General features: G+C 38.6%; 4 protein-coding genes and 1 long non-coding RNA gene across 16 annotated transcripts in view; 2 read left to right on the plus strand and 3 right to left on the minus strand.

Moving 5' to 3' along the window:
* Positions 1-12437: 12437 nt before the first annotated feature.
* On the plus strand, positions 12438-18613 carry LOC117435496 (uncharacterized). Its single transcript, XM_059017281.1, has 2 exons — positions 12438-14395; positions 16904-18613. Exons 1-2 carry the CDS (start codon positions 12854-12856, stop codon positions 17504-17506), a joined length of 2145 nt encoding a protein of 714 aa, XP_058873264.1. The 5' UTR covers positions 12438-12853; the 3' UTR covers positions 17507-18613.
* Positions 18614-59102: 40489 nt separating this feature from the next.
* LOC131732861 (uncharacterized) lies at positions 59103-61280 on the minus strand. Its single transcript, XR_009325867.1, has 3 exons — positions 60883-61280; positions 59840-59968; positions 59103-59603 (listed from the first exon to the last, which is right to left on the minus strand). It is a non-coding gene; the product is annotated as an uncharacterized LOC131732861 (long non-coding RNA).
* A 22333-nt stretch (positions 61281-83613) lies between these two features.
* LOC117435645 (solute carrier organic anion transporter family member 5A1-like) lies at positions 83614-133152 on the plus strand. Of its 2 annotated transcripts, none has more exons than XM_059017287.1 (10): positions 83614-83761; positions 84249-85791; positions 112377-112509; positions 113607-113788; positions 117922-118086; positions 124090-124288; positions 125317-125476; positions 129374-129615; positions 130618-130682; positions 131211-133152. In XM_059017287.1, the coding sequence occupies exons 2-10, from the start codon at positions 84852-84854 to the stop codon at positions 131654-131656; spliced, it is 2532 nt and encodes an 843-aa protein (XP_058873270.1). In that variant the 5' UTR covers positions 83614-83761; positions 84249-84851; the 3' UTR covers positions 131657-133152. The 2 variants fall into 2 exon arrangements, with proteins under 2 accessions (XP_058873270.1, XP_058873271.1); XM_059017288.1 differs by lacking the exon at positions 83614-83761 and adding an exon at positions 83796-83964.
* Positions 133153-133480: 328 nt separating this feature from the next.
* On the minus strand, positions 133481-213707 carry LOC117435361 (extracellular sulfatase Sulf-1-like). 6 transcript variants are annotated; one of them, XM_034058450.2, is made up of 21 exons: positions 194638-194954; positions 168506-168726; positions 165826-166065; positions 161081-161232; positions 157183-157352; positions 154166-154316; positions 153488-153663; positions 152870-152998; positions 152318-152374; positions 151249-151381; positions 148483-148693; positions 146796-147018; positions 146103-146199; positions 145921-146012; positions 145536-145607; positions 144992-145164; positions 144482-144624; positions 141029-141152; positions 139621-139654; positions 138412-138465; positions 136512-136695 (listed from the first exon to the last, which is right to left on the minus strand). In XM_034058450.2, the coding sequence occupies exons 2-21, from the start codon at positions 168675-168677 to the stop codon at positions 136662-136664; spliced, it is 2637 nt and encodes an 878-aa protein (XP_033914341.1). In that variant the 5' UTR covers positions 168678-168726; positions 194638-194954; the 3' UTR covers positions 136512-136661. The 6 variants fall into 6 exon arrangements, with proteins under 6 accessions (XP_058873266.1, XP_058873265.1, XP_058873267.1 ...); XM_059017286.1 differs by lacking the exon at positions 138412-138465 and having other exon boundaries at positions 194638-194953; XM_059017283.1 differs by lacking the exons at positions 138412-138465; positions 139621-139654; positions 194638-194954 and adding an exon at positions 213338-213707 and having other exon boundaries at positions 133481-136695.
* A 74479-nt stretch (positions 213708-288186) lies between these two features.
* The window catches only part of LOC117435599 (uncharacterized protein C8orf34 homolog), a 145026-nt gene continuing 144854 nt past the window's right edge, over positions 288187-288358 (minus strand). For 3 of the 6 annotated variants that reach the window (XM_059017290.1, XM_034058916.3, XM_059017291.1), the window contains exon 14: positions 288187-288358. This exon is cut by the window's right edge and continues 277 nt beyond it. The gene's annotated coding sequence lies outside the window, so the exon portion shown is untranslated. The other 3 variants (XM_059017289.1, XM_034058915.3, XM_034058917.2) reach the window with 2 other exon arrangements.

A 288358-nucleotide genomic window follows, 5' to 3' on the forward strand; every position in this document is an offset into this window, starting at 1 on the left:
ATCCTGCACTGTGCCGTATCTACCGGTAGGTTCCTCCACAGAGTGGACCCCAGCATCAGTGCTGAGTGCTGCTTCTGTGGGGAGGAGGAGACCGTGTTTCACACATTCACTGACTGTGTCAGGCTGGGGTCGCTCTTTCACCTCTTGCAGGGGCTCCTGCAGATCCTTGGGGTGTTTTTCAGCAAAGATACTTTTATTTTTGGGTTCCCGTATAGTTTTAAAAATAGGGATAGGTGTGTTTTAATTAATTTTATTTTAGGGCAGGCAAAATTGGCCATTTTAAAATCTAGGAAAAATAAGATTTTAGAGGCAGGGCTAGCAGATGCTGCCAGATTATTTCGTATTTTAGTTGTCAGCCGGGTAATGGTGGATTTTAACTATTTTAAAATGGTCAGTAACCTGGAGGGCTTTCAGGAGACGTGGTGTGTAGGAGACGCCTTGTGCTCATTGAGTGAGGAGGGAGAGCTGCTGTTTAATTTCTAGTTTGAATTTATTTTTGTTTTATTGTTTTTACAGTGTTTTTATCACTTTACTGTTTTTACAGGAAAACACTGTTTAGTTTTTTAATATTGGCTTTTTTGTGTTTTATTTATATTTTATGATCCTTTTATTTGGTTAAAATCTGGTTTTAAAGGAGAACATGATGTTGTTTTTTAGGATTTTATGCTGATGCTCTGGGGAGGTTTCGGCTGTTCCCAGGAGCCAGCAAGTATCTTAATCGTGTTTTACCTTATTATTGTTATTGAATGGATTTTAATTGGAATGGTTTAATAAAGGATCTTAAAAGTCTCTCTCTCTCTCTCTCTCTCTCTCTCTCTCTCTCTCTCTCTCTCTCTCTCTCTCTCTCTCTCTCTCTCTCTCTCTCTCTCTCTCTCTCTCTCTCTCTCTCTCTCTCTCACACACACATAATGATTTAGCTGTGAAACAAGCTAGCTAGCCACCAAGGACGTTGGGTTAGCAGCTAGCAATGGGTCGCTAACGTAATAGGTAGGTAGGTAGGTAGCTTTATTCTCTCAAACTATGTTGCTGACGAGCTGACAATACCTTCAGCCGCGGCACCTGGCTTTCATTCAGTCAGTGGCTCACACTCATATCAGCCTGACCGGCAAGCGGCAACTTCAGATGAGCGTCTTTCCAGAGTCCAGCCTAAACCAGCGGTTCTCAACCTTTTTTTTACTCACGCCACACTGAAATTTATTTGTATATCTGTCGTTGTCCCCCCCCCCCCCACCATTAATTTGATTTTTTATATATTTTTTATTACTGCCTATATAATATAGTGCATTTATTTAGCCGCCTGGATAGTCACACTGTCCATTCAATCAAATACATATGTTCGTGTTCGCTTTTTACACACACGATACAAAAATATCAAGCAAGGAGTAAGTTAGTTACAAAGGGAGGAAGGAGGATTGAAATAATATGACAACGCATTAACCAACAAACACAAACATCGAATTAAACTGATTATATTTATTCTTATTTTTTAAAATAAATGTGAAAATTGTGGCACAATGTACACCGTTTAAGAATGACTAGAATTTTTTTTTTTTATTTTAAACCCGGAGATTTACCTTTCACTCCCGAGTCCTTGTGCACTTTCGCACTTCAATGAAAACAACACACTCTGCTGGTCCCTGACGTCAGCCACGCACTGAGTCCGTGTTACAGTGATGCAGTATGGAAGGGCCAAAGCCAATCAAATTAGCGTTTTTTTTTGTTTTGTTTTTTTTGGAGGAGGGAGGACTAACGAGGGGGAGGGGCGGGGGGCTTGAGAGAGTTAACCCTTTGTGGAGCAGATAAAATGACTTGACAAAAGACGTTTAAGATTTATCAAAATTATTGGTAGGGACAATTCAACGGTCCCTTGACATTGGTAGGGACATGTCCCTACCGTCCCTAGCTAAATCTACGCCGGTGCGTGAAATAGTAGACTTTGTAATGTCTCCTGTTGTGAAAAAGTCGTCACTTTCACATTTGCAGATTTTAATTGGAGAATTTCTCAGCGAATTTTATAGACTGTATCCTGGTAATTTTATACCAAAATTGCATTACTTGGTACACTACCCCAGATTGCTAGCTGAATTTGGACCACTTTGATCACTTTGGTGCTTACGTTTTGAAGGAAAGCACCAGTACTTTAAGCGGCTTGCAAGAAATGTGTGGAACTTCCGGAACATCTGCTTTACTTTAGCAAAAAGACATCAACAAAGACAGTGTTGGGATTTTTGTTGTGCAGATGCTTTGCATCAGTCATATGAGCAAGAAGGGTCTTGTGTTGTTCAGCTATCATCTACATCTTTGAAAGACATTATTCTTGAAAAATGCAATATTCAAGCCAGTGAACTTGAAGCTGATGAAACCATACTGAAAGTAAAGAAACTAACTGTGGATCACGTGAAATACGAAGTCAAGGATTACTTCATTGTCGATGTAGTCCATGAGGATTTACCCATTTTTTTCAAAATCTTGCATATCATTCAGTTTAGGTGTACATGGATTTTGTGTGGGAAACTGTATTTTGCTCTGGAATTTAATTCTCACCTTCATGCCTTCAAAATAGAGGCTTTGCATGAGTGGTGTACATTAACACCTGGCAATGAAGTTGACTACCATGCACTAGATGCTTATGAAGACAGTGATGGATGTTTATATATTGCACCTCATCATACTGTGTATAAGGTACTGCTTGCATTTAAAACTGTGATATTAATTACAATGGCAGGTTAACATTGGTGCTTATTTTTCTGATTAATTTTATGTTTTTTTGTTCATTAGGTGAAGAAATAGATGGTGAGACTCTTTTAGGTCTGACAGAACATATGATTGGAAAGATCTTCCGAACTATGAAGGACCAAGTCAAATTTTTAAAGGCTCTCGAGAACCTTAAAAGGTATGTAATGACAAATATATTATACATTATGTTAGTCTATTGTTGTGTTTTAGTATTTACATTTAAATACCACATACTATACAGGAATCACTTTGAAAAGTATAAATTACTACTACCAGTACGCTTTTTGTATTGTAATGTTGTATTGTAAGAAAGATGTATATTATGGGAGTACATTTCTTTATGGAAACACACAGAGAGAGAGAGAGAGAGAGAGAGAGAGAGAGAGAGAGAGAGAGAGAGAGAGAGAGAGAGAGAGTATTTTCACTAGTTTAATTCCTGAAAATGAGGACTGGGAATGTATGGTTTTAAACTTCTGTGTAGAAAATTAAAATTATGAAATATTGTTTTTTTTGTTGTTTTTTGTATTTTCATAGAACAAAAGCAAATGAGCATATTGTTTCAGAGAAGGTGCTACCAGTAGAATGCAGAGAAGTGCCACAAACCTCAACAAGTGTTCATGTTTGGACCGCATGTTATACATTGCCTATATTTCCTCCAGTTGTACAGATGGCCCTTGATAGAAAGGACATTGGTTTCAAATCAAAAGACAAATCTGCCCTTCGTGCAGCTCTAATACAGACTCTGTTTGATGACCTCAGCAAATATACGCTGTAAGAACTGAGATTTCGGTGTTTGTTTTAGATACATAGGCAACCAATTTTAGAATAATTACATAACATAAAATAGCATATTCATTTTTAAAATGATTACTATTTTTTTTTTAAATCTATCATAACAGCAATATTTTATTCAAGAGAAAAAGTTTTATTAAATTCATTTTGATAATGCTTTTCAGCATGTTTTTTTTTGTAAATTAAAGCAATTGTAAAATGCAACTGTATTTCATGACATTATTTCTCAAATATATATTTTTCTTACAATTCACTTACAATTCATATGCCTATATTATTTTCTAATCTGTATATTTAGGTATCCAGACCACATAATGTACAGTACTGTGCTAAGTACTTTGTGCTGTAAGTACAGATTTCTAAGGGATGACAGCCAAACTGGATATGTGAGTATACATTTGGTAGTTATATTCATAAAAGAAATAGTCGAATAAACATTAATTTGTCAAAATTATGCAGCGTTAAATATATTTTTACTAGTTGATATGTATTTTTTATAGCCAGATAATGGACATAGGTTTAACTTTCTATCATTGTTTCAGGCTACTCTACTTGAAATACTGAGAAATAAATTCAAAAAAGAGAGAAAGACACTTATTTCAGTGGAGACTGTAGAAGACATGAAAAAAAAGTTTGGTGCTGTGGGTCGAGGAAGGAAGCGTGCACCAGAGCAACAGCAACCGCTCATGAAAAAGAGAAGAGAATCTGTAAGCCTAACTCTTGGATCTGCATTGACAGAAATAGATTGAAATAGAATTACATACTTTATATATGTACATACATGCGATTGTGTAGTTTATTAGCTAATTGGCTTTCATGGAGAGTACTTGATCTTTAGCATTTTTCCAGAGTAAAGAAAAGCACAGAGAATACATGCAGTAAATGCCTGATCATAAGTATTGAATTACTTAACGTTATGATACATATTGCAGATGCAAAGTGAGGAGTTCCCAGGAGAAGACGAGCATAGTATTGCCAAACACTTGGACTCCATAAGAAAAGAAATAACGAAATTGAGGCCGAACATTGAAGCCATATGTGACAGCATGAATAGAACTGTACACACTCGGGAAAGAATGATGGAGAAGAAGTCCACTGAAGAAGTCCTTGGTCTGTTTCCATTCCTAAAGCATCCTAAACTGGTAGGTACTAGTTTTTATTCTACTATGGTGATTGATCAGAAATTAATATTTTTAGTTATAAGCATGTATAATCACTTTAATTAGTCCTCCTAGGTGACCTTTCTGCATCAGCAATCCACCTGCTCCAGCTTTTACAAAACTCCACTGCTCCTGGTTTTTCCCATGCAACTTCTTTCTGCTCGCATTCAGTTTAGTTTGATTTTGTTTTATTTATTTATTTTTTTAACTACTACATTATTTGTAAGTATTCAACTCTTTTTTACAGCTGTGTATATCGCCTTGGATAAAGGCATATGATAAATAAATAAATATAATAATAACTTTAGCATCTGTATTTTAGCTGTTGCACGAAGTAGAACTACGTTTTGGAGTAAACTTGGAACGGAACCTAATGAGTGGCCTATCCAGAATGGTAGATGCTATTTTCAGACTTTCTAGTGGGCATCTTCTAACTACTGTGATGTCCTACATTGAAGATGCTTCAGATAAGACACAGGGAAATGGTAATGTATAAGAAATATTTATTGTACATCAAATTGTTTTGACCTATCTCAGAATAGGATCTATAAATAACTATTAAACAGAAAATGATGCAACTTCATTTCATACACTTGGAGCATAATATTTCATGGGGAAGATAGCTGGTATTTAACTCTCACAGGGGCATAAAAACCAATGCGAAAAACCTGCATGAACAGATTTTTAGAAACTTTGTTGATACTGTTCTTAACATTTTTTTGCTCCAATCCACAATAACGTTTGTATCAGTGGTGGTCAGTCCTGGTCCTGGAGAGCTACAGTCGTGTGTGTGTGTTTTTTTTAGGTACCTTTAAATCATTTAAACTATTCTTTATCTGTGCAGTTTAGCAAATAATGAATTCATGAATGTAACTGAGAGCACTGGTGGAATGCAAAGCCAAAGATCCTGTACCTCTCAGACCAGGGTTGCTCAACATTCTTCCGTTTGCTTTGTACTTTGTATATGATCTGATACCCTATTTGTAGGACTGAGAATGAATGCTGCATTGTTGCTGTTGCCAGCTTTGTTTCGAGAGAGGGAAAATCTGTTTGTTGTTGACCAAGTAAGTTAATTGAGCTCTACTTTTTAAATGTAGCTTAACTGAATTGATGTTTTCAATGTTAAATACAAAGTCAAATTATCATTTAGAGATATCTCAAAATGAGTTTGAGATATCTCCAAATTAATTCCTGATATCTGTAAACCATTTTGAGATATCTTAAAATATGTTAAGATATCTCTAATTATTTCAAAATATTTTAAGATATATTCAACTGATTTAAGGATATTTTGAAATATTTAAAGATATCTGTTAAATATTTAAAGGTATCTCTTAATTTGGCTTGCCATAAATGTGTACTTAATGAATTATGAGGGAGACTTGTAGGCAATTAACAGGAGTTTAAGACGTTCCTCGCTGTTTTAAGTGAGATCCGACAGTTAAAATGTTTTTAAAGGGAGGAATATTACGAAATCCCTTTAAAGTAGCCGCAGCCCCACCACACGAGCCGCCACTGCTTGTAGGTATGGTGAGATGCTGCTGAAGTACAATTTCACATAATTTATTGTTGAATAAAGTTATTAATTATTATTTTAAAATCTATACAGGTACCACCATCACCTACGCCAACTATCGTTTTCAAGGGAACAACAAGCCCATTGGCAGCAGATGACATCTCTGTTTGTGTTGATGGAATTGAGATACTCAGTGATTATCCAGGAATGGATATCACCCTTGCTGTTGAATGTATTTTTTCTCTTTATTTTTCCTTGGGCATTGAGTATCCTAAAGCTCTAAAAAATTGTCTGACTTTCATGGAAAGGTACTTCATGAAGCTGAGTATCTCTGACAAAGTACCTTTGCCAGTGTTAAAGATGTACAGTCAAATAACTGCACTTTTACTTGGGGAATAATTATATTGATCTGATGGAATGCCATTTTAACATTTAATCTGAAATTAAATGAATTTATTGTGTCAACTATTTAATTTGATTACAAAAACAGAATATTTGATATAAAAATGTAATTGTACATATAAAAAAAAGTATTTATTTTAAATGTAAATGGCTGATTAGAAAATTAATTGTTTATAACAAATGTAAATTGTTTTTAATAGAAGTTTTGATCTCAAAAAACTAATAAACATTCAGTCTTAATTTATAGATATCATAAACTCATAATAAGCTCTGATCTAAATACTGTACTGTAGCTCTTCTAATTTGTGCCACCAAAAAATGAATAAGAAAAAAGAAACCCACGTTCATCAGTTTCAATATACATTTTATCTCAGCTTTTTCAAGGTCTATTACATGTTCTTGAAAATGTATTTTGTGTAAGTTTCAGGAAAATCTGTGGGATGCATAGATTTATTTTCCAGTTTGCTGCGAGACCCTTTTTTTCACTGTGTAAATAATATGGTTTAATTATTAAAAACACACAGGTTGAATAAAACGGTGTAAAACTGTATATAACTAAACCTGAAACTACTCTAATGGTTTAACCTGTAAAAACAATAAATTGTTATATAAATGTTTAATAAATAAATTGTTGGCATCCTGAATTGAGTGATTTATCAAAGCACTTACACTTCTGAGGTTGGGGGATTCTAAAGGATGTGAAGAGCTCTTAACGGTATACATTTGTTTTTTCTCAGATGAACCAAACAACCCTCCATAGAATGTTAATTGTAAGGTTCAATAGTGTAACTCTTATGGTTCTATATTAAACCTCAATAGAAGGTTCTTCAGAGGAACCAATATGGTTCTGTATTATACCATTAATATAAGAACCATGGTGGTTCTTTATTAAACCTCTAATGCAGGGTTCTTCCAAAGAACCATTTTAAAAGGTTCCATATAGCACTTCAAAATGGTTCCAAATCTATACCAGTAGATAGAACATTTTAGGGTTCTATATTGTACCCTTTTTTCTAAGAGTGTACTGCATAAAAAAACGAGTGTGTTGTCGTGGCAGTTGGTGATCAAAGAAATAAAACAAAATAAAATCAATAAATAATAATGTCATAGACTTAAAGTCATACCTTTGAAGTCATAATGCATTGCAAGTGTTATTAGGGAATGTTGTGCTGTGTTTTCAAGCGCTTCAATGTGACAGCGGGTGCGTTCACGGAGATCAAGAGCAGCCGGAGATGAAGAGCAGCCGCCGCAGGGGAGGGATACAATGGTAAATAGGTTACCTATTTACCATGGTATCTCTCCCCTGGGTGCGTTGTGTTTAGGTGAGCAGGAAAGCAGCGGGCGGGATGGCGAGCTTGTCCTGCTGCTCCAACACAAGCTACCTTAAGAGCCGGTACGATGCGGTCAATGGGTGAAGTTCGTCAGGAGTACTGCATAAAAAAAAAAACGAGTGTGTTGTGGTGGCAGTTGGTGATCAAAGAAATAAAACAAAATAAAATCAATAAATAATAATGTCATAGACTTAAAGTCATACCTTTGAAGTCATAATGCATTGCAAGTGTTATTAGGGAATGTTGTGCTGGTTTTCAAGCGCTTCAATGTGACAGCGGGTGCGTTCACGGAGATCAAGAGCAGCCGCCGCAGGGGAGAGATACCATGGTAAATAGGTTACCTATTTACCATGGTATCTCTCCCCTGGGTGCGTTGTGTTTTGGTGAGCAGGAAAGCAGCGGGCGGGATGGCGAGCTTGTCCTGCTGCTCCAACACAAGCTACCTTAAGAGCCGGTACGATGCGGTCAATGGTTGAAGTTCGTCAGGAGTACTGCATAAAAAAAAAAAAACGAGTGTGTTGTCGTGGCAGTTGGTGATCAAAGAAATAAAACAAAATAAAATCAATAAATAATAATGTCATAGACTTAAAGTCATACCTTTGAAGTCATAATGCATTGCAAGTGTTATTAGGGAATGTTGTGCTGTGTTTTCAAGCGCTTCAATGTGACAGCGGGTGCGTTCACGGAGATCAAGAGCAGCCGGAGATGAAGAGCAGCCGCCGCAGGGGAGGGATACCATGGTAAATAGGTTACCTATTTACCATGGTATCTCTCCCCTGGGTGCGTTGTGTTTTGGTGAGCAGGAAAGCAGCGGGCGGGATGGCGAGCTTGTCCTGCTGCTCCAACACAAGCTACTTTAAGAGCCCGTACGATGCGGTCAATGGGTGAAGTTCGTCAGGAGTACTGCATAAAAAAAAAAAAACGAGTGTGTTGTCGTGGCAGTTGGTGAGCAAAGAAATAAAACAAAATAAAATCAATAAATAATAATGTCATAGACTTAAAGTCATACCTTTGAAGTCATAATGCATTGCAAGTGTTATTAGGGAATGTTGTGCTGTGTTTTCAAGCGCTTCAATGTGACAGCGGGTGCGTTCACAGAGATCAAGAGCAGCCGGAGATGAAGAGCAGCCGCCGCAGGGGAGGGATACCATGGTAAATAGGTTACCTATTTACCATGGTATCTCTCCCCTGGGTGCGTTGTGTTTTGGTGAGCAGGAAAGCAGCGGGCGGGATGGCGATCTTGTCCTGCTGCTCCAACACAAGCTACCTTAAGAGCCGGTACGATGCGGTCAATGGGTGAAGTTCGTCAGGAGTACTGCATAAAAAAAAAAAAAACGAGTGTGTTGTCGTGGCAGTTGGTGAGCAAAGAAATAAAACAAAATAAAATCAATAAATAATAATGTCATAGACTTAAAGTCATACCTTTGAAGTCATAATGCATTGCAAGTGTTATTAGGGAATGTTGTGCTGTGTTTTCAAGCGCTTCAATGTGACAGCGGGTTCGTTCACGGAGATCAAGAGCACCCGGAGATCAAGAGCAGCCGCCGCAGGGGAGGGATACCATGGTAAAGAGGTTACCTATTTACCATGGTATCTCTCCCCTGGGTGCGTTGTGTTTTGGTGAGCAGGAAAGCAGCGGGCGGGATGGCGAGCTTGTCCTGCTGCTCCAACACAAGCTACTTTAAGAGCCGGTACGATGCGGTCAATGGGTGAAGTTCGTCAGGAGTACTGCATAAAAAAAAAAAAAACGAGTGTGTTTGTAACCCCCTATAAAGTAATACATTATTTTATTATTATTTTATAGTGTATGTTACCAACAAAGAACTAGAGTTGTTTTATTACTGTTAAAAAGTTCATTAAATCAAAATAAGACTTTATTCATATTTAGTCGGCAGACTTATTTTAATTTGGCACCGTACCTTTAAGAGCCCTTAATACAATGTGCTCTCCAGTGAATATAGAAAACTAAGATGGACGCCGCCAGGCTGTGATGTGTCTGTGATATTAGGATCAAATCCTTAATAAAAGACCTGAAGTAGCAGAGAGGGCTAGGAATATTTTAGTTCTCAATATTTTATTTTAGGTAAGTGTTGCCAAATTAACTTTAGATGATGTTTCTGAAATTAGAGTAATATTCAAACTTTACTTGAAAGTTATGTTAAATCTTTAATCTGCGCAGTGTACATTGTACTGAATACATGTATATCTGTAGTAATTCATAATACTGTATTTTGCCAGCAAATATGTTTTATAAATTTAGTGTATCGAGAATGTTTATTTGAAATTCAGACTTATTTAAAGAAATTACAATTAGTAACCAATCCGATTTATTTGATTGTGGTTGTTTTGGTTAGTTTAGTAATACAACGTGCTCTCCAGTGAATATAGAAAACTAAGATGGACGCCGCCAGGCTGTGATGTGTCTGTGATATTAGGATCAAATCCTTAATAAAAGACCTGAAGTAGCAGAGAGGGCTAGGAATATTTTAGTTCTCAATATTTTATTTTAGGTTGAAGAACTACGTTGAACTGCGATCAAGACATCACACTGGACATCGCTTTAAAGATCAGATGAGTGCTAATTCAAGGACTTGTATTGTTTTAAGGCACACGTGTTGCTAAAGTGGTACCACTAAAAGAACTACATTTATTTTATAACTTTTAATGGCCATATGTTTATATATTGTTTTCTTTTGTATTCTTTTCATGTGTTGATGCCTATGTGATTGTGCATTAAAAATATGTACAGCTGCCGTTTCGTTATTTAAACTGCAGCAGTAAAGAAAAGAGAAATCCGAACTGATTTAATTGTGGGCTGACTCGTTATTTTAGTTATCTTTAAGAGAACGCCAGCACTATATATATATATGTACACACACATGTATAAACGAATCCCTATCCAGTAAAATTAACTGTGAGAGAGAAAACCCCCCCTTACATAACTGGCGCCCAACTCGGGGCTGGGTTCTCTGTAGAGTTAACATGATTAGTCCTGTCAGCAGCTAGGACTCAGCTCGGATTTCTGTGCAACTGTATATTTTAGCATATGCGTGTCAAAAAAAAAAAAAAAAAAAAAAAAAAAGTTAACAATTATACCAATAATTGAAATTGTTAAGTAAGTAATCAGCTTTAATTTTTTTGCAACATAGTCATTTTATATACAAAAACACTACAGAAATTGCATTACAGTTTTTTTTACATTTTACTAGTAGTTTGAAGACAAATATTATTTGTTGTTTTGTTGTTGTGACTATGGATCTTTGTCAGAAGTATAAGTTTAAACCTGAGTGCACAGTTGTTATTAGTGGAGTGGATCCCTGTGTGTCCTTTCAAGATGTTAAACACACATTCCATTTACTGGGAGAAGTTTCTCAGGTACAACAAGTCGGTGATGGTGATATGTTGTGTGAGTTTCAAGACTCTTTATCTGTTTTGTTGCTTGACGATCAGCACCCAGGAGTAAATGGAGAATGGAAAATTACTCCTGTTGCTGAAGAGTATCCAGAACCATGTACATGTTACAGTGAAATAGTAAATGATTGTAAGTCTGGAGAGCTCCTTGATCATATCATACGTGATCTGACCTCTAATTTTCAAGAACAAATAGACTGTCTTGCTGTTGCAAACAATGTAAATGTAGGTGAATTGCGTAACCGTGCCTTTGCTAAACTGGATATGTCTGTCGTTTCTGGAAGTAGCAGCCCTGTAGTAGAAACACCTGCAACCCTTTCACAGTCTTCCTCTCATTTCAAAACCAGCCCAACTGAATCACTGAGAAGACAGGTGAGATTCTCTGGGGAGCCGGTGCAACAGCCACAGTTTTCTACTCCTTGTGTTCAGAGTAGTTCATCAATCTCTATCCCCCCTGATGTTCACAAAGTAGTTGTGGAGCATGTAGTGAGAAATGTTGCATCTAACCATCATCGCCTTAGAGTGTTTTCTGGAAACATGCCGAAACCGTCCAATGAGGTCAATTATGAAGTATGGCGATTACAAGCCCAGCAATTGATTAAAGATCCTGATCTTTCAGACAATGAGAAGCGAAGAAAGCTGTTGGACAGTTTAATGCCTTCCGCCCTCAATACAGCTTTACATTTGGGTGATTCAGCTTCTGCTTCAGAGTACTTTGAGGAGCTGGAGAAAGCATTTGGTAATGTTGCAGATGGTGAAGAGTTATATACCCAGTGGTTGGAAACTCATCAAAACAAAGGGGAGAAATCGTCCGATTACTTAAAGCGCCTCAATGAGTTATTGCAAGCAGTGAAGGAGAGAGGGGGCATAGGTAGTAAAAGGTCTGAACATGTCCTGTTAAAACAGTTCATAAGAGGTTGTTGGGAGGAGAAGTTGATTTCTGACCTGCGTCTAAGTGAGTTATTGTCTGCCAAGGACAGTAGCATAACTTATGGTGGGTTGCTTTTCATGGTCCGGTCTGCAGAACGGGAGCGTGATTTTAAAGAGGATAGAAGGAAGCATTACTTGGGAGTTCAGCAGGTTAAAGTGTCTAGCAAATCTCACTGCACAGTGCCAGACTCCTCTAGTTCTGATGCTCAGGATAGCCCAGTGCAGCTTCAACAAAAGGTTGCTCAGCTGGAAAGAAAATTAGCAGACATGCATGCCAAAGCTCACCACTCAGTGCCCACTACCATGGCCATGACTACAGGAAAAGAAGAGATTAAATATTTGCCTACCTCAGTTGAACACCAGCATAGCACACCCTTAGCTGGAAAATCGTTCAGTTTCTGTTACAACTGTGGTGAAGATGGACATCACCTAGGTCAGTGTAACAATGAAACAAATGCCATTCTCGTGCAGCAGAAACTTTGCAAGCGGTCTAAACATAGAAACACAAAGTTTAACAGCTCTCAACCAGCCTCACCCATGTCTTTAAACATGTAAAAGCTCCTGTTGAGGGACAAATGGGAGCTTCAAGGAAAAAAAAGGGTCCCAAGGTGCACCCAAAAGAAACGTTAGCAACCCCTGAAGTTGTTGGCAGGCATAAGTCTGGTACCATACCTGATGGACTTATAGGAGAGGCTTGTGAAGTAACTGCTTTGGTTGATGGCAGGGAATGTGTTTGTCTTGTTGACAGTGGTTCACAGGTTACATGTGTTGCAGAGTCATTCTATAATACTTACCTTAGCCACCGTGAATTGAACTCCCTTTGTACTATAATTACCATAGAAGGTGCTGCAGGACAACGAGTGCCTTACTTAGGTTATATTGAGTTGGAAGTGCAGTTACCTAAAGAGATATGTGGAACAGATGACAAATTCTGTATTCTCGCTCTTGTTTGCCCTGATCAACAGTACACTCAACGTGTTCCTCTAATTGTGGGTACTAATCTACTAAGGCTTCTTGTTTTATCTTGCCAAGATGTTGCTGGTGATAATTTTCTTCATACACTAACCATTCGGAATGATTGGGCTAGGGTTTTGCAAACTATTGTTAGACAAGACTTTATCACTCCAATAGAAGACAAATTGGGACAGCTCACACTCAACAACAGCCAACCACTTACTCTGTCGAGTGGTGAAATGGTGGAGGTTCTTGGGGAATATCATGGGCAAGCGTCACATAGTAAATATGTAATTTTAGAAGCTCCAGATGATCCATGCTTACCAGGCGGTTTGCTTATGTTCAGCCAGATTGTTGATGTTCAGAATGGATTTACAATGTCCAGTGTTCTCATTAAGAATGAAACTGAACACGATATTGTGCTTACTCCCAAAAGAGTTATTGCTAATGTGTGTGCAGTAGAATGGGTGAAGAGTGTTTCTAGTAATGGGACCCCACCAGACTTTCCTGTTGGAAATACAGGGAAGGTTTTGTGCTCGCAACATGCAGTTATAGCACCCTTGTGTCTTCAGTTTAATTTTGAAGGCTCACCAATTCCATCTGAGGTTAAGAAACACATTGTTAAAAGAATGCGTGAAGAAGTACCGCATGTTTTCTCACAACATGATTTAGATATCGGACATGTATCAGGTGTCAAGCACAGGATTAAGCTGAGCGATGATACTCCTTTCAAGGAGCGCACTCGACGTGTGTCTCCCTCTGACTTTAATGATCTGAAGCAGCACCTGTATGAGCTGATTAATGCAGGGATCATTGAAGAATCTGCCAGCCCATATGCATCTCCGATAGTTCTTGTAAGAAAGAAGAGTGGTGCTTTGAGGATGGTGGTGGATTACAGGAAATTAAACCAGTTGACTGAAAAGGATGCCTATCCTCTTCCAAGGATTGAAGAAACTTTTAGCCTTCTTGCAGGTTCAAAGTGGTTTACTGTGCTGGATCTAAAGAGTGGCTATTATCAGATTGAAATGGAAGAAAATGATAAGCCTAAAACAGCATTCACAACACCGTTTGGGAATTGGCAATTTAAAATGATGCCACAGGGACTGACCAATGCTCCTGCCACATTTCAGAGAACCATGGAGAAGGTCATGGCTGGACTTAACCTGGAAGAAGTGATCGCCTTTTTAGATGATCTCATCATTTTCTCTGAAACATTGGAAGAACATGAAGTGAGACTGATGAAAGTTTTGAACCGTATAGCACAACATGGATTGAAATTATCCCTACCAAAATGCAGTTTTTTTCAGTCTTCTGTGAAGTATTTGGGGCACATCATTTCTGAAAAGGGGATAGAGCCAGATCACGATAAAGTGTCTGCATTGGAAACATGGCCGGTTCCGAAAAGCATCAAGGAGCTAAGAGCATTTCTCGGGTTCTCTGGATATTACAGGAGGTTTGTCCATGATTATGCAAGGATCGTTAGACCATTAAATGATCTTTTAGTGGGGCAGACCCTTAAAAGAGAGAAGGGTTACAGAAGTAATGACACTAAGAAATTGTCAAGCACCAAGTTCCTGGAAGCTAGATGGACTGTAGACTGTCAGAAGGCTTTCCAGACTGTTATAGCAAAATTAACTACTGCACCTGTTCTGGGTTTTGCTGACTGGAGGCTTCCCTATGTTCTCCATACTGACGCTAGCACTACAGGGCTTGGGGCAGCACTATATCAGGTACAAGAAGGGCAGATGCGTGTAATTGCATATGCCAGCAGAGGACTCAGCAAAAGTGAGAAGAATTACCCAGCCCACAAACTGGAATTTCTTGCTCTGAAGTGGGCAATCACAGACAAGTTTCATGATTATCTGTATGGCTGTGAATTCAGGGTTGTTACTGACAATAATCCTTTGACATATGTACTCACCACTGCTAAGTTAGATGCCGCAGGATATCGCTGGCTTGCAGCATTATCCTTGTACAATTTTGATATACAATACCGCTCTGGAAAACAAAATGCAGATGCAGACGGGCTATCGCGACGGCCACATGAGTCTTCTCTTGTTGATGATGATGATGATGAGTCCTCGGAGATGGAAAAGAGGATATTGAAGCTGAAGTCCAGAGTGACGGAATTGCCTGCAACGGACACCATGGTGGAGAAACATATTTTGGATACTATTTCTCAGAGACACAATGTGGAAGCAATCAATTACTTTTTAGCACCTATTGCATGTGCTCAGACTCAGGTCACTGGAGACGAATATGCAGAAGATGAAATCACCCTGGTGGAGAGTCTTGGGTGTAGAGATGATGTTATTCCATCAGATTTTGAAGATCCAGAGCCATGGCCTGGTCAGTCTCCTTTACCCGGGTTAACAGCTGAAGACTGGTTCAAATTTCAGCGGGAAGATCCACACATTGCTACAGTTATTTGCTACCTGGAAGCTGATAACAAACCTACTGAGAAGGAGCGGGGCAGGGAATCTGTTGAAGTGAGGATAATGTTAAGAGAGTGGGACAAACTTACCCTTCGGGAGGGAGTATTATATCGTAAAGTTCAAGATCACCATGGAGATGTATTCTTTCAGTTAGTAGTGCCTTTGAGTCACAGAGCACGTGCTCTTGAAGGAATCCATGATGAGACTGGACATTTCAGTACAGACAGAACCTTAGATCTCGCCAGAGCCAGGTTTTATTGGCCTCGTATGGCTTCTGAAGTGGAAAGGAAGTGTAAGACGTGTTCGAGATGTGTTAAAAGGAAGGCAAAACTGCAAAGAGCTGCAAAGTTAGTAAACATAAAAACGTCTGGACCACTTGAACTGGTCTGTATAGATTTTCTCTCTCTAGAGCCTGATAACAAAGATATCAGGAACATTCTAGTAATGACCGATCATTTTACCAAGTATGCGTTGGCAGTACCAACCAAGGATCAAACTGCGAAGACCGTGGCGAATGTGCTCTGGGAAAACTTAATTCTCCACTATGGGTTTCCTCAAAGAATTCACAGTGATCAAGGTGCCAATTTCGAATCTGAGCTGATAGCTGAACTGTGTGGAATTGCTGGGGTCAAGTCTCGTACCACACCTTACCACCCCAGAGGTAACCCCGTTGAACGATTTAATAGGACTCTATTAGATATGCTTGGCACCCTCAGTGACAAGAAGAAGGAGGAGTGGCGTCATTATGTGCGGCCTTTAGTGCACGCCTATAATTGCACTCGCAATGACACCACTGGGGAGTCCCCATTTTTTCTTATGTTTGGGCGGCAAGCTCGATTACCAATTGATCTTTGTTTTGGTTTAGGTCCTGCGGGGTATAATGGCAAAGTACATCAGCAGTACACTAAACAGCTCCGAAGACGGCTTAAGTATGCATATGAATTGGCCACTAGATCAGCTGAGAAAAGCCAGCAAGCCAATAAGCGCAGATGGGACTGCAAGGTTACGGCGTCTGTGATCATTGAAGGTGACAGGGTTCTAGTGAGGAATACAGGGATCCGAGGCAAGCATAAGATTTCTGATCGCTGGGATTCTACTGTCTATGTTGTTGTTAAACAAATTGCAGAAGATATTCCTGTCTTTGTAGTGAAACCAGAAAATGAAAGTGGTCCAGAGAGGACACTTCATCGTGATCTATTATTACCCTGTGGTTTTCTCACCCCATCTCGTGACCACCTGGAAGAAGAAAAACAGACCCCCATCCGACCACGACGACCAAGGACAAGGCAGCAACCTGTAGACAGTACAGAAGGGCTTACCAGGGAAGACACAGACCGTGATTTTCAAGTAGCAAGTCCACGTGCTGATAGGCGAGAAAGGGAAACCGAAACAGAGAAAGATGTAGTTTTGGATCTTGAAGAACTGGAAGATGAACACGATCAAGAAGAGAACCAGAATGCTAAGGTTGATGAACCAGAGTATGTGTTGAACCCAGAAGCAGAGGAGTTTCAATTCTTCGACCCTATTGATGAGACTGGAAGATGGGATAATGATCTAGCTGAGGAGGTGATCGCAAGTAACTGTGATTATGAGGATGAAGAGACAATTCCTGCACCAAGAAGATCAACTCGGAATCGAAGACCCCCAGATAGATGGGAATACCCTTTAGTTGGCAAGCAAGCACAAGCTCAAGTGCATGAGTTTAAATGTTGCCAAGAGAACAATACAAATGAAAAGTATCTGTTCAGTTTTATCACCAGGCAAAGTCAAATAATTCAGAATCAGAGTCAGATGCTAAATAAAGTACTGGAAGTACTGACTGCTAAATGCCTGTGTTAAGAAAAAGAAGAAAATATAGGTTTGAAAGCTTGTCGAGGACGACAACTATAAGGGAGGGAGAATGTAACCCCCTATAAAGTAATACATTATTTTATTATTATTTTATAGTGTATGTTACCAACAAAGAACTAGAGTTGTTTTATTACTGTTAAAAAGTTCATTAAATCAAAATAAGACTTTATTCATATTTAGTCGGCAGACTTATTTTAATTTGGCACCGTACCTTTAAGAGCCCTTAATACAATGTGCTCTCCAGTGAATATAGAAAACTAAGATGGACGCCGCCAGGCTGTGATGTGTCTGTGATATTAGGATCAAATCCTTAATAAAAGACCTGAAGTAGCAGAGAGGGCTAGGAATATTTTAGTTCTCAATATTTTATTTTAGGTAAGTGTTGCCAAATTAACTTTAGATGATGTTTCTGAAATTAGAGTAATATTCAAACTTTACTTGAAAGTTATGTTAAATCTTTAATCTGCGCAGTGTACATTGTACTGAATACATGTATATCTGTAGTAATTCATAATACTGTATTTTGCCAGCAAATATGTTTTATAAATTTAGTGTATCGAGAATGTTTATTTGAAATTCAGACTTATTTAAAGAAATTACAATTAGTAACCAATCCGATTTATTTGATTGTGGTTGTTTTGGTTAGTTTAGTAATACAACGTGCTCTCCAGTGAATATAGAAAACTAAGATGGACGCCGCCAGGCTGTGATGTGTCTGTGATATTAGGATCAAATCCTTAATAAAAGACCTGAAGTAGCAGAGAGGGCTAGGAATATTTTAGTTCTCAATATTTTATTTTAGGTTGAAGAACTACGTTGAACTGCGATCAAGACATCACACTGGACATCGCTTTAAAGATCAGATGAGTGCTAATTCAAGGACTTGTATTGTTTTAAGGCACACGTGTTGCTAAAGTGGTACCACTAAAAGAACTACATTTATTTTATAACTTTTAATGGCCATATGTTTATATATTGTTTTCTTTTGTATTCTTTTCATGTGTTGATGCCTATGTGATTGTGCATTAAAAATATGTACAGCTGCCGTTTCGTTATTTAAACTGCAGCAGTAAAGAAAAGAGAAATCCGAACTGATTTAATTGTGGGCTGACTCGTTATTTTAGTTATCTTTAAGAGAACGCCAGCACTATATATATATATGTACACACACATGTATAAACGAATCCCTATCCAGTAAAATTAACTGTGAGAGAGAAAACCCCCCCTTACATGTTGTCGTGGCAGTTGGTGAGCAAAGAAATAAAACAAAATAAAATCAATAAATAATAATGTCATAGACTTAAAGTCATACCTTTGAAGTCATAATGCATTGCAAGTGTTATTAGGGAATGTTGTGCTGTGTTTTCAAGCGCTTCAATGTGACAGCGGGTGCGTTCACAGAGATCAAGAGCAGCCGGAGATGAAGAGCAGCCGCCGCAGGGGAGGGATACCATGGTAAATAGGTTACCTATTTACCATGGTATCTCTCCCCTGGGTGCGTTGTGTTTTGGTGAGCAGGAAAGCAGCGGGCGGGATGGCGATCTTGTCCTGCTGCTCCAACACAAGCTACCTTAAGAGCCGGTACGATGCGGTCAATGGGTGAAGTTCGTCAGGAGTACTGCATAAAAAAAAAAAAACGAGTGTGTTGTCGTGGCAGTTGGTGAGCAAAGAAATAAAACAAAATAAAATCAATAAATAATAATGTCATAGACTTAAAGTCATACCTTTGAAGTCATAATGCATTGCAAGTGTTATTAGGGAATGTTGTGCTGTGTTTTCAAGCGCTTCAATGTGACAGCGGGTTCGTTCACGGAGATCAAGAGCACCCGGAGATCAAGAGCAGCCGCCGCAGGGGAGGGATACCATGGTAAATAGGTTACCTATTTACCATGGTATCTCTCCCCTGGGTGCGTTGTGTTTTGGTGAGCAGGAAAGCAGCGGGCGGGATGGCGAGCTTGTCCTGCTGCTCCAACACAAGCTACTTTAAGAGCCGGTACGATGCGGTCAATGGGTGAAGTTCGTCAGGAGTACTGCATAAAAAAAAAAAAAACGAGTGTGTTGTCGTGGCAGTTGGTGAGCAAAGAAATAAAACAAAATAAAATCAATAAATAATAATGTCATAGACTTAAAGTCATACCTTTGAAGTCATAATGCATTGCAAGTGTTATTAGGGAATGTTGTGCTGTGTTTTCAAGCGCTTCAATGTGACAGCGGGTGCGTTCACAGAGATCAAGAGCAGCCGGAGATGAAGAGCAGCCGCCGCAGGGGAGGGATACCATGGTAAATAGGTTACCTATTTACCATGGTATCTCTCCCCTGGGTGCGTTGTGTTTTGGTGAGCAGGAAAGCAGCGGGCGGGATGGCGATCTTGTCCTGCTGCTCCAACACAAGCTACCTTAAGAGCCGGTACGATGCGGTCAATGGGTGAAGTTCGTCAGGAGTACTGCATAAAAAAAAAAAAAACGAGTGTGTTGTCGTGGCAGTTGGTGAGCAAAGAAATAAAACAAAATAAAATCAATAAATAATAATGTCATAGACTTAAAGTCATACCTTTGAAGTCATAATGCATTGCAAGTGTTATTAGGGAATGTTGTGCTGTGTTTTCAAGCGCTTCAATGTGACAGCGGGTTCGTTCACGGAGATCAAGAGCACCCGGAGATCAAGAGCAGCCGCCGCAGGGGAGGGATACCATGGTAAATAGGTTACCTATTTACCATGGTATCTCTCCCCTGGGTGCGTTGTGTTTTGGTGAGCAGGAAAGCAGCGGGCGGGATGGCGAGCTTGTCCTGCTGCTCCAACACAAGCTACTTTAAGAGCCGGTACGATGCGGTCAATGGGTGAAGTTCGTCAGGAGTACTGCATAAAAAAAAAAAAAACGAGTGTGTTGTCGTGGCAGTTGGTGAGCAAAGAAATAAAACAAAATAAAATCAATAAATAATAATGTCATAGACTTAAAGTCATACCTTTGAAGTCATAATGCATTGCAAGTGTTATTAGGGAATGTTGTGCTGTGTTTTCAAGCGCTTCAATGTGACAGCGGGTGCGTTCACGGAGATCAAGAGCAGCCGGAGATGAAGAGCAGCCGCCGCAGGGGAGGGATACCATGGTAAATAGGTTACCTATTTACCATGGTATCTCTCCCCTGGGTGCGTTGTGTTTTGGTGAGCAGGAAAGCAGCGGGCGGGATGGCGAGCTTGTCCTGCTGCTCCAACACAAGCTACTTTAAGAGCCCGTACGATGCGGTCAATGGGTGAAGTTCGTCAGGAGCACTGCATAAAAAAAAAAAAAACGAGTGTGTTGTCGTGGCAGTTGGTGAGCAAAGAAATAAAACAAAATAAAATCAATAAATAATAATGTCATAGACTTAAAGTCATACCTTTGAAGTCATAATGCATTGCAAGTGTTATTAGGGAATGTTGTGCTGTGTTTTCAAGCGCTTCAATGTGACAGCGGGTGCGTTCACGGAGATCAAGAGCAGCCGGAGATGAAGAGCAGCCGCCGCAGGGGAGGGATACCATGGTAAATAGGTTACCTATTTACCATGGTATCTCTCCCCTGGGTGCGTTGTGTTTTGGTGAGCAGGAAAGCAGCGGGCGGGATGGCGAGCTTGTCCTGCTGCTCCAACACAAGCTACTTTAAGAGCCCGTACGATGCGGTCAATGGGTGAAGTTCGTCAGGAGTACTGCATAAAAAAAAAAACGAGTGTGTTGTCGTGGCAGTTGGTGATCAAAGAAATAAAACAAAATAAAATCAATAAATAATAATGTCATAGACTTAAAGTCATACCTTTGAAGTCATAATGCATTGCAAGTGTTATTAGGGAATGTTGTGCTGTGTTTTCAAGCGCTTCAATGTGACAGCGGGTTCGTTCACGGAGATCAAGAGCAGCCGCCGCAGGGGAGGGATACCATGGTAAATAGGTTACCTATTTACCATGGTATCTCTCCCCTGGGTGCGTTGTGTTTTGGTGAGCAGGAAAGCAGCGGGCGGGATGGCGAGCTTGTCCTGCTGCTCCAACACAACGCTAGCTACCATATACACCTAGATACGAATGCATAGTAGTATACTGGCCAAGGGCGTTGGTTTTGCCCAGAGCCGTAACTAAGCTTTTAGCTACCGGGGCATGCAAATATATATATATATATATATATATATATATATATATATATATATATATATATATATATATATATATATATATATATATATATATATATATATATAATATATATATTAATTATTGTTATTTTTTTTCTTTTTTCTTTTTTTTTTTGGATGTTAGGAGTTAGGATGGTATTTACTCGCGCATAGGTTTGAATGTTATTTCCGAATCTCTCCTTTAACATGTCTGAAGGGGACACTGTATTACTTAAAACGTGAATTAACGTCTTAAATCGTGTTAAAAGTGAGCAGTTACCTAGGATTACACACCAGGTTCAGACGCAATGATTGGACTTATGTATCCGCAGGCGACCTGAGACTCACCGTTTCAACGGTGTCAGGAGTGCTCAACAGAAAAGAATGCATAGAGAAAAATATTGTATTCTGGCCAAGGGCTTTGGTTTTGCCCAGAGCCGTAACTAAGCTTTTAGCTACCGGGGCATACAAATATATATATATATATATATATATATATATATATATATATATATATATATATATATATATACAAGGGCGTAGGTTTGGTTTGAACATTGGTGGGGTCACAATTTTGTAGGGGGGCGGAGTCACGGTCGCTAGTGGGGTTCGGGGGCATGCCCCCCCGGGAAGAAATTTTTTAGTAGACAGCTATTAATTGGTAACTTCTGGTGGCTTGAAATGAATGCTGGACATGAATCGAGGACAGTTTGATTGACATGAAGTTGGCTGGTATACACTTAAAACACTATGATAAAGTGTCCATCCTGGAAGCTGGTTTGACATCCCTGCTGTAGAATTACTAATAACCTGAATTATAACCTATCCCAGCCTTACTGTAAGCTACCAATACCCCTGGCGCTACAAGCATGAGCACATGCACGCTCACGTGCTCTGCCTGCCACTCCTGTGTCTGTGCTGCTGCTCGTACCTAGGTGCATTGCTTCATTCACCTGATAAAATAATAAATTGATGCATGCCATATAGAGAGAAAATATATGGCTATGCTAACTTTATTTGCTGAGTATTACTATACAGCATTAGCCTACTATTATATCACAATGTGCCTCAAACAATAATATATCTCAAAACTGAGTCTAACACTTTCACTGTTATAATCACTAAGCCATTACAGACCCCACCTGCGACCCTGTTGCTCCACCTGCCTCTGTACTGCTTTTACCAGGCTGCACTGCTTCACTCGCCTGATAAAATGATAAATTGATGCATGCTGTTTAGAGAGAAAGTATTAGTAAATTATTTTTTCATTTGCTATGAGAATCATTATCAATTGTGTTTATTACTTTAATAACATCTTCCTACTTACACTTTGACTTTTTGTAAAAAAAAACTTCCTTATGTCCATCTTTATTTTTTTGGTTGCTATTATGCTTTAGTCACCTAAAGCCAAATTGAAGTGATTAGCTAACGTTAGTTGAATGACGATATCAAAACATGCTCACGCTCTCTCTCTCTCTCTCTCTCTCTCTCTCTCTCTCTCTCTCTCTCTCTCTCTCTCTCTCTCTCTCTCTCTCTCTCTCTCTCTCTCTCTCTCTCTCTCTCTCTCTCTCTCTCTCTCTCTCTCTCTCTCTCTCTCTCTCTCGCGCGCTGAGGATTGTGGGATTGTGGGAAGAGCTTGCGGAGAGGCGGTAGCGTTTGAACGCTGGTGCGGTAGGAGAGTGTTTTCGCTACTATATTTTTTGCAAATTTATATATTTAATTGTTAATTGTTTAGTTCGTTTATATATCTTTGTTTCGTTGCTTTGTTTGTACTTTCCCGTGTATAGAGTAGTGTGTGTGTGTGTAGGTCCCGTTATGGGATCTCACTCTGGAGGGCTGGGGGCTCTCAGCCGCCGACACGGGGTCAGCTGCTTGCCCGATGCCGGCGTGTCGGTGGAGGAGTGCCTGCTGGCAGTGGGAGAGGTGGTCGGGTGTGACAATATAATATCGGCATCCCGGATGAATAAAAGGTTTGTCGTGTTTTTAAAAGAGGTATCGCTGGTCAATCAGCTAGTGGAGGAAGGTTTTTCAGTGAAAGGAGATTTTATTCAAGTATCCCCCTTAGTAACCCCTGTTACCAAGGTAATCATGTCTAATGTGCCGCCGTTTTTAAAAAACGAGACCTTGGCAAATGAACTTGCCCGATATGGCAAACTGGTGTCCCCAATTAAAAATATACCATTAGGGTGCAGAAATACAAGTGTTAAGCACGTCCTGTCTTTTCGGAGACAGGCGTTTTTGCTGCTGAATAACCCGGGGGATGTGATTGATGTTGCTTGGAGCTTCAGTGTGGAAGGGACGGGCTGCGTAGTGTTTGTCAGCTCGGATACAATGCGGTGTTTTAACTGTGGGGAACAGGGACACCAGAGGAGAGCCTGCCCGAGAAAAAACAAAAATGAGGAAAGGCAGGAGCAGGGTACTGATGGCAGGGAGGAGGCTGGGGATGTTGGGGGTGAGCGGGAGGATGAGGCTTCTCCCCCATCGCAGCGCCAGCCGGAGTCTGCAGAGACCAGAGAGCCGTCGATCGGGATGAAGCCGCCCACACCACAGCCGAGGCTGAAGAGACTCAGCCACGGTCCGGCACAAAATAAAACTACCGAAAATGATGAGGGTTTTGTGATGGTAGCTAAAAAAAGACTTAAAAAACAAAAAAACAAAGAAGTTGCAGATCTGCCTAACAGCGAGCGGGGGACGGAGCAGAGCCCCGAGCCTGTGCTGGAGGGGAGCCTGCATTCTCAGGCAGGGGGGTCTGTCCCTCCTGATATGGAGGGAGAGGGGAGCGGCACGGCGACGGGCTTACAACCCGGCGCGGTGCAGCGCTCTTCTCTCTCTGAACCCCAGCAAGCGGAGGCAGAGGCAGCGGTGACGGCTGTGGCTGTGCTGGGAGGAGGAGAGGAGAGCGGCGCGGGGGAGCTGGCAGCCGTGGACGGCGGAGCAGACAGCGAGGACGGAGCAGAGGAAATGGAGGGGGAGCTCTCTGACTCCTCGCTTATCTCTGACATCCCCGATAGCCAACCCGTTAACAGGGGGAAAAAAATCTATACCCTAGATGAATTTAAACAGTTTATGGAGAGTACAAAAGGGAAAAGGTGGGTTGAAATTGAAAACTTCTTCCCAGATCTGCGATTATTCCGCCACTCAGCACACATCGTCACACGAAAGGCAACATTAGAGGAGTTCGACCAGCAAAAAAGGTACCGTCTTAAAAAATATGTTCAAATAATTAAGAAAAAGAACGCTAATGTTGCCAAACAATAATTTTAAAAATGGATACTTCTTTTAAGAATTTTTTTATTGTTGCTTGTTTTACTCTGTCAGTTTTATTTTTTTTAGCCGCTATGGAAAAGTGCGTTTTTATTTCTTTTAACGTGAATGGCTGCAGACAGTCTTTTAAAAGAGCGCAGCTGTGTGAGTTTTTAGAGCAGAAGCGGGCGGGGGTCGCTCTGCTGCAGGAGACGCACTCAGACAGGGAGAATGAGGCGGCGTGGCTGGCAGAGTGGAGGGGGCAGTGTGTGCTGAGCCACGGCTCAAGCACCAGTGCAGGAGTGGCAATTTTATTTAAGCCCAGCCTAGGAGCAACAATTTTAGATATTGAAGAAATTGAAAAGGGGAGGTTATTAAAAGTGAGAGCAAGGTTGGGTGGTACTGTATTTGTTTTTATTAATATTTATGCACCAAATAAAGGAAGGGAACGCATTTTAATTTTTAATAAATTAAAGCAAGCTCTTTTAAATATTGATAATGATGATGTGGTGGTGGTGGGAGGAGATTTTAACTGCACTATTGATTTTACAATGGATAGAAATAATGAGGAACCCAATCCCCAATCCTCAAGTGAATTAGCTGCAGTTTTTCAGTTCAGTGGCCTGGTTGATGTCTGGAGGTGTCTGCACCCCAATGCAAGACAGTACACCTGGTCTCATTGTCGCGCACAACAAATATATAGAGCCAGGTTAGACCGCTTCTACACAACACACACTCATTTGAATAAATTCATTAAAGCCAATATCATCCCCAGTAGCCTCTCTGACCACCACTGCCTGTTAGTTACAGTAATACTCACCACTGACTCTCACAGCACCTCCTACTGGCATTTTAATTTAAAGCTATTACAGGACACACTTTTTGTAAAACAATTTAATGATTTTTGGAACATTTGGAAAAAAGAAAAAACAAATTATAAAAATATTAGGCAGTGGTGGGACATTGGCAAAACGCAGATTAAAATCTTTTGCCAGCAGTACACACTCAATTCAACCGGGTCACTGAACGCAGCAGTGAGAGAGCTGGAGTTGAAAATTCTCCAGTTAGAGAGCAGCCTGGACACAGATCACCAGGAGCAGACCCTGCAAACGCTGAGGGAGCAGAAACACATGCTGGGCAGCCTGCTGAAGGAAAGAGTGAAGGGGGCGCTGGTGCGCTCTCGCTTCATGGGGCTTAAAGACATGGACACCCCCTCCAGTTTCTTTTTTGGCTTGGAGAGGAGGAGAGCAGACAGCCGGAAGATGCACTGCGTCCGGACGCCTTGCGGCAGGGAGCTGTACAGCCGGGAGGAGATCAGCAGGGAGGCAGTAAAATTCTATTCTGAACTATACAGCAAAGAGCCTTGTGAGCAGAAGGATACAGACCTGCTGCTCCAGGATTTGCCCACCCTGAGCGAGGAAGAACAGAACCAATTAGACAAGCCACTAACATACCAGGAGCTGACCACTGCTGTTACACAGCTTTCAAATGGAAAAGCTCCTGGCATTGATGGACTACCCACTGAATTTTTTAAAAGTTTCTGGACTGTGATTGGTGAGGACTTTTTGCAGGTGCTGGGAGAGAGCCTCCGAGATAAAGAACTGCCCCTCAGCTGCAGGCGGGCAGTAATCACACTACTGCCCAAGAAAGGAGACCTGTGTTTACTCAAAAACTGGAGACCTGTTTCGCTTTTATGTTCTGATTTTAAAATTATTTCAAAATGTCTGGCCAATAGACTAAAAATGTGTATAGGAGCTGTAATACACACGGACCAAACTTACTGCATACCGGGACGTTCCATTTTTGATAATTTGTTTTTAATTCGAGACTTTTTATCAATGGCTAAGACATGTGATTTGAATGTTGGGCTGGTTTCTTTAGATCAGGAGAAAGCGTTTGACAGGGTCGACCACACATACCTTTTTAAAACCCTGGAAGCCTTCGGGTTTGGCCCTGTTTTTATTTCTTATATCCAGCTTTTATATTGGAATGTTTTTAGCATTTTAAAGATTAACAATGGGCTGAGTCAGCCCTTCCCAGTGTGCAGGGGTATTAGGCAGGGCTGCTCCCTGTCTGGAATGCTTTATTCACTGGCCATAGAGCCCCTGCTGCACCTGCTGAGGGGCCGGCTGGTTGGCTGGGCAGTGCCCTCCTCACCCTCCTCTGTCGCAGTGAAGGTGTCCGCTTATGCAGACGATGTGAACGTGTTTGTGTGCAGTGACGGAGACATCAAGGCACTACAGCAGAGCCTGCACACATTCCAAGGAGCCTCTACAGCAAGAGTTAACTGGGCAAAGTGTGACACCTTCCTGTCAGGCAGTTGGCATGATTGCACCCCCCCTGTCCTGCCTGAGGCGCTGAGATGGGACAGGACAGGTATAAAAGTGCTGGGGGTGTTTTTTGGAGTGGAGATATATATGCAGAAAAATTGGGAGGGCCTAGTGGACAGGGTGAGGGGGCGGCTGCAGAGATGGAGGGGACTGCTGGCCCAGCTGTCCTTTAGGGGAAGGGTCCTGGTGATTAATAATCTGGTGGCCTCCATGCTGTGGCACAGGCTGGTGTGTCTGGACCCTCCCCGGGGCATGGTGCAGGAGATCCAAAGAATACTGCTGGAGTTTTTCTGGAGCGGGAGACATTGGCTGAGGCCAGCGGTCCTGTATCTCCCCACTGATGAAGGGGGGCAGGGGTTGGTCTGCATTGCCAGCAGGGTGGCAGCCTTCAGACTGCAGGCGGTTCAGAGGCTCCTGTACGCTGGGGAGGAGGCTCATTGGAAGAGGCTAGCTTGTTTTTTTCCTCAGCAGAGTAGGGGGGCTGGGGATAGACAAACACCTGTTTTTAATTGAGAGTGCCAGACTAGCTAAAGTAGGTCTCTCTTCTTTTTACTTGAGTGCTTTAGATGCCTGGAGGGCAGTGAGGGTGGCGAGAGATGAGGGGTCCCTGACAGGCAGGGTCCTGTTGGAGGAGCCCCTATTTTTCAATCCGCTCTTCCCTGTACGTTTCTTTCAGTCAATGACGCTCTGTGCCAGCTTTGTGAGGGCAGGAGTGACCAGGCTGAGACATCTTATCAACTTTGAGCTCTCCTGCTGGCTGACTGCTACACAGCTGGCTGGGCGGCTGGGCTGGCACTCTGAGAGACTGGCAGAGAAAATGGTCAGTGAACTGAGAAGTTGTCTTTCCCCCAAGCTCAGGGAGGCTGTGAGAGAGGAGATGTCCAGCGGCACAGGGCAGAGACAAGACTTCATCTTTCCAGGGCTGCTAGTGTGTCCAGCAGTAGGTGAAGGAGAGGAGGGTGTAGGAAACGAGGGAATGTTATTAAACCTAGACACAGTTAAAGATCTAACTCTTCATACAGCAGAGAGTAAGAAGATCTACCAAATTTGTGTGAAGGCATCACATTCCCACCAGTTGAGGGGGTTGGTGGATTCAAGGTGGAGGGCATGTCTGGAGGTAAAGGAGGGGTGCAGGCCAGTATGGAGGGTTCTGTATAAACTGCCCCTCACCAAGAGAGCGGGGGACCTGCAGTGGAGGATCCTGCACTGTATTGTGTCCACCGGCAGGTTTCTCCATAGAGTTGATGCTAGCATTAGCTCAGAGTGCTGTTTCTGCTCTGCAGAGGAAACAGTGTTTCACATGTATAGTGAGTGTGTCAGGCTAGGACCACTCTTCCATCTCCTACAGGAGCTCCTGCAGGGCCTAGGCGAGGAGTTCACAAAAGAGATTTTTATCTTTGGGGTTCCCTACAGTTTTAAAAAGAGAAACAGGTGTGTTTTAATTAATTTTATAATGGGTCAGGCAAAATTGGCCATTTTAAAATCCAGAAAGAACAGTATCTCTGGCGCCGGGCTGACTGATGTTGTGTTGCAGTTCAGGGTTTTGGTGGTCAGCCGGATAAGAGTGGATTTTGAATTTTTTAAACTAAATAATAACCCGGAGGACTTCCAGGAGAGGTGGTGTGTGGGAGACGCCTTGTGTGCTGTGAGTGAGGAGGGGGAGCTCCAGTTTTTGTTCTAGTTTTAATTTTATTTTTAATTTTTTTACAGTGTTTTTATTAATTTTGGCTTTAATCTGTTTTTAACAGAAAGAAAACACTGTGGTTTTTTTAATTGATTTTTTATGATCCTTTTATTTTGATAAAATCTATTTTTAAGGAGAACATGATGTATTTTAGGATTTTTTAATATTGCTAATTCTTAATTTTGTTATGTTTTACCTTTATTGAGTTTTAATGGATTTTATTTGGAATGTTAAATAAAGGATCTTAAAAGTCAAAAGTCTCTCTCTCTCTCTCTCTCTCTCTCTCTCTCTCTCTCTCTCTCTCTCTCTCTCTCTCTCTCTCACACACACACACACACATAATGATTTAGCTGTGAAACAAGCTAGCTAGCCACCAAGGACGTTGGGTTAGCAGCTAGCAATGGGTCGCTAACGTAATAGGTAGGTAGGTAGGTAGCTTTATTCTCTCAAACTATGTTGCTGACGAGCTGACAATACCTTCAGCCGCGGCACCTGGCTTTCATTCAGTCAGTGGCTCACACTCATCAGCCTGACCGGCAAGCGGCAACTTCAGATGAGCGTCTTTCCAGAGTCCAGCCTAAACCAGCGGTTCTCAACCTTTTTTTACTCACGCCGCACTGACATTTATTTGTATATCTGTCGTCGTCGTCCCCCCCCCCCCCACCATTAATTTGACTTTTTATATATTTTTTATTACTGCCTATATAATATAGTGCATTTATTTAGCCGCCTGGATAGTCACACTGTCCATTCAATCAAATACATATGTTCGTGTTCGCTTTTTACACACACGATACAAAAATATCAAGCAAGGAGTAAGTTAGTTACAAAGGGAGGAAGGAGGATTGAAATAATATGACAACGCATTAACCAACAAACACAAACATCGAATTAAACTGATTATATTTATTCTTATTTTTTTAAATAAATGTGAAAATTGTGGCACAATGTACACCGTTTAAGAATGACTAGAATTTTTTTTTATTATTTTAAACCCGGAGATTTACCTTTCACTCCCGAGTCCTTGTGCACTTTCGCACTTCAATGAAAACAACACACTCTGCTGGTCCCTGACGTCAGCCACGCACTGAGTCCGTGTTACAGTGATGCAGTATGGAAGGGCCAAAGTCAATCAAATTAGCGTTTTTTTTTTTTGTTTTGTTTTTTTTGGAGGAGGGAGGACTAACGAGGGGGAGGGGCGGGGGGCTTGAGAGAGTTAACCCTTTGTGGAGCAGATAAAATGACTTGACAAAAGACGTTTAAGATTTATCAAAATTATTGGTAGGGACAATTCAACGGTCCCTTGACATTGGTAGGGACATGTCCCTACCATCCCTAGCTAAATCTACGCCGGTGCCGGAGGTCCATTATTATTATTATTATTTATTTCTTAGCAGACGCCCTTATCCAGGGCGACTTACAATCGTAAGCAAAAACATTTCAAGCGTTACAATACAAGTAATACAATAAGAGCAAGCAATACAATAACTTTTGTTCAAGTAAAGTACAAGTTTGACAAACCACAATTCAATAATACAGCAGGTAATAGTGATAGTTACATCAGGATATGATTAAATAGTGATAGTTACATCAGGATGTGAGTAAATACAAAGTACTACAGGTTAAAAACTTGGCAGATTACAGTATTCAGAAGTACAGGATTAAATGCAGTAAAATAGGGGCCGATAAGAGCAAAATAAAGCACATTTACATGAAGGGTGATAGTGTCCCAGGATACAAACAGAGGAGTTCTACAGGTGCTCTTTGAAGAGGTGAGTCTTAAGGAGGCACCGGAATGTGGTCAGGGACTGGGCAGTCCTGACATCTGTAGGAAGGTCATTCCACCACTGCGGAGCAAGGGTGGAGAAGGAGCGGGCTTTGGAGGCAGGGGAGCGTAGCGGTGGTAGAGCTAGTCTTCTAGTGCAGGCGGAGCGGAGAGGTCGAGTGGGGGTGTAGGGAGAGATGAGGGTCTGGAGGTAGCTGGGTGCAGACTGGTCAAGGCATCTGTCCATGCAATTTATATATAGGACAGTCTTAGGTCGCCTGCGGATACATTAGTCCAATCAATGCGTCTGAACCTGGTGTGTAATCCCAAGGTAACTGCTCACAGTTAACACGTTTTAATACGTTAATTCACGTTTAAGTAATACAGTGTCCCCTTCAGACATGTTAATGGAGAGATTCGGAAATAACATTCAAAACTACACTCTAAAAAGTAAGGGTTCTTTGAGGGTTCCTCAGGGAACCTTAGGGTTCTATTGCAAGTTTTTTTCACAGTAAGGGTTCGTTTGGGAACCTCTGGTTGCTGTGTCTAATATAATATTGCAAAGGGTTCATCTTAGAACTCTTTATATCAATACATTGTAAATTGTGCTCTACAATATTGATGTGCAAATCACAATTTTTAATACACAATACATGATGAGAGAAAAAGTCTGTCATAAAAAGGTAAACACCATAAATGGTTATAATTTTGTACATGGTATTGAGAGGAAATCAAAGGGCAGATAATATTTTGCCAAATATTTAACTAGAATTTATAATAGTATATGTATGTATAACATGTGTATTGTAGTTTAATGTTAGCCTTTAGGCGTAATTCGGGGGATGTCGTAGAGGGCGCTCTCCCGCTTTGCGCTCCTTTTTTCTTCTTATCCTATTTCCTTTTCTTTGGCCTATCTTACCTTCCCTCCCAGTTCAGCCTCATTTAGTATTTCCAGCCAATCGCACAATGCAGCGCTCGCTTCGTCAATTATTAGGGCATGGCCAGCACTGCTCCACGTATGTGTTATTGGCTGCCCCTCCTGTCTATCTCGCTCTCTTTTTCTACTTTAACCCAGCACTATTTCCGCTTCCTTGTCTGTGTTTGTTTTTTTGTGAGGTATGACACAGGCCCGGTTTTTGGGATGGAACCGCATAACAGTCTCGCGTTTTGATTGGTCCATGTCTGTCACATGAATATGTCGTCACACGAGTGGAAAAGCGTGCAGGCATTTTAACATTGTGATCAGATAGAGTGATCTGCTTTCCACAACCTTACCATTAAAATATAATGTGGTATTACACTGTACTGATATTACAAACTATGAGGAATTACTTTATATAAATTATCATGTTGTGCACGAATGTAGGAATTGGCTTTCTGTGGTGATGTACTTTTTTCTTTCAAGTAGCATATATCGATAATCGTTTTTGCGATATATTTTAATATAAAACATATACGCTATTGCAGTTTTGTTACAGGATACATTAGTTTATCTCTAATGTAATCACAGTTTTACATATAGACTGCCCCTGTTTTCATTTACGTCCCAAATTCTGGGCCGCTTTGCTTTTCAGATAATGTCCCAAATTCTGGGCCGCCTTGGTTTTTAGATAACGTCCCAAATTCTGGGCCGCCTTGGTTTTTAGATAACGTCCCAAATTCTGGGCCGCTTTGGTTTTTAGATAACGTCCCAAATTCTGGGCAGCCTTGGTTTTTAGATAACGTCCCAAATTCTGGGCCGCTTTGCATTTCCGAATTCAGCCCAGTTTTGGGGAATCAGCTGACAGCCGAGTTTCTAAGTCATGCATGCACAGTTTACCATAAACTGGATCGTGAATTTATTTGAGAGTAACCCTTAGTACATTAATCAAAGTTCATGTATTTTTTACTCTCCCCAGAAATCTTTTTTTTTTTTTTTTTTTTTTTTAATGAAAAAAACAAAAATGTAAATGTTAAACGTATTTCTTATTACATGAAGAAACTACATTGCACTGAAATAGATACATGACAATTAATTAAAGCAGCCGTTTTCCTTTATTAAAGGCTAATATTAAAACACATTTTTGCGAAGGAACATGGTATTCCGAAAAAAGGACATCTCATTTTCTTATGTAACGTCCATCAATATATTGTAGTGTTTCAGGTTCTTTTTGGACAGAAATGAGACTGCAACTGTGAGTAGATGAAGGCCGTTTATTTTGACAATAATTAAATAATCACAAAATAAAATCATAAAGTGATGGTAAGGAGACTGGGAGTCGAAAGTGAAAATAAATGCTTGTAGTAATTTTTCTTTTACCCTACCCTTCCCAGTCTTTTCCCTGCCCCTCTTGTGCGCAAAACCTGAACTCCAATTCCCCTCCACACACGTGTACCACCATGCAACCCCTGCATGCATACACCAACCATGCAACCCCTGCACGCATACACCCACCATGCAACCCCTGCACGCACACACCACCATGCAACCCCTGCACGCATACACCCACCATGCAACCCCTGCATGCATACACCCACCATGCAACCCCTGCACGCACACACCACCATGCAACCCCTGCACGCATACACCCACCATACAACCCCTGCACGCATACACCCACCATGCAACCCCTGCACGCACACACCACCATGCAACCCCTGCACGCATACACCCACCATGCAACCCCTGCATGCATACACCCACCATGCAACCCCTGCACGCACACACCACTATGCAACCCCTGCACGCATACACCCACCATACAACCCCTGCACGCATACACCCACCATGCAACCCCTGCACGCACACACCACCATGCAACCCCTGCACGCATACACCCACCATGCAACCCCTGCATGCATACACCCACCATGCAACCCCTGCACGCACACACCACTATGCAACCCCTGCACGCATACACCCACCATACAACCCCTGCACGCATACACCCACCTTAGCAATTCTTTGCAAAATATATTTTCGGGTATTCAGCCCCATTCATGTCTAGGGCAGTGTTATAAAACACATTTTCAGGCATATCTCTCGAACCCGAGCACGTAGAACCACCATTCAAATTGATATAGACTCAGGGGAGCACCCCAAACCACCCCCTAAAAAGGTGTGGTGGTTCACCCAAAAACTCATGTCATGACGAAAAAATTCACTTTGCCAAGCCGTCCTGGCATTTGAACCATAAAAATAGTGACTCCTTGTGCGGGGCCCCATGGGGCCCCAACGCAAAAAAAAAAATCAAGTTCCTAACCCCCACAGAACCCGAGATACGCCCTGTCAAAAATGTCCAAAAACTACCCTTTTCGGGGTCATATCTCCATGACCCCGGGGCCTAGAAACCGGGTTGAACTTCCTAGGGTCATGTCTGGGGGCCCTCTTTCACAGGGAGCCACCCGTTTTCAAATGCTACATTTTCAACAAATTTTCACATTTTCAGCATGATGGAATGTCAAGGTTGCATTTCCAATAGCTTTTGAGCTCCAGGTTGGCAAAAAAAGTCTAAACTGGTGTCCTTTCTAGCTGGGGACACGTTGCTTGGAGGGATCGACAGGGGCCCCGAGGTGGACCTCCATACCGATTTTCAAGTCTTGGGGACCCCCGGAACCCAAGATACAGCACCCTGAAAAATGTCTATGGGAAATCCCATTATAAAACCCCTTTGGGGCAACGGCCACCATCTGGCGGTGGGGTGGCGTTTGAACCCGTGGCTGATGTCTTTCTTTAGCTAAGACTCTTGTGTATGCAAAGAATGTCCTTCTGAGTTTGTTGGCCCAGGGGTCGTGGAGATACGGGTACGATAAGAGACCACCCCCTTCCCTATGGCAAATCCCATTATAAAAACACCATCGGGGTAAGGCTCAGCTAATGGCGGTCGTGGGTCTTACGAACTCGAAGGAACCCATTTTCTTTAGCTAAGATTGTTGTGCATCTAAAAAGAGTACAGAAGCACCAATTTAAGTCCATTCCAAGTGTTTTGTGATCACAGTATCAGCCTGAGTGTATCAGAGCACAGTTTTGCACCAAAAGCAAGGGGAGGCGAAAAAAAGCACTACATACCCTATTCTTTAAGATATCACTTTGCACTGCAAATTTGAGGAACGCAACCACTTAGCAACTTGCAAATTGGTACTGCAATTTAAAGGCCTGTAGTGCCTAACTGATTCAAGTGTTTTTGGAATGATTCTTGCAAAGACTGATTTATAAGAAAAAAGAGAGATTGACAAACAGCATTTTGCTTTATATGCAGAAACGGGCAACTACAAGAGGGTGTCAAACAAGCTGTGAATGTCCCAGGAGGCTACAGAGTACCTCTGAGTATGAATCCAGATGCTCGCAGTACCTGTTCTTAGATGTCCGAAACCACTGTATCGCTGTATAACTGTATACCCTATAAATATAACTTTTTATTGTGTATTTGAGGAACACAACCAATTACAAACTTCATTTGAATTGCTGTGCTATCAGAATATCAGTGTATAACTTTGCTGGGTATTGCAGTGTATGCTGGGTATCAAAAGGTCTTCAAACTTTTACAAAAGGCCGTCAAAGTTACAAAAAATAGGTGTGCTCCTAACCTAATACTTGTCTTTTTAATTCTGTGCATCCAAATACTTGTAGTTAAAAGTTTTAAGAATTAAGCTTACTGTTTGTTGTTCTGTCCTAAACCAGCAGTTTGTCACCCAGACTTATTAAATAAACAGGGGGGGGGGGGTCATCAGATTATTCTCCATTTTATTGTAACTGAGGTACCGTTCAGTTGAGCGAAAATTGTAAAGGGGTACTCGAGCTGAAACCTCCAGATAGAAGGGCTACAGTTTCAAAAAAAGGTTGAAAACCCCTGACCTACAGTATAAATGATCAGGAATAGATAAGGGAAATGCTGACTAATACAATACAATAGGATTTATTTGAAGTTGTTGAAGGTCACTGGTCTCTTAAACCCAGAAGTTCTGATAAACCCCTATGCCTCACTATATATTGATGGACATTACATAAGCAAATGAGATGACCTTTTTTTTTTTTTTTGGTATACCATGTTCCTAAATGTTTTCTGAGGAGAGTAAAAAATACATTAACTTTGATTCATGTACTCTTAAATGAGTTAACGGTCCAGTTTATGGTAAACTGTGCATGCATGACTTAGAAACTCGGCTGTCAGCTAAGCAGAATAGCTCAAAAACTGGCCTGAATTCGAAAATGCAGAATTCGGAACGTTATCTGAAAACCAGAGCAGCCCAGAAATTGGGATGTTATCAAAGCGGCCCAGAATTTGGGACGTTATCTAAAAACCAAAGCGGCCCAGAATTTGGGACGTTATCTAAAAACCAAAGCGGCCCAGAATTTGGGATGTTATCTGCAAACCAAATCGGCCCAGAATTTGGGACATTATCTGAAAAGCAAAGCAGCCCAGAATTTGCGACGTAAATGAAAACAGGGGCAGTCTATATGTAAAACTGTGATTACATTAGAGATAAACTAATGTATTCTGTAACAAAACTGCAATAGCGTATATGTTTTATATTAAAATATATCGCAAAAACGATTATCGATATATGCTACTTGAAAGAAAAAAGTACACCACCACAGAAAGCCAATTCTTACATTCGTGCATAACATGATAATTTATATAAAGTAATTCCTCATAGTTTGTAATATCAGTACAGTGTAATACCACATTATATTTTAATGGTAAGGTTGTGGAAAGCAGATCACTCTATCTGATCACAATGTTAAAAATGCCTGCACGCTTTTCCACTCGTGTGACGACATATTCATGTGACAGACATGGACCAATCAAAACGCGAGACTGTTATGCGGTTCCATCCCAAAAACCGGGCCTGTGTCATACCTCTTTTTTGTTCCTCCTCCTCCCCACCTCTGCTCCTTTCCATATCGCACTGTCCGCACAGGGCTCCCTCAGGGGGGGAAGTGAGTCTCACTCCCCCGGCTGTCCGGGTCGGCCTCTCGTCTCAACCACTGCCGCCCGGCTGTTCCTCGCCGGCCTGAGGGGACCCCCGGCCACATCCTATTCTTCTGCTGCTTATGCGCTAAGCCTTCCAGGCCTCAACCTTGCTGTCCCATCTCCTCTCTTCTATTTCAGGTCCAGGACCATTTCAGCCCCCTCATGCAGTAGGCCGTGCCTCCACCTGCCGAGCGGGCCCCGACCGAGGGGGGGGGGGGGGGGTTCTCTGTTTTCGTCTCTCCTAAACGGACACGAGACACTTTTTCCTAAGCTCTACACGCCGCTCAGCTGCCAGCTTAGCTGCCTGAGGATGCTGCACTGAGTTGCGAAGGATCTGTCCTTTTGTCCTGTTCGTCCCCTTCCTGTCTCTTGCTCCACTAAACGCCCAGCAGCCAGAGGATGCTGCCTGACCCGTCGGGAGCGAGAGTCAGTTTGTTGTATGTTATATGTCTAAACTTTGCTCTCTCTCTCACTTTTACGTCACCCAGCAGTCGGAGGATGCTGTCTGACCCGGCGGAAAGTGTTTATATCTAATCCTTTGCTCTTCTCATGTCTCCCTCTCTACGTCGCCCAGCAGCCAGAGGATGCTGCCTGACCCGACGAGAAGGGAAAACTCCCCTGCACAACACAATACAACATAAATAAATAAATAAATAAATACATTATGCTATCGCTGGCAAAAGGCTGTTTGAAATTTTTAACTACTAAAAGTAGAAAAAGCGCGGTCGACGAAGAAATGCCCCAGCAACAGCGGTTGCCCTCTCAACCAATCAGCTGCCATCGCAACCCACAGCGCGAGGCAGGTGTTCAACGTTTCTTCACAGACGGTAGAGCTTTCTTCACTGAGAGGTGAGTAAAACCTTTTAATAACGCTAATTATCTTTATTTGTGTGAATGAATGAAAAAAATATAAACTAAAGACGTACAGACAGCTGTACAACATCCACGATTAAAATAAAAAGGTTATTTTGCTTTTGTTAATGATGCGGGTCAATGATAGAATTTCTGAGGTAATTTTTTTTTTACTAAACCTGATGACGATAATCAATTGGCCTGAACTGAGAGAGGAAAAAGGTAATACTTATGATACTTCTGGGAACTTTCTGACGTAAAATGTTTCATTAAGTCTATTGTTTAATGACGATTTCTAGGATACATGAGTATTAAGTATGAGGTAAATATATGATTTGCTTCTCTGCTACGATTTCTCGGGCGGTTCTGGTACGAAAATAATAAAACACAAATTACTGTATCTTTTTCTCTTGACTAAATGAGACTTTTTTTAACGACGTTCTTTTAAAACCATGGTGTTTAATATAATTTGTCACTCATGCAAACTGAAAACAATTTTATTTTAGTACTACTGTAAATAAAAAAAAAAAACAACAACGTTAAAATACAGTACTGAATAATAATTCCTGGTAATTGTGTGACAAAGCATTAAGTATTGTAGTTTACGGTGTCAATATATGACAGCGTCTGAAATGGTGCGCATCACTTGAACAGTTGAGTAAGCGTTCCAGGCATGTAGACAAAGACATAAACACACAAACAGATTTAATAAGAAAAAGAGTCACTACATATTATTTCTAACAGGGGTTTTCAATTACATGATAGAAAAAATCAATGTAATTCTGCATATGAAGTTAATTTGATGCATTGGTATTGGGAGACACAAGTACTGTACCTCTAATCAATCTGATCACTTTAGAGGAGGGGCAGTTTCAGTTGCCAACAAACAGCATATATCTTAAAGTGCAAAGGAAAAAAGTGAGTGATCCACAAATGTTTTCGGGAGTACTGTAAGCTTCAGGAAAAACTAAACACAATTTCAAGCTGTCCTTTTAACTAACAGACAAATATTCTTTCATGAAAAAAAGGTTTTCTTTAAAAAACTATTTTACATAACTTTCTACTGTCAATTCAACTGCTGTAGAGAAACATATATATATATATATATATATATATATATATATATATATATATATATATATTAATTGGCTCACATAGCAGACTTTATTGACCATGTTGTTTGGTCAAGATGCATTATGCTGTATGATATTAAACAGCTGATCCTTTTGCTTGACTGGGCAAGGTGAGTATGGGCACATGTTCATACAATCCTTTGGCTCTAAGTCTGGGCAAGGTGGGGCTTGTTTTATCATGTCAAGCATGTGATCATTTTGCCTAGACATGGTCCATCTTACCAGTTTAATGTTACCTGGGGCTTAGCTAGGAATAGATTTTTACTGAGGCAAAAATCAAATTTTTGTCTAAAAAAAAAAACAAAACCCTGTGCATATCCTGTTCATGTTACGAAGGTGAAATTTATCATATTTTAAAGCCTGGAGACTATTATTGCAAACTGCAAAGCGATACAACAAATTCCTAAAATTACCCTATTCACACTGTTAGAAATATGTGATATTAAAAGGACAAGAAGAATAGAAGTTATAGATATGAACACGTAGATGGGTTTATACCTTCATTGAGAGACATGCGTTTGGTTCACTGCTATTGAAGTTAATGCTGACACTGATGACACTGATGCTACAACTGGAGCTGGTAAGACTGGTGCTGCTACTTCTGGAACTGATGCTGACACTGCTGGGACTGGCAGGACTGGTGCTGCTACTGCTGGAACTGGTAAGACTGGTGCTCCTACTGCTGGAACTGGTAAGACTGGTGCTGCTACTGCTGGAACTGGTAAGACTGGTGCTGCTACTGCTGGAACTGGTAAGACTGGTGCTGCTGGGACTGGTAAGTGGTTCTGCTACTGCTGGGACTGGTAAGACTGGTGCTGCTACTGCTGAAACTGGTAAGACTGGTGCTGCTGGGACTGGTAAGACTGGTGCTGCTACTGCTGGGACTGGTAAGAGTGGTGCTTCTACTGCTGGAACTGGTAAGACTGGTGCTGCCACTGCTGGCACTGGTAAGACTGGTGCTGAAACTGGTAAGACCGGTGCTGACACTGCTGGGACTGGTAAGATTGCTGATACTAATGCTAAGACTGATCGGACTGCTGAGACTGTATGATGCCACAATTAAAAACTGATTTAGAAGACTTTACTTTAAATCAGGGTTTGCTAATCCTCCTATGGCCTGATCTATCGAAACGCTGTAACACTTCCTCCTGGGACATGTCCGCACATATTAGCAGGGCAAGGCCATTCAGTCTATTTTTACCCATACTGCTGCGAGACCAATCAAACATATCGAAACAATGCACTCAGTTAAACTCTTTGTCATCATGAACAGAGACCGTAAGAATCTGTTTGCTGCGGAAAACACGTACTGTCTATATGCTGTCAGAGAATATTTGTTTTTACACTTGGGGCGGGGCAAAAAACATGGAAGGATTTTTTTGTTTGTTTGTTTGAGAACCAAACTAATACACTTATCATATATCATCATGAACAAAGACAATGTTGCTTTAAATGTACATAAATCTACTTTAAACTGCTTCTGGTGTACAGAGGTCAAGGTTGAACGTGGCGCACTGTCCGTGTCTCATTCATGCTGGAACGTAGCTGCAGTTTACTTCAGTATCCAGTGCGTGGTTACCACTGAACAAGCTGTTTAAAGATGCTGAAAATGATTAATAAATAAATAAATAAGTAAATAAATAAATCACCTGTATTAAAAACTTTGGATTTTTGTCTCTAACGAAAACATTCGGAATATATATATATATATATATTTTTTGAACTGCTGTTGCCAAACAGTGAATTTATAAATAGAATTACCTCCAATTCTTCTAGCCCATGGCATCAAATACAATACATGAAAAGTATTAAAAACTAACAGCTATAAATTATTACATCAGGGGAGAGGGATGGTGTTGAAATTGAAGAATTAAGGGAATGGGAATATGCAAATAAAGATGATCACAATATAACGTAAGATGCTGCGTCAGCATTTTATTTTTAAAATACAGTGTAAGTGATTTATTTTTCTGTTTTTTATTTTTTATTTTTTAAGGACCCTACAACTCCCACACCTGTCATTATCTGGGGAAACCCCTTCCATCTTGATACAAAAATTGGTCTGAGAATGAATGGACAACATTTACTTGCTGAGGAGGCTGTGTGGTCCAGTGGTTAAAGAAAAGGGTTCGTAACCAGGAAGTCCACGGTTCAAATCCCACCTCGGCAAACTGACTCATTGTGTGACCTTGAGCAAGCCACTTAACCTCCTTGTGCTCCGTCTTTCGGGTGAGACATAATTGTAAGTGACTCTGCAGCTGATGCATAGTTCACACTCCCTAGTCTCTGTAAGCCTTGGATAAAGGTGTCTGCTAAATAAATAATAACCTGAGGCCCTCACCCAGAGATTTGGGCTTCTTTTTTCCTTGTATTTTGTGTACAATATCAAATACCCACAGAGAAAAAACAGCCTAATATTATATTGAGAAATGTATTTTGGGTACTCCAAAAAGATCAGAAAACTCCACCTAGTATAGTGGGAATAGTAAACTTTCTTTTGTCAGGCGCCAGGTCGGGAAAGCAATAAGGGTGTTGGTTCTGCTATAATAACCACAGGCTCAGGGATTACTATTTTTTTTTCTTTTCTTTTGAGCAGACACCCTTACCCAGGGCAACTTACAGTTGTATACAGCTATGCTGATGATAACCACCTGTTATCTGTCCCTAAAGCAAGGACATTCTTCTGCCTGGGTGTTATTAGCTACTTGCCTTACAGACATCAAGCATTGGATGTCACAGAATCTCCTAATGTTGAATTGAGATAAAACAGAGGTTATGCTAGTGGGCTCACAGAACCAACTAAAAGGAAATGTAGGATTACATGAGCACGACCCTTGCAGTCTCTCATCAAAATTTAAAGTCGAAATTAAGAGTTTGAGGGTAATCTTTGAGTCTGATCTATCATTTTAGACTCATACTAGGGAAGTTACTAAAGTATATTTTTACCATTTGAGAAATATAGCCAAACTTAGACCAACTCCCCAATAATGTTGTTGAAGCTGACATCCTGGGATTCTTCAAGAAGCTGCTTGATGAGATTCTGGGATCAATAAGCTACTAACAACAAACAAAAATAAGAAATAAATAATAAAAGAAACAACCTTCTTATGTTCTAATTATTTCTGTATCTGATGCCGAGAGAATAATACATGTCTTTGTTTCATCTAGAATTGATTATTGTAATGTACTTTTTTAAATGGTGATTTTGCTGTTAACTTATAAGGCCCTGAATGGATTAGCGCCTCATTATTTACAGGAGTTACTGACACCGTATCTTCCAAACCACACTCTGAAATCACAGGATGTGGGGCTGCTGGTTATTCCTAGGGTCAACAAAACAACACGGGAGGCAGGGCTTTTTTCTGGAATGCTCAGCCTTCGTTTATCAGGAAATCTGGGTCCATTACAGTTTTCAAGTCAAGACTAAAAACACACTTTTATAAAATGGCTCGCTTATCTTAGTGGGTTTTAATGTAACTTTAAAATTGGTGCTTTTGTATTGTGTATACTGTTTAAATCTGTATTTAAATGGGCTGAGTGTAGCAGTTATATGTGTGACCTGCTATACAAACGGATTGTGATTTTTTTCCTGCTATGTACTATACAGTGCTTTGCGATACTTTTGTATAAAAAGCGCTATATAAATGCAATAAATAAATAAATAAAAATAAATAAATGTGTTAATATTTTTTATAATACTTGTTTTATAAAATACTTGTGACTAAAGTTAGGTTTTTGCTTGTTTTGTTTGTAATTAAATTAATTACATTATGGATAATATATTATGATTAGTTATAATTAATATATTTATATATCTACCTGTCAAGAAATGTTGTCAGCCTTTCACTTATTTGTGTATTTGTTATTCTAAGGGTAATGAAACATATACAGACTGTTTTATTTGTATGCATTTATGTGTTATAATTAAAAGTATAACTCCTATACTGTATTTATTTATTTTATTGCTCTACCCGTAATAAAGGGTTTCTATAAAAAGTATTTCTTTGTTTTTATTGATATTGCAAACCAGTAATTCCTAGCATGTTATTTAACCAGACAAATTATGCAGACACGCATATTATATATATATATATATATATATATATATATATATATATATATATATATATATATATATATATATATATATATATAATATTATGCATGTAAGTTTGTAAATAAACATAAAAGGTTCCAAGTAGAACCTTGAGGTTCTTAAAAGATCCTTATTTGTAAGGTTCCTCATGGAACCCTAGTAAAAAGGTTCTTCGAAGCACCCTAAAAGCTTCCTCCACAGTATCAACCCCAGATTTAGAGTGTATGCGCGAGTAAATACCATCCTAACTATTAAGGGAATGGGAATATGCCTCTCCATCATATATATAATATATATATATATATATATATATATATATATATATATATATATATATATATATATATATATATATATATATATATATATATAATTGCATGCCCCGGTATCTACGATATGGAGACTTGCATGCCCCGGTAGCTGCAATATTGAGTCTTTCCATCCACCTCCGGTTGCTTCATTCCGGAGGTCCATGCAATTTATATATATATATATATATATATATATATATATATATATATATATATATATATATATATATATGATTTCCATTACACAAGAGTAGATGTTAAAACTTCATGCTGATTTGAACTCGGCTCTCGCCAAGATAAGACCCAACTAAGACGTAGCTTTACAGTAAACTAATGTGATCCATATGTGTCTCCATCCATTTACGTTTCCTTCTGTCTGGTGTTAATGGCTGAAGTGTAATGCTGGCTCCAGGGATTATCTTATTTTGCCTCCCTGGCGCATCAGCACACACGACGGCTGCGATGCTGGCTCCGGGGATCAACCAAAGTGCGGCCTCCCCAGCGCATCAGCATGACAACCGTCTGGATTGAGCTAAGTAGGGTACATCTCTGGGGTTTTCAAGTGGGCACCTTCCATCCTCAGTGTTTCGCTGACTAGCCCACGACACTTCAAGAGGGCTCGACGGTGATTCTGGCGTCCCAGCATGACCCCCCTCCGTCCCCCACTCAACTCAGCCCAGCTTACTTACCTGTACATCAGCATTTCTTTCTTTCTATTGTGCTTGGGATCCCCAGCCAGAATCTTTCCGTCTCAACCACAGCCAGTTGCTGCTCCTCTCTGCTGCTTCAGATAAGTTCTTCACTATGCGACGCAACTCTTCGCCGCTGAATCCGACGTCTCTGAGAAACCGGGTTGTAGAGTGTGCCACAAATATATATATTTGCATGCCCCGGTAGCTAAATGCTTAGTTACGGCGGTGGGCAAAGCCAAAGCCCATGGCCAGTATACAATATTTTTCTGTATGCATTATTATCTGTTGAGCACTACTGACACCGTTGAAATGGTGAGTCTTAGGTCGCCTGCGGATATATTAGTCCAATCAATGCGTCTGAACCTGGTGTGTAATCCCAAGGTAACTGCTCACTGTTAACACGTTTTAATACGTTAATTCACGTTTTAAGTAATACAGTGTCCCCTTCAGACATGTTAAAGGAGAAATTCGGAAATAACATACAAAACTATGCGCGAGTAAATACCATCCTAACTCCTAACATCCAAAAAAAAAAAATAACAATTATATATATATAGCTACCTAGATTGTATTGAATTAACGAAACAAATAATAATAATTAACTGAGAGGTATTGGAGGAAAAAATACACCTATTTTGTTTATAGCTTTTAGAATGTTTGTATGCTGTAGCTGCAATATTGAGTCTTTCCATCCACCTCCGGTTGCTTCATTCCGGAGATCCATGCAATTTATATATATATATATATATATATATATATATATATATATATATATATATATATATATATATATATATATATTTGCATGCCCCGGTAGCTAAATGTTTCGTTACGGCGCTGGGCAAAACCAAAGCCCATGGCCAGTATACAATATTTTTCTGTATGCATTATTTTCTGTTGAGCACTACTGACACCGTTGAAACGGTGAGTCTTAGGTCGCCTGCAGATACATTAGTCCAATCAATGCGTCTGAACCTGGTGTGTAATCCCAAGGTAACTGCTCACAGTTAACACGTTTTAATACGTTAATTCACGTTTTAAGTAATACAGTGTCCCGTTCAGACATGTTAAAGGAGAAATTCGGAAATAACATACAAAACAATGCGCGAGTAAATACCATCCTAACTCCTAACTTCCAAAAAAAAAAAAAAGAAAAAAAAATAACAATAATATATATATATATATATATATATATATATATATATATATATATATATATATATATATATATATATATATAATTGCATGCCCGATATCTACGATATGGAGTCTTGCATGCCCCGGTAGCTGCAATATTGAGTCTTTCCATCCACCTCCGGTTGCTTCATTCCAGAGGTCCATTATTATTATTATTATTTATTTCTTAGCAGACGCCCTTATCCAGGGCGACTTACAATCGTAAGCAAAAACATTTCAAGCGTTACAATACAAGTAATACAATAAGAGCAAGCAATACAATAACTTTTGTTCAAGTAAAGTACAAGTTTGACAAACCACAATTCAATAATACAGCAGGTAATAGTGATAGTTACATCAGGATGTGAGTAAATAGTGATAGTTACATCAGGATGTGAGTAAATACAAAGTACTACAGGTTAAAAACTTGGCAGATTACAGTATTCTGAAGTACAGGATTAAATGCAGTAAAATAGGGGCTGATAAGAGCAAAATAAAGCACATTTACATGAAGGGTGATAGTGTCCCAGGATACAAACAGAGGAGTTCTACAGGTGCTCTTTGAAGAGGTGAGTCTTAAGGAGGCGCCAGAATGTGGTCAGGGACTGGGCAGTCCTGACATCTGTAGGAAGGTCATTCCACCACTGCGGAGCAAGGGTGGAGAAGGAGCGGGCTTTGGAGGCAGGGGAGCGTAGCGGTGGTAGAGCTAGTCTTCTAGTGCAGGCGGAGCGGAGAGGTCGAGTGGGGGTGTAGGGAGAGATGAGGGTCTGGAGGTAGCTGGGTGCAGACTGGTCAAGGCATCTGTCCATGCAATTTATATATAGGACAGTCTTAGGTCGCCTGCGGATACATTAGTCCAATCAATGCGTCTGAACCTGGTGTGTAATCCCAAGGTAACTGCTCACAGTTAACACGTTTTAATAGACAGATTTATATATATATATATATATATATATATATATATATATATATATATATATATATATATATATATATATATATATATGTATTTGCATGCCCCGGTAGCTAAATGCTTAGTTACGGCGCTGGGCAAAACCAAAGCCCATGGCCAGTATACAAAATTTTTCTGTATGCATTATTTTCTGTTGAGCACTACTGACACCTTTGAAACGGTGAATCTTAGGTCGCCTGCAGATACATTAGTCCAATCAATGCGTCTGAACCTGGTGTGTAATCCCAAGGTAACTGCTCACAGTTAACACGTTTTAATACGTTAATTCACGTTTTAAGTAATACAGTGTCCCCTTCAAACATGTTAAAGGAGAAATTCGGAAATAACATACAAAACTATGCGCGAGTAAATACCATCCTAACTCCTAACATCCAAAAAAAAAAAACGAAAAAAAAACAATAATTATATATATAGCTACATAGATTGTATTGAATTAACAAAACAAATAATAATAATTAACTGAGAGGTATTGGAAGAAAAAATACACCTATTTTGTTTATAACTTTTAGAATGTTTGTATGCTGTAGCTGCTATATTGAGTCTTTCCATCCACCTCCGGTTGCTTCATTCCGGATATCCATGCAATTTATATATATATATATATATATATATATATATATATATATATATATATATATATATATATTTGCATACCCCGGTAGCTAAATGCTTAGTTACGGCGCTGGGCAAAACCAAAGCCCATGGCCAGTATACAATATTTTTCTGTATGAATTATTTTCTGTTGAGCACTACTGACACCGTTGAAACGGTGAGTCTTAGGTCGCCTGCGGATACATTAGTCCAATCAATGCGTCTGAACCTGGTGTGTAATCCCAAGGTAACTGCTCACAGTTAACACGTTTTAATACGTTAATTCACGTTTTAAGTAATACAGTGTCCCCTTCAGACATGTTAAAGGAGAAATTCGGAAATAACATACAAAACTATGCGCGAGTAAATACCATCCTAACTCCTAACATCCAAAAAAAAAAAAAAAAACAATATATATATATATATATATATATATATATATATATATATATATATATATATGCATGGCCCTGTAGCTAAATGCTTAGTTACTGCGCTGGGCAAAACCAAAGCCCATGGCCAGTATACAATATTTTTCTGTATGCATTATTTTCTGTTGAGCACTACTGACTGTTGAGCACTGGAAGGGAAGGCGATGCAAGCATTGCTCGATTTAGACCCAGAGGAGCCGTGTGACTTCCATACCCTATCCACGGCTCTCCAGCGCCGCGTTGGCCAAGTGGAGTCAGCCGTCAGCCGGCGCTATCGCCTTGCCACGCGCAAGAGAGTCAGTGTCGAGAAACTCGGGATACTGGCCGCAGACACTAAATACTTGGCACGGAGGGGGTATCCTGGTTTACCTCCGGCTGTACAAGAAGACCTGGCGATGGAGGCGTTCATCCGTGGCTTGAAGCCCACCGCGCTCTGACAACAGGTTCAGCTCGTTGCCCCAACCTCCCTAGAGCAGGCTTTAACCCATGCCCTAAGGATTGAGGCCGTGCTCGAGGAGGGCGAGAGAGTCCGGATCCCCAAAGTCTGCGCGGTCAGAGGAAAGGAAGATAGCGATGGAGACGAGGATACCGCCGCTGTCAGGCAGACCACTCCTGTAAGGCGCTGCTGGAACTGCGGAAGCCCGGGTCACCTGCATGCACAATGCCGCCGCCGCCGTCACCCAGTACCATCTGAAGAAGAGACGTCATGGGCGGGAAACGAAAAAGGAGCGGCGTAAACGGGGGACCGCAGCTCCTTCACCTTCCTTCCCCCACCCATAGAGACAAAGAGAACGACGCGTGGCAATGGTGGGCCGTGTTGGCCGGGGCAACAGTCTGCATGCACCCTGCCTCTTAAATGGGGTGCAGTGCAAGGCCTTGGTCGACACAGGCTCCACCATCTCCATCCTGCAGCCCGGGGTCCTCCCCAGAGAAAGTGACGGATGGCTGGAAGGCTGGACGCCCACCACGGTTCGCCTCCGCACTGTCACCGGCCAGGTCGCGTCCATGCTGGGACGACGGCATCTGGAGATCCAGCTCGGAGACTGCACGATCCAACACGAATTCTGGCTGGCGGAGATACAGGATCGCTGCATTCTGGGCCTGGACTTCCTGAACAAAGTAGGAGCTACCATCGACTTGGCTGAGGGAACCTTGTGCCTTGGCCAGAGCCAACTGTGCCTGATTCCGGGTCGGGAGAAGGAAGGGGAGCAACGCCGCACCAGAACCACCGTGCGGCATAGCCAGATGAGGGAGGTTCGTCGGACGCAGGGGGGCAGGACCCGGCCTCTCCCAGAAGCAGAGGACAGGACATCGGCGACGGAGTTTGCAAGGGCTTCAACTGTCTCCGCCCCCTCTCCTGCAGAACTTTCACCGCCCCCTGCAACCACAACCGGTGGAACACAGGACTGCAGGATAACTGATGCGGTGAAAGCGCTGTGGCAGAGGAGTAAGGAGGGTCTATCTCAGGGCCAGCGGGACCAGTTATGGGAACTATTAAGGGGGTACTTGGACATTTTTGCTGCAAACATAGAGGACTGTGGGCGGACTGGATTAGTTCAGCACAGCATTAACACGGGAGACGCGGCTCCGATCCGGGAGCGGCCACGGCGGCTACCCTTGGCAAAGCGGGAAGCGGCCGAGGGCATGATTCTGGAAATGGCCACTGCCGGGGTAATTGAACAATCGGCTAGCCCCTGGGCCGCGCCAGCCCTGCTAGTAAAAAAAAGACGGGTCACTGCGGTTCTGTGTGGATTATCGCAAACTGAATGCAGTGACACACAAGGACTCGTACCCCCTCCCCAGAATCGATGAAGCTCTGGACTACATCACAGGCTCCCGCTGGTTCAGCTCCCTCGACCTGCGCAGCGGATACTGGCAGGTTGAGCTGGCCCCTGAGGCATGACAGAAAACTGCATTCTCCATTGGCCAGGGTCTGTGGCAGTTTTCAGTGATGCCCTTTGGACTGTGCAATGCCCCAGCAACGTTCGAGCGCCTGATGGAGCGGGTGCTCACCGGAGTTCCACGGACCCATTGTGTTGTATACCTGGATGACTTACTGGTGCACGCCACCACCTTTTCGGCGGCACTGCAGAACTTGCGGACTGTGTTCGAGCGCATCCGTGGAGCTGGCTTAAAACTCCACCCTGGGAAGTGCAACCTGCTGAGAAGAGAAACACACTTCCTCGGACATGTTGTCGGGACAGACGGCATTGCCACAGACCCTGCTAAAGTGACTGCTGTAAAGGACTGGCCGGTCCCCAGGACTGTGACAGAGGTGCGTAGCTTTCTGGGCCTGGTGTCTTATTACCACCGCTTTGTGAAGGACTTTGCTCAGATCGCCAGGCCCCTGCACCGCCTGACTGAGAAAGGGGGCTGGTTCAGCTGGGACACCGACTGCGCAGCTGCCTTTGGGGAATTGCGAGAGGCCCTTGTGAAGGCCCCAGTCTTGGCGTTCCCTGACCCCCAAAAACCGTTCATCCTGGACACGGACGCGAGCGATGTGGGGATCGGAGCAGTGCTAGCCCAGGAAGGCTCGGACGGAGAACAAGTGGTCGCTACTACAGCCAAGCTCTTAGTAAAACAGAGCGGAACTATTGTGTGACTCGCCGGGAACTGTTGGCTGTAGTACGGGCCGTGCACCACTTTCGTCCCTATCTCTACGGGTGAAGATTCAAGCTGCGCACGGATCACGCCTCCCTGCGGTGGCTGCTCAACTTCCGCGAGCCCGAAGGACAGGTGGCTCGCTGGATAGAGACACTGCAAGGGTATGCCTACACAATAATGCAGATGCCCTGTCCCGTCGCCCCTGCTTCTCTGAGGACTGTAAGCACTGCCATCGGATGGAGGAGCGAGAGGCACAGCGGTCCTTGGAGGAGCGAGTAAGTGCTGCCACTGTAGCTGTGGAGACCCCCCTTGAGTTGCCAGCGGGGGAGATCCAGCGTCAGCAGGGTCTGGACGCTGAGCTGGCACCGCTGATCCGCTGGTTATCGGCGGGTCAGCGCCCAGCCAGACGTGCGGTGTCAGCCCTCTCCCCGGAGGTAAAAGTGCTGTTGGCGCAATGGGAATGTTTGAGCCTCCGGGAAAGTGTGCTGTACCGTTTCTGGACAGACCCTGCGACAGGGCGCAAGCGGCTACAAGTGGTGGTTCCTCAAGCTCTCCGAGAGACCGTCCTGCGAGCCGTGCATGGCGGACCAGCCACTGGACACTTCGGCGTTGCCAAGACCCTGGGTCGGCTTCGGGAGCGGTTCTACTGGGGACGGTGCCGACGTGATGTGGAGACTTATGTGCGACGCTGTGACCAGTGCACCGCCCGGAAGGGCCCCTTGGACCGCTCTCATGCCCCGCTCCAGCAGTACCAGGTGGGGGCACCATTAGAGCGCGTCGGTGTGGACATCTTAGGGCCGTTTCCACGGACGGAGGGGGGCAACCGGTACGTCCTGGTGGCCATGGATTACTTTACTAAATGGCCTGAGGCGTACGCAGTCCCCGATCAGAGCGCGACTACCTGCGCGGAGGCACTGCTGGAAGGCATGTTCTGCCGGTTTGGGGTTCCCGAGGAGCTACATAGTGACCAGGGGCGTAACTTTGAAGCGCAGGTGTTTGGTGAGGTGTGCAGGCGGCTGGGTATTAAGAAAACCAGGACGACCCCACTACACCCACAGAGCGATGGATTGGTGGAGCGGTTTAACCGCACCCTTGCCACCCAGCTGACCATGTGGACCTCCCAGCACCAGCGTGACTGGGATCAATGCTTGCCCTTGGTCCTAATGGCCTACCGGACTGCAGTGCATGAATCTACAGGGTGCACGCCAGCGGCTCTTATGTTTGGGAGAGAGCTCCGCACCCCAGTGGACCTTGTGTTTGGCCGGCCACCTCAGCTCCACACTCCGGAACCTACCGGCCCGGAATACCTCCAGCAGCTACAGGACCGATTGGACACTGCCCATGCTTACGCTCGGAAGCACCTCACCTCAGCTGGCCAGCGTCAGAAACGGGCATACGATACTCACTGCAAGGGCCGGGGATTTCAAGCTGGGCAGCAGGTCTGGGTTCACTGCCCTCGGCGAAGAAAGGGACTCTGCCCCAAGCTGGCCAGTAACTGGGAGGGCCCCTGTGTTGTTCTGGAGAGGCTCTCCGAGGTGACTTATCGAGTGCGGCTGCGGACCCGTAGCCGGGCGGTTGTGCTCCACCAAGACCGCTTGGCCCCCTACCGCCCCGGAACAAACTCGGTTGTCCCTGCAGCCAGCCCGGAGGCCAGCTCCCAGGACAGGGAAAGCGCTTCCCCCTTGCAACCACCGAATAGTTCACCAGCTGGTGGCCCAGGTAGGAGCATTCCGGCTCCAGCTGACTCCCAGCCCGCTGCACCTGTGCTCCAGCGCGGCCAGCGTATCCGTCGACCACCCCCGGGACTCTCTGACTTTGTGAGACATTAAGTGTTGGGCCAGCGGGACGTTCGGCCCTAAGAAGGGGGCTGTGTAACGGGCACGGCTGGACTGACTCGCCGTTGCCACCTGTCGTCGAATAGGGCGCTGTGCCCGGAGCCAGTCCCCTACATTTGGTTAATGTGCAGCCGTGGATGCTGGGAGTACGAACTATGGTAGGGGAGAAACGGAATTATTGTTGTTGTGTTTATTTGTTGTTACTGTAAAAGTTTGCGTACTGTTCTATGCATTTCCCTGTAATTGTTATTACCCTTCCGGTGTTGTTTGATATATATGTGAATGTCACCCTGAGAGGCAGAGTAGTGCTCTGGTGTGGGGAAGGGCTGTGTGTGTGTGTTCATAGAGGGCGCTGACTTGCTGTTAGCTGCTTAATAAACTGCATTACCTAAAAGAGCTATTGTGTGCGTGTCTCCGTTAATCCCTGTGCTCGCTACAATATATATATATATATATATATATATATATATATATATATATATATATATATATATATATATATAATTGCGATATGGAGTCTTGCATGCCCCGGTAGCTACGAAATGGAGTCTTACCATCCACCTCAGGTTGCTTCAACCGGAGGTGCATGCAATGATATATATATGCATGCCCCGGCAGCTAAATGCTTAGTTACGGCGCTGGGCAAAACCAAAGCCCATGGCCAGTATACAATATTTTTCTGTATGCATTCTTTTCTGTTGAGCACTACTGACACCGTTGAAAGGGTGAGTCTTAGGTCGCCTGTGGATACATTAGTCCAATCAATGCGTCTGAACCTGCATGCGCGAGTAAATACCATCCTAACTCCTAACATCCAAAAAAAAAAAAAAAACAAGTAGTGGAGTAGTGGTTAGAGCTCTGGACTCTTGACCGGAGGGTCATGGGTTCAATCACCGGTGTAGGACACTGCTGCTGTACAATTGAGCAAGGTACATTACCTAGATTGCTCCAGTAAAAACCCAACTGTATAAATGGGTAATTGTAGTAAAAATACTGTGATATCTTGTAACAATTGTAACTCGCCCTGGATAAGGGCGTCTGCTAAGAAATAAATAATAATAATAGTAATAATATATATATATATATATATATATATATATATATATATATATATATAATTGCATGCCCCGGTAGCTACGATATGGAGTCTTGCATGCCCGGGATATATATATATATATATATATATATAATTGCATGCCCCGGTAGCTAAATGCTTAGTTACGGCGCTGGGCAAAACCAAAGCCTATGGCCAGTATACAATATTTTTCTGTATGCATTCTTTTCTGTTGAGCACTACTGCTATCAACCAATGAGAATACATAAGCAAGCTGTACTTGCTCAACCCCAAACACAGATGCATGAAACATATAGGCTATGATTACTGTATATGCTATGTAGCCTAGCTACTACACATATAGATGTGGTAGAGGACATCTACTATGTAATGAGTAGCCTATGTATTTACATAGAATGCACTCGCCTCATGACATATCTTATTGCCAGCTGACCTCTCCAGCAGCCAGCCTACTAATAAGATTATTATTTTTCACGGATTGTGCAGCCAGCTTCATCAAGGGACGGTAACCAAGTCCATCCAGGTCTTGGAGATGGAGTGGTGGTAAATGTACAACCTGTTATTAATTGAATAACTAAAGAAATAAATCAGAATGAAAACAGTTCTCGACGCTGCTGAGAGAAAACCGGCAAAACTGTTTCAATTCCTGAGTTCGGTTACCTACTTGTTTTCATTCTGATTATTTGTTTAGGCTACAGCGTGTCCGTCAGCTCAACTAGCGAATGTCAGTGCAGTGTGATACCAAAAAAAATGAGTGGTTGGATTTGCTGTCAATCAACCCAAGTTTTTTGTTTGATCAGCTGTTTGTATATGTTTTTGTGTTTAAAGGCGCTGTAGTTATACAATGTAGTTAATGCAACTGTGTACACAAGTCCCTCCTCCCCCGAACCTCCAGAAGATTAGGTACCATCGGCAGTCCTGCGTCAGTCAAAGAGTAATTACATTAGTCAGGATTTGTGAAATTAAATAAAATGGTTTGCTTTGCTTTGAACACCAAATGTGAAATGAACAACCATAAGTACGAATGAAATTATATATAGTTACTTATTATCATAATGTGAAATTGAAATCTGATGCGCATGTTAAAAGTTCAAGTCCTTTGCTTCGTATTTCCTTTTTAGTTTTTAAAAGGAAGTGTTCTGAACTGAATCTCTCTTTTTAACTATTTTGCACAACAGTGTATTTGGTTATTGGATCTTCTGTTAAAAAAAAAAAAAGTTATTTATTTTTCGAAAATAAAACGTCAATGCACTAATAAGAAATCAGGTTGCCAATTTCACCACTGTGACTATTCACCTTAAAAAAGTTACCATTGCCACCCTCTCCCGAAAAAAAATCCTGGCTACGCCACTGTTGCCAGGGTTTATTATTTAAAAATGCGCAGTTTATTTCAAACTTTCAAAACATAATAACATAACAAAGAGTGTCTAAGACCCTTCACCGTTATATTTGTTCTCGTGTGAGACTTTCACTTTTTCAGTCAGCGAAAATATGTGCTAAAACGGAGTGAATTTGAGCCCTGTTAAAATGGCAAAAATACAGCTACGTTTGGAGTTTTTCTACAACAAAAAAGCTAAACCTCCAACGCCAGAGACATCAACAGAAACCGAACCTGACTCTTCTGTAGTTCAGAATGTTACGAACAGCACAAGAGTGTGACGATCCTTCCATTTCAAACGCTCAGGTTAGTGCAGGTGTAGATGTCTGTCGATAAGAGACTCTTGCCTGTAAAGTGTTGTTTGCAGCTCTCTTGATTGTGACAATCTGGCGTAGAACTGTTTGTGATGAAATATCTGGTAATCTTAGAAAGCTAGCTTAATGTTTACATAAAAATGGTTAAATTCGGGCATCGGGTTTGAGCATTTTTTTTTTCGGGGGGGGGGGGGGGGGTGGTGGTGGTGATGGGGGTGCTGTGCCCCACCAGTTTTTCAAGCCATGAGTCGCCAATTTAAAGTGGGTGGGGCTAACCACATCATTTCATAAACCTTACCTGTTGTGCACTTCCATTTACTATATCGGTATCAGGGATATTATTTAAATAGTTCACACTTGGGTAAGAAAAGAATAGTATTATTATTTGTTTATTTTAGCAGACGCCTTTATCCAAGGCGATTTACAGAGACTAGGGTGTGTGAACTATGCATCAGCTGCAGAGTCACTTACAATTACGTCTCACCCAAAAGACAGAGCACAAGGAGGTTAAGTGACTTGCTCAGGATCACACAATGAGTCAGTGGCTGAGGTGGGATTTGAACCGGGAACCTGGTTACAAGCCCTGTTCTTTAACCACTGGACCACACAGCCTAATACAACATTTATATAAAATATATTAAAATATCATGATATAACAAGATTTGTTTAAATGATTATCCAGATACAGTATAATATACATAAGAAATTGAAATTGACTTTCAGCACACACACAAAAAAAGAAAGTAAAACATCTTTGGTGATCTGGGAGAGGAGAGTGCTGCAAGTTCCTTATTATTTCAGTGTTTCAGCCACACCTAATAAGATTGCATGAATGGCATTAACACATGTCCCTACACTGTCCCTATCCCTTTCTTCCTGTGAAATGAGAAAACGTTTTTCACAGTAATCATTACCCAACATCCTTTGAAGACCTGCAGCAACATATAGGCAAGGTTGATAAGGACTTCAGTTAAAATTCTGGTCTACCTGGATTAGTTTCTTGTGATTTTACCCTAGAAGATAAATATCTAGAATATGGGAATATTGCCTGCAAGTGAGTAAAATGTTTTTCTTTCTTACGTTAGAAGTTGTTTCACCTTGAATGGAACTACCATATATTTGCAGAAATTAACTTTCAATGGATACTATGTCTCAAGTTAGAAATACGAGTTTCATTAGAGTTAATTTTGTTCAGTTTAAATAATAAGTAATGCAAATAAATACATAGTTTTAAGAATACAATTTTATCTATTTCTACCAACCTTCATTGTTTTGTCTGTTTCAGACCCCTCTACATAGGGGCAGGAATAGCCACAGTCAGTGTGACCACAAGCAGGCAGACAAGCAGCAGTGACCTCATCTTCAGAGCTCAACACTGAACCACAAGCATGTTGCAGGATGTTATATAGCAGTTTAGCTTAGGGCTCCTCTCAATTTCAAAAACCTCACAAAACAGCAAGAGAATGATATAGCAGTTTGGTGTACTGTAAAGCCTATAAAGTGAGATTTGGAGTGAAGATCTTTTACGAATGTTGAAGTATTGATGGATTAAATAATACTTCATATTTATGTAACTTCTGGACTTACAGAGACTAGGGTGAGTGAACTATGCATCAGCTGCATAATGGATTTAATTATGAGTTTTTGCCACTGAACAACACAAAAAAGTCCATAATGTCAAAGTGAAAAATAAAATCTACAAATTGTTCTAAATTAATTACAAATACAAAACAGAAAATAATTGATTGCATAAGTATTCACCCCCTTGAGTCAATATTTGGTAGAGGCACCTTTGGCAGAAATTACAGCCACGAGTCTATTTGTATAAGTCTCTACCAGCTTTGCACATCTGGACACTGCAATTTTTGCATCTTCACGAGCTTTCCAGGCCCTGACGCAGAGAAGCATCCCCATAGCATGATGCTGCCACCACCATGCTTCACGGTAGGGATGGTGTTCTCAGGATGATGTGCGGTGTTAGGCTTGCGCCAAACATAGCGCTTAGCGTTGTGGCCAAAAAGCTCTATTTTGGTCTCATCACACCATAGAATCTTCTTCCACTTGGTCTCAGAGTCTCCCACATGCCTTCTGGCAAACTCTAGCCGAGATTTGATGCAAGTTTTTTTCAACAATGGCTTTCTTTTTGCCACTCTCCCATAAAGGCCAGTTTTGTAAAGCACCCGGGCTATTGTTGCCGTATGCACAGTGTCTCCCAGCTCAGCCGTGGAAGACTGTAACTCCTTTAGAGTTGCCATAGGCCTCTTGGTGGCCTCCCTGGCTAGTGCCCTTCTCGCCCGGATACTCAGTTTTTGAGGACAGCCTTTTCTAGACAGATTCACAGTTGTGCCATATTCTCTCCATTTCTTAATAATGGACTTTACTGTGCTCCGGGGGATATTCAATGCCTTGGAAATGTTCTTATATCCTACCCGATTGGTGCTTTTGAAGAACCTTATTCCGGATTTGCTTTGAATGTTCCTTCATCTTCATGATGTAGTTTTTGTTAGGAAATGTACTAACCAACTGTGGGACCTCCCAGAGACAGGTGTATTTAACCTGAAATCATGTGAAACACCTTAATTGCACACAGGTGGACACCATTCAACTAATTATGTGACTTCTAAAGACAATTGGTTGCACCAGAGCTTATTTAGGTGTGTCATAGCAAAGGGAGTGAATACTTATGCAATCAATTATTTTCAGTTTTATATTTGTAATTAATTTAGAACAATTTGTAGATTTTATTTTTCACTTTTCACTTTTTGTGTTGATCAGTAGCAAAAACTCCTAATTAAATCCATTTTGATTCCATTTGTAACACAATAAAATGTGGAAAAGTCCAAGGGGGGTGAATACTTTTGAGTGTCACTGTGTGTGTATATATATATATATATATATATATATATATATATATATATATATATATATATATATATATATATAATGATAAGTCAGTCCGTCCTATAACCTCCAGATGTCCACATGACCAAATACAAATTCCCCATAAACTGATCTAAAGAATAAATAAGTTATTAACACATTAACTATTGGCTAATGAGTAATTATAGCTATAGAAATTGAGGCAATCAAGGCTTTTGGTTTTAGAAAAAGAAAAAAAACATGACTGTGCCAGATTACAAAATGTACATCAGTACCCATTTGCAGTCATGCACTGTGACGACAATATATTTTTCATAATCTGCCATTTATCTTTAGAACATTATAGAAAGGCTTTAGTAGACAGACATTTGAAATTACTGAAAAAAGAGATCTTAAAGTTGCAACCCTTAGCATATAGATGAATCATTTCCCTGATGTTAAAAACCAAATTGCAACCAGAGATATATTTTTTTAAAATATTGCTCGAGCAGGAATATGTATTTTAAAGATCCTCAAGGAGGCTAGTAATCCAAGATTCAGGGCCACACTGTAAATGGCACTGCCTATATCTTGAAGAAATACTTAAATAAAAATATTATAATAGAAATCCCAAATCCAAGAAAGAAGATAACCACTCTAATTTTTTTAAGCCTTTAAGAAATTGGATTTAAAGCTTGATTAGTCATTAGCCTTTTCTGTGTGTTAATTCATCATGTCAAAATTGGTAATGTTTAATTATTGTTAATTACACATATTAGGTGTACTCCACTGACATTGTGTGGTTGTAGGACTAATTTACAGGTCAGAAAACCTTTAAAAGATTGCATGAAATTCTCAAGGACTTATTCAAGTGTTAAAGCTTTGTGAACACAACAAAACAGCTGTCAAAAGCATTCTGTCTTAAAAAGACATAAATCCATTAAAATGAACACCCTCCCACCAACCCACATCCTTCACACACATGCATATACACAAACACACACAAGAAGAATACCAATTTCAAAAGATACCAAAATAAACTCAAGAACAAAGTGATTTTTATTTTTGTTCTTTATTAAAATGTCTTCATCTAGACAATGTGGGGAAGCTATAAAAAAAGGCCAACAAGATGCTTGGATATATTGTGATAAGTGTTGAATTTAAATCAAGGGAAGTAATGTTAAAATGCATCAGTAAGACCTCATCTAGAATATTGTGTTCAGTTCTCGTCACCTCGTTACAAAAAGGATATTGCTGCTCAAGAAAGAGTGCAAAGAAGAGCGACCAGAATTATCCCGGGTTTAAAAGGCATGTCGTATGCAGACAGGCTAAAAGAATTGAATCTATTCAGTCTCGAACAATGAAGACTATGCGGTGATCTGATTCAAGCATTCAAAATGCTAAAAGGTATTGACAATGTCGACCCAGGGGACTTTTTCGACAAGGACCAGGAGTCACAAATGGAGATTAGATAAAGGGGCATTCAGAACAGAAAATAGGAGGCACTTTTCTACACAGAGAATTGTGAGGGTCTGGAACCCGCTCCCCAGTAATGTTGTTGAAGCCGACACCCTGGGATCCTTCAAGAAGCTGCTTGATGAGATTCTGGGATCAATAAGCTACTAACAACCAAAAGAGCAAGATGGGCCGAATGGCCTCCTCTCGTTTGTAAACTTTCTTATGTTCTTAAAATGTTTGTTTACTTAGGCATGAGCATGCTGTATATGCTATCCTGACACAGATACATGATTTACTAGCGCAGGATTAAAAAAAAAAAAAAAAAAAAAGAACAATATTTGGTTATCAGGCCAACATGCATTTGACTGTGATTTTTCTGCACTTCGACTGGCAGGATCACGACGTCACTTGTTGGATCCACCTTCACATTAGGACAGGATCAGCTGTATGCTGGGGAAAGGTGAGAATCCTTTTAATAAAACTTCCCATGTAGTTTGTTTAATGTTTGGTATCACTTATCCTCAAAATGGGCAAAATCTGCTACGATCACAAGATATATGGTGTCTGATTTAGTTGCTTGATAAGGAAGAAATCTAGATGGTGCTATTTTTTCATCAGCGTGTGTCAACATTCTATAGAACCATTGAATAGTAGACCCCTCTATCTGGTAAATAGGGGCATATTAATCAAGCTTGTAAAAACTGAAGCATTTCACTTTTTTTTTTTTTTTTATAAATTTAGTCGTTGCCAATTATTTTTTATTATTTTCTCCCCAATTTGGAATGGCCAATTATTTTATTATGCTCAGCTCACCGCTACCACCCCAGGGCTGACTCTGGAGGGCGAAGACAAACACACGCTGTCCTCCGAAGCGTGGGCCAATTGAGCGCCGCCCCCTGGGAGCTCCCATCCTCGGTCGGCAAAGGAATAGCCTGGACTCGAACTCGCGATGTCCAGACTATAGGGCACATCCTGCACTGCACGTGGAGTGCCTTTACTGGATGCGCCACTCGGGACCCCCGGCATTTCACTTATTGTTCATTACAATGGATTTTGTATCATCCCGCAACCACGCTGGGTTTCACTGAGGTCATTGTGATAGAGCTGATTGTTTTAATATTTTCAATATTGTTTTTCAAAGTGTGCTAAATCAGTTTTTCCTGTTGCTATGACCAACGGTTTCATCCTAGGAATCTGAAAAATAGTAATGGCATTTGCAAAGTTGTTTCTATTATCAATAATTGTATTAAGAGTTCCAAAATAATGCAATGTAAACAAAAACTGACAAGTTTAAATATCTTTTAATTGATTTTTAAAAAACAAATTAAAAAAATGGACTAACTGAAGGTGACATGTTTTCTGATTGATTTGGTAATGAAGTGCCACATAACACTGCAGTCTAGGGAATGGCTACAGGAAAGATAACTTACTGTTACAGGAGCCTCCTTTTTAGCTGATATTACAGATAGGCAGCCCAGACAAGGTCTTGGACGTCTCTTTGGGTTGGCTTCGAATTGTCTCTTTTCTCTGATCGGAATGTCTGGAGGGGAGGTGGCCTTCTGGTAAGATAGCAATAAGATTTAAAAAATGACATCTCTGTAAAAATTAAAAAAGGCAGTACCCCACCATCAAGTATAATTTTAAACTAAAATATTTTGTCTTATTAACTTTAATTAACACCAACGATATTCATCCACAAATTAGTTCATTGTGTAAACATATCCCAGGGTTTCTACTGCGCATCTCCTTCTACCTTCCTTAGCTCCACACATTCCCACAATCCCCTTCTGCTACTGCACACTCTGAAAAGAGATCCCACTGGATGAGATTGTTTATTACATCTTTAAAGGGAGCGTATAAAACCAATGAACTACTCCATTGCATGTTAAACTTATTTTCGATCAACCAATGAGTTAGAAATAAGTGTGCATGACATGGCCAGTGACTGTGACTTATTCGTGCTGCAAATGATTTGATGTTACACCACCACTCTCTTACTTCAGACAAACACCACAACCCCTAGTCCTTTACACATTTACACATTTTTTATAAACAAAACACAAAACATCCATATAAGATGGATATGTGTAAAAGATCTGAATCATTGATATGTCCAGAGGGTGAAACAATGTGGCAGGAAAATGGTTCATTTTTATGGGACAGCACTGGTAATGGAACCTAAGTTAAAAAAAATAAAAATAAAATCAGGAAGATAAGCTGTGTACCAAACATAGACAATAACTCAAAAGTGAATTAAGTTTCCGATTGTATACCTGGCTATACACAGTTACTACTGATATAAAGACATTTTGGCTCATCTAACCTAGGTCTATGGCATATCCTGAAAACAGATTATTACAAAAATATGATTTCAAACAGCATACAAATGTAAGGGGACAGAGAAAAATAATAATTTGAATCTATCTGTCTCTCTAATGCGGGTTCCTAAACATCACGTTGTAATTCTAATTACCTTTTCTTGTCCCTTGTCAAATCTACCCCATACTGTGCTGGCTTGGCCGCCTCCAGCATCTTCACCATCTCCGTCCAGCAAGGATACAACACCAGGAGAAGCAGGTCTTTTTTTACAAATCTGAAAAAATACATTTGTATTTTAGATGTAATTTCTTGTCACGGGACATTATGTAAATGCTATTATCCATGGTGCTTACGACAAACATTTACACTTGGGTCTCTTTGAGAAAGACATTACTAAATCTCAACAAAGAATTTGCCATGCTTACAATTTGCCTATGCTTATGTATACATATACATCTCCTGCCACGTAAACTCTAAACGATGAACATGACATATCAACAGTATGTACAGGATAGAATAAGAATTAGCAATGAAATGTTTAATCACAGTCTGATGAGGGATTATCCAGATGTATGTAAAACTGTGTGACATTCACAATCTTGTATATTATCATTAATGTATACTCTATAATGTTGATGCTAAGTTTCCTGTCAATTGGATAAACAGTTTGTAACAAATTGTGTGTGTGTGTGTACAGCCACCTCCACTTCATCCCCTTCGCAATGGATTTCATCCCCAGCTGGGGATAACAGAGCTGGTATAAAAATCCAACTGTAGTCTCCCTTGGAGCACCAGACAGTGGCATGAATAAAGAGATTAGAAATTGCCCGCTTAGAGGGTATAAACTATCTCTTTAAAGTTTAAAATTACCAGCTTTTAGTGGTTGGTGTCCAGTCGTCATTTTTTACAGTTTCTTCGTTTCACTTTTCCTTTTGTTCAGTCATCCTGGTGCAATATATATATATATATATATATATATATATATATATATATATATATATATATATATATATATAAAATAAAGAGCTAGTTATAACTTTTAAATGAATCTTAACCTCAAAAACACTATCAGGGGGTCCTCGAGTGGCTCACCTGGTAAAAGCGTGGTTGTGTGGTCATACAGCACAGGTTCGCGTCCTGGCTGTGCAAAGTTGTCGGTCTTCGCTGTGAATTCCAAAGGGAGCGTAACATTGGCTCTGGCACTCCCGTGGGTTAGGGAAGCAAAAACAAAAGGGACTGTTTCTCCTCATTGCGCTACAGTGAACCCTGCTGGCCAGGCGCCCTGTGAGCTCAAAAGCGGACACCTGCAGGGCTGGCCTTTGTCCTCCAGAGGTCAGTAGCTCGCTGACATCCGCTCTCGAGTTCCTGGGTGTAAAAGAGGATAATAGTTTGGTTGTGGGATCGGAGGACGCCCACTGAACCTTTGGATCTCCTGAGCTGTGTAAGGAATTGCTGCGATGAGGAGAAAAAATAATTGGACATTCCAAATTGGGGAGAAAATCGGGGGTAAAATAATTGGGCACACTAAATGTATATATACATAACTTCACGTCTGTCCCCAGGCAGGACGATTGAGATATTCGGTAAAGAAACAATGCTATAATTAATCCCTGTAATTACGCCAATTACAGATGTTTCTTTTGCTCCTAAATTATATTGGGATGGTCAGTAAATCATTTGCTGACAATTGCATCATTCACAGAAGGTGTGCGGCAGGTGTGGGATTAATTGGGCCTATTTATATCCCCATCGCTCACAACTTCTTAATTTCATTTTCAGAAATTGTAAAACAGTTTGTGTTAACTCTATAGACACCAGCCCCCTATATACCAACTAAAGTCCATTTATATTAAATATTTAAGTACGAGCATCCCAGGGAGAAAACTAGAATAGCAAATGAGCAAGTGTGCTCAGGTCAGCGCTTTGTGGTAACTGCAGGTATTTGCATCACACTGCTGAATGACCAATATCCACCCAGTACTGTACATTGCAAATGGGCTGTTTCATCTGAGCTCAACTGTGTTAACCCTGACCTAGTCGAGGTTGGTGAACCCTGTTGTTCTGATTATCAACATAATGTCAATAAATCTTACAACACTGCATCACACACTTAAAGCAGTTTTTGGCAAAAACACCCACCACCACTGTCAAGTGCATAGGAAAAACAACCATAGTTTAACTGCAGTGGAGAAGATTGGATTTAAATAATTGCAAAATACTGCATGTTTGTATATTGAAATAATGAACATGTTAATGATTATTAAAAATACCAATTGTAGTTGTTTTTTTCAGACAAACATAAAACTGTAGGCCACACTTTAGTTCGAGGGCCAATTTATAAAACATCTACAATTTAAAGGTTTTGACAATTCTTATCCAGGAATACGGTTTTTACGAAAAACAAAATGTTTACATTACTAGTATCAAGCCTCGTGTCATACTATTAAGTAATTAAAAGACATTATAAATCCCTTTGTAACACTGCATTGCTACAACCTGTTATTACTATTTATGCAATAATACATTTCGAGACGCTTTATGTAAAAACTGCAGGATCTATTCAGTTGTTCTAAACTGGGTTAAAGTAAGGAATAAGGAAGATGACCATATAGCACGTGTGCAGTATTTAGACAGATCTGCTACAGTCCTCATTAAATGCACCTGCAATCCGCTGCATTTTAAAACTGTTGTTAAAATGCATTTCCACTCCACGTACGACATGCTTCCGTTTTCCCGTGTGCTACTATGCTTTCAAATCTGAACACAAAAATATATACAAGTGCTTATCTGGTTCCTAGTAGCTGATTGATCTCAAAACCTGGTCAGGTCTGGTCTTAAAGGATCCCAGTGATTCAGCATCAACAACATGTCTCGGTAACCCATTCCATACCATCACCAACCTCTGTGTAGTATGTCTCCACCAATTGGTGTCCTCTGGTCTGGTGTTAGTGCTGTGCTTTAAGTAGTGACTACAGTTACATTATTCCTGTAACAGATCTTCATAAGACCCGTCTGATTAATCTCTTCAGGGACGCATTATCTTTTTTGTAGTGCAGGGACCAGAAGCAACATAGTATTCCAAGTATGGTCACTAAGTGCATTTTTAAACTTCTGTTTCACAAATTCAGAAATGGCAAATAAACCATAAAGCCTGTAAAAATGTGGATTTTCTTCTCTTGCCCAGCTTAATTCCAATAGAAATGTGTGAAATGTCCTTTCAAGAACAAGACTCTTCATTTACTTTTAAACAGCCAACCTTTAGTTAACATCCCCAGCAAAACCCTGTCAGCAAACATAATAATTTATTTAAAACAAAACAAAATAGACAAGAACAACATTGCAGGCCTTTTGTAAGCTGTGCTGTTTCTTTAATATACATTTTCTTTCTACCAACCTTTTTTCCTTTGCCAGTTTCAGACCCCTCTTGCTTGGGGGCAGCAATAGCCACAGTCAGTGTGACCACAATCAGGCAGACAAGCAGCAGTGACCTCATCTTCATAGCTCAACACTGAGCCACAAGCAGGGTGCAGGGGGGTTATATAACACCTTAGTTTAGGGCTCCTCTCAAAAGGTCAGAAACCTTACAAAACGTAGAGGTTATGGTACAATACTGGGTGGTAACATGTTTTTATTTTTTTATTTTAACAAAACTAGCAATTATACTAAAGAGAAAGTTCAGTACAAATTGCAGATATACAGCAGTTTACCTACTGCACAGAAACTACAACTAGGCTACAAGATGAGTTAACATACCTAGTTTTGGGGGATGAACAAATGTCTTTTCTGAACTGCAGTTGTATTTTCCTCTGAAACGGAAAACATTTTGGGGGTATGTCTGCACTTGTGAGATGTCTTGCTTAAGTGTCAAATGTCATATAATGTCCTTGGCAGAGGTCAAGGTAAAAAATGAGGATTACAATTTAGGAATATGCCTTTAATATACATGGTCATGTGCTTTCTTTTAGGAGTGAGACTTGACATGCCTGCCAATGAGACTGCTAAATTCTGATTTTGTTTTTGCTTTTCTTGACAGAGAGCCAAGACTTATATTTACTCTAGCTGTTTTACTAAAGCAACAGGTCCCATCACCTTGACTTGTGTTCGAGAGACGATCCCGGATAACACATCTGACCTAACTAAACAGCACATCATTAAAAATCAACTTTAAAAAGGGTAAAATCCTTTTTGTTTATATCTCACACATTTCTTGTAAGTCCTGTAATGTCCCTTATTTATGTAAGCAGCTTCAAGTGAAATTGTAATACCTTTTGAGATGTTTGTAATCATTCCGAGTGGCTCATGTTCCAATTACTCAATAACTATGTGCTAAGGTGCTTTGACCTGAGTTCAGAAGCTGCTCTTCTGTTCTATTTACCAGCTACAGTACAAGTGTGTTCAATTGTTAAAGTTCCTGATTGCACCACTAAATAAACCCGGTTTCAGTGGGTCTTAACACAGTGCTCAATTGTCTATTTGGGACCCCATTGCACTGTCATCAGAATCGCTTCAGTGAATATGTTAATGATGGGGCAGGCGCTCTATAAGAGGGCAAGACGAGGCAAGTCTTCAGAATACCATTTCATTGTAGTATTTTTTTACATTTTCCCTCCATTTATGCGCCACAGAATCTGGGGCAAACTCCTTTTGCGTTTGCACTTGCATTTGCACTGTGATCAGAATACAGCCCTAAGAGTTTTAGTTTATAGACAGTAACAGTTTAAGATGTTTCTGTTAATAAAAGGTTTTTAAAACATACTTTTCATGTATTTTCCTTGAGAAACTATATAAAATAGGTAGGAAATGAATGTTTTTTTTTTTTTAAATCAAGTGATTTAATTATTGATTTAAATCAGTGACTTCAATCGACTTGATTTAAATCAGCCAACCCTGCAGTCAACACTCACATATCCGACCCTATAAAAATTTGACTTCAGTGACAGTTAAACGAGTGTGACACATATCTGATTATTTTATTTTGGCCCGTTCCAACCCTTGTCAGTTTTTTCAGGGAACACAAAAAAGATACAATGTCAAAAATACATAGCTGAAAGGACTGTGTTTTAAAATACGTAGGCTTCCATTTAGATGTACTGTAGTTGGTTTTGTTGGAACAGTACTATATTTTCAATAGAAGTATTTTAATTCAGAATGATATGATTCTGAAAATATCACTTGCCAAAAGAGATGACTGTGGACACGTGAACTGTAATACAGTACATACTTTGAAATCTGGTATGTATTGTAGCAGTACGTAAATTTCCCCATTAACGGCCCAACAGCAAAATGATATCAAAATGTTACCCATCAGGGCCGTTTCTAGCCTTTTGGGGGCCCTAAGCAGGATTTGATTTGGGGGCCTCCCTTCACTGTAGCCCACTCCACTTGGCACGACATCAAACCAACATAAGCTTAAGCCTACTGTCTTGTAAATGTTTGTATGAGCACACATATGTACGAGCAAACATACAATGAACAAATAAAGACGTAAAGAATAAAGAGGGACCTGTTAGCAGCAACATCATCTTTTATTAACAAAAGGCAGTGAAAACAAAGTCTGGAATAGGGTTGCCACCTTTGAGATATGAAAATACTGGACGCCCCATCCCCTCCTATTGTCTTCTTCTTCATTTGTCTCTGCCATTGTGACTAACGTTACAGTATGCTACTTAATAGTTTTCATTCAAAAGGCTGATGAATGATGCATGATTCCATGATGGCCCTGGGCATGACTCACTCACTAACAAAATCTGTAAATTATTTGAAAACTGATCACTGTGATTATTTATGAAAATCAATTTAAAAGAAAATATATTTATTTATTTATTTATTGCTAGGGTGGCCCCTAGCGGCAGGGGGCCCTAAGCAGTCGCTTATGTCGCTTATACCTAGAAACGGCACTGTTACCCATGCACAGAACTGCGTAAAAGGCAAAAAGCAATGCAATTTAGCAAAAGATTTTAAAAAAAACACCAGTTTCCACAATTATAACAGTATCCAAAGCCAGTATTTAAAATTGCAGAACATAGTGCTCGATAAGGCCCTAATGTCACAGTTCACTTGCAAATGAAAATGCACAAAAGCAACTAAAGATCACAGATTTAAAAAGAAATATAAAAATGCATCACAGTATCTAAAACTGTTTAATGACTTTTACATTAGCGTAGCTTCTCGTTCACTTTGTTTTTGCTGCATTTTCGTCATGTGAAATTGGAGGAAGTGCTGTGTAACTGCACAATAAAGACAGACTGATTTGGCATGGGAGAAAAAAAAAAGTGGGTTGTGACAGATAACAAGTACATTGTAACACTGAATAGATGGGCTTTGTATCAGAAAACTGGAGACGGAGACGGAAATCATGTGTGACGGGTAAGTGCATTCATTTGTGACATTATTTACATACAGTATATATATAAAATGGGGATTGATTTTATTCTTAATGCAGGGCGGTAAAACGCGACTAACCTGTATCTGGGTAACGGATAACCGAATGCTGACTGTATGTAGTTGGTGCTTTGGTTGGCAACAATGCATGTCTATATTGTCCCAATGGAGGATGATTATAGAGCATAATTTCTCAACAGCTGGTTGTTTTTGCTAATAGCGAGTTATAAATAAAAAGTAACTTGGAGCAGTGCATAGTTACAAGTATGGGGGCATTACTTTATTAATGCACGGCCTATTTTAAAGTGGGTGGGGCTAACCAAATCATTAAAAGTGGGTGGAGTTAACAAAATAATTTAAAGAGGTGGGGCTAACCAAATCATTTAAATGGGGCGGGGTTAGTGTCGACGCATAGGGGGGCACGCCTGGTCACGTGCCCCCCCAGATTTCTGCCAGGCAGTGGCTTAAACAATGTGTTAGGATCGTTCACACTGAAACATGTGTATGAAATTGCAATATTGTTATATTTTTCGCTTCCCATTATAGCGGGGCGGACGTGGCATGGGCGGCGCTGATTTTTCTTTTCGCTCACGGAAAGAACTTTTTATTTACCGCGTTGCTATCAACCAATGAGAATACATAAGCAAGCTGTACTTGCTCAACCCCAAACACAGATGCATGAAACATATAGGCTATGATTACTGTATATGCTATGTAGCCTAGCTACTACACATATAGATGTGGTAGAGGACATCTACTATGTAATGAGTAGCCTATGTATTTACATAGAATGCACTCGCCTCATGACATATCTTATTGCCAGCTGACCTCTCCAGCAGCCAGCCTACTAATAAGATTATCATTTTTCACGGATTGTGCAGCCAGCTTCATCAAGGGACGGTAACCAAGTCCATCCAGGTCTTGGAGATGGAGTGGTGGTAAATGTACAACCTGTTATTAATTGAATAACTAAAGAAATAAATCAGAATGAAAGCAGTTCTGGACGCTGCTGAGAGAAAACCGGCAAAACTGTTTCAATTCCTGAGTTCGGTTACCTACTTGTTTTCATTCTGATTATTTGTTTAGGCTACAACGTGTCCGTCAGCGAATGTCAGTGCAGTGTGATACCAAAAAAAATGAGTGGTTGGATTTGCTGTCAATCAAACCAAGTTTTTTGTTGGATCAGCTGTTTGTACATTTTTTTGTGTGTTTAAAGGCGCTGTAGTTATACAATGTAGTTAATGCAACTGTGTGCACAAGTCCCTCCTCTCCCAAACCTCCAGAAGATTAGGTACCATCGGCAGTCCTGCGTCAGTCAAAGAGTAATTACATTAGTCAGGATTTGTGAAATTAAATAAAATGGGTTGCTTTGCTTTGAACACCAAATGTGAAATAAACAACCATAAGTACGAATGAAATTATATATAGTTATTTATTATCAAAATGTGAAATTTGATGCGCATGTTAAAAGTTCAAGTCCTTTGCTTCGTATTTCCTTTTTTGTTTTTAAACGGAAGTGTTCTGAACTGAATCTCTCTTTTTAACTATTTTGCACAACAGTGTATTTGGTTATTGGATCTTCTTTTTTTTTAAAAAAGTTATTTATTTTTCGACAATAAAACGTCAATGCACTAATAAGAAATCAGGTTGCCAATTTCACCACTGTGACTATTCACCTTAAAAAAGTTACCATTGCCACCCTCTCCCGAAAAAAAATCCTGGCTACGCCACTGTTGCCAGGGTTTATTATTTAAAAATGCGCAGTTTATTTCAAACTTTCAAAACATAATAACATAACAAAGAGTGTCTAAGACCCTTCACCGTTATATTTGTTCTCGTGTGTGACTTTCACTTTTTCAGTCAGCGAAAATATGTGCTAAACGGAGTGAATTTGAGCCCTGTTAAAATGGCAAAAATACAGCTACGTTTGGAGTTTTTCTACAACAAAAAAGCTAAACCTCCAACGCCAGAGACATCAACAGAAACCGAACCTGACTCTTCTGTAGTTCAGAATGTTACGAACAGCACAAGAGTGTGACGATCCTTCCATTTCAAACGCTCAGGTTAGTGCAGGTGTAGATGTCTGTCGATAAGAGACTCTTCTTGCCTGTAAAGTGTTGTTTGCAGCTCTCTTGATTGTGACAATCTGGCGTAGAACTGTTTGTGATGAAATATCTGGTAATGTTAGAAAGCTAGCTTAATGTTTACATAAAAATGGTTAAAATCGGGCATCGGGTTTGAGCATTTTTTTTTAAATTTTTTGCGGGGGGGGGGGAGGGGGGTGATTGGGGGTGCTGTGCCCCACCAGTTTTTCAAGCCATGAGTCGCCAATGAAATTAGCTATGCGTAAAGTACTCGTGCTGTTTTTGATAATTACAGTGCCTTGCATAAGTATTCACCCCCCTTGGACTTTTCCACATTTTGTAGTGTTACAACCTGGAATTAAAATGGATTTAATTAGGATTTTTTGTCACTGATCTACACAAAATAGTCCATAATGTTGAAGTGGGGAAAAAAATCTACATATTTTTCAAAATTATTTACAAATAAAAAACTGAAAAGTTTTGATTGCATAAGTATTCACCCCCTTTACTGTGACACCCATAAATAAGCTCTGGTGCAACCAATTGTGTCAGAATTATGTGTGTCAGAAGTCACATAATTAGTTGAATGGAGTCCATCTGTGTGCAATTAAAGTGTCACATGATCTCAGATTAAATACACCTGTTTCTGGAAGAGTTTGTTAGAGAGCATATCTAAACAAACAGCATCATGGAGACCAAGGAGCTTTCAAAACAAGTCCGGGATAAAGCTCTGGAGAAGCACCAATCAGGATTGGGTTATAAAAAAATATCCCAAACTCTGAACATCCCCCAGAGCACCTTTAAATCCATTATTAAAAAATGGAAAGAATATGGCACAACCGCCACTCTGCCTAGAGGCCGTCCACCAAAACTCAGTGACCAGGTAAGGAGGGCATTAGTCAGAGAAGCAACCAAGAGGCCAATGGTAACTCTGAAGGAGCTGGAGAGATCCACAGCTGAGATGGGAGAAACCGTCCATGGGACAACTATAACCCGGACGCTCCACAAAGCTGGGCTTTATGGAAGAGTGGCGAGAAGAAAGCCATTGCTGAAAAAACCCCATATCAAATCCTGTTTGGATTTTGCCAAAAGGCATGTGGGAGACACAGCAAACACGTGGAAAAAGGTTCTCGGTCTGATGAGACCAAAACTGAACTTTTTGACCTTAGAGCAAAACGCTATGTGTGGCACAAAGCCAACACTGCTCATCACCCTGAGAACACCAGGTTGTAACACTACAAAATGTGGAAAAGTCCAAGGGGGGTGAATACTTAGGCAAGGCACTGTACTAGTGAAATTTTGTGAAAATGTGGTTTCCATGCACAGTGAACTGGTACACGAGCAAATCTAAGCTGCTGTAATAAAGCAAAATACCCTGTGCCTGGTTGGTTGATAATATGTTTTACTGCTCTTGCCCAAATTGTTTTTTGAAATGTCTTTAGTGGGGTGTCATGTCGTTAGTAGTGAATACTGTTTCAACTAATTTATGTTATGACTCATTGTGACCGGGTCTTACGTCACTTGCGTGGATAGCCTCTGTTTACAAGACAGAAATGAAAGTAAAGGTGGTCATGCACAGAGGACACATACAGCAAGCTGTACAAAAGGCAAAATAAAACACAGTACAAAAACTACAAATAAAAGGTGCCCCAGAGGGCGAGCGCTAGCCTTAAAACGAGGCGTCCCGCTCCAGGAACCGGCTACACTACGTAACCCTCGCTATACATCACATGGGATCACAATCCCCTAACTAACCTACTGATGAGCCGGTATTCATACAACGACTCCTGCTGCTTCATATGGCCTTGGCTGGGCATTGCCTTCACAAGCACCGCTTGCAGTCTCAGGGTTGTGTAGCTGTCGTTCCAGCAGCGCGGACTCTCTCCTCCCGAGTATACGCCACTCCCCTCTGGCATGGCGTTACAGTCGCCTCAAACCATCTCCCGCGGATGCTTTTAAACTGACGGACACTCGATCAAGACCCGCCCACCTGCTGATTGAGGACCAGCACAGCCAATCACTTACTGCCCTTCCCCTCAACCTAGCCTAGCAGGCAGCAAGTCTCAATCGAGCGCCCGTCTGTAAAACAATAATTCAATTAAACAAATCAACTCCAAAACACACAATCAACCCATTTCCCCATACAAATTATAACAACACTAAATACACACGTGCAGGGCAATCGCCCTGCTACACTCATTAATTAAAAATGAACTCGGAGGTATAAAATGAAACTGAACAACAGGTATTGCAGATCACCATGGCTGAAAACAGTCAAGGACGTTATATATATTTCCCCTTCATTCAGGCAATACAGCATATAGGGGATCTGTTGCATTTCTACAGCGCCTATGTTCAAGACTTCCCTCTTGATGTCATATAGAAGAGACAAGAATATAAGAGAATATGTGGTACACAGTGCTATTCGTCCTTCTGGGGATTCTTTGAAGGGCACATCCATGTAATAGACCATGATGTAATACCTATAAATACATTCATTCTGAAACAGAAATTAGTGGCATTAAATCTTCATTCAACATTCATGAACATTTTACATGTACCTCTAAAGGAATAGTCTTCTGCATTATCTGCAAGAAATGTAACAAATTGTATATTGGGGAAACTAAAAGGCGTTTAGTAGACCGATTTGTAGAACACTTAAGAAACATTCGCATTAACACCACTGCATTTCCAGTAGCCCGACACTTCAACAGTGATGATCACACTGCTGAAGAAATCACAGTCTTTGTGATCAATCAGTGCTATGGAACAAATGTTGCTCGGAAACAAAAAGGAACAAGAGTTTATCTTCAAACTGGGAACTTTGGAACCTCTAGGAATGAACAGCCACAGAATTTATGTATAATTACAATTCTTGAATAACAATAAGTTTACTGCACTGTGTTTACTTTTCTTTTTAAACAGCTGAGGGACTTTTGCCAGAAACGTCTTGAAAATAAAATATTTTTAAATCGTTTGTGTACATTTTTTAAAAACTTTTCATATATATATATATATATATATATATATATATATATATATATATATATAATGTTAATTGGAATTAATAGATTTAAAGATAGAAATAAAAATGATGTCACTAATATATAGAACACCATTAAATCATGTAGAATAAATCATGGATTTGAATATAAACAACAAGAAGTAGTTGTCATGCCGTCAAAAACCTATAAATAACTCCAATGTTTTGATTCAAACACATGCTCCCTTGAGAAAGATATGTACAACATACCGAAACGCTGGGCAGCTGGCTCTCCGAGCTATTCAGGCAATACAGCCTATAGGGGATCAGGTGCTGCGTATACTACCCTGGCTTAGAATCCCTACCTGTCCGGACGGCTGACAGCTGCTGAGGAAGCATTCAACACCATGCTGGGCAAATACAGGTAGTGGGCACTTGAAAGGAAGGTGGCGGATACTGATGAAATTGACTTAAGTGCAACAAAATTGCCACTGCCTGCTGTATCCTGCACAAACTGTTGTCAACAACAAAATGAGGTGGAATCAGTTGCTGCCTGTGAGACAGATGGGGAAGGTTACCAGTGTTGCCAAGTCTCATGAGAAAAAAAAGCGGCACTGCCTTTCAAAACAAGCGAACCCATGTTAGAGTATGGGTGTTTATGGAAATTCCAATCCTGCTTATTATAAGAGGACTTAGCAATTGTGATTACCTCAGCCACCAGTTTCAATTGGACAGCAGCGATCTGAGGAGGCTTGTGCTGTCAAACAAATAAAACACAATCAATGTGTTCATTTGCAATTTTATTTGGTCAGTTCTGAGAGGGCATCAACAACTTGTTGGATGTTTGTTGTGCTGTTTTGGGCGATCGAGCTGGCTCATGACATCCAGTTCACCAGCCATATTTATTAACGTGGGGCGGACATGCATTGTCTTCGGACATAGCTGGGATCAAAAAAAGGATGGGAATTAATTCAGTTAGACATTTAAGCAGCTCACTGTTTAACTTTAGCCTAGTTTTTACAGCAAGGGTATTCTCAAACATCTGCTTTAGTATTATAACAAGGGCATAACGCAGTTCATGGTAAATGGTTTTATACAGAACTGTAAACCCACAAGAGATATACAACATGACAGACCCGAGGCTGTGTGGTCCAGTGGTTAAAGAAAAGGGCTTGTAACCAGGAGGTCCCCGGTTCAAATCCCACCTCAGCCACTGACTCATTGTGTGACCCTGAGCAAGACACTTAACCTCCTTGTGCTCCGTCTTTCAGTTGAGACGTAATTGTAAGTGACTCTGCAGCTGATGCATAGTTCACACACCCTAGTCTCTGTAAGTCACCTTGGATAAAGGCGTCTGCTAAATAAACAAATGATGATGAGAGGCAGAGTGTACCCCATCACAGCAAGTAATGCTGCCAGATAGATTTCAGACCAGAAAAATAGGTTGAAATAGTGAGCCTATCAGTGGTTAAAGCCTGGTTCCCAAGCTAACTAATTATCGCTCACTTTAAGGTGCACACTATGGTTATCACCCTTTAGTAAATACGGTGGGAATAAAGCTCATCTCATTATTCAGAGCGGGCAGCCTCATTTAAATACATTATCGTGCTTTACCATACAAATCACATATTCATTCTGATTACAATAGTGTGGCACAATAAAATTTGTGTGCACCATAATATGCCTACTATTTTGCGTGATAATGCAGTAGTAAATACAGAAATCATGAACATGCACACTAATTGCAATTATGGTGCATCATAATGTTTAGTGCCCTTTTCTTAAGACTGGTCGAACCTAAGACCTGCAAATTTTGCCTTGTGGAAGTCTTATCACAAAATTCCATGACAAACTGCCATTGTATTTAGTTGTCAGAACAGTGCCCCCAGAAATATTTAACATGGTACGCAAAACTGAACCACACCGACATCCCATCTCCTGCCGATAATGACTCTGCATGCTGCAGAGTGTTTCAGCCAAAGAGTGCTGCATTTTTGTTCTTCCTTTGAGTTTCACAGCACCTACACTGTCACATTAGAAAACTGCACTGGTATTTGATGAATGTTCATGCTTTCTCCATTTTCTTCCAATTATGCTTTTAAAAAATGTCACTCAACATCTTTTTTCTTGTGGCGGCATTTTCCTGATTTTCAACAAACACGTCTCTGTTTTCATCTGTAACATTTTGAAATCTGGTCGTCACTTTCATTAACTTACCAGTTTGTGTGCTATGGTGAAGTCCGTTAATATGCCCACGCGACCTGTACATAATAAACCTTATAATCTTACAGTTGTACATAATAAGACTGTAAACTGTGGGAGTAATAATAGAATCTATAGGCCTGTAAACAGCTACTACTGATAATAATAATAATAATAATAATAATAATAATAATAATAATAATAATAATAATAATAATAATAACACAACTTGGCAATTATGTGTTAATGATTAGGAAAATGTATTATTCATTTTAATATAAGACACTGATACAATTCAAATACAAATTAAACTTGTATAAATGTGCACTTACCGTGCTCAATCCTGGAAGAGGAGCAGAATTCTGATCATGCAGTACTCACATTCGATTCCGCCAAAGTATTTGCCAGAAACAGACTGTTTGGTGCTTTTACTGATTTTTACCCCTCTGATATTCTGGATCATCAGAAGAGAGATTTTTGCTCTTTTTGAAGCTTCAACCAAAACGGATTTACTTCCGTTTGCTCATTACGATCACTAAATAAACAGTACAATTCTATAAGCTTAAAATGTCGGTTTCGCTTCAAATGATTGCACAAAATCACATGCAAGTCCACACTTATGAAGACAAAATTTTGCAAACCAAAGGTGCGCACAGTGTGGAATGTTAGGTTACTTACCATAACCCTGGTTCCCTGAAAGAGAAGACGACCACTAACGAACATTATGTATGGGATATGCCTGCCCATTGGGTAGGTATCGCTGAGCTGCCGATAGGCCCCTTTCTGGGATGATGCACTCAGTCCCACCCACCGAGGGATTAAAACTCATCCTGAGGAAGCCATTTCTCTTTTTCCATCGAACCCGTAAGGACTACCAATGCAACCTCGCAGTTGGTGGTAGTCTTCTCTTTCAGGGAACCAGGGTTACGGTAAGTAACCTAACGTTCACTTTCAATTCGAAGACGACCACCAATGAACATTATGTATGGGATAATGTCTAGCAGAGCCGTCGAGAGGGAGAAGGAATGGCAGCATATGAGGGATGCATCAGAACCGCATAACCCCAGGATTAGCTGTGTGAGCTTACACCCTCAAGGACCCTTGTGCCTAATGAAGGCAGGGCAGCGTCTACCACAATCCAATGTGACAGACGCTGCTTTGAGAGGGGCTGTCCTAGGGTCCGTGTCCCGTGACAGACAAAGAGCTTGTGGAGTCTGCACTAGTGCTCTGCAACATACCCACAACCGCATCTGATAGCCCAAGGGCTAACCAGCGGTCCCTTTCAGGGGCCAGACCCACAGTCAAAACCTTCCTGGTTTCCGGGTGCCAAAGAGTACCTCTCATCTGACTGAGGAGATCCATGCGCAGTGGGATCTCCCAGGGCTGGCCGTGTAACAGATGGCACTGGGTCGAAAACCAGATTCTCCTGGGCCACATGGGGGCCACTAGGAGAACTTTCGGCTCCTCTAACCGGACCTTTTCGAGAAAGGCCGGGAGCAGCGCTATAGGTGGGAAAGCGTACAAAAACGCTTTGGGCCATTCGTGCGCTAGGGCGTCTACGCCGAGTGGATCGCCTAAGTGGTGGAGGGAGTACCACAGGGGGCAATGCGTTGTCTCTGCCGAGGTGAAGAGATCGACCTGCACCTTCCCGAACCGTTCCCAAATGTGCTCCACTATCTGAGGGTGGAGTCACCACTCTGACGGATGCGGACCCTTCCTGGAGAGGATAGTCCATTGCCCAGTTCACCACTCCGGGAATGTGCGTCGCCCACAGGGACAGCAAGTTCCTCTGAGCCCATGTTAATAGGCCATGCGATGCAACACCGGGGACCGTAGGCCACCCTGGTGGTGGACATACGCCACCACTGTCGTGTTGTCCGTCCGGATCACCCCTCAGCACCGGGAGGAAGTGGTGGAGAGCAAGGGAGACCGCTTGCAACTCCAGCATGTTTATGTGCAGGGATGTCCAGCAGTTCAGCCATGGATCCGCGTACTCCTCTGTCTTCCCAGACCGCCCCCCAACCCAAGTCTGTCGTCACCACATGGCGGTTTAACACTCCCATATATATATATATATATATATATATATATATATATATATATATATATATATATATATATATACATACATACATACATACATACATATATATATATTTCTTTCATTCTTATTTTTTCATGAATTTATGTTGGTTAGGGTGTGCCGTAGCTGTACATAATCATTTTATAAAATTTATTTTGCATATTTTCTAAACTGAGCATTGTTTTTGTAGCGTCCCATATATGGGACGCCAGGCACAGATGCATACAGGTTTTTTTTGTGGTAATATAACAGAGTGAAGATGTATGTAATATGTTGCAGTCTCACAATTGATGAAACGTGATAGATTCAAAGAGATCCTCTGATATTTGCACCTTGCTGATAACAGCAGACTACCTGTTGGAGACAAGCTTGGCAAGATAACGCCATTCTATGAAATGATGAGTGAGAGATTCCTCAAGGCCTTCCAGATTGAACAAAATCTGTGTATAGATGAAGCCATGATTCCCTATTATAGGAAGCACTCAGCTAAACAGTTCATGAAGAGCAAACCAATCAAGTTTGGTTATAAGCTGTGGTGTCTGAATACTCACCAATTCTACCAATGGAATGATAACAGCTTGGTCACAATGTCATCTAATTGTCAGCCAGTAATGCCTATTGGAAAGGCAAAGGGCTACTCTCAGGCTGAGAAGAAGGTGATTGAAGTTGATGAGCCACAGGTAATTTGATACTACAACAAGTATATTGGGTGGACCAAAACATTAGCTACTACAGAATTTCCATCCGCTCAAAGAAGTGGTGGGTGGCCTTCTTTATGTTCATGCCTGATGTGGCCATACAGAATGCATGGCTTCTGTATAGGAACTCTGCAGGGCACAAGAATAGATCCCTAGGCCTGCTGGCTTTTCAAAGAGAGGTGGTAAATGTGTACAGACTAACGTTTTCAGCTGAGGCGAGGAATGCTCCTGGCATTGGTCGGCCACTAACTGCAGGACGCCAAAGAAAGGAGAAAGTGCCCAAAGCTGTGCGACGGGATGAACAAGGTCACTACCCAAAAACAAATCAGACGCAGAGGAAGTGTGCTTATTGCAGCAAGAAGGCTAAAGTTGCATGTTGCAAATGTCATGTTGGACTGTACATTGACTGTTTCAAACCATTCCACCAACAGTAATTGGCAAAGTGGTGTCAGAGGTCCCCAGTTCGTTTTCAATATCTGTTGACAGAATATCAGGTTGAAGTAAAAATATCAAATGACTTATATTATAACATGCTGTAAAGTAGGTTTAGCTATGAGTTATGTTTTTTTTTTTTACCACATACTTGTTGATACAATTAAGTTGTTTACTTTGAGTTAATTGATTTACAATAAATGAGAGTTCTTGTTATACAAGTTATTGATATAAGTATAATAAATAAAAGTTATTGTTATATAAATAAAAGTTATTGTTATATAATATTGTGGTTTGTTACTTTATTTAGTATTCATGAATATTATTATTGGTAAGATATATAGCATATTAAAACATGTACCCACCTGTGCCTGGCGTCCCATATATAGGACGCGGAAAAAAATATGATTTCTTTGAAAATTGCAATGGCTAATTTAAAAAAAACACTAGAAATGTTCATAAGTCACATCTGCGCATAAGTATAGCAAAGGAAACTTAATTCAGAAAATTTAGGCAAGAATGGGTTAATTATTTTGATAAATAAATTGTTATACAATTTATCTGTTAAAAATGTAACTTATTTTATTATGTTATTAATGTTATTAGTTTTTACTTTTTCATACTTATTTATAGCAATTCAGTCTTTACTGCTTTCATATAATCAACTTTGTTCACTATAACCATGCCTGAACCTTTACATAATGTAGCACACTAAGTAAATGGTCCATTTACAAAAACAAAAAAAGCATTTGCCATTCAGTCATCAAAACAATAAGCAGAATCTGCGCATATTCATGGTTTATACCACTAGGTGGAGCTAAATACTGTTTTTAAAAAAAAAAAAATTGTCACCGATGCATCAATCCATTCCAGATTGTGAAGTAATGCAACAATTTCAAAAAGGGAACCTCTTTATAAGCAGCACACTTTTTTTTTTTTATCAGAATGTCTGTATATTGATAATGCATTTGAGAATCACTGGTTTTGAAAAGATGTTTAGGTAAATGTTTTGATAAATCCATCTGAAGTGTGACATTTACAGTATACAGCATATATTTAACCATCTCTTATAAAGGTTAATGGCAGTATACAGTAAAGTGTAGTAAAGAAAAGTGTGCGGTATGCGTATGCTATGCCATGCCATGCTCTCTTGACAGCACTAGCCTTCAAGTAAACAAGTACATCAGGAACTGGCTTCCCGTGCCAAGGCTGTACATTCAAAATTAGAGCCAAAATAATAAACACAATTGAAACGTTTCATCACAATTTCGAAAGCAATTATTCAGATATATGCAAAAAAGAAGGGCGGATGAACGGACAGATAGACATCTCCATATAACCCTAGAATCTGATACTGTCAATAACTTAATAAAACCAGGTTTTATGACAAATGGATAAGAGGTTAAGTGTGGAATACGTAGGTAATCAAGTTGAACAGACAAAACAGATTCCTAGAATTATTAGACCATAAAACAAACACCACAAAATGCAATTGACAGATATTATTGTATCGTTCTGAGTATCTTTGGGATATGACATACTGAACATTCCTACCAGGAATTGCAATTTGTAAGGCAGCCAGAGTAAACAGGACATTTTTCAAATACCATAGAATCGAGTCAAGTGCCAGAACATTGCCCAGTACAATTTCCTACACTGAGCAAACCTTGACACTTTCTGTAATATTTGCAATACAGAAACACAGTACTTCAACAATCCCTTAAAACATGCAATACCAAGCAATAAATAGTCTGCATCCAACATACCCCAATACATTTTTGTAGAACAAACCCAATGCCATGTATGTACGTACGACCGTCTCCACTATAACCCACGTGAGGGACAATTAACCTCAATGTGTGCAGATCTCTTCAGACAGGGTTTAGCACAAGAAAACAATTGGTTTTGCAAACAAATATGGTGGGGTGTATACAATTTGTATAAAATGTCTTCCCTGATATTTGATTTATATTTTCTTAAAGATCATTACACAGCTGAAGCTAAATGTTTGTTTTTCCTAACCTTGATACACAATTTGAATAATATAAAGAGTGCCAGTATTTAGACCCACCACTGTTTATATCAATTGAATAGACCCAGGTATATGCTTCCAGGCTATCCAGTGATTTAAATACACCATGTATTTATACCATGGGGAGCATTGCCAAATAACCCTGCTGCGTCTCAAAAGCTATTCAACCAGATCAAAGATGGAATGGAGAGTTTTGTGGAGGATTAAAGAAAGGATTAAAACAAGAGTTCACAAAGTGATGCTTTTTATGTGGCAAATGCCGATCCTACCTTAACTAACCAGCCTGCATGGTGCTAAACACATCAGCCCATGGGATAGTCACAGTGGACCCAGATTTCTGAGCTTGTGTATGCAAAGAAGGAACTGCTCTATCATTACTTCAGATGAGTTCAACTGCCCTGTACGACATGCCATTAAAATACAAAATAAATTCCAAAATGAAAAATGTTGGCAGTTACAAGCCGTTTTCTTTTTTTTTTATTATTATATTTACACATGTGGTTGTGTATTTCAGTTTTATCACGTACAATTGTCAATAACATTTTCAGTCATTTAGTGTTCAACTAATATACTACATAGATATTGATTTATCTATTTTTTTTGCAAAAATATATTCCCTGTTCATTATATATATACTGTATATATATATATATATATATATATATATATATATATATAGAGAGAGAGAGAGAGAGAGAGAGATAGATAGATAGAAAGATCTGTTTCAATGAACAGCATACAATAACCAACATCTCACAATTCCTGCCTGTTCATTTGAAATGTATTTGAAATGTTCATTTACAAATGTGTTATAGGCTGTTATTTTTGTATAGGTCAAACTGTTTACAGAGGTGGCTGTGCTATCTAACATTTTAGTAGTTTCACAATTTAGTAGCATCGCTCAATTTAAAACGTGACTCCTTCTGTTTATGACCTTTTATATGGGCTGAGACAAGGAGTGAGCATTTGTGACACATTTTGCCAGCTCTGAGTGTTCGGGACAATCAACAATATCAATCATAATCATAAATACTACCCACAGCTGTATTTTTTAAAACACATGTTAGAATGCTCTGGTTTATCCTGGTGGAGTAATTTCATACCCCTGTCAAAGCAGCATTAGTGCACCTATCTCAGTCTTCCTGATAGACTTAGTTATCCCAAGTTTCACTCAGTATGTGGCTGAGCCGGGAGAACCCAGATCAAGCAACTAGATGAGGCATTACTGATGTTAGAAATAAGTATCTTTTAAAACTAATCATGGCAAGCTATTCTTGCAAACATGGGCTCCAGACTGCCTGTCCCTAAAATGCATCTGTACCAGCTATAATTATAATGAGTACTGTGTGCCAAATATGGCTGTGAATTTAGCACTTTGTTTAAAGTTTAAAGCTGTGCCTGTCCTTCAGAAAGAGGTCGTTCCCTTGTGGAAATCTAACTTCCTCTGCATGCCCTGTTTGATGCTGGGATTGCAATGCAAACCATTGTAAACAAATAAGCTGACATTCTGAGGCAACATTTTAATCAAGGAAAGCTCATTATTTTAGTTATTTGATCTTTTTCACTATCTAAAACATTCAATAAGATATCCAGTATTCATTTTCCATAGTATTCCATCATTTATGATGTTACGTCTCATTTACCTGGTTATTATATCTTTCAATTCTGTAATTATTCTCTTAATTTTTTAACATTTTAGAAAATGTTTTCTTACTGTAATTACACAACCGGTGCAAAATGGAGATTATAGCCTATAAATTGGTTAATAAATAAATGTAAGCTATGTGACACAGTAATTTAATTCAATAGCCTTTCACACCTGGAGGCCTGGGTTCAGTTACAAATTTGGGGGTCATATCTTTGTCCTTAGTGGACATTACAAAACTGACCTGCTACCTCACTCATCCAAAGAAGGTAAGTAATACAAAATACAACTGAGTGTGCCATCTATGCTCTGTGGAGAATACTAGCACCTTTCATGAGAAGCAAATTCATCACATAAATGTGAACAATAATGTTCAGTATGTGTCATCCCTCAATACAAACTAACATAGAGTAATCTGGCTATAAAATAAATTTTATGTTCACAAGTCAAGGGTTAAGAAGCAAAATGATGATAACAGCTTGATCCACCACAGATTACACATTGATGACACAAGGTACTGTATAAAGGTAATAATATTTTTTTGTTACCCAAGTATGATTATGTGTATAGTTTATCTCATTCCTCTTGCTCTCACTTGAAGTCCCCCTACCAACACATTTATTTATTAGATCTCAGTCTCCTTAGACTCACTGTACGTGCTTCATAGGCATTTGGTTGCTGCCGGTACAATCAATGTTTACTCTGGAGCTTCCCTCAGGCGTCATTTTATTCACAATTTTATCAAATGTTCTTCAAATCCTTAAATGCAGATGGCTCATTGTGGTGATGTGGGGCACTGCGAGGTATGCATGTCACATTTTTATAATGTTTTATATCATGATGGGACTCTGGTGGAAACTTTTTAATGAGACTACACCTCATTCTTTATCCATGAAAATTGAGTGGAATAAAGGAGAGTACTGTAAACTCCTGGTACAGTAAATAGCAATAGCATTGTAAACTGTAGACACCTGTCATTTTTATTAAATATTATCAGTAATTGGTAGAAATTATTGAAAAGAGAAAGAAACTCTGTATGAAGTGGTGGCATCCTAATATATTTGAAATCCTGTGTACGTGGACAGAAGCCCACCAGGCTAACTGTTTAAAACAAATCATGATGCATCAGTTAAAAAACACAAATTGAAATATAAATCATTACATTCCAGCATTGTTGAAGCTGTCACAATAATGATGTGAAGATTTCTAAAAACATTTTGCAGCTTCAATCATAAGACTCATATACTGTATAAGTTCATATTGTATAGTACAGTGACCACTGCGTCAATGGAAATTCAGTAGTCCTTTAGTCATGTAGCAGAGGAAACTTTTAAGCTCTTCACATTTTTTAGTTTTCAGTGATTACAGTGCTATATAGTCAAACATTTTTCTGGTTACAGATGTAACAGATGCTAGTATATATATATATATATATATATATATATATATATATATATATATATATATATATATATATATATACTGTAATAATCAAATTGCTTTCAATATGCATATAAAAAAAACAACACTAAAAAAGTCGCTGGTGCGTGGTGAGCCGAGGACACCCCTCCCTCCCTCCACATAGGTGTGATGTAAGTAAAGCTTTCCTTTTGAAAAAATGCAGGAAATACCAGAATATGGATAGCCTCCTTTTGTATTTATTTTTTTCAGGGTACAGTCATTAAAACAAAAACAGAACAAAACAAACAAAAAAAACCCTTAGTATCACACTATCACCCTTTATAAGCCATTTAATAGCTAGCTAGATAGTTTGATATATATTACAAATAGTATTAGTATATATATTTTTTTCATATTTTACATTCTTCCCGTTTATTCCTTACAATCATTCTCCAGGAACAATTATTCATCAGGAAAATACAAAGACAGCTCTAAAAATGTATCATTCTAATGTCCTAAAAATACACCAAATATTTGATGTTGTTGAGGTTTAATCATCATTTTTCTAAAACATAAACATAAATACTACTATTTCAACCACGTTTAATTGTTTCCGAATTCCACATTTTACAGAACCTTCCATAGCAACAACTTTGTAAATGGCCAGTTCATACAGTCAATCACATCACGGGTCAGCGAGGGTCTCAGCTGTTTAACTACACGTGACGGGGAGAGGGGGTGCGTGGGGAGACATATACCACAGACAAAGCCTCTTGGAAGTTGTAGTCTAATTGGGACCAACATAGCTTCTTACCAAAGAAATCGAATAATGATGTATTGCATATATTGTCTATTTTATCAATATAAATATACATTGCTGAGACAGCATAATATTTAACATATATGTTGATCGATGATTTTTATTTTTTTAAATCTAATCTCAGAGAACACAGCGGAGATAGTGGCCAATTGAGGGCGCACTACAAACCCCATACTGCACCAGCATTTCTACCCACTCCATCATTTGCTATCCGCAATCTCATTCACTGAGTTGCCGGCTCGGGAATGACAGCAACCTGCATTGTGTGCTGTGTGAGTATTGGTGTTTGAAAGTAAATTAAGTTTGGCTTTTTATCCTTTTTTTTTTTTATTTATTTTTTATTTTCGTAATTGTGGAAAAACCTCGAACATTTATTTTTTGTATCGGCTGTCAAGATTAAAATGCTTCTAAGTTATTTTATGAGTGACTGGTCATCATATATACGACTACTGCCAGGTCGATTCCATTACTTTGTGTAAGTTTAATGTGTATTCATTTGACTGTAGTCGTGGTTGACTGCTGTTCAGTACTGGCTTTAATTGTATGTTTTGTGAAATCAGGTGTCCACACCTATAGCATGAGTGCAGCAGGATAATTTTAGCATACATTAGCTTTTTAATATTAAAACAGTAGACTGCCATGCGCTGCACTATTGTATTTTCGAACCGTACTATATATTGAAAAAAATAAGAGTCTGTCCGATTAAAAAATAAAAGTAATCTAAGTATGTATGTGTGTTGCTTTATGTTTTTCCTCTAGGGATCCGGCATCACTGACTGACTCAGCGTCAGGGACATAAGCAGAAGAGAAGTAATAATCATTCAAAGGACATGCGCTGGCAAGTAACAAAGAGCTGTCAATTGGCCCGATAAGCTAAAAAGAAATGACATGCTTATTAGTTTTTCCCACGGAGTTACCCAGTTTAACTACTGTGCTAGCGAACGTTTTATTTGGCAGCCAACTAATATCTTTTATTTTCTGGGGAACCAACTCAACGTTTGGAGGGACAACATGGAACGAATTGTTACATATTATCGACCCGTGAGAAGAAAGAGGACGTGATGAAATCCTTTTACTTGCCTGTAAGGGAGGCACTATTCTGTACAACTGCCAAATCCAATTAAAATAAGAACAGAAGCAGCTAATTGAAAACAATACATGTTTGAAAGATACACATGGGGTTTCTCCTGCAAACCGAAATGTAGCAAAAGCATGTCAATACTGAGTCTCACATTTTTGTGGGAGAATTGACGGGATGGAGTAATTAAGTCCTTTTAAACTATCCCTTAATTTGGTGATTTTTTTCCCCCCTCATTGATTTCATATTTATTTCTGTTATAAAATTTCTATGAATTCTTCGTAATGGCTTCAGTAGGAATCGAAGACACCAGCACTGACTTACCAAAAGATCCTCCAGAGTATAACTTGGAGGAACAGGATGTCAAAGAACCATGTAGTAACTTCAAGTCCAAAAGTTTACCTGTTCTAAATGGATGCTATAGGCAAGGCAGTGGGGAATCGATACCAAAATTAATAAACACTACAGAGTCATCCCTAAACCTAGACCAGAGCAGTTTGTTCAGTGTAATGCAAGGGAAAGCCGATTCTGTGGGAAATGGGTTCTCACCCTCCAAATTCAGTATTTCAGGGGTAAGCAATGCTGCAAGGACTGACTGTAACAATGTGAAAAGCAAAAGCACTGGGTTTTCACCTTTGCAGATGATCAGTTTTCCAGGTAAAAAGTATTTCAGTGTGATTCTTTCAGATTCCCGTTGTTTCTTGACTTGTATGTCCTTTTTGACCTTTATCCAGTCCCTGATGGTGTCTGGCTACCTAAGCAGTGTGATTACCACCATTGAGAAGCGGTACAGTTTAAGGAGCTCCGAATCAGGGCTGTTGGTAAGCTGCTTTGACATTGGCAGTCTGTTGGTGGTAGTCTTCATCAGTTATTTTGGAGGCCAAGGACGAAGGCCACGCTGGCTGGCTGTGGGGGGAGTGTTTATCTCCGTTGGAGCTGCCATGTTCTCCTTACCTCATTTCATCTCCCCACCCTATCAAATTCAGGAGATGAACTCCTCCACTAACAACGAGGGCTTGTGCCTGAACTTTAATGGGACTGGCAAGGACCCAATGGAGACGCCAGCCTGTCCTAGGGTGCAGGCTGGAAATGACCACTCTCTGTATGTGGCTCTCTTCATCTGTGCCCAGATCCTTATCGGAATGGGATCAACCCCCATCTACACCCTCGGCCCAACCTACCTTGATGACAACGTCAAGAAAGAAAATGCATCATTGTATTTAGGTAAGAGCGAGATTTATAGGCACACTGCTTTTTATTTATTTATTTTAATAAAGTGTATGATCCAGCTCCTTATAAAGTAGCCATTTAACTTACCCAGCATGGTAACAAAGGGCACTTCATGCCAGAGATGTGATGGAGTGCCTTACAAATGTGACACATGCATGTGCACAATCTGCTGTGACTTCAGACAGACAGACAGCTATGAAGGATTGTCCTCGGGAACTGTAAACACCTTAATGTGGTGGATATTTTCTCCAACAAAGTTTACAGAGATTGACCTTTGCTATGATTATATCTAATTATTTGAAAGTCAGTCTCAGAGGCTTATCATTCAGGGATTTTCAGGGACAAGTAATTGTTGGGGGAGGGGAGGGGAGGGGGCATTAATAAAGGAATATTGCATGGGCTTCACTGAATTTTTCTATAAAACTAAAGTTACATATTTCACAGTTTCTACCATGTTCGTTTTGAGACCATCTTTGCGTGAAATATGGAGTGCCTTTGTCTCTTAGTCATTCATAACATTACTTTTTCTGCTGTTGATGAAGGTTCCTGGCACAAGTAGCAGATATATACAGATTTATTTTTCTATTCCAGAGTAAATTCTCATGTTCCGCTATGGCCAGAAGTTTTGCATCACCCTGTAGAATTATAGAATTAACACATTTTTGCTTCATAAAGTCAAATGAAACCTGCTGAATAATGTTAAGTTAACATATTGAATTACATACCGCTTTGTAGTTTTTCGTATACTTAACGAAAAACAGACAAATTGAAAAATGTGACATTTTGAAATCTAACACCAAATACTGTACTACTATTATAGCTTCTGGTTGACTTTTTTTTTGCGATATCATTTTGTATTTTCTTTGATTACATCATGGTAAATAAGATCTAAATTATGTTCATCCAGTTTCTTTTTTAAAAATGGTCTCAATCCTAAAATTCTAGGTGATGCAAAACTGTCGTCCATACAGTAACTGTACACGCATTGCAGAGTGCAGTCCTTTTGTGGCAACAAAGTGTGCGTGCCAGACCCTGATGCTATTATTATTATTATTATTGATTTAAAACAGAGTGCAGTGATTCTGCTTTTGTAATCTTTTCTTGCAAGGCTTCCATTAAGCCTGGTGTCAAAAGGTCAGCATCTTCATAACCTGCTCCTGCTGTTAAACTGTTGAACAATAGATGTCCTAATAATATAACACCCAGCGTCAGAAGCATGCTATCCACTTTTAGCAGCACCTTATATGTTCATTTCCAAGCTGTGATCACAAAAAAAGGTCTAAATGCTCCAATGTGTTTTGGGGGGGGGGGGGGTTGCAAACAACTGTAGAAATAACAATATGTTTAAATTCATAGGCACTCCCATTTTCCCTTTTTTATTATTGTAAAACGCTGTACTGTGTGTGGATGCTGCTCATTTGCTGCACCTAGCAGATAGAATTTCTTCTTTGGCACTGCAAACCTTCCTTGCTTATGGGGGCGGAGAGACTGAGCATGGGGATCCAAATACTAGGGATATATGAAGAATATAACAGACATTGAGAAGAACAGCTCTGATCTCGCGCTGTACCTGCAGTGCTCCAAAAAATATTTTACAGGACCACAAAACGGAAGCACAAAAACCAAAATGTGTCCTGTTCATGCAGAACAGTACTGCTGCATCAACAATGAGCTTAATTCTCAAAGAGATGCATGTAGATGCAAATGGCCTCCTCTTGTTCGTAAATTTTCTTATGTTCTTATGTTCTCCATTGTGGTTGGTGACACACAAATCACATGTGATGGCAGATTCCAATGGGGTTTGTCATGTTTGTCATCTTTTTGAGTAAGGTGTAACTAGTGATGCAGTCAGTTCATCAGCCACTACCTGCCTCTTTCTGGGAGGCAGTGTGGCCCACAGTAGTGGATAAAACTGGCGACTGCACTGGGAGACAGGAGGTCCAGTGTTGTCTCTGAAATATCAAAATACAAACTGGAGAGTCATCTGAAAGAGAGGTGTTGGCTGGCAAGATAACTGGATGCTGTGGACATTGAATTGACTAATTCTTATTAAAGTGATTGTAGCTAACAAAATTATTCCATAAAACGGCCATTTTACACTCCCATTAGCAATATACATTTTTTTATGTGCAGATTTGAAATGTGTTCTAGCACACATGTATTCCCATTGTTAAAATTGATATCTGGTACTTCTTTAGGTTAAAGGAAACTCGATTTTATATGGCTTTTTCTTGGGTTATCTTCACTTGTACTCCCTGGACCATTTCACCTCAGCAGTGTCTTCTGGGTCAAAGCATGTTAGTGGCTCAGAAAGCAAGTCAGTCAATTGGGGAAGCAGCTAATTGGTTATTGACAAAGAAGCTAGTGAAAGGGTGGGGACAATGCCACCCTCCAGGTGAATGACCCAGCAAGTACAAGACAGTCAAAAAGCATGGCATTTTCATTATCCTAGTGTAGAACCAGATATGTTTTTAGATGAAAATACATATATGCTACATGTGTTCTTTCAAAACTGCCATTCTAAAATGAATAACTGTGCATGGTGGAGACATTTTATGGAGCTATTTTCTTAGCTACAATTAGCTACAATTACTTTTAACAACTTGCTTTCACTAATGTCTCAAAAGCATATTGAATGATAACGACTAAAATTTGGTATGTCTTTTTACAGCATGTTCTAGCATCTGTGCTAACTTCCAGTCCACCTTCAGTTTATCTGAAATGAAAAGCAGGCAATGAAATTCAGTGCTTTTACACTATCTACGTTCAAAGACATGCACTTACAAATTGCAAGACGTGGCCCATGCACAGTATACAATAACATGTAAACCAACCAAGCAATAAATCATTTAAATGCTGTAATTAAAGTAGTTATGTAGATAAGCCATATATTGCAGTGTGGTGTGGAGCAATCCTTGCAAACACAGCTGTGAGGGAAGTCATTTCAGTTTCCTGCTGGTAATTATAGTAAAGCAGCTGTTAGAAACCCATGTTCACCCTGCATGCGAGCGGTGGTTAACCCGGCCTTAACAGTAATCTGGGCCAAAATGTACTGATTTGTATTTGTAGGGGTTCATGTTAAAATATATCATATTATATATATGTGAAATTCCTCTGACTGCTTCTGTGACAGCAGTAGAACAAACTGACTGATCTACCCGATGCAGCTAACATCTGGCAGTTCGGTTTAGTGTTTCGTTAGCATGCTTCATCTGCCAGGCACTGGGTTGATCTGATTCATGGTTGTCTGCATGTTTTAAAATTTTTACTGAAGTTATCCTTAGAAAACTGCCTTTGTTTCTGACCCTCTGCCAGCTTAATTGCCAGTATGTAATTGTGACAGGAATGGCTGAGTGGTCTGACGTCACGGCAGAAGAAGGGACCACAAAAACAAAAAGGTATTGTGCAGTGGCGCGGGCGCCGTTTTATTTAAAGCAACCAAAAATAAATAAATAAAATATCCAAACAGAAAACACTCGCTCACAGAGCAAAATAAATAGTTAAACAAAACAAAATCACGAACACAAAAATAATAAACAAAACCCAGGTCAGGCTGAGCATTTGCCTTCACTGTTCCTGGAGTTTACTTTTAGTTTCGTTTTAATCCTCTCGCTCACTCTCCTTCCAACACCCACCCCGCGTTGGAGATCTGCAGGCTTTTTATAACAGGTGACCATCTCCCGATTAGCAACAAATTAAATCACCCAATTAATTCGGGAGATGGCCACCTTCTGCACGAGTTTTAATTATTACTCCTGGCAGAGGACGAGCACCGATCTCGCCTCTGCCAGGACACGTTTTAAAAATAAACAAAACAACACGGCGCTACGCTGTCATAAATACAATACAATAAATCATAATAAACAAAAACAGTGACATGTCGTCCTCCCACGGAGACGGAGGTGGCACCAGCAGGTATTCTCCCTCTGCTGGTGGTGGGAGCGACACGTCGTCCTCCCACGACGGTGGAGGTGGAACCAGCAGGAATGCTCCCTCTGCTGGCGGAGGTGGGAGCGACACGTCGTCCTCCCACGGCGGTGGAGACGCCACCAGCAGGTATTCTCCCTCTGCTGGTGGTGGGGGGAGCGACACCCAGTCCTCCCAGGGCGGTGGAGGCGGAACCAGCAGGTATGCTCCCTCTGCTGGCGGAGGTGGGAGCGACTCACAGTCCTCCCAGGGCGACGGAGGTGGCACCAGCAGGAATGCTCCCTCTGCTGGCGGAGGTGGGAGCAACTCACAGTCCTCCCATGGAGATGGAGGCGGCACCAGCAGGTATTCCCCCTCTGCTGGCAGGTACCTGGGCTGTGGACCTTCGGCCTTCCCCTTCTTGGGCCGTGGACGCACCGACTCCCCTCTCTTGGGCCGTGGACGCTCCGACTCCCCCCTCTTGGGCCGTGGACGCACCGACTCCCCCCTCTCGGGCCGTGGACGCACCGACTCCCCCCTCTCGGGCCGTGGACGCACCGACTCCCCCCTCTCGGGCCGTGGACGCACCGACTCCTCCCTTTTAGGCGCAGGACGTTCGGGCTCCTCCCTTTTAGGCGCAGGACGTTCGGGCTCCTCCCTTTTAGGCGCAGGATGCTCGGGCTCCTCCCTTTTAGGCGCAGGACGCTCGGGCTCCTCCCTTTTAGGCGCAGGACGCTCGGGCTCCTCCCACTCAGGCGCAGGACATTCAGTCTCCCTCTCCAGGTCTCCTCTCTCAAGTGGTGGTGGGACCAGCAGGCACTCTCCCTCTGCTGGTGGGAATGGGCATAGCAGGCACCCCTCTGACAGGAGAGGGCAGTTGAGTGGAGAATGTCCCCGCTCACCGCAGATGGGGCACCAGCAGTCATGCATGACCGCCCGGAGGATGGCATCCCAGCTGCTCTCCCGCTTGGTGGCCGCGGCTGGTAGCTCCCGCTTCTGGGGTCTCCCCCGGGGTATCTGGTCCTGGCTCGCTTGGGCAGCCCACTCCTCTCCCTGGTATTGGGTGGGGCAGATGGCCACGGTGTGCCCAAACTCCCCACAACCAGGGCACCACTCCTCCACCACAACAACCCCTGGTGGCCGCTGTTGCAGCTCCTTTTGCTGCCTTCTGCAGCTCTTCCTCCTCTCTCCTCTCATCTTTCTTCCTCCCATCCTCCTCTTCACTCTCCTTTTCTCCACACAATCAAAAAACGAAAAAAAAAATGAAAAAGATGCAGTACCCTCTTCTGCCTGCGTCCTGGAGGCGCTGCGATCCCACGCAGGACACCACGTGTGACAGGAATGGCTGAGTGGTCTGACGTCACGGCAGAAGAAGGGACCACAAAAACAAAAAGGTATTGTGCAGTGGCGCGGGCGCCGTTTTATTTAAAGCAACCAAAAATAAATAAATAAAATATCCAAACAGAAAACACTCGCTCACAGAGCAAAATAAATAGTTAAACAAAACAAAATCACGAACACAAAAATAATAAACAAAACCCAGGTCAGGCTGAGCATTTGCCTTCACTGTTCCTGGAGTTTACTTTTAGTTTCGTTTTAATCCTCTCGCTCACTCTCCTTCCAACACCCACCCCGCGTTGGAGATCTGCAGGCTTTTTATAACAGGTGACCATCTCCCGATTAGCAACAAATTAAATCACCTAATTAATTCGGGAGATGGCCACCTTCTGCACGAGTTTTAATTATTACTCCTGGCAGAGGACGAGCACCGATCTCGCCTCTGCCAGGACACGTTTTAAAAATAAACAAAACAACACGGCGCTACGCCGTCATAAATACAATACAATAAATCATAATAAACAAAAACAATACTCTGCACAGGGGCGGAGGGGGAGACCCCGATCTAAAAATAAATAAACAATGTACAGGGCTGCTCGCCCTGTTACAGTAATACACACCACAATTGAGGTTAATTGATGTACTGTACATAGGGTTGCCACCTTTTCCACAGACCAAACCCGGACATATTTCTGTCAGCTTAGCTCTATCAAAACTGCAGTATACTGTAATAGTTTAACACAATACCACCAGATCTCGGTACAAATCAATAATCATGCAGTAAACACAGCATTGTGCTCATGATATTTGTAGCAATCTAACTTGCAAGCCAGAAAAATAGTAGCTATATCTTGGTAGGGTAGAGGCTAATCTTACCTGAGACAATAGCTGTGGTGATGAGTAATGCCATGGCAAATCAATGCAATTTCTGAAGTGGCGATCCTGTCTCTACATGTTTTGTTTGTTTGTTTTTACAAAATGGCAGTTTTGTGATGTTCAGAATTAGTTTACAGCCATTGTGTCATGGCAAAGGTTATTAATGAACGTTAAAAACTACGGCACTATTGGTTGTGTGTTGGTAAAAAGAGACAAAATGAGTCAAAATGTGCTCAGATTTGGTTCGGGTTTTTCAATGTTACTAATGGCTACCGCTAAATATGCAATGTTTATACATACACATACATATATATGGTTTAATTACCATTATATATCGTAAGTAATCCATCTTTTACTGTAAAGGTTATGTATTTAATGTACAGATTACTGTAAACAGTACCTTTCTAATAAGATAATGGAAATCCTTTAAGCAACTAATGTACCTTATAACTGGAAATTTTGGCTGGTATTAAATTTAGAGATTTGCTACTTTGGTAGATTTTGACGTTTTTTTGAATTGGCATTTATCACTTAGCACGTTCACAAAGAACGGTCAGTTTTGTATTTCTACTTTTAATTTAAAAAACATTCAAATACATGTTTACTTAATGAAATGTGTCTGCTAAAACAGTATCTCATTTACAGTAACTAGTTATAGCATCTACAATGTCACTGCAGCCATTTGGAGAACAACAAAGAAGGCCTTCTAAAAATGAGTTACAATATTTATTGTTCTTATATGGCCCTTCAATTTTAAGATATCAGTAATTGGAAAGGATTACTAACTGCAGTACAATTTAACGATAGGCATTTGATAACTCTCAGTTTTAAAACGTAGCTCTGGTTCATTAACATAACACAGTGGAATGATCACAGTATCATGCAGTAATTGTAGGACAGTATTGCATGTGTGAAAACTAACAGTAAAGCCGAAACTAAAACACCTTCAATTTAAAACTGGTTAATAGACTAGCAAGCACTGGCAAAATCAGCTTTTTTTTATACGGTGCAGTACTAATTTATTTAGGGACTTTGCGATACCTGCACAGTGGATAGTAGTATCTACAATAACAATCCAAAGCAAATTTGCACCATTGTTACAGATTTTCTAACAATTCTGGCATAAACAATTTTGGCTGCTACTTAACCCCTTGTAAATAAATAAATAAATAAATAAATAAATAAATAACACAAAACTGCTTAACCTAAAAAAGAATAGTCCTACAGGTACCACAGTAGCAGGCACAGTTTACACAGCCTCAGAGTTGCTGATTGCATCATAAATTCCAGATTTCCTAAATCCATTGTTGGAAATGTCCAGTCTGCTTTTAATTTTCTAAGCAAATTGGCTTCATCACTCACTGCCGCTCTCATATTCACTTTGACAGCCGACACATTCTTTCCCTTGTCCAGTGTGCGCTTTTTTTAACCCATGCTGCATACCAGTCTGTCAGAGGGTGGGATCACACACTGTATGCCACTCTCTGATTGGTGGAAGTATTATTGGTTTGCTCCAGTCCAAACCGCCAATAAAGCCAAAATAAATTCCACTCCAAAATGTCCCGTTATAAATATTAAAGGAAGTTGGTGTTTCTTATGCGTTTCACTTAAAACCAAGTTTGTTAATATCTGCCACCCAGACACAGATGCCAATTCCCGGACTGTCTGGCTCAAACCTGGACAGGTGCCAACCCTAACTGTACAGTAGATTGTCAGAAGTGTGCATCAGGTGTCAGTTTTGGCTGTGTGTGTGTGTTGGGGAAGTGTGTTTTTCATTTTGTTATAATGGTGTACTGTACAGTTCTCTGTTTTCATTCCTCACCTGATCACTGTGCAGTTCAAGCTTTTATGTCTCTGTAGCTTAACCTTCCTTTTACTTTGTGCTGATGAAGCAGGGGAGGGCCTCATTATGCTCACTTAGCTGCTCTCTTTCACTTATATAACATGAGCAAGATGAGAACCAGTGACCTAAATCAGTCTCTTACAATTGGTATAAAAATAAAACTTAAAGTCCAGTGATCACAAAGGGTTTAAAAAGGGAACTAAAGCAAGTCATAAAACTGCAGTACAGTACAGTTAAAAGATCTCCAGCTCCTAAACTTGCTCAGGACCCATTTCACACACCCTTATTTAGTTCAGCCTTTTATTTGGTAACATTTTTGGTAGGTTAAAGCTTTCCGATAAAGTATGATAAAATACGTTGTAGAGTTCACACATTACAAACCGGGCTGAAAAAGACGTGATTTAAAATTAATAAGTTCAACTGAAAAAACATTGAAGCAGTGAAAGTAGTAACACACTCGAGAACAAATCATTTGCACCTTTATTACTTGCAAAGAAGTTCAGTAGTGTTGTCGGTAAAATCTTACTCCCTACATTATCTCATTGGTTTTAAGTATTATCTGTTAATGTCGAGTGCTGTAATCTGCAGAAATATGAGCTGTACACAGTGTACTAGTACTGTACGTAGGAGTGTCTCCATACCACACAGCTTGTACAGCACAGCCAGTATCATGGGTCAGGGTTTTATAAGATACAGCTCTCAGTGGCATAGTAATACATTGCTGTACAGTATTAATTGGATCATTCTAGTGTACTGCAATGTTAAAGCTAATATATTGTCATTTTTAACTTGTTCACTTGATACCAAAGAACATTCATTTTCACTACTGTACAGTAGATGCTAGGATAACTCAATTTTACTAATTCATCAGTGCCAGGGTTTAGAATTGTGTAATGATTTTCACTTTGTGATAGCAGTTTGTTTTGCTGTAAATACATTTAAATGAATAATTCCAATATTAGATAGGATTTGTATAAATGCTGTAAAGTTTAACACTATTTGTTGTTTGTGTGGTACAATCAGGTGTTGCTCTTTCACTGAATATGGTGTTCAGTTTAAAGCTGATTACAATGCCTACACTATTTCTTTTCATCAAACCCTTATGGTTTCTTTTTTTAACTCGCATCTAAGGGTCACATTTAATAATACATAAATTATTAATACAGACAAGTTGTTATCAACTGTACAAACGGTGACATCAATTGCAGGAGCAATCGGGTACTGTACTTGGTGTTCTGTTTCGTAATTTAATCCAAAAAAAAAAAAAAGTTGTTGTCATTAAAATATTCAGACAGAACACGGGGGTCTTTATAGTTCAGATCTGAGAAAAAACAAGATAGTAACCAACACCTGTTCTTCAGATCCAGCTCAGCCACTGAATCGTGTTTTGGTTTAGTTTTTAATTCTTACTGCACATAATGCTGGGCGTCAGCCTCTACAGTCAGACCCTACAGTGTAGAGGCTGCAGGGTTGTACATCGGCCCCACACAGTGTTCTACTACTAGGGTACAAAATGGAACCTCGTGAGATATCCTGAGAAAATAACTTGTATAAATGTAGGTTTTACCGTACACTCCCCTTAGCAATTTCTCTACTGCGATATCCCTTTCTGTGAATGGTAAAGTACAGTGGATAGTGGAGCCTCAGTACTGTACAGTAGAAATCTCAAATAGCTTGCATCTGAACCACAAATCAAAGATCTGCATGCTCAGGAAATAACTTTCACACCAGTTTGAGGTGGTGTCCATAAAAATAAAAATAAATCAAAGCCCCACCATAATTACATGGCAATTCTTACCATATAAGCAGGAATATTAATTGTGGTTCCACCCCTTAAAAAAGCATATCCCCCCCCCCAAGGGACAGTATCCCTTTACTGTATGCCCAATAGGATATGTGTAACAACCCTGAACTACTGTAACAATGTGGTACCAAGTAAAATCCTAGATGAATGTCATTTAAGGTTTTTGAAATGCCAGTGCTTCTTGGCAAACACCTTCTTGCTCTCCTTTCTGGCTGTTCTCCAGGACTTGCATTTGGAGCTTCCTGTATTGTTTTTCCTGGTCTAGAATTGTCATGATAATCAGCAGCTTTATGAATTAATGGGTGGATTTCTAAGTAGCCTGGTTCTGTGTCTAGGGGTTAAAGAGCCCTGCATTATAATCATATACAGTGTCCATGCAGTTTAGGAAAAGCCTGTCTGGTTGTAGCCAGTCCATAAGCAACCCTACAGTATCACACACCACACTGCAAGTCATTCCTGATTTACAGTAATTAAGTATTGCAGTATTCTGGAATTATTTGTATTTATTTTATTTAAGAAAGAAACTGTATTACATACATACTACTGTAGGCCTAACTGCTCATCACACAAATAAAAATCAGCTTTACAGATTTAATTGAAACAACTGCTATTGCAAACCAGCAAAGTAAGTTTTATCCATGCACTAGATAAAGGGGATGTACTCTGTACTGTCAATCGATCAATCAAGCTTTATTTTATATAAAAAAAAAGCAGTGTGGAGCAGTGGTTAGGGCTCTGGACTCCAGACCAGAGGGTCATGGGTTCAATCCCCAGTGGGGGACACTGCTGTTGTACCCTTGAGCAAGGTACTTTACCTAAAATTGCTCCAGTAAAAACCCAACTGTATAAATGGGTAATTGTATGTAAAAAATAATGTGATATCTTGTAACAATTGTAAGTCGCCCTGGATAAGAGCGTCTGCTAAGAAATAAATAATAATAATAATATAGCGCCTTTCATAGTGGACCACCATCACAAAGCGCTTTACAAGATGCAGTAACGACAAGAAAATCCAAAATACTTTAAATACAGATAAATGCTTAATACATGATATACAGTACAAAAAAAGCATAATACATTGTTTTACTGCCTATGGTTACCATAGGGGAATATGTATTTATTAATTATGCCAAGATGATCAATAATTTCAAAGGAAAATTGTCATAATCCATGCATTAAATCTTGTATTGTTAATCTGTTGCAGTATTTTTGCTGTAATAAGGCCATAAGGGAATATACAGACTACATCTGTTGTATTTGAATTTAATCTGCAATTCAGGCAGGGTTTTTTTTTTTTTTTTTTTTTTTTTTTTTTTTTAAGGTAAATACAGTATAAACCTCATATTCAATACTGATTTTTGTAGTAAGTTGTTGGCTTTCATAGCAAGGCAGGCCATATTGCTGATTGTGTTCTTTACTGTAGCTGTGCCAGGCTGACTGTTTCATTGTGAGAAATGGAAAAACTACAGATGTGATTCTCCAGGATTAAAAACGGCACAGGCACGTGCACCTGACTGTCCCCTTAGCTACAGTGCTTGATGTGTATTTTGGTGCTTCGTGTGTATTTTGTGTAGATTAGTACAGGAGACACGGCTGAGGGTTCCCTTCTGATTCAGGCATGCCCATGCTGCTAAAGCTTGCTACTTTGCTAGAAGTGCGATCATCTGTCACTCACACAGAATTACCATTTGTATCGTAAATCGTACTGAAAATGTCATCAGGCCTGCTAGAATTTAGGCAGTGTAATGCTGTTTATGGTTTTAAGTGAAGTTCCCGTTCCTTTAGGCGGAGCATTTACAATGGGAAAATTCTGTTTCACCACAAGGGTGTTCCCTAAACCAAAGTGTTCTCTTAAGAGGTGATTCTATAAGCTGAGACAACTGTATTACATGAACATGACTTAGCAATGAATACCATAAGTTTCCCCAAGGACAAAGTAAATTGTACTATAATCAAATTAAAGAAGTACCTTAATTATCTCCGCTTTTTCAATTCATACAGTAAGACTCTTGTTATCACATACAAGCATGGATTTCCACAATATCATGGCTTACCTCTCCTTATAGCCTTAAATTAGCATTATCCTTATGTAATATTTGCGTGAAGACTCTGGTGTAGTTAATATGCTCTTAGGTAAAAGCAGTAAGGACTTCTTAAGCCAACAAGACTGGGTTCCTCCTGGTACTTTTTTTTTTGTCTGGAGTACAGAATTTAATTCTGTGCACTCTTTATGACATGCAAATGTATTCTAGAATCAAATGCTGAAATGTGCAAATGCATAACATTTCAAAGCCACCCAATCTTCTGAAAGGATCCTGCTGAACTATGTTTAAAAACACTATAGAATAGTAAATGGCAGAAATAGCAGTTATGGCATTACAATGTAGAACTTAAGGCTGGCAGGAAAGTGCTGTATGTACTGTAGTCCCTACAGAGTTGTAGTTGCTATTTACTGGGATGCAATTAAAATGAGATTACCCTAAGAATTTAAGGAATTGTGCACTCACAGTAAGCCGAGACCATGATGAAGGGCTTAGCTCTTGCACTACTTCCCTCTACACTCCAAATTCGAGTCCCTAACTGTCTTTGAAGACAGTGTTGTACACCCGTGTCATGTAGCGCATGTATTAACTCCACTTTAACAGGATAAACCATTAAACTGGTCTCCGATAGTAGAGTATAAAAAGTATACTGCATCTATATACAGTAGTTACCGTAATACCATGTTTTTTGTGTTGTTTTTTTCATCTACATGACAGCTTGCTTAAATTAGCAAGTGATATGTCTAATACAGTTCCTACAGCTGGCATACTGTGAAGTCATTTGGCTTGGGGTATAGGCTTATCTAGCACACATGATGCTGAATGGTACTGGCACGGAGCACGCCATCTGCAATACAATGATATCATTAAAATATGATCATAGGGGGCGCTGTAGTAGCATTTCACATGGTTAATTAACTGACACACAAATGTAAACTATAGCTCTATAAACCACAACCACCCGTTGCTTTTCATTAGCACATGCCTGCAGGGGTCTTGAAAGCTTGTCTTTGTATGTAACTGTTTATATAATAACGTGTAATTAATTTAACCAAGTGATTGAAAATGTGTCATTTTGTGTGTGTGTGTGTGTGTTCCCCATAACTTGTTCTGTGCCTGTGCTAAAATTCAGCACTCTGTCGGCAAGCCACAGCATGTGCGGATTTACCCCAAGCAGATTTATACCAATACCCAAGACAATGACTCAAGGCATCTTTTGTAAGTGTACCCATGCTTGCATTTTGTACAGTATGCTTCATTATGATATCATAGATTCTCTTATGTCAAACTTTTACAGTACATGACTATTGGTTGTGCTGTAGGTTATGGTTATGCACTTTTTCTTTTATACTTTTTCGCCTATTTTTATGTCCATGGCTGTAATGGTTGAGTGCTCAAAAGATGTGTGTTTCTGTTTTGAATATCAGACGTTTTCAAAGCTAGTTACATGCACTAAGGTTCAAGAGAGAACAGGGATGTGCCATGTGTTGCCCAGTGTAGTATTAAGAAAGAGATTGCCACAGGGCCCTGCATTGTTGGCAACTATCTGCCATCTGTGCCTTGTGAGGAAGAAAGATTTGCTTTATAAGAACCTTCACTGGAATGCACATGAGTGGGAGAAAGATAACACTTACCACGACCAAAAAAGAATAATACCCTCATGCATTTCTAGCTTGTCAAATTGCAGGTGGGGTGGTGGGAGGGGTGCTTAATGTAACTCCTGCACACTTCTCATGTTGAAAAGGACCTGTGACTATAACCTAAACATTAAAATATGTACATTACTGTCACGTTGTTTTATCTACTTATAAATTATTTCCTGTGGTACCATTTTAGTTGTTAGAATAGAAATTCACTATAGCGAATTAATGAGACTGTTCCACGGGCAAGCATTCTGGCTGTCAAAAGCTCTGTGAAGCCTAGTATGTTAGACCCTGTCGCAACTGAATGTAAAACTTGAATCGCGCCCGCAGAGCAGAGCTGATACAACAATGTAGATTCCTTATGACAGTTGACAGCTGTGGGAGTCTAATGAAAAGCATCTTGGGGCCTCCTGTGCTGGAGACTGCTTTGAAATGCCACAAATCACGCCGTCAATGGAGATAAAAAGGAGAGCAAAACAGGCCAACCTGGAGGAAAATGTCCTCAGACGCCCCTGTGTACCTGAAAAGAAAAAAAAAGAGACTAGGATAGTTTTTTTTTTATTTTAGCTGCAATAATTATTTCCCTTGTTGGTGACTTCTAAAGCTGCTGATACTATAGGGGCAACCTACGAGAACTACTATTACCATAAATTGTTCTGTTGCAGCATGGGGCACCTACTGTATGCAAAGTTCATTCTGGTCAGCTAGCTCCTGGTGGATGGATATCCCAGGAAAAAAAAAAAAAATCAGTAATTTAGAGCTGTTGTCATGTTGCTGCTTTGTTCTATTCTTGATGTGGGTTGCTTGGTAATTGTTGCTAGTACCATTCCACCCATTGAGTGCCTTATAACTTTACAGTAGGTTTTCCACCTGGGCTATTTGCAGCCCTGCTTCAGTCCAAACCAGCTCCAAACAACACAACGATCCCTTGTGAGCAAATGGGTAGTGGAAGTAAGCTAAATCAGCCAGTGCTTCTATTTGAATTAAAACAAGAGAAAGTGCATAGCTGCTTTTAGTCATCGACAGGGCAGCGGAAGAAGAGTGGGCAATGAGAGGAATGAAAAAAAAATCCTCCAAAGGCTGACAGTGGATAAAAAACCGTCCCCAATACTGCCAATCCAACACCTTCGCTGGAACCAAACACTCATCACAGAATGTTTTGATTTAGTATACTAACGAAATAAAATGTAAAGTCATTAAAATGAATATCTGAACTTTACCATTCTCTAGTTAGTGTCTGGGAGGTGACCCATTTCCCAGCATTCATGTGGAAATAAAATGCCCCTCTACACGGGAAATTGCTGAATGCTTAAACCGTGACATTGATCTTTCATTATTTACATCCATTTAGCAGGCTTTTTCAAAAACCTGACTAAGAATCATCTAAAAAATGTCATTCATGTTACTATATACAATATTGAATGTGTCCAATAAAGAAAGCATCATATGTGTGTCCTTTATTTCTTCAGTTTCAAGAGTATACTCGGTAGTTTCTCAGGTTGTACAGTGGGTACTGAACTAACACCCATGTCGGTATACCGTATGCTATGTAGGCAGTGAAAGACAAAAAGTACTGTAAGCTTCCAGAACAGGGACCCAACAAACAATTGTGGATGATTGTATACAACCAATGTCAAAGCAACAGTCTGTTTGTATATTGAGGACTGCAAAATGCCACACGAAGTGAAAGACCTGCTACAAGAACAAATGATAACCTAGATCTTTTCTGAAGAGGCAGTCCCCTTAATTATAGGGTTTCAGGCCAAGTGGCAGCTGTGTGTGAGGCTGATTGAGCTCAAACAAGATGTGATAGATTGAAACCTGGCTCGGACATGAAGATGGGTAGATTACAGTGACTGAATGCCATACCGCAGGCAACTCGGTGGCGGTGATACTTTTTATTTCTTTCTTTCTTTTTCATAATCATCATTACAAAGTTATAGATATGAGCAGCTGAGTTAATGTCCGAAACAATTACTGTACAGAGTTTCATTTCTACTTGCACATCCTTTGTCAAGTTATTTAGTAAGTAGGCCTACCTCTACAATATTTATTTAAAAAGCTTCACTTTTTTGAAAAAAGATTAGGTTATATGGTATAGTACAGTACCTGCCTACATAGCACAGTAAATTATAGTTTCTTCTACTGAACTTTTATAATTACTGGACTGCCTCTTGTGTGTCTCCTCTTAATGCATCCTGTCTTACTCCCTCTTCTCTGGTTGATATAGCTTGCTTTCATATCTGCACGTGTCCTGTTGTCTCGAGTCAAATTTAACAATACAAACAGTAGGATGGTCAGACTCTCCATTAGACTCTTGACACCGGTCCTTTATTACTTATTGGCAGGTGCAGTCTGTGGCACAGATCCTCCGATTGGTCAGGCACCTGCTATCATACCAGATTCATCTTGGCTGGTACCGATTTAACTAACCGCTATGTACCTGGCCTGCCAGGTCACGACACATCACATGGTTCAGGTCCTTTGCATAGCATTTCTTTCTTCCTAACTTGAGTTAATAAAGTGGCCACATGCTGTACAAGAACACGTTTATTGTGTTCCTGAAAACATTGTAAAAAACGTAATGTGTAATAATACAAAAAAAAGACCAAGACTGTAGTCCAAAATTGGCAGACAGAGGCTACTATTTTCAGTTTTTAGGGGCTGTCTAAAATGTTGGCTGTGTCACCTGAGAAACCTTGTCTTACAGTGAATCATTAGTCCCAAATGGTCTGTGGCCTAAATAAAAAATAAATAATAAATCATTAGACAAGCCTCTCACATGGGAGTGGTAAGTAATGGTAATCCCTTAAGGCACTTCACAATATTTCGATGATCATTTAGCAACATTTATGACAGCCGTTGTAGTTTGCTAACTGCTTGGTATCAGGCCTTTTTAAAATAACTGAACATATTGTACTGTAAACTAGTGGTAAATACTATTCTGAAAGTACAGTAAAGCTTTGAAGTTGGGGAAACTGGGTGACTAGTTCTCTTCCCCAGATTTCTTCAGCTGTAAGAGGAAAATCCAAATGTTATTTGTGCGCTGTCGTTGGTTCTCTATGCTTGCATTTACCCTGAAACATTATGAAAAGGTTGTGATGGTCTGTGGAAGAGCTGTAATGGTATAACTTGTAAGAAGACACTGCTGTGTCAGCAAGTTGCCATGACAATATAACCATTCCACATCCTCTCTCTATCTGTCTCCCACAAGGTCAGATGGCTGAATTGATCTTGTTGCTAGGTTTTCATAATATAAAGTACTGTGCACAGAGCACACAAATATCATTTGTCACCCATGACAAGCACAGGGTACCTTAGGCATTGCAGTAGGAGGTTTATCAGTACAGTACCATGTTCAACGCCGCCTTAAGAAATGTATTGGTACTGTTTTTCTGCATTTCTCAAGTATGAGGTGTTCATTTCTGAATATACCGTATATATTTTTCCTGCTACACTGTATTTCAAAGTAAGACACTGTATAACAAAAATAACTGTATAACAAGATAACAAAATATGACTTTTTTTCTAGTGTTTCACCTAAATACCAAATATCGTTTTGCGTGTCATCTGAAATAAGCATAAGAAACAAAGCAGGTCAAGGAACATACAGTAAGCAGGCCATTGTAGTACCAGGTAAAAATACTGTATCCACAGCTACAGTGACTGCAATTTCAGGGACTGCAGCTGCTTTTATACCAGTACCTATGTGGTACAGTAATTAGGTAGTGTACTTAATGCATCTAGTCACAGTTTTTTGGCGCTTCAGTTTATAGTGCATTTGGGAGATCTTGGTGAAATGACATCTGTACAGCATAATGTTTTTTTTTAATTGAATCCCCATGAGTAAATATTGCATAATCAAATCTGATCTTATGCGTTAACTGTACTTTTTTGATATGTAACTTTCATTTTTTTGCTTGCTGTCTGTCCATAGTCTTCAAATGATTTCCATTTAGTGATTCAAGTGACAAGGATTGGCCAGAGGAAATACTACAGGGAAGAAAGTGCTGGCATATTTTCAATTAAAATTGCAAAATCTCCTGTTCATATTTGTGCCGGTACTTGTTTTCACTTTCTACAGTATGAATGTGCATAATTATTCCACCAACATCATCAATAACAGCATTATCTTTATTTACATATTTAAAGTGTGAAGTGTCAAGTGTTAGTTGTTAAATGTTGTTAAGTGACCTGGACCCAGGAAAGGGTTCAGTTTGAGCCTGGTTTTAAAATACTTAATTTCCATGAGTGAATGTTGCTGGAACTGAAGAAACTGTAGACCTTGATTGGTGCTCCAATTACATTTGTTTTAAATGATGCAGGTGTATAAAAGGCTGCAACTAGCCTGTATGTCCAGTCTCATTAAGGCTGGGGCTTAAGAAGGAGCTCCAGTGGGTTGCTGTTAAAAAGCGTCCAGAAGTCTGTATGTTGTTATTTGTATAAAAATCATTTGTTTAGTTTTATTTGGTTAAATAAAAGGCCTTGATAGCACCACTATCTATGCCTTCCTAACCCTCACCAGCATATAAACATCATAGATTTTTTTATTCTATAGAATTCATTTTTTTTTAAATAGAATTCCAGCGCTTCTTTTACAGTTGTAGAGAATCTGTAATTGGAAATCAGCTGTGTCCTTGAGCTTCTCTAGCAGGTATAATTAGACCATCCCAGGTTTGCTAGTAGGGATGTGCTTTTGGTAAATTTTTATGAATGTTTAAACTCTTTGCAATGTCAGAGTTTAAACTATATATACACACACACTCTCTCTATATATTACATTACTGTATACTGACAGACCTGGTTAGTATTTTCTAAGCAAATAAAACCTAAATAAGCAAATAACGTTTTAACATCGCAAAGACTTAACTACAAAGTACAAAAAAAAAAAAAAAACCCTACACATCAAAGTATATATTGAAATGTTTATATTTATTTTTGTAATTAAAGTTGCTAGTGATATAATTATATACATACTGAACACATTTTCGGATAGTATAATGTTTTTAGAATAGTGTGTTTCTTAAAGGTTCATTTAACCAAAAAAAAAAACAAAAAAAAAAAACAGGAACCTATTACGTTTTTTTGTAGGTTTTTTTTTTTCTTTCTTTTTTGTTCTAAGTAACCGCCCAAAATTAACATGGACGCGAAAGCGAGTTGTGCTTACAATTGAAAAAAAGTTGGAAATACTTTCACTTTTGGAAAAGGTAACTGCCAGGGATAAAAAAAGCACAATATTTTGGAATTCTAAAGAGCACTGACTGATATTAAAAAAGTCTGCCTCAGAGATTTAAAAGTTTGCGGTCTTTGATATAGCGGTTGGATTTTTGAGATCTATTGTTGCTCGAGATGAGTACTTGAGCATTACAATTTCCGAGTACTCGAATCAAACACCGCTCTCTACATACTGTACTAGTGTACATAAACCTCCCAAACATTGCAACAAGTCCTATTTAAAGTGCCAAAGTAACACACAATCAAGTAATATATTAAGTAATTAATATAATGTTTGCCTTCTTGTGCAGTTTATTGTATATGGTCAAGTATTACTAAATAACAAAGTATTCAAATTCATGTATCCACACAACTTTACGTTAAATTGTAAAAATAGATGTCTGGTCTACCTGTTTGAAGTGTGTCTCAGTGGCCCTTTACTTTAGTGCAGTAGTTCCAACATACAAATAAAAACTGTACTAAACATAAACGGCTGTTCGGAAAAGCTTACAGAACAATTTCAAGTGAAAAAAGCCTTCCACCTATGGTAAAATTGGGGAATGGGGTCCATGAGTCTGTGGTAATTGCACATTTTTCTCCCTTTTGAGAGTTTTGTATGAACAACTGCAGCACAATTTTCTTTACGTTTTTCCAGCCTCGCTGTTATTGTTTGATGGGTCGGCACAGTATTGGGATAATCTTACATCGATTTCAAAACTGCAGCATTCACGATTCACACTCGCTGTCCTCATAGGGGATAACGTGATCACGCACAATTTTCGGCCAAATCTTTAGCAAATGTTGTTATGGATGTTTGCTTTTCATTGCCATCATCAGTAGCTCCATCCACAATAATTCTGAATGTTTTCATTTCAAACTGTGAAGCATTGAACTTGTGATTTTGTGGTACGGCAGTTTTGTTTGGTATAATTATTTACATACCATGGTTTTCTCGTCCAGGTTCCTCAAAATACTTCCAAACGTGGCTTCCTTTCTTTAGAGATGCCATTTTAAATATAGAACCAACTCAGAAAAAACACTGGTCATTAACGTTATTTAACCCCACCGTGGAATTGATACCATACCACGCCTACTACAGGCATAAACACACACACAGTGCACCAATGAAGCGCCAGATCGACTGAGAATAAAACCCGCCCCAGTGTCAATCTTTCTGTTGCACCAATTAGAAAAGCTACTTGTAGGCAATTGCCAAACCCCTTCCTTTTTATATCCGCCCTTGCTGTGGCACTAGAGCAGTCTGATACGCGACAGACTACTAATGATAAATTACTAAAATTAATGCATAAAAAAATATGCATTTGGTGACATTTGTCATGTGAACGGTTATACGTCTAGCATATTATTAAACGTTTTACCACTTCTTTAGAGTTTATATACGTTTAAACGTTTAAAATTCCCATCCCTACTTGCTAAATGGATGTGGAGTTTAAGCTGCAGAGTGTGTGGGGTGCTACATATTTTTTTCCATAGATCACTTAATATTTGCACATGCCATCTGCATTCTCTTGTTTTTTGCCTAGTCATGCGAGTTAAGTGAGTGGGAATGCATGTCGACTCTTCATATTTTCACTCTCTAAATTCATTATACAGTATGCTTAGCAACAGGAATTATAATGCCTTTTATACAAGAGAGAGGGGGACAATTTGCCAGTGCCAGATGTCTCTTGTAAAAAGGCTGTAATTATATATATATATATATAAGACACATGGTTGCCCTTTTATTTGTGCAAAGAGAAATATACTGCACCATTTTCCTATGGACTTCAAGGTGTTGCATGATTACAGTAAATTGTGTACAGGTAGTTGGCTAATCTTCAAAGCTTTAATATCTATCAAGTTTTAACTGCTGGTTCTTCATCGGTACTGTACCTTGGGAGTATTGTTGACATTGGTTAACAGTAAGTGAATATGTGTGTGATTTTATGTATATATAAATATATAGATATAGCTGCAAAAATAAAATCAGCACATGTACTACTATTGCTATTACTGATGCACTAATAGTAGTTTAATAGATTGCAAAGCCTTGCTTGTCATTCTCTTTAGCGCAGATACATTGGGAGTTAATGTACCTATTTACCAACCATTCTGATTCACGGTATATTAAATACTTTATTATTTGTTTATTTAGCAGACGCCTTTATCCAAGGCGACTTACAGAGACTAGGGTGTGTGAACTATGCATCAGCTGCAGAGTCACTTACAATTACATCTCACCCGAAAGACGGAGCACAAGGAGCCTAAGTGACTTGTTCAGGGTCACACAATGAGTCAGTGGCTGAGGTGGGATTTGAACCGGGGACCTCCTGGTTACAAGCCCTTTTCTTTAACCACTGGACCAACTCTTGAGTTTGTCCAATCAAAAAAGCAGTCAGGATTTAGTCACCCTGGGTGTTTGTTCTTCATGTTATCTTTGCTGATCGTTTTCAGTATCCACTGGCAAAATGTCTTGCTGTACTCTCCGGGTGTCAGTGACTGGCAGTGTATAGATCGTGCATCTTCTGGCACTAACTCTGTGATGCTATTGTAGAACTTTTAACAGCGCATGTCCTATGGGCTCACTTCATCATCCTTCACTAGTTTACAGTAGTTTTGCAAGTATTCTGTTCACAGTCTATATTTAGTCATGTGTAGGGCTCTTTGTTTATTTTTGAGGAGTGCACAAAATAATACACCACTCACCTTTTTACAGGAACTTATTTGTTTTTGTGGCAATAACACTTCTGTAACACAAAAGAAAATGAAAACACTACTACTGTGTATTTGATATGTTAATTGAGTAAGTACACAGAAAGGATATACACTGTATGGGAGGCTTACAGTTGAACTTACTTATTTGATCTCAAAGCTGGGATCTTATTGTTTTAGTTCATTATGTTTTTTACTGACATTCTGTGTCCAACGGGATAAAAAGTAAGTACAATTCTAAGTGTTTTTTTTTTTTTTGTGCTCTCTGTAATTGCGTGTTGAGTTGATAGCAATGCATATTGTGCTCTTTAGATTAAAGTTAATCTTTAGTTTTTTTTTCTCCTATTTCTTAAATGCATGACAGAGCTTGGTCTTATTTATTCAACAAGGTGGCAACGCTAGTATCACACTGTGTGTACAGCACACTTCTTTTCCAGCAGTCATGCTTATCATCTTAGAGATGAATTTGTGAGGCCAAGACTGTAAAAGCACAATAGACCAGATAATCATCTCCTGACTCTTGTGGACTTTTTTAAATTGGGCATGTTTTGTGAGTTTTATAGTACAGAAATGTACCCAACTCCTGATCATTTGCATTTGCACAGTGTTTTTATTGTGCACAGTTAGTTTCAAGACTAATAGTGTCACTGTGCTGTGCTTTACTGTAACTGTTTGGCGTTCGAGATACAGTAATGGTTCTGAACTGCATGTGGAATGCACAGTCGCTGGGTATTTACTGTGATTTCTGCCCCCTCTGCAAGGGTTGCACACCCCTAGTGGTCATTTCAAAATCACCTCGCTTCAGAAGAACACTCTCGATGTGCTTTTGATACATTTTTATGAAAGTTTAAATGCTATACAGGTGTCAGCGTTTAAACCATATCTACGTACACACACACTCTCTTTATATTACATTATGGTGTATACTGACAGACCAGGTTAGTATTTTCCAAGCAAAGAAACCCTAAATAAGCAAATCACGTTTTAAAAAAAAATAAAAATAACGTACACACCAAAGCAGGGGCGCCTAACTTTGTTTAATAGTGAGGGGACAAAAGTAAAGAAGAACTGCTGAGTGTAGCAATGCAATTTATTTATTTTTTTGTTGCTAAAAAGCTTTGGTAAACCTAATTTTTACTGTTCAATCTTTTTCAAGGTACGGTACCCCACAAAATTAGACAGGTGTTTCAACATAAAATATAGAATATCTACTAACTAAGCATTTATTAAGTACAAACACAAGTAGCACCAAATGGCAGAACCCGTTCCAGTGGCATATCTGCACAGTGCTGTACAATACCTACAATTCCAACATGCAGCTTATTAAAGGGAACTTCTAAACACAAACAATAACATGTACAACATGTTATAATATGGCTTGTTTATTGATAGATATATTGACATATGTATGTTAACAGTTAAAATATTCCTTGCTCGGCTTTGTTTTAAATGTAGTGCTGGATGCTGGATAATGTTTTTCATGTTTTGTCATCAGACAGTGCTGAGCTCAATTATCACAGCGAAACCAGCTGTTAAGAGACTTTCGGAAAGTAAACACTCTATTGCAAGAAAATGCTTTGTGCTGATAGGTTGAAACAATAAGAACCTGCCCTCACATTGCAATGCTTAGTGCTAATTGGTTGAGACACTAAACGCCAGCTCTCACACAGCCGATTCATGACAATGGGTGCGTTCACGACACTTTTTTGCTGGCTAGATTGCAGACGGGAGTCTGCGTCTGACGTCACGGTCTGTACAGACGGAGCGTGGACAGCTTTGGTAGATGAACAACAGTTCTGAGCAGAACCAAAATGGAGGTGGTGTTGAGAGAAATTCTAATTGCAGAAGAAGTGGATGCAATCGAAGTTCCCTTTGTGCTCCACCAGCTTCATAATTTACAACATGATCAGAAAAAAGTATAGTAGAAACAGTCCCTGCTATAAAGAGATAATATAAACGTATGTTTTGTGATGTGAGACAAATTTAATATAGAGTATTATAACGGGCAGGATTCCCCCCGCCGTCTCACAAAGGGGTTGACAGTACTGTATTTTTTATCTGGGACAAAAATAGTTCAAATACTTGTACATATGGTCACATATCTCACTTCAACTACCTGTTATTAAAGCTGATTTATTCTTCTTAATTCAAAGTAGGTTATTCCCTGTCCCTGATAGCCTTTCATCAATAACCAATTACACCTGCTGAAAATAACAGAGCGGTTTTAGGTTCATTTCAACCGTTTAGCATTATTATTATTATTATTTTTTTCTTACATGTTTAAAGCTTTAGAATAAATATTCAGAATATCTGAAAAGTATAATAACTGTGTGGAAAAACAGTCAAATCATTTTAATTTGTATTACAAATCATTCATAAGATAATTAAATGACATGACTCAAAGGCGATTCACACCCTGACTAGGTGGCAGTAGCACATGGAGTGAGGATTGTATCTGGTTGCCTATGCACTTCTTTGTCAGCCAACGCTCGTCTATTGTTTTGAGCCGCGGCTGTTCCAGCGCAGTACCTCTTGAGAAGCTGCGCGGCTGTGCAGACTTTTAAGCCCGTGGATGCGTGACCTGGTGACGTCTTTTCCGGGTGAGTTCACGCAGACGATGAATTTGGACAGGTTTTCCACAGAATCTGCGCAGACTTAGCAAAGTCTGTGTATTGGGAACGCATCCAATATTACAGGCAGTGCAGATCAACCATACACAGCTCATATGTTAACAAGAGTACAGTTGTGTTCGGTAGCACCTACAGCACTTCCACTTCCCGCATCCTTAGGCACCAAAATAAATAAATAAATAAATAAAAATTGATGCGCTAAGTATGTGAAATTTACCTACCTCAGACCAATGGAGTTGATAATATACTGAAATCTAAGAGATTATATCATGAGCACTGGCGTAGCCAGAACATTTTTGCTACTGGGTCAAAAATACAAATATCTCCTAGAAACTTTCAATTTTTGCCAAGCCTACCTGTTCTGATTCAGTTGTGCAGCACCTAGAATTTTAGAATTGAGACATAATTAAATAAAAAAATTAAATAAAAATTAAATGAATATAATTTATAGAATTTATTTATCATGTAGTCAAAAAAACTACAAAATGATATTGCAGAAGTCTACCCGAAGCCATAATAGTAGTACAGTATTTCATGTTAGATTTCAAAATGTCACATTTTTTAATTTGTGTCCGTATATGGAAAACTACAAAGCGTTATGTAATTCAGTATGTTAACATTATTCAACAGGTTTCATTCGACTTTATGAAGCAAAATGTGTTAATTCTATAGGGTGATACAAAACTGTTGGCCATAGCTGTATGTCAATGCCTAAGGTTTAAACGTTCATAAACATTCAGTAGTGATTGAAAAAAAAAACTGCATTTTGCCCCATCCTACCCTGTTATTTCCAAAATGTACCATTTTTTTAAAACTATTAACTATTTTGAAAGCACATAATAATCAATACATTCATTTGTATTACAGTTGCAGGCAAACCTGTAGGCACTGGATAATAAGAAGCTAGCATGGCATTTAGTCTTAAATTACTTTTTTTTTTCTCTCAATAATGATGTATAAATATGTAGCCCTAAAGACAAGACATGAAAAAGAAGACCACGGTATCAAGCAAAAATCAATTGTAGCCAACGTTTTCACTAAAGTAAAATCAGGCTTGTGTGATTGTAATATGCCACTTTTTGATATATTTACTACTGGTAATCTAAGTTAAAAATAAAAGATTTTGGTGGGAATTGAACTTGTTCACAGCCCTGCAGCAACATTATCCTATTTTAAATTCTAAAACCCAACATTATTTAATTTTTAATAACGGTCTGATACTCTCTCTTCCTTACCTTTTTTTCTTTTAATAAGGGTCTTATACTCTCTTCAGATAGTTTTGCGAGTAATAAACAGAGGTAACGATCTTATAGCGGCTGTCCTGCATGTTATACTAAAATAATTTTTTTCATTTTAGTTTTTAAATAAAATTAATGGATAAATAAACTTAGTGCCACGATGCCTGAAGGTTCAAATAGAAAGGAATAGTAGATAATTACATTAGCCTATAAGTACCTCCACTGTTTGTTTTCAAACACACTTTCCCATGACAAAGGTATGTAAACATACTGAAACGTTGGGAAGTTGGCTCTTTTGAGCAAAACAAATATATATATATACATATATATATATATCTCTATCGATTTATTCGCACACCTGTTTGCTAGTGTTGTGAAATTGTATTAAATACAATAACAAGTAATCACTTTTAGTGTAATCTGTCATTTTCTTTTGAGCTGTACTGCCCGTTTGCGTTGTTTAAAAGAAAAATGCCATTTTTCAAGTGTAAATTACAAGTTGCACTACAATCTAGCATACTGTACAGATCCGTAAGCTTTCAAGTTTCAGAGTAACAGGTAATTACTATTTCATTTAAGTTAGCTGAAGAGAAATGTCATTTACTGAGTGCTATTTTATTTTCGTTAGATGAAGAAAACGTACGATATAGCTGTTCATTTTCTGATACACTTGGGGGTATAGTTGAAGAGAATTGGCTAGTAAGTGAAAATGCTGGGGCAGTTGCAGGGTATTTACAGTGTGGTACTTAAGAAATGAATGTAATCCTTATTGAAGTAACAAACAAAATGATCATGGTGCTGTTGAACACACAAGTTCAGCTGCTGCTGCCACACTTGTTAGATTTCAAAACCCATTAGCCAAATTGGTTTAATAAGTTTGCCCAGTGGAGACAAGGCCCGTTTATCAACGCAGCAATAACATCCAAGACACTGTGTTAATGTAAACACCAAGCTAGTAATTAATCAGACCAAAGAGGCGAAGTCAAGGGCATGTAATAACATAATAACTCAATAATTTAATGTCTTTGTGGAGGTCTGGCGACCCAATCACAAGACATCCTGAATTCTAATTTTAGATTTTCTATGTCAAAGTGTGGGTGTATTGAAAAGTATATTTTGGTAGTACTTTGCAGTGTGAATATTATTTTAGCAACATATATCTTATTATGAATTTAGAGGAAGGTAAAAAACATCTCTTAGGAACAAATTATCATGGTAGCTTTCTGAATTACTGTAAATACATTAACCGAGTTACACTTAATTCTGTGGCTGTTTTGTGTTGTGTGTTTTGAATACTTCCCAGTGTTTTCAATGCTGTCTACTTGTTTTGCAGCCATCATGTATGTGATGGGGGCTCTGGGTCCTGCCGTGGGTTACCTGCTCGGTGGGGTTCTGATCGGGTTCTACGTAGATCCCAAAACCAGTGTGAACATTGACCAGAGTGATCCTCGCTTTGTTGGCAACTGGTAAGGTTTTATACAAAGATTTTACTTGGCATAAAGTGAAGACATTCAGAAACACTTCTAGACTAAATGTTTGTCATAGAATTGTATGTTTCTTTTAGTATTACTAAAGGCTGGTTTTTACTTCCGTCTTCAGACTAGTGGGTGACTCTGGTGATCACTACAACTCCCTTGGATCGAGAGACAGTCGCACCTCTAGTGAGACTTGAAACTGATCAACGTTCTTGCACTTGAAATATGAACCAGACTGCAGAGTTACCAGTGAACACCTGGATGAAGCAGATAAAATAAAACAAATTTAGTTAAATGGGTAATAAATGGACCACCACCATCCTTACAAGTGGTGTGTTACTGCCCTTGTAAGATGGCTTGCTGATTTTAAATCATTTGCATACAGTGTGTTTGAACAGCAGCTGGTAGTCCATTACTGCTTGATTTATGAAGCAGTTAAAAAAGCCCCACTGAATTTCTTTGATCATATATTTTATAACAGAAATTCACACATACACCCACACACTCACCCTCAGTTTTGTTCTTTCCAGTGCCACCCACACATTCATTATTTTCATTAGTAGATTTACAGCAGTGATCCAAAAAGTGCAGAGAAAAAAAAAAAACACTTCTTCCCTATGTCCCTGTGGCCCTCTAAATGTTTCTGTGAAGAGAGTTTGTAATGCCGCAACTAAATTCAGTTTTTCCACAAAAAAAGTATTGTGTTTTATTTCTTTCTTTATTTTTTATTTTTTTAAAAAGAAATGTAACTAAATGTAATATATGCCATGCTTTTCTAAATCACGGTCACAGCTTCAAAGTGTCTTCTGTTGTTAAACTGGCAATACCAGTCTACCCGATGTAGCTTTTTAATTTGGAGTGTGTTGAGTTAACACTCCGTATTATATACAGGAATCCTATTACAGTGTAAACTGGAGCTCAGTATGGCCAAGGCAATGTGGTGGACAGTCAGAGTTTGCAGCCGATACAGTAGCTGTTGAAAACCCTGGTCCATACTTTGCCATTTTTTTTTCTTCTTTCTCACAACTGTCATGATGAAGCAGCCTTGTTTAAAAAGGAGGGGGTGGGGGTCCTCTCTTTATCTATAGGTGGAGTGGCTTTCTCCTTTGTTCTATCGCCATGCTGCTTGTGATATTCCCCATGTTCACATTCCCCAAGAAGCTCCCAGCCCGTCAAAAGAAGAAGAAGAAAAACCATGACATCATGAAGGAGAAATCCAGCAAGAGGCAAGCGGTCACCTCTTCCTTGGGATTCGGAAAGGACATTAAAGGTACTTTCCACCAGGAATCATCTCATTTAATTTCAAGAGGTTATCATTTGATTGGTTTGCCAGCACAGCTGCAGCCTTAGGCCCTGTCCACACTACATATCTGATCTCGTGAACCGTACTCGAAACCGTTCTGATTAATCCAGCTCAAAGCGTCCACACTGAAGTACCGTTTCATGTTTAGTTGGGCTTAATGTGTCCACACATTATTAAAATAGTTTGGTTACAGTTCCTAACAGCGCAATGGAAATTAATATGACAGTATCCCACCATGCACTGTATTTCATATTAAAATAATGTGTTATGCCCCATATTAACAGAGGTCCATATTGCTAAAAATAAATAAAACAAGTATTTTGGAAAAAGTAAATGCGAACACACATACAAGTAGGGCGTGAAGTTTTTAGGTCTTATTTTTAATCAGCTGAAGTCCCTTTAAACAAATTGAACTGATTCTGTTTCATAATTAAACTCAGAAAAAGCTGTTAATTACTAAACAATCTTTGTTTTTACCTGCATATCTTGCCTGAGCCTAATTCTGGTGACCTTAATTTGATTTCAAACAGAGCTGACGAATGACTTGTTCTTTTGAATTGTTCATCCCCGATCCTACTTTTAACTCGCATTTCATTTTTGCAGTTGCCTAATTTAACGTTGTGCTTTTGTTATTGTCCCCACTAGTTCAACCGAGATGTCCTGACAGATATATATTTTTTTAAGCATAAAAATGAATACCTAGTGCAGAGTGTACACTGATAGCAAGTCCTTCAGGCGCCAAACATACCACAAAGCATTTTGGGATATTGGAGAATACACAAAAAATGTAATACAGTATTACAGCATCCACATTTCTGACAAACTGCACTACCTGATGTAATCTAATTAGAACCAGACTCGAGACTACCCGCTGAGGTGGTCTTTAGTCCGGTTTTCGAGTACAGTATTAAACGCTTCGTAGTGTGGATGCAAACCGTATTTAGCACTTTTAAGCCAGTTTAAAGGGCATTATTTAAACAACACAAATCAAATGGTTTGTTGGTTCTGCACACATTTCAAATACCATTTTGACTTCTGTAGCACCATACAACTCCTAATGAACCCAATCAAGACTACATGCATAGGGAGCTTTTATATTTTGATTTAATTTAAATACAGAGTAACATACTTTAATTCAGAAATATATATTTTTCTCATATTTTTTACTTTCTATTTGACCCAAAGAGAGCACGTTGTGCCATGTGCAATGATTCTCAAATCGTCATTAGCATTTTTTTTTTTCTGAATTTAAAACATTTCTCTGATGTCACCCTTCGTTCTTTTGAATTATTAAGTATACTCATCTTCTAACTAAAAGTGGCTGTGTGGCTTTGAAGAGAAGGGAATTGCGTGGCAGATGTATTGTTGATTTAATGAATCCACATTTTGTGCTACAAATCCACAGAAAGCTCTTGATTTGTCAACAAAACCACAGTCGGAACAATTCAATATAAAAGCGAATACCATTTTATTATGCAACAATCATTTCAACATTTTAAATGTAACGCTTATTGTTGTTTATCCCTTAGGGGGGAAAAAAACACCAAATATAATTCTCAAACTAATAAAAAAAAAAAAAAGGTAATTGCAATAGAATGTCTAAGCAACCCTGTAAGAGGAGATGATGTACTTCACAATCCTCTGCCAAGAAACTATTAACTCAGACAAAAGCTGTATTCTCTTGCAAAAGTAAAGTTATTCAGAAATGGTTATTTATATCATTTTACGTAAAAAAAAAAAAAAAAAAAAACTATCAGATACTGGTGCCCCTTTTTATAAGAAGTAATTTACATATTTCAGTGAACAACATCTTTATCTCATTTTGATCTTTTAAGTTTTGAAAAACAGACTAAAAATGTAATTCTATAAGGTAAAGTTTGTAGCATCTTAGAGATGGGGTGGCTGATGACTACTTGTGATATTAACTGTGACCACTCTGGTGATTTGCCAACATACTGTATACAAATCTATATGATGTACCTACTGTATACTAGCCTATGTCAACAAAATGGAGCACTGAGCTGAATGTGGACAATAACTTAGGGGAAGATATAAAAGGACGGTTTTGTACATTTTACATTGTTCTTTAGCTGCTTAATGTGTTATGTGGGAAATGTGCTCAACATACACACAGGCAGATAGAAGTTTTTGTGTTCCTTTCATATGTTGTGTTCTGCTGAAGAATGCTGTATTGTTCTTCAATAAAATTGGACTATAGGTGCTTTTTTAAACAAAAAAAGGATACTTGGATGCTGCTATGTCAATTTGGAAGCAATGAATTGTTTATTTTTTACAGTATACTTGGAGGCATTGATAAATATCTCTGTCGGTATTTCTACATATTTGAAGGATGACCCCTTTTGCAGTCTTTATAAGCAACCTCTACTGTATTCATATTTGACATCCCTTAAATCCCATTCTCCTTACACCAGCTACTAATGCCTACTGGGAGAGGAGGGACTGAGGCCTCGGCAGGGCACACTAGCAATTATGTATTATTCTATTAAAAAAAAAATTATTCGCCAAATACTAACGGTAAAGCAATTAGGTGCACATCCTCTTAGCCAACAGCTCATACAGGTTGGACTTTGTTACTCCAAAGTAGGTTAATACATTAAGTGATGGAAAGCTAAAGCTCATTAAAATAGGCAGAGTGCTGTGATGACCTTAAATTGCACATAGCAGTATGTGACCTGTTTTCTTGTACCATCCAAGTGTCACAAAAAATTAAGATTAAATGACTGACGACCCAAAATAATGTAATCTGTGGACAGACTAAGCAGACAGCAGGTCCTCTCAATAGTGCCCACATTAGGGTTTAATCCCTTTGTGTCAAAGGGAACATGAAGTTTATTTTGCACCACAGGGGTTCTGCTTGAATAAAATCCTGATTTAAAAATGAATGTAAAGAAATAACTTGGTAGCAGAGTATACTCATTACTGTCTCTGCTGACTGTACTTTAATGACATTGAAGCAAGTAAAATAAATCAATAAAACATAACTCTATATGTTATTATCCATTGCTTAGTGTCATATCCCAGTCTAGAAGAATGGTGAAACGAGACGAGAAGTCTTTAGTATATTTAGATCCTGAAAATTACATTTTGTTCTTAATAAACTTAACAGGAAGTACTTAATGGGTTTATTTTCTGTCTGTTTCTCATATATTTTTTGGTATATCAAAAAGTACAAAATGTATCTTTCATGATCTAAATATAGGCTTCTTGTATCATATCCCTGTTTTTCTAAACTTAAATATGACATCAATCAATGGATAGTAACGTATAAAAGGTAAGTTGTGTTGATGTATTTGTATAGCTAGAATGTCTTTAAGCGCTGAAGAACTGTGGTTGTAAGAAGCAAGGAATACCACAAAAGTAAAGTTCAAGACTTTTACAGAGAGAATTTATTTAGATTTGCTCTGCATTTGTATCGGGTGACAAAGCCACATTTTTAAAAAGTGATTGGATTGATTGCCAGGATGCCAGGTACAGTATATCGCTGCACCAAGGATTGAAAACCAAGGCTTTTAAAATAATTTGAGTGCTTTGTATTAGCTTGAGCATCATAACATTATCATTGGCCCACATTTTTCTTTGAATTCATTCTATACGGTACTATGCTGTAGCTGCTCTCTGGTAAGTGACTCCCAGGACACATTTTAAGTAGTGTTGTATTTTAAATATCTGCATACCCAGAAAAAAAGATTTAAAAAAATCAATCAGCAAAACCAAAAACACAAGTCAGGCTATTGATAATATTGTTAATTTTAATAGGACGTAAGAAAATGTATTTCAAAGAGTTGGTTATTACGTCTTATAGCGAATAAAGTGGTTTTATACATTTCACCTGTCCTGCATTCTGAACCCTAGCTGATAAACAAGTCTCACAGTATACGTATAAAACACTTCAAAACTGTAAAACCAAATTCTGTTTTCAATAACCAAAGCTTTTTCTTTTTACTTAAAAGTTAGCAAATCTGTGTAAGTACCAAAAGCAAGTGCAAAAAGCCTTCATCTATCATTGCGCAATTCTCTTTGTATTGTTCTGTAATTGCTGGGCACATGCTGATTGTTCATTTTTTCTTCTCATTTTATAGACATACCCAGAGCAGCTGTCAGGATCTTAAGCAATATGACATTCCTGTTTGTGAGCTTGTCATACACAGCTGAGAGTGCCATCGTCACTGCCTTTATTACCTTCATCCCCAAGTTCATCGAGTCTCAGTTTGGCATCCCAGCATCCAATGCAAGCATATACACGGGTAAGACATCACCATTGCAACAACCCCCCCCCCCCCCCAAAAAAAAAAAAACAAAAAAAAACAACAAATAAACAAAACCGATACATCAATTAAAAACAAACAAACAAACAAAAAAAAACCCTAATGTATAAACCAGGTTTTCTTTTTGTAGCCCCCATCTGTGCCATATTCCCCTTTTCAAAGATCAAAACTATGTTCATTAAAATGTCAGATTTTTTTTTTTTTTTTTTTTTTGTTATATCGCAGATTGAATCATGTTTTGTTGTCGGAAAGGAGTGCCATTGCATATGAATACCGCACCCAGTAAGATCTACTGCTGGTTGTAGTTACCAGGATACAGAAGGCCTAAAGTGTTCTTTTTTTTTTTGTTTTTTTGTTGTTTATTTTATTTTATTTTATTTTTTAAATCTAGAACACACTGGGAGATTTAGACAGCAACAGACATTAAATATTGTTCATGTTCCTTACATACTGAATAGTCTGAGAACAGAGGTTCAGTGGCCCTTGGATGTACTTCGGAATATGATGATTACAGCCAGAACAGACAGGCAATATGAAATGTATATAGTATAAAGCAAAAGAAAGGGTGATATTATTAAAAGTGCAGTAGTATTAAATAATGCAAATGTTGTGCTTAAAATAAAGGGGCACACGGGATCTGGTAAAATACCAGAAACTAAGAAGTAGCATCCTGTTGGAGCTCTATAATACCTCAAATACAAATTGCATGGTTTGGGATTTTTAAAGCTTCAAAAAAAAAAAAAAAAAAAAAGAATAGTAAATCAGTTAGTAAAATGTTTTATACTCTGGAGTAAATATGGACCAATGTCCTTTGGGTACAACACTTACATCAGCAATTCATTAATCTAGCATTGCAGATAAGGGACTTGAAAAGAAATGCTATGGTATACGTTTTTAACAATTAAACGTTGTTTTATTTTTGTCATATTCAATAACTATAGTATTTATAGTAATGCACAATGAAGAGGCGCTTGTTTTTAGAGTGACTGCCTACTATGAGCAGTCACAGGTACAGCTGGTACTTGTTTCTTGCATTCTTCGTTTCTAACCTAGAGGGTAGAGCTTTACACTCAAATAGTTCAGCTTTCTTAGGTTATTGAAGTTGTTTAAGGGAATTCATTGCTAAACTCAGCCTCTTGTTTCAATTATTTGTTAATATGATTAATAAATTGTCAAATTACTGAAAGTTGTTTTATCAGTGTTGATGAGCAATGTCTTATTTATGCAGCAACATTACGATTTCCATTACATGAGAGTATGTGTTAAAACTTCATGATGTTATTGGACTCAGCTCTCGCATCAACTAAGACATAGCTTCTTTTACTGTAAACTAATGTGATCCATCTGCGTTTCCTTCCATCTGTTGATGTAGATATCCTTCTGCCTGGTGTTGATGGCTGAAGTGTAATGCTGGCTCCAGGGATCAGCGTATTTTGCCTCCCTGGCGCATCAGCACACACAACGGCTGCAATGCTGGCTCTAGGGATCAACCACAGTGCGGCCTCCCTAGCGCATCAGCATGACAACCGTCTGGACTGAGCTGAGTAGGGTACTTCTCTGGGGTCTTCAAGTGGGCATCTTCCATCCTTGGTGTTTCGTCGACTAGCCCTCAACACCTTAAGACGGCTCGACAGTGATTCTGGCGCGCCAGCATCACCCCCCTCCATCCCCCACTCAGCTAAGCCCAGCTTACTTACCTTCCTTTCCATCGACATTGCTTTCTTTCTAATGTGCTTGAGGTCCCCAACCAGAATCTTTTCATCTCAAACAGAGCCAATTGCTGCTCCTCTCTGTTGCTTCAGATAAGTTCTTCACTATGCGTTGCAACTCTTGACCACTGAATCTGATGTCTCTGAGAAAATGGGTTGTGGAGCATTCCTTAAAACTTCGACAACCCACCTCCACTGAGTAAACCTGGACTCTCCATCCTCGCTGTTCTGCATCAGCAGCTAATTGAGCGTACTGAAGTTTCTTCCTTTCATACGCCTCATCCACAGCATCCTCCCATGGCACTGTTATATCTACCAGGTGATCAAGGCATGCTGATCCAGACCACAAGACAATATCAGGTCGAAGGTTAGTGGTTAGTGGTGGCAATCTCAGGTGGGAAAATAAGCCATTGTCCAACATCTGCCAGCATTTTCCAGTCTCTAGCAAATTCCAGTTGTGCTAGACGAGTTTTGGTTTTAATACCTTTTCTTGGTGGTTGCTCCCCATTACGGAGGAATGTTGTTCTTTGTGTGTCATATTACTGGAATTGGTGGCAACCTGTTGGTCATGCTGCACTTGTCTTCCAATGCTAAGGCCAAACACCGTCCTTGGCTAAGACCCACCTTGCATCCTGGCAAAATGTGTCTTAATGTAGCTGGCAATGAACACAAAGGATACCACGGATCCTCTCCTACCCATAGATTAAGGTTCTGTGGTGATGGGAGAACATCATATGTTGACCTGATGAGGAAATTGATCCTGCTCTGTCCCATTGTCCATAGATCTCGCCAGCCGATCTTACTTTGTTCCACACTCTCCCATCTCGTCCAGTTTCCCTACTTGGCCTTTACGCACCTCATCCTCTCCTCCTGCTTTTGCACCTCGTTGACAACCAGCTTCCTCCGTTCAGCTGGGGCTCCTTTCTGCCATGTAGGAGGAGCTGAACTGAGACCAAGGCCTCCTCTTCCATGCTGTACTTGCCCCATGATATCACTGATACGAAAGGCAGCCTTTGCATCTTCCACAGCTTCCTTTGCCACTTTCTTCCAGTTTTCAACACAGGTGCTGCCTCCCTCACACATTTGCCATGTGACACTACCAATGTAATTTCCAGTCTAACCTTGGTGCACTTAAACTCCTCGGTTAGAGCGGAGACTGGTAGCTGCAGTATCCCTTTACCATACAGTCCCAATCTGCTGAGGCAGCGTGGAACTCCTAACCATTTCCTGACTTATGAAGTGATTAACGCGTCCAGCTTCTCTACTGTTGTCAAGGAAACCTCCTACACAGTGAGTGGCCACAGAAGTCTTGGCAGTAGACCAAACTGAAAGCACCAGAGTTTAAGTTTGCCCGGTAAAGCGCTGCTGTCTATGCTCTTCAACCCTTGCACTGCTTGTTGTCTCACTTCTCCCACACAAACTGTGTCCTTTAGGTCCCCATCATACCATCTCCCAAGACTTTTCACAGGCTTCTCAGACACTGTTGGTATTGCCTCACCGTTAATGTAGAACCTCTTATCCATTACTTTACCTTTAATTAGAGAGATGCTCCTTGATTTAGTGGGCTTGAATTGCATTCGTGCCCATTCAATGTTACTGATTAGTTTGCCCCATAACCGATTAGTGCAGGCTACTGTTGTAGTCATGATTGTGATGTCATCCATGTATGCTCTAATTAGTGGCAGTCTCTGCTGCCGCTTAGACTGTACAGCAATAGTTTGTACTTTCTCCTTTCTTTTTTTAACTCCAAATCTCTCACTTCCATATGCATAGATGGTATCCCCAAATTTATCCAGCTTCTTTTCTACTGTTCCACCTAACCTTTGCAAAACAAAACAGAGATCCATGTTTATTGTGTCCCATGCTGTTTTCTCAGAAGCTCTTGGCCATTTAACTCCAGGCTTATGCCCGTTGAGGTTCTTTTCTCTCTTACGCTGGTTCACCTGACTGGGTTTGCAAGGATCATTAGGTTCACCACCAGTTGTATCCATGCAAGTCCTCCTCACGTCTATGACAGGGGTGCCGATATCCTGCGAACTGTGGTTTGCTTCCTGTCACTGGATTTCATTCGACTGACTTGACTGACTTTGCAAAAAGTACTGATCAATGGGAGGCCCTTGTCCCTTCTCCCTCAAGCATTTCATTCTCTCTTGATGAATCTTCAAACCTCTAACCGTTGTCACTTTGCTCCAGCAAAGACACAAACCTGGAGCTCCATATCTTTGCTAACTGCAGATCTTGAGCTAGTCCTTTGCAAAGTACTCTCCGTTCTGTCTGTTGCTTCAGATAAGTTCTTCACTATGCGTTGCAACTCTTGATCACTAAATCCGATGTCCGTGAGAAACCGGGTTGTGGAGTGTAAACCTGGAATCTACGTCCTCGCTGTTCTGCTTCAGCAGCTAGTTGAGCGTACCGAAGTTTCTTCCTTTCATACACCTCATCCACAGCATCTTTCCATGGCACTCTTAACTCTACCAGGTGAACAAGGTGTGCTGATCCAGACCACAAGACAAATTATAGTTAAGTACTTTCCACTCAACTCCCTTGAAATTGTGCAGAAGAAACAATTGCTGGTCTTGATAGGTCGATACTTTTTTAAAAAAAATTATTGTTAAGTCTGTTTAGGAGATGCTCTTCTGTTCTAGTTTCCTGCCATAGACAAGTACTACATAAGTCAAAGCATCTTGATATTACTAAGCACCAGCTTCTTCTAATGAACAGCTGTGTATTGCCAGCAATAACAAAAGAAACTTGATCCAAAGTAACAGATCACTCTGGCTGTCATTTCTATTAATTCTATGTTACAGATGTCTGAGGCAGGAAAACAGCATTTAAGATTCAAATATTTGCAAATATCATAAAAATTAAGAGTATGTTAAAAATATATATTTATAGAACAAGTTCCAAAACTTTTTAGGTAAATAACGGAACCTGTTAAGTTTTTATGAGAATCGCTTGAATGATTCATTGCGATATGTGAGCTTAATAATAATGAGCTATTTGCATACTTAAATGGAGAGAGTGCCTGCTAATTGCCCTTTTCCTGAGGCATTATCCTACTGTACTTAAATGCCGGAAGTGTCTGTGTTTGACCATGTTCAAAGCTGGAAATGAAAACGGACAGATCTTGGATATTACAGGTACCTGTACCTGACAGCAGATTCTGTATAACATAAACACATAGGCCTATAGATTGTAGCAGCACTAATTACATACTTTTGTTAATCGTAGTGAAGAAAGTTATTAAAATAATATTTGCGCTAGAAAAGGCATTTTTTTTAACATAATATATAATACATACATTGTGTTTTGATTTGCTTATTATTAAACACAAAGATGATTGTACAAAAAATAACTACTGTGATTATGAAAAATAATAGTGCCACTGACAATATGAGTCATTTTTTTTCATACGAATCAGCCCCTATACGTAGGTTCACAAATTTGATATATTATAACTGCTTTTGGCATAATGCATAAAGAATGTTGCCTTAATTGTTCCAAATACTAAAATGCTGTATAAAAATAATGCATTCAGAAGCATTCTTAATTCTAGCCATGTAGAATTGGTCTTAGTTACAGTATTCCGGCAGTCCTGGCTTCAGAAAATTCTGTCTTACTGTACTTGGGTATAAATCAAGGATTAATAAGCATTGATGTCTCGTTTCCTTTAACTCCCTATTGGACACTGCTGGACACTGTAACAAATGACATTTATTGACATACAATTTTGTTTTCATGTTTTACTTTCTGCTCTTAAGGGAAGACATGCTCTGGTCCCCTATCTGCAGGGCGCAGATTTAGACAGTGACCTAACATTGCCAGTAGTAAGTGCTGACTTTCAAATCGTGCCAATTGCCAGTACTTTCCTACAAGCACACACATCAAACTGACTTAGTATGCTATCTATAGACTCAATATTAGTTCAATGTATTTTTATTTCTCATTTTATATATTTTTCTAATAAAAGAGTAATAAATAACACTGCTCATAAATTCTAACATAATATAGATTAGAGTTTATTATTGACTCTAATTCTAGCCATAGGGCTTACTAGAAGATACATGTTTCAATAGGTTTATTCTGTGTTTTATTATTGGGGAGAAAGGTAACCATTAACACTTAAAAGGGAGGACAATATGCTTGGTTTTTTTTTCTCTAGTGGCTGCTGGATAATCAAACAAATGTCATGATGTTTTGGTAAGTAATGATATCTGTTACACTGAATAAAATCAAACAAATTGATTCTTACTGTGTTTATTGTGTTTTATAGGGGTGATTATAGTGCCCAGTGCTGGAGTAGGCATTGTCCTTGGAGGCTACATTATCAAAAAGCTGAAACTGGGTGCTAGAGAGTCTGCTAAGCTGGCTATGATCTGCAGTGGCGTGTCTTTGCTGTGCTTTTCCACACTCTTCATCGTTGGTTGTGAAAGCATTAACCTCGGAGGCATCAATATACCTTATACCACAGGGTAATGCTGCTCTCTCCTCAGTACTTCTCACATCATTCAGAATTGAATTTAAGATGGTTTTTTTAATCTCTTGTCCATCTTTAGATGCTAGGATGTTTGTACTTTTCACAGGGAGTAAAAAATAAAAAAAAAAAAAAATATTACTCTCTAGGATCAGAGACAGCCTATGATTTATTCAGGTGTTGGACAAAAAGTTCACCTTTGATATGTGCAAATTATAGGCTGTCACTCACATAATTAATTAATTTGTTAAGCAAATTAAATTCCTAGTTGAATGTATTTGGTTAATATCTACGGGCTTGACAGCAGGTCTGTCATATTTTAAAGAGGAATGAAAGGTACTTGAGGTTTGCCTTTATTTAAAATAAGTAGAATTAATAGCAAAGCACATAGGGATCTAGGTCTAGATTTAGATCTACTGTATAGATTTTCTTTTTAGACACGTTGTAGCAGAGAAATGTCATTGTGTAAAGTGTACAGCCTGATCTTGCCTGACTTTCAAAGGTGCATATAAAGTGCCACTGCTTCCCAGGTGATTTGCAAGGTTTATCTACATAGACATACTTTTAAACTCTCTAACAACCAACCCTGTGGGATGTATTTTATAATCCTCTCTCCCAATTGAACTCATTTGTCACGTTAACGAATGAATGAATTGTCCTTATGTGACCAATTTTGATCTATATCTTGAACTGCTAATTCGGTTGATACAGTTTGGTACAGACATTCCTCACTAGCGCTTGTGGGTATCGGAATCATTAAGTCCTATTTGTGTGAAGTTTGCCTAACAGAAAAAAGAGGAATGCATCCATTATTGTTCATTATCTCTAGTTGTGACAGGCTGCCGTACTGTCTTTTTGACTGATGTAAATTTCTATCGAACTTTGGAAACAAATTGGGAAATGTGACTGCGACCAGTTCAACAAGTTAATTTCGTGTTTGTTTAAAAATGGCATAATGTGTCTCGTAGTTTCCCACAGAAACGGAAAGGCTGTTTATTTAGCCGTCCTCTTTGTGTTTATTTCCAGTCCCACTCTCACCATGGAACACAGGAATCTGACGGGTAGCTGCAATGTGAACTGCGGATGTAAAATCCACGAGTATGCGCCTGTCTGTGGATCAGACGGCATCACCTACTTCAACCCCTGTCTGGCTGGCTGCACCAGAGTGGGGAACGATAGCACAGGAGTGAGTATTAGCCATGTATTTGTGTTGAACATGAACACTGTCAAAAGGGTATTCTTTGATGCTCCTGGGAGTAATGTCTAGGAAGGCACAGCGCTGGGGGTTGGAGAATACATTGCCAATTTTAACACATTCAGAGCCCTTATTCAGTATTTTGGTAGCCCTGAACGGATTAACGCCACTTTTTCAGACATGTACATTTGGTAACACTTTAAAATAATGGCCGTAAAATCATAGTTCAATTAGAGTTTTTTTTTTTTTTTTATAGGATTGCATAGGACTAATGCATTTCTGAAGTGAGGTGTTTTGAAAAGTGACCACTTTTGGTGTGTAGTTGTAATTTCTGCCTCTGCAGCTGTTGATTTGGTATAGATATTTTCCATTTACAAGGACACCGTTGCCATAGCTGCAGGTAAGGAATGAAATATTATGAAATGCAGGTGGAGTGAAGGATCCATTTAACTCTGTTTCAGTAGTGGTTATTCACTATTTTAAAAATGAAACTGCACAAACCAAAAAAATGCTGGTGTAAAATGATTTGCGTCTGATATCAGTAACCATTTGAGAAGGTGACCTCAGTGCTCAGACAGTTATTTCTTGCTTTCATATGCTGAGGTAGCGAAACCGAATCAGGCTTGTGTCCTACAGGATTGCGTTTCTGTTATGAGGACATTGTTGGTACTCTGCCTCGTAAAAGATTGTAACTGAGTAGCAATTTCTACTGTTGAAAAATCAATAATAGATTAGCTTGCTGCTTCCTTATACAACATTGTTCTGGACTGTGGGAGTGTTGTAGCAGCTAGCCCTTTTCTGACACTGATAATGTGCTTGGAGTTGAAACAAAGTACAGTGAAAAGTGGACAGTGCATGGGGAACTATAGCTATCCTAATCCTTACATTGTGTACTTGATATAGCAGTTCTAAACGGATTATGAATGCAAACAGCTAATTTATGATTACAGTAGTCCCTTGTTAATACAGGCACTCTTATGCTGTACATTCAGATGTGCCACACACAACATAAAATGGCTTTCTTATCTTAGTGGGTTTCAATGTAACTTTAAAATTGCTGCTTTTTATGATGTGAAATACTGTTATTTAAATATGTTATTTAAATGGTCTGACTGTTGCAGTTGTGTGTGTGACATGCTATACAAATGGCACTGTGAATTGCATGATCCAAAGAGACACACTGAATAAAAAAAAGCTGCTATACTGACACCAAAGACAGGCGGAAAATAAACAGATACAAGTAGCCTACTAACTCACTCAAATTAAGTAGAATGGTTAAGAGGGCATATAAACCCTACAGTAAACTGTCTTTGTTTGATTAAGAATTACCTGCGGTCAGCAATGTCACAGGAGATCTTTTCTGCATTGGCTGTACATCAATTGAAAATAGACTTGCAATCTGCATTTATTTAAAATCTGCCGCCGCGTAGACCATAAGTTAGAAAATATATATATATATATATATATATATATATATATATATATATATATATATATATATATATATATATATATTTTACATTATTTACAAAGAAAAAATGTATTACTATAGGCTACCGGTAACACAAAATAAATCATGCTGCTGCATTGTACACATTACTGTACAATGTGAAAATAATGGAAAATAATGAATAGTCGTTGCCAATTATTTTTTATTTTTTTCTCCAAATTTGGAATGGCCAATTATTTTTTATGCTCAACTCACCGCTACCACCCCTGCGCTGACTCGGGAGGGCGAAGATGAACACACACTGTCCTCCGAAGCGTGTGCCGTCAGCCGACTGCTTTTTTTCACACTGCGGACTCACCATGCAGCCACCCAAGAGCTACAGCGTCGGAGGACAACGCAGCTCTCGGGCAGCTTACAGGCAAGCCCGCAGGTGCCCGGCCAGACTACAGGGGTCGTGGTGTGCAGTGAGCCGAGGACACCCTGGCCGACCTAACCCTCCCTGCCCCCAGGCGACGCTCGGCCAATTGTGCGCCGCCCCCTGGGAGCTCCCGTCCACGGGCTGCTGTGGAATAGCCTGGACTCGAACCGGTGACATCCAGGCTATAGAGCACATCCTGCACTCCACACGGAGCGCCTTTACCGGATGCGCCACTTGGGAGCCACCACATTTTTCTTTTTTACCGTATCCTACTTGGTACACCATTAACACAAAATAAATCATGGTGCTGCATTGACATGTTATGATACTATACAATAAGTTGGGCCAGCCCTGCCCAATATAAATCTGACTAACGCATGAATGCTTATCTCAAGTTTGCCAAAAAGCACCTGTATGATCCTTAAGAGTTCTGGAACAATGTTCTATGGACAGATGAGTCAAAAGTGGAACTTTTTGGCCGACATGGGCTCCGTTATGTCTGGCGAAAACCAAACACTGCATTCCACAGTAAGAACCTCATACCAACGGTCAAGCATGGTGGTAGTAGTGTCATGGTTTGGGGATGCTTTGCTGCATCAGGACCTGGACGCCTTGCCATCATTGAAGGAACCATGAATTCTGCTCTGTATCAGAGAATTCTACAGGAGAATGTCAGGCCATCCGTCCGTGAGCTGAAGCTGAAGCGCAGCTGGGTCATGCAGCAAGACAATGATCCGAAACACACAAGCAAGTCTACATCAGAATGGTTGAAGAACAAGAAATTTAAAGTTTTGGAATGGCCTAGTCAAAGTCCAGACCTAAACCCCATTGAGAGTTTGTGGCAGGACCTGAAACGAGCAGTTCATGCTCGAAAACCCACAAATGTCACTGAGTTGAAGCAGTTCTGCATGGAGGAGTGGGCCAAAATTCCTCCACGGTGCTGTGAGAGACTAATCAATAACTACAGGAAGCGTTTTGTTGCAGTTATTACTGCTAAATGTGGCGTAACCAGTTATTGAGTCTAAGAGGGCGATTACTTTTTCACACGGGGGCATTGGGTGTTGCAAAACTTTCTTTAATAAATAAATGAAATATGTATCACATTTTTGTGTTATTTGTTCACGCAGGGTCCCTTTTATCTAATATTAGGTTTTGGTTGAAGATCTGATAACATTCACTGTCAAAAATATGCAAAAAAGTAGAAAATCAGACAGGGGGCAAATACTTTTTCATGGCACTGTACATGGAACATTTTACAGTGTATGTGTGGCTGCAAGTAAATCACATAGCCTACCTGCTACTTTTGTTTTCTGTTGGTATGAGTCAGACTTTCTTTGCAAAGCAAATAAAGACTTCAGATTCCGAATTTTAATTGTAGTCCACATCTTGCATTTCCAACAACTGCAGTCCATCAGTATTTCTGAAAGATTCTCACCCTTTTCCAACCGATCAGTCACAGTTACTTTAAGATTTGAAGGATCGCTCAGCACTAGCAACTTTGGAATTGCAAGTCGTTCAGCTTGAGTGTTGGGAATCCTCTGCTCAGAACCAGGCACTGTACCAGTTGAAACAGAGTTTTTTAAAGCTTGAGGCCACATTTAATTAAACAACAAAATAAATATAAGCAAGGTAAGGGTACTGGGAGCAAACACAAAATAAAGTGATGATGCAAGCTTTCTTTTTCTTTCTGTCTTTACTCTTCTCTTTCACTTTCCACTCTCTATCCTGTCACATCTACCTTTCACGCAGAGAGCAGGGGTCGAGGCAGTGCGCCCCTTGTTTATGCCCTCGCTCAACCCCTAACCCCTGAGGAACCCCCACCCTCCCGGCGATCGTCACTCTATATATGTAATACATTTGATATACAATAAAAAAGCAAATTAAAAAAAATAAATAAATAAAAAAGAATGTGTGATGTAGAAGCAGCCTATGGAAAAATTACCCGAGGGGGTAGTTTTTAATCAGCAGCGTGTTCCAATACACCACTCCTAATGTAGTTTTTTTTACTCTTGTTTTCCAGATAAGGAACTACACAGACTGTGCTTGTGTGCAGAGTAAGCAGGTGATCACACCACCTACAGATGGGCAGAGGAGCCAGCTCCAATTAGTTATAGTGAAAACCTATCTGAACGAGAATGGCTATGCTGTATCTGGCAAGTGCGACCGCACCTGCAGTACCCTGATACCTTTCCTCATATTTCTGTTCATCGTCACCCTCATTACTGCCTGTGCACAGCCTTCAGCAATCATTGTAACACTCAGGTACGTGTCTAACTCCTGCTTTACAAATGGCAGGCAGGTGCCTATATAATGACATGCACATCATTTAAGCAGATTCATGTCATTATTTCTATATTCACCGGCAAGAAATAGAAACAAAAAGCAAGAAAGTTTCCATGTAGGAATTATTATTATTTGTTTATTTAGCAGACGCCTTTATCCAAGGCGACTTACAGAGACTAGGGTGTGTGAATCAGCTGCAGAGTCACTTACAACTACATCTCACCCGAAAGACGGAGCACAAGGAGGTTAAGTGACTTGCTCAGGGTCACACAATGTGTCAGTGGCTGAGGTGGGATTTGAACCGGGGACCTCCTGGTTACAAGCCCTTTTCTTTAACCACTGGACCACACAGCCTCCTACATTACAATTAGGAACATATCTGTCAATTGATCAGTGGCTCTGAGTACTTAAAATGATTCCTAATTCTGGCAGAAGTACTGTTCTGCATATGTTTAACCTGTGTTCTGTTATTTGGAAAATACTGCACCTATTGTATAAACTAAAACGCTTTAACATAAGTACCATCTTGCATTATAAATGTACTGCCGTTTAATCCTCCAGATAAAAAACAAACAAAAAAAAAACACATTGCTGGCATTGTTAATGTTTTAGAGGTTAGTACGGGTGTGGCTTGCGTATTCAATCAGATGTGTCAGTGCAGGAGATGATGAAATTGAATACTGTTCTCGTTGATAAAAGAAAATAAATTGCCTATGGAGCACCCATTACTTCTGACACTGCCATTTTCAAGATTCAGTAATACACAAAACCTTTTGTCTAAAATAGAGGAGCAAAAAATGTAGCATTCTTTATATTGCGGCGTAAAACAATAACAATTTGGAAAACACATTTTGTTGAAACCATATATTTGTAACTTGTCATTGTAATTTACTTACACAAAGTCTTGCTTGTAATGTGATGCTTTTAGGTTGCACGAGGAGACATTACTAAACAGCAATTTCTTTCCTCTTTCCTGTGCAGGTCAGTAGATGAACGAGAGAGACCTTTTGCTCTAGGAATGCAGTTTGTTCTTCTACGAACTCTAGGTAAGTGAAACGTAGCCCTCAATAGGACATATGTTATGGTTTACACATCTTTATCACATACAGTAATTTTATAGCAGATATTTTATTATGAACTTACTCCATCTAGTGATTGGCTGTTGTATTACAGTCTACTGAACAGACTGGGATGATGGTTATAGTTAGTACATACTTTTATACATTTTACAATATTGAAAAATACAAAATGAAAATGTGTGCAGGTAGGGAAATAAGACTGCTATTGCAGAGCAGTTTCACCGATTTTTCCAGGTTTTAATACAAGCTTGGTTAGCCCCAGTGTAAAGTTATCAAGCTCCAGAGTGTCTCTTTAAACGCATTGTGAAACCAAGAATGGATCAAACTGCTACGCAATGGGAAGTCTTATTTCCCCCTGGTGGGTTCAATTAACATATACAGTATATAATAAAAAAATATATACTGAACTCTATGTTTAATTTGAAAGTCTTATTCTAAATGTGTTTTATTTTGTAATCTTAAATACTGAAACATGGACCTGTTCATTTTGTGCAGCCTACATTCCTACCCCGATCTATTTCGGCACGGTCATCGACACGACCTGCATGCTCTGGCAACAGGACTGCGGGGTACAGGGCTCCTGCTGGGAATATGACATCACTTCCTTGCGCTTTGTCTACTTCGGGCTGGCAGCCAGCCTCAAGTTTGTGGCCTTCATCTTCATCTTCTTGACGTGGTACTCCATTAAATACAAAGAAGACAGACTCCAGAGATGGATACAGAGAGCCTCGCCGATTAGCACACTCAGTGAGATAGTCGAAAATGCAGGGGCCCAGCAAAGCTATGCACGGACTCGATCCTGTCCTGCCTTCAGCAGGGCTGAACATACTGAAGAAATGACACTGAACACAGGGCGTGGCAGCCAGAGGCGCCCTGGCCATTCACTGGAAGCAATAAACACCCCTGAAAATGCACTGGAAGAAGACACTGCTGAGATCTAACACAAATCTCTGTTGCTTCACCAGCCGTTGTGAAGTTCAGTTTTTCTGTTTTTTAAGTTTACTATGGCTCCCACGAAATATTTCCAGGTAGAAAACCTGTGCCTTCCTTTTTCTTATTTCATTTAGACAAGTTGTAAGCTGGTCTTTTTTTAAGCAGCCGCACACTGATACTCAACACAGATTGAGGGCTGGTTACCTCAAAGTGACAACCAGAGAATTTGTAGCTTTATTTGCTCTTGAATGAAAATTAGGTTAAGGTAAGAAAAATTAAAAAAAAAAACTTAGAAAAGCTAAGCTAAGTATGTTGTGCGTATCAATAAACACCTATAATAGAATACATTTTTAATTGAAACATATTTAGGATTAACAACATATGGTGCTGTATGGATGAAATAGACAGGTTACAGATTTGTATTTATTTATTTATTCTGCCATAGTTTTAGCACATTCAGAAGTTATCCAATATATTGGGCTATGCTGGTTGAGGAATAAAAAGCTGCTAAACAAGCACAAATGGAATAACATGCTTTGCAAGCTCTTGCGTTTGAAAACTAGTGTATATCAAAGGTAGTAACAAAGTAGTACAGCTCATTTAAGAATGTTAATAGAAAAAGCTTGTATCTGTAACATACACATTTTAAATATTATACCACATAAAGGTGTTGTGTGTTTTTTCTTTTTTTTTTATTTCTAATGAATATTTTAGTATGTTTATATATTTTAAAAACATTTTGCTAGTCCTCCAGTGCAACATCCATTCACATCTGGGAGTGTTTCAGTAATTTGGCAAGACTGATGCTTTCATTCAGGGGACTAAACCATACCTGTTTACTCAATGTGGGCATGCATTGTAAAACACTGCCTCATCCTCTATGCTACAGGAAATAGAACACCAGTCTGAGATACAATTGGGCCAGGGATCTTAAAAGTATACTGCATTGGTATCCATCTCAGTCAGGAAATGTACAGTACTGTATCCAGAAAGCATGTAGGATATTGGTGTGATAAACCACCAATGGCAGAGTGGAAGTTGCTTGTTCCAAAACAAAGAAAGGTAAATATAGTATGCAGCTGTTTTCTTTCCTTCTTATCTAGATGTTTCTTCACTGTGCACTGCTGTGGATAAGAGAACAGTATGGTAATGCTGTGCAAGCCTTTATAAATTGCTGCTTTATACTGTACATGAGGTGATCCCTTTCAAAGTTCATTGTGAAGCCCTAACTGTACCAATAATATATTTTTAAGATTGCTCTTTTATATTGTTTACACACTATTATCTTAGAACAGTATTTCTTTTTAACAATAGTTAAAACTATAAGCAGCAGCTCCGGCAACTAGTCAACATAGTAGTCTACAAAATACAGAGCACAAGTAGTTAATAGTAATAGACTATTTAGCAGGGTCTTTTTAGATTTTCAGATTATTACACTAAATGTTATCAAGGTACACCAATCTTTTTTTTCATTGTCAAGCTAATAAATTGCTTTATCACTACATAGTATATAGTATGACCATTACTGTGCATATGCAGTAACTACTGATCTATTAGCATTCATCGGGCAGCAGTGTGGAGTAGTGGTTAGGGCTCTGGACTCTTGACTGGAGGGTCGTGGGTTCAATCCCAGGTGGGAGGACACTGCTGCTGTACCCTTGAGCAAGGTACTTTACCTAGATTGCTCCAGTAAAAACCCAACTGTATAAATGGGTAATTGTATGTAAAAATAATGTGCTATCTTGTAACAACTGTAAGTCTCCCTGGATAAGGGCATCTGCTAAGAAATAAATAATAATTCATATTAATTTAAAAAGACTGGAAGCTCAGCATAAAAACAACAAAATATCCTTTATTTTAGTCCACTATTAAAAAGTGTAATATAGAAAATAATTCAATGGGGGGGGGGGGTCTGATCAAATTAAACAACTCACTAAAATAACAATTTGAACATAAAAGGTTACTAAATTCTAGTAGGGACCCCTCATTTTAAACAAATGTCAGTAAGTGAAGAAAAACTCCTACTGGAACACAAAAGATTCTGAAAACATTTTTTTATATACAGTCAAATATTTGTTGTACATATATATATATATACACACACACACACTAATACCAGATGAGTATGAATTTAACCACCTATCTTAAAAAAAAAAACTAAAAAAAAAAACAAACATTGTTTTCATTGAGGTCTGTTGCTGAACAATCCATATATTGGTTCTTTAAATCAAGTCCTTAAAAGTTTTTAAATCCCAGAAACACACCATATACTCATTCCTTACATATAAATGTATTCAGGTGGTACCTGGTAGAAGTTGATTAACAATTGCACCTTTGTTTTGCATAGCTGAATAACAACATTATGTATACTGTCGCACGTGACCTGTACTAAAAAAAGAAAAAATAAAGGAACTTTGTTGCAGACTTGTTGCCGCGGCACAAATTTTAACCCATCCAGAATGTATTAAGTGGCCCCAAATTAATAAGGCACGGCTTAAGCTGCCCCATTTAAATGTGAAAATTCCACTGCGCCGGTGTTCTGAAACCCTCCAAATGGGCTACCGGTAACACAGATTAACAGACAAATCTGAAAAATAGTGCCTCCCCTCCAAATGGGCTACCTCAATTGAGAGTCGTTCACACGATGTGGGGGCGGGGGGCAACGACATGGAAATTTATTTTAAATATATACAGATATAAGCAACAATTGTACTTATCTGAACAAGGCTCTCCGTCAGGTAAGTTTTAAAAGGAAAAATGACGCTAAGATCTGTGTGCGAAGTCCTTTTGTTCCCTTGGGGGCGGGGCCATCACTGCGTTACAGGCTCGGTGAGCAGCTTTGGCATAAAATATTCGGATTCGGGTCTTTAGGAGGTAAATACCCATTCGGTAATTGTTACATTTCATACTTGAAAGGGAACAATGCTTCTTGACTTTCCTGAAGCCAGAGTTGTTGCATGACTTTGATCACCATACAAGTCCACAAAAGTCTACAACATTTAGGAGGGTAACAATTCAATTCCTATTTGTATACATATTATTTACACAGATCACCTTGAAGTACATCAATAATTTGCCTTTTTAAAATGTCTTTTCAAGCAGTATATGTGCATCAATACAGCAATAAAGGCCACAGTTATGCATTAAAAAAGGGTTAAGGCAGTCTACAATGAGGAGCTCCTACTTATGATTTAATAAAAAAATAAACAAACAAAAACAGATTTAGAATACGGACTATGAGATGTGACAATAACTAAACATACCATTCCACAGAATTTTGGGTGCATTCTACTAAACAATATTGTTTTTTTAGCATGCACTATCATTTTAAACTGCAGTGTCAGGTGTCTACAGATTAACTCATTATCACTTGAAATTAATTGAAAGTAACCAAATTGGTGCCAAATAAATCAGACAGTTGTTTTTTTTGTTTTCTTTTCAATTTTTATTCAATGTTTTTAACACACCAGATTGTTATTTTTTCCCCCAATTTATTTGTGTTATAATGACACAACCCGGATGTTTAAGCGGCAGGTGTAAATGCACACGCACACAGATGAATAATTTTCAGAAAAGGCAGCAGTAGGAGTGAAATAAGGCAAACAAGAAACAAAAGTGCAATAGAGTTATACAAACACACCTGCTTGGATAGGAATTGTCAGTGGTTGTTACTTTAGAAGAGTGCACTAAAATGTTTGGAGGTATTAATAATACATTCACAAACACTGGGTGCAAGGACATTAATAATACATCCATAACTTGAAACACTGAGTAATACAACTAAAGAAACTTCTTAAAGAAAGCCTATTGGCAAACATTTCAGTAAGTGCATTTCACAGGCATTGAAAAAAACACTTGTAGAAAAGTCTGTCTACTAGACAAAGACTTCTGTTTACTCAGATAGTAATGATAGATTTATTAGACCTGTGGTTGCAAATAATTGCTTAAATCCAGTAATCAGCTTGGCATTTAAATAATTATTATTTTAGAAAAGCTACATTTGGATTTGGATATATATAACACTGTTGTCTAATTATTTTAAGCACCTGTTAAAAAAAAAAAAAAAAAAAGGTACAAACACAAATATTACAAATACAATGCAGCATTTCTAAACCTGGAAATCTCTACTTTTGATACCGAGATAACCAGACCCATTTGGCAATGAAATATGTCCCATTGTCTCTTTGTGCCATCTTAATGTGCTACTTTAAAACTTGTATTCAATTGAAGGGATGGGAGGACAAGCCACTGCCTTCTGTTCTTAAGTTTTCAGAGGTTCGTTGTTCGGTTGGATCGTTTTTGCTCCTGTTACATGCGGTTGCTTGTGTAAGAGGAGCACTAGTTCCCATCTGTGTTGCAAGATTTGCAGTTTGGTGAAGGAAGGGACTGTCTGGATCTACTGGAAGGTAACCTTGGCCTTCAAATACGTCCTCCTCCTCAACGACAAAGTCCTGCTGAAGATGGGAGACTGACTGTAGAACAAAGCGATATCTGGTCTCCATCTCCGTCAAACCATTTCCACTGAAAACAAACCCGTCATTGTCCAAGTCCTCTTCCACCTGTTTGGTCCATGTTTCCTTTTGACCGCTCCTCCAGTATTCCAAGTCTGGAATGACTCCCTCAGGTAGGTCATTATGGGATTCACGTTTCTTTTCAAGGGTTTTAAAATCTGTACTGAATCTTACAGTTTCAGAGTCTGCCGTGGGCACAGTAGGCTGCACGTTCGTCATTGTACCGCTTGATTCGTCTTCTGTAGGGGGCATGTCCCCCGACCCGGACCCTGTGGAGAAGTCAGATGAAGCCCCATTCTCATTAAGGGCATCAGACTTGTTTGTTTCATTTTGTTCATAAAAAATGCTTAGCAGTGCAAACATACTATCTACATCCTTCCAATAATTAGTCCAGTCATCCAGGCTAAGACTATAATTGTATCTGTTCTCAAACGTCATCTCGTTCACACCGTACAAATCTTCCAGTCCTTGCCAGTTGACGTCCTCAGTAAAGTTTGGCAGTTTAGCCTTCCCATCCATTCCATAGTTGCTCTCCTCTGCAGATAAAACAAAAAATTAAAGTGGGTGTATGTATACCTAGAAATGCATTTTGGGTTTTCATTGATCACACAACATGCAATCATGCATAAGCTCCCCTTTCAAAGCTTGATAGACTTCCCACATCCCAATGCAGCACAATCTGTTAGGCATCAGAACCACAGACCCAAAATAAGATTAATTTTATATGTTGTAAGGCTTTAAAACAGTCTAAAATCATTAACATTTCTATATTTTCTTCTGAATTCTCAATACACTACCACATCTACAGTACGCCTTACGAAATCTAATTACTGCAAAGAGTTCCAGTCAGATGGGATATTTGAAAATGTATGATGCTTAAAAAGGAAATGAACAAGCAAGACAATGCATATCTGAAAAGCAAAATGAAATTACATGAAGTGTACAGCTCGGGGGGGGGGGGGGGGGGGGGGGTTATATGAAAATATAAATTGTAGATGAAGAAACAGTCCTATTAAAAGGACTGTCAACAAGCCAGTTTCTCCTTCAAATACTGTAAGGAAGGGTGGCTGTTGACCAGAGAAAGATAATAATGTACTATTAAGTAAGCTACAAAACATAATCATAATAATAATAATAATATTATAATTATTTAATAATAATTATAAATAAAAATACAAAGCTGGACTGCAGTTACTGGTACATATATATATATATATATATATATATATATATATATATATATATATATATATATATATATATCCACACACATAATAACTGTGGAAATGAAAAATATATATACTGTGTATACACCTAATGTATACAGATATTCTGAATGCAACAGTCTCAAATGCAATAAAAGATCAAGTGATAATGTGTTGAAGCCCAGCCATTACCATATCATAAAAGCAGACCTGCACCAAACAACACTGAGGCATTACTTACAAGGACACCTTTATTGTTGGCAATGGTTAGTGCTGTTCACCATTTAGAACTAGCTATACCAAATGACCCACAAAACAAAAAATTTGCAATGGTGTTGAATGGAATAGCTGTACATTTTATCAAGACTCCTTTTCATCTGCAACAGTAAGAAATAAAGTTCCACTTAAAAGTTACTATTTATAATGTAATTATAACCTGGTGTTTGAATTTGTTACAGGATTTTACATTGTTAGACAGCCGTCCTAATAGAATTTGCTTCTCCAAAACTTGTAAGAATTATTAATCCATTTAAAAACTGGAGCATTCTGTCACTGTATATTAGTAGTTGGGGTGGACTTTCTGTTTGTGGACATTTGGTATAATAATAATAATAATAATAATAATAATAATAATAATAATAATAATAAATAAGAAAAATAAAAAATAAAGAAATCAGTCACTCCTTTTAAGAACAAATACAAGATACTGGAAAACCAAAATATTTGAGAGAAAACAATAAAAAGATGAAATCATTTCTAAATATTGCTTCTGTTTTAATGTGTTCTATATGTTTTTTCAGTTGGTAACTGCTGTCGGTTACCACTGAATATATCTATGTAATGATTTCATCTTCCTAAGTTTGTAAAGAAATCAGCTAATGTTCATAAAAATAAAAATCCACTAAACCAAATAGAATGAATATGAGCCATGTGCACTACTAAAAGCAATATACAAAGTACAAAAAATGAAAATTAAACTGAAAAGTATGTATTAGAAAAAAAAATGCTATTATGAGGGGTACAATTTACATTAGCTAAGCAACTCACAGGGGTGAAAAGCTTGGTCTCCTCAACTTTGACCACTTTGGATGATGCTGCAGCCTGGTAAGCAGGTGTCAGACATAGAAAAGATCAAACAAGACAAAAGGGTAAGCAGCCTGAAACCAAAAATCTGAAACCAAACGTCCTCTTCATTTGACGGTCTTGGTTAAGAAGACTTACATAGCTTTACCTCAAAATGTAATGGGTGTTTTGACGTTTTTTGTGAATTAACAGTTTCCTTCTACAACATTTTGCCAAAAATGTGTAGACAGTTTAAAACAGTTAGGAGCTAATGTTTTTTTTTTTTTATTTTATTTTTTTTATTGCTATGTTGTGCGCATGAAAGAAATCCACATTTGGCTTTAATATTGTTATTAATTACATAATACTAAAGTGCCATGCAATGGCGAAATGTTATACACTGACCAGTAAATAGACTTTTTTCCATCTGTATCACATGATGTTTTAAAATAAGTCCAGGTCATGTCTAGAGCAATGTCTGAATTAATGGTGACTGGAATTATGAAAGGTTGTCGAGTAGCTAAATGTTTTAAATACAGAAAAACAGTTGTAGTTTTCTTACTGAAGCACCGCTGACACACTTGATACTGACTTTTGAAAATCTTTTATTCTCCATATTTTATTTTATTTCATCTTTTATTCTTATTTCTTTAAAGTTCTTAATTGATTTTTTTCTCTCTCTTGTATTATACAGATTAAAATGATATGGTGTATTATATTTACTGGTCAGTATAATTGCAGTTTTTGTATTTTTTGGAAAGCTGTACAGTGACATTGGTTGCAGAAAGTTTTTATTGTAACTTTAATTATAGTATTTTTAACACACTTTAATCTACTGCAGCAGGAGCACAGGCACTGTGAAAATGATATGTCTTTCCAGAGGTTACTACAGTATTATGAATTATGAAGTACTGTGAATCAAAACTGATAGTCTATCCTCTTTATGAAATACTTTTTGTCTAAATGGCCTGGTGAATAAAGTGATGTATTATGGGGTAAAAAAAAAAAATCAGTGAAGTGAAGCTCATCTGTGCCAGTTAAAAAAAGTTCTGTAACTGATGGTTAAATAATTGCTAGGACAAACTGGCATGCACCAATGGTTTAGCTGAATGCATCATGAAATATTAGTCGGAATGGACTGGCTCATGCAGTTATTGGAAAGAAGCCACTGAAGAAATCAAAAAGTACGGATACCTGTGCGGATCATAGCTTCCTCCGTCTTTATTTCCTGATTAGGGAAATAAGAGTAATGTTTTGTTAATGCTTAGAACAGTAAATACAAACATTCACGATGTAGTTCTTCATGCACAGCTTCTAGTTCCTAAAGAGAAAGGCCTTTTGTTAAAATATAAAGGGTTTTTTGGGGAGGGGTGGGAAGGGATGGGACACAGTCCCATCAAGAATTATTTTAAGGAGTTCAAACAAGAACGCTATGAGCAAACCTAACGCTTATATTAACTAACCACCAGGTAAGTTAGAGTAAAATATTACAAATTTGGCCCAAAGTTGTGCTATAAATTGTAGCTGTTAATGGCATTAAAACAAACTGGTTTGAGAATAAAGGGAATGTGTAGATTGCTGTCTTAAATATGTATAAATAGGTATGAGAGAGAGCAGACTGCAATACTATGTATCATGGCTAGGCTGTGTAGTGTTGCAGTGAGCCAAGGACTGGAAGCCAGGAGATCCAAGTTTCAAATCCCAGCACTGCCACGGACTTACTGTGTTACCTGGGGGAAATGCTTCCCAGGAGCGTACCATTCACAGGTACAAGCAAGATCCCAGAAGACTGCATTACAGACATTTATAGGTTTCAGTCTTAGGCTTGCTATCAGAATGTTGAAAAGTTGACAAACAAACTAAAAATAAAAACTTTCTCCCCAATTTAGAATGTTCAATTACACTCCCTTCACTGCAGCAATTCCCACAACAGCACAGGAAAGCTAAAAGGTGTCTTCCTAACCCACGATCAAACCAATAGCCTCTTTACACCTAGGTGCTCGAAAGCAGATGTCGGCAAACTATCGGCCTCTGGAGGACAAGGGCCAGCCCTGCAGGTGTCCACTTGAGCTCACCAGGTGCCTGACCAGTAGGGTCCGCTGTATCAAGATGATGAGAAACAGTCCCTGCAGATTTTACCAGCCAGGACACAAACCTGCACTCCCCTGTCTGTATGATTCACCTGCACACCATCTGGCTGTGCCTTTACCAGGTGGGCCACTCTGAGACCACCAAAAAATATGATTTTTTTGGATTCTAATCAGATTAGAAGATTATTTTTATTATTATTATTTGTTTATTTAGCAGACGCCTTTATCCAAGGCGACTTACAGAGACTAGGGTGTGTGAACTTACAATTACGTCTCACCCGAAAGACAGAGCACAAGGAGGTTAAATGACTTGGCTCAGGGTCACACAATGAGTCAGTGGCTGAGGTGGGATTTGAACCGGGGACTTTCTGGTTACAAGCCCTTTTCTTTAACCACTGGACCACACAGCCTCCTATGACTTTCATTGGTTTCCAGCAATGTATTTACAGTACCTACTGTAGTAACAATGTATCTTTAACAGAAACATACATCCGAAAGTATCAGTTATTTACCTGTTTCAAGTCCCCTAGACCTAGGGTTACACTGTCTATGACCCCGACAGCTTCTCAGCTCCATTAACTGTAGATGAAGCTCGTTCAGGACTTCCCTGTCAACAGTGTGCACTGCATTTGTCAGCTGGATAAATCAGAAAAATGAAAACTGTGTTATGTAATAGAAGTTTAAGAACATTTACAAATGAGAGAAGGCCATTCAGCCCATCTTGCTCGTTTGGTTGTTAGTAGCTTATTGATCCCAGAATCTCAAACAGCTTCTTGAAGGATCCCAGGGTGTTGGCTTCAACAACAATACTGGGGAGTTGGTTCCCACGATTCTATGTGTAAAAAAGTGCCTCCTATTTTCTGTTCTGAATGCCCCTTTATCTAATCTCCACTTGTGACCCCTGGTCCTTGTTTCTTTTTTCACTTCAAAAAAAGTCCCTTGGGGTGAGATTGTCAATACCTTTTAGAATTTTTGAGCAATGCAACTTTTTTTGCAGCAAACAGTACAGTAGATCCCCTTAAACCTGCTGCTGAAGAAACAAAAGCTGCCATTCTCTTTGATTAAATTAGTTTTATGTTACATGTACTGTAGGTTAGTTGTGGTTACTGTATATATATATATATATATATATATATATATATATATATATATATATATATATATATATATATATATATACATATACAGATGAGCTCAAATTTGTTGGTACCCTTACAGCTCATTGAAATAATGCTTCATTCCTCCTGAAAAGTGATGAAATTAAAAGCTATTTTATCATGTATACTTGCATGCCTTTGGTATGTCATAGAATAAAGCAAAGAAGCTGTGAAAAGACATGAATTATTGCTTATTCTACAAAGATATTCGAAAATGGCCTGGACACATTTGTTGGTACCCCTTAGAAAAGATAATAAATAATTGGATTATAGTGATATTTCAAACTAATTAGTTTCTTTAATTAGTATCACACATGTCTCCAATCTTGTAATCAGTCATTCAGCCTATTTAAATGGAGAAAAGTAGTCACTGTGCTGTTTGGTACCATTGTGTGCACCACACTGAACATGGACCAGAGAAAGCAAAGGAGAGAGTTGTCTGAGGAGATCAGAAAGAAAACAATAGATGAGCATGGTAAAGGTAAAGGCTACAAGACCATCTCCAAGCAGCTTGATGTTCCTGTGACAACAGTTGCAAATATTATTAAGAAGTTTAAGGTCCATGGAACTGTAGCCAACCTCCCTGGGCGCGGCCGCAAGAGGAAAATCGACCCCAGATTGAACAGAAGGATTGTGCGAATGGTAGAAAAAGAACCAAGGATAACTGCCAAAGAGATACAAGCTGAACTCCAAGGTGAAGGTACTCCAGTTTCTGATCGCGCCATCCGTCGCTTTTTGAGCGAAAGTGGGCTCCATGGAAGAAGACCCAGGAGGACTCCACTTTTGAAAGAAAAACATAAAAAAGCCAGACTGGAATTTGCTAAAATGCATATTGACAAGCCACAATCCTTCTGGGAGAATGTCCTTTGGACAGATGAGTCAAAACTGGAGCTTTTTGGCAAGTCACATCAGCTCTCATTTTTGTTCACAGACGAAAAAATGAAGCTTTCAAAGAAAAGAACACCATACCTACAGTGAAACATAGAGGAGGCTCGGTTATGTTTTGGGGCTGCTTTGCTGCGCCTGGCACAGGGTGCCTTGAATCGGTGCAGGGCACAATGAAATCTCAAGACTATCAAGGCATTCTGGAGTGAAACGTACTGCCCAGTGTCAGAAAGCTCTGTCTCAGTCACAGGTCATGGGTCCTCCAACAGGATAATGACCCAAAACACACAGCTAAAAGCACCCAAGAATGGATAAGAACAAAACATTGGACTATTCTGAAGTGGCCTTCTATAAGTCCTGATCTGAATCCTATCGAACATCTATGGAAAGAGCTGAAACTTGCAGTCTGGTGAAGGCACCCATCAAACCTGAGACAGCTGGAGCAGTTTGCTCAGGAAGAGTGGGCCAAACTACCTGTTAACAGGTGCAGAAGTCTCATTGAGAGCTACAGAAAATGTTTGATTGCAGCGATTGCCTCTAAAGGTTGTGCAACAACATATTAGGTTAGCGGTCCCATCATTTTTGTCCATGCCATTTTCATTTGTTTTCTTATTAACAATATTATGTTGAATAAAAAATCAAAAACAAAGTCTGATTTCTATTAAATATGGAATAAACAATGGTGGATGCCAATTACTTTTGTCAGTTTCAAGTTATTTCAGAGAAAATTGTGCATTCTTCGTTTTTTGTGGAGGGGTACCAACAAATTTGAGCACGTTTGTATATATATATATATATATATATATATATATATAAAGTCATCTCTGCTTGACGGAGTTGAAAATATTTTAGATCTACACACAGATTCAGTTGAAAATCAATTATATGTATTTACCACTAAGTAGTGTAGTACTTGTTTGAGTTTAAAGACAAAGCAGTATGTCAGCTAGAGTTTCTGTTATATCTGATTTAACTTAATTAACCAAATCTCCTTACCACATATATGAGAAAGGAAAAGAATACTAGGAATGTGTTTGATAACTATTAAAAGTACAAAGTTTGTTTATGCGTTTCTTTAGAAAACTCTAAATATCAAGTCTTTTAGCATTATGTTGTGATGTTAATTTTTTTTAAATGTACATCAGCGTTTTTGATTGCATCATACTTAACTTTAACTCAATAGATTATTATACATTAAAACTGGTAAAATGAAAAAAAAACATATAGCTATCTATTTATATGAAATAGCTCTCTCACAAACGGAGACAAATATATAGCATTTGAATACAAAAACTAGTAACTAGTAAAATTAGTTTTTACAGACACTGCTCGCTTCCTCATTCCTCTCTGTCCACAAGAAACAAGGCAGGCTTTCTCCGCCTCCTCTACACTCCCATTAGCCAGAATCACCGCTGTCTCAACTCACTCTGGCCAAGCAGCGTTTCTGCAGCCTGTTCTGAAGCCTTTAGTAGTGTCAGTATTCCCTGCTTGCTAGGAATGGAATACAGAAAAAAAAACATTCTTTCCTCTACTCCCGCTTAAATTCTGGAAGCGTCTGGTCGCCTTATTGCACAATGGGATATGTCTGGATCAAAAATGGTGTGTACGTTCAGACAACCAAGACCTTTAATAAATGTGGCATATTAGATACTAATTTCAAGCTTATATCACGATACACAATGTCTCACCCCTAATATATATATATATATATATATATATATATATATATATATATATATATATAGTTTTCTGCAGGCTGACCCTTGATTGCAGCTTACTCATGAAATCATATATACTACTTGCTTAATTAGCCTTGCATGGAAGCTATTGCATTCCATGTGCTGTTTAATGTTTGTGTAAACTAGTTAAGCCTGGATTCCCTTATTTAATTCCTAATACCCTCTTCAGCACAATGCTTCTTACCTGATAAGGATCATTGTTCATGTCAAAATATTCCAAGAAGCCAGTAGCAAACTCACAGAAGAGGATATTGTGTGTGTCGTTAATTGTTCGTAAACACCAGTAAGTGTTGTTATTGGCACTGGTACAGGCACAGAACGACCCCACTGTAATTAGAGTTTGAAAAGAGGCAGTGAATTTATTGGCATATGACAAATGATTTACGGCAGCCTAAAACAGCAAAAAAATATATTGAATTAAACAGCTTATCAAGTTCTGACAGAAAAAAAGACCAATCATCATTAGACCACCACCATCATCATCATCTTTTAGAACAAAAAAACTGCACTGCAAATCATATTTTCCACTAGAATGCATGCAGATAGGTATTGGCAAGTAGTTGGGGGGGATCTTATACCCATGGCCTCTACTTTGACCTTTACTATATGGCATCAAACTCAAATTTGATACTATTAACTACTAAAGCTATTGTCCACTACAGTGCACAGATGAGGATTACCGGACTTCACTTACAGTTCCAGAAGGGTGCGGTCTGCCAGTGGTCGTTGTCGTGTGTAAAGCAGGTGAGGCCTGGCAGGCTGCAGTCATCCCCTTTCTTCAAGCGCTTCTTTTGCTTTCTCTCCTTTTTTTTTCGCCGACTCTCATTAAAATTCTGCACTTTACCATCAACCTCCTGTACTGCTTCCCTGAAAAAACAGAAATGATAGTTTTGGTTTTGATTACACTCTTTTGATTGTCAGTGAAAGCCTAATGTATACACTGTAATTAGAGCTACCTGCGTAATATGAAGTCAGCTCACTACATACAATTAGTTGCATGATAATATCATAAGAAGGGGACAATGATTAGCTGACAGTGTTTCTGTCTTTGCCACATCCTGTACAGTTTTTGTTTAGGGATACAAATATTAATGGAATACATCTGTATGGCCAGCAGGGTAGTATTTTAATATGGTAAGTTAAAGGGATGGAGAGCGTACAGCAGAACAAATGCATCAGCTTTGAAAATAGTACCACACAGTAAAGAAATCAGTCCAATAGGAAGATATTGTACTCACTTAAAGGGATGGAGACGATGGTTACTTTTCTTTCTTTCTTTGTTTCTCGGTGCCTGTTCTTTGTTAAAGTAGCTGTTGTTTGTTTGTAAAAGAAAACAGAAGTTATTATTATATATATATATATATATATATATATATATATATATATATATATATATATATATATATATATATATATATATATATTATTTTATGGAATAACACAAAAGGAGAGCTACTCCAAAAGGAAATTAGTAAAATGTTGCATTTGCCATTCACCTGATACTGATGTCCTAGGCTTGCCATTACTGTTGTTGGCATCGTGACTGATCTGATTTTATAACAAGCACTATGTTTTCATGGAGTGGCCCAGGCCTTATTAGACTTTAAATGCAGCATAACAAACCTCTTACTACAGTCACATTCATCTGGTCGTCTTCGTTTTAGATGTCCCCTCACTTCTCTCAAATTCTTAATTTTGTCTTGAAGAGCTTCAATCTACATTTGAAATTTAGGGGTAAAATTCAATGTTAGTGTCTCACAAAGCAGCAATTTAAAACATGATGAATTAAACACATGTATTCAAACCTCTTGGGCGATGTAGCTCTTATGGTTCCTCCAGGCCCTGGATGACTGGTAGATTTCTCTCTCGCAATGCACTGTGTCATTGGCCAGAATGTAACATCTACAAAGCAAGCAACAAGAGTGAGGTAGTCAACAGAGCTAACGAAACTAAATAATCTTTGTTTTAGTGTTGAGCTGTGTTGTTTTCATCTGTACATACTGTATAGCCCCCACTGTGAGTACTAACTATGATTATTTTGAGGAAACCTGTTTTAATCAATGCATTCGTATTTTTTACACTGATTTAAGGTATTTCTTGAAAGTGCTGACTTCTATTAAGTGCTTAGTATGTTAAAATTAAGGCATGATTATTTTATTAACAAAAGTTTCAATTTATTCAAGACAACTTGATGGATTAAATCACCTAGTTAATGATTTATGTATGCAGCTGCTATTAATAAATTTTAGCTAGATAGTGACTAACGAAACAAACAAGGAAACATTATTAAGAAACTCAAAAAAGTCTAATAAATATGGGCATGTTCCAATTCATAAAACAACAAATTTCAGTTTATACTACTGTATGCATGCACAAAGAGTTTGAGTCTAACATTTTCATAGACCTGTCGCTCACCATCTATTTCAAAAATAATCTCAGGACTGTATCTATTGCTATGGTGACAGATAGCGCCAAGATGCCTGTGTCTCTGAGCTTACTTGTGAGTGACTTTTACAGAGCTGGGCTGTCCCACTGCATTGTCATCAGCCAGCATTTCTTCCAAATCTTCCTCCACCTCTAGATCATAGTGACGCTTGCTGATGTTCCGTGTCTCGTAAGCTGGCTGCGCCTCTTCCTCAAGGTTAATATCGTAAACTTCCCCTTCAAATTCTACTGACAGGGACCTGGTTGGCCGAGTGTGGACAAAGCGTGGCTTGTACCCTGAAAAATGTAAATTCATTTTTTTAAATTTAGCATAAAGAAAAGTCAGCTTTGTTCTTAAAAGGCACCTCTCGTTACACAGAACTCCAGGAGGTACAGTTTGTTGGAGTAATCTTACTTACCTGAACGTGATGTTTAGACTGTGTTTGTGTGTTACATTGGACAGACTTTTTTTCTTACCCCTGTGGCAGAGAATTACCCAAACAGCATCGGTGTCTGTTTAAACAAATGTCCACTAGAGGGCACCAGCGCATTTCTCAATTGTATTACCATGGACATTATGGTTCACAAGTAACAGAAAAGATAGATACATGTAATGTCTTTTTTATTGAAAGCAATAATTTACACACATTTATGCTTTTAACCACTGAAGACCAAATACTTTTGTGCAATGATCTACAGTGGGTATATTCGAACTCATCTTATTATTTATCTATTTATTTCTTTTTTTAGGTAGTTTCTTTTTAGATACGTTTTCATATATACAGTAGATGCCAGTTATTAGCAACCCTGATAAAGGCAACTTTTGGTTATTAATAACATTTTCCCAGGAACCAATCCCATCCCATAGACTTTAATGTTAATGGAATTCTGATATTAGTAACTGCACGCCGCTTATTGACAACTTTATTACTAGTTGCCAGTGCTACAGAGCGCACTTGCGTGATTTATGCACATCCTTCATGCAGCTTTTATAACATATTAACTTCGCAACTGTGTATTTCTGGCGGACTGAGGCAGGATCGTGGCTTTGAAACTGGTTACGAAGCTGCACGCAAAATTGAGATGGATTTACAGTAGGAGGTGGTACATTGTAAAATGCAGACAATGTTGGAAAATTTCTTATTTTAAAATTGTATTCTTCAGAATTCATTTTAAGTACAACACATATTTTGTATGTTTGCTTTACTCACTGTAAGGACAATTGTAGTACATCGTTGTGTAGTACTATTAAAGCCTACTATCTTTTTTTGTTTCACACCCATGTGAAATAAACAGTTCTATGTTTGGGTATTTTGTGTTTCTCATGTTAATATTTTAACACTAACATTTAAAACACGTGTATTTCAGTGCCATATTTGTACAACTACAGTAGGCCTATATATCGTTGCTGCATATAAATACACTTGAAAATTGGGGCGTTTTTCGCTTATTGGCAACTTTCGGTTAATGACAACTTTTTGCTGGGAACTGAGAGGTTGTAAATCTACTGTATTTGAGAACTTTGTCTGTGCTTTTCCAACAACACTTCAACTCCAACAAACTCAACAAAAAAGCCTTACATTTCAAAGCTTTTCATCTAGTGGAAAATGTGTGCTATTTGTTGGAAGGAAAAATAAAACTCCTATATACAAACTCTTGAGATCACAGATTATGTTTATTACTGGTTTTGCCAAATGAACAGCTCTCCACCTAAACTTTTAAAAGCAAGTGGCCCTAACTCTGTCTTTTGTGCCAACTTACTTTGGTTAGTCTGAGAAAGCTGTCTTTGATTCCGTCTTTCCCCTCTGGCTGGCTTGTAGTCAGTTTTCCCACAGTCACACTCCTTCTCCTTGGAACTGTACCCTCTGGATCGCAGGCTTCTTGTCCGCTTTCTTTTTGCTGAAACTTTCAGAGACCCTTTGCATTTGTGAATTCGCAGCTTTCCTGATGTGTCCTCAATACACTGCCACTTCTGTTAAACAAAAGTTAAGATTAAAAATAAATAAATCTACACAGAGGCATAATTTACCCTGTCTGTTGCGCCTGCCAAAACTATGTAAAATGTAGTAGCTTTTTACATACACTATTAGATTGTATTTACAAGACAAACCAGGCAAAGAGAAAAACCCTTCATGCACCTAAAAGAGGTACAGTAGCTAATTAGCCATTTAGGCTCCAAGCACTTTGTAAATGTTATGTACTGTATCTCCAAACAAAATCTCTCGCAACATTGGTGACCAACAGCCACAGGTCAATCTAGGAAATGAGATAAAAGTAGTTATAACCTCCAACACCATGAATAGTATCACAATTCCTGTACATCTCACAGTCATACTAAGTTTCCTGAGATCCCTGTAACCTGAAACCTGAAATCCTGTTTATTTTGTTCACAGAGATAGTTAACACAAAAGGTTCAAAAGTCTGACAAGTGTTTTTTTTGTGTGTGTCTGGTTAAGCTAAGTAAATACAGACACCAGTCTAGTTACCATTTACAGAAGAAAAAAAAATAGTTTCTGCTACTGTTAACACACAGCCACAACAAAAATATGAAAGTTAATTTGTCCTTAATCTCTTAATTTGACACCATATTTGTGGGGAGAGGCTTTTATTTGACCATAGTTCATACATTTGCTCAGAACTGTGGGGAACTGTGTCCAAGCCCTCTCCATGCTGCACTGATTGAATTTCCTGCAAAGGAATTACATCTTGACAGCCAGATTGTGTGTCTGACAGCAATGTTATTATACTTGCATTCAAAATCTGAGATACAGACAGAGACAGTGGTGACTGGCAGCTGGGCTGTCTGTTTGCATGGCAGAACTAAGTGGCTCGTGTTAAGCAGAGCAGAGCTGGGTTACAAAATTTCATTCATGCAGCATTATTTACAATGTGTAATTTGGTGCTGTACTGCTGTGCTACTCTTCCCCGTTTAGTTTTAAGGATAGACCTTCATTTTAATCCCTTTCCTGTAGCCTAAACATGTTATCGGATCCATTAAATCCCAAAAGAGTCTAGGCATATACCATTTTTAAATACCATACTTTTAAAGTGGTTTAAAGTATATAAACTACTGAATAAATCATTACAGTGCATCTGCTAAACTTATTATGTTCAAGCAAACTGCTTATTAAAAACTGTTTTTTTTTTAATAATGACAGAATATGAAATTGGATTCCTGATAAAACTGCCACGTAGCCAGCTTTGATCCTGCTGCACTGTTTGAGATGGCAACATCGCCATTGTTCTCATTATCCAGCAGGTCTGTAGCGCAGTGTAAACAACTTATTTTTAAGCCCATCCTTTTGAAATGTTAGTTTATGGTCCTTAATCACCTTTCATAGCAGCCCTGTCAATTTATTAAAGGATTTAAACTGTGATAATTAAGGACAACAAAAAAACACTTTACATCAATCTTGCATTACAAAAACTGTAATTTCAGGTAAAATGTGAACGCTGGCCAGATTTTTAGATTCCATGTTGCTTCTTTTTCCTTCCCGACATTTAACATCAAAAAATTGATTTATACATTTGCCCCTATTTTTTTATTATAACAACCCTCTGTGCTCTGTCTTTGTGATGCACAATGAATTCAAGTGAAATCTGTTTGGATCAACAGGCAATGACCTAATGTATCCCAATATCATAATGCAATGCAGACACACAAACTGAGCTTGTGCCTTCTGGTGCAGTAAAGCAGACTATGTTTGGTCTTCTTTAATAAATGTCCTCATTGTATTCTAATTAACTGTAATAAACTAAAACTCATCAGGTTTGGAAGGAGGACAAAAAAATAATATGTTTTGGGGGCTGCATTAGAGAGAGAATCACCAAACATTTATAAGCTGGGTTTTATTGTTAGAAAACCATACAGAAATTTGTATTTTCAAATCTCCAACCAGTTTTGGTATCATAAAATGTATACTGACCTGAACACAACAGATGGACAACCCTATTTTTAAAGACCATTGCGTTGCCACAAACTCAAGCGCATAACGACAAACTGAGGAAGAAGGTGGCACATCAGTTAAAATAAAAGTACTTGAAACACTAATGGCAATGGAAGTGCTGTTTCCTCACACATCAGGAAACCCAAACGCTACTGTCTTGTGAAATATAATATGCACCATCGCCCACAACATGGCATTCACAGGGTATGCTTGGTGACTATGTCTTGTAATAGGACTTGTAACTAAACTAATTACACAATAAAGCCATTAGTTCATTGTGTACTGTAATTGACTACTCAAGAAGAGGGGTGATGATCCAAGTCCATTTTTGATGACATTTTGTTTTTTTGAACAGTGGTTTTGTGAATAAATAACTGCTAGCAATTGTTTGAGCATAACTTTGTAATAAAAATACAAATGGTACCTTTACTATGTAACTGCTCCAGAGTAGCAAATTGTAACTGCATATGGTACTGCGAGTTATATGAATGGCACTGTGTTTACCATATGTGGAATACAACCATTCTAGCCTTTCCATGTTAAAATGCTATAAACAGCAAGTAATCGTTGTGGTTCTTACCTGGCCGGGCTGTTCACAGGCGGTCTGGTATTTTGCTTGCTGGCACAGCTCTTTCACCCTCTCGTACTTGGGCAGGTTGTTAGACTGCTGCTTATTATTGTTGCTGCTCTCCTCCTTCTTACGAAGAAACTTTCTGCAACATAACAGAGTTGGTTTAGTTTCTTGCTTCTGGAATCTGTCCAGGGTATTAAGGCCTATGTGGTCTTGTGGTTAAGAGTAATGCTCTAGGAGCCAAGAGACCTGGGCTCCAATCCCAGGCCATAAAATCAGGTTTATTATGGCCATTTGACCTGCTAGAGCATCACCTCTGCAGCAAAGGAATCCATTGGAAATACAATGTTGTATGTATGACAGTATGACACATGTGTTCACAATGCACATGACTTACACCTATGTAAAACCACACACTTGCAGTATGAATGTACAAAATCAATTTATTCTAAGGGACTAAACTAATTAACAATGTGTTCTTCTAAGACCAGCATGTCTTAAATGATATATTCCTATTGACATAAATGTTTTTCTTTAAAATAAATACATTGATGGGAATACAATGCTACTGATAATGTCCCACACAGAGGTTATCCATTTTACAGAGTTCCTTTAACAGTTATCTTCATTGCGGTCTTTGTCCCTGGAAATCACTGTGCTTAACACCTAATGGTTCTTACTATCTCTAGCAGCCACCAATATGAAATTGGTTCAGGAGAAGCTGACAAAATAAACCTTCCTGTTACACGGTATGCAATTTCATGCAGTGACAAACCAACAGACATGAAGAATGTCAACTTCATTGTTCAAGCTGCCTTCCAGGGAGCCCTGCTTTCAACTAAGATTGATGGTATTCGCTTAGCTCCAAGGAGGACATTGTTTTACAAAGTCCTACAGGGGTAAGGTAACACATACGAAATAATAAAAACAAGTCATGTGTGTGTCTCCCAACAAGAAGAGTTAAATGCCAGCTGACAAAAACACATATCTGACAAATGAGGGACATTGTTAATACAATTAATAAAAAAATAAAAAAAATAAAACATGACGACATGACAGATGAATATAAAGCAGTTACCCTCTCTCCACAAGGATTGTATCCCGCCAGACTTTGGGTTTTCGATTTGATCTGAACCTGAAATACAAAAAAACATAAACACATAACACATTGCTGTATGGAAAGAGGTTCGAAGTACACTTCGAGAAATATCCCAAATCTGCTGTGTGTGTGTCAAATGAATTATTATTGTTTACCATACTTTACTATGTTTACTATTGTTTATAAAAAGCAAGGGTATGCAGACAGTGTATGTAGGCTTTACACAAAAACAAACAGAAAAAGAACAGCCAATGCACCTCAATTCTGACCTGGATTAATTTCCCCTGCAAGTGACAACTGTACCAACTTGTGCTCAGTTGTTATGTGTTACTGTGCTGTGGACTGCTATACAGTCATGAAGAAACGGAATTCTCCAGAAACGGAATACTCCAAAAACGGAATACTCATTTCACTTGTGACCTCTGCTGGATTAAAATCCAGGCCTCAGGAGCTGACATGTGTATCAGTATCAGCCCACTGCACACCTTTGGCATGACTATATTAACCTAAAACTAACACTGAATAACTAACCTGTTTCCTGTTTTTTCTGGTTCCAATAGTTTTAAGATAGATTTTCCATCCATATCTGGAGGCGTATCGAGTCCTGCGATGTCCAGAATTGTTGGAGCAAGGTCAATATTTAAAATCATATGAGGATGGCTGCAGAACAAAATGGCATGTTGATGCAAACACACTGCTTTGTTAATATTAAAATATTATCCAAATAATAAATAGGTTTTCCCACTGTTCATAACCTCCAAAAATTGGCTTTATACAAAAGGTCTGCTTTTATAGTAAATGACATGAAAGGCTAAGCTTCTGAATTTATTAAACAGGTTTCAAAGAATTTAGTTTTAGTGAAAAAATAATAACTGCAGCCTTCAGAATTCTGGAATCATAAGCTCCGAACTCTGATCTGGAAGATAGGATTCAGTGTCTGTGGCTGTGAGACACCCATCATGTACCAACATGCCTAATAACTGTGTCTGTAATGACATTTTACCTGAATGTGGAAGGGAAACATTTTGACCTATGATTACAGAAATTCACTCTATCTACAAAGCAGATGCTGTCTAGTTAAAAAGTGAACGCAAGTCTTTCAGTCTGGGCTACTACCCATACCACGATACAGTAGATAGAATGTCTTACATTGATCCTGGCTCAATGTTGGGACCACGGACAAAGAAAGGGACTCTGATGTCAAAATCATAAGGCATGGATTTTCCTTTCACTAGACCAAACTGTCCGATATGGTAGCCATGATCAGCTGTGTATATGACGTAGGTGTTGTCCAGCTCTCCAGTCTCCACAAGCATTTCATATACCTAGAGAAGCAAATACAATGGGGATTACTTGACAACTAAAATGTAGGTGAAAAGGCATATTGTCACTAAAAAAGGTTCAGTTTAATAATGACATGGAAATGTCACAAGGTTGTTCCACATCCCCAATTTTCAGTCCAACAAAATAATTTAAAAACATCAATACGTGGTGAGCCATCCCCAGACATTTGAACATTATTCACTTTGAAATGAAAATATGTCCTGTCTGTGAGGCAGGAAGCTGTTTTACTAGTTTAAGTGAATTAACAGACCAATAAAAGCAATGAACAAATGGTATTATGTTAGAGATGAGTTTGACATTTTTTAATTAAATCTAATCCCCCAAATACATATTAGTTATATTTGTTACCTTTTTCAATGTTAGAAATGACACTACATTGTGTTATGTTCAAACAAAAATGATAGTTGCTTCCATAAACTATTCCAATTGTATGCAAAAAAAAGTTTAAGGTGTATGAAAGACCCAAGACTATTACCCACTTACCTTTTCAACAGAATCATCCACAGACAGAAGCGTCTGCAATCTTTTCCGATGCAGAAAATTGGTAAACTCCATGTTTATGGGCCTCATCGGGCCAGTGTACTGCATAATCCAATGCTTATCCATGTTGGGTGCATAGTTGTAACTGGGTGTACTAGAAGAAAAGAAGAACAATGATATTACAATAGTGTCATGTTAAGATTGCAGACCACACAAAAATGCAATGGATTTCTGAAAACATGTGTTTTATAAACATTGTATTAGGTGGTCATTTGCTTGATTCTTGGACACAGACCAAAATATTCAATGGTGTGTTCCTTCTGAATTAATTTAAATCTAATGAATACTTCAAATAAACTGATTAATACACAATGAAGGTGCTACATATGGTCTTATGAGTTCAACTTTCATTATGTCAATATTTTGGCATGAAGTTGGTTTTAATATAGTGAAGTGGCCTTTGTTGTTAAAATGTACTGCACATTCTATTACTCACTACTGCAAACAGCATACAAAGCCATTGGAAACAATTGAGTGCTGTAACCATACTGCACTGGTGGTCAGATAAATCTGGTTGATTTTTTTTTTTTTTTTTTTAATAAATAAGGAAATAAAGGCCTTTGATTATGTTTCAACGTAACCTTTTTCACATACAAATAAAGAGATCATTATGTAACATTTGCAAAATCAAACTAAAAACAACATCACAAACAAGTTAAGTTAAATCGCATTGAATTAGAGGTAATTTGCACACCAATACACCAGAAAAGGTAACGGGAACTGCAAACTGCTGTTTGCTATTCATATAGTCTTTGCTGTGACAAACAGAATGGCAGGCCTTTGAGCCGATTCCTTAAAAAGAAATAAAAAAATTAAAGAGGCAAACCACTAATTGCCCTTGCACTAAACTAATTGCGCTGCACTAAAGCTTGATAAATTGGGTCTTGTGTTAAGAGGCCAGTGGGGGTGGCTTCTATTTGTGACCACCAATGTGGAGAACTTAAGGAGCCAAATGTTGAAACAATCTGCAATTACATCCACCCATGTGGGGGGTAGGAAATTTGATCAGAGCACTGTTCACATGGTGCTCCAAATAGTTTATTTAATTCACGTCATCCTCCTATACCTCCTAAACCCAACAGGTCATTAATGAATATCGCTATAGAAACCAGCTATTCAGCAGATGTGAAAAGTAGCTGGCTTTTGCCCGCAATTCATCTTGTTCTCTTTGTCTGCTTTATGAACTTTTAACCTAACCAGTCACGCAGTCTAATAAGAGTCACAAAAGAAACCTGCCAGGCTATATTTTGGCAGCCAGAGACAGTTTTACAACAAAATCCCCAGGGATTTAGGGCCATAGAAACAAACAAGGAACAGCCACACCTGGCACCTTCAAAAGCCTTGCTGAACAAACAGTTTAGCACAACCTGTTGGCCTAATCTAATCCTGTTCACTTGTGCACTCACTCTCAAGGAAGCGCTTTTCAGTTGTGATAAAAGATTCGCTTCCATTATGTGCTGAGCTATGAAAACATGCTTGAAGGTGCAGAAGTCAAAAATGAAATGCTTTTTTGTTTTTCGTTCAGGTTTTCCTTTAACAGAGATATTTCAAAAGATTTATAACGAACTGGTCTATTGGCACTTTTTATACACCGGTTTCAGTGCAGAGACTGCCAGGGTTGTTAAATGCCTCACACCTCTTGACATTAAAACAACAAATCACACTGCCAGTGCTCTGAAACACTTTTCATGAAAAAGTTGGGATATGAAAGAGAGGTGCAGCTGGGAAAATTGAGATGGAGAAGTGTTCATTAAAGTTCCTGAGTTAGGAACGATTAAATGCCATGAATTGAGGGGGTTGCCTTGTACATTTTTTTATGAGGGGTCCAAACTTTCATGCTGTGGTTTTTGGTTGAGAGCGTTTTATCATAAGGCAATGGAATTAACACTGACCACAGCAAGGCAGCTACTAATTGAATAAGGAGGTAAGTGTTTTATTGTGAAGTAAACTATTTTTTAAATCAGTTTCATGCTTAAATATCAAATGTAAAAACAATCAAACAACAACAAAAAAACTGTATGGGGGGGGTCTATGTCTTTAATAAGCATATTAGCTTTTAATTTCATGATGAAAATATAATTCCCATAAAAACACGCTACATTCATAACCTGCTGTTGCAGGTAGTAGCAGGAGCATGAAGCCGGGTTTTATTCTGTGCATTGCTTACCAACCAAGTCAATGAGTAACAAAAAGCAAACCCACATCATACTTAAATGAAAAAAGGGGCAGGCAGTTTATGCCAGATGTGGAGCTGGAAGATAAATCCATTTCTTGCATGAAATGCAGAAGGGTGAAAGTGGCGTCTTTTTAAAAAAAAGCCAGCATGTTGTATGATCATGCTGGTTTGTTTATGGAGCCGCCAGCATGCTGACTGAGCTGCCTTGTGCAGGTATCTCCTGAATCTAATCAATCAATACGAACAAGTCAGCAGTGTCTGTTAAGATGAAGCCTGTCATAATAACCATCAGGAGGACTGGGTTTAAAATACCCTAAAGGAAATATGTTGATATAGATCGGTTGCATATTATATTAATGGTTGTAACATTAGGAGATTTAGTAGATACCACTGAAAGACAAAAAATGAGACTTATCCAAACATAATACACAAAGTGTTTTTTTCAGCTTCAAGGAAACACCAGCTTCTATGGGCAGCTGCTTGATAAGTGATGTGTGAGTGACTTAAATACAGTTAAAAACAGGTTCAATTATTATTCCAAAAAGCATTAAAAAAACACATTTTGATGGCTTTATAACTGTTGTTATATTGTTTTCCCTGGGTATTTTTTCATGTATTTTCAGCTTCCTACCAGAAACAAAGCAAATTTCATACCCTGGCAGCATCAGAAAGAGGCAATGAAGTGGGGCTTCAAGTGAAGGCAATCCACCCACCTTCCTGCCTGGAACTGTAGCAGCAGTTAGTGCTACGCAGTTCTGAAAGGAGAGTGCTGTTTTATACTCACATGTGCTGGGAGGCATTGGGGAAGTGCTCTGAGAACTGTGGGGCCGAGTCCTCTGGTCCGTGTGGAGCGGCATGGCTGATGACCATCATTACCGGTCTGTGGGGGTACATCCGTTTGGAGATTCTGAAGTAATTAATGCTGTCGTTGGTAATTAAATCTGTGAAATAATCCTATATTGAAAAAAAAAAAAAAAAAAGGACTCAAACACCCCCTTTAATAAAACAATGAATGAACTGCTGCTGTCCCATCCAGCTGCTAGATGACTACCATATATACAAGTAGGTGCATGAAGGCAATGTTTAAAAAAGTGCATAGTTATAAGACTTATGAATCAAATGCAAGTTCTATAAAATGACTGACCCTTCAAGGATTAATGCATCCAGTGACAGACCACTGTACGCATCATCCTGCAATTGTGGCTCCTGATGTAAAAACAGGGTTGCTTAGAAGATAGTATACTTTTATTCCAGAATGTACATGCTACATATTTTGAGAAAATGTTTTATTGTATTACAGTTGAAGGCAGTCTAGCCACTGTGGTTAGAGCTAGGGCGTGGGAGCTAGTCCGGGGAGTCAACGCATTAATCCACAGCCTTTATCTTCCTGTCCCTGTCCCAAACAGGTTTAAACTGAATAATACATCTCCATCTGGCAAAATCATGAATAAACATTAAACAAACAAAAAAAAATCCACATCGATGATGCATCACTTAAGAGCTAGTTCATGAGCCAGTCCTCAGAGCCAGCTAAAGTTAAAAAAAAGAACGACAACAGAAAAGGAAACTTGAGCAAGAATTCAAACAGAAACATCTGTGATTCCTTGTTATCTCCCCAAATCTGGATTTAAAAAGGTTTTAGCAAGCCAGCTTGTAAGAAAGTGTGGAGGCAAGTGTAAGCAATATCAGGCACACAGGCATGACTAATCACATGTTGAGGATCCAGTGCTCCAGCACAGCTGCAAAGGCACCACCTGAGGCCCAGGCTCTGTCGCATGTCAATGTTTGTACAAGTCAACCAGATGTGGCCTTTCTCGTTCTGTAAGCACCACCCCAGCAGGCATATCACTCTCAGAAATGAATACTATAATTAGGTGCCTGGGCAATTGTTTATATGATTGGTAATGATCTTGGCAGCCCGGGGCATCACTTTCTAAATATATTTAGCTCCTCAAGTGCTGAATCACTAGAGCTAAAGGTAAGCTTTTATGAGTTGTAAACACAAGAAGGAATTGTGGATTCTAAAAAAATAAAAATAAATTAGTGGTGCGATCGGCACCTTAACTTCGTATTCAATTATCGTATAGACATTTATCAACGATAATCGATGCATTGGTGTTTTATTTTCAAAATAAAGAATAAGCATTCGTTTTTTGTTTTTTTAACAGAAGATCTAACAAATAAAAACACTGTTGTGCATAACAGTTAAACAAAAAGGCACAACTTATATTCAAAAACAATATGCGTCCGTCTGCATCAGATGTCTCTTTAGCATTGCAATAATAATAAAAAATACTCTATTTTAACAGATGTAATTTTTACCTGAACTATGGTTGTTCATTACTGTTAACATTTTATATACAAAAGCAAAGCAAAACATTTGAATTAATCTCACAAAGCCTGACTAATTTAACTATCATACTAAATTCAGCTTCTTTTTATATAATATTGCCATATGATGCAAACACAACATGCTTTGAAACAAAAGAAGGTACATCAGTAGATTTAATAGATTTAAAAAAAACAAAACATATTGCCTTAATTTTTAAATCAAGAAAACGTGAATACAATAGGCCTACTTCTGATTTGGCTTGTCCAACACGAATGTAGAGGCCTAAAGTGTGTATCCTAGCAACGTGCTAATCTACCGTACTAGCACTAAAAGATGCATATGTAATCGAAGCTCTGGAAATTTAAGGACAGATGATCAATAATCGAAGCATCGATTAATTGTTGCACACCTACAATAAATAAAAAAACTAATTCATGGTTTTATGAAATAAATTTATGAAATGCTGTTCATCAGCTAAAACACTGCCTAACACTGCCAATCTTAATCCTAAATATTTGACAGAAAATGGTGATGCTTTGGTAAACCTATGGAACGCATTGATGGAAATGTCCAGTGTGATTTTTGACGCCATCTCCCGATTGGCTTGCACCGCCCAGTTCTGTCAATGTTCTTTTATTTTTATGATTTCAAGACGAAATTACTTATTAAGGAGCTGTGTTTTCAAGACCTGTGGTCCTGACCACAGCGGAGAATAAAAGCCTATAATATAGGCAAAATAAAATATAAAAGACAATGTCTAGGCAACACATAAACTAGTCAAAGCTAGTGTTTATAATGCTGTAGCCCTAATAATAATAACAATACACATTTATATAAAAAAGTGAAATGCTGCTTTTTTTTTCTTGCTGCCACAATGTACAGCAACACTATTTCTCATCTGTTACCTATTTACCTTTTGTTTCAAAGCATGTTGTGTTTGGATTAAATGGCAATATTATATAAAAAGAAGCAGAATTTAGTACGATATTATTTATTTCTTAGCAGACGCCCTTATCCAGGGCGACAAACAATTGTTACAAGATATCACATTATTTTTTTACATACAATTACCCATTTATACAGTTGGGCTTTTACTGGAGCAATCTAGGTAAAGTACCTTGCTCAAGGGTACAGCAGCGTCCCCTACCAGGGATTGAACCCACGACCCGCCGGTCAGGAGTCCAAAGCCCTAACCACTACTCCACACTGCTGCCCTAGAACAAATTAGTCAGGATTTGTGAGATTAATTCAAATGTTTTGCTTTTGGATATAAAATATGAACAGTAATGAACAACAATAGTTCAGATAGAAATTACTTCTGTTAAAATACAGTATTTATTATTATTATTATTATTATTATTATTATTATTATTATTATTATTATTACAGTGTTAAAGGGACATCTGACGCGGACGTACGCATATTTTCAGTTGTTAAAAACTCAAGTCCTTTGTATTTCTTTTCTTATAATCGGAAGTGTTCTAATTTGAATAGAAGTTCTGCCTTTTTGTTCAACTATTATGCACAGCAGTGTTTTTAGTTATTGGATCTTCTGTTAAAAAAACTAATGTTTGCTCTTTATTTTGAACAATGAAACGTTAATGCATCGATTATCATTGATAAATGTCTTATGATAATCGAATACGAAATGAGTGTGTAGAAAAGAGGGTGCTCAAATTCTTATTATAATTATATATATTTTTTTATATTATAAAGTCTATTACCCTAAAGTTCCAATCCCCTGTACTCAGATATATGCAGCAGTACTGCAAGTAATTCTGCGAATCAGAGCTGCAGTGAAGCAGGTCATCTTGGCAGGCATCCCAAACTATCAGCGGAACAAGAGAGTGAGCATGGCGTGCTGCTATTAAACATTTATTTAACACGGATCTCTCAGCAGCCTCAGATCCCAAGTTTGACAAAACAGTTCAAAACATTTTTTCCATAGTTTAATGGAAAACAGTACTCCCAAAACCCTACATGTACATGGAAACAATCAGTAATACTGACACTGTCTTATGGAAATCTGCTCCACATGGGTGTGTTTCTTCATGCTCAATTTACAATGCTGTCAGAAGGGAAACTAGGGATTTTAAACAACGAATCGGAAAAAAAAGATAAGATAAAAGTAATTTCCTAAAGCTGCTTTCCGTCAAATTCTGTCATCCAAAGCATACCAAAAACATTCCTAAAAATGGAAAAAGACTGAAATAAAGTACAGGGTTTAATTTAATGTTACCTACTGTATAAACACATGCATCAATTGCAGCTGTCATGTTCATTATTCATTGTATTTACACACAAACCACAAACACAGTATATACTGTATATATTTTAAAAACACAATTACCTTGGCATAATCTGATCCATGCTTTTCCTTGTAACCGTTCCGACAGACGGTGTAATTGTAAAAGCGGGAATTTTTTATCAGCCCAACCCATTCTCGCCACCCTGGTGGTATGTAGCTACCATTGTATTCATTGAGGTATTTCCCAAAGAAAGCTGAAAAAAAACAAGGTGGAGGTATAAGACTGTATTCAAATATAGTACCCAATATTAGATCCCCAGCTGGGCCAAATTTCACCACAAATATGCCACAGTGGCGGGTAAGTTTTTGTACACTTAACACTTTGAATGCCAGCAGCTCTGTGCCAGTGGTGTGGATTTGCAACAGACTGCTGTACCGTTAATAAACAGAAGCTGTTGGTTAAAAGAACAAGAAACTTGAAAAAATTGTCACCACAACTTCTGCTTTTGACTGATCTATTATTTAATATATGCTGTCATTCAAGTGTTTTTTTTTTTTAGCAAATCACATATGAAAGTGATGTTGGTGACAACCAAACAAAACAGAGAAGGAGGCGGTACTTGCGCTGTGAAGTGATAGGACTAGTTTTCCGTACAGTCCATTAGCATCTCTCTCTCTCTCTCTCTCTCTCGTTTTTTTAAGAATTGAGGTTAGTTTCTGATATTTACTTAATTAAATCTAAAAGGATTTTTATAAACAGCTTCTGTTAAGATAGTATAAATATTATTGTATGTCATTCTTTTTAGATGTAAATCACTGTTAATGAGAACTTGTAAATGCTTACTGCTAAATTAGTTGAAGTAATGTTTACATGTGTTTATTTCTGATTGATTTACAATAAAGTCAAATATTATTTAAATATGTTTGCTGCATGACCGATCAAGAAAACAACTTGGTAAGTTTTCAGTGTCTGTGTGTGAAGGGCATAGCAGACAGCTTGTAAGATTGAGTGCCACAGGAAACTTACACAGGTTCGAAAAAAAAACAAAAAAAACATCAAAGACGTGTTGGGCTGTACGGCCTTCTCTCCGGGATTACTTTTTACAAATAAAAATGCTACCAGAGAACAGCAAAAACAGTTTTGAGAAAGTTGGTGAAAATGCTGAAAATTATTTTCGCAGAAGAAAATAAAAATCGTCCTGGCAGAGCTGTCTATTTATGTCTTGGGGGAAAAAAAAAATACACTGCACTGCAGGCTGTCTGTCTTCTATTTGCCGACCAAGATAGTGAGCCCGAAAGTTGTGATCTTCAGGACAGTTTAGCTAGCGAGACAGGAAGCGACAAGGTAGGAGGGGGAAAAAAAAAATAACAAAAAAACTGTATTGTATACAAGTGTAATCATATTTGTTCTACAGATCTACCAAATGAAGACATAAACAAACTCTACGATTTTCTTGTATTGTTGCATTATATTTGTATGGCTTACACTGATCTATTTACATATCTTTAAAGGTAAAGTATTTTTATTCTTTATGGCCACACTTTCTGTTAGAACCTTTCTAATCTGTAATTTACACTCATTCTATTTTATTATATTTTATAACAAAAAAATGTAAATTTAAGACCAATTAATGACTCAAATGTGTCATTGTTAGATAAACTAGTAATTGTATTCATTAATTTTAGTTATTTGTACTGAATGAAGTATGAATTATATTATAATTAGAGCTTCTGTTTTTCGGGTTTTATTAATTGTATTTTTCGGTGCTTATTTTTAGCTATTTTCGAGTTTTATGTAAATCGTTTTTTTCGGGGCTTTTGATTTTGATATACTGTATGAAATTAGTGTTTTTCGGTTACTTACCAAAATGCTTGAGCGTTTTTTTTTTTTTTTGTCCAAATATGTATAGTAACTCGACAGTACTTGCACACTTAAGTTGTACCTTCTTTCCTTTGCTGTCTTCGAAATCCCTATGGTCACGGGCACATTCTTCTGCGGTTTTTGTGTGTAGGCATTTCGCCACAATTCTGATTTAAATCCTCCGTATCTTAACTGTAATACCGCTTTAAATCTCGCTAACAAACCTCCATCCTGATTGTAATCTTGTTTTAAATCTCGCAAGCGGAGTCTCCAATAGAAATGTAGGAATGTGCTGTCACTCCGTAGTTGAGGCGGGTTTAAAGTATTCAGAAGGAATCAATGATAGATACATGTCAGGAAGGCGGGACATTGCCCAGCAGCACTGGGAAATGTATTTATTATTATTTTTGTAGTAGGTTTTATTTTTATTTTTTTAATGGGAAAAGGGTAAAGTCAACGTAAATAGATTAACTATTTCCAGTTTTTTCCGGTGTTTTCCGGTGTTTATTGGCTATCCACCGATTACATTTCTTTTGTATCGGGGGTGTTTTATCAGGTTTTATCGGTTAAAACTGAAAATCAGAAGCTCTAATTATAATAGGTGTCTCTACAACATTTAGTTTTTGGGTTATACAGTGAAAATATTATTGTATTTATTGAATGTATTATATATAGTTAATTAAATTATACATATATTCATTTGAACAACTTGCATTGTTGAAATATTTACTGTTGTTGATGTTTTGTTTCTAATGTTTTGTGAATTAAAAAAAAAAAAAAACAAAGATTAATAATAGAAAAAATACATAGTATATAGTATATTACATAGTTTTCAAACACTATCCTCTCCTGAAGACATACGGTGTATAAAGTACTATATAAAATAATTTATTAGGAAATAATTTCACATTTACCTATATTGTACAGATTTTTACCAAGTTTTCCAAATCAAATAAAATAATGCATACCTTTACAACCAACCATTTTATAGCCATGTTAACGTAGTATCTTTTTTGTACTTTTGTTGCATAATTTATTTATTTATTTTTTTAAAGATATTCAAGGATATATAAAACCACTTACTAAATTATGTGGAATGTTGGTGACAGACAACATTCTACGGGAAAGCAATGTGGCATTCAAAGTGTTAAGGCTGGTTTATATACCATCGCTCGACTGTCGTTGAAGAGCAAGGCGACCTGCGATCATCGCTGTCGTGTCGCCGTGCAGTTTATAATTTATACTTTCTACCGGCAAACTGCAGTCGCCGACAGTTCAAATCAATGTTGACCTCGTCGCTATGGTTATTACAACGCCAAAATGGATGACCGGTTGTTTGCGAGAAGCTGCTCAGTGTTTATCCCTGCGTATATGCAGTCAATAGAGCTGATTATAAAGATCAGATGAAAAAGGAGAACGCATGGGTATCAATTGCTGATAATAATAATAATAATAATAATAATAATAATAATAATAATAATAATAATAATAATAATAATAATATTTTGAGTGCTACAAACTCCGAAAAAGGGATTCAAATCATTGTTAGTAAAGTATAATGCAACCACATTAAATAAAGTAAACTCTTATTTGGCATTTAAGATGAATGTTGGTGAGTTTACTATTTACTGGAATCAATTGTATCTTGAACTGACTTGTTTTAAAGCTTGAAAAAACATAGTAAGTTAATGCTTAGCAGATCCTCAGTCAGAATGTGTGACAATAGAAAATAGCATTTTTAAAAAAATTATTTTTAATAGTATAGGGTTGATGAACAGACCGGGCTAAATCTAGGAATGACAAACTAGCAAGATTTATGCACTATATTGCTGAGGTAGAAAGAAGGCAGCTGTAAGAGAATAAAAGGTGCAAAGTTCCTGTCAGTGATGTCAGATGGTTCAACCGATACCACTCTCATAGAAGAGGAGGTAGTATATGATTCTGCCAGAAAGGGCTCGTGACTGTGCAGTTTGTGGGCATGCAGTCTGTGCAGAGGGCAGATGCCCTACATATCTCAGAAGCTATATCTTCACTCATGAGGCAGATTGCTTCAGACCCTGTTGAAACTGCTCATAAACGTTGCTTGTTTTTGCATTTTGTTTTGTCATCGTCGCCCCCCGGAATGATGTTGGCCGGTTAAATATCTGTGTGGCTGGTGGATTTTTCCATCCACTAGCCATGTTGGCTAGTGCATGGAAAAGTTCATTTCAAGCCCTGCAGCTCCTTTACCCTCGCTAAAACACACAAATCTCAGGACCCTATGTCAATTATATTTGTTCATGCTTCCCACCACATGGGCTGGCTGCCAACCTACCCCAGAGAACTAATTGTAGACTTAGATATCAGCTACAAAACCACAGCCAGGGTTCAAACTCACAAGCTCCTAGACCAATGAAACCAGAACATCACTCACAAGGGAGATTGGTTGATCAGCTTGGCAGAAGGCCAGGAGAATGGGAACATCTTTCTTCATAAAGTATAATTGCGAACAAATGGGTCTTTTATTTTTCTTATTTCACATTTGTGGAAACGTGTAGAGTACAGGTTCCACTGTGGGCCACTTAAGAGTAAATGGGGAAAGTTACTTTAACTGGTTATATAATTAATTAAGTTGAGGCCCAGACTCTATACCTTTAAACTGTTAATCATTAAGTGTACACTTTTAATACAATAAAGTCCACAACATAATCCTACCATCAGTAACATGTAATTCATTACAAGTAAGATGTTTAATGTTTCCAAGTGTATTATCTTTATTTTTAGATCTTTATTTTTATACAGTGCCTTTCATTGGACCACCACCACAAAGCGCTTTACAGCGGTAGGCTGTGAACTGTATTACCATGCAATAGCAAAAATGACAAGACATACACGCCTTAGTAGAGGGAATAATTCCCCCATGTGTAAATTACAAATTCTTCAAAAATGACAAGCGGTTAAAAAAATGATCCTCATCAGAACCCAGCAAGGTGTTATCAATGCTCACCTGTTCTGTAGCCTGTGTTGTTGAGGTACACAGCGAACGACCGGGGCTCGTGCTGAGCCTGCCACGAAGGAGAAGAGCAGTTCTCGTTGTTGGTGTACGTGTTGTGATTGTGGACGTACTTCCCTGTCAGCATGGAGGACCGTGAAGGACAACACATTGGTGTGCTTACAAAGGCGTTTGTGAAGGAAGCACCTCCCTGCTCCATTATTTTCCGAGTTTTGTTCATCACCTGCATAGAGCCTAAATGAAAAGTAGATTTTATAGATCCATGTTGCAAAACACTGTTTAGACGTTTGTGCAAGAACTTAATAAGCTGCGATTTGTTTTCTATATGGCGTTGTGGCCTGAGAAATGGGAATAAGCAATCTCATAGGATCTTTCCTGGATCTCTTAGATTGTTGTTGTAAGGGCACACATTTCGAATCTCAGATGCAGCCAACTGTTGGCTTTAGAGAAACATGCATAGAAGCCTTAAACTTTAAAAGGCTGTAGTAAGAAACAAGATGTGAGTCTGTTATGATAATAGTAATTCATATACATTCAACCCTATGAAAGCTTAAGGTCTTTAGGGCTCTACAGTGCACTCTGGGCTGTTTTATGATATTAAAGTATTCCAGGACAAGAAAATATTTGTGAGTTTGCAGACAACAGGTAATTTACTTCATAAAACATATTTTTGTGTGCCAATAGCCAACCCCAAAGCTATTTTACAATGAGAAAGCTCCCATCAAATATGGGAAAATCTGTGCTAATCTCATAATGAAGGTTACACCATTATTAGGTCTTTAGCGTTTTTCAAAGGCAAATGGCCCTTTGAAGATCACTGTAGACCTTTCATTATGGATATTTCTTACAGAGCATAACCCGACAAAGCATTTCATACTTTGCCAGCAAAATCCCTATTATAAATAATAAACCAAATACAGTGGCCCATTCTAGAAAATGACTTAACCCCAGCTATGCCTAGCAAATTCCAGCACAATTCTGTGGTTTTACATTAGCCAATACATTTGACACACTCATTCGAGGGAAAACAATGGAGGTTACGATAGAAAACAAAGAAACGAGCCCATAAATCACATGCACTGTAGAATGTTCCATTTATTTATAGGCACTTATTTTTTATTGTACTGTAAAAATAAGTTAGATAACATTTAATCCTTACAATGGTACACCCCAAGGTGACTAATTTCCAACATCTTCCCAAATAAAACAGCAATATACTGGCAGTACAATTCACTTAGTTCTCTTAGTTTTTGACTTTTTTCATAATGCACTGTACTACTAATTTAAATGACAGTTTGCACAAACATTATACAGTACATTCAATAACAAAATGTAAAATATAACCCCAAATGAAGTGTTATGGTATTGAATGGCGTATGATCAATTTGATTAAACATCTATTGTACAAAACGAAAAGGCAATATCTGTAAACATTTGTTGTTTAAAATAACATAAAACAGCCCAAACTTCAACAAAATAAATAAATGCATTTCATTCCCCCTAAAAAATAAGCTCAATGCTGTTAAAGAAAGATGTCTATTTACAGTAAATTTGATTTAATCTTTCGTAATGCACTGTACAACTCGCAGTAATTGATACTTTAAGCTTGATCTTCTATGTTATTATGTTATTCCCCAAAACCCTGGTGGGGCTGAAACATGAACGAAGCCTGACACGGCAACAGTCTGTAATGCTTCTACAATACCAGCTTGTGTTCATTCAAGAAGGATAAAAGATATGTAAAGTGCCGACTGTCATTCTGCACATTCTCACGAGAATAATATATTGAAATGATCATATAACCCCTTACATATTTATATAAACAGCTGACATGCACACGTTTCTGCAATTAGGTGTCAAGGCTGTAATATTTTTACAACAAATCTGAATAAACAAATCTGAAGTCACACTTATTTATTTGGTTGCAGGCAGAGATGGTAAGCTTTCAAAGGAAATGCCGGCAATGCGAACTACATTTTCAGAAATGAACACATGTGGCAACATTGGGCAGCAGTGTGGAGTAGTGGTTAGGGCTCTGGACTCTTGACCGGAGGGTTGTGGGTTCAATCCCCAGTGGGGAACACTGCTGTTGTACCCTTGAGCAAGGTACTTTACCTAGATTGCTCCAGTAAAAACCCAACTGTATAAATGGGTAATTGTATGTAAAATAATGTGATATCTGTATAGTGTGAAATAATGTATAATGTGATATCTTGTAATAATTGTAAGTCGTCCTGGATAAGGGCGTCTGCTAAGAAATAAATAAAAAACATTGAAAAACAACTGTGTAAAACTGGGGCTTACCTGCAAATATGTCTTTTGTATATTTGTGTCAAAGTGTTTTTACTTTGCTCCACTGTTATATATATATATATATGCAGTATATATTGTAACTATTTAAAATAGTATACAATCCCCCAAATGTTGATTTCTTTCTCCTCCATAGCTACACCATACGTGTAGTAAGAAACCAACTCATGTTAAAAAAAAAAAAAAAGAAAAATCTGTTCAGGTCTGGTCCTGCTAAGCAGATTTAAGGTAGTTCTCCAAGTAAACAAAATGACTATCAGCACTTCTACTGCTACAAAAGAATGTACTCTGATGGAGGAGTTAGCCAAAACGCTTGTCAGTCTGACTTAAAAAGGAAAAAAAAGGAAGTGACAAGTTTCCTTACCAAGCTCAACATCCTGATCGTCAGTGAGGATCAGGATAATGTTGGGTCTGATGTTGCGCCTGTCCCGCTGCACGCGCCCTTTCAGCCCCTGTCCTCTTGTCGTTAATCCGTCACATCTTTGCAGTTTAATAATGAACAGAACCAGAAACAAGGCGAAACAGAAATACTTCATTGTGACAGGTCTGATGCCACCCAACTATCCCTCGGATGTATTCAGTAGTCTGGAGAAAGAAAGAAAAAAAACAGAGCAAAAAAGATATCAAATTTTGATGTAACAAAGAAGCCAATAGATATAACTATAACAAAACCATTTACATTTTAATTTTGTGGCTACAGTTACGATGCTGAGGTAAATGTATACAGTAACAGTGGCTCCCTTATTTTCAATACAAGTGGACCAAAACGCAGGCTTCTGCGGAAACCTATTAAACACTTTCATAAAATCAGTTACATCTGCTGTCTAAAGCATGCTACAAGTCCAATCAAAATATATTTTTTTATCAGATATTGCTTTAAATTATTAATTACTATTGAAACTTTGCCTTCACACAGATCTCATTTAAAAACTGTATCTTATATTTTCAACAAGTTTCAACTTAAAAAACAGACAGCTGTCACACAATGCCATCAACACCTTAAAAAACCACAAATATTTTCAGGAGACATTAAGACATGGAGTCCTGCGGGTCAGTCACTCACCAACTGGGATACATCAGATAGTCTCTCCCTCAAATACCCCAGCTTCCTCAGAGCTCACTGTAACGTGACAAACTCTGAAAGATTAGTGAAAGCTCTTTACTGTGCCTTGTCTATCAACAGCCCAGTAAATATCAGCCAGTGTAATGCAGAGAACCCCTAGCAGTCTAACTTACTCCCAAAAGCTCTGCTCTCCCCAGACTCCACAGAAAGCCTATCAGAACCCTCTATGAGACTGTCAGTCAAACTGCCTTATGGCCATGAATCCTGGTAGAAACATCACAAGGTCTAGCAGGTGGGGGGTATTATTTATGCTGCATAAATTCAACCCTGTAATTGCTAATGATGGATTTGTCATGAAACTTTAACTTAACCTGCATTCCTTGACCTTTTCAGCAATATTCCAACCACAGGCATACAAAAAAAACACATAGCTAGCTATATAACTTGCCTCTTAATTAGAATTAAATGCATATGGTGATATCCACTTACAATAAAATATTTCAAACAAAGTAAAGGCTGTATTGTCATTATCCTTACATCACTTATTATGGTAAACGAGCATGGGGATTGCATCCTACCAGTTATAATTTAATAAGATTCATCAAAAAGACTGGCCTCCCACACCTGAGGCTTTTTCTTCTGTATAACCATTCGATACTGAGTACCAGATGAGCGAGCATGACTAATTGGAATATACAAAGGTCATCATCGGGAGAAAAAAATCAGCAACTGGAATGCATATGTTAAAGAAATGATACTTAGCTGAAAGAACACTGTACGTCTCGCCAGATTACTGCATATACCCAGTAATGCCAAGATCTGATTCACACAACAAACTTTGCAGGACAAAGCAGCCTCTTCATTATGCAGCTCACTGCTGTATTCATACTGACCTAATAGTCAGTCTAACCTTGATAGACATCCTACTGATGCAGGTGTCCTTAACACAAGGAAGAGCACTCAAAACTGACTCAAGCAATAACTCTTGTTACAGTATGCTGCTGGATTTTATTAAAAAAAAAAAAAAAAAAAAAAAAATCAAATACAGAAATAAGCTATGGAAATCAGCAGCAATTACAGTTCCGTTCCGTTGTCAGGTTTCAGAATTTCTCCTGTTTGAACATTTTTAAGTTCTTGTGGACTAAAAACTTTTTAAACAAACAACGCCGGCCCAGCCTGTTCAGTCAACCTGACTGCACTAAGCAAACACTGGCACTGTTTGACTAAACCCCTGCAGTACAAAATCAATGGCAGGTTCCAGACATACCGTACTCAGCTGAGTCTGGACCCCCACACAAGCAATTCCTGTAACGCTGTGTTGTCCATCAAAGCCAATCTCATAAAAAATGAATACATCTTATATATATATATATATATATATATATATATATATATATATATATATATACACAGTGCCTATAGAAAGTCTACACCCCCTTGAACTTTTTTCACATTTTGTGTGCCTCAGTTTCATGCATTTAAATGAGGATTTTTTTCCACTTATCTACACACCATAGGAGGCTGTGTGGTCCAGTGGTTAAAGAAACGGGCTTGTAACCAGAAAGTCCCTGGTTCAAATCCCACCTCAACCACTGACTCATTGTGTGACCCTGAGCAAGTCACTTAACTTCCTTGTGCTCCGTCTTTTGGGTGAGATGTAATTGTAAGTGACTCTGCAGCTGATGCATAGTTCACACACCCTAGTCTGTAAGTCGCCTTGGATAAATAAAAAAAGGACTTGGAAAGAGCCAGGTAACACTAACACACTAAGAAAAAATGCCACTATAGAATACAACATTGAAATAAAGCGAAGCACAAAAATGTGTAATTTTCCTATTAAACAGGTTTAGTCTTTAATCTTTAGTATTAAATGTTAGTGATGGAAATCATCCCAACATGACAGTGTATCTACGTACAAAAACAAAAACAATTTGACCATCTTTTAACACTTACACCACAATATTAACCCCCCAGTAATAAAAATACAATGACCAGATGCTACTACGCACATTTTGATATGCTGTACTTTTCATTATTACTTTCTAAACACACATGCAATGGGCAGCAGCGTCACTTGGATTCACCTGCATCATATAAATGGGATTCGGTGAAAACATATTTTCAAAAGATGTAATAAAACAATATTTTAAAAACAAACATACAGTAAGTTCTGAACAAATGAATCCAAGTTAATTAAATAAAACAGTCAGATGGATTTAAACAAGTACTTCCTAGAAAACTATACCCTGTTCACACTTCGGTACAATGCTGGTAAAAATTGTTTTGGTTTATTATTATTATTATTATTATTATTATTATTATTATTATTATTTATTTCTTAGCAGATGCCCTTATCCAGGGCGACTTACAATTGTTACAAGATATCACATTATTTTTACATACAATTACCCATTTATACACTACTCCACACTGCTACCCTGCGGTTTATAATATACCGATACAATACCACTTTCTGCCCTAACTCACTTTTCAACACCAGTACAAGACCGATACTGATGCGAGATACCTGTCCACGTTCAAACTGGTTCATATTGATACACTTACATCAAGATACTCAACTCTACTGATTCTCTATGGGGACTTCCGTTACGCTGCATGCAAAGGGTTGTGGGATAGAGAGCTCGGGAGAAGTTTTTCTATTGTGAGTCAATGGAGCGGTGTCAGATTGAGCAGCTTTTAACTGATTTTATCAATGTTTAAACATAAAAAAAAACATGTGAAGTTTGCTTAATCTTGCCCAGGGCGGACATAACCACATTGGCAGCACAGGAGACCACCTAGGGTGGCAAATTGAAGGGGCGGCAAAAACGGTAGATAATTACATTTTATACTGCAAATATCTTTAGTCATAAAATGTTCAACATCATAGATCACTGTTTCTTGTTCTGCAGAACTTATTGCTGACGTTACGGAACCATATCATGCGCAGTGGTGTAGTCCTATATCTGAAAGTATGGGAACACTGGGCGGTGATCACGGCAGTGTGGTGTCACGCGAATCTAGTCTCCCCTGAGAAACAGGCTCATGGTTGTTGAGCCCGTTGCTAAGCAAAGGATGCATTGAAGTTCCTTGTGTAAAAATGGGGCGGGGCATTATTGGATTTCATTTAATTACTCTGACAATTATTCTTATAAAAGGACGTTGCTAATAAAGGATAATCGAAACATTTTACCGATTTTATATCTCTGAAATTCTCCGATGACTGTCCTGGAAATTGCTAGATTTGTAGTTACTTGCTTTTGACAACAAATCTCGCCAAGTCAGCCCTTAAACTCACTCGATTTGGCGAGAGATTTGCTAAATTGGCAACATTGCTTGAAGGCGCAAAAAAAATATTTGATTTCCGCACGTCAAGGATCTGCCTATAGAAAAAAGTACCGGAGTATTTGCTGTGCACGATTATATAATCACTAACCTACACGTTAGATACCAGTTTTATAGTAAGGAACGCAATACGGTACTGTACAAATAAGGTACAATGAAAATACGATGTATTTGAATTAAGCTGCATGCATATATGCATATGCTGTATCAATTGTTATTTATAACTCTAAGCTCATGCATGGTGGTAGAATCCATTAATCATAAATATTATCATTGTAGAGCTGACAGTAGATGTCAGTACCGTTTATAACCAGAGTGATGTATATCGTTTTGTGATGATGTAAAAAAAATAAAATAAAAAAAAAACAATCTGGTGTACAATAATTTGTTTATACGTTGATACATACATAAGTTTTTGCTCAAAAGCACATATTATATATATATATATATATATATATATATATATATATATATATATATATTTTGGGGGGTGAGACGATACGATGGGTATCACGATACACAAGTCACGGTAGGATACGTATTGCGATACTAATGAAAAACTCATCTCTACTTGACAGACTTGAAAATAATTAAAATTTCAATTCTATAGACACAGATTCAGTTCAAAATAAATTACATGTATTTCCCACAAAGTAGTAAACCACTAGTTTGAATTTAAAGACAAGTATGTCAACTAGAGTTCCTGGGATATCCATTTTAGCTGAATTAACCACATCTTCGTACCACATTTCTGAGAAAGGAAAAAATACTAAGCAATGTGTTTGTACAACGTTTGTCCATGTGTTTCTTTAGAAAAAACTAAATATTAAGTTTTTCAGCATTAAATTCTGATGTCTAATCAATAACAATTTCAATATTTTTAAAAAGTACATCAGCGATTTTGCTTGCATCATACATAACTTTAACTCAATAGATTATTATAAGACTATATACATATTAAAGAATCATTTACACCGGATTATGATTAAATGGAGAGCAATACATTAAAACTGGTAAAACGAAAAAGGCATATAGCTATCTATTTATATGAAATAAAATGCTCTCACAAAATATATAGCTATCTATTTATATGAAATAAAATGCTCTCACAAAAGGAGACAAAGAAATATATAGCATTTGAATACAAAAACTAGTAACTTTAGTAAAATTACAGTCAAAGCACCACCTTTGCACAGGCACTGCTCGCTTCCTGATTCCCCTCCGTCTATACCAAACAAGGCAGACTGTCTCCGCCTCCTTTACTCTCCCATTGGCCAGGATCACCGCCATCTTAATTCCCATTGGCCAGGCAGCGTTTCTGCAGCCTGTTCTGAAGCCTTTAGTAGTGTCAGTATTCCCTGCTTGCGCAATGGAATACAGAAAAAAAAACCATTAATGTTATTATTATTATTATTATTATTATTATTATTATTATTATTATCTAAATTTCGTTTTTTCTCTAAATTTCGTTTAACTTTTTATTATTAAGTCATTTCACGTTTTTGTCCGTTGTACGCTATTCATTTCAAGCTTGTATCACGATACACATGTATTGTATCGTAAAGTATGGCGATGCATCGATACGCTATGATTCGTCACTGCTTGCCCAGTGTCTTGACGAAAAACACATACATGATAATGATAATAACATTAACATTTACGAACGCAGTACAGAGATGGTGCATGCGCAGCAAACAGAGATGAGCTCTTCACATAGTAGACAGGTGCAATTATAAAGTTTGATTTATTGTAGTTGGTAGTAGTCATCAGTTTTCATGTTTTTTTTTTTCCATTCAATCGAATTTCACTTCGATCATTTACTGCTATAGATTTTATGTAAATATACAAAAATAAATGAAGAAAACAAACGCATATTAATTGATTACCGTTTTGCAATCTTTATTTAATATTTAGTCTAGATCATTGCAGTAATTGAAATGTTCTTTTCTTGTCAGTTCAGATAGTCAGGTAAAAACCTGCAATAACTTAAAGATAAAAGAAAAAACAGAATGCATAAGTGTCACAAAGACGGCCGGAGTGGGTGGCGTCAGACCAGAAACAGGAACACAAACGACAGAGAGATGTGGTTTGGTATAAGCTGGTCGCGTGATCGCGCTCAGCATTTAATAAACAGACAGAAAATAAAAGGTTTGAACAGACAAAAACAGGACACGGCACTGGTAGCCAAAAGAAACATATAAACAAAACGGACTAAACACTTAACAAACGGTGCACGGAGACAAACAAACACGGTGAGTACAAACAACTATTATATTTACGATCTTTTCTCTTATTTTAACTCTCCTTCTCCACACCCGTTCTCCACTCCCGAACACCTAACCACGACTGAGTGCTACGTGTCTCTATACATACTGTTGTGCTGGGATTCAATTACTAATTAATTATTCACTTGAATCCCAGCACGTGAATTAATTCTGTGCAACCCCGTGCTCACATATTACATTTAACCAGCACGTGAAGTGATTTGTGCTTTCCTCGTGCCTAAATACAAATCTACACTTTGAATACACGTGAAACACAGACCCGTTTATATCCCGTGTACCAATCTATACACCAACATTTACACACGCAACATACAACACATAACACACGTGCACACAGGGGCGGGGCGCTTTGCCACATATACCCCCCCTTGTGCGCAGCACACATGGCCTCAACGGCCACCTCCCCCCTTAAAAATCCAGCAGTCCAGGACAAAGTCTCGGGCTGGGAAGGGAGGCTTCAGTGGGCCCATGGCTGGCCATGCTGTCAGCACCCCTGCCGGTAGTGGCACGGCTGACAGCCTGTTGGTCCCGTCCTGCAGCGAAAAAGTTGCGGGGGCAGGTGGTCCCCCGACCTCCCCCTTCTTCGTAGCCGGCAGCTCCCTCCTGTGGGGCTCCGGCCACAAGAACTCCTGCAGCGAAACTGCTGCTGGGGAAAGTGGTCTCCAGACCTCGTCCCCCTTCTTTGTAGCCGGTAGCTCCCTTTGGTGGGGCTCCGACCACAGTGCTGCCGGCAGCGAAGAAGCTGCAGTGGGAGCAGGTCTCCGGACCTCCCCCACGATCTCCGGCAGCGAAACTGCTGCAGTGGGAGCAGGTCTCCGGACCTCCCCCACGATCTCCGGCAGTGAAACTGCTGCAGTGGGAGCAGGTCTCCTGACCTCCCCCACGATCTCCGGCAGCGAAACTGCTGCAGTGGGAGCAGGTCTCCGGACCTCCCCCACGATCTCCGGCAGCGAAACTGCTGCTGGGGTTGGTGGTCTCCAGACCTCCTCCCCCTTCTTCGTGGCCGACAGCTCCCCTTTCTGGGGCTCCGGCCACCGTACTCCCCGTGGTGGAGGTATGGGAAGCAGAGACAGCTCCTGCTGTTCTGCTTCTGGCAGTGGCAGAGGCAGAGGCCGCTCCTCTGCTCCTGGAAGTGGCAGAGGCAGCTCCTGCTCCTCTGCTCCTGGAAGTGGCAGAGGCAGCTCCTGCTCCTCTGCTCCTGCCGGTGAAGGTGGGAGCAGCGTGTAGTCTCCTGCCGATGGAGGTGGGAGCAGCGTGTAGTCTCCCCCTTTTTCAGGGGACTGGTGCTGCTCTGCCTCTCTTGCAGCGGACTGGTGCGGCTCTGCTTCTGAAGGGGAAACCAGCAGGCATTCTTCCTCTGCTGGTTGTGCTGGGGAAACCAGCAGGCATTCTACCTCTGCTGGTTGTGATGGGGAAACCAGCAGGCATTCTTGCTCTGCTGGTGAAGGTGGGAACAGCTGCCTCTCAGGCTTCGGATTCCCGCGGTCCCCCCGTCTGGGCGCTGGACGCTCGCGGTCCCCCCGTCTGGGCGCTGGACGCTCGCGGTCCCCCCGTCTGGGCGCTGGTTCCTCGTCTTCATACTGGGTGGGGCATATGGCTAACGTGTGCCCATAAGCCCCACAGCCAGGGCATAACTCTGCTGCGAGGTTCTTTAAAAAAACCTCCCAGCCATCATCCTCGACCTCCTCCCTTTTGGGCTGTGGACGCCCCGACTCCTCCCTTTTGGGCTGTGGACACTCGGGTTCCCCCCACTCAGGCGTAGGACGTTCGGGTTCCTCCCACTCAGGCGTAGGACGCTCAGGCTCCTCCCACTCGGGCTGTGGACGCTCAGGCTCCTCCCACTCGGGCTGTGGACGCTCAGGCTCCTCCCACTCGGGCTGTGGACGCTCAGGCTCCTCCCACTCGGGCTGTGGACGCTCAGGCTCCTCCCACTCGGGCTGTGGACGCTCAGGCTCCTCCCACTCGGGCTGTGGACGCTCAGGCTCCTCCCACTCAGGTACTGGAGAGGGCAGCGACTGCTCCTGTCCCTCTTGCTCACTGGAAGGCATCCCTCCCATGTCTGCAGCTAGGTAACCCAGCACCACAATGGTGAGGTCACGAACGGATGCCGGGTTGTGCTGTTGCTCCCAGTCCTCCCATCGTTTCCCATCTCGCATCTGCAGTGCGTGAATAACCATGGGGAGGTCACTGGCGAAGTTCCCCTCGGGGTGCACCAGCCAGTCCCATATTTCCCGGGACGGTGGGGAACCCGGTGGCAGTGGGGGTAGAGGGGTGGCTACTGCCCCGTTGTGGCTGTCCTCCTCCCAGCCCGGCATGCAGGATGAGGGCTGCAGCTGTTGTTGTTGCTGCTGCTGCTTCTGCTGCTTCCTGCAGCTCTTTCTTCCCATCCTCGCTTTACTATTTTTTTTTTTTTTTTTTTTTCACAAAACCCCCTCTCCTGGTCTGACGCTTGGAGGCGCTATTATCCCACGATGACACCACGTGTCACAAAGACGGCCGGAGTGGGTGGCGTCAGACCAGAAACAGGAACACAAACGACAGAGAGATGTGGTTTGGTATAAGCTGGTCGCGTGATCGCGCTCAGCATTTAATAAACAGACAGAAAATAAAAGGTTTGAACAGACAAAAACAGGACACGGCACTGGTAGCCAAAAGAAACATATAAACAAAACGGACTAAACACTTAACAAACGGTGCACGGAGACAAACAAACACGGTGAGTACAAACAACTATTATATTTACGATCTTTTCTCTTATTTTAACTCTCCTTCTCCACACCCGTTCTCCACTCCCGAACACCTAACCACGACTGAGTGCTACGTGTCTCTATACATACTGTTGTGCTGGGATTCAATTACTAATTAATTATTCACTTGAATCCCAGCACGTGAATTAATTCTGTGCAACCCCGTGCTCACATATTACATTTAACCAGCACGTGAAGTGATTTGTGCTTTCCTCGTGCCTAAATACAAATCTACACTTTGAATACACGTGAAACACAGACCCGTTTATATCCCGTGTACCAATCTATACACCAACATTTACACACGCAACATACAACACATAACACACGTGCACACAGGGGCGGGGCGCTTTGCCACATATACCCCCCCTTGTGCGCAGCACACATGGCCTCAACGGCCACCTCCCCCCTTAAAAATCCAGCAGTCCAGGACAAAGTCTCGGGCTGGGAAGGGAGGCTTCAGTGGGCCCATGGCTGGCCATGCTGTCAGCACCCCTGCCGGTAGTGGCACGGCTGACAGCCTGTTGGTCCCGTCCTGCAGCGAAAAAGTTGCGGGGGCAGGTGGTCCCCCGACCTCCCCCTTCTTCGTAGCCGGCAGCTCCCTCCTGTGGGGCTCCGGCCACAAGAACTCCTGCAGCGAAACTGCTGCTGGGGAAAGTGGTCTCCAGACCTCGTCCCCCTTCTTTGTAGCCGGTAGCTCCCTTTGGTGGGGCTCCGACCACAGTGCTGCCGGCAGCGAAGAAGCTGCAGTGGGAGCAGGTCTCCGGACCTCCCCCACGATCTCCGGCAGCGAAACTGCTGCAGTGGGAGCAGGTCTCCGGACCTCCCCCACGATCTCCGGCAGTGAAACTGCTGCAGTGGGAGCAGGTCTCCTGACCTCCCCCACGATCTCCGGCAGCGAAACTGCTGCAGTGGGAGCAGGTCTCCGGACCTCCCCCACGATCTCCGGCAGCGAAACTGCTGCTGGGGTTGGTGGTCTCCAGACCTCCTCCCCCTTCTTCGTGGCCGACAGCTCCCCTTTCTGGGGCTCCGGCCACCGTACTCCCCGTGGTGGAGGTATGGGAAGCAGAGACAGCTCCTGCTGTTCTGCTTCTGGCAGTGGCAGAGGCAGAGGCCGCTCCTCTGCTCCTGGAAGTGGCAGAGGCAGCTCCTGCTCCTCTGCTCCTGGAAGTGGCAGAGGCAGCTCCTGCTCCTCTGCTCCTGCCGGTGAAGGTGGGAGCAGCGTGTAGTCTCCTGCCGATGGAGGTGGGAGCAGCGTGTAGTCTCCCCCTTTTTCAGGGGACTGGTGCTGCTCTGCCTCTCTTGCAGCGGACTGGTGCGGCTCTGCTTCTGAAGGGGAAACCAGCAGGCATTCTTCCTCTGCTGGTTGTGCTGGGGAAACCAGCAGGCATTCTACCTCTGCTGGTTGTGATGGGGAAACCAGCAGGCATTCTTGCTCTGCTGGTGAAGGTGGGAACAGCTGCCTCTCAGGCTTCGGATTCCCGCGGTCCCCCCGTCTGGGCGCTGGACGCTCGCGGTCCCCCCGTCTGGGCGCTGGACGCTCGCGGTCCCCCCGTCTGGGCGCTGGTTCCTCGTCTTCATACTGGGTGGGGCATATGGCTAACGTGTGCCCATAAGCCCCACAGCCAGGGCATAACTCTGCTGCGAGGTTCTTTAAAAAAACCTCCCAGCCATCATCCTCGACCTCCTCCCTTTTGGGCTGTGGACGCCCCGACTCCTCCCTTTTGGGCTGTGGACACTCGGGTTCCCCCCACTCAGGCGTAGGACGTTCGGGTTCCTCCCACTCAGGTGTAGGACGCTCAGGCTCCTCCCACTCGGGCTGTGGACGCTCAGGCTCCTCCCACTCGGGCTGTGGACGCTCAGGCTCCTCCCACTCGGGCTGTGGACGCTCAGGCTCCTCCCACTCGGGCTGTGGACGCTCAGGCTCCTCCCACTCGGGCTGTGGACGCTCAGGCTCCTCCCACTCGGGCTGTGGACGCTCAGGCTCCTCCCACTCAGGTACTGGAGAGGGCAGCGACTGCTCCTGTCCCTCTTGCTCACTGGAAGGCATCCCTCCCATGTCTGCAGCTAGGTAACCCAGCACCACAATGGTGAGGTCACGAACGGATGCCGGGTTGTGCTGTTGCTCCCAGTCCTCCCATCGTTTCCCATCTCGCATCTGCAGTGCGTGAATAACCATGGGGAGGTCACTGGCGAAGTTCCCCTCGGGGTGCACCAGCCAGTCCCATATTTCCTGGGACGGTGGGGAACCCGGTGGCAGTGGGGGTAGAGGGGTGGCTACTGCCCCGTTGTGGCTGTCCTCCTCCCAGCCCGGCATGCAGGATGAGGGCTGCAGCTGTTGTTGTTGCTGCTGCTGCTTCTGCTGCTTCCTGCAGCTCTTTCTTCCCATCCTCGCTTTACTATTTTTTTTTTTTTTTTTTTTTCACAAAACCCCCTCTCCTGGTCTGACGCTTGGAGGCGCTATTATCCCACGATGACACCACGTGTCACAAAGACGGCCGGAGTGGGTGGCGTCAGACCAGAAACAGGAACACAAACGACAGAGAGATGTGGTTTGGTATAAGCTGGTCGCGTGATCGCGCTCAGCATTTAATAAACAGACAGAAAATAAAAGGTTTGAACAGACAAAAACAGGACACGGCACTGGTAGCCAAAAGAAACATATAAACAAAACGGACTAAACACTTAACAAACGGTGCACGGAGACAAACAAACACGGTGAGTACAAACAACTATTATATTTACGATCTTTTCTCTTATTTTAACTCTCCTTCTCCACACCCGTTCTCCACTCCCGAACACCTAACCACGACTGAGTGCTACGTGTCTCTATACATACTGTTGTGCTGGGATTCAATTACTAATTAATTATTCACTTGAATCCCAGCACGTGAATTAATTCTGTGCAACCCCGTGCTCACATATTACATTTAACCAGCACGTGAAGTGATTTGTGCTCTCCTCGTGCCTAAATACAAATCTACACTTTGAATACACGTGAAACACAGACCCGTTTATATCCCGTGTACCAATCTATACACCAACATTTACACACGCAACATACAACACATAACACACGTGCACACAGGGGCGGGGCGCTTTGCCACAATAAGGAAAAATGGAAGTTAATTATATTTCCGTAACACAAGTAGGCTTACTAGGTGTTTTACAAAGTTATGCTGTAGCCTTTAAAGATTTTATCTCAAATGCACAAAGTTTGCAGAATGTGAATCAGTTGTACAGCAACTTACAGGATCTCACAAAACCTCCTTCATATTACAGTACTATTTTCTGTGTAAAATGGTATTGAACTGTCAACTCTCTGAAGAACAAAGAAAAAGAAAAAAGAAAATGACTCACAAGTCACAACCTTCGATATTCAATTCCTCACCACTCAATTCCATTTTTTTAAATGTATTTTTAGACTCTGTTTCAGCACACAAGAAGTACAGTCATACAAAGGAGACTGGCATAATTAAACCAGATGACATGGCCCAAAATTAAATCAGCATTCATAGGCTGGTCACCAGAGACCATTTCATACAATGCATATTTCAAAGCAGTCTAAATCCCTTCTCTCTCTGACGATTTAATTTCCATGCAGTCTTCGGCACACAAGAACAATGAACAGGAGGGTTATTAAAGCCTTATGGCATATTTAGCATTCTGTGCAATATACTACAGTAGCTGGCTTTTAATTCAATAATAAAGCATTTCCAACAAACGTACTAACATAAGATCATATAGGAACAAAGCAGACTTCATTTTCTTATAATATCTGTAACATTGGGGACTGCAAATAAATAAACTGATCAACAATGTAATGTATTTTTTAAATTTTATTTTTATAAATTGTGTTTTGTTATACCAAGCTACATTTTTACTTGGGCTTTTGAGAAAATATCTTAAAAATGTCAATCATATGAACGGCATGGTAACGGTGTAGCATGAGAAAGTGCACCCCATGGGGGCCCTGTACTGTCACGTGACCAAACGCATCATTGAACAACAGTATGAAATAATGCACCCACTTCATCAACGGAAAGAGGTGGAAACTAATGGGTATTTCCCCTCGTTCTACATTTATCACAAAACGAGTTTGAGTGCTGTTTGCTTCATTGTTTGTAATTATTTGATACGTTAGGCCGTTATATGCAATTACAATTTTATGAGTTTGTAAGTTCAAATTTCTGTTTCATAAATAATTTGTGTTTGGTTGTAATTTATATGGAAGTTCGATGTTTTTGTTACGTGTGCCTCTGCACCCCTTTCTGCCTTCAGTGTACAACATTTTCTTTCAGCTGGTGAAAATGGTTTCTGTCAATCACGTGTTTTGTTACATGTAACCTGTAACTGTGAAAATACTGTTGGTAATATAGTACATATATAAGCTGTCGCTATAATGTAAGTTCTCTGTGTGTGTGTGTGTGTGTGTGGTCATATATAGTACTTGTGTATAGATAGATAAATAGACAGACAGATAGACAAATAGATATAGATAGATAGATATAGACATATAAAAGCAGGATTAAGATTTTGTACATCCTTTCCACATTTCTGGTGTTTTTGCGATAGCATTTGCGATTGCACTGTGCTTTGGCAGCAACCCATCTTCCTGCAGATTCCACCACAAGAAATAAGGGAACATATAGGTGCTTGCTTGAAGGGGAGGGGAAAAAAGTTCATTAATCGGTTCTTGGGGATTCATTTTTCTTTTCTTTGCAGGCAACCTTACTTTCAAGGAGATTTGATGATGCAGTGCAATACATGCAAGAAATGGTACCATCAAGCATGCTGTAATATTCCACCGGAAGCTTTAAGCACAGACCTTCAGTGGGACTGAATCAAAACACCTTTTCTGAGGGGGTGCACTATCTCATGGCTATTAAAACAGCATTTCTGAAGAAAAAACATAAAAATCAGGAGCAAGAGAATTAAAAATGATAGGCCAGTAAACATCCTGAGAGTTACACTACAGTGGAGGAAGCGTGCTAGTTACGTTTACGAATCTTGAACTTTAAATGAAGAGCTAAGACGTCTTCTGAGCATACACAAAACAAAGAAAATATGAAACCATAAACCTCATTTATAGCCCTGGAAATGTTTAAACACTGCAACATTGGAAGTAGTATTTAGTGTAGATCACTCTTGAAGCATTAATTCCACGGTACAAGACAAAGTTTGTCAAAGAAAGGCATTATAGAAAAACAAAATGGTACCTTAACAGCATATATAACTTTGAAAATAGTATTTCACTAGTAAAAAGGAAGTAAGGACATATTCAAAATGACATTAAACCTATATTTGGGGTATAAACATATAGGAGCTTACTTCATTTTCCACAAGTTGACAGTGTATGTTTCATAAAGGAGATACAAAATAATCCGGTGTGTACTTTCTCGTAGACAACCTGTATTAATATACTGTAAGAAGGGGTGCACTTTCTCATAGATATAGCAATGCAAAAGTGCATCCCCTCCACGTCACATGCGGTGCACATGCGTGTTAAAGCCTGTGGAGCTGAAGGGGTGCACTATCTCATGGGATGCACTTTCTCATGCTACAACGGCACCTTCCTTCACACAGTTTAATGACTTGTTTTAATCGGAGCAGCTTTTTCTATCTGTGTTTAGACGATATAAAAACACCTGACCTATTTTTCATAATTCAGATACTGTCGTAATCTTTTTAATTAAACTAAATGTGTTTTTTATTTAACTTGTATAGAAAGTAAAATAACAATTTCTTTGTAACATCAGAAAGAAAAAACGCACTTGGCATTTTACACTGACGTAAAACAGCCTCTGGTAAATTGGAACATGTCGTAAGAGGTTCAACAGCCCAGATGTTTTGCTGAAAAGCGTTCTACCACCTGACACTCCAAACAAGTAAAAATGTAAGACCAGTAAATTAAGCTTTCAACATTATAGGAAACCTAACTGTAGTAGTGACCAAGAAAAAAGCACTCTGTCATTTACCAGCAAGACCTTCAACCTTGAAGCAGAGCTATATTTACACATCTATTCTGGTTGGTTTGTATTAATCCCCAAGAATATGATCTATGCCCCTCAGCCATTTGGTGCATTAACTCACATATATGCCTTCATCCAAGTATAAAACTATATATGTTTTTTTTTTTTTCTGTTTAGCCAATATTTCAGAAGTCTGGAACCTGCAGCTATAAATATTTATTAAAAGACCATCTTTATATGTTTCAAAATATTTGTGGACAATAATATTTTAAAATTTTGACTACTGTTCCTGACCTCTGAAACACTTTGCAGTAGATATTTTGGATGTTATCAACCAGGTATTCCATCTCAGCTAGTCTTTCATCTATAAAATATAGGCTGTGAAATTCAGGATCTTGAAACTGCATTAACAAATTGCCTGAGCTGCTATGGTCAGTACATGGACAAGAGATCCTTGCTCCTTTAAAAATCGTTTAGCAGCTTATTAAATTATCTCACACAAAAGAACTTATTACTAAAGGGCTTTTCCATAAATTGGCTACAACTGCTACATCCTGGTGATGGTGATCAAAGCCATAGAGTTGTTCTTTGTTGTGTATTAAATGCAATAAAACCACATTTGTTGGCCATCTGGCACATCTTAAACAAATTGCATTAGACAAAAAGTATAGGTCTGTTTAAATGTATAACAGTAAAGTTAAATGGAACAGTAGATAAGCAGGTTGCTGCAGATGCCAGACAACTTGGTTGATTGCACATCTTTTCTATATTTTCAGAACAATGGCCGTGCTTTAAATTGAAATGGAGCCAGGTACAAGGAAAGGAAACCTTTGTAGTCTCTAACCTAAGCAGAGTGCAGTCCTTAATTAAGAATGCATGTAAATATATAATTAAATCTATCTCGCTCCAGAGACTTCAAAAGATATTTTCTTCATGTCACAAGGTGGTCCAATGGGAAAGCTGAAGGGAGTTTTAGAATGTTAAGAGGGAAATGATTAAAACACATAAGCAGGGTTTCACTCAGGAGGGATCTTCTATACATTCTAGCACGTATTCCCTGCTGGGGCGCTACAGTAGCTGAGAGGTTTAGAGTGCGCGCCTGCAGTGTGAATGGTCATGAATTAAAACCCTGGCCCAGTTACCTTCTGGAAGCTTGCTGCCAGACAAGCCTGCTGTGAATGCTGTAATAATCAAGAACGTCTCAGTTGAGTGAGTGTTAAACTGGCCACATCATCACTGCGGGCATACCGAGCGAAAGAAGCAAGTAACAGAAAGGGGATTAAGACATACGATCTTTAATTAGCACTGGTTAATTGAAAATTTGAATTGCGACACGAAACATGAGTAAATATTAATAAAACATTCAACGTGTCATTTTGCAGTCTGGTGTGTAGTCTACTATTGCATGGCAAGAGTTTTAAGATACAAATTGAAATTGCCCATGTCCTAAATCTTTTACCTCATTTTGTTCTATTATTTTAAATGATTCAGGATTGTTTGTATCATTGCTACATTTAATCAATCTGCAGCCTTCCCTGGATACTCGTAGTGACATGCGCAAAGAATCTCCTTCACAACCTGCTCTTTCCAGGTTGCAAAGATTACTGGAAATCAATCCTCAGCATGAAACTTCCTAACAGCAGTTAATATCTTTCAAAGTGCTATGAGGAAATCAGGGCAGATACAGGAAGAAGGAGTTTAATAAATCTCAGTTATATTCTGGCTCCTAATGAGAATGCTTCTCATAATCCTCAAACCACAAGCGTCCCACAAGGTTGTTAATAATATTGTACTTTACTATCTAGCTGTCATCAGACTTCCCCAGACTTTAATGTCATGTTTACTGCGTTATCAAAGCAGCTGTACACATTGCTGATTCGTCCAATTCATTCTAATCAGGGCCAGCCAGTATTGTGTAAAATGTTGTAATTATAGCTATCAAGTGTCTTGACCTTTTTAAGGGCAATTCAACTCCAGGGTATGTGAACGGTAATAAACATCTTTAGTGTTGATCCTGGTTATTTTTGAGGTATTCCTGAATCTCGTGGTTTTATCTGATTCTCAGAGGTTGCTCATTTTTTTTAAGTACTTATTTCCTTCCTGCTACTGAGCAATGGCACTAATGAGGTGGAGCTCAGTGCCTAAAACACTAAAGCAAAGAACTGGTATTCAATTAAAGTAAAACACTATCACAACCCCATACACATTTAACTGTAATATACTGTAACATACTTTAACATAAAAATGCCTTGATAAGGACATTATTTAAAAAATAATAAAAAAAGACAAAAATGGTTTTGCTTAATTTTTTTTTTTTCTCTGCTCGACAAGAAATCAGAATGAACAATTTGCTTATTTCTCAGAACATAAGCTACCAAGGGGAGACATTGATTGAGCAGAGTTCCCAGGTTCCCTACCATTTCTGCCAATATCAACAGTTGCGAATGTACTGTTTATTGACAGGGGTCAGTTCAGCACCAGTTAATTCAAGCAAGCCTTTATCTTACAGAATGTTCCTTTAACGAGATGTTACATATCTATAGATTTTTTATATTTATACAAATGTGTTCTTCTGAAGGCAACTACTGTAATAACAAAAACATATGCACAGTGCATATATCTATTTTTATGATGCAGGGACATGCCTAGTGTTTAAGATTTTAGGCACCACTATGACAGGGATAATCATTTTAACTGATCGCATAGGGCCTTAATGCACTAACGCTTAGGCACTGCAGAAGCAGGGTTTGCAAGAAACCAAAATAATATATACAGTTTAGAAAAAAAAGGTATTATGAGTGCAGAGGCCTAGTAAGGACTGGTATTTGACTTCTGTGGGTTGAGAAAACAATGTTCTCCAGATGCATGGCTTCCAGTGGAAACTTGGTGTTTAAAGTAGTAAAATTTTCTAGGTACAAAATGGTAAGAAATAATTGTTTTCCAACCTAAAAAGTCACAGTCATTGACATTATTTAGGTTGCTCATGTGGAACTAATGCGTTACAATAGCTGAGGTTGTGGATTTACACACCCTGGACTCACTCCAACCCTAATTAGAAAGAGCTCCCTGAAGGAAGTCAGAATGACTCAGAAAGGTGACAAAAGGTGTGACTTTTCTCGCTGGGAACAGGGTAAAAAGAAGCTGTCTGAAAAGGAGGAATGGAATACCAATACAGCTCACACATTCTGACGACTCATTAATCAAAAACTGAATTCAGTGTATGTATAAGGTGTTGATGCCCGATTACAGAACTGAGGGGTTGAGGGGGGTGGGGGGTCTTGCTTCAGAGAGATTTCTACTTCAAAAGATTTCCACTTCTATTGTCAATCGTTCCTTGTGCAGACTGTTAACAACAGAACTCAGATAAACGGTTGGTCAGTGATTTTTCATATCATATTTTCTCTATCTGAACATGAAAAAATGTACTTACACAGCAAATTCGATACAAACAGAGTAAATGGCAAACCTAACTACTGGTCCTGTTGTCACATTTATTTAGTATGCACTCCTCAGGAAGAAGCCCAGAGATCCTGTTGAGTGAACAACAGTAGTAGTATCCCTTTGCTGTAATGCATCACAATTATGAGAAAAAGATTTCTGGGTATAATACAAATTGGAATACAAATAAATATGGAGGCAATTACTTTCAAATCTGGTGGAATGTAAAATGGGAGACATATATTTGAATCTTACGTTTTTCTTGCAAATAGTGAATGTCATATCTTGTATAAACTCAGCTATCTCCTTTTAAATGATCCAGTGAAGCCACAATCCAACAAATATAATCACGTATGGGACTAGTGTTGTACGATAATTAGGATAATAGCAGGTTAGATGTAAGAAATAACCCACGACGGGGTGTGCGGTAAGACAATTCTGTGGCCTCGTGCCTTCAACCACCCAATAAGTGCAGTAAGAATTGTCTTACCGAACACCCTGGGGTGGGTTATTTCGCTTATAAAATGGCTACTTTTTTTTTTTTTTTAATAATTACACAAACTAGCTTTTTTAAGGAAAAAAATAAGAAATATATTATGTATCCTTCCACTGAGAAAAAATAGTCCCTGAAGACTGTTTGATTGTAACATATATTTTGTACTTTTTTTATTTGCCATAAACATAACATTGAACATTGCCATTTATAGTAAACTTTTCGAGATGAAATGGCATTTGGGAATTGAAAGCAGACTGATTTCCCACATCTGAGGGAGGATTCATGGAACAGCCAAACACTGCACTTGACATCGAGGGAGGGGCTTCCGAGTGGTTTTTTTTATTTTGTAGGAAATGATCCTACTCAGGCTTTGCGGTCTTCAAGAGACACCAATGATATGTGGACTAAACGACTTCCGTGTCAGTCTGTGAAGTATCCGTTACGAAAATAAATATTTATACCTGTCAACACTAGCAAGTTGCTGTTTCCCACATTCTTAATACCTCAGTGTTCTTGAGAGAATAATGTGATTGTGTAAGCTTGAAACGTCACCCTGTTACACACCATAACATTACGTCAAAATAGTCAATAATATATGTTTTTTTTTTTTAATTTAGTCATCGACAATGATTTTACCTCAGTTTTCTCCCCAGTTTGGAATCGGCAATTGTATTTTTTTAATCCCAGTTCACCGCTGCAACCCCCCGGCAACTCAGGGAATGGCGGCTGACACACGCACACTCCGAAACGTGTCCTTGCCTAGCCGTCTTTTTTCGCACTGCAGATCCACAGCGAAGCCATCAGACCTATAGTACCGGAGGACAACACAGATCTGAATGGCTCCACAGCAGACCCGCAGGCGCCCTATCAGACACAGGAGTCGCTGGTGGCGGGGAACCGTGGTTTGCCCTGCCGACCTAAGCCCTCCCTACCCGGGTGGCGCTCGACCGATTGTGCACCGCCCCCTGGGAACTCCTGGTCACGGTTGGCAATGACATAGCCTGGATTCGAACCCGCGATCTCCAGGCTATAGGGCACATCCTGCACTCCACACGAAGTGCCTTTACTGGATGCGCCACTCAGGAGCCCCATATATGTAAAATGGCTACTGTGCTACATTGAAAAATATGTATATTAATAAGAAACATCTGCTACAATCAAGGATTACTGTAAATCCCGGTAGCTCTTCCATTCTGAGTACAGGCTATTGTTCCATAAAAAAAAATAAAAAAGCATTTTCGCCACATTTTAGGCCTGCTTTTCAGTCACATAGAACATGCAAAGGCGCCTAAACAGCAAATGTGAATGGGGTTGCAAACCAGAATCTGAGACGGCCCTGGGCCAGCACAGTAGTGTGAATGGGGTCTAAGTGTTTTTTGAATAGCATGGATGTTACAGATGGGCTGTCAGTAAACAGCAACTTTCTGTTCCATACAGGAGTGTCTTAAATGTAAGGAAATGCATTAAAGAGCGTCGTCATTTTCTGAAGTTTTCAAAAAAGATAAAACTAGCAGGTCAGTAAATCTTTTAACTGTCTTTGTCAGGTAATGGTTGAAGTTTTCTTAAGTAAGTACAATGCTCCTCTCAACGAAAGCAGCTTGTTATGACTTGTCCTTTGAGAAATTATCTGACCTTTGTTATACATGAAACTACCTTTTCAGCCTAAAGGTGCATTAGAAGACTTTTAGTGCAAAACCTAACTCTACAGTAAATCTACAGGCAGGTTTTTTTTTTTTTTTTACTGGAGCTGTAATTCTCAACCTCACGTCTCAGAGCAGATGAGGCAATATTCATAAAAGAAATTAAAAAGCCTTTTAAAGATTTAAGACAAGCAATGACCCGGGTAATTGTTGCATAATTATAAAATTATAACCTGCTTGTTCTTTTATCCTATTACAACTGTTATTCGCTGCATGCAATAAGTCAGACATTCATAAATCTACCATCTGAAAGCTGGGGAAAAAACATGAAAATATGTAACCTTTATGTAAGCTAGAAGACAGTTTATAATTATTCCTTGGAACTGACCTCTGATGAGTGTTTGAAACACAATATCAATTGAAAAATCATGTTTATTAAGATTTACAGTGATTAAACCATAGTGAGTTAATGGGAAAATAAGACATCCTATTTGGAAATTACATCTTGGAGCTTGCCATGGTTTTGGCCAGCAGCAGAACAGTGTCTTCTAGTTGCTAATCATCATTTTTATGTATAAACCTACAGCAACAAAAATGTTGTGCTTTCTTTAATACAAAAAAAGTAAAGCAAAGTGTCCACAAGCTTGGTGTTGTTCTCCATGATAACTAAGACATCCTTTTTGCCAACTTTGGCCCCAGATGAAAGCTTCTACCCCCAGTGGTTCAACATTTTAATCCAAGTTTCATTCGGATGCAGTCGGACTGGAATTTAACTGTATGTGATATAGGCAGGCTATTCATTAAATATAAAGCCGTTTGCTTCCCTCCAGGGAGTAGATTATAATACAACAGAGTTGACAGGGCAAGGACATTGCAGGGTCCGAGACAGTTGTGGGGGACCCTGCCCGATGGCAGGCAGTTCCCTGACCTCCATTCACCAGAAACAAGAAAGGAGACACTCTGCACAATACTGACTAATGGGAACATCTATTCACATTTCCTGGAGACATTTGGGTGCCATGTTTCTTCTTCAATCATCTGTCTCTTTAGCTGAATTGTAAACCTATTTAAACTCAGAATTAAATTTTAAAATAAAAGACTTAAGGGAAGACTAATGAAAATAGCCTGTTTATGGTACGTTACTTTTTATTGCTGCAATTATCCTCTAAACTCCTAGATCTCTAAGCACTAAAAAATAACTGATGAGTATTATAATAAAGCACCACATAGTTGCCAGCATGTTAAACTACCTTTCAAATGAAAGACATAATAAAACTGCAAGCACAGGAAATACTGTTCTTTGTGCACCTGTTATAAATTCTGCATCCTTTCTCATTCTTAGATTGTTATTGAAATGCTTTTTTTCTAATTGTCGTTCTTATGTCTTTATGATACAGCTCAATGAACAGTCTGGTGTGTTCAAAGCTCTCATCATGACATCAGCGCTGTCCTTTGACTCCTGAAAGCCAGGCTCTATTCTATCCTAGACGGGTCATCTTATGGGTCATATCAGTGAAGAAATGCAGTCTTGTTATTGGCATTAAATGTACCACTTGCTATTATCTTGTTTCAAAATAGGTCCCACTGAGTTTGTTAACGGTAAATGCAAAATGTCACTGAAAAGCAGAGTAGACATTGCTCATTCTGCCCATTAAATTGTAAGGATATTATTAACAATTTGGTAATTACATTCAAATTTTGTTTTAAAGTAATCTTTTATCCTCATATTCTTTTCTGGTACTTAACTCTTACTTTTCCTGAGGAGGAAAAACTCCCAAGAGACTTCTCAGAGATATACTCTCACTGACAGAAACATACCTCTGTCTTTTGAATGTAACACAAGAAACAAGTGCTAATTGTTCTCTTATCAGATCGTGGGACCCTATCCTGTCTGGTAGTGAATTGGCTTCGAGGTCAACAAAACAAAAGCAGCCAAAACAAACAAACACACAGAAATTTTAAGAATGTGCATTGTTCATATCCCTCCTTACCCCATTAGCTGCTAAACGTTCCCGTAGGATACAAGCTTTAAGCCATGTAACAGCATTGTCCTAATGCAGTCAGTTATTTAATTAAAAAAGGCTATCAACCTCTCTTTATACATTTAAAAAGAATATGTTTTCTCATAAAATGCTCATCAACGCTTCTTTTGAGATTGGAAAACTCCTCTACATATGAATAAATTAAAAAATCTTACAAAATAGAAATTATGGATTCAGCATGTCCGGGCAGTTTCTAAACTTTAATTTCTTTGACTCCTTCTCAGACTTAAAAATTATACATATTATATTCCAATTACTGTAGCATCTTTTAAAATTAAACTGTTTTAGGAACCACTTTACTTGAAAGTGTCATTATTCAGCATTCACAATGACTTCTCCACAAATAATATCACAAGTCATTATATTCATAACAACTGAACAGTTAATGTATCAAATAAGAAATAATAATAAAAAAAAAACATGCTGACTGAACACCTACATTTCAAAGATGTAGCAGTCTCACAGGTAAGCTTGTGTCCTTCATGACTGTTTCTGATTGAGCCAGTGATGTACCTGAAACAACCTCTTGAGCAGCATGGATGGTGGCAGTGTGATAGAATGCATTTCCATCCAGCTGCACTGATGTGTACTGATTACCAGTCTCATTTGATGGATTACTGCACTGGCAACCCAAAACACATTGTGCTCCTCTCGCATGAATAATATTTCCTCTTTATTAACAAGAGTCATGGTTGGCTCAGATTCTCTCAGTTAAACTGGTCTCAAGTTGAAAACGAATGACTAAAAAAATAGCTACTGTAATAATATTTTTGTTGGCAGCGGAACTGAATAAAAAAAACAATGTTACAGTTGTTGCTATTGTTTACTTACAGTGTTGTATGTCTATGTATCTTTTGTTCCTAAATGCACTTGACAATACATGTGCCAGAGTACACATATGTCGTTTCAGTGTAATTTGAGACCTGCACATATATTTTAAGCTCATGTTGTCTAGCCCACCAGGTTCATACTAAGAGACGACTTCTGCAGCTAAGACCACAGCATAAGCTTGCTATTAAAAATGTAGGTCAAAAGGAGTTCTTTTTAGTATAATTGGGCACCCGGATATATTGCAAAGAAAGCAATCCGATTCTTTGTAATGATGGAAGTTTGACTCATTGAAAATATTGCCAGGTCTTGCCTTAGGGAGCTGATTAAGTGCAAACACAGTTTTTATTCCTGTTAAGCAAAAGTTTAAAAAGTAAGAATTTTCAGTGATTCCTACAGCCCGATCCTTTTTGACACCGCAGGTCACAACCCATGCAGCACTAAACTTACTGCTGAGCACACTTCAAATTATCTGTCTTTTCTAGATGCAACCAGCTGGTATTTCTAAAGAAAAACTATTGTATTATAAGAATTGAAAAAGAGGAAACAGTAAAAGTAATTAATTTAAACAAATGAACACTCTGATATGCTTCCAAATACCACTAGCTCTACATTATGAAACTGTTGTGTTAGTAGAACACAGAAATACCAATGCACTCTGTTGTAAGTTAAAATATTATTTGTAATCTACACATTACTACCAATAAAAAGTACCCATCAATGATTATAAACCAACATCGTTTGGCAGTGTGAACTAATATACAGTTCTTTAAAAGCTTGTCAGTGTTTTCTTATCAAGCGCATTTTGAGTGTCTGGCTCTTGAATCAGGGAATGTGGAAGTTCATTAGACCTGAATGTGAGTCACTGAAACTTCTCAGTTCTTGGACACCACTCTCATATCAATGAAAAATGCTCTAATCTATGTTGATGTCATTAACACTTAAGGAATCTATGTACTATGCAAATTCTTCTCAACGCTTATCACTAAAGCTTCAAACTATTTAAAATCATGAACGAATTTTTAAATGTGAAGAATAAATAAATACATATGTAATAAAAATAAACTTTATTTTTAATATAGCACCTTTCACAATAAAGATTGCCACAAAGTGCTCTATAAATAATAGCACCCTTATTGGTGCTGATTTTCAAAGCCTTTTACTCCATTGCCGTGGTTACAAAAATAGAAATAAAAACAGCAGTCATTTAATTTCAAGCAATTGAAGTTTGTTAGTTTATGTATCATTTTGTAATTTCAAAGGGTGTTTTAAAATTGTTAAGCTTTTGAAAAATAAAATGAGTAATTTACTCTGTGGAGTAAAAAGCTTTAAAATAGTATTAGTTTGTATAGTTCTAAACAATACAACTAGAAAACAATTTTAAAAATCAATTATACATTTGTTTTACACAATAGTTTTTTGAAAATTGCAGCACAGACTGTTCTAATATTTCTTTCTGTAACTTATTTTGTATAGTTGTATAGTCATTTTTTGGACCACATTTTTATATCTAAAAGTTCATCCGTGGAAAGAACAGTAAATCAGACTACACTTCCTTTACTTAATTCAGGCACAGGCACACCATTTTTTGCAAACAACTCATGCATTGTTCACTGCCTTCAGTGATATCTAAAATGATACATAACATATATTTTAAATTATTGGCAAGAAGTTTTAAGTGAAGTTAAATACTTCAATTGAAGCATAAAAATTGGCCTTTCCATTAACATTTGAAGTTGAGCTGCAGTATTTTGGGGACACACCGTATATTTTACATGCTTGCTACAGAAAGGTTTTTAACCCATAAACTGAGAATTAAGATCTCCACACACCGGAAGCGATGCGATTTGTCCTGTGATAAAATGCTACTTTCGCTGTGACACTACCTTTCACACCGCACGTGATGTGATAGGCGACTCTCCTCTGATTGTATCATCAGCTGGATACACCACATGTATACCTGTAGCTCAAGTAAAGCTATAACAAGTAATAGTTTTATTGATAGATTAATTCTGGAGAGTGTATGCTTAGAATGAATTATTACATGTACAGTACAATGCCTCATTAATGCTCATGCTTTCTCTATAATGATCAAGTTTGTAACATATGGCAAAAACGCTTTTCTAAGTACTATAGGTTTTAAAAGCATGTCTTTCAACACCTGTTTCTCTACAAAGTAGTGCTACACCCAAGCACACTGAGCTGCAAACAAACACATTGTTTGTGAAACTACCACTAGTTAAAGTTTTATGTTGTGTCCTTTCAAAGACATTTACAGAAATGACTACAGAAAAGCAACAGAAATAACACATTTTGAATTGCACTTATTGACACCTGATATAATAACACTATATATATATCTGTTTTGTTCACATTTTATACAAACTTTTCATTTTTTTGTCCTACCAGTGAAAATGTACTGGCTGATTTTTTAAAACTTTTTGCTCCAGTGCAACATTTGATTTAAAAAAATAAAATTAAATTAAGAATCAGATTAGTTTCTTAAAAGCATCAAACCAAACTTTATGGTTATCTGTCAAGTCTACAGAACTATATGATAAGAAGCTGGCAACTGTTTTTGCAGGACTGCGGCACAGAACTGAAATAAAAAGCAGCACCAAGTTTTATCTTTTACCTTACCTGAAAAGAAAGTGTTCCTGTGGTTTAAACAGGATTCCCCCTTGTCTCCTTTGCCCCTTCTTGTGAGGGTTCACACTTGAGGACCACACAGCTCCTGGAAGACAACCTTCCTTCTCTAATCCCTTCTCGAATGTGATGACACACACTAACCCCAACCATCTGTTGAAACACGTCTCCTCAAGCACTCAGCACAGTGGTGTGTCAAGACAAACTACCCAATCCAATCAGGGAGGCTGCTGGGTAGCTCTTAAGAAGCAGGAGGCAGGGACAAGGACAAAAAAATACTATAGGTTTGGGAACTCTTAGCATGGTAACCTGAGATTTGGAGAGAGAGAGAAATAACTGCTATAAAAAGAAGAAAAGGAGGAGGTGCCGGGGGAGAGTGGGGAGGGAGTGGATTATGCCTGCTGACCAGTTATGTTACTTCTCACAACTCCCTGTAATCCCACAGGACCCCCGGGACCCTCTCTGCGAGACACACAGAAGCAGAACAGAAACACTTTAATTCTGTTTTAACCCTTCCACAGGGATCAATACTCCCCCATCCCCCCACCCTCAGCCAAAAGTTACACTGCTCCAAAGTAGGTGACAGAGCTATTTGAAATGAACTAATAAAAGTGTTGCCACAGCAGTGGTCTGCAGATTGCACTGAGCTGTTACATCTGCAGCGGCAGAAAGAGCACAACTGCTCCCACCTCCCTATTATAAATCTATAAATCTTAAGGATTGCCTTTCCCACATTCCTCCAATGTGAAAACATCACCCTCACTCTTTGCTTTTGTGAAGTAGGTTATGTACTGCTTATGGGTCACATTGTTTCAATGTGGCTGAGTTATAGAACTCATTCATTGTTGTACTGAATGATTGGCTGTGCTATATTAAATCGTGGTCTCACTTATCTGCAAAGGGAGTATTTGAGAATGTATACAGCAGTTTACCAATTATGTGTAATCATAGAAAGTACTCTATGCGATCAGGACAATCACAAAGACACAAAATTACATACAAGCTATACAACAGAGGATTACATTTATACTAAACATTTCCTTTTTCTGGGTTCAGCAGTTTTTTATTTTTTTTATTTGGATCAGTTTACAATATAGCTTTGGTAATATATTATGAAACGTTACTTTCAGGAATTACAACTAAAGGATAACGAGACACCCAGCTCCATTTGAATGTTTATACAGTGCTTGGGCGACATAAAGCCCATGACACTCTATGAAAAGAAAATCCTAAAACACAATATTTCCAGAAAATTGTCAGGACAGATGTGAAGCTTACATTACAATCATGCCAAGAGCTGAAGGAGGTCAAGACAGGTATTCTTTTGGTCTAACAAGACCCACAGTTAAATCAGCAAAGCGAAAAAGAAAACAAAAGCCACCAAGAGCCCTATTTACAGTCTCTTAACACTTCCCACTTGCACAGTATCTGTTTCAGTGTATTAGACTGGAATGGCTTAAGCAGATGCTGATAACTCTTTGAAACAGCATTCATTAATCTGTTCAAGACAAATAAACAAGTTGAACAGACAGACTGTCAGCAACGGTAAGTGGCATGGCAGGGAAAAAAGCACGTGTTAAAAGACATGCTTTTAAAATCTACAGTATGTATATCCCTGGATACCTACAGGTATTTTGTTGACTTGCAATTACAGCTAAACTTTTTTTTATTTTTTATTTTTTTTTATTATCCACCATTCATCCTTTAGTGGTGATCTAAACAATCCAAAGAAGTCATTACTATAACAAGGAGGAGGTTTAACATCCCTGAGGCTTTATTTACTGAACATGCCTTTACTCTGCTAGAGAGGTCAAGACAGGAACTCTGATAAGGGCCACCAGATGGCAAAACATGACTTTACAACAGCTTTACAGCTCATGAATGTTTTTACAGGAACACTGACTCACTCATCCCCCACTCCACCAGACTGACAGAAGAAAAATCACAAATGACACAATTTCAAAGTGGTCACAAGTTGAATTCACAAAATCCAGTTTGGTGCAGTTCTGCAACTGTTTTGTGATCAAAGCTGACTGTAGGCATTTCTATGCAAATGCGTGCTTAACTGCTAAATATGTAGAGCTGCTGATACCTCTTAATTTAGCTGTGACATATAAGAACTGAGATTTATTTAATAACATCAGAACCCCTGAAAATTAAAATGATAAATCCGTGACAAAGTCATTTTTAACACTGAAATGTAATAATAATAATAATAATAATAATAATAATAATAATAATAAATCTTTATATAGCGCCTTTCATAGTGGACCACCATCACAAAGTGCTTGCGAGAGGTAGGCTGTGAACTGTGCATTATATGCAGAGTCACTTACAATAGGACATCGATTTAACATCTCATCCGCAGGATGGAGCACAAGGAGGTTAAGTGACTTGCTCAGGGTCACACAATGAGTCAGTGGCAAAGGTGGGATTTGAACCGGTGACCTTCTGGTTATTATTTATTTATGTATTTATTTATTTATTTATTTATTTATTTCTTAGCAGATGCCCTTGTCCAGGTGCTGGACTTTAACAACTGGACCACACTGCCTCCTTGTGTGTATGTTGCAAGGCTCTGTAAATCAGTTTAAATTGTACTCAATTCACAATTTAAACTAGTTCCAGCTACACCCCTCACCCCCCACACTATTGGCCAAAGTAACCTTAAAGGCCTTTGATAATTGCACTAGGCTGAAGGCACACAAAATAGCTAGTGTTTTGTATTCTACGTGAATTAGGGTCAGTATCTATTTAACATGGATACAAACTAAACTCTAAGTTATTTAACCATAAAATAATTAAAAAACAGAATGCAGAACACACGTATATCACAAGAGCTATATCCCACTGAGCATGAAATACAACCATCCTTAAAAATACAAATACTTTATTAAAATATAATTTTAAACAAACTTAAATGAATACAAATTTAAAACAAATGCAATATAGCGTGATAAATGCTATATAAAAAGCTTACAAATATTCCACAGAATCATTAAGACTTTTGAAGTTAGAAATGTTTAAGTCATTATTTTAAATATAAAATAAATATATGCATATATACAAAGAAATATATAAATCACAATGCAGTTTAAAGATACAGTATGCCATAACAATGTTATAATGCACACAATAAGGGCAGTTTGTTCAAATAGGGCCTGGACATTGGCGGTATATCAATTGCTTGATTGTCCCATTATTCAGTGCATTCTGCATCATTAATTGCCAGCTTAGTTTGATAGCGATAGCAATGCACAGTATTTTATTACTAAACAGTATTATTAAAGGTCAAGTTAAAAAACTGCTAGTCAAATATTTAATCTAAATTGTATTCTGCTTCTAATTAGTAGTATATTGGGAGCATTATAACAATGCATATTCATTCTAGTACTTTTACTGTACATTATATACTGTATATAATATATTTTGGGGTGCCACATATGCTGCTTGGTACAGTGAAAAAGTTGAGAACCCCATGACTCAGTGTGTATATTGTCCTTGCTGTGCAACAGTAACAGTGAAGAATTTTACTTTTTAGTTTTTTACTTCAAGTTCCTAAGTCACAAATAAGGGCATTCTCAAAGTGAAAATGGAACAGGCTTCACCCAATGGGAGGTCAATGATCAGTGACACACAAGTGAAAACAAGAGCCTTCTATTTTCTGTATTCTCTGTCCAAAAATGACTTAAATGAAAAGTCCATGAATATGAAGCAAGTACAGCCAAGGGCATGCCAAAAATAATTGCAGCCACTCAAAAGGGTTAATAATGGTAAGAATTCCAGAGAATTGGACAAACTAACATTAGGCTATGCAATACAGGATATTTTTAATGTCTACATACCTACATGTTCAATGCAAAGTTGATAACCACTTTATGCAAAGTCCATGTGGATCGTCTTATCCAAATAGCAATTTAATATATATTATACTAGCTGAAGTATCCGATGTTACCCGGGGAAATTCAATATTTCAATATTTCATGCATGACAAATTGGGGGACGGTAGCCTTATGGTTTCCTGTACGTTACTGATCTTGGGTGTCGCACAATGCGCTCGGACCCCTTTCCCTTTTTTAACTATTTATTTTTGGTTTTTGCTTTTTTTAATTTTTTTTTAAATTTTTGTTATTTTTATTTATTTTTTGGTTTTGTGGGTTTCTTTAATTTGAGATACATGGCTACTGTAGTGATCCAGCAATGGGGTTACTAAATAAAGTACCCTGGGGGTCAAAATTTTGTGTCTAAACATAGCCCTCGACCTTCCCCTGGATGAAAGAGGAGGCCATGCAAAGTTTGGTTGCACTGGCTCCTGCGGGGTGCGAATGCATAAAGGAACAGACAGACAGACTATTTTTTTCTAAACTATTTTATAACTTAACAACTGATTATACCAAAATATAATTAATCAAGGTTGTTCTAAAATAAAACACTCCAAGAGGACATTTTAAAAGAAGAATAAAAAAATATTTAAAAAAATAACCCTATTGTAAAGTTATAAAACTATAAAGAAGGAACTTTGACTGCTAAGAAGGAGAAGTTACATTATTGTTCATTAGCATTTGTGTGCATATAAAGTGAGAATATGTATTTAATTTAGAAAGGGTTATAGAACACCCTGTTGAGTTAACAAACAACACATTGCTTTACCTTTGCTGTATCCAGCATTGTGTGTGCTGGTATTGCAGATATAGTTTTCAACATAATCACAATTGTTTTAATATTTTTATTCACGCACCCTGGTTCATAGCTGGGGAATGTCACCACATCCTGTGTGTGTATCCACTTCAATGCTCCCTATAACACAGGATAAAGCTGGTCATCAGTGGCACTACATGATGTGCCCATCTGAAGTGAAGAGAAAGCAATGATACAAATATCAACCACAAACACTGAACTTATTATAACCAAATAAAAAAACAATCAAATTCAACTGCAAAACAAGATCCCACAATATGATGACAACAAAACAAAAATACATTTCACAGTGTAAAAAAACAATGAAACTCAATACTTTAATTGAAAACAGCAATAAAGGTTTTACTTTATGACTGCCGGAGCAGTGCACAGAATTTAAGAGCTAGCTGTACAAAGGGAAATAGTGAGACCTCTTTATTGTGTTTAGGCCATAAAACTATGCATAAATCTTAAATAATTCTTCCAATAATTTTCACTCTCTTCTAAAAATTCATACATGTATGTACTTTTTCAGAAGAAAGTTAGAACAATGGTATTTCAAATTCAGTTCAAATTGTTCGAGAGCACAGTTGAGAATGAAGTGTTTCCAAGGTTCGGGCAATGAAAAGCAGGGTTCAGTGTAGCAGTTCTTCTGCCACAGTAATATATTTTGGCCCCTAACTGTACATACTGCAGCCCCAGCTTAGCATTCCAAAGATTTCTTTTCCTCTCTGCCTCTTTGTACTGAGACAGCTGACCATGCTAGCTTTGTGCATCTGGAAATAACCCGGCAAATCTCATTTTTTTATTCGCTCATGAGTGGCCATGACATTGAACAAGGTTTTAGAATCAAGGTGCTCTTCTTGCATAGTCTTCACGGCAATCATTGCAATCCTTGTTCAGCAGAAAAGTGTTTTATATAATTACTACAATCGTTATTCAGCATGTTATGCCCTACTTTCAAGAGTACAGGTTTTGTTTGCTCAGCTGTACAGGTGGCATGCAAAAAAGTCTCACACAACTTCCTGCTATGTGCAGCCTCATAAAGCAAATATCCATATAATTATTGAGCAGTGCACAACATGTAGGAAGGAGATGTCTTTCTTGTACAAAGACAAGGTGACCAGCATCCTGCAATAGCTTTGGAATGGAAGGACTGTGGCAGTTTACATACTAATTAAAGGGGTATATCAGAAACAGAAACATTACACCAAGGACAAGATGGGAGGAGGAATTATATTGAAGGCACAACCTGTAGCTAACAGTGACCAGCAAGTTCAATCTTCAAAACGTGTCTAATCCTGATGGAAAGGAAGACAGATATGTTCATTCTCACCCAGCAGCAGATGGTTGGCAGCTGCACGCACCAGCTGATACTGTGCCTTTGCAATAGAAACATAATCTCTCCGTTTTTAAGTTTCACTATGTCTTCTGAATAAGACTTAAGGTCTGCAAGAGTACAGCTACTCCAAATAGGAAAAGTCTGTGATGGTGTTTGGAACACACCTGTGTAGGTTGACTTACCCCCAAATATGGTATGACAATCAGTCAAAAATTCAACAGGTCCAGGTTTGAAGTCTCCCTTATTTATGGAATGTAACTAGACCACCATATTATTTAAAAAAAAAAAATAAGGAAAAAGACATTGAAACAATAATTTTAAATACTGGATTCTGGCCCCTGAAATCAGCAGTCACCCAACCCCAACAAAATCAAATTTGCATTTTAATTCATTTTAACACATATACAGGAGGTACAAATTACAATTACTCTCATCATTGTATAACAGATTCTCCTTCTAAGCACATGGCTAATTTCAATACAATGCGAGCTGTGAAAAACAAACAAAGAACGCAGAACATCAACGTCTTTGGTTAACATGTAGCATTACTTTATATACCTGTATAATAAGCAAGTAGAAATGAAACACTCCCATTCTCTTGGCCTAGACAGGACCAGATCAACTGTCTAAACTGTGGCCGGTGGGTCTCTGCTTCTGTTGCCAACACCACCCACACTCATCATGCCAGTATTTCCTGCCTAAGTAAGAGCTATACAATGTCTCAGAAAAGCCAAAACACTTCACATGTGTATAAAACAAAAGCATATTTTCCATACTGCATATACCTGGCTTTGAAACATAAGTAAATGATGCACATGCATCACCTTCATCTTAATATTTGTATTTATTTATTTGAAAAATGTATTTACACAGCAAAGTACAATATATTAAACCTCATTTACATTTTTAGTTTATAATTTACATTATTCTGATTTTTTATTTTTATTTCTGTGCTTGCGTCTAGATTTGTTGATATCCACCCCCATAGAAGACTATTATTCGAATTCTTTGTGTGCTATTTTAGTTTTTCTGTTTCCTCCCTGAAACGTCACATAAAACTTGTATTATCTTGCGTTGTATTACACAACCTTTACTTTGTGCTAAATAGACTACATTGTGCCTCCCCATATATTTTCTAATCTTGGAAAGATGAAGCAGTGAGAAATTTCAATTTCTAACCACAACAAGAAATATAATCTGAGAAGGGGACACCATTGTCCCTAGTGGCAGCTTCCCAGCCTTACAAATACAACCTGTTTTAATTACAAAGGAATATGATCTGCAAATCAAGTAACTACAAAAACAGCCTTTCTATCCCATCATCACATTAGAATGCACTTAAAAGCCCAAACCAATACTCCCGCTACGAAGCAAGACGCTTAAATATGCTGCCACCCAACAAGTGCTGGTGTGGGAATATCTGATAGTCCTGGTTAAAACCTTGAGCAAAATGAAACATGCCAAGCTGACCCTCTATCCACAGCCTTCTTAACCTATGTATGCCTCTGCTCTTAATCCTGTCCATGAAAAAGCACTGGTGTTGGAACAGAGCTTAGACTAGATCACTTTGGGCTAGATTCTCAAAGCCTTTTATACCAAATTGTTATTAGCACTATTTGTGTTCCCACAAAAATGTTTGCCAAACATATGCAAGTTGTGTTCCATTATTTAACAATTTCTATTACATAAAGTTGAACAATCAGCAGGACACCATTTATCTAATAGCATGTTTAATCTTAAATTCATCAGTCCCTTCACTAAAGAGTAAGCCCAACATTATCAAAGCTTTTTACTCCAAAAGGAGTGAGCATGGAAGATTTGATAAATACTTGTTTTTCACATGGGTTAGAAAGCTTAATGGTACTTACTGTAAGTATACAGTACAATTTGCTTGTTACCAGTGAACAGAATTAGGCAATCATGCCAAAGAACAGAACTGAAAACAGTGATCACAATCTCAGCCCGTGTTCACAGCTAAAACTGTGAAATGTGTAGTTCGCCAAGATGAAGTCCCACTGCAGAACAAAACCAAACTGAGCAGAGAATACACATCTACAGCCTCTCAGTCCTGAACGGCAATAATATTTTAACTAGTAAATGTTACATGTCATTAATGCACATTCAAAGCTGGTGGCCTGCATTTCCCCATCATTGTAATAACAGTCCTCCTTTCCATCTTGGACTGCTCCAGACTCAATGACCTCTGCCCCTGTGATTTGTTTCAGCCTAAACGCAACCCATAGAAAGTTAATGTAGCAGAGAAAATGGCAATGTGTAGCTGTGCTGCCCCACGGGCCATTATCTCACTCACTCAGTTTGTAACCCCATCACATAGCACCTCATGTCAATATAAGCACCTCTGCAACTCGCTAACCCAGTGCCAGCATTATCTAAATCCCCACCCCCACCCCAACCACCAACCACCAACCACCAACCACCCTTCCCAACTTAGAATTTGTTTTCTTGCAGCCACAATGTTTGTCGCCAGGCTTATCCTAGTTATCCATTTACTGAATATATTAAGATGGAAGCTGTGCAATGCTACAGGTATTTATTTTTCTTCTTTCTTTTGTTCCTTTTTATTCAATTGGAGCTGAAGCTGCCCGGAGGCAGCAGTATACCCAAGAGGAAATGCCGTTCCATCCACCCGAAAGCTATTAGCAGTTCAACTCCCTTTTAATCCCTTCTAGCAAAAGGAGGGGGTTTATAATAGCTTTGCTCAATCTCAACCCTGGTGCAAATGTGTTTGAATGCTGTGGAAACATTTCATTTTATAGCAATTTCAAGGTCTGTGTGTTCCCCTGCTGCTCCAAGCTTTATAACAAGACACAAGATAAGAACACGGAACCCAGAGAGTGGCTAATTTTATTATCTAAGCCTTTCTTTTTATGCCTCTTCAAGGGGCATTCTTGTGAATGTCTTTATAAACTGTGGCAGGTTATGTGAATAAAAATAAAGGAGGAAGAAAAAAAAACATGGGAATTAGCAGTGGAGTGAAAATAACAGCTCTATTTAAATGTGCAAAGCTGAAAGAGCTACAAAGTGAAAACAAAGCCTGCTTAACCCAGTATGAAAACATATGTTTTCAGGGTCTGAAGTGTGAATGTTACATCAGAATGGTTTACTACAAGGATGAGTTAGACAAAATAGCTGGCAACAGATAAAGATTTAACATCATTCCCGTTTGAATAAACAGCATATGAAACTACTTGTGAAATGTAACTAGTATATATACAGCACAGTACCATCAAATGTTTGGACAGGACTATACATAGTTTTTGTTGTTATTGATGTTAGTGTTTGATTGTTTATTTTTTAAAACATATGTGACAGGGTGAAGGTGTATAAAATGAGTGAAATCTGGCCTCCCGACAGATGGTGGCACTAGTGGGAGCAGCTCATTTGTTCTCACCAAGATGGAGCATACCTTAAGCATAGGGTCCGGTTGCAGCGGACATCTTGTGAAGGGTGGAAACACAGGTGTTTCAGGTTGCACTGATATCAAAGCCGAGTTAGGTCACAGCGATAACCAAGCAGCGGTTGGCTGTGATGGATTGATAGAGGCGTGGCCCCAGGTACATAAGGGGAGTGTAGCGAGTGTGGAGTAGCGAGTGATCCCTGGCTGGAGGCAGAAGTCTGGGCAGATAGAGCACAAATGCAGCACGGAGTCTTAACAACAAATGAGCTTGCACAGTAATGGTTGTTTTTCCTTTGGACTAAACACTGTTTAGCGCATACTTTTCTGGATCCACACAACCGGTGAGCAAGTTGGCGACCTGAAGGGAACAGCCTGACCAGACTGGGGACTGAACAGACGCAGCAGCAGCAATTGTTGGTTCTGAACACAAACTGTAATTCATTGTAAATAATTGTAAATAGTGTGTGTGTGTGATTCACCAGCATAGAAAAAAAAAAAATACACTGTGTTGCACTAAAACTTTGGACTTATGTTGTTATTGTTTCCATCATGTACCCCTACCCCTTGACATTTGGTGTCAGTTGTCAAAACTGAGATTGGAAAGGGACGGATGAAAAGGTAAAGGGATGGATGTATCCTTCAAATTTCCTTGAGTTTTTACAGGAGCAGGAGTGCCGCCAAGATGCGCAGGAGGCCCAGCGCCAGGCACAATGGGTGAGCCTGTTTACGCAGTTAGCTGAGAAGCTGTCAGTCACGGCAACTGCTAAGCCTGAAGCCACCGTCCACAGGATGATGGCAGTACAGCCTAAGCGCCTAACACTGACTCCAGAGGATGATCCGGAAGCATTTTTAATTACATTTAAGCGGATAGCAGAGGCAGCTGAATGATGGCAGTTTGGGCCATTAAGCTCACCCCGTGTCTCAAGGGGGAGGCTCCAACTGCATATCAAGCACTGGACAGTGCAGAGGTGCAGGATTATACCTTCATCAAACAGGCGATCCTGCATCGCTTGGGGCTTAACCTGGAGACCTACTAGCTGCGGTTTGAGGAGTTTCGGCTGGAGAAAGGGATGAGACCCCAAGAAACCACCCAGAAACTACTGCTGGCAGTGGATGGAAGTCGAATCCCAGACTGTCCACCAGGACATCGATCTGGTGATTATGGACAGCTGCTGCAGGTCCGGTTGGTCGAACGCCGGCGAGAGGGTCCGAGGTATCCCCCAACCAGGCCCAGGCCTGGGGGTAAGGTAAACCCCAAGTGGGTCGGCCGGGGCCTTCCCTTGTGGCCTGCCAGGAGCGGTCCCCGATGGTTAGAGAAGGTACCGCTACCCCGCTGAGGGGTGGGACAGATCTATCCCGCCAGCATAGGTGTCTCCACCCTCTCCCCTGTTATGTTTCAGGTGCCATGAGCAGGGCCACAAAATTGCAGAATGTCCGCAGATGGACTGTGACCTGGGATGGGCATGAGAACCACGACCAGCAGGTATAAAAGGGGATACAGATCGGGGGGCTTCCTATGTACCTTTTGCCGGGATATCAACATAGTGGGTGAGCAAGGCAATGACCACACTATACAGGTGTTGATCGAACAGGTCCGTTCGGTGGAGGGAAAGATGGTAGACATTTTGACCCCAATCACGTATCTGTATTACTCTCTAAGGAATCAGTTACAATGGGAAACAGGGCAGGTTATATATCAGTTACTGGTTCCACAGTCTTTTTGGACGGAGGTGCTCAGATATACGGAAATATGTGGCTTTGCATTTTTCTGATCAAAATGTTTTTGCTGAAGCACTGTGACTAGCTTCAAGATGAAATCTCTCCTACTGATATTTTCCTTGGTGAATTCCTTGTACAAAATGAAGGAATTGATGGCTACCAGGCACAGTAGAGATAACAACAGGCTTGTATTAAAAAAATAGAATATTGTCGGTTATATTCAAAATAAAAGCATGTATTGTAAAAGCCAGTCAAAATAACTGCTTTGGTGGTTCTAGGTGGGCGGGATTATAACGTCTTTATTTTCATGATCCTGCCTTTCAAATACGTCAGGGTATTTAACCCTTTGCAGTCCATTTATTAAGTGCGTGTCAGGTCCAATTTATTTTCACACGCACAGTTAGTTTTAGACACGCTGTTTAAAAGTAGGCATCTCCAGCCCCGCCCCACCCTTTCGTTCACTATAGCTTTCACATATGCTAAAAAATAAATAATAATAATAATAATAATAATAATAGTCGTACATACGGATCAATCATCTCCTGATCACTCGTTTTATCACCAAACTCCTCAATAATGCAATCCAAGTCATTATTTTATTACTATAACATTGACTAGACTAGAAACCCGTTTTTTGCGTTTTTTTGATGATGTCGGACAGGGTCCGACAATGGACCGGATAGGAATAATTGCAATGTCGGACCAGGTCCGACAATGGACCGCAAAGGGTTAATACATGTATTTAGGAAAAGTCATAAACGGACAACCGCATAACTTTCAGACACGCAGAGTCATTTCAATTTGAAAACCTCAAATTGTCAAAATGACTGCTGTGGCGGTTGTAGTGTTAACGGCCACCAAAAGAGTGAGGCCGGCCCCCTTGATTCCATTTTTCCTCGTTTCGACCCTGTTTGATCACATTGGGGTAGATATCGTGGGACCCTTGGATGGAATAGACTCAGGGTATCGGTTCATTTTAGTGATTGTGGACTATGCGACTCATTACCCTGAAGCTATTTTGATGCACAGCATCAGTGCACAGTCCGTGGCCGATGAACTGGTAAAAGTGTTTTCTCGTGTGGGCATACCGAAAGAGATGACCAAGGTACTTCATTTATGTCAGAGTGCATCCAGCAAATGTGCAAGTTGCTCAAAGTACTCTCTATCCGAACGCCAGTGTACCACCCACAGACAGACGGTTTGGTAGAGCATTTTAATAAAACATTAAAACAAATGCTGAGACGCTTTGTGGAGAGAGATACCAAGAATTGAGTGAAAATGCTTCCCTTACTTCTGTTTGCTGTAAGAGAAGTACCGCAATTGTCCACCGGCCTCTCTTTGAGCTGCTCTGTAGGAGACAGCCATGGGGTATTTTAGATTTGGTAAAAGAATGTTGGGAATCAAATCAAACCCGAGCCCACAGTGTTGTAAGGTACGTGCTCAAACTGAGGGACTACCTGGAATTGGTTGGCCAATTGGCACAGGGAAATTTACGAGCATCTCAGCAGGCTCAAGAGCGTAGCTATAACCAGAACGCTTGAACTCGGTCATTTCAACAGGGTGACTGGGTGTTACTGCTTTTCTCCATGTCGAAGTGTAAACTGTTTGCCAAATGGCAGGGTCCCTTTGAGGTTATTCAAAAAATTGGAACTGTGAATTATGAAGTTTGGCAGCCGGGGCGATGCCAGGCCAAACAAATGCCATATTGTACTTGCGAGAACTCCTGAACCATTGTTGTTATCTGTAGTTATCGCCTTCTCTGTAGTTTCTGCAGGTTATCTAACAACAACAAAGACTATATATGCAATGCATGCACAGTGTCACAGGATAATTGGGTTACGAGATATGAGCCCTGAAAATGGAACGTCCCATTTGATGTGGAATGACCCAACTGCTGTTTCTGGTAATGGTGATATGGTTCCATTTTTTTTTTGTTTAATATATATAAAAGTTTAATATAGAAAAGTTTTAGAAACATAACACTGTTTTCTGTTACAATATATCTATCAGGAAAAAAGCTATTTACCGTGCAATAGTATAATGACACTGACTTCTCTCTTTCAAAGTTTAAGTGGGCTCTTATTACATGGAGACCTTTTTGCAGGGAATGTCTTGGTAGAAAAAGTTATATATGGAAAAGCTATTGATCTGCATTTTGAATCATGGGAACTGGGATCAAAACTATCACATTTCTGAAGCCAACATTTGAAAGCTTTATTAGGAATAGCTGCTTATGTTTGTTATAACATAATGGTGCATCCCTAAGTAACAGCACGCTAGGAAGCTAGAAAACAAATTGACCTGAAAAGGTATACAGATTATGCAAGCAGCATTATTCATAGGATTATTTTACAAATATAAAGTACACAATGCAAACGCAGACTGTTGTGGCCTAGGCACATCCAATACCACTGAATGTGAAGGCACTGTGTACACACTGCCCTCGCCTCTGTACTGTATACTTTAATGCTGAATTCAAGTTTACTCATAATATTACAAGACCTCAGCTTGTAATTGAAAACATTAAGGATCTCCAGTATCCAGGGGTTATAGTGCTAATGTTATAATAGGTGACAGTAGTGCAGCAATTATGTGGGTCAAACATAGTTTTTAATTATTAGGTTACATATGTTACTTCATTGAATACTGAAGAGTCTTACTGTTTTATGAGCTACAAATAACTTTTAAAACATGATCCTGTAATGACTTATAATGTACTGGAATATTATGTACATTAATATAATGCAGCTAAAAGTAATTGAAAGTATGTAAACCTCTACAGACTCCATGGTAGTTGCTACATCCTGGCAGGTAGCTTGTATGTATTCAACCTATAATATAAATCCTCATGGTTTTCATACAAATCTATGAGCTCTTTGACCACTGTTCCTCAGCCACTTTGAACGTGCAGTCATGTTAACTGAGCAAGAATGCTATGTCGCTTATACAGCCTGCTTATACATCCTTACACTAAAAAGCACACATTATAGAAAAAAAACAATGTTTAAAAAACAAACAAAAAAAAAAAACTACAGACAGGCAGACATAGTGTGTTCCCGAAATGGTTATTTAGGCTACATAGTCAAACTGTTGTCTCTTATTTTAATTCCCAGAATTTCAATATGATAAAAAAACGTACCTTATTTAAACGTGTCTATTTTAATTTCAGTAGTTTCAGCACATGTCAACAGGTGACAAACATGATTATGGTAGCATTCCTGGAATTAATATACAGCCAACAGGATTACATACCAGAGTCCTAATTTATACCAAAGCTATATGATGAACATCAAGTGTTTTTTTTTTTTTAATTAAACAAAAAACAAACAAAAAAGCCTTAGCAGCAATGTTTATTACTCAAAAGTGAACTCCTGTACCACAACAATGCATCATATAATACTATTTAACATACTATATTTCATATTACTTCTCCTTACATAATTATCATATTATTTGCCCTTAAATAATCACCTTATTGTAAGTGACTGCAGCAGCAGTTGTGATGCATAGTTCATCCCCAAGTCTCTGTAAGTCGCTTTGGATAAAAGCATCTGCTATATGACTAATTATTATTATTATTATTATTATTATTATTATTATTATTATTATTATTATTATTATTATTATTATTATTATTAATAATAATAATAATAATAATAATAATCAACACCCAAAAAAAACACTGAAAAAAAGTAATTCATATTTACAGAAAATATGATTGGGGAGGGGGGGGGGGCGACACTATTTAGTCTCCAGAAACGCCCCCCTCGTTGCACAGCACTTCAATTGCACCTGGCAGTTTACTATCAGAGCAGCTGCAAGAAGACATTATGACACGTCCATAATAGGATGCAACCCCACTTTGGCCTGCTAGTGGTTGGCTCAATTGCTGCAGCTGCTAATCTAAGAATGGTAGGCCCCCTCCCCCTCTACATATTTTTCTTTTTATACATATATTTGAGGGGTTCTTCTTACAGGGGAGAGCTTTTTGCGTTCCACTTTGGGAAGTTTAAGTTTGTATGGTTTCCATATCAGATTCCATATTGTAATACCTTTATCCCAACTCCTAAGCACACATATAGCCCACGAACAGTATAGATTAAAAGAATATATCTTAAAACTAACATTTAAATCAATCTGTTTTCAAGGTCAACATCAGGTGGATTTGCAGTAAATGTAATGACCTTCTTATCAGTAAGATGGACTGCACTTATTTGTAGATTTGGGGTGCTGGTATGTTAATCGTTCTATACCTGCCTTATTACAAATGCATTTGTAGCCATTTTATTCTATAAACAACAATAGCTATTTAAGATGGTGATTAAATGAACAGAACTAGGTTTAGTGTAACACTCAGCAGCTATTCCTTGGGGGAAAAAAGAAAGAAAACGTACAGGACATCTGTTTTTTACTTTGTCCTGTTGATCATTTTTAGCAAAGGAAGGCTACAATCAAGTGGATTCAGTAAAGCATTTACTGTTAGCAGAAAATAGTCAGCATTGTAACTTACTGTCTAATTACCTTTCATTAAACAGTAAATTCAATCCAATAAATATAACTATCAGTTACAATATCCTTCTAACATTCATTCAACACATGAATCAGCACAATTATTTGTTTAAGACCAAAACCTCTGTGTTTTTCAACATAATCTTTCACTGCCCTACTCTAAAACAAATGTGGGCTTTGGAAAAAAAACTAAAAAACTAAAATGTTTAAACTGTTATAAATCTAAAATTGAATTGTAATATAACAGTTTATTTTCCATGTCAAAATATAGCTGCTGAATGTCTTAAATTAAATGCCTGCAGTCTTTTCCATAAACCAGTAATAAAACAATTGCAAATGCAATTGTAAAGAATTTGAGATGCTTCCTTTGGAAATGCAAAGTCGCCGGTTCGCTCCAGTCTCTGGCTGTTGACACCTTATTCATAGAGACATCCTATAAAATGACAAAAAAGCTGTAGATGTGGACAAAAGGGGCCGATGCAATTATTTTTTTCAACAGCCTATATGATTTGTAATCTTTAAAATCTTCAATCTGTTGCTTTTGCTGTCAGCAGTTCATCCCTGAAAATAAGGGATCCATTATAGTAGCTTATCTATGTAAATTACATATTTAAAAAAAAATAAAAATAGCACATGTGCATTTGACATGTATAACTGAACAGTTTTCAATGTTCAATAGAGAACACTATTGCAACAGTAAAGAATAAAATCAATACATTCAAAAAGTAGCATTGTGAAAATCCACATCCATATCTATTATATGCCATTTTTTATGTTACACTTATTTATGACAGTAACTTTAAACTTAAAAGAAAATAGGTTAGAATAAGACAAACAATATATATATATATATATATATATATATATATATATATATATATATATATATATATACAGGCGCGTAGCGTCCATTGAGGCAGCCGAAAAAAAAAAAAAAAACATAAAAAAACCCAAAACGTACCCGCTTTATTTTTTAAGAGTGTAAAATGTATGTATATATATATATATGTATATATGTAAAATTCGCGCCACAAAGACGTTTCTCATTAGTCAGTTTCCCAAGTTACTCTGTACTCTGGTTTACAGTGCAGCACCAACATGAAACGGAGAAAAAAACATCCAATTACACATTTCTTTCTAAGAATCAATGTTAAGTGAATTTATCATTTATATTGTTGTTTTTCCCCTGCGCAATGTGATGTTTAGCTGGAATACGTTTTGATATACAGTATATATATTTTTTTCCTCCATGTTTTAACGCCAGCACAGCAAAAATCCAAGTACCTGTTTTTATGATTACATTAAATGTGTAGCTAAACCGGGATAGCTGCCTGTATGTTTTTTTTTTTTGTTTTTTTTTTATCGTCACTTTAACTGGACAGTCAGCTCGTCCAAGTATCACCCTACCTGCTATAGCATAGCGATTTATTATAGCATAGTGGCTGTGTATTAGCATCTATAGCGACCAGGCCTGTGTGCTAGGCAGCACCAGGACCTCTGCAACCGGTTTCACCCACCTGAAGTACTGTACTACTTCCTATCATCGATTTATATTGACAAAAGAATATTAGAATTGAGTGAGAAACTGTGTAAACGTTCAGAGGAGATCTAGCGTTCAGAGGTGGGAACATCACATTATAATTATTGTTGTTGTTGTTGTTGTTGTTGTTTTTGGTGAATACCTTGTCAAAGTAATATAGAGTCATACAAATATTGTACACAAACAGCCATTCTATGGCTTAAACCCAGCCGTCAGAGTCCAGAGCTCTAACTACGACTACCACAGCCAGGGCTGGATCAACCTTTTGTGGGCCTGGCGCCAAACAGATTTGTGGGCCCCCATTTGTGGAACCATTGTAAAAGACAGGAGATCGACACAGAAGTTGTCTTTGACACATCACGTTTTTGAGCGCCGCTTACATTTTTTTCATCATTTTCTTAGTCACTTGTTCCTTGGTGTTTACTCTCCCGCTCTGAAACAGTGCATGCACAGGCAATACACTGGTGTAGTGTACACTCAAAACACACTACTAGTCACTTTCAAAACACTCTCAAGCTCAAAACACGTTGCTTTTTACAGTTATGGTATTACATTTGTATTTTCCCCAAATGTTTTTCTGCTAAAGAGAACTGAATTAACTAACATAACAATGTACTAATAGAAACTGTAACCGTACAAATGTACTGTATATCAAAATACGGAGTTGAAATACAAAGCAAACAAAAAATCACCAGCAGTGTCAGAACCAGTCACAGTGTCAGCACCAGTCCCAGCAGTGTCAGCACCAGTCCCAGCAGTGTCAGCACCAGTCACAGTGTCAGCACCAGTCAGTGTCAGCACCAGTTCCAGCAGTGTCAGCACCAGTCCCAGCAGTGTCAGCACCAGGCTTACCAGTCAGCAGCAGTTACCAGTCCCAGCAGTGTATGGCAACTTAAGTAGCAGTGAACCAAATGCAAGTCAATAAAGGTATGAACCCATCTACTTATTAATATTGATGTTGTATTCTTGTCCTTTTAAAATAACATATTTCTGACAGTGTCAATATGGTCATTTTAGGTTGCTGTGGTTTTGCTGGGAGAAAATTAGTTTTAATATGGGTCATCAAATTTTAACATTAACATCATCATCCAAGGGACTTAATATTGCTTTGCAGTTTGCATGAACAGTCTCCAGGCTTTATAAGATGATAACTTTACCTTTTACCTTTGTAACATGAACAGGATCTGCAAGAGGTTTGTTCAACTTTTTTTTTTTTTTTTTGCCTCAGTAAAAATCTAATCCTAGCTACGCCCCTGATATATATATATATATATATATATATATATATATATATAGTGCTTTTCTGGTTTGCTAATTGTGTTAGGTGTTCTTTCAAAATACAATTAAACTCTAAAATCTCTAGGCATAATAGACAAAGCTGTGAATAATCCAATTAACTACATTTCTTCTGTTACACATTTCTGAAACAAATGTCAGATTCAATTTGAAAGAGAGAGAGAGAAAAAAAGAAAAAAAAGTTTCTATGTACCTTTCAGCTGCTGCAGTGACTTAAATGCAAACACTGCTTTTGGAACAAGCTTCAGATCTTGGCAAACATGGCCGGGCCTCTTCAATCCACTTTGTAACTATCTTGGCTGGCTTGAAATTCAGCCCTCTCTTCAAGCACCGATCTTTTGTAGTGCTCCCCTGACACACAGCCAACCTTCTTTCTCAGGATATGCTTGAATATGCATGAAGAGAGACAACCATCCTTGCCTTGTTCCTTTATCACAGCAGTGAACTACTCTCTGGAATTAAGATTTATTCTATTTTAAGTCCCCTAATTAGCACTCATTGTTCACTGTCTGACAGTTGGAGGGGAAAAGACCTTATAGTCTGAAAACTGAAACACCTCAGGAATCTAACTTTGCAACTGAATCAATCTCCAAACACTGGACATGTATATAAGTCAGGAGGAGGGGCTGAACTGGAGTGAAATAACATTGTTGGTTCATTACTGGTTTAAAAAGACATCTTGACTTTTTTTTTCTTTTTAACAAAAGCGACAGACAGATAATCTGTTTTCACTTCCTTCCGCCCCTGCACGATATCAGCCGCCGCAAATACTTTCTTTCCAGGTGATAATCCAGACCTGATTGGGGGCAGAGATTAATGCCTGCATGTCTAGGCACACCGTCTTTTCCGCTGTGCAGGTATGGCAAGGCTTGTAGACAACTGTCTGTGTGGAAGTGGCATAGGGGGTTAAAGATTGAATCATTCATTTTTGTTGTTGTTTTTTTTTTATTTTTTACTTTATTTGCCAAATGATATCAAGTTAGTTAAATATGTACACTTTGCTCTTTCAAAAAGACTGCAGCGGAAAGAAAAATAAACAATGTAATTCAGAAAATGTGCCCAGCTTTATCTTATCTCTTCCTTGTGGTATCGCCCTCTACAACACTAGTTGCACCGGGCAATGTAAAAGTTCATCTTCTGAAAATAGGATTTCATTGCAATTAAATAGTTTACAGGGTGAACACATTTTTATGAGCTGTCTGTTTTTATTAGCAAATTAAAATGCTTTTCTTAAGAGTTCGGCACCTGGTAAAGAGAACAGCCTTTGTTCCCCTGAGTCCAGCCTAATTCCCTGAATTACGCTGAGGCAGGGAAGCAGTGAAAAGGTTTACTGTTTGCTGTGTAGACGTGCCTATTGACTGCCCTCAATTGACTGAAACTTCATCTGATAACACGTTGCAGTGCATGTTGTATTGGTGAAGTAAAGCACAGGCGAGCTCACAGCCTGTGGGCATGAATACACATGAGGCAGACCCCACAGCGGCTGTGTGTCCATATTACCTTTTAATACTGAGTATGACCCTTGCTAGGCCTTAGACGATCAATGCAGGTAACAGACAAGAGTTGGGGAGATGCCAGGTAGGATAAAACCTGTTTTACAATTAATTACAATATAAACCACAGCAAGACGTTTCAGCTTCCTGCTTATTTTTCTTTACCTTGAATAAGTCTGCTTGCTCAGACAATACAACAGGGTTTCTATGTACCTTTTTTATAACACAAAATAAAACATATACAGTTTTCTTGTATTTCATTTCCTGTTACGATGAAGAAACAGATGGCTGAGCTATACTTTTCATGAAATATTCAGTCTTCAGGATGCACAACAGCCGTACATTCTTCATAAGCTTCGGATACATGCCTGGGTTCATTACCATATTAATAACTCACCAATGACATGTACATCCTGAGGATGAAAGGCTTTTTCCTCTTTGCATTTTCACCAGGTTATGATACTAAGATTCAAATCTAAAATCTATAATAAAGTGCAGGAAATGGCAACTGGCAAACACGTACATTATAAACTGGGGAGGGGGTAGGGTGCGCCGCGGGACACATAACAACACACCTCTGACTAAAATACAAAATAAAATAATTCCCTCTCTATAATGCACATATAGTGAAGCAAAAATGTAACTTTCCTTGAATTAACCATGCATAAAGCACCATGTAATCAACGCTATATTTTTTTACAAAAAAACAAAAACAAAAGGGAACATTCCTATTCGTGGATCATTTTAATTGACAGTTTTTAAACTATAACTAGTCTGGTTAAATGGTGATCGGGAGTTCAGTTGGAAGCGACAGACAAGCAAACCAAGTGCGAGAAGGAGAGCGGGTTGGGCGAGGGGAAGAGGGAATGGGCTCGCCCCAGGTTCGACTGCCAGAGCGGGGCTGAAGCGAAGCTGAAGCGTCTCGTCTCCCGGAGAAAGCTGCAGCTCCTCTTGCAGCAAAAAAGTAAATACATTAGGAAAGATAACCATGTAATAGGCCTAATATTTCTTTACTTATAAAACGAATGCTGTGTTATAAAGTGCCAGCACAGCTTTTCTTCAGTTCAGATACTGTATAAAAGGGAGCGACAGAAACGGAAGTTAGACTGAGAAGTTGTTTACAGTTTGAACAACACCGGTACTGTATTTACTGTAGAAATACTGCATGAATCACTAGTATAGGGAATTAGGGGACATGTTGTAGGAGTGTTATATCCAAGGCACGTTATAACCGAGAGCCTTATAGCAATGTTGCTCCTCTTGTGGATTTTTTTAATTGAAGGATTTCTGTAACACACACTAAGCATCTTTTTTTCCCTTTACTTTTACAAGAAACAATGACTAGTACTGGCAGCAGCTGCCATGGGTATTAGCAGCTCAGGCCTGGTACTAAATAACTGGACAGTCTGAACATGGAAAGACCTGTCCTCAACTCAGGCAGATGAATAAGTTAGGCATTAGGCTGCCCTGCAGTGCACATCAGAAAAGCAGCCCCTCAAGGCCAAAGAGTGAATGACGTCAGCACTTAATTCCGTCAGTCCTCTCTAGATACCATCCACTTTTAAACAGCTCAACACTCAGAGGCAAATGGGTTTATATAAACAAAAATAAGCAATCGGCGACAATTATTAAAAGGCATAACTTCAGAACCACATCCTTCTAAGACTAGTTGTTTAAAAAAAACAACCTATCCCATTGAACTCTAATAAACCTAGGATGTTGTTGTTTAGTTTATTTTAAATGCGATAAAATACCAAAGTTTGTAGCTGTCTTAAAATTCCTGAGAAAAAAATAACTACTTAACTCAGCACTGCAGAACCAAATCATAAATCATTCTCTAATACAGTATTTTTTTTATTTTTTACAAAAATCTTTTAATAGCAGAGTGATGTTAGGGTGGGCAAACAGAGCATAATCATCTTCATCCCCTATGGGAAGGACTGTGTGTGCTGCAGCAGTTTTGAAATCGATGTAAAATTCTCAGTAATCATCAATTGAAAAACATATACATATATTAACTTTCTGTCTGCTACATGTCTGTCCTGGTATATTTAAATATGTTTGTGTGGTTTTATGTTTAACAGTGCTCTGAAGTTGCTATAAACTGTAAAATACAATGAAAACCGTTATATTAATAGTATAATAATTTATCAAAATATAACACCTGTCTCACAAAATACTGTTCTTTTGATTGTACTGTTCACCTTAATTACATTCGGCTCAAATTTTTCCAAGTGGTTTTTATGATATAACAGTTTGTTTTTTAGACAAGCATCACGGTCAGTTTTGGGACTTAGCTGCGGCGCCATGTCTGTTGTAAGGATCTAAAACATGCTATATTAAAAAATGGAGCAATACATCAATAGCTGCCATCTTTACATATGCCTTGAAGGATATTGTAAACATTCAGTTCACACATCATATAAACGAGTCAAGTGCACTTGCAAACTGCATTGTGAACACAAACGAACTTGGTCCTGAAAAAAATGGAAAAGGACCAAAAAAAAAAAAATAGCTGGCATGTAAACAAACTCGGTCCCTTTGCTTGCAGATAAGCATGCACGGTGATACATTGGCCCTTAATATCAAAAATGTCTTCCAACAATCCGAAACTTGCTGTCTCCATCTGGTTTAACCCAACTCTTATCCCGAACGTTGTTTCTATCATAAAATTAAACACTTTTCTGCTGTTTTCTGACAGGTAGAATGGGTGCAATTTACATGAAGGTGGCAGAATAACTATTCAGTATTTAAATATATATGTGAAATGTGAATGACGCAAATGAAAGTTTTTACGAACATGTGTCTTTCAGGAGATATGGAGAAACAAAAGAAGAACATAATAATAAAGCAAGTACACCAGGACAGAGAGAAAAAAAAGTACACTTAGAGAGGTCATTTTAATGTAGCCTAATTTTGAATGTATGTTCTGTACTAATTAAATTATAGTTTCATGTACCCAGTTTTGGCAGATATTTTATGCCAAAATGAAAAATAAATTAATATAGAAATGCATAAATAAATATATAGACATATGTTTATTTATTTGTTTATTTATTTATTTTTCATTTTGGCATAAAATATCCTCCATAACTGGTTGCACTTCATGAAAATTGAGTGTATAATAGGATATCATACAAACAACTGTGGCAAAGAATGACATGGCTGTGAGTGGTGCTTGACTCTAAATCCTCTTTAACTTCATCACTTAAATACAGTATCGTAGCCTTCTTCATTCGATATCTTCATAGCACTTGCTCTTCTGTAAAGTCCAAACAGGTGGTTTATTTTAGACAGAGCCTGTTTCCCATTTCCATGAGGACTCTTTGAAACAGGCGGAACCATTTTAGACAGAACATACTCATTCCGACCACATCAACCCTTTAGATTTTTGCACAGGGGGTATTATTATTATTATTATTATTATTATTATTATTATTATTTATTTCTTAGCAGACGCCCTTATCCAGGGTTACTTACAGTTGTAAACAAAAATACATTTAAAAAATCACAGTACAAGTAATAATAGGTATGTTAATTAGGTACCCACTTAATTTGCTTAACATACCTCATATTGTCAGAATTGGGGTTTTGCGACTGTTCTCATCCTTCCTGGCCATTTTTGATTTTTGCTCGAACATGAAAAACAGTCGGAAAGTTAAAACCTCACCACAAAAGCCCTCCCTGACGGTCAGAAAACCTTATTCAGAGCCATTGTTTCAAATGAAACAAACCAGAACAAGTCTGTTTAAAACGGTTTTATGTCAATCATATATGTTAGTATACATGTATTTTTCCCCAATGATTTAAATCTGTATGTGCCGTCTGACGTTACATCAGCGCTTACTGTATTCTTTATTTAAAAAACAAAACAAATAAAAAACATCAGGATGCATCGAAATGATTGTGTTTGGTAGTTGTGACAGAAATACAATTATTCTTGGTTGTAAATCTCCCTCCCACCCTGTGAGGGCGCTAAGCAGAGAGAACAGAGTTCCCTGAATGGGCTGGCCTGACAGTTCTTTCCCAGTGTTCAATGGAAGTCGGCCAGCTAGAAAGGGGGCGGGACTCCATTGCAATAACGCATTGATCCGGAAGGGAAAAAACGTGGCAGCTGCAGATTGGAGAGGTGGTTGCAGTCGTTTACCAAGGGGTCACGTGTGACAGCATAAAAGGGGACGGAGCATCACAATCTGTTCCTTTGCATTGGTTTGTATTGCTAGAACCAAGAAGGACTGTGAGAGACCCCAAATTGTTTAGGTAACCAGACCTGGAATATAAAATAAAAACGTTTCCAAACCGGATTACAATTATCTCTGTCTGCTTCTTTAACGCACTGCATCACTCCTGCACCTGTTTCCACTCAGCCACTTTGCCACCGAAGTCCTATCTCTACTTCTAAAAAGGCTTCAGATGAAGCTCAAAATTCAGTACACACAATCAATTTGTGGGGATTCGGTATCAAAGTTAGAAATTAGGTATTGTACCAGCTAAATCGGTACAGTTGGAGGGTATGCAGTCGTGCAAGGCATGCAAAGGCTCAGCAGTATATTTTAGGAAAGCAAACACAACCTACAGAGCGGAGAATCTCCATGTGTTTTCGTCAAACAGAATCAAACAGCAACAAAGCACAGAAAGAGGATATGTGCATAAAAATGAACATCACTTATTTTATTACAAAAGAAGTGCTCCCTTTCACAAAGTATTGCCCAGTGCTGAAGTTTCAAAAAATGAAGTGAAAGTCAATGTTACCTATGCAAACGACAAGAAATGCTGAAATGATCGCCACCATTGCTGTACAAATGCAAAATGTACTCAAAGCGCAGCCTTTAAAGAGTAATTATTTTTCATTTATGGTGGCTGGATCCACCGATTTCTCTGGTTAAGAAAATGAGGTGGTCTACATGCGACTTATCCAGGAGGGAAAGCCAAGAAATCATCTAGTTGGAATCCAAGCTGTTCAACACGCTCATGCAAATGTTACATTTCACACTTTCTGTTTTCATTTTATTTAGTAATACATTCTGTTTAATTTAGTGATATGTTATTATTTATTGCTGCTGGATTGGCAGTTAGTGTAACAATTCGTTGAGGGGGGCATTGGTGACACTGTCACTGGCACATACTTGTACTAGACTGCTGAAAACATATTTCAAATGTATGTGGTTCACGTCATATGCTATGTTATCAGACAATACTACGAGAACTACTACAATTACAGCTAATGTTAGATTGAACGCTGCAAACAATTAAAAAAGTCAGTAAAAGCTTGACTGTTACCGTTTCAGAATCGTTACTGTATGTCTCTGCAGGCTGTAGCATATCTTATGCAGTCATGCTTTAAATAAGTATTAATGTAAGTATCACAAACAAATTTATTAATTAATACACTGAATGTTTTTGTTTAGCATGACACAAAAAAAGCCCATTGAAACCTGTTTTTGTGTTCTTTTTTTGTTTTTTTAAAATGAAAACAATGGCCCAGTAAAGCAATGCAAAAGTTTGCCAAACTATAATTAGGGCTTCTGTTTTTCAGTTTTTATTAATTTCCTTTTTCGGTACTTATTTTTAGCTATTTTTGAGTTATATGTAAACAGTTTTTTTTTTTTTTTCACGGTGCTTTCACTTTTTATGTACTGCACAAAATTATTGGGAAGTAATGTTAAAACTTTACAATGCATTAGTAAGACCTCATCTAGAATATTGTGTTAGGTTCTGGTCACCGCTATTCAGTCTTGAACAAGGAAGACTACGCGGCGATCTGATTCAAGCATTCAAAATTCTAAAAGGTATTGACAATGTCGACCCAGGGGACTTTTTCGACCTGAAAAAAGTAACAAGGACCAGGGGTCACAAATGGAGAATACATAAAGGGGCATTCAGAACAGAAAATAGGAGGCGCACATTTTTACACAGAGAATTGTGAGGGTCTGGAACCAACTCCCCAGTAATGTTGTTGAAGCTGACACCCTGGGATCCTGGGAGCTGCTTGATGAGATTCTGGGATCAATAAGCTACTAACAACCAAACGAGCAAGACGGGCCAAATGGACTCCTCTCGTTTGTGAACTTTCTTATCTTCTTATATGTATAGTAACTCGACAGTACTTACACACTTCAATTGTACCTTCTTTCCTTTGCTGTCTTCCACAACTAAATCCTTTAGGTCACAGGCACATTCTTCTGGGGTTTTTGTGTGTTTAGGCATTTTTTTTACATTTTACCACAATTTGCAATTCTATTTTAAATTCCACAAGCGTGTAAATACTCCCTATTGAACTGTCTTCAGTTTTGTGTAATCGCGTTTTAAATTTTGCAGGCGTGTTACAATCTTCCAATGGAAATGTAGGAATTTGCTGCCACTCAGTAGTTGGGGTGGGTTCAAAGTATTCAGAATTAATCAATGCGAGATACAAGTCAGGAAGTAGGGACATTGCCCAACTGCACTGGAACATTTTAAATTTTTTTGGTAGGTATTTTATTTATTTTTTTCAAATCAAAGTGAATTGAGTAACCATTTCCCGGTGTTTTCCCGGTGTTTATTGGATATACACAGATTACATTTTTTTTAAATCGTTTTTATCAGTTAAAAACGAAAATCAGAAGCCCTAACTATAATTAGAGTGGTAAAATGTATTTTTTGATTTAAGCAAACAAAACCCAAAATAGTTTATTATCAACAGTTTTTACTTAAACACATCTAAAATTAAAATACAAAAAAAAGTTTTAAACATGTAAAATGCTTTTTTACACATCAAATTCGACTACCTGCCCGGTGGTCATCTTGGATTTAAGTTTTGCACACTACTAACTTTAGCTTTCAGAATTAAAAAAATAAATAAAAGATTTATCACTAAAATATTAAAACTTTTATATTTTCGATGGTTATTATTTTGAATAATAAATATGTTTGTACATAGTTATTTAAATTAAGTACAAAAATAGACAACCATTTTATTTTTCAGGCAACCATATAGAAAAAAATTGGAGCCTGCAGGCTCCAAAAATTAGAAGCTAACTTCGAGCACTGTTAATCCCATAAAACACCTTCTAGAATGTTGTGTTTGTCAGCGTTCTATATAACTTTTTATATATTAAAAAAGTATGTATCTGTTAATTTAAGGGCATAAAGAGTGCTCCCTTGAAATAGTACTATTGTTGTAAATTGCATTTTGGAAAAATTCAAGTTTGAAATGCTTGAAAGTTTGAATTTTTTATTCCATAATTGATTAAATATTGGCCATTGTTCTCATACATTTAATGGCTGATTAGATAAGACTCCAGTATTTTATTGTGACAGCTGCATGGTACATCGTCCTCTGTATAATTCTTGCCAGCTAAATAAACAGCACAAGAAAACATTTACTTCAACCATGTTACATCAATCATTCAATATCCCCTTTAGTCTAAATCATATGTTAGATTCTATCTAACTTGCCTGAGACCACATCTCCCCCTTGGTTTTAGGACAAGTCCTTGAGTACAGCTTTGGAACGATGTGAATGTGAAACCACTCTCCTCTAGGATAGGTTTAAAAGCTTCTAATGATGGAGCAAAAAAAGAAAAACAACACAGCACAGGGTTGTGGAAAAGGGGCTGCTTGTATGTACTCATTTGAGAAAGCTTGATATTTTTCCAGATATATCTCAGTGTTATTCAGATTTCCATATTGAAGGTTGTATATAATGTCTTTATTTGGATCTTGGCCAATTAGGAATTCAGAATCTCAGTTAGTAGGCACATTGTGCACCATGGCCCAAGGCAGGGAGACTGGTGGAGCTGTGAGCTTTCTCAGCCAGAAAACACTCATCACAGACAGAATGAGCTCTTGTCCAAATAGGAAAACTTAGTTATAAAAATATTATAAAAAAACCGTCAATAAAGATGAAGTTGTTGAGTTTCCACCATTGCCACTTAATTATTTATGACATAGTATTTTGTTAAATAACTTTCCATCTTTCTTTACAGTTACTTTCAGTGGGATGCTCCCCCGGGACCAGGTGTTTCTTTGGCTGGAGTTGACTCTCTTGCTATAAAAATTCACTAAAAATTTAGTTTTTTACATTAACATCTTGAAATGGTGTACAAACTTTTTGCTTTTTTTTCAACACAATATGTTTTGTTTTTTTAAAGTTAAGTATTGTTATTATGCATTCTGCTTAGAGATAAAATGCGTTATTCTATGACCCGAAGGACCTTACAATACTTCCTGAAAGTTTTGTTTAAAACATATTGATGTTTGGGTAAATTAAAAGACATTGTTTCACCTTAGCAATGACATAATACACGTTTATTCTCAGGGTCTTTATAAGCAATAATGGACACTACTCTCGATTATTTTCTCAAAATACATATTTATAAATAAAATATTAGTTATTCATTACATTATTATCAGTAATAAGGAAAAAAAAACTTACATGATACATTTAGTTCATGAAATGTTTCTTCATATTTATAAATGTTGTGAAAACATATACTGTGTATATATATATATATATATATATATATATATATATATATATATATATATATATATATTGAAACATAAGAGACAGAATAAATGTTCTAATATAAGTATGTCAAATGCATTGGATTTACAGCGTTTGTCCATGTCTTTTTATTATTATTATTAGTTTATTTAGCAGACGCCTTTATCCAAGGATGTGTGAACTATGCATCAGCTGCACAGTCACTTACAATTACATTTCACCCAAAAGACAGAGCACAAGGAGGTTAAGTGACTTGCTCAGGGTCACACAATGAGTCAGTGGCTGAGGGGGGATTTGAACCAGGGACCTCCTGGTTACAAGCCCTTTTTGCTAACCACTGGACCACACAGCCTCCTCTTTCTTATCTTTCTTACAAGTTTCTCTGAAGCAGGCTGTGATGTCTTTTCTCCGCACTGCCAAAACTATCCGCCCTTTAGACACTAAATGCCCCTCTCAGTGACGTCACACACACAAAAAAAAAAAACTATCAGGAAGTGAACGTCAGTCCCTCCCCTATCCACTAATATGTGTTTCAAGCCTGTACTGCAAAGTACGGTGGCCCTGTAAGTCATCAAAACAAAGTGCTTTTTAATTGTGTTTACACGACCGCGGTCCTAGAAGCCCATTTCAGTATGATCGTGTTAACATGATCCTGGTCCTTAAAGGGTTAACTACTTGTGAATGGCTTTCCTAAACAGTAACTTTACGTCTTAACCAGTGCTTGGCTGCTTTATCTACAGTGCCTTGCATAAGTATTCACCCCCCTTGGACTTTTCCACATTTTGTAGTGTTACAACCTGGAATTAAAATGGATTTAATTAGGATTTTTTGTCACTGATCTACACAAAATAGTCCATAATGTCGAAGTGGCGGAAAAAAACTACATATAAATTATTTACAAATGAAAAACTGAAAAGTCTTGATTGCATAAGTATTCACCCCCTTTGCTGTGACACCCCTACATAAGCTCTGGTGCTACCAATTGCCTTCAGAAGTCACATAATTAGTTGAATGGAGTCCACCTGTGTGCAATTAAAGTGTCACGTGATCTCAGATTAAATACACCTGTTTCTGGAAGGCCCCAGAGTTTGTTAGAGAGCATATCTAAACAAACAGCATCATAAAGACCAAGGAGCTATCAAAACAAGTCCGGGATAAAGTTCTGGAGAAGCACCAATCAGGGCTGGGTTATAAAAAAATATCCCAAACTTTGAACATCCCCCGGAGCACTGTTAAATCCATTATTTAAAAATGGAAAGAATATGGCACAACCGCGACTCTGCCTAGAGAAGGCCGTCCACCAAAACTCAGTGACCAGGTAAGGAGGGCATTAGTCAGAGAAGAAACCAAGAGGCCAAAGGTAACTTTGAAGGAGCTGGAGAGATCCACAGCTGAGATGGGAGAAACCGTCCATGGGACAACTATAACCCGGACGCTCCACAAAGCTGGGCTTTATGGAAGAGTGGCGAGAAGAAAGCCATTGCTGAAAAAAACCCATATCAAATCCTGTTTGGATTTTGCCAAAAGGCATATGGGAGACACAGCAAACATGTGGAAAAAGGTTCTCTGGTCTGATGAGACCAAACTTTTTGGCCTTAGCGCAAAACGCTATGTGTGGCACAAAGCCAGCACTGCTCATCACCCTGAGTACACCATCCCCACGGTGAAGCATGGTGGTGGCAGCATCATGTTATGGGGATGCTTTTCATCGGTAGGGACTGGGAAACTGGTCAGGATTGAGGGCAAGATGGATGGAGCCAAATACAGGGAAATTCTAGAGGAAAACCTGTCTGCAAGAGACCTGGGACTGGGGCAGAGGTTCACCTTCCAGCAGGACAATGACCCTAAACACACAGCCAAAGCTACACTGGAGTGGTTTAAAAACAAGAACCTGAATGTCTTAGAATGGCCCAGTCAAAGCCCAGATCTCAATCCGATTGAGAATCTGTGGAAAGACTTGAAAATTGCTGTTCACCAACGGTCCCCATCCAACTTGACAGAGCTTGAGCAATTCTGCCAAGAAGAATGGGCAAAAATTGCAATTGTAATTGCTGCCAAAGGCGCTTCTACCAAGTATTGACTCAGTGTGGTGAATACTTATGCAACCAACAAATGTATTTTTTTTGTTTTTGTTTAATAAAAAATATTTTGCACCTTCAAAGTGTTAAGTATGTTGTGTAAATCAGATGGTAAAAATCCCAATTAAATCCATTTTAATTCCAGGTTGTAACACTACAAAATGTGGAAAAGTCCAAGGGGGGTGAATACTTATGCAAGGCACTGTACTTACAATAATGTTAAAAAAAACATTTAAAAGTGCAATTGTTTGTTACTTACCACTATATTTTACTGCACCCTATACAGTACCGTACATAAAAATAGATCACATTGCTCCTATTGGCCATCACAAAAGAATAGGCAAGATTTAATGGAAGATTTAAAATGTATTTACTGGATTCAATCTAGTACTTCAGTAAATACATAATTGGATAATTTAAGTCTCCTATTCCAGGCAAAGGTGATAAGAAGAAAACATAATTAAAAATATATATACAGACGTGCTCAAATTTGTTTGTACCCTTACAGCTCATTGAAATAATGCTTCATTCCTCCTGAAAAGTGATGAAATTAAAAGCTATTTTATCATGTATACTTGCATGCCATTGGTATGTCATAGAATAAAGCAAAGAAGCTGTGAAAAGAGATGAATTATTGCTTATTCTACAAAGATATTCTAAAATGGCCTGGACACATTTGTTGGTACCCCTTTGAAAAGATAATAAATAATTGGATTATAGTGATATTTCAAACTAATTAGTTTCTTTAATTAGTATCACACATGTCTCCAATCTTGTAATCAGTCATTCAGCCTATTTAAATGGAGAAAAGTAGTCACTGTGCTGTTTGGTATCATTGTGTGCACCACACTGAACATGGACCAGAGAAAGCTAAGGAGAGAGTTGTCTGAGGAGATCAGAAAGAAAATAATAGACAAGCATGGTAAAGGTAAAGGCTACAAGACCATCTCCAAGCAGCTTGATGTTCCTGTGACAACAGTTGCAAATATTATTAAGAAGTTTAAGGTCCATGGAACTGTAGCCAACCTCCCTGGGTGCGGCCGCAAGATTGAAAATCGACCCCAGATTGAACAGAAGGATAGTGTGAATGGTAGAAAAAGAACCAAGGATAACTGCCAAAGAGATACAAGCTGAACTCCAAGGTGAAGGTACATCAGTTTCTCATCGCACCATCCGTCGCTTTTTGAGCAAAAGTGGGCTCCATGGAAGAAGACCCAGGAGGACTCCACTTTTGACAGAAAAACATAAAAAAGCCAGACTGGAATTTGCTAAAATGCATATTGACAAGCCACAATCCTTCTGGGAGAATGTCCTTTGGACAGATGAGTCAAAACTGGAGCTTTTTGGCAAGTCACATCAGCTCTATGTTCACAGATGAAAAAATGAAGCTTTCAAAGAAAAGAACACCATGCCTACAGTGAAACATGGAGGAGGATGTAGAGCAGTTTTCTCAGGAAGAGTGGGCCAAACTACCTGTTAACAGGTGCAGAAGTCTCATTGAGAGCTACAGAAAACGTTTGATTGCAGTGATTGCCTCTAAAGGTTGTGCAACAAAATATTAGGTTAGCGGTCCCATCATTTTTGTCCATGCCATTTTCATTTGTTTTATTATTTACAATATTATGTTGAATAAAAAATCAAAAGCAAAGTTTGATTTCTATTAAATATGGAATAAACAATGGTGGATGCCAATTACTTTTGTCAGTTTCAAGTTATTTCAGAGAAAATTGTGCATTCTTCTTTTTTTGTGGAGGGGTACCAACAAATTTGAGCACGTCTGTATATAAATAATAAAAATAATGTACACAAAAAGTTTAAATGATTAAAAAATCATTTATTTCAGGATGTTTCGGGCAAAAGCCCTTCTTCAGCTGTATAGAAAGAAAAGTAACACAGTGCAGTAAACTTGTTGATTCAAACTCGTTTACTGCACTGTGTTACTTTCGCTGTTCTTATGTTAATTAAAGTCTTATTAAGCACTGCCCAACAATACAAATCTTATTAAGCACTGCCTGACAATACAAATGACCTTTTATGTAGCTAGGATTTTTAACCAACCTGTAAAGAAATGGAAATTGTGCAAGAGATTCAGCTGTATTGCTACATTATTATTATTATTATTTATTTCTTAGCAGACACCCTTATCCAGGGCAACTTACAATTGTTACAAGATTTCACATTATACAGATATCACATTATTTTTACATACAATTACCCATTTATACAGTTGGGTTTTTACTGGAGCAATCTAGGTAAAGTACCTTGCTCAAGGGTACAACAGCAGTGTCCCCCACTGGGGATTGAACCCATGACCCCCTGGTCAAGAGTCCAGAGCCCTAACCACTACTCTACACTGCTGCCCTACTACATGAACTGTTGTCATCCTCAGTTCATGTCAGAAGCATGCCCATTGCTTCAGTGTGGGGCAGGGATTTAGAATGTAAAAACTGTGAGACTGAACATTGTTAAGTTGGTCTAAGGGAAAAAGATAGATTAAAAATGCCTTCCACTAAACGTTGCCCAATTAAAAAGACACTTTACATGTTAATTAAAATGTTCGGTTCTCAACTATAAATATAGAAAAGATTATGCAGCATTAAAGGGGTAAACTCCAGTATGTTTACCGATTCTGGTTCATTTTGCTTGACACCAAGTAACACATTAAAAAAAGAATACAGATTTAGAAGACTGCTGGTTCTAATATATCCAAGCCTTGATTCCACACACAGCGGAAAGCAAAATAGCAGCTTTGGCAGTGTTTAGGCAGAGCGGTGCACTGCTGACCTTAGAGTGCGCATTAACAAGCATTAGCAGTCGGGGAGCCTAAAACAACACGATTCCGGGCCCCTTCTGGCAAGGGTCATTGGCAGCAATGGTGCAGCACATACTTAGGGCGATTGAATGGGAAAACAAAGCCCAACAAGGAAAAACCCTTTCTTATGTTGTTCTTAACTTTATTCTTGAATATTTGAGCAACAAACATCAACTTGAAAATTTGAGCAACAGCAGTTGCAAATATCTCAAGAGAATCTCTATCTGCCAAATACCAGAACAAAATCTTTACAAAGAACATTAAGTCACGCTAGTCCATGTATGCATAGTCACAGTTTCTACAGCAAATAATGTTATTTTGTGGATAAAAAACAGACTGGAACTATAAACCTGCATTAACATTGTAATATTGAATTGAGAGACTCGAAAGCATCTTTGAAATTGTTATGGTCTTAAAAATAGATTCCATCTTTCTTCAACATTGTGAAATGACAAATCTGCAGTAAAACAGAAACTCAACACATAACATTCATTATCGGAAAGTTCGTTCCAGCCGCTCATTGTCAGGCAAAGTTGGAGTAATCAGATCTCAGCTTAACAGAGGTCTAACAGTTTATCAAAATAACCCCAGGGCTAAGGGTACTATGCTGCAAAACCCTACACGAACTCAAGAAAAGTGCTGTTTTTGGTCCATTACTGAAATCAAAGCAAAATGTGCGAAGGAGAGTTATCAAGCTACAATTAAATTGGTAAAAAAAAAAAAAAAGAAATTTCCTTCAACAATGTTGCGTATTGTAATAGCTATTAATAATATATGCACAGATTCTCATCTTTAACCATGACACAAGTACCTATAAAAACAAAAATAGGATGTTTTAACATAAGGCATTTGAAGGCATTACAAACTGTAGTGTGCAGGACTATGATTATCGTGGCCTTCAGCCCAGACATGAGATTAAGTTTAGAAGAGTATATTAAAGATTAAGTATAGAAGACTAAGTATCAAAGAGGTGATAGCGGGTACCAAATTGACAGGTGCAATTGTGGCTTAAACTGGGAAGATCACATAGTTGCTTTCTTATAACTTTCAATAAGAGGAGACAGTAAGTAGGAAATTAAGGGTATTGTTACCAGCACCAGGCAAATAAAAAGCAGATCAATTAATATAACTAAAGGCAACCCTTGAACTTTCTGACTGATTGAGAGTTGTTCTTGACATATGGTTTACATGTTGTATCTTTAAATAATATGTCATATTATATTTGGTCAAGTAGCTGTTCACAAAACCACATTCAATGGGATCAAAAAATGCATTTAAGTTTAATAACATTGTGAAATAAAATATAATCTGTGGTTGTCAGCAACGTGCAGCATGCATCTCATTTTAGAATAGTCAGTATAGGAAAATTCACTTTCAAGCATTTTAAAAATAATTCAATGCAGAAGTTCATTGCCATTGATTGATACACAATTGAATAGATGAGGGCAAACGAGGGAAAGGCAGCTGTTCGTGATGCCAAATTAACACATTTATAACAGGCTTTATTTAATATCTGCCGACAAATTACATGTTAAAGGGAATTACTCAGGTTCCTGAGCATCTGCACAGCCCTAGTATGCATGTCTTTTGTAATATCATCTTTATTAAATAGTCCTGTATTCTGCACAGTATATTGGCTTTTGGCAATTCTCACACAAATCTTATCTATAACATATAAATGAGTTTGTTTGTTTTATCACGACAGGTTCTATATTAAATAACCCTGCCTGATTGTTACTGATCAATACCCAATACTTGTGTAAACAAGGGAAACCAAGGGACTGCATTGTTTTGTGTTGAGTTATAAACACATTTTATACCATTTAAATAATACCTAACAATTTCACTCGGGATGCATAACTCCCATCCCAAATTTAGTAGAAACTTTGACTCCTGTTGAAGAAATTATTTTTTGAAACATGCAATGCCAGTTCCTGTGTGTCTTGCATAATGGAAGAAGCAGAGTGTGTGGAGGTTGACAGTGCTTCAACGACAGGAAGCACCAGCACAGATAGTGTGATGACAGACGAAGAAAGCAACCTGAAAAGGCAAAGGAAACAAGCTCCTACAGGTTTATTAGATAACATATACGACAATCTGCTTGGAACAAATAAAGCCAAAAGCTATGGAGCTCTGGAGTTAAAATATCAGATTGACCGGTACTTCAATGAGCCACTCATTGATCGAAAATGTGGCAAGCCGCTGGAGTGGTGGAAGCAGAACAGTGATCTATACAAAACACTGGCACCAGTAGCAAGAACATTTCTTTGCTCTCCACCATCTTTAGTACCAAGTGAGCGTGTCTTCAGCACTGTTGGCAACATCTATGATGATAAAAGAAACTGTCAAAGGAGAAAATACTAAAAAATGAACCTTTCATTATAAACTGCAGCTCTTATATTGGAACTGAAACAAATAAACAGATTTCTGTCATTTGTTTGACAGAAGAGAAACTGGACTGAAGTTTGTGGACTTAACCCTTTGCGGTCCATTTATTCAACGCGTCTCAGGCGCGTCAGGTCCAATTAATTTTCACACGTGCAGTTCATTTTAGACGCGCTGTTTAAAAGTATTTTTTCACAGTAAAACAGGTTTAAAAGGCACTGCTTATCAATAGGACACTCAGTACTGCATCTCCAGCCCCGCCCCACCCCTTGTTCACTGTATTTTTCACATACCTCTTCATAGTCGTGCATACTGATAAATCATCTCCTGATCACTCGTTTTATCACCAAACACCTCAATAATGCAATCCAAGTCATCATTTTATTACTATAACATCTCAAAAAGCTCTGCAAATGTCTGTGATATTCTTTGAACGCTGGATGCGTAATCAGCTATCTTGTTTGTTTATGGCCGTGTTGTCTCTGTGGTGCCGGGGCTATGTGTATTGCTCAGATCCGCCCCTTTTCTTCCGGCTTCTCTCGGCTCCTATCGGTCTCACTCGGCCATTGAATGGTTTTCTCTGCTTTTTCCAGAGAAAAAACAACTAGAGACCTGTGTTTTACGTCTTTTTGATGATGTCGGACTGGAAAGGGAAAATTGTAATGTCGGACCTGGTCCGACATAGGACCGCAAGGGGTTAATGTTTAAATGTTTATATATATGTATAGCTTTACCTTTTATTGTAACTATTGTGTTCTTTTGGTTTAATAAAGCTCTTAATATCAGCATATCATATCGGTCATCGGCTGTCTGTTTTTTAATGTATCAGTATTAGTATCAGCTTTGAAAAATCAATATCGGACGACCACTAGATGAAACCAGCAGACATCTGAATACACATAGCAAAAATGCACAGGTTAGAGGTCTTGATTAGAATTGGATTTTAAATTAAAGACTAATGGTTTAGAAATTAATGAAAATCATATTCATATAAAAAGCTGATATTACTTTAGCAATTAGAACACTAGTATTGTCCCCAGTGTTATGTAATGCAAAGCTAATGTTAGCCTATTAGACCCACCTCCTTTCATTGGAGAATATAAAAAACCAAAACATATTCCACATTTAAATTCAGCACAGCTATCACATAACTAAGATCTGCAGTCCTAAATCTTTATTCATTTGTGCTTTCTGATACCAGGAAGGAAAAGCTGAGTTTTTGGTTTTAGTCAGGACATACCCCTTGGGACCCTGATTGGAAGGCTGGAGCCTGTCATTCAGAGAATAATTAGAACACATTCTGATAGTCTGAGATATCTAGATGATGATGCTGAAGGCCTGGTTCTGTTGTCAAATATGCAGACTGTAGTTTATTCGACTGAACATTATTAGCAGCATTTCAAAAAAGTGTGTTGGGAAAATAGATAAACGTGTTTGGTCAATAAAGTGTATACTTTCTGAGAATTTTTAAATACCCCTATCCCCAAAAGCACCCTCATTTACATTACAGAGTATTCAAATTACAATCAAAATAAATGTACAAAATGTGGCCATACATACTTGTGGGCAAAGAGAAATCAATGGAGGACATGAATTAAATGTCAACATAACAGAAAACAGGGTGATCAAAGAAATCTAGGCCTATTTTTTTTTTTTTTTTTTCTTTTTTTAGTACAAGACACTGAAACCATTTAATTAGTTATCCTTGTGTTTATTGATAATAAACCTCCTTGAGGTCCTGGCTGAAACCCCTGGTCATTTTCAAAACTACTCAAATTGTATAATTTGTGTTTTATTTGATAAATATTATTCAGCTTTTACTGTTTGTTACACCACAGACATTATAATTAGACCTTTTTTTATTTCTGAGTGGACTTGTGTTCTTTATTGAAACATTGGGTAACCTGATAATTGTGTGACAGGGGCTTTGTGACTAAATGTGGCTGAGGCGAAGTAAATGAAACAAATGTCAAGTATACCTGAAGCTTTCCTATTGACTTTGGATACTAGTTTCTCTGCCCCACTTAATCATAGTGTGTTGTCAGCTTAGCTATTCAGAAAAAAACCTCATAAAAATCAAAGTGACGAAATGTTGTACAATTAACGCTAAAGAAGAATCCCAGTCAAATACATACTCTGAAAGGTGAGTGATTTATTATGCCATTGTGTGAGCCCCTGAAAAATAGACAGCAAATACACTCCACTTTTAGCTGGAATTATGCAATCACTCAACCATGCATACCATGTAAGCAGAATCCAATTTTTAACCCTTTGCAGTCCATTTATTAAGTGTGCGTCAGGCACGTCAGGTCCAATTTATTTTCACACGCGCAGTTAATTTTAGACGCGCTGTTTAAAAGTATTTTTTTCCCACAGTCAAACGGGTTTAAAAGGCCCTGCATATCAACAAAGCACTCACTAGGCATCTCCAGCCCCGCCCCACCCTTTCGTTCGCTATCGCTTTCACATATACTAAGAAATAAATAATAATAATAATAATAGTCGTTCATACCGATCTCTGTGTGCTGATTCAGTAACAGCCAGCTTGTTTCCTTATGACCGCCCCTATGTGATGCCAGGGGCAAGTATGACTATTCATGAGATAAGCCTTTTTTTTTTTTTTTTTTTTTTTTTATCGGCTTGTCTCGGCTCCTGTCGTTCCCACTCGGCCAATGAATGGTTTTCTCGGCTTTTTCCGGAGAAAAAACGACTAGAAACCCGTTTTTTGCATTTTTTTGATGATGTCGGATAGGGTCCGACAATGGACCGGATAGGAATAATTGCAATGTCGGACCAGGTCCGACATAGGACTGCAAAGGGTTAAAAAGCGTGAGGTTAACCGACTGAAATGGCAAGAAACACAAACGTGTTAAACTTTCAATTGAAAGAAAACATTGAAAATATTTTTAAAAACTTGACAGCAGTGCCATCCTCAGCAATGCGGCTTGGGAATATGGTATAAGGAAATCAACTTTCAGAGATATTAAGATTAACCTAACAATTTGCAAAGGAGACAAAAGACAGTGGAGCAGTAAAAAAACAAATGTATCGTATGCAAAGCTGACAATGATGGTTTTGATAAAGTGCTCCAGAAGCGGTGTGCTTGTCACAGAGAAGGAAAAACTACTGTACCAACATCCATGCAGAGGTGAGGCTGATTTCAAAGCAAGTACAGGCAACTTTAGGCCTGAACAAGTTGCATGAAAGTTCAAAATAAAATAAAACATACCCATTTTAAAACATAAATATCTCCTTATTAAGCACACATTTCTTTAAATACACTTAGTATCAGATTTTAATTTGAGCTCAGTTTTATGCAGACACATTGGGCTTCTCTACAGCTATTCTTTAACACTGAAAACAGGGATTTGTACAAAGCATATTGTTCTCACTGACTGCTTCTCACAGCAGAGAATAACTGATAACCTACACGGCCCATGTGTGCCTGCTGAAGCATGGAGTTTTGTAATGACCCCCCCTATTTAGGCAGCATTTGGAATTCAGGTCCCAAAATCCCCAAACACTTTGCCAAGGGTTGGAAGGTCAGCCGCTGCATTGCATGCATTGTACAAATCAATGCCTACCAGCCCCCAAGTACAAATAAGAAGTTTGTTCACCGCCTTGCAAAAACCATACAATTAGATTCAGATAGAAATGTAGGCCATTTGTCAGATCTGTTTGCCCTGCAGCAGCTACTGTTCAATGACACCCACTACTTTTGCAGGTCATGCAGTGGAAAAGGTTTGCATTTATTTATTTTTATTTTGTTTCTCCAAGCAACAGAATAGCCACCGATCATGATTTTAAGATTAGGTTGGATATCTTAGTCAATGTGATGTCAATGTAATCCACTGTTTAGATTATTCAAATATAAGTCTTTGGGTACCAAGGATAAATTCACAGCTGTTTAGATCCATTTATGTTTCTATACAGGGGTCTAAAATAAGGACAAAGAAACTGCATAATACAAAGCCAAATAGCTTTAAAGTCTATCTTGCCTTTGAAATGATTTGTCCTGGAATATATTGCAATTAAACAAAAAAACAAACATACAGTCCAGTAACAAAATTATATCTTAAAGCGGTCACTAAAGATTACACTTAATACAAAAATCCACATTTTATGTCCCTTTTCCCAACCTTTTTTAAATTTAATATTACCCTGGTTCTAAACAGTTTTTGTCCCATGATCAATTATAGTCCCGTATTTTTTAACTTAAATTTCTTTCGGAATATAATATATTAATGTAATTTTATTTTACTCCCTGTGCAATTACATTTTCAGTTTTATTTTTAAACTACAGTCAAGTTTAACTTTTGAGAATTCTAATCTTGGTTGGTTGTCTAATTTGTTATTATCAATACTCAATGAAGAAACAGCTTTTCCAAATGAGTCACAATGGGCCTGCTGTGCTGACTGAGCATCCTGCTTTGGATCAAATCCACCTGTTACTGCATTTCTCTTGTTCAGAGATTGATTGATTGAGTTGTTCCAGTGCATATTTCACAGCATTTTCCACTTTCGTTTGACTTTAGACCTTCCTATTGACTGCAGCCTTCAAATTTCACTTCAAATGACTATTAACAAAGTGAAAGTTTGGAATACAATACAAATGCTTAGAATAGCTAGACTTTTTTTTTTTTTTTTAAATAGCTCCTAAACCTTATATGTTGAGCTTTATCCTTCTGGATGACCCCCACAAACGATTTGCGGGTCAGTCATATTTTGACCCGAACACTTTATATTTAATATACCCGTTTTGTATTTAATACTTGCAATGTTAAATAAGAAAAATATTAATACTACAATAGAATTTGTAAAAATTATATTTTAATCTTTCAAAGTGTAGTGCGGCCTCTTACTAATATAGTAAATCCACCCATCATTGCCTGCATATACATGTTTTAGGTTCAGTAAACATAGTGCAAGATTACTGCTAACCAGGGTCTGTGAACCAGTCGTAAATACATACTGTATAAAGGATGATGTCACAAAGGTTTACCCAACACTGAACAGCAGAGAACTTCAGAAATGTCTGCATTTAAAGTACAAGTTATTTATTGTGTTTCACAATAATGAACTTAAGAGTGGCACATTTAAATACCCCTGCTCTTCAGGTTTAAAAATATTAAGGCTGCCACTCTTTAGATCAGTGGTGCACAACTCAGGTCATGGAGGGCCGGTGTCCCTCCTGGTTTTTGTTCTAACCATACCCTAAATTAGTTAATTGGACCAATTAAGCTTCTAATAAGGTCCAATAAAGTACTTTAGGGTGCAGTTGGAATAAAAACCTGCAGGAACACCGGCCCTCCAGGACTGAGTTGTGCACCACTGATTTAGATCAATAAAATAGACCCAAAAGTGTTTTGAGGTAACCAACCAGTAGACATTAGAACTAATTCATACTTACTACGACAGTAATAATGGATGTTTCCACATTAATGTACAAGTAAAAAAAAGAAGTTCCACAACCATGAAGATCTTACAAGTCTACCATATGTAATTTGTATTCATTTACAATAAATTACACTATGTAACACAATTTTTGTTCCTGGGTAGTAAGTGTTATTTCCTAATTGCTTATGCCTCAAAAGTATAGAAAATGGCTATTATTCCCCACAAACTTTGCTTTTGTGACCAGGACAGTGATATTTTGAAATTGACCTATTTCCAATGAGAATACGGGTGAATTTGTGTCTTTTCGTTCACATAAAGTCAGAAAAAAACAACATATGAATCCAAATTAACATGTATTTATACTAAAGTAATACAAAAATGACTACAAAAGATTTAGAAGTGAGTAGTTTTTCGAGATTTACGATTATACTGTAAATCACTTTCACGAATCAGCCCCCAAATGTAGTCTCCCATCATGTTCTCGTTATACTGTCCTTGGTAGCGGCGTTCAAAGTCCAGTATATCCTGGTGGAAGCGCTCGCCTTGCTCCTCCGAGTACGCTCCCATGTTCTCCTTGAATTTATCAAGATGAGCATCAAGGATATGGACTCTGAGGGACATCCTACAGCCCATTGTGCCGTAGTTCTTCACCAGAGTCTCAACCAGCTCCACATAGTTTTCGGCCTTGTGATTGCCCAGGAAGCCCCGAACCACTGCGACAAAGCTGTTCCAAGCCACTTTCTCCTTACTAGTGAGCTTCTTGGGGAATTCATTGCACTCCAGGATCTTCTTTATATAAAAAATTATATATTAAAAATACAAAACTGAAAGATCATAATTGGATAAGTCTCCACCCCCCTGAGTTAATACTTGGTGGAAGCACCTTTTGGCAGCAATTACAGTTGTGCGTCTGTTGGAAGACGTCTCTACCAACTTTGCACACCTAGATTTGGCAATATTTGACCATTCTTCTTTATAAAACTGTTCAAGCTCTGTCAAGTTCCTTGGGGAGCATTGATGGACAGCAATCTTCAAGTCATGCCACAAATTTTCGATTGGATTTAGGTCGGGGCTCTGACTGGGTCACTCAAGGACATTTACCTTTTTGTTCCTTAGCCACTCCAGTGTAGCTTTGGCTGTGTGCTTTGGGTTATTGTCATGCTGAAAGGTGAACTTCCGTCCCAGTTTCAGCTTTCTCAGGACTTCTCTGTACTTTGCTCCATTCATTTTCCCTTGCATCCTGACAAGTGCCCCAGTCCCTGCCGATGAGAAACATCTCCATAACATGATGCTGCCACCACCATGCTTCACAGTAGGGACGGTGTTCTTTGGGTGATGCGCTGTGTTGGGTTTGCGCCAAACATAACTCTTTGCATTTAGGCCAAAAAGTTCAATTTTTGTTTCGTCAGACCACAAAACATTTTGCCACATGGCTACAGAATCTCCTGAGTGTTTTTTTGCATACTTCAAACGGGATTCAAGGTGGGCTTTCTTGAGTAATGGCTTCCTTCTTGCCACCCTACCATACAGGCCAGATTTGTGGAGTGCTTGGGATATTGTTGTCACATGCACACTTTGACCAGTCTTGGCCATAAAAGCCTGTAGTTCTTGCAAAGTTACCATTGGCCTCTTGGTAGCCTCTCTGATCAGTCTCCTTCTTGCTTGGTCATCCAGTTTGGAGGGATGGCCTGATCTAGGCAGGGTCTTGGTGGTGCCATACGCCTTCCACTTCTTAATAATCGTCTTGTCCGTGCTCCAAGGGATATTCAAGGCCTTTGATTTTTTTTATACCCATCCCCTGATCTGTGCCTTTCAACAACTTTGTCCCGGAGTTCTTTTGAAAGCGCCTTGGTGCTCATGGTTGAGTCTTTGCTTTGGAATGCACTACCTAGCAGAGGGAACCTACAGGAACTGCTGAATTTATCCTGAAATCATGTGAATCACTACAATTTAACACAGGTGGAGGCCACTTAACTTGGTGTGTGATTATGAAGGCGATTGGTTACACCTGAGCTAATTTAGGATCACTATTTATTACAAGGGGGGTGGACACTTATCCAACCAAGCTATTAGAGTTTTTATTTTTAATGAATTTTCTACAAATTTCTAGAATATTGTTTTCACTTGGAAGTTGTGGGGTAGGATGTGTAGATAAATGAAAAAAAAAACTATTGTAATGCATTTTAATTCCAGGCTATAAGGCAACAAAAGGTGAACATTTTGAAAGGGGGTGTAGACTTTCTATAGGCACTGTAAAAGCAGTCATGATCCCGACATTGAATTAGATTTAGGGCTTTCGCCCTGCCACAACAGTAAATTCTACTGACCAGATTCAGGTCCATTTCAAAGTCTGTTTGGAAAATGGTAGACGGGATACATCCATTTTAAGCCGCTCTAAAACTTCAGGGCCACATGTTTTTAAATATTTTTCTTAATAATAAATGCTTAACAGGTAGCAGGTGTAAACTGTAAGCTTAACTAGTGCCAGCATTTAATAAGATGAACACATTGTCAAGTAGCAGTTGTAGCAGGACCTTGTTCTAACCATATGTTTAATTATTTAATTGAACATAGATAGTAAATTGCATATCTGTCTGAAACAAGGTCTTGGTTTGACTAAAATAACAAATCACTAATTCATCCACATTACCTTTGTAACTGAAACGATGCAATAACCATTTCACAATCACATTTTCAATACGTGTTGATTGTGAATTTTCAGGAGTGTGAATGGGGAAATAAAGCAACACTAGACATTACCGTTAATAATAACGCTGGCCCCCTGAGGTCTGTTCTAGGGGTGAGTTGGTATACCGGTTTTGCGTTAAACTGTGGTTTAGGTAACATGCAGGGGTTCCCAAACTGTGGACTGCAGTTCCGAGTGGCCCACAGGACTAAAAATGTTTTCCATTCATCATTTTTCAATACATTATTGACAATATTCCTGTTATGCTGCACCTCAAATACCATAATAATGGTGTACATGGTTGCTATCTTAGTTTTCCTATAAAGTGAAGGAAATGGTAATGTTCATTTGAACTTTAACTTATTTTCATTCAACATCCTGTAAAAAAACAACTCTCAAGTTCTTCAGACCTAACCTCACATTTACCTCTACCTTACTGTCAATCACCATCATCACCGCCTTTGTCTTTGCATTTTTCACTGCAAACATCTAACACGTGGGTAATCCCAGTTACGCTGTCAGAAAGAGTGCTAAAAAATAATGTTTGCTTCTAGATGAAGCAATAACACTTACAGCCTCAGCAGACTGTCTGGGAAAGATCTTTTCCCACCTGCAAAATGAATAAAATCTACTGCGTGGACGATATATTTAGATCAACAAGCAGCTCCTTATTGAACAAAGCAGCATTTTTTTTTTTTTATGATTTGACATCAAATAATGCACCTCCCCAACAAACCTTCTGGCAGTGTGTTTGTGTTGGACTCTGACTACAGCCTCTTCACCCCAGAGGGAAACCTTTAAGAAATTGGGATTTCATTATTTCTGTGTATTGATTTTCCCACTGCTGTCATGAACACTTGTGCTTGCACAGCTTGTTTTAACAGTTTAGGAGGCTTGCATGGTCTTCAATCTTTTATTAAACTTTTTGATCACCCTTTCTGTAGCCTGCGTGACAAAAAGAACCTGCTCGCTTAACAGAAAAGAAAGTTTATACACCCCAAAGCGGCACAGCTATGTCACACACTTTAATTTAGCATTCAGTCCAGTACTTACCTATGCTAACCAGACTGGTGATAAACTATAAAATCAAATTAGTGGGGCGCTATAGGCTGACCTTAATCACTGTACGAGACTGCCAAGATTGAGAGACAGAATCAGTATGTCTAATCAACATTGTTAAAATGTTGTGAGTATTCAATTAAGCGATATACTGTTTCAAGATTATGCTGTGTGAGTATTCAATTAAGCGACATGGAAAGTTGTAGCAAGATATTTTGTTTACTGTCCCTTACTACATAACCTTGGTTTGTTAAATAATATTGTACCGAACAACCTCACCGTACGTTATCATTGTTTTGTCAGAAACCACAACTGCAAGACGCCAGCTGATTTATTATCACGTAATATTAAGATAACTCATCGTCTGCTGCCAGGACAGGGAACTGCAGCTTAAATCCACCTACAGTCTCTTAATAGCAAAAACCCTCCTCTGTGACTCGTAGGTTAATGGGTTTCTTTCCTAACTGTGTGTGGTGCAAGTGCACATTGCATTGCTGGAATCTCATGGCCAGTTTCAATAATACGTTTTCATATTTGAAGACCCTGCTGCAATATTTTGCAGAAGTTATGACATAATTACTGGGTCCAGATCACTTCAGCAGGTTAAGCCAACATATTGTATGTTTATGCTTGTATCTCAGTTAAGTGCAAACAGATGTACATTTAACTCTCTAATATATATATATATATATATATATATATATATATATATATATATATTGTAATGCTTTCAACTTTTTTGGCACATAATTCAGATATTTAAGACAAAACTTCAGCTGTGTTTATCAGAGATTACTTACTTTTTCCTCAATAATTTAAGACTAAATGCTTCTCTGGTAGGTTAATTTGGATTTGAAACTTGAGTTTTTAGTAGCAGATGCTATTCCTGCAAGCACGAAAGATTTATGTTATGAAATAAATCTGAAAGAAAATGCAGTTTTACAGTTTTTCAGTGTCAACAGCCAGCTTGAGGGTTTTATGGCTTTACCAGGAGTCAGACAGGATCGCATTGCATATTTAAACAGTCTCAGTCCATGTAATGCTAGAACACATTCTTTTGACAATCCGATATAAGTCTGTATACATACAGACAATTCTGTATTATAGCTAGGGGTCTACCTAAATCGCGATTTTGTGGAAATTGGGAAATTGAGGGGTCATCATGAAATTCACCTCTTTTAGGGGCCAATGCATACCGGGCAAGTACGGAGAGAAAAAAGAAACCTTTTTTAAATGAGCTACTGCAGAATGCAAGCGATGCAAACTACGTATCTTCCTTCTGTAGATAGGCTTTTTTTTATTCCTTCGCCGTCCTGTGTGCATTGCACTTAGGCAAAAAAAATAAAAATAAATAACATTTACAAAAAAATACTCCAAAGTGGTTAATGTTCTTGTTTACTGTTCAAATGACAACAATGTTTTAATCAGCCTATCAGTGTGTCTGTACTGGCTTTTCTGTGACCTGTACTGTACAGTAGGGGGTGGGACAAAGTCAGTGCTGCATTGTTTTAATTTAGGTTGCAAAAATCTAGTTTTCAGCATTGGAGGTAAAATACCAGAAATGGACGACAAAGCAAAAAAAGCAGCTGATGATCGTGTCAAGATATTTCCCAAAGAAACTGTACATGCAGATGGAGGTAATTGTTTTGCACATCTTGTAATTTGTCTTTGGAAAAAAAAACGCAAAAAAACGGGTTTCTAGTCGTTTTTTCTCCGGAAAAAGCCGAGAAAACCATTCAATTGCCGAGTGGGAGCGACAGGAGCCGAGACAAGCCGATAAAATTTTTTTTTTTTTTAAAAGGTGTATCTCATGATTAGTCATACATGCCCCTGGCATTACATAGGGGCGGTCATAAGGAAACAAGCTGCCTGTTACTGAATCAGCGCTCAGAGAATAGCATGGACATTTGCAGAGCTTTTTTGAGATGTTATAGTAATAAAATAATGACTTTGATTGCATTATTGAGGAGTTTGGTGATAAAACGAGTGATCAGGAGATGATTGATCGGTATGTACGACTATTATTATTATTATTATTTATTTCTTAGCATATGTGAAAGCGATAGCGAACGAAAGGGTGGGGCAGGGCTGGAGATGCCTAGTGAGTGCTTTGTTGGTATGCAAGGCCTTTTAAACCCGTTTGACTGTGGAAAAAAAATACTTTTAAACAGCGCGTCTAAAATTAACTGCGTGTGTGAAAATAAATTGGACCTGACGCGCCTGACGCGCACTTAATAAATGGACTGCAAAGGGTTAAACGAAAGGCTACTACAGAGGCTGCTGAACAGAATGTAAAATAAACAGCTTTCAGAAAACAAACTGGAAAGTCAGCGCAGACAAAAAGTATTCCTGTCGGTTGTAGCCAAGTTAAATTATTATTATTTTTATTTGTTTATTTAGCAGATGCCTTTATCCAAGGTGACTTACAGAGACTAGGGTGTGTGAACTATGCATCAGCTGCAAAGTCACTTACAATTACGTCTCACCCAAAAGACGGAGCACAAGTGACTTGCTCAGGGTCACACAATGAGTCAGGGGCTGAGGTGGGATTTGAACTGGGGACCTTCTGGTTACAAGCCCCTTTTTTAACCACTGGACCACACAGCCTCCTAAATTAGTACTACAGGTACGATCTAGCACAGCCACCTCACTTCAAACAACCTGCTGCTTACTTTTTAAATGCATTTAGAATTTTAGACCCGAATAGGCATATTTTCTTTGTTTTGACTCAGAACTAATAAAATAAATTATTGGATGGAACAGATAACATGACAACGAACATGGTGCATATATTACCTTTATTAAAGTATGTCAGATGCCCTTAGGTAACCGAGTTTTGGGACTGTTTGTAATCGATTTCCACATCTGTATAACTGGGCAAAGCTCCAATTCAGTGGATGCAGAGCGTGCAGTCTCAATGTATGGGCAAGTCCACACTAGACAGAGAATGTCAGCAGCAACTGCTGGGGGATGTTGCATGCTTGCCTTTAACAAATGACAGCACTGTTTTAGTAAGGAAGCAAGTACCACTATTTTTTATGCTTTTATAGTGCACTGAAATATTGTCTTCTTAGGTTTATTTAATGTTTAAACAGGTCAGCGAAATGGCCATGAAATCCTAATTTTATTCCATAACCTACCCGTGAATTTACAATGATTTAAGTAGACCCCTAATTATAGCATAAAAAGGTGTTTCAGAAGTAGGATCTCTTTATTTTAGCATTATAAGAAAGCAATGATACAGGGGGCTAAATTCTCAAAGCTATTTACTCTCATTCATCAATAGCACATTTTTTTTCAGCAAAGAGAAAAGTACCCAATAACTTTACCAAACCAGAAATAAACAATTAAGACTTTTAATTCAGGGGCTGTAATGAAGTGTTGTGTTGTTTCTTACTCACTCTAATCCATTTTAAACGTTTAACTGGTGTTTGATGCATTCAGAAAAAAAATGCACTAATGACGATTAGGAGTAAACAGCTTTGAGAATGTTTCAGATACAATATCTGCTTGTACCTGTGGGTACTACCAGTGCCCTAACCTAAGTGTTAGATGTGGTACTATCTTACACATTTGCTAAAAAATACAAAATACAATCAGTTACATCTGATATATAACAAGCCTTATGACTATGACTGTATTTTACATTTTTAGCAAGTGAGTAAGATGGTACCACACCTAAAACAATTTGCAAACTTACTTAAGCCATGAAACAGAATATTTTGTCCTACAGCAGTGGTTTCAAATGAATGGCACCAACATATTTCACTCTTCATCTAAGGCTATATGTTAGTTCCGGGCCATTTACATTGCCATCAGAAGTCTGCCTATGACTAAAGAGGAGGAAGTTAATCAGCACTGCGTTAAAAGACAGCTTTACATGTGCAATGAAATGTGAGGTTCACCATTCTACTCTCATAATAGCTGTAAACAAGCAATTGAAAGCTATGAAAACATTGACTTGGATTCAATATTGCCAAACAGACACCGAAGCCAAATGCTATTGTTCAGGATAATGGAAGGTAGCTTATTTATTGAAACTAGAGAACTTTTTTTTTTTTTTTTTTAAGAATTACTAGAACAAAATCCTGCAATGGGTTTAATTAGCGTTTTTCTTTTTGTTCAATTTTTTCTTTTTTTTCACTTTTAAAAATATGCTTGAATCTTAATATTATAGTAGCAGAATGAAAAAATAAGATGCGTTTATATCCAAAATATCTAATATTTAATTAATTATTATTTTTTGATCAAATATTCTTGATCATTAGATGCTCTTTAAAGCAATGCCCTTGGCACACACATTTTAAGAAGAACACTTACAGTATTGGTGTCATTAAGGACTGTATTACAAATCTACAGCACTACAATACGACAGAAAAAAACTCCCTATAATAGCACCAATCTCTGGCTGCTGTTACTATTACTGATTTTGTAACATGTCGCTTCAATGGATACTGTACTATTGTCAATCTTCCTTTGGCACATTTGCCTTGTTGTTTTTATTTGAAATTAACAGCGTTGCTAATTTAATTGTCACAGACTTTTAGAGTTAAATCATAATACTGTAGCAACCCTGTGAGACAGGAATGCTAAAGTAACTTCATTGAAGAATGCCAGGAATAGACAGTTTAATGTATGTGCTTGCAGTCCAGTCTTTTGCCAGTGTTTACTTAACTTGTCACAGTACATTGAGTGGGAGCATGACTTCTGAATGACAAAGTCTATATCAAGCAAGAGAAAAAAATGGTAAATGACATCTTGCTAATCTTGTAAAATAGGTTAAATTGGCAGTGACATTAGCACTAATATGAGTGATGGGTGCAGCCTAACATTTGCACCCAGAAGCTCATTGACATTGGGTGCACTCAGAAGCTGCATCCAATCAGAGGAGGCTGAACAGAACTCTTGTGAACCAATGCAAAGGGGTCCCTCTTGAACCTTGAATTCATTATTTATTTCTTAGCAGAGTAACTTTCATAGAGTAACTGTTTACTGGTGGTAATCTGCTATGTTTTTATTTTTTAATGAGTCTAGCAGTAAACAAGGCAGAGGAAGAGGGACAGGAAGCTCTTACAATCTGTGGGGCAATACCTGCTGTGTGTGCATTCTTTACTACAGCATATTAGTAGCCTAATACAGAACAAAGAGCGGTGGTTGCAATTTAATGAATAAACAAAAAAAGCACCCGTGGGCGATGATATCCAGTGAACCATCAGGTATGTTAGCCTAACAAGCAAATGTGCTGCCTTTAAAAGACCCACTAGCCTGATTTCAATCTTTATTTTTTATGCTTTCCACTGGAGGTCAGTCTCCTCCCCAACATTTATAAATCTGCCTCCCCCACCTTTATAATCTCTTTATACCTTCATACCAAACCAAATAAAGTGTTTATTACCTCACATTCACACATTTTAGGTCCTATTCAGAAAGCTAAACTAAAGTCACAAGTCAAAAGTCTGTTTTCACGAATAAAATATAATTTGATATTCATTAGATTGAATCTCTCAATCTTCAATCACAATTTAATCTGTAAGCATGTACAGCCACATGGTCAATCACTGACCTCTGAACCAATGAATACTCCCCCTAATATTTAGCACACAAAGAGAACAGGATTGTGAAAAAAAAAGAATAGCAGTGCTTCAGCCCAATGGGTGATGTTAGCCAAGAGATCTAAGTATAGGCCAAATCTGAATACAAAATTAACATAGTATCATTACTTTGCTGGAACTATAAAATGTAATTCTTATTTATTTTATTAGCTTTTTTGTGCCTGTGGGAGGGTGTGGGGAGTTCACTAAACACACGGGAGGCAGTCAGTTCTTTGAGACGCCACGCAGGCTCACAAGATTTATTAGTTTTGCCCCAGTGGGGTGGCACCAGAAATATACCTGGGAGGTTTACCAGCAATGGCATTCCTCCCACAGTTGAGGATGTCTTCCTCCGCTCTGTGTCTTGCCCCTTTCCTTTTAAATGTGCACCTCAGCTGTCAGCAAGTGAGCCACATTTTGTTGCTCTTGTTTGTTTTGTTTATTCTGGCTCTCTGAACCAGCCTCCTGCTGGCTTCTCTCCTAGATGGGCAAGAAGGAAGGAACTACGCACGTTATTTTATTGGACGATCGTCCCCCCATGCCTCCTCCCGACCACTCAGAGAGAGCCAGGCGACACACCCTCACCCAACCTGTCTGTGTCAGCTCCATGATTGGCAGGCAGGTCCTCCAGGGCACTCGAACACCCCCCCCCCCCCCCCCCCCCTGGAGCACGCATGCGCCCGATAGCCAACACAGATCTCACCCTGTTACAGTGCCACATGACCAATGCCTAGTCTAAATGTCATTTCTATACAGTATATCAGCGCTGTAAGCAATATATCATGTACTCATGTGGGGCAGCAGTGTGGAGTACTGGTTAGGGCTCTGGACTTGGGGATAGATTTATCAAGTTTTCTCAATTTTTATAATGAACTTGTTACAAAGCATTTGATAAACAGTTTTTTATATATATATATATGTATTACAATTAGGGATGTCAAGCGATTAAAAAATGAATCACGATTAATCTTGAGGCTAAAAAAAGATAATCTTAGTTAATCTTCTGGGCAGCAGTGTGGAGTAGTGGTTAGGGCTCTGGACTCTTGACCGGAGGGTTGTGGGTTCAATCCCCGGTGGGGACACTGCTGCTGTACCCTTGAGCAAGGTACTTTACCTAGATTGCTCCAGTAAAAACCCAACTGTATAAATGGGTAATTGTACATAAAAATAATGTGATATTTTGTAACCATTGTAAGTCGCCCTGGATAAGGGCGTCTGCTAAGAAATAAATAATAATAATAATAATAAAGTATACATAAAAACTAATTGCACAATCAAATTGGATTCTTTGCCAAGACAATTCTGGATAAAATAAAAAAATAGATTACAATGATAATTAGAGATGTAAACAGCATTGTTTAAACTTTTTTTATCCACCAATAGTTTAACGCCAGTTACAGCTCCCTGGCATACATACACCGTTATACATGGGAACCTTAAAATAGTCTCTATACTATAAAGTATATGTACTATTGTTGGCTACAGCATGTACTCAGCAAAAACGTCTTTGAGCAGTATTTTAAATACAGCTAGAAAGTAAAGCAACATTCCCTTACTGGTTATTGAGCCTTTGTTGATTTAACATAGGTGTGGTGCAATGTATATAAACAAGCTCCACATTGCACAGGACATTTACTTTATATTTCATTTCTTCAAAATGATTCCACATATAGATCTGAGTTTTCTACATTCTCTTAAGGTGTGTTGAAAATGTTCCTTTGTTTAACTTAAATAGCCCAGCTTATATAGGAAGTTCAATATGTGGCAACAGTGTGGAGTAGTGGTTAGGGCTCTGGACTCTTGACCAGAGGGTCGTGGGTTCAATCCCAGGTGGGGGACACTGCTGCTGTACCCTTGAGCAAGGTACTTTACCTAGATTGCTCCAGTAAAAACCCAGCTGTATAAATGGATAATTGTATGTAAAAATAATGTGTAAAAAATAATGTAATTGTATGTAATAATAATGTGATAGCTTGTAACAAGTGTAAGTCACCCTGGATAAGGGTGTCTGCTAAGAAATAAATAAATAATAATATAAAAATAAAAGTCATTTAACTTGGTAACATTACTAAAAAAAAAAACCTTCATACAAAACAAGAACTGTTGAGGATTGCCAGTGTATGTGAAGGTATAATGCAAAACTGTGACAATACTGGGCACCTGAAACCTGCAGGTAGATCAATCCCTTAATTGTTTTATGAAAACTGTTCTCTGGGAGTGCATCATCTGTATTAACTTACATTTAAAGATTGTGGGTTATACACACACATATCTTGAAATGATTGTATGATAAAAGACTGTAGTATTGCTCTTTTATATTTAATCAATTGTTTGCAGTTCTTGAATGCCAGTAAAATAGCCAATAATGCCAGAAAATATATTTGGTGTTTTTTTGTTGTTTTGTTTTCTATTTAGGAAACCATATGCCTTTGTCATGATCTGAATGTATAGAAATCCAAATCAATGTAAACATATTCCCTCCTCACCTTATAGCTTTTATTATTATTATCATTATTTATTATTAAATGACCAAACCTTCAAATGTATCGTCTTTTTCTGCTAGGGAATAGTTTTTTTTAATAGCAGAAGACAGGATAGGACATCATCACCCACAAGAAGGGGGTGGCAGTTGGTTAACTTGCATACCGAAGGCACTGCAGAGAGGAACTACTCCCTCAGCTCCAGTACAAAAAAACCGGCAGGAGGAAACCTCTGAGGAACTTAATAGCCTATTTCGGTCTATTGCCTAAACACCCAATTTTATAATGATTGCTTGTTTGTTTTTATTGTTTCATTATGAAGCAGTCAATCACTATTTTAAAAGGAATATTATCTATTATCTGCATTTATATATTTTTTTTAACAATTGTGATGATATGGAGAGTTCAATTATGGAAGAACCTTAGTACCTTGAAGAAGCTAGGAAAATACATCATATGGAACTGTAGCAGTAATACATTAACAGCAGCAATAGTATTATTAACGGGTAACCCTATTTATGTTTAAGCAGAAGCCTGTAAATCTTATTACCTGTCATTGATACTCTATTAACAGCATCCACTGTCTTGTTCTCACTTGAAACCTGTAAATGCAGCCACTGTAAAGTCTGTAAAGGCACTGTGTTATGATTGGGTCTGATGCCTTTGTTTTTGTACCAGTCCTGTAATAAGTGTTACATAATCTTTCTGACAGTAGTTATAAAGGTAAGCTGGGGAAGGCCTTATAGTTTGTTGCATGACGCATTGAATGTACAGTTAATTATAAAATAAAAATCTCACTTCAAAATGTTCCAAATTTGAAAACAACGACAGGATCCATTGTTTTATATACTGTAAGAAATAGAGACACATCAGTTACCATCATTATTCTCAAACTGTTGTCCTTATCCAACATAGGATGGTTGAACTGCAAAGTTTGCAAAGAACCATTTTACTGTCAAAAACTACAGAATGCTCATACCAATACTGTACATACATACATACTATATGACAGCACCTCCCCTATACCCCTCATCCAGGGGAATTGCCAGCTCAGTTAAAGAAAAAATGAGCATTGGCTTAATAAGGTGTTTGGTGATTAGTCATGTTTACTCAACAGCTAAATCTGATATGTGGTACAACTCAGATATATGCTGTACACACATTAATGAGAGATTTATTTAGATTGTAACACAGATATCTGTCTTCCTTGAACAAAGTAACATTAACCCATCTTAATCCCTTCTGCGACTGAACACTAGAATAAGGGACATTTAGAAAAAAAAAAACACTAACATCAAAATAGTGGAAAGCCAGATACTTTAAATCCTATTGCCTACTTCAGTTCACATCTGTGAACACGCCATCCGTTTTTAGGTATAGCACAAGCACATCTCCAGATTTTCCACAAATCATAAATTACACCAGCCTTTTTTCAGATGGCAAAATCAGGTGACACTGAAACAAAATGAAACTATTCAGTACTTTTGTGATAAAAACTATATATATATTTAATCCACCATTCATATATTGCCTGACTTTATTTTTAATAGTATTTGCTTAGAAAACTCATTTACTTGGTCTTTTCAGGTGGCTATTTAAAAGCGTCACCCTCCAGATGTGCTTTTATGTCACAAGAGACGCATTTATATTAAAAACCACACTTGCCAATCACCTTTCCTAAACTCAAGATTAGCTCTAAACCAAACCCTTGTAAATAAAACACTCCCCAAATGTATCTTGATATGTGCACTATATTTTGCATAGGAAATGACTCATAAATTTAAAAAGCTCAACAAAATATACACATTACAGTGCTTGTAACAGAGAAAGCACATTTGCCCTACAGTTACTTTAGTGGTAACAGTATTTGTACAGATATAAAAGATAGTATTCCAACCCAAGTGTAGAAACTAAATACACAAATTGATAGAAAAAAACTTCATCTTGTTTATCTGCAAGAAATAGAGCTATTTCAGCTTTGAAATACACCTGCAGTCTTGCTTGTTTTATAAAGGCAAATGGGGCACACTTTCAAAAGTGTCTGTACTATTTAATAATTTAAGAAAGAGTAAACACTGTCTAAGAGCATGTGGCAAGATGGCTTGCAGTTGACATCAAACCAGGAAGTGTATGGAAACAGAATGGTGACTGAAATGCTCTGGTGTGCAGATTTATTAAACAAATAAATAGTTTAAACATACAAAACACTTCACACACACAAAAAAAAACGGCATGATGGCCAAAACAAACAGACAGAACACGGACCTACAACAAGTATCATACTGAACTGTTTCAGCACGAGTAGCAATTGTTATCTTTTATATTTACTCTCCTCTCTCTTCCATTCTTTCACCGTGAACACCTAACCTCGAGTGAGACATTTGTGACTTATCTACAGCTGTGCCGGGACCCCGATTGCTAATTAATCGTTCACTTGGATCCCAGCACAGTCTGCACGTGGACTAATTGTGCAGTCCCCGTGCCCACATACAAATACCCACTTTAATCTGCATGTGAAGTGATTGTGCAATCTCCGTGCCAAATACAAATATACATTTTAAATCACTTGTGCTACATAACCCACACTATACCCCGTGCACCATACATGCAAACAATAACACACTACATAAAACATAAAATACGCACAGGGTCAGGGCACCCTGCCACAGAGCAGTGCATGTTAAACGCAATTCTGAAATATATGCATGTTTCCAGTAGCCACGCAAGCCAGGTTTAAATATAAAGAATCATACAGGTTTGAGTGCACTGTATCTATTTATCAGACTTTCAAAAGATGAAACTCCTCACTATTACGGATATCATTTATTTATAACTACTACTATTTTAGATTTGAGTCTAAGAGTACTATTTTCCTATCCTTGTGAAATTGCAATATGTAAAAAGATCATTATTGTCAGACAAGCAACAGTTTGTATCTTTTAGTCATTCTTTTAACCATAATCAAGTTGTGCAGATGATGCACTATACAGCAGCAGGGGACTGACAGTAAGAAGATAGTGTCAAATATAATACCTTGGGAAAATCAATTCACCTCCTCGTGAGTCAGTCACATAGGGTTCGGCAAGAGCAGCACTGGAAACCAGATGGAAACTACAGCCATCCGATACAGTATATGGGAATGCTGTTTTTTTTATTGCTATTGCTATTTATTATCATTCAACATGTATTTCCCCAAGCTATCATACAGTCATTTTAATTTAGTTTAGTGAATACCACCAGGCTTATTTAAATTGATCAAAACATGCTTTAAGCACTTGGCTGCCACCACTGTGATTCAAAAAGATTTTCTACTATCCTTTAAAATGTATTTATTTACCTTGAATTAACTTGAACTGTTTTAATTAACTTGTAAAGAGGCTGGCAATTGTTCATGGGGTTCACCTGTGTGCTGCCCTCAATTCAACTGCAGTGATTCTCTCAAAAGATAAATATCAAAACAGTTTTGATATTTACACAGATCATATACAGGATTTTATTGCTTTAGTCCTCACAGGGCTATATTTATTTGCCAAGCAAGTGAGCCAGCATTTGACACATAATATACTTTGCATTTTTCACATATTTTGTAAGCCTCAAGGGATGCGTGAGCCCCACTGTTTCTGAAGGTCTCAAAAGCGGTATTGGTACTTTTGTATGCAAGCGTCTTCTACTTCTGACGGGTCGGTCAATTGTTGCAATTGGTACATATGTTGCTCTCACAATCTTATCCACATAATCTGGTTCCGGTTGTAATCACCTTTGGTACACATGCCACCTTGCCACCATGTCGGTTGTAATTTCTCCCAAATTACATTTCATGTCTCCTCGACTATCTGTCTTGCGGTAGCTTTACCAACATGATAGCTGAAGGCTGTGTAGTGTTTTCAGGTATGTGACTGACAGTGGCCCAAAAGAACACTTGTTCTGTGAAAGTGTGTTACATTTACTAAAATAAAAATAATAATAAAAATGATTTTAGAAAGACCTAATTCTCATTGGGCTTATTTTTTTTTAGATTATATTGATTTTTTAGTATTGTGCAGGGCAGTCTCTATAAGATCGTTACCTTTATTAAAAATATGCACGGGTGAATAAATTAACCGATCAAAAATGTTAATCGAGTGACAGCGAGAAAGGAAACTTCTGACACAAATTCATTATAATGTGATGCTTCATATCAGTCCCCCAACTACCATTTCTGTGAAAACAGCTTGCAACATCTATAATGTAACTTGTTTAGCCTGTTTAAAAGCTGATAAAACAAAAATTGCTGGTTGGGCTGCAAACAAAAACAAAAGACTCTTGACTACACCGAGCCATTGAGAAATGTCTCTCCAGCAGTCATCCCAGCAGCATTAGCAAATCTAAATAGTAGCTCTGGTTGTCTTATCAGCAATTCACCCACATATTCCCCTAGACTGTTTACAGATAAAGGAATGCATTATCAAATGAAAGTATTATATAGGAAGTGCTCATCTGAGACTAACGACATATTCAGAATGTTTCCATCAATATCGAAAAGACATTTCTCTCATAAGGGTGAATGTACTGGTCATGTTAGTTTGTCAAGCTCTCAAGGAAGAACCCATCTTAACACAGAGCAGGTTAAAAAAAATAAGGAGATTCATTGGTTTATTATAAAATACTCAAAATTATTGAACCAAGGGAAAGTACAAGCAGTTACAAGAATAAATATTGGCAAAGGTGACAGTTCATCAGATGGTGAAACGCACAGGCATGTCAAATCAAAGCCCCCAAAAGAAAAATTGCTGGAATGGAATGTAGTGAAGTGGGTTGCTGAATATAAAGCTTGCAAGTTTTTCAGGCAGAAAATTTATAGTATCAGTGTGACAGGTAGCTCAGGTAAGTGTATAACACTGTTAGTATAGTTATACTGTTAGTTAGTATAAGTATAGCCACTTTTAGTTATAGTGGTCGATATTACTATTTATAACACGGTTTGGAAAAATAACAGCCTCTGATTGGTTAAACAGCATCACATGACCATGCTTATATATAGCGTATACCATGGCTTGCATACTAATGAGCTGCTTCACGCTGAATAAATCACTACGCACCACTACATTCTAAATTCCATGACAAACTGCCATTTTATTTGTTATTAGTTACAAAACCACTGCCAAATATGAATGACATTCCACCTATTTGCTTTAATATATTTGTGGATGAAAACAGATAACTGGTACAACACCAACTTTCTGAGTGAAGACAGCTGTCCACCTGAAAAAAAAATAAAATAAAATAAGTGCACCAACTGTCAAGAGTAGACACAATAATAGTAGATGAGGAACAGCTAAATGAAATAGAAGAAAACTAAGATTTAAAAAGTCTCCAGTTTTATAATGCTGGGAGCTGGACTAAATAGATATTTTAACAGTAGAAGTGTTAACATCTCTGCTGACAGCGAGTTTAAAACCAGCAATGATGTACTACTCCTGTCAGTCATGAAAACTTTTAGAAAAGCAGGTAGACAAGGCCAGACACCACCCCCCGAATTACCGGCCTGGATTTGAAGCTTCTACGGGAAACTGAGTCACTGTCCCCTGACACCGCGGTCGGATTTGTGTGTAAAGTCTGGTTCAATCTTAAACTTAATCTGGCATGACGTGGACATGAGGGTGTTCGACAACTAACTAAAACATCTTTTGAGATCCGAAAGAATGAAAACCGAATTGAATATGTGTGCCTCTGTGGCAATGTGGCCACGCCCTTGTGCGTGGTTTGTGTTATATGTTGTATGTTGCGTGTGTAAATGTTGGTGTATAGTCATTGGTACACGGGATATAAATGGGTCTGTGTTACACGAGTGATTTAAAAATGTAGATTTGTATTTAGGCACGAGGATGGCACAAATCACTTCACGTGCTGGTTAAAATGTAATGTGTGGTCACGGGAGTACACTTTAATTAATTCACGTGCTGGGATTCAAGTGAATAATTAATTAGTAATTGAATCCCAGCACAACAGTATAAATAGATGCACGTTTCATTCACTCGGGGTTGGGTGTTCGGTGAGTGGAGAACAGGATTGGAGGCGGAGGTAAAGTTAAAGTTAAAAAGAATAGATAAAATATCTGCTCACCGTGTTTGTCTGTCTAGTCCGTTTTGTTTATCTGTTTATTTTGGCTCAAGTGCCGTGTTCTGTTTTGTGTTTAAAACCTTTTTATTTTGCAATAAACCTTCTGAACGCTATCATTGCGTCTCAGTTTCACTCACCACTACTGTCTGTCTGTGTTTCTTCTGGGTCTGACGTGTCACCACTCAGCCAGCCTTGTGACAGCCTCGCATATAACAAGGTCACAAACTCACCTCAAGATCCGGCTTCAGCATCCATCGCAGCTGCTGTCCTGCCTTCCTCAGTGTTATTTGAAACTCCGCTCAGACCATCAACATCATTAGCTTGTACTCAGTCCTCTAGTTTCAAGATGCTACTTTCAATGCATAAATTCACAATAAGCATGCAATTTAAATTAAATTAAATTAAATGTGGGACTATATTACACTGCGGATGTATACACAATATACGTTTCTGGTTTTGTCTTAATTTAAAATGTGTTTTAATTGTATATATATATATATATATTGTAACACAGCAGGGAGGGGGTTAATATCCTCCCTGCAGAAAACATGTGCGTATGCACATTTTGGTTAATGGTTTTATTAGTTTTGCTAATTGTTTATTGTTTAATTATCACCCACACCTGATTATATTGTAAATTAATGTCAGGTGCAGGGTATTTAAGACGTGCAGCTTGTCTGTACGTGGCTGCTGAGTAGAAGGAGACAGAAGACGTGCTCTGTTTCCGAGCAGTCATAAGGAAACTGCGTTTTGTTTTATGCCAGGTAAACGGCTTAGCCGTCCTGCGACCTGCATAAGTGTTTAGTTAGTGTGTATGAGAACTAGGTGTTTGTTTTGTTTTTGATTGTTTATTAAAAATAGCGCGTAAGCGCTTAAAACTCAATTTCCTGTGTCCTGGGTCTGCTTTGAAAGGGGCAAACGAACGACCGTGAGTGCCGGCCGGGTTACATATGGTGACAAAACGCAGTTTCCTTATGACTGCTCGGAAACAGAGCACGTCTTCTGTCTCCTTCTACTCAGCAGCCACGTACAGACAAGCTGCACGTCTTAAATACCCTGCACCTGACATTAATTTACAATATAATCAGGTGTGGGTGATAATTAAACAATAAACAATTAGCAAAACTAATAAAACAATTAACCAAAATGTGCATACGCACATGTTTTCTGCAGGGAGGATATTAACCCCCTCCCTGCTGTGTTACAATATATATATATATATATATATATATATATATATATATATATATATATATATATATATATATATACACACTGTGTGAAACTGTTTTTGTAACATGTGTTTTGGTAACCGGTAAACGGCTTCCGGTTTTCTTAGCTAGGACTTGTGAAAAGTTTAGTTAGCACTCCAAAGAAGGACTTAGAATTTTGTTTTGTTTTGTTGCTGTGTTTTGTTTATTTTTGTTTATGAATAAAAGTTCACAGAAAAGCGCTAAAGCTGTAGTTCTTGTGTCTGGGTCAAATGTTTAAAGGGTGCAAACCAGCCTTGGCCGGGACACTTTACCACAAGCTCTTTGAGCAAAAACTATAGTATATTATTAGTATTATTATTTTTAAATCAATCAAAAATAAAAAGCAAATTCCTTCACTTTATTCATTGACACATGAAATCATACCCTCCACCAGGAATTATCATACTGACATGACAGCTCGGGTAATTCCCTCTGGTTAAGCTAGCATTGCTTAAATAAAGATATACAAACATCCCTATCACTGGACACGTAGATATAGATTAGTTTTAGTTTTTAACATGTAATATAACTTTGTCAGCAATTTGAAAACAGACAGCTTCAGTATAAATAAATTACTCATAACCAAAACACACACACATTATATATATATATATATATATATATATATATATATATATATATACACACACACATACAGTATATAGATATAGATACACACACACATTAAGGCACAACGATTTAATTTTAATTTGACATTTGAATTTATATCAATTTTCCCCCATGGTCTACGTCAGCACCAGCAGTTTATTTTATAAAGCTCCCTTGAGCTCTCTCAAACCAGCTGGTCAAAGTGCTATGCTGTACTTGTACAGGATGCCCCTCCTCCTCCTACCTATCCCAGGACCGGCTTGGCATAAAAATGCTTCATAAAACAATATATGAAATATGGAAAGTGTGTTTAAGTAAGTAAAACCTAAGAACTGGATTTTAACACTTTAAATCCAGACTTTGTCAATAACTCACTTATGCCTAGTGGGGAAAAAAATGAATAAAATAAAAATATGTATTTGTAATTAATAATTGGGTTGTAATGTTTCAGGATCCGTAATACACAAACAGTAATGCATCTATAAATGAGTTATAAAACGGTATTAGATAGCTGTTAAAAATAAACTAGTCAAGTAGCTGAGGCATTAAAAGAAAACATACTTTTTTATGACTTAATGACTAGGATTCGATTAGTAGTTTATTCATGTAATAAATAGATAAGAAGTTATTCATACTCATTTTTACTTCTTGGCTTAAATGAAATGTCGACTGCTTACCAAATTTAATAAAGTTCCTTTTGCAACTTGCCATACTGTAGCACCCCACATAGTTCCTTCATATACTGGATGTTTATATGCAGAGATTACAAATAGGTCTCCTTAACCATCATTTCTGACACTTCCACAGCACTTCCCCTAGAGACAGCTTCACAGGACTCAGATGTTAAAGCAGTGTAGAATTCCCTTACATTCACTATACAGGTCTCAAATGTGCAGTTTTAAAGATGACCATTTTATAACAAAATGCATTTAATTTTAAAATGTGATATCTGGTGCTACAATGGGTTAAATAAATCTCTGCAATTCTAGCTTTCAAACATTCCTGCTCCAACATGTGTTTCTTTCGACACTTTACATTCTAGACCTACAGTATTTAGCAAACTGAAGTTGCGCACCACAGGTGAGACTTGATTGTTATCTACAAACACTTTAACTGCTACAGTATTTAAGAGGGACACAATCCTTTAGTTCAGTTTCCAGGAGGGAAAGGGTACTATAACAGATAATGTGAACACCTGAAGATTATCTTCAGTTGCCAAAACATGGCAGCACCGAAGAAACCAGTAGCAGACAGTTAAAAACCACTACCGTACCAGCAAAATCAAAATTTTCCAGCAACAGGTTTCCAAACACCAGTCCCTGTTCCCTGGTGTGTCAATCTGTGACTTTAAACCTGGTAATACAAATATCCCATGTGGAATGTTATAAGGGGATCTTCATTTTCAAATCATGCAATGTCAATGTACAGATAATAAATTATGTGTGTGTAAATCACACAGATAAAGTATTTGTTTTTTTTCAATATTTAAGCCTCAAATATTTTTCCCCCCTTTTTCCATGCTTAAACTTACATTTTAGTATTTTAACACTGAATCTGTATAAAGGAGGCCACCCATAGGTCGGTTTGAGATAGAGAATCAAAACAAATGTCAGTGTCACAGGTCAAAGGTCTTTGTTTATAACCAATTGTGTGAATCACACTTTGAGCACAGCAAGGGAGCTGACCCCCTGGTGACAAGCGAGGTCTCAACACCCTGTGAATAACCATACAGAAAGAACAGTTTTGCAAGCTATTAAAGGGTAACCTCATGTTTACCACAGACAAGTCTTTTCCGCTACCATGTCTTGACCCCACCTGGCCTATGAACAACTCATCTTCCAACTTCAATTGACAACCAATAAACTCCTAACCACCTCAACCTGAACAATCATCCCTGGATGGGAATTAACCCCATCCTAGCCAAACACTAATACAACTGCATTTTAACTAATGCATAGCTGGAAACAGCAGAAATACAAAATACAAACAATAATAACAATAAATCATAATACAAATAATGCAACGCCAAAATACTAACACAAAATATAGGGGGGCGGGCACCCCGTCACAGCATCCAAGAGAACTTTACAGTTATATTAAATACTTAGGGCTTGTAGTTTTCGGTTTTTATTTTCCATCTCTCGCCATCCCTTTAAAACTTAATCAATAGTTGTTAAGCCTTAACTGAATACCAGATTGTTTAAATTAGTGACGCACTACTAGAAACTAACGCAGTGGAAATTAATAAGATGAATTTGGTGATTAGAGCCAGAATGAAATGCAGGTTCAAATAGAATCAGGTGAGATCAATGCACATCGTTTGTTAACTCAGTCACGATATGAGGGTAAAAAGAAACAACTTAATTTGGTAATTAGTGTTTGATTAAGAAAGCGAATTGGCTCAAAATATGTTTAAAGGGACTTCACGTGATCAAAAATAAAACCTGAAAATAATTTATAGATGTCCTATAAATACTGTAGAACAGGGGAAGGCAATCCTGGTCCTGGAATGCCACAATCCTACAGGTTTTGTAGGTATATCTTAATCATCAATAGCGAAATTCCTGGAACACATGGTAATTCTGACCAATTAAGCCAATCATTGAATCAATTAGGGCTTGGGTAAAACAAAACCCAGAAGTGTCTGTAGCACTCCTGGACAAGGTTGTCTACCCCTGCTATAGAATATACTCCAATATATATATATTTTTTTTTTACACTTTCTAAGTTTTAAAACCAGTAGATCCATTAAGAATACTAACAAGATCAAACCTCAGGTTTTTAATTCACCAAGCCATTGTCATATACATTTTTCCTAAAATGTTTAATTACTATATAATGTTTTACTAATATTTGCTATGTTATACCTAACTGTAAGCATATGGGCAATCTTATATTTTAATACAGGTATTAGGATCACTGTTCAAAAGTCAGACTGAAAACATTGTCTCAATAATTAGTCTAATAATCATAACAAAAATAATAATATTGCAATATTGTTAGCTCACTGGAAACTCTGTGGTCTGTGCACACACGATCTGTTGCACACTTGAAAGTGGCATTCAAATGCCCGTTGATCTGTAACACACAAATACTGTATTTGCATGAAATGTCTTCTTGTCACTCACAAGCTGTATATTACTGTTTCTAGACGTAGCTGATGTCAAGTCACATGAAGTTCATGAAAATGTTCTGGTTTTTTTTGGGCTGTTTTAAAACAAGTCTAAAAACATTGAAACCGAGCACACCTACATGTAATTCTGGTGAATCACTCAGGTTACTGTTACAGCATACTTTATGGCCTCAGAGAAACTAACAGCATGGAGGTAAAATTTACAGCATGAAGCGTAAATGTTAATTACACCATAAGATGGCAATGTAATTATCGTCAGATGTACTATACACACTGGGGTTTGGCATGAACAAGTATTATACATTAAAAAAAAAGGAAACTGTGTTCAGCCTTTATTTTATGACATACGGGAAAGTAAAAAAATATATATATAAAATTGTTTCCTTGAAAAAATGTACAGGAACAATTTTTATTTATTAGGAAATTATAGCAATAAAAGATAATATAATGCAGTTTTGAGTGTATTAATATGCTGTATAAGCAGAGAGACTCGTACTAAATCAGGAAGACTGACCTTGGATTTATTGGCAAGAAATTCAGCTCCATCCAAGATTTTGTTTTTTATCCCACTCTCCTGTTACATAGTACAGACTTCAATGAAGGGAACTGCAGGTGGTTCAACTTATTTTACCCTGTAGTGTTTTAACAAACTGAATACAATATTACATTTGTTTCTTCAAATGTTGAGTTCACTTGGGGATAGATTTACCAAGTTTTCTCAATTTTTATAATGAACTTGTTACAAAGCATTTGATAAACAGTTTTATATATATATATATATATATATATATTACAATTAGGGATGTCAAGCGATTAAAAAATGAATCACGATTAATCTTGAGGCTAAAAAAAGATAATCTTAGTTAATCTTCTGGGCAGCAGTGTGGAGTAGTGGTTAGGGCTCTGGACTCTTGACCGGAGGGTCGTGGGTTCAATCCCCAGTGGAGAACATTGCTGTTGTACCCTTGAGCAAGATACTTTACCTAGATTGCTCCAGTAAAAACCCAACTGTATAAATGGGTAATTGTATGTAAAAATAATGTGATATCTGTATAATGTGAAATAATGTATAATGTGATACCTTGTAACAATTGTAAGTCTCCCTGGATAAGGGCGTCTGCTAAGAAATAAATAAATAATAATAATAATCTTGGTTTTAGTCGCGTATTTAATTGATACAATTACTGCATCCATCTCATGCGTATGTTTTATTACTGATGCTATTATTATTATTAATGATTATTATTATTATTCAAAAAACAACCAAGCACAAAGCACCTGTTGTCCTTTTTATGGATTAATATTGTTGCCCCTTCTTTATAGTTTTATAAATAAATAAATAAATAAATCACAATGAAGTCAGTTTATTACTCACTTCAAATTATACTGTATATTTTCTTATCAGTTTCCTGTATATATATATATATATATATATATATATATATATATATATATATATATATATATATATATATATATATATATATATAATTTGTTTATAATAATTATTACTGTATCATTTTATATAAAAAAATAATAATTTAGTAGTCATTAGACAGATCATCGGCATTGCTCTGTTTCATTTTGTTCTGCTGGCATATTATAGAACACTTTCTTTGACAAATCCATAAATGTTTTATATTAATCTGTAATCAATCTGTAGGTATGAGCCTTCAGTGTTCTAATGTAATTTAAACCATGTAAAAAAACTGTATATATATATATATATATATATATATATATATATATATATATATATATGACCGTAAAAACAGACATAATGAAGCATTCTTGCCTTTGTATAAGTTAGTAATCAGCAGATGTATCATCGGACGAACAGCACAGCGAGTGGTTTTCCCTAACTCTACTGTGCAGAATAAATAATTTTTTTCTATGGGTAAATATTGGGACTTTCTTCATATGCATCGGGACGTGGGACATTTGCTAGGACTGTCCCGACCATATAGGGACTGTTGGCATGTATGGGATTACACTATTATGTCAGTCTTACAAGAACTAGCTGTCCACTTGGAGGTCCCTTGAGGTACCACAGGAAATTGTTTTTCTTACCATAATGTAAATAATGGTCTCTCTTGTCATTCCATACTGCATACCAGAGTTTAAAATCAACCACTCATTCAGCTACTAATTATTCCTGAATTGTTGGTACTGAATTGCAAGACACAGCTGCCCTACTATATAAGAAAAGCAGCCATTTGCACTGCTTTCACACATACCTAAGTCCCCAAATCACTCCTTACGACCCCATTTTTTATTTTTTTTAATTGTTCCCTGTAGGCATACGTGTGTTATTGATGATGTCTGGAGTGAAAAGTGTTACAATTCTGTTCTTATCTGACAGTTATCTAAGCCTAGATAATATGATGACTTTTAAGCACATGAGAGAGTAAAACAAATAAATAAATACAATTTAAAAAATCATAAACCCCACAGCCTTCCATTGTCATGCCTGCTGCATTAGCAAAATCAAACTCTGGCACTAGAAAAGTGAATACATCTGTAACTGTCTAACTATCTAAATACTATTATTATATTAGATTAATCTTCTGCTGACTGGGTCATAACATTCTTCCAAGCTCCCAGCCCACAATTTCATTTTTAAAGTAATCGTTTTAACTTGTCATCGGGTTGATAGCAATTTGTTCTATAAAAACATGTCCGGTTCCATGTATTTGCTCCCAATAACCACAATTATAGATTTTAAACATTTTCTACACCTATACAAGAATTCCAACGTCAAAAAGACAATTTATCATTTTTTACTATTATTATTTTTAATTTTTTTTAGATCCTACTTCACCAGTGTACCATGAAGTCATGGTATGAAAGCAAATAAACATTCAACATTTCATTATAAAGAATAAGTGGAACAATAATAAAACACTAAACTGCCAGACATAAATTTTACACACGGTTAGAAGGTTTAATTAATTAACATTTTCCAAATGGGGTTACATGGGTTACATCGCTTTTTTTCCATTACAGTAGCCCCTTGCTAATACAGACACCGTTATGCTGTACATTCGGATATGCCGGACACAACATAGGTCTCCCAATAATATCCAATTAAGTGTGATGCTAAGTCAATGGGAATCGCATGATCCATTTTTTTTAAACATGTTGTTATACTTACACCAAAGACAGGATGAAAATAAACGGATACCAATAGTCCACTAAATCGCTAAGAAAAGAAAGTCTGTCTCATACCAATAGAAAACAAAAGTAGCAGGTAGGCTATGAGTTTTACTTGCAGTCATGCATACAGTGTAACATTTTATATGTACATTTGTGTGTGTAGTATATGTAAGGTACTGTATAGTATCATGATGTAGGTTTATATACCTTATAGGCTGATGGAAATTTGCTGTTAATTGGCTTGTAGATTTGACCAATGAATGAATGTGATGTACTGGGAGCTTGTATTAAAGATACTATAGATTTCCTGCCTGAAAACCTTGCAAGCTTTATAATCTGTTATTACTTCCGCATTACACAGTAATGTGCACAGAGAATGCAGCAGCATGATTTATTTTGTGTTACTGGTAGCCTATAGGCTAAAGTAAAAAAAAAAAAAAAAGTGTGCTAGGTATTCATTTGATTTTACTACTGTACTGTATACAGGCCTACTGTTTAATTAGTTTGTGTAAGGGAGAAGGTTCCTGAAGGGTGACCTCCCTTTTAGCAGGAGCAGCGCATAGCCACTGGATGGAAAACTTTTGTTTTTAGCTGTTTTACCCACTGTGTTTTTTGTTTTGTGTTTTTGTAATAATGTGCACATGTGTATTTCCTTCCGCACTAGGGCTACTATTGCTGGTACCCTAGTGGCGGCCACCAACCACAGCAACTGCCTGTACTTTTGTATTAATAAAACCTGGATGCCTGAGCGGCGTTTCAACATCAAACTCTCTGTGTCTCTTTCTTTTCTCAATGGATACCCACAGAGTAACAGAACACAAATGTTACACTTGGTGTTAGTAGTGGGATCTGCTGATTCGCTGGGCATTCCAGTAGTGGCAACGCTGGCAGCTCCGGACATGCAGATGCTGGACTCTCTTGATCCGTAGCTGGTAGGGGTGCTGGCGGTTGCATGCCTGGCTTCCGCCACGATCCTCTCAGCATCATGTGGGGATAGACTGGGGGTTGAATGGATGCCCCCTTACAGAAGCCCAGGGGTCACCATGGGGGTTGAACGGGTGCCCCCGTACAGAAGCCCAGTAACTAGTGGGGAACTAGTGTTGGGGCCAGCTGGCATGACGGCAGGGTGTGCAAGTGGTTGAGAGCAGCCAGCTGAGCCCCAACGTTCCCTCCCACCAACCTGTGTGTTATTGGAGAGCATGGCTGAAAATTTCAAATGGACCCAAAGGGGTTCCATTCTGAATGGGAGGGAATGTTCAACTGCCTGCACCTTTGCATTAATAAAATTTGGACGTCTGAGCAGCGTTTCAACGTCAAACTCTCTGTGTCTCTTCCATTTCTCAGCGGATACCCACACAGTAACAGAACACCACTGTTACATTACTGTACTGTGCAAACACTATAGGATCACTAGAGACATCAACAATGTTCCTACTGTCAAAGACATTTAAACAACGTTTTAAGTTGCAGTAATAACCCACATTTTTTTGCTCCGGTCATTCATAGACTACACAAGGGTTGAGATCAGTCTTCATTATTTAGCAAACCAAGTTACTCTACTTTCAAGGTTAGAACAGTTTCACTTTATTTCCTTTATTGGGAGCCACAACCACTGGCTCCAAAGCTAAGACACTACCAGGTCCTTCAGTCAAGCCAGTAAGAGTTCAATATACAGTATTATCCTGGTAATATTTCCCAGCACACCCTCCTGCACAAAAGGGAAAACACTGTCAGGGGGTTGGCAAGGCATCTCACTATTGTCACCATACATAAACAAAAGTCTACTACTGCAGCTTTGCACAAGGGGTCTCGTGATCTGAACTAAAACCAAGCCAGTGGGAATACCAAATATAAGACCCCATCACATTCACATTGTATAATATAACACTTTAACATGACAAGCAAGTTTACTGCAGACTGAGCTTACATTGTGGAAACTTGGTAAAGCTGGGTATAAAACCACTGCTTAATGTTAATCCTGAACCTTTCATGAGCACAGAATTCATTTTATTTAGCAGTACTGATTTTTCGCCAACTGTTTTTCCCTTGCCTTACTTGGACATAAATGATGGGAAAGGAAAGGGTTGTGGTTACATAATTGCTTACTAAGGCACCACAGACCACAGATCTTTGAGTTCAATTGCGTGTACAGAACTAATTCAGAGTCAAAAGTCCAGCTGGATTGTGGTGGTTAGTTTCTTAACTGAATCATGTAGAGTTTTCTTAGCGCTTTGGGCTCTGCATCCCAATCTCTCCGTTGTAACCCACAGGCTACGGTTTAGACCATTACACTCAAAGACAGCAGGTACTAATGGAATATTACAAGAAAAAATGATGTTATGAGGGGAACATATCATTTAAAAAAAAAGATTTGTAGGATGTTTTGATTTTGCTATACTTTTCAACCAATCATAAACAAAACTAAATAAGTGGTATTCTTGTTAGAATCTAGCCTACACACACAGAATATAAACCTGCTTCCAACATGAGATACAGTAGATGATATTTGGGAGATAAATATATTTTAACCTTGAGGAAATATTTAGTCCTGTGCAACTAATTATATTACTTGAAATGATATTACTTGAAATTGTCCTGGTTCAAAACCTAAAGACACAGCCTAGATTTTTCAATCCTGAATGTAAACATTTTTATGAGCCTTTTATTCTTTTTTATTTTTATTTAAATCTGATTGGCTCTTCTTATACATTATTATCTTAATTGACTTTGGAATAGTGACCCTTCTTTTCAAGTGCAATACAACTAAAGGAAAAAAAAATAATTATTTAATTTTTTTAAATCATAACATATTCTAGTCTTGTTCTAAATCACAGCAATACATGCTCGACTTTCAATTTCCAGCTGATGTTTTTTTTTATTCTGTCTTTTAGGAATTTCCCCTCCTTCACACAGCTTTAAACAAACCCACCACCACACAGTCCAGCTTCCTCTGCACCTGTTGTAAAAGGGAAGCAGACAATAGCATTTGCTTTTAAATTAATCTTGAAATTACCAATTTTGGTCTAAATGCATTGGATTGTTCTTTCCCTCTCTTCAGGCAAGCTGTGGTTCCATCTGTAGTGCTTCTGGTTTGTGGCATGGTTTCTGGTTTATTACTTGATGTGTTTTTACCAATACTGGTTTTTACACCAATGTGTTGCTCAACTAGCACTTAACACCCTTACCACCCTTACCACCTACAAACTTCAAACCTCTGGGTACATTAGGCCCTTCTTTTTTAAAATTCTTCAGGTATGTTTTTGCTCTGTTTTGAAAGGAAACACAGCAATACGACTACAAAAACATATATTTTTAAATGTTCCCAACAGTGTGTGCCTTCACTCACTGCATAACATCCAAGGATATGGAGACACATGGGCTTGTGACACAATCATTGGTAAGTGCACAGCAAGTCAGACTTAGTGAGTCCAAGGTAGTCAACTAGATCGTCAACCTTATTGTCCAGCACATGATGATGATTATCAGTCAGTACATTTAGTGAAAAAAATAATAAGTATTAAAACAATTAGATCATCACAACCATGTACGGTCATAGTATATTACTTTAAAAGTAAATAGGGATGGGGGTGCATTTTGCTTTCAGAAACTAACTAACCATGTCTGCACATCATATCCAATAGGTTGCAAGATGTAACACTACTCGTTATTTTATTAGAAATCAAGATTTAAAAAAAAACGGTTTATAATTCTTCAGCTCAATGGCTAAAGAGTGCAGTGTGATAGAAAACTCGTCTCCGGTAGGGCAACTCCTACATAATCATTGTTTACTTCAACATGTGCTGCATGAGACAAAGGCCTTACTGTAATGCTCATCTTGCTTCTTGACAGGATATTCAATAATAAAGCAGGCAGCTGACCTAATACCAAAGAATACCATTGAAACCACCCATCTAGCCTATTCATTTCTTGTGTGCCACATCTGAATGTTGAGGTTTGTCCTCTCAATAAAATTCCTGTTCATTTCGGGAAAGGTTGCCATGTCTCTTCAAACACAGACAGAATAAGCAAATCTGTGTCAGGCAGATTTCTCTTCTTTATCCTCATCCATTTTCAGTACTGAGACAAGCAAACAATCCTTGTTCACAGCCTAGCAACTCCTAAGATAGACAGACATAGTGTCTGGGCAGCATGGTAAAGGCCAACAGCTTTTATCTCCACATGAATAAAAGAGATTAAGGTTTTTTTTTTATTCATGGACAAGAAGTCTCTTTTTTGACAGTACCAACAACAGGCCTTTTCTGACTTGAAAATCCTAAAAGCCAAACATCACAGTCTTTACAAGGACCTCAAACATTTCAGTATAGAATGCAGTAAGAATTGCAGTGTAGAGCCTTGGCAAGATAACTGATTTACTTTCTCAGGAACATTGTCATATAATAATTCAACATTCAAGATGAATAACACTGAATTTGACCACAAATATTTTAAACTGATTCAGACACATTTCTCCATAACTTTAAAACAAACAAATGGAGGTGTATAACAATACTAAAAGAAACATATACACTTATACAAGAAATGTAGAAGTCTCAGGGGTAGATGTACTAAGATGGGCCAGTCACAACGCAATTTGTCTTTCTGTTGCAACAATGCGCAAAGTATACATTTCAAGCACTACTTAAAGGAGGACAGTCACATTTCAAGGCACCAGCAACACATTTTGCATTATACCACTAATTTGTATTCTCATGAGTAGCCTATAAGTCAAATGTATACTGCCAGTTTTTATTTAAGTTAGTCAGTAGTGCAGTGCTAAGTTGTGCACAAACCACCTGCACATTAATAAAATAGGTGTGCTTCCTATTCCTATACAGATGCTCAGAATGAGCTTGAGGGGTTGGTCTACTGCTCCCAACACGCTTGGGAAACTAGAAGGTTTGTAAGTACACCCTGCTTTTAGGGAAAAATAGGTATTTGAGTGTTCACCTCAAAAATGCATTGAGCACAACTGGCAGCTCACGAGAAAAAGCGGACTGGGAAATGCCAGCAACAATTGCGACTGTTTAAAACATGCTTTCAAAGGTTCTTAACAAATTGATGCAATTGTAAGTGTTGCAATTGCCGGCATCTTTCGAACATTTCATTATAATATTTGTGAACCCTCATTTGCACTCTCTCCGCCCCCTTTTTGCGAATTTATGCAGGAACGCCCATAATTACATATTCATCTAAGGCAAAGCAAAACTGCTGCCGCAAAGCATTCCCTAAAAAGTCGCTAATGTTTAGTACATTTCACCCTAGACCTCCGACTCGTTTGCAACTGGTCTTCAAGTTGTTGTTTTTTTATCTATATACCAGCTAAAAAAACATAACAGTAATATTGTTATTATATATATATATATAAATAAGTATTATGTTTGTGAAGGGGTACACCCCACCCCTTGCGTATTTTGTTTTCGTGTTGTGTTGTTAGTATTTGAATGTATTGTTTTGTTTTATTGTTATTATTGTTTTACAGCATGGATGGAGGTAAAATTCCCCATTCAGCTGAAATCGTGAGAATGCGTGGTCGACAGCGAGTGATTATTGACAAATTGGCTGTCGACCACGCATATGAGAAATCACGTGCAGAATGTGGTCGAGGGATAAACTAGGCAATTGATAGCCAGTGAATCCTTCAAACACAATATAAAAAGCAGCAGTGTTTGCTGATCGGGGTTGGTTGTACAGAAAGGAGGTACGTGAGAGAGAGAAGGAGAGGAAAATTAAAGAAAATAACAATTGCTACTCATGCTGGTCCTACTTGTTTTGTTTTGGCCAACGTGCCTTTTGTTTTGTGTTCAGTGCTTGTTTTGTGTAAATATTAATTTTGTTTGTTTATTAAATACGCACATAGTGTTTCAATGCTCAGTACTGGTCAGTCTCATCCTGGTCTGTGACATCACCACAAAGCCATCCTGTTCACACTCTTGTTTTAAATAAAGGACCCCACACACACTTCTAAGTGCTGACCAGGGTGCACAGCGTTACATTTTGCCATATTTATCTATATCATAGTGGCAAATCTATTCTCTTGCCCAACCATCATAACATCTGTGTTTATTATTATAGCTTACTGTATTCTGGCAGACTTAAAAACTGTATCATATAAAAAAAATATGCATGACTAAATATTTCATGAGAGACAGATAATTTGACAGCTGTTCTGGTAGTAATCATATACACATTTCATACACTGTAAAAAACAGAAACCAATGTATGTAAAAAATAAAATCTTTTATTGTATAAATTATGATGAAATGTTAGTTGTACGTATCAAGGCATGGAAATGTAATAGTTTGTACCTCAGTCAACACATTATAGTGTAGTATTTATCTAAACACATTATTAAGCAACAAAGACAGAATTACAAAAGCGTACAAGGATAGAAAACACACACACACATACATTATATAGATAGATAGATAGATAGATAGATAGATAGATAGATAGATAGATAGATAGATAGATAGATAGATATTAGGGCTGTCAATTAATCAGTGCTTCCTGATCCTGACTTGACTTCCTCTGTTAACGGAGGGGTGGGGATTGGAGAAGTACGTGCACAAAAAAAAACTCCCGCTTTGCAATAAGTGTATCTTTCTGTGTTATACAGGATATTCTTCTTATTAATGAAATTCGACTCCTATTGCAGGTGCTTTTATTTTTTAATACATGCGTATAGGTGGCAGTAGCCAGTCATGAAAAATCACAGAGGCACTTGCCCATGCACTACGACTAAGCAACATGTAAGAGAGCGTAAATAAATCATTATTTGTACGATTTTAACCGAGGCCCGAGCCTCGGGTGCCTAGCTGGCTACGGCCTTGGCATATATTGTAACGGCAGGGCAGTTGAGCCTGAAGATTATGGGGCTTTATGTTGAACAGTGTGGAAGGGTGGGAGTACTCATGTAAATTATAAATTTTACCTTTGTTAATGTGTGTTGATTGGCCTGCATGAATGCAATCAGCTGTGTTATAGTGGGTAAAGCTAATGTTTCTGTCTTTCTCTCTCACGCTCTGTGTAGCTGTGCTGCTAACTGTCTGTCTCTTTTTAGAGTGTGTGGCGACTTTGCCTGCTAGTTCTCTCTCTCTCTCGTCTCTCTTGATTTACCCGCTCAGTGAAACTGCATTGTGTTCTGATTGGTTGGTTGATATATTTGTAACCATAAAAATAGTCCAATCAAGAGTGAGTGAGGTCTATGAAATAAATAATCGGCTAAGAAATAAATAATAATAATAAAATAATTATTATTCTCAATATAAACAATTATAGATAAAACAATAATTATATATATATATATATATATGGAAACTGACAAGAAAATATACAGTATAATCTGAAATGCATTATGGTGAGTAAAAAACTGACTCCATTGTGATTTAGCAGTTGGTATAAACAATTTAACAGCAATTGCTGGAATGTTAATGTATAATTCTGTGTAAATAAATATAAAACTATAAAGAAAGGTTAACAATATTAATCCAGAAATAAGACAACAGGTTTTTATGTTGGGTTGTTTTTTTGGATAATAATAATAATAATAATAATAATAATAATAATAATAATAATAATAATAATAATAGCATCAGTAATAAAACAAATGAATGAGATGGATGCAGCAATTGTATCAATTAAAACGAAGATTAACTAAGATGCTTTTTTTATTGCGATTAATTATTTTAATCGCTTGACAGCCCTAATATATTTATATCTATCTATCTATCTATCTATCTATCTATCTATCTATCTATATATATATGTTTTGCACAAGTATTGAGGTGGTGAACATATCAGATTGTTACCAGAGTTTTGAGAAAAACATTAATAGATATGTTCCCCTTATCTACAATACAACTACCACACAATATACATTTAATATTTAATGTCAAATAGTGTACAGTGCATCATTTTGTTTCTTGTTCTACCACTTTCTTTTACTGAGAAAAGTTTATTTTCCCATTTGAAAAAAAAAATACTTTGAAGTGCACAAGACAAATGTTTCCTTTGACTGAAAGAGCATGTTCTCACTGTGAATTTCTCCTTGCATCATTGTATGTTTTGACAGTAACCACAGCCTTTCACATCCTTGAAGAGAGAATAATCTTTCTTAATTGCATTCTAATGTGGCTGGTCCCCCTCAGAAACCCCTTATTTTACTGGCGGCGATTTTTTTAATTTTATTTTATTTTATTCTTCGTCATTTAGCACATGTTTCAATTAGAAAAATAAATATAAACTGAATTTACTGAAGGCAATAATTATTGCTTGAATCCCAGATTAAAACCGTGCAGTGTTCAAAGTGAGAAATAAAGAGGTACTTGCAACTTTAACTGAAATAGCTTTCAGATGACTTTTCCACACAGTTAATTTGAAAATCCAGTGCATATCATTTTAAAAATGTGAAATGCAACAGAGAAAATAAAATAAAATGATGCCTGAAACAGTTTATGAGATGTGAGCTGTTGAAGAAGAGGTAGCAGAGGCTGCAAAAACATTCTATATCTGTATGTAGACACTTGATTGTTTCATTATTTTATAACACAACATTGCAGTACAGGAAAGATGTTTTTAAATCGCCCACATGAATAACAAAAAGTATTATGGTATGGTATCTGCAGCCATTATCTTCATCATGGAAATGGCACAGTGCCGTGTAAAAAAGATGGCTAAAGTGGGTGATGGATCAATGACATCAATTACTTAAGTGATCAATTACATATTTTTGGGATGAATACCTTTGAAACAAGCCTCTCCCAATCACTTATGGTTTACTGTATGTTTCATCAAGCACACATAGAGGAAACACTTCTCAAGAATTAGGCCCACTTGAGTTGGAATGACCCAGTTCGTACCCATCCAAATCAAAGCATCACAATGGAGCATCAGCTCCACTCCTCTGAGAATAACGAAAGAGGATTGGCCTAGTATTCCGTAATCGTAACCTGCAATGATTTCAAAATAATCTCACAGTTTAAAGACTAGCATGGATATCTGTAAATAGAAATATATATATCAGGTTAGGTTGTACCACGACACAGTGGAAAGCACTGTGGCATTACCAGTAAAACACTCTTATGCAGCAATATGTCACGGGCAGTTCATGTTATGTTATTGCATGCTGTCCTCATGTGGCAGCATTTACTAATTCTTTGAGTGGTTTCTGTTTTTATTTGACACAGATGACATGTTATGCAACTCAAACAGTAAAAGCATGTATAATGCACCTATACTTTATATTTTTTTTTTTCAGGCCCCTAAGAACAAAAACATAGCTTAATTGGATAGAGGTAACCATTTAAGCAAAAACATGCCTATAACTTAGCATTCTGCCAGAAGCCTGGAGTTGTTACGAACAATACTGACCACTTTTCTCCTTATACTTTATACCACATAATAAACAAGCACAACTTATGTGAAGTTAGAACAAAGGGACCAGGCATATAAAAATGATATCTACAAAAGGAGTAAAGTTATATACAAAAAAGGATCAGCTCTGTAAAGATGTAAATGTAAAAGTGGCTAAGTTAAACAAGACATAATTGGGCCAAAGTTGGCTCCCCATTTTTACTGCAGTACTGTAGGAACTAGTAGCAACATGATTTAAAAAAAGTGTGGGCCAAGTTTGCCCTAATTGACTGCCTATCGTTCCTAATCTATCCAGAGATGTTACAATAGCATTAGAGTGTTTACAGCTGTCCAGAAACATAATTTAGCACTAAACAACTGGGGTAGCTGTGGTTATATTATCCTGGGATTATTTATTTACAACACACTACTAAATAGATTACACATTGCACAACAAATATAGGTTGTCATTGGTTTACTATGCATAATGCAAGCAATATTGCTGAATTGGTTTTCTAGATTATGATGATTTTTATGGTTTGTGCGATGCTCGGTGATATAAGGCAATACCTAGGAGTTTTTATGAATGAACATAACATTATAAAAATAATATCCTCAAAATGCTGCCTTCAGTCAAAATCATTAAATGGCTAGTTTGGCTTTGCAGGTAAAAGTTTAAAGAAATATTTAAAATGAATGACTTTTAACATACACATTCATATATATAAAAAGAAACTTTGTTAATGCATCAGTGAGGGTTGATATTAAAATGACAAAGTAGGGAAATGTGATGTTAGGGTTTTTAACCCTAACTCTGCATTCCCTCCCACCCCCTTACAAGCAGTGGAAGAGGCAAGGCAACACAAGCAACTACAGCCATCATCAGTTAAGACGAACAACATACAACTCTCAGCAGATAACACAGGAGACATCCATCATCATGGTCCACTACATGTATGAGGTCTACTGCCATGCCAGTGTGCTGGGGGGTGGTGTATATCTGGGCACTGCTTATGCAGGTCTAAGATAGATGCATAATAGTGGCACCAACATCACACTGTACCACTATGAATTCCACTGCCATGATCAACGTCTAGTGTGGCATCCACATGTATGATGTGCATCAGTTTGTTGGGTGGGGGTGGATAACTGTGCATGAAAGATTGGTAATGAAGATCGCCTGGTTGCTATCGGCATGATTGAAGGCGGCCTGTCTGTGAGAGATGTTGCCCGGAGAATGAAATGTTCCGCTTCAACAATCAGCAGACTAGTCCAGAGAAACCAGGAAACCGGCTCTGTGAGAGACAGGCCACGTCCTGGAAGGCAGAGGGTCTCCACACCACACCGGCCCAGGTCCATCACATCCGACTGATCCATCTGCATAATTGTTTTTAGACTGCAGTGGCTACAGCACGAGAAACTCCAGGAAGAAATAACCCGCACATCAGCAGAATGACTGTAGCTCGTTGTCTGCATGAAAATGATTTGCATGCTCGGAGGCCGTTCAGGGGTAACATGTTAACAGCTGAGAGGTGAAATCGTCATCTTCTGTGGGCCAGCGAACATCTGAGGTGTTCGATTCACTAATGAATGCCATTTTGCCCTTGACAGGCCAGACGGAAGACAACGTGTGTGGAGACGTTGTGGTGAGTGTTATGCTGACTGTTGCATTGTTCAAGCCAACCGGTGGGGTGGTGGAAGTGCCATGATCAATGCAACAAAATACAAAGACACAAACTACAAACAGGCAGCATGTTACGTTTCAGCGCAAGGGGCTGTACTCACGCAACTGCATCCCCTTTGTACCACCAAACTCCTCCCTGCAATCAGCCCATTGCCATGGTTTATCCAATCACTGCCTGGCCCGTATCTGATCGCAACGGAGTTGTTTAGAGTACTGCAGTTACACACTTTCCCCAAGATGGCCGACTTCCGGTTTCCGCCCACTGTCGAGCCGACCCGTCTATGGGGACGTGTACTACCAACCCGGCGCCCTTTCCGATCGGGAGGGAGATTTACAGCATTGATTCTTTCTCTCTTTATCACAGTATTGTAGCAGTATGTAAAATTTCCCATTAACAACCTAACAGCAAAATTAAATCTAAATCTTATCCATGCACAGAAGATGCACAAAAACAACTGAAGATCACAGATATATATATACATCACAGTATCTAGAACAGTTTAATGATTAACTCTCGTTCTCTTTGTTTTGGCTGCATTTTCGTCAGGTGAAACTGAAGGAAGCACTGTGTAACTGCACAATATAAGACTGATTTGGCATTAGAGAGATTTTTTTTAAAAATGCGGGCTGTGACAGATTTCAGATAAATTGTAACATTGAAGGAGTCGGAAATCGCGTGTGACGGGTGTGACGGGTGTGACGGGTGACTGCATTAATTTGTTACATATATATATATATATATATATATATATATATATATATATATATAATGGGGATTGATTTTATTCTTAATACAAGGGCGGTAAAACACAACTGCTGCGTATCTGGGTAACGGATAACCGAGTGCTGACCGTATTTGATTAAATCCATTAGACCTGAGTGGGCTGTGTTTCTTTTGTGCATCAGTATATATATATATATATATATATATATATATATATATATATATATATATATATATATATATATCACACACACACACACACACACACACACACACACTGGCTGTCCACCTTATTTAGGCCTGTGCCTAATATCCAGTCGGGTCACTGTTTGCTTTGATCACAGCCTCAACGCCACAGCATAAATTCCACCAGGCTCTGGACGGTATCTTGAGGAATGTTAATCCATTTAGCCATTAGGAGTGTAATGATGAATACATTATTCATATTCATCACATGGTCAGCTGGGTTGTGATACAGGGATTGTGGTGGCCATGGAAGATGCCTGAAGTCTCGTCATGTTCGTCAAACCATTTGCGAACAATTCTAGTACAGTGGATGGGTACATTATTGTCTTAAAAGTAGCCCTCGACGTCAGGGTACAAGTGCAACATTAGTGGGTGGACTTGATCCTCAACAGTAAGTAAGTAAACTACTTAAGTCATCAAGGGACCCAGTGTATATCAGGAGAACATCAGTGCCTCAAGGCAATACCAAATCCAGGGTAGATGTGTTCTTGTAAAGTGACAAGGTAGCATATACATACTGAAGTGATAGAAGAGTTGCACTGTGAACATAATGGGGTTTAAGTTTCCTTTTCATGTTCACAAACAGTCACGACAAGAGTAAAACAAAACAAACCTCAAATTGCATTAGTACTATCCGAATAGGGTGGGATTAATAAATTCATCTCATGGGTAAAATGGCATGAGGTCCTTGTTGTGCTCTTCGGACAAGTCTGAATCGATGGGCAGTGTCACTGTCAGGAAATAAATGTAAGACTTCATCCAAATTACAGGTAGGACTGATTTATGAGAGGTATTCATAAACAAAATGTTCAGAAACTTTTCACTGGACTAATGCCTATCATTCTGATATACAGTATTATTTTGAAATTATATGGAAATGTAATTGCTACCTGTAACATAGTATGCATCTGCCAGCCAAGTTAGGAACTGGAGGTGGACCAATTTTCTACTGCTGACCACAGGAGGGATGCTAATTATTAAGCAGCATAGTGAAAACAGAGATGCTGTCCTTGTGAAACTGAAACTTTGCTTAGCATAACTTTGAGACTGTATCTGGGCAGTTCACTAAAATCTAGGGGTTAAAACAGCTAGCCAGTGTAAATATATTTGAAATAATAAAAAGTGACCTGGCTTTATAGTGTAATTTGTGCCCTCTGCTGGAAGGCTGGCAGAATTCAGTGGCTGTTCTTGTGAATTACAATGCACTTATCTGGTAGCTTATTATAAGTTATACAAACTCAATTTATAATTTACAAAATGCAAAAATTGCAATTGTTTTATTTATAGGAACAAGTGACCAAAATTAAAAAATTCTGAGTAACGATATATGTATATTGGTATGTATAAAAGTAAGTATAAAGTTGTGAGGACTGCAAGAATCAAAACTGAAAAACAAACTGTAACAATTGTATTTCCCTACAAACTCCATGTACCAAAGTACATTTGCACATGAGTAACTGTGCCAGGTCAACATTATCTTAACATTTGCATGTGAAGCTGTTGCGTGTTCACTCAACTTTTCACAAAGCTTTAACTAATGAATTATTTAAAGCCACAGTGCCCCACATTCATGCTCAGTTTTACTCTCAAATATATTTTCTTTAGTGTTAACCAACTGAGCTAAACCAAAACTAAGCCTCAATACAAATTCAGCCTTCTGACTGGGTTTGTAAACCACTGTCCACCGTACGTATACACAGATATCGACACATGCACTATGCACTATGAAATTACAAAAAAGTATAGTAATTAACTGACAACTGGTAGAAAATGAAATCATAACAAAGTGTACATGGAAAATTGTGTTTATTTATTTACAGTCAGAGTAGCACTTAGTATAAGATAATTCAAGAAAACATTAGCTACTCATTAATATGGAGGCTGTGTGGTGCAGTGGTTAAAGAAAAGGGCTTATAACTAGGTCCCCGGTTCAAATCCCACCTCAGCCACTGACTCATTGTGTGACTCTGAGCAAGTCACTTAACCTCCTTGTGCTCCGTCTTTCGGGTGAGACGTATTTGTAAGTGACTCTGCAGCTGATGCATAGTTCACACACCCTAGTCTCTGTAAGTCGCCTTGGATAAAGGCGTTTGCTAAATAAACAAATAATAATAATATGACAAAGACCAAAATACACAATTTCTGGTAATTTATAAAAAAAAAAAAAAAAAAAAAAAGAAAACACTTAAGCAATTTCAAATATTTGTTCATGTAAAAAAAAAAAGTCTGTCAAAAAATGTATAGCACTAAATTAAGACGATATTCATTGATTGAAACCCATTACACATTAATTAAGCTGTCAATAGCCAGAAAATGGGTAACTATTTCCAACATTTGTTGAAGAACATATTGGCAACACACCAGATGATGGTCAATACAAAGGAGTTGGATTAACGTTTGAGAAAAGCACTCGTAGCAAACTACATCAAAGGGAAGGGCTACAGAACACTGTCAAACACTGTCAAACCAAAATCCACACGCATTTTGTGAACATTTGCCACTAATTAATATGGCAAATTGATTGAAAACCAAGTAACTAAGATGCATTATGAAAGGTTTAAATGATTTAATAGCCATAAAAAGAGATAATTATTTCCAACATCTGTTAAAGAAAAGTTTTTTGGCAACCCAGATGATGGTCAAGACAAAGGAGTTGGATTCACATTTTGAGCAAACTACAACAAAGTATCGGTACCAAAGAAATATGGAATACTAAAATCCACAATCAGAACAATAATCAAGTACCACAGAACAAACTGAATTGAAACCCTTGAAATAAGTGGGTGTCTACAGAAACTTATGGGAACAGCAGTGAGCAGCTAGGACTTAAAGAGAGATTTAGAAGCATCAGGAAAAATAGTGCATGAAAGAACTATAGAAAAGCACCTGAACACAGAAGATGTGTGTGTACATAAACTCCAATGAGACTACAATATAACTTTTCCCCCAGAACTGACCACAGTATATTTGGAGAAAAACAGGGAAAGCCTTCAATGAAGAAAAGCTTGTACGTACAGTTAAACATGGAGGTGGTTTGATCATGATTTGGGGGGCGTTTTAGCAGTTAAGGGATCAAAACATTCTACAAAGTACAATGATACCATCTGCTCGAGGGCTGATTGGCAGACAGTTTATCTTCCAACATGATAACAACCCAAAGCATACAGCTAAGTTAACTCTGGAATTCTTGAAGAAACCAAAGATTCTGGAACAGCCTTCGCAATCACCAGATCTCAATGAACTGATCTCACCAGATCACCATATCTCAATGAATCCAATAGAAGTGCTTTGCACTGATCTGAAAAAAGCCATAGCCAAGTATTGCATATCCAATCTGTCTTAGCTGAAGGATGTATGCAAGACAGAATGGGCCTAGATTTCCCCAAAAAAATGTGACATACTGGTTAAGAATTATCATAAATGCCTGAAAGCCGTAATAACAGCAAAATGAGGACACACGAAATACAAAAGCAGAATGTTGGTATAATAAGTGTAGGGTGCCAATAATTATGTCTGCGACTGTATTTATTTATTTATTATTAGTGGTAGGACTGAATCACAGTATTATTATTATTTGTTTATTTAGCAGACGCCTTTATCCAAGGCGACTTACAGAGACTATGGTGTGTGAACTATGCATCAGCTGCAATGTCACTTACAATTACGTCTCACCCGAAAGACGGAGCACAAGGAGGTTAAGTGACTTGCTTAGGGTCACACAATGAGTCAGTGGCTGAGGTGGGATTTGAACCGGGGACCTCCTGGTTACAAGTCCATTTCTTTAACCACTGGACCACACATCCTCCAACTGTAGGGTATGATAATATATCAATACAAAAGAAATTAGCCAGTGTAATTATCTTTAAACCTAAATTTATGTCACCATAAAATGACCAGTGGTAAAATATATATATATCAATATGGTTATTTTTATGAGTGGTGTTAGTAAAACATGTGTAATACATTGTTAGTGGTGACTTGAGCCTTATGCAACAAGTAATACATTAGTACTGTAGGCTGAAACAAAGTATGACATTACTTTCAAAGAGAAGTCATTATAAGATTTTAATACACTGTTACTTGCCAGAATGAAGGCTTGCACAGAGCAGGGAGATCTAATGGAAACCAGTTACTGCCCAGAACAGAGCCAGAAAATATACATTAACTTATTAAGTTTTCAAAAAATCTTACTGTAGCTGCCTATAAAAGCAAGTTTATTGTTCATGTGCCAGTACTGAATAACTTAATTAATTATGATTTTTAAAGTATGCTTTGATCTAGGTTATTAAACTGGCATTGACTGAAGCAATTAATGTTTCGCTCTGTGAATGACTGTGAATTTTACCAAACAATACTGAAATGACAAAAGATGTTTTTCCAGTGAATATCGGTAGTACATTCTTTTTTTTTAATTTAGTGAAAGAAAAAAAGTTTCAGAAATATGTAATTATGTGTCTTTCAGGGACCCACTGTTAGGTGTTAAAAATCCAGCTTCAGATCTGTGCATCTCACTTGGCAACATCAAGTATGATTAGATTTCTAAATGTTTTTTTGTTTTTTTTGGTGAGAGATTAATTTTAAATATTGTTAGAACATGGCTTATATAATTTAAAACATTTTTTTAAACCCTTAGATTGAAAAAAAAAAATAAACAACAAAAAATAAGCTTTTTGCAGGGCTCCCGAGTGGCGCATCCAGTAAAGGCGCTCCGTGTGGAGTGCAGGATGTGCCCTATAGTCTGGACGTCGCAAGTTTGAGTCCAGGCTATTCCTTTGCCGACCAAGGACGGGAGCTTCCAGTGGGCGACGCTCAATTGGCTGAGCGCCACCTAGGGGAGGGAGGGCTAGGTCGGCCAGGGTGTCCTCGGCTCACCGCGCACCAGCAACCCCTGTAGTCTGGCCGGGCGCCTGCAGGCTTGCCTGTAAGCTGCCCAGGGCTGCGTTGTCCTCCAACGCTGTAGCTCTGGGTGGCTCCATGGTGAGTCTGCAGTGTGTAAAAAAGCGGTCGGCTGACGGCACATGCTTCGGAGGACAGCGTGTGCTCGTCTTCGCTGCTCCCGAGTCAGTGCAGGGGTGGTAGCGGTGGGCTGAGCCTAAAAAAAAATAATTGGACATTACTAAATTGGGGAGAAAACAATAAAAATAATTGGTGACCACTAAATTAAAAAAAAGAGAAGATGACCACCAACCAATACTTTTGGGATATGCCTGCCTTAGGTAGGTATTCGCTGAGCATTTTATGTCAGAGCTGCTGATAGGCCCCTCAGTGGAGTGACATCCTCCCTGCCAAGGGAGTTAAGTAGTCGCTCTGCGAAGCTCACCCTCTTTTGCATCAAACCCGCAAATGCGAGTGATGCAACCTCGCAAGGTTTGGTGGACATCTTCTCTTTCAGGGAAGCAGGGTTACAGTAAGTAACCAAACGTTCCCTTTCAATTCAAAGATGACCACCAACCAATACTTTTGGGAAAGTATACCCGAGTCATCACGAGAGAGCGTGAGCGGACAGCATACAAAGGAACGCCTCACTACCATTTTCGCATACAACCTCAAGGACCCTTGTGCCTAATGAAGGATCTACCACATTAAGTCCATAGAACCTGGTGAATGTATGTGGTGTAGCCCAGCTAGCCGCAGTACAAATGTCAGTCAATGAGGCACCTCGAAAGAGAGCCCATGACACAGCCACACCTCTGGTAGAGTATGCGGCCACCCTCCCAGGTGGAGGTAGGCCGGCATTATTGTACACAGTCAATACTGTGTCCACAATCCAGTGGGCCAGTCGCTGCTTCGAGAGGGCTTGACCCAGGGTCCTTTCACCATAGCAAACAAAGAGCTGATCAGACTGACGCAGCGCTTTCGTCCTATCCACATAACCTCTTAATGCCCTCACTGGGCAGAGGGAATTCAGTTTCCTATCCTCCTCCGAATAAAAGAGAGGGGGATGGAAGGCCTCTAGTTTCCAGTGGAAAGCTGTAATCACCTTAGGTAGGAATGCAGGGTTCGTGCGCAACGATAGCCTGTTTCCATTATCCCCAACACGTATGCAGGAACTGTGCACAGACTGAGCCTGTAGCTCACTGATCCGTTTAGCGGAGGTGATGGTCAATAAAAAGGCTGTCTTCACAGAGAGATATTTCAGCTCTATGGAATGTATAGGCTCAAAAGGGGACTTAGTGAGAGCCTCCAATACCACGTCCAGACTCCACTCAGGGAGGACGTCCTTTCTAGGGGGAAACAGCCACCGAGCACCAAAATATGGGCACCCGGGGATATTGAGTCTATGGGGACATAGCATGCAAATATAGCTGCTAGGTACATTTTCAGTGTAGAGGGGGGCCTGCCCATCTCTAGCAAATCTTGCAGAAACTGTAAAACAATTGCTATTGGGCAGTAGATGGGGTCATGACCTCTGGCCATACACCACTTTTGATAATACCTCCACTCGTATATAGTATATAGTGCTCTTGTGGAGGAAGCCCTAGCATTCTGCATTGTACTAATGACCGCATCTGAGAGCCCTGAGGTGGGCAGACGGTCCTGCTCAGGGGCGAACCGACTGCACTGATCGCTGCGTGCACGAGCCACCAAAGCACCGTGCATACCGAGCACCGTGTACACGGAGTGCACCGAAGTACCAAGGGCTGAGCGTGCACTGAGGTACCGAAGCAGCTAATGCAGCGGTGCCTACCCAACCACGTGTAGTCAGCCACCTGGTCAGCATGCAGCATGCACCAGGGGAGACACACAGGCTGAAGCTGCGGCGGGCGAGAGCTCAGTTACTTGAAAAAGAACAGAGGAGAAGGGAGAACACACTTTTGTTTGGGAGGTGGGTGGGCCGTGGCAGCCGGCGAGGTCAACACCAATGTGTACAATGCAGCAGCATGATTTCTTTTGTGTTAGCCTACAGGCTAAAGTAAAAAGAAAGTGTGCTAGGTGTTCATTTGATTTTACTACTGTACTGTATACTGTATAGGCGTACTGTACAGATTAATATTTTTGTTCCTAATGCAATGTGTAGCCTACCCAAAACACTTTAAAATACACTGAGCACATTAAATGTATGTGTGTGCGAATTTATTGTATTTTTTTAAACCCGACACCTCCTTATGTCAGACAAACATGTCCGGTTTAGTGACGGGCTACTATATCACTATGTAACACAATTTTTGTTCCTGGGTAGTAAGTGTTATTTCCTAATTGCTTATGCCTCAAAAGTATAGAAAATGGCTATTATTCCCCACAAACTTTGCTTTTGTGACCAGGACAGTGATATTTTGAAATTAACCTATTTCCAATGAGAAAAACATGTATTTATACTAAAGTAATACAAAAATGACTACAAAAGATTTAGAAGCGAGTAGTTTTTCGAGATTTACGATTATACTGTAAATCACTTTCACGAATCAGCCCCCAAATGTAGTCTCCCATCATGTTCTCGTTATACTGTCCTTGGTAGCGGCGTTCAAAGTCCAGTATATCCTGGTGGAAGCGCTCGCCTTGCTCCTCCGAGTACACTCCCATGTTCTGCTTGATTTTATCAAGATGAGCATCAAGGATATGGACTTTGAGGGAAATCCTACAGCCCATTGTGCCGTAGTTCTTCACCAGAGTCTCAACCAGCTCCACATAGTTTTCGGCCTTGTGATTGCCCAGGAAGCCCCGAACCACTGCAACAAAGCTGTTCCAAGCCGCTTTCTCCTTACTAGTGAGCTTCTTGGGGAATTCATTGCACTCCAGGATCTTCTTTATCTGTGGTCCGACGAAGACATCGGCTTTGACCTTTGTCTCAGACAGCTTAGGGAAGAAGTCTTGAAGGTACTTGAAGGCTGCCGACTCCTTATCTAGAGCTCTGACAAATTGTTTCATAAGGCCCAATTTGATGTGCAGTGGTGGCATCAGCACCTTCCGGGGGTCCACCAGTGGCTCCCACTTGACGTTGTTCCTCCCCACAGAGAACTTGGTCCGCTGTGGCCAGTCCCGCCTGTGGTAGTGCGCCTTGGTGTCCCTGCTGTCCCAAAGGCAAAGATAGCAGGGAAACTTGGTAAAACCGCCTTGGAGACCCATCAGGAATGCCACCATTTTGAAGTCTCCTATGACCTTGATGCCATCTCAGAAAAATGCAGATATGTATCCACTTAGGCAGCTGGAACTAAACTGAACTGGTGGGCTTAAGGCCCCTGTATTTATACTACTATTTATATTACTGGAAGGTTCTAAGAAAGTTCTAGAAGTTACTCCAAGTTTACTCAGCACTAAATCTATCTGGAATGTTGGAAATTTCAAAATATCACTGTCCTGGTCACAAAAGCAAAGTTTGTGGGGAATAATAGCCATTTTCTATACTTTTGAGGCATAAGCAATTAGGAAATAACACTTACTACCCAGGAACCAAAAAAAAAATAAAAATTGTTACACGGTGTTATGAAAGGCTTTTTGATAGAAACACATTTTTTATTTGAGGGGTGAAGGTGGGGGCAACACCATACAATCTGATGGGATTAAACTGCCTTTCATTTATATATAATATAACAGTATTAAAATAGGTAAAATGAAGACGGAACAGAATGCATTGTACAGATGACGTTTACATTTAACAAAAACAATGTTATTTTGATTCTTGCACCCTTGTACAGTATGTATTGACATTATCCTTCGGCACCTACTTCTGCAGCAAACCACAACTCAACTTCCACTATTTATTTGAACAATTCTGCATGACACTCGCAAAAGAGATCTCGCTAATAAGATGCAACACGTATTTAAATTACTATATTGCGGCTCTTTTCATGACCATATTTTCTCCTAGTACATACGACAAAATGTATGCGCAACAAAAATGCAAACTGCGGTATGTTTGTGCTGTGACTGGCTCATCTTAGTACACCTACCCCTAAGCCTTTTAGAATAGTACAAAACTTAAGAAGAGTTGAGGTTAATACATTGAGGATACTACTATATTAAAACATTTGTTGTTTCTTTGTGTAAAGCCATGGATAAATCAGTATTTTCAAGGCCAATTTTTGATAGAAAATAAAAAAATAACAAAATTCAGCAAAACACATGTATATACAATAGCTTTAGTAGAACCTGTGATTGTTACAGTAAAAATATGTGTACAAAATAAAGGGCCTTGACTGTAAGCGATCATTAATGCCAGAATGTTGTTGTAACTGGAACCATACATCCAGCAAATGTGTGTTTATCAGGCCTCATAATCTTATGATTACTTTTTTTCTGTTTAACACTGATAATTTAAAGATTTAGGGAAAGAAAGGACTTAAAATATTACAGTTAAGCACCATCAATCTACACAGAGCTTGCGGCTACAAATGTGGTTACTATGTGGTTCTGTCGTTACTATAGCTCTAGGGGCAGCAGTGTGGAGTAGTGGTTAGGGCTCTGGACTCTTGACTGGAGGGTTGTGGGTTCAATCCCTGGTAGGGGACACTGCTGCTGTACCCTTGAGCAAGGTACTTTATCTAGATTGCTCTAGTAAAAACCCAACTGTATAAATTGGTAATTGTATGTAAAAATAATGTGATATCTTGTAACAATTGTAAGTTGCCATGGATGAGGACATCTGCTAAGAAATAAATAATAATAACAATGAATAGGAAAAATATAGCTAAAACTAATTTGAACATTCAATAATGACCAAAGACAACTGCTGGAAAACTGTAAACGTCAGTTTCCATCAACTTTATTACCTAGCAAACAAGTTGAATATATACAGTTTAATTGTTAAAATAAATAAGATTGCTATAACCAGTTAAAGCTAAATATATTGCAAAGGCTGTTAGTCCATTCTAACAAGCAGGCTTCCCTCAGTCTCATTTTGGTACTGACTCAGTGGTTTTGTCAGTGGTTTTTACAGATGGGCATCCCTGTACGTTGCCACCCACGGTGACTGCGAACCGGTGGACCCACGTAATGTTTACGGCTACGATTTTGTCACGGAGGTCATGGAAATTGTTAAAATTGTGAATTTGAATAGTCAGTGAAATCTTGGAAATTAATGTAAAAATACCTGGTTCATACTTCTGTCACAGATTCATGCGATATACGTCTTGCATAGTGTGCTATAAAAGCTGTGCCACTTCAATATTTGCTATAAGAAGGACGCATCGTGTCACAGCCCTTTTGACTGCGCAAAGTGGTTGCAGTGTTCATACTTTAAATAAAGACTGCATTCGCAAAATTGCATAAATTGACATTTAAGTAAATGTGGTGAGTTTGTACCTCTTATACAAGAGGTTTAAAAAAAATCTAAAGCGACGTCGTTGGTACATCCGTCCTCTCAGCCAACAGAGAATTAGAGAGATGCGGGTATGTGACAGTGAGAGATATGTTATGCATTTTAGAAAAGGTTTGACGATCTGTTAAGGGTGTACACCTTTCCAACAAAGACGCACATCGCACGAATGTGGATGACGTAATTCCAACCTGTCGCACAGGGTCGGACACCCTGGAGACCAGAAATTATGTCGGAGTCTGAAGTATGTACTGTAAGTTTTGTACTCTAAAGTAACATTTAAACTTGCCAGTAGTCAAAAGCAATAGTCTTTATATTGTTGTTTTTTGTGTACTATTTAAAAGCTCTTGTGTATGTTGATGTAGCTAAAACTACATTATTTAGTGACCTGTCCATGAATTCTTTGCTGCACCTCGCCCATGAAATGTACTAAAAATTAGAGTGCCTAAATGGTAGCCTTACTAATTCACTAAATGCTTAAATTGAACAAGTTTTCTTGAATTATCTTATAACTTCCATTATGCGATGGCTAAGATGTTAGACCTGCTGTCTCTTTTTTATCATTGGAGCCTAAATTGATTGTATACCTGCACTACATGGTTTAAATGGGTTGTCTTCTTTCATGGGATTGTTAGCTGCTCAGTAGAAAAGTATACTTGCCTGTAGCCCCCAAGGTGACTGTTTCCGGAAATAACTTGTATACTATCTTACGCTTTTTTTCCTTTGGCTGAAAAGGAACAAATACAGTACAAAGACTGGCTTGTAAACAAGATAGATTGTTAAGCACATGCAAAATATAGAAAACAAACACACTACAAGTGTTACCTCTCTAACTGTGTAATAAAGAAATGCAGTCTTTTGGCATCTGTGTTTAGTGCTCTTTATGTGTTGGGATCCTATTACCCTAACACAGTACAAAGGTTCATTGAAGCCTTTCAGGTAAGGATTTATCAAATTAATTTGTAATCTGTAATATATATATAGAGCTGAAGGAAGACAGTTTGGGCCCAGATTTCACCAACAAGATGCAATATACTGGTTAAGAATTATCATTAACGTCTGAAAGACGCAATAAAAGCAATAGTAGCACAGACAAAATACTAAACCAGGGGTGCCAATACTTTTACGATTACTTTAAGTGAAATAAGTTTGTTTGTTTTTTCATAAAGATTACTTGTTAAATTACTAGAACTTGTGGATGTTGCTTTTTGTGTTATTAAAAAGTGGTTAAAGTTTACTAAATGGTTGTCCTTAATCTGTTACCTTGAATTATGGTATAATGGGCCTCATTTACGAAAGGGCACTAAATTTGGAGTTAGCGCACACATAAAGTAGTGAGCCTAACGTGCGTGATAAATCAAAATTTACTGCTCCATTTACTAACAGAGAACGCATTAATTTACACGCACAGTATTTGGCTAATTTACATACCATACCATGCACACTACATGTATTGTGAGTGATAATTTAATGTGCACGATAATGTCAGAGACTTACCCATGACCACCGTGATATCAAAAGCCCCAGTAGTCCAGGCACATCTTTTGGTCAGTAGCTTATTGTGAAGGTGAAGGTGGCTTACATTGACCGAAAATGAGCGATCAACAGACACAGCACTCAGCAGGGGACAGGCAGAGGCAACGTCAAGTGAAACTGCACTGCTTACCTTTACATGTATTCCTTGTCTTATGTAAAAAAAATAAAAAAGCCTTTTTCCTTTCTCCTATAATGCATACGGCCCACCCATTAGTTTCTAAAATTGCACTGATGTACTGTATCGTTTTGGAATTCCTCTTTAAAACAACCCACCTCTTTAATATAACACACATATTCAACATGTGCAGTCTGCATTGTATGACTGACATTCCTATTAAGCAAATCACAGCTCACAGAGGTAGTAAGATAGCCAAATAGCACACATGATCCGTTTTCTCATGCACACAGCACACATAATTTTGATTAGGCTTGTTTAAATTATTTATTTTACTTTGTGTAAAATTTAAAATCAGTAGCTAAAAAGTAGTTGGAGATGTCATGGAAGCGAAAGGTGGAGGCGGAACACAGAAGATTCCAAAATTGTTAGCCAGATGATTATTTGTTCAATTAATAATTTTGACGGTAAGGCAATATGTCTGATTTGCAGTGCAATGGTTCCAGTTATGAAAGATTATAACATACAATGTCACTATGACACACTGCACAAAGCAGCGTATTTTGAGTGGAAATGAAAGACGCTATGGAGTCTCAACTAAAGGTTTTTCTGAAAATGAGAAGAAAAAGGTACTGTGCATTCCATGAACATATATGACTGGACAAAAGAGTGGACTGGCTAGCATTGTGCAGGAAAAAATTAAAGAAAGAAATGCAAAAGTACCAATATTCTTAGACTGAATTCTGCATCAACAGGCATTATGTGGAAAAGTTGCAGAATTAGAACATGTAATGAGCATTGTTATCAAGTGTGCCAGAAAAGAAGTGCCAAGTGTCCGGACAGTCATAAAATAATAATAAACAATAATATCTTTCTTTTTATATAGCGCCATTCATAGTGGACCACCATCATAAAGTGTTTTACAGAGGTAGGCTGTGAACTGTGCATTATATGCAGAGTCACTTACAATAGGACATTGATTTAACATCTCATCCACAGGATGGAGCACAAGGAGTTTATGTAACTTGCTCAGGGTCACACAGTGAGTCAGTTAATGGCAGAGGTGGGATTTGAACCGGTGACCTTCTGGTTACACGCCCTGGTCTTTAACCACTAGACCACACTGCCTCCAAAGGTACATTTCATAGTGGTACTGTGTACTATTTCGCATTTTCACAGCTTGTCTATCTCTTTTTTTAGTGGTGTTAAAAACTTTACATTTTGGAATATACGTTAAATATTGAGACTTAGCATTATATACTTTTTTTTTTGTTTTTTTTGTTTTTTTTACTGTTTGAGATTTCCATTGAAATAAAATACTCGTCTATTTCCCATTATATTACATTTGTGATATTGAGTTTTTTTGTTGTTAAAGCCTGGTTCCCATACGCACTAATAAATCATCAGTTGAATGCGTGCTCTGAAATTAATGTCCTTTAGGAAATACTATGTTAATACAGCTCATCTCATCATTCTGAGCTGGTTGCTCATTTAAATACATGATCACGCATTACCATACAAATCACATATTCATTCTGATTACCATTTATTTGTTGCATATCCTGAGTACAGTAATTGTTTATGTCTTTGTTATTTAGATTTTCATACAAAAAACAGAAAGGTTAAAGCTGAATACTATTTTTTTAATAGTAGCAGGGCTCTGCCCTTAGATATACTGGCAGGGAAGGAGTTAAATTCTCCTCCCTGCCCAGGTTGATTGCTTCAGGTGGGAGCAATCCACCAATTAATTATTCAATTATTATTCAGCCACCTGGCATAAAAGGAGGCCTCAGCCTCCCAGTTGGGGAGAGAGTTCTAGAAGAGAGGAGGAAAGAGTGTTTTTGTATGTGCTGTGTTTTGCTAAGTTTTTGGTAAACCAGTGAAGGCAACGCCCAGCCTGGAAGCCTTATTTTGTAAGTTTTGTTTTTGTGTTGATTGTTTGTATTTTTTTGAAACCTTTTTGTTTGGCCCTCGTGCCGATTTATATTAAATTTGTTTATTAAAAAGCTTTATTCCAAACTGTCTCTGAGTCTCAACCTCTGTCATCCTTGTCACATATGATTTAATACATTTGTGACTCACTGTTGCTTTTAACTCCCACTGTAGCGAAAGCCATTTTTGTTTGCATTTTAAAAAAGCAAACATGTTTTGAACTAAAATTAACATCATTAATAGGATAAGGATAAGGTTGTCTTCTAAGAAATAAATATTTGTCTTTCTTATTGACACCCCATGCCAGATGTTTTGACATGACTGTATAGGATCCCTTCGTGGTTTAGCAGTTTTGTTAAGTTCACACAATAATGTCTAAACAGCAATCTGGGCTGTTTTTGTAAATAAACAGATGTGAATCAGTTTTCATGGTTTAGACAGTGCGTGTGATTGGAAAACGCAAGATAGTGTAAGACTCTTAAAAGAGCACTTTATGGCAGCAATGAATATACATGTAATTACAGGGTAAACCTAACACAACAAACTAGTGATGACACAATTGTTTAAATACATCTTTTTTATGAGTAAGTACAAAATTAAATCCTTCAGAAGCATGTTCACAGCAGGCAATCGGAATCTACACAGTCCGTACATT

The sequence above is a fragment of the Acipenser ruthenus genome, chromosome 3 (genome assembly GCF_902713425.1).
Source record: "Acipenser ruthenus chromosome 3, fAciRut3.2 maternal haplotype, whole genome shotgun sequence".
In the NCBI taxonomy this organism is placed as follows: domain Eukaryota; kingdom Metazoa; phylum Chordata; class Actinopteri; order Acipenseriformes; family Acipenseridae; genus Acipenser; species Acipenser ruthenus.

Bases quoted from the DNA above. Each gene is read 5' to 3' on its own strand.
- LOC117435496 (XM_059017281.1), top strand. From the start codon at position 12,854: ATGGGAGCTTCAAGGAAAAAAAAGGGTCCCAAGGTGCACCCAAAAGAA. The intron at 14,396-16,903 runs CTGGAAGAAGTG...TCTCGTGACCAC, and splicing joins AGGTCATGGCTGGACTTAAC to CTGGAAGAAGAAAAACAGAC.
- LOC117435645 (XM_059017287.1), top strand. From the start codon at position 84,852: ATGGCTTCAGTAGGAATCGAAGACACCAGCACTGACTTACCAAAAGAT. The intron at 125,477-129,373 runs GTGAGTATTAGC...CTTGTTTTCCAG, and splicing joins TGGGGAACGATAGCACAGGA to ATAAGGAACTACACAGACTG. The intron at 129,616-130,617 runs GTACGTGTCTAA...TTTCCTGTGCAG, and splicing joins GCAATCATTGTAACACTCAG to GTCAGTAGATGAACGAGAGA.
- LOC117435361 (XM_059017283.1), bottom strand. From the start codon at position 168,677: ATGAAGTATTTCTGTTTCGCCTTGTTTCTGGTTCTGTTCATTATTAAA. The intron at 152,375-152,869 runs GTTAGTTATTCA...TTTGTATTTCAG, and splicing joins CCAGAAAAAACAGGAAACAG to GTTCAGATCAAATCGAAAAC. The intron at 148,694-151,248 runs GTAAGAACCACA...TTTGTTTAACAG, and splicing joins CCTGTGAACAGCCCGGCCAG to AAGTGGCAGTGTATTGAGGA.